Source organism: Phyllopteryx taeniolatus, chromosome 11 (assembly GCF_024500385.1).
Source record: "Phyllopteryx taeniolatus isolate TA_2022b chromosome 11, UOR_Ptae_1.2, whole genome shotgun sequence".
NCBI lineage: Eukaryota > Metazoa > Chordata > Actinopteri > Syngnathiformes > Syngnathidae > Phyllopteryx > Phyllopteryx taeniolatus.
The window spans coordinates 22623369-22864210 of record NC_084512.1 but is presented as its reverse complement, the minus strand read 5'-3'; the positions used below and the strand labels follow the sequence as shown (position 1 = coordinate 22864210).

The 240842-nt window shown below is 41.3% G+C and overlaps 10 protein-coding genes, 1 long non-coding RNA gene and 2 other non-coding genes across 26 annotated transcripts; 6 read left to right on the top strand and 7 right to left on the bottom strand.

The window, feature by feature from the left end:
• The first annotated feature begins 5750 nt into the window (after positions 1 to 5750).
• Positions 5751 to 10213, top strand: fas (Fas cell surface death receptor). Of its 2 annotated transcripts, none has more exons than XM_061789015.1 (9): positions 5751 to 5901; positions 6167 to 6276; positions 6963 to 7100; positions 7947 to 8067; positions 8157 to 8227; positions 8308 to 8397; positions 8496 to 8542; positions 8980 to 8998; positions 9445 to 10213. In XM_061789015.1, exons 1-9 carry the CDS (start codon positions 5825 to 5827, stop codon positions 9717 to 9719), a joined length of 948 nt encoding a protein of 315 aa, XP_061644999.1. In that variant the 5' UTR covers positions 5751 to 5824; the 3' UTR covers positions 9720 to 10213. The 2 variants fall into 2 exon arrangements, with proteins under 2 accessions (XP_061644999.1, XP_061644998.1); XM_061789014.1 differs by having other exon boundaries at positions 9439 to 10213.
• A 395-nt stretch (positions 10214 to 10608) lies between these two features.
• Positions 10609 to 16293, top strand: itprip (inositol 1,4,5-trisphosphate receptor interacting protein). 2 transcript variants are annotated; one of them, XM_061789012.1, is made up of 3 exons: positions 10609 to 10867; positions 12032 to 12148; positions 13856 to 16293. In XM_061789012.1, the coding sequence occupies exon 3, from the start codon at positions 13923 to 13925 to the stop codon at positions 15507 to 15509; it is 1587 nt and encodes a 528-aa protein (XP_061644996.1). In that variant the 5' UTR covers positions 10609 to 10867; positions 12032 to 12148; positions 13856 to 13922; the 3' UTR covers positions 15510 to 16293. The 2 variants fall into 2 exon arrangements, with proteins under 2 accessions (XP_061644996.1, XP_061644995.1); XM_061789011.1 differs by lacking the exon at positions 12032 to 12148 and having other exon boundaries at positions 10619 to 10867.
• A 7-nt stretch (positions 16294 to 16300) lies between these two features.
• On the bottom strand, positions 16301 to 19750 carry LOC133485406 (glutathione S-transferase omega-1-like). The gene is made up of 6 exons (XM_061789016.1): positions 19632 to 19750; positions 18923 to 19031; positions 17907 to 18129; positions 16994 to 17095; positions 16804 to 16910; positions 16301 to 16720 (listed from the first exon to the last, which is right to left on the bottom strand). Exons 1-6 carry the CDS (start codon positions 19657 to 19659, stop codon positions 16570 to 16572), a joined length of 720 nt encoding a protein of 239 aa, XP_061645000.1. The 5' UTR covers positions 19660 to 19750; the 3' UTR covers positions 16301 to 16569.
• Positions 19751 to 21003: 1253 nt separating this feature from the next.
• LOC133485402 (glutathione S-transferase omega-1-like) lies at positions 21004 to 23596 on the bottom strand. 2 transcript variants are annotated; one of them, XM_061789007.1, is made up of 7 exons: positions 23447 to 23543; positions 22633 to 22672; positions 22259 to 22367; positions 21961 to 22183; positions 21533 to 21634; positions 21342 to 21448; positions 21004 to 21272 (listed from the first exon to the last, which is right to left on the bottom strand). In XM_061789007.1, exons 3-7 carry the CDS (start codon positions 22315 to 22317, stop codon positions 21122 to 21124), a joined length of 642 nt encoding a protein of 213 aa, XP_061644991.1. In that variant the 5' UTR covers positions 22318 to 22367; positions 22633 to 22672; positions 23447 to 23543; the 3' UTR covers positions 21004 to 21121. The 2 variants fall into 2 exon arrangements, with proteins under 2 accessions (XP_061644991.1, XP_061644990.1); XM_061789006.1 differs by lacking the exon at positions 22633 to 22672 and having other exon boundaries at positions 23447 to 23596.
• On the top strand, positions 23597 to 36808 carry cfap43 (cilia and flagella associated protein 43). Of its 4 annotated transcripts, none has more exons than XM_061789002.1 (23): positions 23597 to 23712; positions 24981 to 25032; positions 25401 to 25513; positions 25649 to 25726; positions 25818 to 25943; positions 26006 to 26110; positions 26182 to 26286; positions 27391 to 27564; positions 28559 to 28765; positions 28891 to 28977; positions 29291 to 29371; positions 29474 to 29602; positions 29670 to 29789; positions 30793 to 30900; positions 31037 to 31123; positions 31199 to 31287; positions 31378 to 31501; positions 32915 to 33027; positions 33964 to 34123; positions 34200 to 34364; positions 35795 to 35872; positions 36311 to 36464; positions 36527 to 36808. In XM_061789002.1, exons 3-23 carry the CDS (start codon positions 25457 to 25459, stop codon positions 36700 to 36702), a joined length of 2523 nt encoding a protein of 840 aa, XP_061644986.1. In that variant the 5' UTR covers positions 23597 to 23712; positions 24981 to 25032; positions 25401 to 25456; the 3' UTR covers positions 36703 to 36808. The 4 variants fall into 4 exon arrangements, with proteins under 4 accessions (XP_061644986.1, XP_061644989.1, XP_061644985.1 ...); XM_061789005.1 differs by lacking the exon at positions 23597 to 23712 and adding an exon at positions 23721 to 24075 and having other exon boundaries at positions 27394 to 27564; XM_061789001.1 differs by lacking the exon at positions 23597 to 23712 and adding an exon at positions 23721 to 24075.
• On the bottom strand, positions 36706 to 48138 carry sfr1 (SWI5-dependent homologous recombination repair protein 1). Of its 3 annotated transcripts, XM_061789009.1 has the most exons (5): positions 48122 to 48138; positions 47279 to 47352; positions 39134 to 39278; positions 37800 to 38159; positions 36706 to 37702 (listed from the first exon to the last, which is right to left on the bottom strand). In XM_061789009.1, the coding sequence occupies exons 3-5, from the start codon at positions 39212 to 39214 to the stop codon at positions 37514 to 37516; spliced, it is 630 nt and encodes a 209-aa protein (XP_061644993.1). In that variant the 5' UTR covers positions 39215 to 39278; positions 47279 to 47352; positions 48122 to 48138; the 3' UTR covers positions 36706 to 37513. The 3 variants fall into 3 exon arrangements, with proteins under 3 accessions (XP_061644993.1, XP_061644992.1, XP_061644994.1); XM_061789008.1 differs by lacking the exon at positions 48122 to 48138 and having other exon boundaries at positions 47279 to 47360; XM_061789010.1 differs by lacking the exons at positions 47279 to 47352; positions 48122 to 48138 and having other exon boundaries at positions 37800 to 37961; positions 38043 to 38159; positions 39134 to 39871.
• On the top strand, positions 43971 to 73682 carry LOC133485397 (collagen alpha-1(XVII) chain-like). Its single transcript, XM_061788993.1, has 51 exons — positions 43971 to 44337; positions 46599 to 46663; positions 50012 to 50062; positions 50217 to 50333; positions 50994 to 51260; positions 51366 to 51422; positions 53093 to 53128; positions 53212 to 53262; positions 55075 to 55230; positions 56219 to 56905; positions 58529 to 58606; positions 58708 to 58773; positions 59069 to 59203; positions 59286 to 59378; positions 59446 to 59490; positions 59559 to 59693; positions 60901 to 61728; positions 61809 to 61859; positions 62114 to 62140; positions 62638 to 62700; positions 62775 to 62870; positions 63527 to 63562; positions 63652 to 63678; positions 64510 to 64554; positions 64633 to 64695; positions 64992 to 65018; positions 65735 to 65806; positions 65947 to 65982; positions 66054 to 66089; positions 66555 to 66617; positions 66729 to 66755; positions 66831 to 66905; positions 67772 to 67852; positions 67926 to 67985; positions 68072 to 68131; positions 68201 to 68227; positions 68361 to 68411; positions 68482 to 68568; positions 68644 to 68682; positions 68921 to 69031; positions 69107 to 69226; positions 69298 to 69411; positions 69510 to 69644; positions 69712 to 69840; positions 69917 to 70096; positions 70398 to 70538; positions 70613 to 70843; positions 71091 to 71255; positions 71327 to 71407; positions 72017 to 72100; positions 73045 to 73682. Exons 2-51 carry the CDS (start codon positions 46609 to 46611, stop codon positions 73095 to 73097), a joined length of 5550 nt encoding a protein of 1849 aa, XP_061644977.1. The 5' UTR covers positions 43971 to 44337; positions 46599 to 46608; the 3' UTR covers positions 73098 to 73682.
• A 32-nt stretch (positions 73683 to 73714) lies between these two features.
• On the bottom strand, positions 73715 to 98381 carry slka (STE20-like kinase a). 3 transcript variants are annotated; one of them, XM_061788994.1, is made up of 20 exons: positions 97715 to 98381; positions 92339 to 92503; positions 88568 to 88616; positions 87964 to 88113; positions 86498 to 86570; positions 85747 to 85941; positions 85264 to 85345; positions 84989 to 85120; positions 83862 to 84905; positions 83363 to 83493; positions 82934 to 83057; positions 81905 to 82084; positions 80837 to 80929; positions 79795 to 79866; positions 77977 to 78106; positions 77676 to 77800; positions 77221 to 77415; positions 76630 to 76755; positions 75290 to 75403; positions 73715 to 74831 (listed from the first exon to the last, which is right to left on the bottom strand). In XM_061788994.1, the coding sequence occupies exons 1-20, from the start codon at positions 97862 to 97864 to the stop codon at positions 74685 to 74687; spliced, it is 3477 nt and encodes a 1158-aa protein (XP_061644978.1). In that variant the 5' UTR covers positions 97865 to 98381; the 3' UTR covers positions 73715 to 74684. The 3 variants fall into 3 exon arrangements, with proteins under 3 accessions (XP_061644978.1, XP_061644979.1, XP_061644980.1); XM_061788995.1 differs by lacking the exon at positions 79795 to 79866 and having other exon boundaries at positions 97715 to 98379; XM_061788996.1 differs by lacking the exons at positions 79795 to 79866; positions 80837 to 80929 and having other exon boundaries at positions 97715 to 98374.
• Positions 98382 to 99588: 1207 nt separating this feature from the next.
• Positions 99589 to 154818, top strand: LOC133485399 (SH3 and PX domain-containing protein 2A-like). 4 transcript variants are annotated; one of them, XM_061788997.1, is made up of 14 exons: positions 99589 to 99874; positions 102887 to 102967; positions 111055 to 111130; positions 112728 to 112804; positions 114632 to 114723; positions 122344 to 122375; positions 130766 to 130894; positions 141681 to 141794; positions 144508 to 144591; positions 148303 to 148420; positions 148505 to 148821; positions 149093 to 149142; positions 151205 to 151324; positions 151401 to 154818. In XM_061788997.1, the coding sequence occupies exons 1-14, from the start codon at positions 99803 to 99805 to the stop codon at positions 153312 to 153314; spliced, it is 3276 nt and encodes a 1091-aa protein (XP_061644981.1). In that variant the 5' UTR covers positions 99589 to 99802; the 3' UTR covers positions 153315 to 154818. The 4 variants fall into 4 exon arrangements, with proteins under 4 accessions (XP_061644981.1, XP_061644982.1, XP_061644983.1 ...); XM_061788999.1 differs by lacking the exon at positions 99589 to 99874 and adding an exon at positions 101251 to 101350; XM_061788998.1 differs by lacking the exon at positions 144508 to 144591.
• On the bottom strand, positions 133704 to 133776 carry trnar-ccu (transfer RNA arginine (anticodon CCU)). Its single transcript has one exon. It is a non-coding gene; the product is annotated as a tRNA-Arg (tRNA).
• trnar-ccu (transfer RNA arginine (anticodon CCU)) lies at positions 138279 to 138351 on the bottom strand. Its single transcript has one exon. It is a non-coding gene; the product is annotated as a tRNA-Arg (tRNA).
• A 3211-nt stretch (positions 154819 to 158029) lies between the features above and the next one.
• Positions 158030 to 188034, bottom strand: LOC133485454 (E3 ubiquitin-protein ligase NEURL1-like). The gene is made up of 9 exons (XM_061789153.1): positions 188017 to 188034; positions 187676 to 187760; positions 187282 to 187579; positions 183609 to 183976; positions 181739 to 182060; positions 167734 to 168405; positions 164985 to 165107; positions 162734 to 162859; positions 158030 to 162348 (listed from the first exon to the last, which is right to left on the bottom strand). Exons 3-9 carry the CDS (start codon positions 187307 to 187309, stop codon positions 162122 to 162124), a joined length of 1866 nt encoding a protein of 621 aa, XP_061645137.1. The 5' UTR covers positions 187310 to 187579; positions 187676 to 187760; positions 188017 to 188034; the 3' UTR covers positions 158030 to 162121.
• A 1077-nt stretch (positions 188035 to 189111) lies between these two features.
• LOC133485456 (uncharacterized) lies at positions 189112 to 197936 on the top strand. The gene is made up of 5 exons (XR_009790696.1): positions 189112 to 189525; positions 190627 to 191548; positions 191932 to 192129; positions 192998 to 193138; positions 196926 to 197936. It is a non-coding gene; the product is annotated as an uncharacterized LOC133485456 (long non-coding RNA).
• The last annotated feature ends 42906 nt before the right edge of the window (positions 197937 to 240842 follow it).

Sequence of the window (240842 nt, the reverse complement as noted above, 5' to 3'; positions counted from 1 at the left end):
CTTCGGTGTAGTACCACATTGTTCCACAACATGCCAAGCAGCACTGAGGTCTACTGGAAGAGATTCAGAGAGAAGAAGAAAAAAAAAAGCAGCGAGTCATAGTTGTTGTTCCCACAGAACACAGAGAATATATACCGGTAATAATAATACCGGTATTGTTGTATGCTCTGTTTGTATGTGTTGCTGCTCTGTGTGTGTTCAAGTGGCGGTTGTTTGAAGCTTTATAATTACCGTAACATTGGTGCTAATCTCCACTAGCCTGCCAGTGGCATTTCACATTATATGTTAGCATTAAGCTAGCAGAGTTATTCTATGGTTTGGTTGAACTTTTCGGTGTTTAAGTATACAATGTTTAATTATCTTTTTGTTTTTTTTAGTTAAAATGTGTTTAACGTGTGAGAGGGGTAAAACCAATGTTTTCGGATATGGTTTCTCTATATTGCAGATTTTCACCGATCATAGGAGAGTCTGAATGTATCCCACTGTAATTAATTCCAAACTGTGGGCATCATAAAACCTTTGTTCCCTGTCCAAGCAAAGTACAAAACGAAATCAATCAGTGGATGTAAGTTGAAAACTTCACACTTTGCTCAGTGACAAGCATATGGCAGCTAGCCGGCTAACCCGGGACGCTAACGTCAGAGTGTACATCCTCACTCGGTGCCCCTCCTTGTCAAGCAGCACTCAAATGCACAAAAAGGAAGTACAAACCTATCAAAATAATATATAAATATCAAAGTGCTACACACTTTTGATTGCATGTGTCAAGCATATGGCAGCTAGGCAGCTAGCCAGCTAGCGTGAGAAGCTAACATCAGAGAACATCTTCACTCAGTAGTCCTTGTGAAGAAGCGCAAATATATGGGACTCAAATGCATAATACCAGTCACTGATCCAAATTACAGTCGTTGACTCACACAAACTATCCAACAGGAATGAGAATAAACCACAAGAGGTAGAAATAAAACCAGTAACAGCGTGAGTTTATGCCAAAATTGACACATAAAACAAGAGGTTTAATGGAAAAACAAATGTTCAACCACACCATTCCGTAGTTTAATGCTAAAATATAACGTGATGGGTGAATGGAAATTAGTATAGATGTTTTGGTACTACACTATAGACACCCAACTCTAAATTTTAACTTTCAAAACTAGGGCAGCAACTAACGATTATTTTAATAATCTCTCAATTATTGTTTTCGATTAATCGATGACTTGGATTGGAAAAACATCTTTTGATTTCCATCCCTTTAGTCAAAAACAGGACATTATTTCAAATTGATAGTGCAGAAAATGCACAAACAAATTGTTTAGGATTCTGTTTAGTCTGCAACGTGTCAGAAAATGGGCAAAAATGTTTTCCAAAGTAAAAGCAGATGTTTGCAAATGTCTTAATTTGATTACACACAAAGATAATCAGTCTGCTCTCATGGAGGACTAAAGAAATCTGAGAAAATGTACTGTTGAGAGGCTGAAATTCCGAGGATTTGGACAATTTTAAGTTAAGTTTTCCAAAAGATAAATCGACTAGCAAAATAGTGTCGATTAATTTGATCATCAATGAGCTGTCAATTAATCCATTAACTGTTGCACCTCTAATAAAAAACCCATAAATCATGATACTATAGTGGGGTTCCACTATAGTCGATTTCATTGATGGCAACAAAATGTCACGGGTTTGATATAGTGGCTGCAGAGTCGTGGGGAAAAAAAATGAAATTATTGTTTTATTTATTTATTTATTTTTAATGCAGGCGGCAAAACGAGGCTGAATAATGAATGCTCGCATGCCTCTCGCAATCATCGCTGACAAGAGCCATCTATTTATAGGCCGCTCAAACATTTCATCCTCCTCCTCACTGTTAACTTTCTCTGTTTTTTTTTTTTTTTTCTCCCCCCCTTTAATCCTCCGACTGATCTGGGCCTCCGATTACACATGCAGTCCAGTCACGGGGGAGCGTTCTCATTTCCTGCCGTTTGGTCCTCTCCAACCGAACGGCCTCCTCCTCCACTCCCCAAATTCTCTGGCCTTCCTCGGAGATGTCCCTTGTGACTCTTGAGGAGCTTTTTTTGTGTGTGAACCAGTAAGAACCAGTAAGGGAAAAACAAAACAATAAAGTGGGGGAAAAGCACATGTGGCGAGCGTGCGGAGCCCTGCAAGCATGATGATGCATGAAGTTAGATGAAAAGGTGACATGAGGTTAATATTTTCCAGGCTGGTGGGTGGGAGGTGATAGCTGTGTGTGTGCGTGTGTGCTGGGGTCAGGGACAAACTGTACATGCGAATAGGGAGCATTTCACATAAAATGTTGCCATGATAAAACACGGATTGATTGGTTTAGCTCATATATTTCAGACAATTTCAAACAATCCAAAAATAAATGCTCAATGATAATAGAATTTGTATGCATGCATGTGAATATTTTTCCATGTTGGGGAAATTGATCCATCCAAGTCAATTAATAGAAGTGTTTGTATTATTTGTAAAAATGTATATTGCACATATATTTTATTAATACGTTATACTTTTTTATTATGTTAAGAAAATAGTAATAAAGCTCCCATTCAGTTCAATGAAATAATTCATCTGTAAATTATTTTCAGCAATTATTTATTTAGCAATTAAAAAAAAAAAAAAATCATAGTGGGGAAATTCACTCAAGTCCATTCATAGATTTTTTTTCAATTTTGTTTTAATTTTAAATGCACATGCATGTTGTTAATGCATTAAATACTATTATTTTAAATATAAACATTAGCATTTTTTTCTGTAAAATAAACAAAACAGTTCACAGTCAATCCAATAAAATCATATTTAAAAATCATCCAAAAAAAAGTAAAACTCTGGTTAAAAAAAGGGGAGGGGGGAATCACATTCTCAAAATATAATTATGAATAATACTTATGTCATGTCTTATATTAGATTATCAATTATCAGTTATCAATGGGTTAAAAAAATGCTTACTCAAATAAAGATTACATTGATGACTAACTTGATCATAAGAGATCATGTGAGCCACTGAAGTATTTTACTATATTCACTACATAAATGTAGTTTACCAATATCGCTAGCCTAATAGCATTGTTGCCTAAGTCATATTTGAACATTTTCTGGAAGCAAGAAAAAATCAAAAGAATTTGCAAGCACATTAGTCTGATTAATTAGGCAACAGTAAGTTGAATGACTTAGCCAACTATCCTATTAAGCTAACAATATGATAAGTTATATGTTTGTGGTTGTAGGTTGCTTCTCTTTAAAGCAAAATATTAGAAACAGCTCTTTGCGTGATGCAGTCATTGCACCTGATGCTTGGTGTGTACCTAATGAAGTGACCCACTCAGAGGAGAGGTAAAGGACGGGACAAGCGGGGTTTAAGCGAGCGTGGCCCAGCCTACAGGCTCGCTTTAGCCTCTTAAGTCCCGCTCGGGATCTCCCCCCCGCCCCCCCCCCCTCCCAATATCAATAGTCCCGACAGAGCCATCTCCACGGGATATTCGAGTCGGCCTTATTCTTGTCGTTCCTCACACCGGTGGGCGCTCCTCTCCATTGTTTTGCCAGTGGATGCCCCCTCCACCCTCCTCATCCTCAAATCCCATTGCCATGTACAAGCCGCAGATACGCTAAACTCGAATTAAGGAAACCGCTGGACGTGTTGCTGGAGGGGGAATCTCTCCGCACAGACACAAGTACAGTATTGAAAGGCGTTTGAGCATTTATTCTGTATCTATGATTTCCAGCTGAAGCTCCATGGTACTAGTACACTCTTTGTCCTTACTAGTAAGACCATTCCGAATCTTTATTTGCCAAGTATGTCAAAAACACACAATTTGTCTCCGGTAGTACGACGACAGACAGTGAATACTTTTGAGACATAAAAACATAAAAACACAGCCACTGAGCAATAATGTGGTAATGCTGATACAATTTATTTATTTATTTTGATAATTGTGCAAATGATGCCAAGTCCTCTAGCAATTTAGAGCGGTTTGAAATGACTAATAGATCAATTGTCTGGTGCAGTGACCATTATGCAAATGGAGCAGAGGCTTCAAGACATCATGCGGTTTCAAGTGACTAGTAGTGCGATAATCTGGAACAATGTCAATTGTGCAAATGGTGCAGATACTTCTCAACCAGTATTGGTCAACAACGGATATGCATATAGTCACACTTTTTCCCAATTGAAATGCATTCATCAATGAGAGTTGGGGGGGGGGGGGGGGGGGGTTGGCTGCTGACATACATTTTTTTCTGATCAAAATACAACCTGCCAAAGTGGCTAGCGGGAGAGGCGGTGATACCCACGTCAGCTGAAATTCACCGGCATTTGGCCGGTTGGCTGGTGTTAATGTCAAGCCTTGCCTACTAGTATGTCACAGTTGTGCTACTAGTGAGGACAAAGCATACTAATACATTGACCTCAAGCTACATATCAAATAAATGCTCAAATGGCTTTCCGTACACACTGTACAAGTGGCAGCTTTACAAGTTTACTGCATGTGTACAAGTATGGGCATGCAGTACAGTGCCTTTGACCACAGTGAACAAAGTAACACATCGGCTCAGTGCAAGTTGCCGAGCTTTCCCCCCGAGACCCGCCTCATGAGGGCTGAGGTTATTTCCTGCAGCTCAAGAGCTGACTTCCCGTTCAAGTTTGCGCGCACGAGCGTCAGCACGCAAAAAAAATCTGAGCTTCGAACGTTGGCTGTAAAGCTAAAAATGGCCAATTTAAGGAAATATTGTTCTTAACCGCACATTGCTCTAGTGGTTAGCACATCTGCCTCACAGTCAAAAGGCTCTGCGTTTGAATTTTCAGGCCTTCCGGTGTCGATTTTGCGCCTTCTCCACGTGCTTGCGTGGATTTTCTGCTCCTTCTAGAACTGTTGCCCAAGTACAGTTCAGTTGTATTTAACTTTTCTTGTGCTATAGATTTGCATTTAAAAACTGTCATTATTGAACTCCATTTTTTTAAACTATATTCAAGCACATTGTTAATGATCTACCCATTTTTTTTTTTAAAAGTGTGTGCACGTTCATGTGAAAGTTACTTTCCCCCCCCCACGTTTCTTAAACCTAGGTAGATTTGTTAGAAAATAATGCTTTCCAACGTTTTTCTGTGCTTTTTTTGTTGTTGTTTATGAAAGGTCTGGAGTCTTTTTTTCACGCAGTTTGTAGTAAATCTAGACACACCGACTGCGTAATATAAATGTGATTCTATTTGATCATTTGCAATTCATGAGCGCCTTCTTTCTTCCTCGTCGTACAAAACATAATGCTGCCCTCTAGTGTTTAATTGTGGAGTGGCATGAAAAAACCAAATTTCACCCATTATTTGAATGAAGTGAATAAACAAAGATTAAAAAAAAAAAAACTAATACAGCTGTAAATGACAATAAAAAATAATACACCCAATAAAATTATTATATTATTTAAGAAATATGCTTATTTCTGTTCTATGTTTTGTTTTTCTGATAAGCTTGTTTAATTTAATTCATTTCATTGCACTTATCATGGAGTTTTTATTTTTTTTTGGTTGGGTTTTGTGGGGTTTCCCATAACATGATTGTGTAATTTGGCAGCCAAAGTTGGTTCCCAACAAGAATATCATTTTTGGGGGGATTTTCGAAACGTCCATAATTTGTCGTCGAACTACAGACTAACACGTATTATCGGGTTTACTGAATATACATTCGAAAAATGTCCACAATCGTTGTTTATCATTCACTAAAGACGTAATCGTAATACAGTACACATCTGAGTTGTGCGCATGCGTGGAAGCTCTTGTCAGCCCCATTACTAGTTTCATTTTAAGTGCATTAACATGAAGGCGTCGTCTTGTTCTTGTACGTTTCTTACGTGTTTTTTCATCCTTGTATTGTTCGACTCCTCTTCCACTCTGTAAGTAAAAGTGTAATAGTCTTCAAAATGCGCTGTTTTAGTGTTTGTACGTGATAGGTGTAACGTGTCGCTGTTGGTTTTTTGGTGAGTTGTCTTAGTCTTAGTTAAGCTAACTCGAGTTGACTTGATAAGTGTACGAATCCAAACGAAGGTTTAACCCGGGGCCACATTAGTTGGTGAAGCTCTTTTTATAGGAAGCACAGCTTCGTTTTATGTTTTATTGAGGCAAATGAAACGTGCTTGCTTTCACTTTGTTATTGGAAAGGGGCGTCCGGGCATCTTTGCTTCTTCGGTCCCAAAAGAAAAGAGAAGCCCAACAATGTCCTGACGGACTGTACCAACATGGCACAATCGCCTGTTGCCTGTGTGCCATAGGTGAGCAAACTACTACACCATTTATTTATTTTTTGTTTTGCAAACGTTACACTTTGAAACGGGGTAAATTATGCAAAAGAGACATTTTAATTGCTTGTACGGTGTTCCCGCGGTGTATTGTGGCTTTTTCCCCCCCCCCTCTACATTCATATCGCGAGATTTTGAGTGTATGCTGTGGTTTTTTGTTTGTTTGTTTGTTTTTGGGTAAAATAAACGCTTCCTACCGTAAAACATTAAAACTGTTTTAAAAAAGAAATCATTAATCACATATTACAAGGGGTAAAATGTACATGGTGAACAGTACTACTCTGTATTATTGCATGTTTAGAGTATAGAAAGTGTTCATAAGAGGATGGTAGTGGTTAATAGGTGGGTGGAAAAGTTGCTAAGGTGGCAACCATCGCTATGGTAACAAACAAACATTTGCACGAGACAGAACCGCCCCCCCAAAACTAAGAGTATGACAAGTGGGTGTTCGGAGTAATGAAATTTGTCATCCTTTGTCTATTTTGACTGAAGAATGTCAGAGACCTTTTATCAAGGTTAAAATCTGAACAAAATAGCATAATATGTCTCCTTTGTGTTAACCACTAACAATTTTTCAAACATCCCTCAATCATTATGATGCCACTTGACGGGGCCATACTGGAGCAAATGGTTTCTCCCGTCTGTGCACTCCCCTACAGGTCAGCGTCTGGAGCAGCATTGCCCTGCTGGTAGTCCAGAAGAAACGGAATGTGATCAGTGTGAGTCGGGCACATACAACAGCCATCCAAACCAGGACAGAAACTGCCAACGCTGCACATCCTGCTCACACCCCAATGGTACTTTTCATTTTAATATACTTTAAAAAAAAATAATAATAATAATATATATATATATATATTTTTAGTCTATCATTGTATTGTAATAGTCCATCAGTTATTAATATTATTATTTTGTTATATTGTATATTTTAAGGCACATGGATGTACTCAGACTCTACAATACACACAGTATTTTCTATGCATTTTATGCGATATATATATATATATATAAATATATCTACAGGGCAAAAAGGGTTCATCAGTTAGTACAGGTTATATCTTTCAACAGTAGAAAGTTGTTACAATATTTTTTAATACCTATATGCATCACAAGATACTGAATAGGATGATATTTAATGCAAAATATATACAGTATAGATCTAATAAAATATATATTTTAATATATCCATCCATCCATCCATTTTCAACACCGCTTATCCTGGTTAGGGTCGCGGGACGCTGGAGCCTATCCCAGCTGACTTCGGGCGAAAGGCGGACTACACCCTGAACTGGTCGCCAGTCAGTCGCAGGGCACATACAGGCCACGGACAACCATTCGCACTCACATTCACACCGTCACTGAGTGGGAACTGAACCCACGCTGCCTGCACCAAAGTCAGGCGAGTGTACCACTACACCATCAGTGACATTATTTTAATATAAATAAACTAATTCAATATAATTTATAATTTGGAATTAAATAAAAATTATTCTCTATTACAAATGGTAATCGGAATCATCTCTGGGGATTCAAAACCTTTGGATTTCAGGCTGATGTAGTGACATGTTCCTATTTAAATGTATTCTGCAACTGAAGCAAGTTGCTCTAGCTGCACATTAAATCAATTTATACTTCCCTTGTAGCCAATCTGGAGGTGGAGACGCCCTGTACTGTAGCCAGCGACACCAAATGCCGGTGCAAAACCCATCACTACTGCATTAGTGCCAATGATCAAGACTGTAAACTTTGCAGTCCTTGTACAGAGTGAGTTGATCATCACATACGGTATATACTGTAAGATAACATTAGTATCCCCTGTCCAAGATTACATCTGTTTTTTTTTTGGGATGCAGATGCGGTATGGAAGGGATCAAAGTAGCCTGTACAGCCACCAATGACACAGTGTGCAATGCCAAATTAGAAGGTAAGGTTTGAAATATTTTCATTGTCATGTAATTGTATCTTAATGTCATAAAATATAATCTCTTAATGGTTTTGTTTTAGGGAGAAATCATGTATGGACTGGAGTCGCCGTAGCTTGTGTATTGGTCGTTATAATTTTGGTTTTAAGCATCCAGAGGAACAGGAAAAACCGTGAGTATTCCTAGTAGCCTACAGGTAGTGTAATAGAAAGTTGTGTTTTCTCGTCTTAATAACGGCATATCTCGGTTTTGGATGATTTGACTGATCAGGACGGAGCAACCGACAGAGCTCCAACAATCCAACAACATTTGAGGTGGTAAGTACTATGCAACGGTCCGTTATGAATGCAAATTTTTGCTGCATGTCAAGACAGTAGGAGTGGCTCTAAAACGGATCCCTGGGGAATTTCGGCATGTTGCATTTTAATGAGCTTGGAGGTAAAGCTATGACTTGAAGATTCTAAATTGCACTTAGGTTTGAATGGGAGTGTGAATCACTGTGGCAAGTTAATTGGTGAAATAACAACCTATGCTAGTTGGATGCGACTTAACAGTCATGTGCTCAATTCATGTACTGTATTGTTCCGATTTGTCTGTGCTATTGCTGCGAGCTCCCGTTTCTGTATGAAGTACAGGTTGGTCGGCCGCCGCGAACACTCGCTGTGCTTGTCAGCATGATTGTAACCGCTTTGATATTTCATTCCGGCAATACGGACCACCTTTATTGACTCACTTTTTTACCTTTCTGTCCCAGGAGATGCAGTCATTTAGCCGTAAGTATCATTATTTGCGTACCAACCTATCTACTGACTTTCTTACCTACCGATCAACCTCAATCACCACGCACCTACCTACGATACGTACAAATTATTTAGTTAATCGATCGGTGTTAGTTACTTTAAACCTCAGGCACCACTCTCATGATTACAAAACATGTTTCCTTTTTTTTTTGTATACAGTCTCATTTGTTTCCTTAAAGGAAATAAATATGAGATTTATTTTGTTACTCGGAGAGCAAAGGCCCTTGTGAGACCTCATTCCTACATATTTAAATAACATCTTCAAGCCTTGAATGGTTTCGTTAGATGGAGAAATACCAAAACTCACATTTCATTATTATTCTCTCTTGCTCTCTCTCTGCTACTTCCTGACATTAAACATCAGAAGATGTGAAGAGAAAATACAATTGTAATTTTCTCCTCTTTGACTTGAGTTCCAGACACTGACCCTATTCGGCACCTGCCCGCTGTCGCAGAAGTGCTTGGGTGGACGACTATGGCCGACGTGGCAATACGGAGCGGGATGAACCCGAACATTATTGACAGCTTAGAACTGGACTATCCGCGCAACAGTCAGGAACAGACGCTGCAGCTCCTGAGGATGTGGGTGGAGGAGCAGGGCATGGACGCCATGAAAAAGTTGATACAAATCCTGAGGAATATAAAGAAGAATTACAAAGCACAGAATGTTTTGGATGTTTTATCTGATGTTTAAATTTGTGTGAATTTAGCCAGTATATTTTTTTCTCAATGTTGTTTTACAATATAGGAAATGTTTGACCTAAGATCTCAGCCGATGGAGAAAGCCACCTTTTATGTGCAATCTATGTGAATTAAGTAGAAGAACAATATGGGTCGAATTGTTTACATGGGATATTTTTGTGTGTGTTCTTAAAATATGTGTGTGTTCTTTCAGCACTTGAACTTTCAAAATGAACCTAAAATAAGTTGTCAGTTGTCCCTCGCCATAACACAGTTCACTTTCCGCGGTCTCGCTGTATCGCAGATTTTTAAATTGGTGGTAATGTTTTTAATTTTATATCTGAGATTTTTGGCTATAACCAAGGATTTTGCAGTGATCATTTTTGCACACGGACTGTAACTGTGGAATGTATGAGCCGGAATGAAAAAAATGTGTAAAAGACAGAGAATGTCCAGCGTTTGGGATCATTTCACACTTTAAAAAAATAAAAAGGACAATGATTGATATTATGCAAAGTTAATTTCTATGCAATAAAATAATCAATTGGATGATGGGTAGAAGAATCGATTAAAAAATATTAGCCTCAGCCATCCTAGGAAGTGTTTATAAGAGTATGGCAGAGGTTAATAAGAGTGTGGGGAGGGTCTTAAAGCTTTAAACTGTTAAAAAAAAAAACTCACTATACTATTCCTCTATGTTGCAGGAAAGATGATTTAAAAAAATGTTATAAACAAATTTCAATAACAACAGATTATTAATAATAGAATTATGAGGAAATAATCATAAATTCAAGAAAATGAGCACAGACGTGGGAACCAATTAGAAAGAGAAAAATGGTACTGTACAGTGCTTTGCTTATTTTCGTTTTTAAAGGATGGATGAATCTTTGTTTATTTTGTTATTTTTGTGTCGTTTTTAATGTCGACGATATGATTGTCGCAAGATTGACGCATGCGCAGTATGGCTTGACGGCAGTTGTGGTTCCTCCTCTTGGGCGTGACTTCCGCGTTTGGGTGGCGCGATCGTGCAGGAAATGTCAAGAGGAAAGCAGCAGCCTGAGCCTCGGAAGCCCCCCGACTCCGAAAAACATCTGAGAGAGCCAAGCCGACGACCACGTTAAAAGTTCCCCATCATGATACCGAGCACATATCGCGTTAAAGGTAAGCCCTGACTGATTTACGATACGTGACTACATAAAACCTCCGGTACATTTTGTTGAAGGCGCGAGGGGATATAACCACTTGGTCTTTACCTGTTTTTTTTTCAAAGATTATAATCTTTAAAATAACGCACAATAACACATCGAGAGTAGTCCGCGCAATATGTTTATTGCTGTTGTAAGCAGCACCGGAGTGCAACGTGACTCATGTGCCCCACGTCGTAGTACCGTGGCCGCGTTTCCGTATTTTGTTGCCCGGACAACAGAGGAGGAGTCGCCGCCTTGGCACACTCACTCTCCTTCAGAGGACGTTTTTTTTTTTTTTTTTTATTTTAATAATGTCGTTTTTTCCCCCACCACAAAACCTGAGCTCATGATTATATTTTAGACATTTAACGAGAGAGAAAAAAAAAAAGGTTAGACTCTCGAAAGTTTACCATGACATAAGCCAGTGATTGTCAAACGTTTTACACCAAGTACCACCTCAAAAAGTACCTAGCTGACGCCATCATGACAAACATTCAAATATTGTCATGTGGCATAAGTGCCCATTAAAAAAAAAACTGGCAGAAGTGTTTTATATGGGTGTATGCGACTGTAACATTATTTATAATTTTAAAAAAAATGATATAATAAAAAATAAAAAAAAACGTTACTTAAATAATGATTCGATTAAAATGTATTGCACATAAAAGTTGAATAAAACTGTACTAAAATGTTTAAAAACAAACAACTCATAAAGATTAGACATTATATACTGTACTTCAAAGTTAAATACAACTGAACTGTATTCTGTCCCATATATATATATATATATATATATATATATATATATGGGACAGAATACAGTTCAGTTGTATTTAACTTTATATATATATATATATATATATATATATATATATATATATATATGTGTGTGTGAGTATAATACTTGAAAAGGAAAAAAAAACATAGGCTAGTTGTACGTCATACTCGTGTCCTGTGTCCAGCCTAATGCTGCAGTAGTTCTTTGAGAAGTGAAATTATCCATATAACAACCAATACAACAAAGTTAGCATTTTATGTTTCCTTTAGATTCAAGATGTTTCTTGTCATATGCACAGTAAAATCACAAAGGTAGCACTGAGCAATCAAAATTCTTAAGGCAGTTGTATTTTTTTTTTAGGAAATGAGCCTCTTCCAAATGGTTGATGTCACTTGATGGTGGGAAGAAAAAAAACAAAATATAATAATGGAAAAAACAGGAAGACAAATTGTTTTTAAAGAACTACACACCTCAAAGGTTTGAATTGACAGTATTTTGTATTTTTTGGTATCATTTCTCATTTCTGTTGTTTTTCAATGCTTTGAATATTTGTCTAAAAATTTCTCTTTCCATCTCATCTGTTTATTTCCATTTTCCAACAATAACGACGCATGCCATAAATGATAAATCATTCCTTCCGAAACATGATTACGATTACAGATTATTTGCTTTCCTTATTGTGCTCTACTGATGCGTCAGGCGGGTAGTTAAATGGTTCAACTAATTGTATTCTGTTAATCTCAGTTGCATAGCCAGTGGAGGTGGCAAAAGTACTAATAATGATATGAATATCTATATATTTAGTGATCATTTGAAGAGGTGATATTTTCATTTAGCTGGTGTTTAACTAAGCCGTCTTGCGTAAGTCACAGGGAGGTTTCTGCACCATTATTGTTGTAATTTCCACAGAGAAAAGGCGGTTTCCTTTACACTGTATCAATAATTCCGTCATCGTAGGCCGTCCCGTGGCGCCTCGCCAGAGTTAAGTGCAGCAAAGCGACGCAAGGCCCTTATGTCACTTCCTCTTGCAATGTTTATCGTTTTCGTCCCTCACAGTTTGTGATGTACGATACGATTAACTGCATTTGGACATTTTCCAGAAAGTCTTTTTTGGAGAAAATGATTGCAGGCTTGCTGCAAACAAGAAAAGGTTATCAACAAAAGGATAATGTTCAGTCTTCCTTCCTCTCCTGTGTTAGTGCGTCACACCGCCTGCCGCTGCTGAATTTAGTCTGCTTCCCTCCGATGGGCGGAGTCCTTTATACAAACAGCTGGACAGTTTTCCTGTTATAACGGCGCCCACCGGCTACTTTATTACGAGCATATTTGGCATTTACAAAGAACATAATGCACCGTTTTGACAGTAAGCATCAGTTGTAGATTGCAGTGATGTAGACAAGTGAACTGTTGAACGAAGGCAGTGCCCTCTATAAACTAATCACCTGACCTACCGCATGTCCACCAAGAATGGAGGCATTTGGAAAAATTCATTCCCCCTGGAAAGTATTGGAACAGCGAGGCCAACTTTATTCTCTCTCTACAATCAAAACATTTGGTTTTGACATCGTACCTGGGGGGAAAAAAAAAAGATAGAAGTACAATTAAAACAGCGTACAGTGCAAGAAATATCATTTAAAAGACTTAAAAGTGAAAAAGTCTTATCATTTGAAGAGTCTAAATTGTCCGTAGGTATGAATGTGAGTGCGCATGGTTTGGTTTATTTATGCCCTGTGATCGGCCGGCAACCAGTTGAGGGTGTACCCCGCCTCCTGCCCGTAGTTAGCTGGGCGAGGGTCTAGCACGCCTGCGACGCTCGTGAGGAGAAGCGGTGTGGAAAATGGATGGATGGGCTCGATGTGGTTTGTTGTTACACTAATAGGCGGGAATTGCCGCCTTCCCAGGTTGCTGCTCTGTAAATGTTGATACACATTGAAACGACGTAGTAAAAATGAAATTCAAGCTAAAAAAAAAAATCAGCATTCGGGGCACTCGTAAGTCAAGCTGCCACTGTATCTGATCGCGGGATGTTGTGTTTTGCTAACATACAGTCATTCCGGGTAAACGCAAGGTTTTCTGTTATGGCTCTAATGCGTACATTTTGCGGGATCTCTATGTGAAAAATACAACACGCGTGTTTTGCTTATTTGCATTATTGTGAAGCTACTTTGTTATTTTATGTTGCAGGAAGTGATATGCAGCTGCAGGGTCTCTTGAGCGGTGCTTAGATGCAGTTAACAGAAACAAGCCGAAGATGCAGGGAGCCATCTCAAGGGTGTGTATGGTCGTCGCCGCCGCCATTTTGAACCACCCCTCGCTCTTCCCGCAAGAGAACGCCACCGTCGCAGAGCAGGATGAGGACCTGATGGCACGCATGCGAGAGCACGCGGAGAGGCTGGAAAGGGAGCGGGCCAAGCTGGAGGCGGAGCTCTCCCAGGCGGAGGCGAAGGTGGATGAGGGCGGCGGCTGGGAGGAAGGTTACAGCTGGTACTTTTGGGGCACCGTGTCCTTTGTGGTGTTCTTCGCCATTGAGATGTGCAGGGCGGACATGGCCGAGTCGAACACGAGGGCGCTTGACGACGACGAGGCGCTTCCTACCAGCGCGATGGTACTAGATAAGGACGTCCTGAGCCACTTCTGCGACAAATGCACCTCCAGCTCGTCTTACGACACCGGGAGGGTGAGGGAGTTCGTGGAGGGTCTTGCCGACGACCTCCTGGAATCCCTCAGGAGCGTCTCCAACCGAGAGGCCGACATGGAGGTCGGGGACTTTGTCGGGATCGGAAGCATGTTCGAGTGTTGGCAGATGCGCAAGCCTCCAACGTGCGACCTCGTGGTGCCTTTATCCCCTCCAGATCCGCTGGAGTTCCAGGTCAGCCTGTGGTGTGAGCCATCCAGCGACACGCCACCTGACAGGCAAGGCTGTGGCACCGTCCAGGTGAGCAGGTTCGGGGACCACGAGGGCGGGTGCCTGTGCGGCTCTGCCAACCTGGGAGAGGACATGTTGTGCCTGCTACACGGTAACACCGACGCAGTGCAGGTCGTAGACCGCAGTCTTGATGAGCTGCTCTGCTCCAAAAGAACGCCGCTCTTGGCCAAGGATCGAGTCATGAAGTGGTTTCAGTTGTCCCTTACCAAAGCGTGGGGGCGCATCTCCCACAAGTATGACTTCGAGGTCACGTTTCGCAGCCTGGACGCGGCGGGCGCCCTGAAGGTCCGATTCCCTTCGGGGAAATCCATTATGGTGAACATCATACCGGCGGTCCAGCTGGTGGACACTGACGCTTATTTGGTCTCTCACTTCCCCTCGGACTGCGGCGGACCTCCGGACCCCTTCTGGCCTCTCTCGCTGGCCGTCTACGAGAAGAATCTACTGAAACACGTCACCAAACTCCTACCTCGACATTCCTGCCATCTGCACTGCCTTCAGGTGGTCATCTTCCTACACAGGAAGCAGACGACCCTCACGGGGGGAAACGCTTTGACCGACTACCACTGGAAGACGGTCCTTTTGCACCTGTTGCTGCTCAACAAACCGTCAGCGTGGACCGCCGACAGGACCGAGTGCCGCCTGCGGGACGTGCTCGGCTTCATGCACGGCAGCCTCCGGGAGAAGAGACTCCATCACGTCCTTGTCGGGAACGACAGAGCGCCACGAGAGATCCAGCTTCCAGAGACGATCCGCAAAGCAGAGCCGGTCAATCTGTTCCGGGGTTTGGTGTTGAGGAGGGACGTTTACGCGGCGACGGTGCGCCACCTCCAGGAGATGTTGAGGAATGCAGCCGTGCTTTTACAAGAGTACACTCCGCTTTCATCATCTGGTGGAGGCTTGGATTACTAGAAAGACTTTAACAAGATGGTAGACTTGAGGCACTTATTATTAGTTTTCTATTTATGGGGCATATTATGATGCGCAGTGCTGTAGCCACACCGTATGGACAAAAGTCTTTGGACCCTCCTCTTAATGACTCATAAGAATGTTGATTCCCAACTTTCTCCCGATTCTTGAACCACCTGCAGTCCAAACTTGCCTCCAAGAAGTCTGGAATCAGATACCCTATTGGCACACACCTTCTAACTAAACTATGGGGTTTGTTTCCCCTGAATCTTCTTTCTTGAACAATTCTGTGCTTCCAACTTGGTGGAAACCATTTGGGGAAGGCCCTCTTCTGGTCCAGTGCGCATGACACGGACCATGAAGGTGTTCTCGGTTGCGTTTGGTGTGGTTGAACACCGCCCAACACCTCTGGGCTGAACTAGAACGGGGATTGTGTGCCAGCAGGCCCTCTTTCAGACCCCACATACTTTCCTTCCAATTTTCATTTCCCATATGGCCGAGTGTCCTCATATTATTGTCCATATAGTGTGCTATTCAGTAAAAGATGTGCATCTTAAACTATCTGAGTAGTAGTGTATTGTGTACTCCACTGTATGGAAGCCCATTGGTATTGCTTCTGACAGTCACGTGGTGTCATTGTGACGCCGCAAGTATTAAGTAACTTTTGCAAAACAACACTTAATTGAAAACAAATGGGGATAGGAATCCAAACTACCTCATTTTGATGGCAGCTATTGCAGTTTGATGTCAAATTCATATTCAACCAATAAAATAGTCTTGTCTGTTAGACTGAATTATTTTTATTTTTTATTTTTTTATAAATCCACATCAAACATACTGCGAGACGTGATAAATTTGCCTTTATTTCTACTCCCCCGCCCCATCCCACCCCCAAATATTTACTGAAAAACCACTGCACAAACTTAAAACACTGGCGGAATGTCCTACAAGTAGAACAATGGATTTCATGCAACAATATTGACAAAGTTTGTAATGACACAGCGGAAAATGGATATTTAAAAGAAACCCCAGCTGGACAGTTAAAGGTTTTGGTTGTTGTTGTCTACAGGCCATAGTCGTAGTTGGGTTTGCCATCCTTGAAGGTCTGAAAGAAGGCCCTGTAGGTGTCCACACTGTGCCCGCTAACTTTGACAACAGGGTCCTCAGACATGCGCTTCATCCACTCCTTCAGCTCAGGCGCATCGTCAAAGTAGCTGGAAGATAAAAGGGGGGGTTCATCTCTTAACATCATTGTGCAGGTGAGGTACACCTGCACAATGTCCAAGGCGTTACTCACTTGCTCAATCCAAAGACCTCCAGCCTCTCGAACCACGGCCACATCATGAAATCACTCATGCCAACAGTATTGCCACTGAAGAACTTGCTCTTCTTCTTTACCAGGTCCTGGAAAATACACACCACAACTTGTCATATTTCAAAACATAGAGTCAATATGCAAAGACAGTGGAGAAAAAAAATCAACTTGCCTCCTTTAGGTTGTTGAACTTGTCTTTAATTTCTGAATGCAGTCCAGAAACATCATCGCCTTTCTGTCTTCCCATTACGATCTTGAAGGTCAATGGCGGTATCTGTCACAAAATTGCGATAACTAAAATGTGCCTTTAAACCCCCTAAAATCTTGACAATTAATATGTTCACTAAATCTCGTGATACTTCATCTTAGTAAAGGTGTAACTCCACAAACATTTTGCTTTGACGTAATTTTTGAATGCCGCCACAGTAACATCAAGAGGAAAAGTAACCATAGAGCCAGAAATACACATTACAGTCCGATAGACACTTCAGCGGGTAATTGACGCCCTCCCAAAAAAGGTTTAGAATTCTCTATAAATGCTACAAGATGGTGGCGAAGCACTATTTTTTTGCTGTGGCTTGCCAAAATAAAGCTCCTCCCCTCACTGCAACATAGTTCAATACTTATTAAATTATCCACGGCTTTGTCCGGACAAAATATTGTGAACAACACAGGTTCACAAAATCAAATCAGCGAGTAGGTGAATCGCAAATAGTCGGGGCGAACACTACTATACGACTTATATATTCCAGCAGTACCTCTAAATCGCCACGAGGTGACAGTATCACTGCAACATCTTTCTTGTTCTCCATTATGTCTAATTTTTAAAAATTATTTTACAATGGTTAACTCTTTTTTATTTTACACTTTTATGACAGTTTTTGAATGCTAAAATGTTGATTAAAACATGGTTTGTAGACAGATGATGGCTAAAGTTTATTATATTATTATTATATATTTGTGCCTATGGTGAAATAGGTTCAAAATGTGCTCGCGTCACAGAATGCGTTTGACTTTTAAAGGCGTCACTGTTGAGTGTGATGCAATAAGATTTATTTAGATTCAAGCCCTGCGCTACAGAATACCTTGGAAAAATTCTCCATCAGCATCTTATGCTGGGCTTTTCCGAACGGAGTGTCAGGAAGCAGCTTCTTCCGGGGATACGCCTCGTCCAGGTACTCACAAGTGATGGTAGACTCGCGTATCACCTCCCCCGCCGACGTCTCCAGGGTGGGTACCTGGCCGACGGGGATTTTCTCCAGGAACCAATCAGGTTTGTCTTTCAGGTTGATGTTGACGATGTTGTGCCTGAGGTATAAAACAAACAGTTTTTTCCCCACATCACACAGGGAAGTTGAAATGTGTCCATGGAAAGCCTTTGGAGCATTTATTCCTCATTCCTGATATGTGTACTAGTGTGCTTTTTGTCCTCATGAGTAAGACAATTCAGCACATTAGTAGAATGGTTGTGTCTTACTAGTAACTTTTTCCACTACTAGTGACACCTTTGGCCTGCGATGGAATTAAACCATACTAGTAAACTACTTTGTTGCACTAGTAACAATAGTGGGAAACTAACACACTAGTAGCCTCTTGGACCCTACTCATCACACCAAAATGCACACTAGTAACATGTAGTTGTTCTACTTATATGCCCAAGTTGTCCTATTAGTGGGTAGAAATGTCATACTGTAGTTGAAGACAGTAGTTGGGGAAAAAAAAATAAAAAATTACTATCAAGACACAGTCGCTATACTAGTGCACTGAATTGTCTTACTAGAGAGGACAAACTGTGTACTAGTACATAAACCATAATGCTGGATTTCAAGGCCATTTTAGCATTTATTCGATCCTTGATATCCAACTTAAGGTCCTTGTACTAGTAACTCTTTGTCCTAGTGTGCAGACGTGTCATATATAGTGGTAGAAGGTAGTTGTGGGGGGGGGGGGGGGAATTTTACTCATAAGACAATTGTTCCACTAGTTTGCCATAGTCTTTCTACTAGTGTGCTGAATCGTCTTAGGGATGAGGACCAAAAGCATCCTAGTGCACGAACCGTGAAATATCAATGTTCAAACGGTTTCCTCTCCATGTCTTTACTTGATCCCTTTGGCGTTGAGCACCAGTCGGGTCCTCTGAGCGAAGGGGCAGAACCTCATGCTGTACAGTCTGATGGAGCCGGCTGGCACAGGCCCGGGCGCAGCACTCCCTGGGAAAACATTTGCATCCTTCTAAACATTCATTCACATATGCAATGGCATATCTTTTTTTTTTTTTTTTTTTTTTTTTTTTCAAAGGCCTAGTAAAATTTAAAAAAAAGCACATTTAGTGTATGTTGTCATGCCTGAAGTACTGGAAAAAGACAAAGGTCTTTTGTGAAATGTGCGTAAATAGTATAACCCTGTGATTAGTCGACATGCCAAACAAAGTAAAAAGTGCAGAGTCACTGTGACTTGGACACAGCTACCCTATGCAAGCTTAATAGGAAAGCAAGACACTCGCCCATCCCTGGTGTCGACTGAAAGTAATTGTGCAGCCACCTGCATATGTCTGAACAGGGTGACTGTCACCCAGAAAGCCGAGAGCCAGGCAGCTGCACTCTTCTATTGAGTAGAAGAAAGAAAGAAAAAAATATATATTTGTTCATTTGTACCACTTAGGTGTGTCGTAGTCAACTGAATTTGTGTTGCGTAATGGATGTTTTGCCAAATTAAAAATAATCCCTGTAAAATACTTATCTATTTAATAAACAGAGTTCATGTCAAAGAGTTCTTGGTGCTTGTTTAAATAAAAGTATTTAAATCTTTACCATTGGAGAGGCACTTCGCAGCAGTCATCTTGACACTGAAGCTGTTCGGCGTAGATGACGATTTGTCGTTTGCAGTCTCGTATTGTCCAACAGCAACAACGAGGGAGCAAAAAAAAAAAAAAAAAAAAAAAAAAGGGTGTTTATATTTTGAGCCTGCTTCCGGGAAAGTGCATCAGCCAGTGAACGTTGAGGGAGGAGGGTAGCTGGGCGGGGCTTATGTTTTTGGTTACCAACGATACGCACCTCCGTTTTCTCTTTTTGTAGCTGAGGTCCCAGATTAACGACAATATACTGTTGATGGAGAACTACAAGGGTGCTGTGAACATCTGTTTTTCCTCTATAACGATGTTGACTGTACTCGTATTAATTTAACTGACGTTTCCCTTGCACGCCATTAAGATGTAGTTTACTTTTTTTTCCATTTACGACACAAACAATAGATTGTCAGTTTAATTTTCTGACATGCCGGTGCTATGCAATTAATCCTTACTGTGAGCACCACGTAAAATGTAGAATATTCGTTCGCTCCATGGGGAAACTCATTGCGAAATGTCGCATGTTGATGACGTTTGTCTCCCCGACCAATCATTGATCTCAAGTGACCATACGTCATCTGCCTTTTGGCTCGCTTGTGTTTTAGTAGAAGATTCGGGCACTTCTATTTCAACGTGTTTAACTAACTTAAAGACAAAAACTAGCCACAACCCGTGTTTAACACAAAAGGCGCGCTTAAAACTGATATTTTTGTCGGAGGTATGTATAACACGTCAATGTTGTTGTGAATGTATTCTCTTTAATTGGTAAAGTCATCTCTGTTTCTGAAATGACTTCACCAGAATAGTATAATAATAATAATAATAATAATAATGTGTGCAACTGTAAAGCGTCTTTGAGTGCTTTGAAAATTATTTGTAGTTATGAGAAATATACCTACTTAAATCACATTTTACTTATGCTGCATGTTAAAACATTCAACTGTCTTTGGACACTCTTCTCAATGAATACATATAGTAAGGGATTGAAATTCCCCTTGAAGCTTGCCTCCATTTTGGATTCGATGCATAAAAAAAAAAAAAAAAAAGCTTAATGTACAGGGGAGAACAACAGGTTTTGCCTAAAAAAACAGTATGTGTGACTCAGCACATAAGATTTAACTGCCCAATAATATATAGAGTAGAACAGGTCTCCTCAAAGAATGTGTGTGAGTCAGCACATAGAAACTGCTCAATATTATCCATTACACGCAACAATATGTGACAAAGCATATGAATAATTGGAAAAATAAATAGAGTAGAACAACAGGTTGTATCCAACAATACATGTGACTCAGCACATAAATAATTGTGGGGAAAAAAAATCGCCCTACAACATACAGAGTAGAACACGGGTTTTATTCAACAATATGTGTGACTCAACACTTGAACAAGAACCATGAAAAAAAATATATGAAAACTGGACAGTTAAAGGCATTGGCGCCTGTTGTCTCCACTCTACAGGCCATAGTCAAAGTTGGGTTTTCCTTCCAGGTAAGTCTTGTAGTAGGCCTTGTAGGTGTCCATGCTGTGCCCGCTGACTTTGACAACGGGGTCCTCCGACATGCACGCCACCCACTTCTTTAGCTCAGGCACACTCTCCAAAGAGCTAGAGGGAGAAATGAAATCATCATTTCAATTTCAATGCTGATGTTTTCCTGGTGGATGGATAACTCACTCGTTCAAATCAAAGGCCTGCAGCCTCTCAAACCACGGCCACATCATGTAATCAGTCATGGTGACAGAATCGCCACCAAAGAACTTGGTCTTCTTCTTCGCCAGGTCCTGAAAAATACAACTTTTGTCACGGCCCAAAAGATAACGGTTAACACAGCACTCTTGAAAATCAAAGAGAAATACTTAACAAACCTCGTTTAATTTGCTGAATCTTTGCTTCAGTTCGGTATGAGGTCCAGAGACATCTTCGCCTTTCAGTCTGCCCAGTGGGATCTTGTAGGTTAATGGTGGTATCTGTCACAAAATTGTGATTTCAGTCTTAATATAGTCATAATAAAATGACAGTATGATGATAATCTTAATGAAGAATACATTGACTAACAAGTTAAATCTGTTCCGTGACCAAGCTCGTAACTCAAATTAGTCAGATATCAAATCAATGTTACCACATGGTTAGTCTGCTTATTAGCATCTGCTCCTTGCGAGTGTGTTTATTTTGTATTTGTGGGTTTGGCTGCTTGTTCCGTTCAAATTGAAAGTCAAGGTACCATTGTAATTCGGAGCTCAAAAAGCGTAACGGAATGTTTTGTATTCAACTTTAGTGTGTGTCTTTGAGGCACCTTGGAAAAATTCTCCATCATCATCTTATGCTGGGCTTTTCCAAAGGGAGATTCAGGAAGCAGCTTCTTCTCAGGATACACCTCATCCAGGTACTCACAGGTGATGGGAGACTCGTAAATCACCTCGCCTACCGACGTCTCCAGGGTGGGCACTTGGCCGAGGGGGTTTTTCTCCAGGAACCAATCGGGTTTGTCTCTCAGGTTGATATTGACGATGTCGTGCCTAATGTACAAGACAGATGAAAATGTCATGTTTTGTCTTAAATGACACAGCGGGGGCGACATTTCTTGTCTTTACTTGATCTCTTTGGCGTTCAGCACCAGTCGGGTCCTCTGAGCGAAGGGGCAGAACCTCATGCTGTACAGTCTGATGGAGCCGGCTGGCACGGGCCCGGGCGCGGCACAACCTGGGAAAATATTGGCGACATCGTGAACACTGCACGTTGATTGGCATTTGTGACTACAGACAGTTTTGGCACGTATCAAAAGCATATTTTGATGAATATTCGAGTAACATTCATTTTCTCAAACCTGAATTACAGGTCACGTAGAAAAGCTACACCTTAGCCCCACCTCAAATCAAACAATAATTGTTTTATTTGTACAGGCAATTTTTTAAGTAACACTTTAACAGACTAAACTACCATACAGGTCAAAAAGTAAAGCTATTACCTTCAGAAGATGCCCAACAGGGAGATTTGTGATATTCATACTGGGCAAAAAAAAACAAAAAAAACATGCAAAACTTTTGTTTTGGCTACCACTTTTCATCATCTGAATTAAGATTCTCTGCGTAAACTAAAGGCTTATTTCACTCAAATATTGTTCACAAATGTGTCTAAATCTGTGTTAGTGTGCACTTCTCCTTTGCCAGCTCACAGGTGTTGCATAAGATGCTAATTACAGCATGATTATTGTACAGGTGAGCCTTTGGCTGCCCACAATAAAAGGCCAATCGTGTGCAGTTTTATTGTATTGGGATAGTCAAAATCTAAATTCTTCAAGTCGTGGATCACATGATTCTGGAGGTTTCAAAATGATGAAGTAATGAAATCGCCAAAATTGTGAGGTTGCGCAACACGCCTTCTTGAAAAAGTGCTGAGTCACACACCCATGATGTGATTTTTCATTATTTTCTTTATTGCTCACCATTCATAATTATGGCTCATTGACCGCATTTGCCACAATGTAAATCATCATCTACTTGCATTACCTTGTTTGTTTATTCCTATGAGACGATTACCGTGATGAAAATAGAGCCAACAGCTGCTGTTTAATAGGAAGATAGGGCACTCCCTGTTGGTTTATAGCCTTGTAAATGTGACACACAGGTCATTAAATCGCTTAGTCGCCTGCATTTGTCAAGAAAGGGTGACTATCACGCACAAAGACATTCAGTAGCACATTTTTCTTAGTCGTGCAATATTCTAGATGAACTACATAAGGAACGATTTTGCTAAATATAAATCCACATTAAATGGCTTACCTTTGGAGACGCACTTTACACTTGTCATTTTTACAGTAAAGTCGTTCGGCGAAGAGGAAAATTTGTTACACAAATGAGTTGAACCTTGCGTTGATTATAAGAAAAAAAACCGCGCAGGCCGAAAAAAAAAGCGTTTATATATTGTGGTCACTTCCGGGAAAATGCATCAGCCAATCAGGGTCGAAGGAGGAAGTGGGCGAGGCGGGGCTCGTGTTTCTGGTTTCCAAGGATACGCACCAGCCGCATGTCATTTCGGTGGTTTGAACGTAAGAATTCCAGTCCCACAACATAGTTAAAAAGTTATCAATAATGTATTAGGTTTATTATAAAAGTAGGTAGTCTTGCTGCCTTAGGGAAAATAAGTTTTTCTTTAATCGAGTCAAGTAAACGTGGGAATTATTGATTTAATCGTCGTTTTTATGCGCGACACTTCTATTTCGGAGTGAGGTTTTCATTGTTTTGGTCTCGCCATCGTCAAGTATAAGAACACCGCAAAGGAAGAGTTTTCGTGAGTGCACCCCCGCTTGAGTTCAAGGCGTTTTACAGGCAGCAACAGTCAAGATTATTTATCTCGTCTTGGACACTTGTTCTTTGTATTCAACACTGTGTTCATTCTCCACACATTCCAGGTTAGTGGGAGTTAAATGTGGCGTTTTTGTAATTCGGAGGCAGGAATTGAGTTCTGACGTTTGCCAAGTAGTCTTAGCTCATGTTCCTTACTTGGGGGGATCTAGTGTGGTCGCAAATAAGTTTTATTATTCAATGTGTTTCCGTTGTCATACTGAGACTGTCACTTACGATGACGCCATATACAACGCGACATATAAACAGTGAACGTTCTCGGTTTAATTTAGCAATATGTTGACGCTTTGAGTTTCTGGTATTTATTTAATATTAATTCTCATCTTCCTTATAGCAGAAACAAAAAGATAAATGCAATACTTTTGTTCGCGGCACACGGCCAGGAAACAAATGTGGAACTGTCGTGTGTTTATGACGTTTTATCAGCTCGACCAATCAAGAATATTAATAAACCAACGTCATGACATTTGGCTCTTTTGAGCGGGAGTATTCGAACACGAATCATTTCCACACGAAGAAGTTTACAAAGTGATATAAAACGTAAAAATGAACAATATTTAACACAATTCAAAATGTTTAAAAGTAACTTGGCTCGCTGTATAAAGAGTGTGTGCTGTAAATGCAAATTTCGGTGTAGGCTATTGGCTATACTGTACTTTCAGTTTTTGATGTGCAAATGAGGCAAGGAACCAGTACAGTATTTAAATGACGGATAGAAAATAGATGAACTTATTCGAAGCTTCATTTTAGTGGCATCTAGTGGCGAAATAGGAGACTGCAAAACAATGTCACAAGTGGAACTGGAACTGGGGGTTTGTGTGAATTTTGTGAATTATTGTTTTGGAAATACTGATGCAGTACAATACAGATTTTTCAGGGAAACTACCCCGCATTATTTAGTGAAAAACTCACCTTTATGATGTTTTTTTGTTTTGTTTTGTGCTCACTGCAGTATTGCTTTAGCCCTATTGGGTGGCATCTTTGTGCCAAGGAACCAATTTGAGGTGAGTAGACGAGCTTCGTTGAGACAAAAGTAGTCTTCTCTGTGTTGTCTTGCCATAGTAGATTGTTCATTGAGACTTTACCAAAGATTATAAACATGCTGACCACTGAAAGGTTGAACGATGCTTCGTATTTCCCCCTGTATATTAAGTCAACTACTTTAAACATTATCTGTGGATGATTTTGTAGATTTGGTCCTGCTGTAGATGGATGACTGGTAAAGATAATGCATATCTTAAAATGTAGTTTAATTAATTATGAATTAAGACTATACACTTGTCTTTGTGTTAATGTATCTTTTGTTTTTGTTTTTTTAAAGTAATATGTCCATGTTTATGATATTAAGTGTGTGCGTTGTGTTTTCCCCCAGGCCTTATACCGAACTACAGCCTTGAATGCTGATGTGGTAAAACAACTCAGTCCGCTATGGATGTCAATACAGAGTCTACTGAAACTGAAACTGAAACGCCAGCAGAAAGTGAGGTAAACCGTGTTCCATTCTGTTACTTCTGTTCACCACGTTACAGTTCTTTGTAGTCATTATTATTATTTTTTTAATGCTCAAGTGTTATACGGCATGTTTTGTGTGTGTGTGTGTGTGTACTATTTATTCAACAGTATCTGAGCGAAGATGATCTGAATTATTTCGAAACAAAGGAAAAACTGCAGGCCAGGATGGAGGAGATCCGCAGCACTGTGAGTGGAATGTGGCATCCGCGTGAGCTCAAGTGTATTATAGTGATGAAACACAAATGTACAGTTAAGCGGAATGGATCCATGTTGTCAGATCCAAGAGATGATTCTGGAAAATGAGAGCGTTCCCGAAATCGAACGACTGGAGCTGAAGGAGTTCAACGTGGACGACGATAGGCAAAAGATGCACGATGCCATGGTGGAGGAGGAAGTTTCCAGGGTAACGTTGGAAATAAATGTTTGTCTTTTCTTAGACGGCATTTTTAATGCGATTCTGGACAGGTGAAAGATAGAATTGAGATTGAGATTTTGGAGAGATGCTACAGGCGTGATCTCATCAAGAGGGACTGCTGGGATTGTCTGAAAGTTAAAGACAGGGCTGTAAAGGTAGAAAACACATTCTCAAGCAAGGTCAAAAGATATAATGGACATAACTCATGTGCATTTGTCAATTACAGGCCTTTCACACGGAGCACGAGGTGACGAACTACCCCCTCAAAGAGCGACCACAAGCTGAGTTGGATGCCCTTAAAAGAGTTGAAAATAGGACGAAGGCGGAACTGGTAACCGAGTAGTTTTTTTCTTTTGTTTTTCCCATTCTCATCATAGTACATTTGGTTGGCTCTGAGTAGAAATCCACACTAAAAATAATATCGATAAAAATTTCACATCACGATTATCATGCCTGTATGTGAGTGCGAATGGTTGTTTGTGTATGTGTGCCCTGCGATTGGCTGGCAACCGGTTTCGGGTGTATACCCGCCTCCTGCCCGATGATAGCTGGGGTAGGCTCCAGCACTCCCGTGACCCTTGTGAGGATAATGCCCAAAATAAGGGGTATTATCATAAGATTACCAAAAATAAAAAGTAAACTCACAGATACGAACACTAAAATGATGGCAAGAGGTTTGATTTTGAATACCAAAATGATGATGATTATTATTGTTTTTTAAAGTAAAATTTTATACTGTGACATTAAAAATTGTAAACAGCAACAACAACAGATGGATGCAAGACCCTACAAAATGTACTTAAAATGACTTAGACTTAATTTTATATAAAATATTGGTGGGATGCTATTAACATATCTAATTATGAAAAAATACAATTATTTTGACAGAATGAACTGTCAAATAATGTTTTTCAATTCAGATAAACATTTTGGTCAATGAATTGACGTGAACATATTCAATCACGAATGTTTATTTTGCATCAGGCAACCATATACACAGTATTCACAATGCTCTAATTCCCAAATCCAAGTTGGCTGTATTCAAACCTTTAAAGGACTTTTTGGTCAACTTATTTATTTATTTATTCGGTTTATTCCCAGGCACCAACAAAGCAGGCTCCCTCTCGTGGTACGCTAAAGAATCCCTGAATTAAATGTCTAGTGCATGTTGCAGTGGCATAAACTTAAAAAAAAAATAAAAAATAAAAAAGTTTCAATACATTTGTTGATTGCAGTCCAGCTGTATTTAACTTTCAAATAGAATACATTCACATTGAATCTTTTCGAAGTATTTGTTTTCAAACGTCTATTCAGTTACAATTTATGCGACTGTATTTTAATTGGTCATTTTGGTGGTACTCGGAAAGCCAAGTATTTTATGAATTGGAACTTGGTGTAAAATGTTTGAGAACCACTGCTCTCCACCTTTCGGCAGAAGCAGAGGGCCCAAGAAAAGGGTGGAGAGGAAGAGGCGGAGGAGGTGTTGTCGGCCCAGAGTGGAGTAACGAGCAGCTACTCCGCCGAGCTGGGACTGTCACACCCTTACCTCTACGACCAGTTCAGCCTGCACACCACCGAGCAGAAGCTGAACCAGATCATTATGCTTCAGGTGGGAATCGCGTCACTATATAAAGTGGTGGTTGGTGGTCCGGGTCTTCTCTACTGACATATATTTACAACCTAAATTCTTCCATAAAAATTATTCCCAAAAGTCCATTCTCTTAGTTTTGTAGCGTTTCTCTAGGCTGCACCGCTTCCAGTACGTGTATGTGGATGTTATTTATTTAATTTGTATTTGTCCAATCAGATTTCAGCCAATACATGTTGCCATGTCAATCTAATCTGCCCAGGGCCTTCGGAATCAAGTGTTACTGGCCAATGTTAACTTAAACTATATTAATAATGGCACTGTGACTTTAACCAATCAGATTTGAAATTCATCCTCATAGGGCCACAGCGCTGGCTCTCGATGTCCAAATTTTTCCGTCCTCTGATTGATCGGAACAAAAAAGCACATCTGTAGTCATTTGCACACATTAGTACATTTAATAATCAGCATCTCGAGTGTGTATGAAGTACTTTGTTTTCGTCCATACCGAACTGTCACCAAATGAAGAAAAAAAAAACATTTGAAAAAAAGCATTTGGTTGGTTGTAACAAGAAGAAAAGGTTCTCTGTTGTTGCTATGGCAACAAAGAATCCTCTGCGTCAGCCTTTCTTGTTCATCTTCTTGGTGATTATATATTGGTTACACAATACATATATATAATTATACATATTTACTTCTGCCTGAATTACTGCGTAGCGCAATTTAGTTTTCTCTGTTGAATGGCCCATATTCATTTTCAGAAGTCATCGTGTACTGAACTGCATTTACAGTGGCTTAAGGTAAGTTACACTTTGTCACAGTAGAGGGAGCCTGTGAGCAACAAAGACAACAGCGCCGGTCCTATCACACTACTGTGTGCTGACATAAAATTCTCCACAAATGGTGGAATAACATATCTAATGCGGGAAAAAGCACAACAATGTGCGTGACTGATGCCAAGTCACATCCCTGACTTGTACCCGTCTTCTAATTTTGCCTCCCTCCCAATATGCAGGATGTGATCTTCAGAATCAAGGTGGCTCTCAACACGCAGTTTGACAAGGTGTACAAGCAAAAGGTGCAGGAGATCAGCCGCGTCAAAGAGCGGAACAAGCAAGTGAGGGAGCTCCTGGAGGAGCTGGAGGTCAACGAGGAGCTGTGGGTGCCCGCCCTGAACGACAGGGAGGTGCCCGAGAGGGTGTTCGTCGTGGACGACTCCGAGGTGACCCCCCCCCCCCCCCACACACACACACACAATCGCACATATAATTTCATCCACATAATATATCACTTTTCTATCAGTAAAAGGGAAATCATAGGTACGAAGCTCTTCTTGTGACTTATTAGATTAAGGCCGAAAAGTACCTCACTCCAGAACAGGAGAAGGAAGAGGAAAGGAAGCGGCTAGAGGAGCAAAAGCACTTGGCTGCCAAGGTACGTTGCCAAAACAAATGTGGCTTTGTCTTTTTAAACTCCTGTTTGTGGTTCCGTCCAAATTCTTCCTGGCTTGGAGACTGGACCAACCTGTGAGCTTGTGTACATTTGCATGCAAACTGCTCGCAGCAGTAAATTACACATCAAAAGAACAAGAACTTGAACGGGATTGTGGCAAAATGGAAAAGAAAGAAGTCAGTTGAGGAGTGTCTGGTTGGTTGATAAATCACAGCTGATATATATACTGTATATATGTATATGTGTATGTTTCGGATTCACAACAGCATTCATGTAAATCAGTTGGCTATTTCAGAGCGACGATGTCCGAGAAAGGGCTCTTGATGACATGATGGACGGCGTTCTGGAAGTGAAAAAAGACAGTGTCTTGAAAACGGTAGGTCTGGTCGCACTCATTACGGCTCCACGAGCTCGGTTGGATGGAACAAATGGGCCCAAAAAGAAAGGACAGGAAGTGACTATTGAATGTACTCCACAGGAAGTAGCCCAGCCCGAGTTCATTGTGGCCAAACCTGACAAAGAGTGGACCGAAGAGGAGAAAAAGCAGTTTAAAGAATACGAAAACAAAGTCAAAGAGTTGAACACGGAGAAGGAGAAGTACAGAAAGGTATTCCGCCACTGTACTTGCTGTGACATTTTGACGAATATTTATTGACGCGTTCTCCCATTTCTAGTCGCTGGAAAATGAAATCAAAGGCCTTCAGAAAATCACCAAAGAGGCCACCGAGCGTTTTGATGAAGGTTTGAAAAAGCTCTTTGAGAGGAAAATTAAGTCCGACATGGCCATATGTCAGGTGAATAGCGCGCGCACACACACGCCCACCAAACTAAAGCCATAATGCTCATTGTGGATTTAAAATTTTTTTTTTGGAATGTTTGAAAGCTGCTATAAGGGGAAAACGTTTCAACCCTGGGCATTGATGCTTGTGCTAATACAACATGGGAGATTATGAAGGCAGGAAATAAATCATTCAAATAGGAATGAATTAAAATGTAAAATATATTCTTTCTTGAATGATTTCTATATTTCATGACTTTTTAAACATTTTTTGAATGGCATTTTTATTGTTGATTGAATCTTAATGATTTCAAAGGATTTTTTGTTTGTTATTGAATTGCATGTACTTATTCAATTGAATTGTTCCGTATCCAATGCCATTTTTGTTCATTTCACGCTCATTTATATATTTATATGAATGTTGAAGTGTTATTGTACATCAAAATTAATTAACAAATTGAGAGCTTCTTACATATTTGCCTCCAACTTGGCGTATCTTGACCGATTCAATGTATTGCAACTTTAAACTGTTCATCTTCCCAAAATTCTCAAATTTTCTACAGAAAATTCCCAAAGTATAGATTTTCACACATTTGACTCCTCCTTCTAAATTTCTTGACCGATTCAAACCATTCCAACTTCAAACTATTCCGCTCATTCAGGACATCTTGGGAACTATTACAATTCTCCAAATGTACCAATTTTCAAAATAAAATGCCTAAATCAAGACATATTTTACATGATTCCTTCTTCTTCTACATTTCTTGACCGATTCAATCCCACATTCTACGTTAATTCCACAGCATTTAAGCTTAAGAAACTGCATCTCATTATTTTGGATCACTTTTTAAAATGTATTTCATATTTTGAGTTTATTTAATGGCATATTTGTATATTTGACAATTATTATTATTTTTTCTCCCTTAAACGACACTTCAGCACATTATAAAAATCCTGTCATTACAGTGCCATGAAAAAAAAAATGTCGTGAAATTGAAAAGAATGTTTGTATTTTCCAGGAAGAACTGAAGATTAAAACTCTTAATTACTCCGTGCTCATGGAAGAGGTGATGAGGAATGAAGAACTAGAGCTGGCGCAAAAACTTAAGGAAATGTCTGCGCAGAGGGTGAGAAAAAAAAAATCAACTAATTTGTTTAATTTCACTAGTACTTGATTCTCTCCTTTTCTTTTCTTGTTTCCATCACTCCCATTTTGACCATTTCCCGTACGCGCTCACCTTCATCGCCCCACTCAATTGACAGAAAAAAGTGGGCGAAGACTTGCAGAAGTTTGAAAAAGAAGTGGAATCATTCCAGGAGAGCTACAACAACATTGTGGCAGACGACAAGGTGAGTCTGCTGGTGGCGTACGGACATCCTCTTGCCAGTCTGTGTCTATTCACACTATGTCTTGTGCCGCTCAAGGCTCAGGATAAAGACTTCCGGAAGGAGTTCATGAGTGTGCACAAAGCCCATGTTGATCAGCTGTATAAACTGTTCAAGCGGAGACCTAGGTTGGTCATTATTACCGTTTCATTTGGGAGTACCTGCAGTTGTGCTGGTTTGTGTGTGTGTGTAAATGTTTTTCTTTTCTTACTGCTAAGAGGTCAAAAGAAGAATGCCATGGAGGAGTTGGACGCTCAGAGGAATATGCCGGAGGGCTTGACCCTGCCCTTGTGGGAGAGGTTTTGTCAAATCCGCAGAACAAAAATAGACACTGAGCATAAGGTAATGCATGGGTGCACGGGCTTTTTGTTAGAATTCAAATTACTTAAATGATACCTGGGAGACCTGGATGAGCTTAAAGACGATTTCCTATTCCTGCAAAAGCAGCAGTTGTTCAAAGAATACCTGTCTGAGCTTCTCTTTTATAAGTCACGCCCAATTGTCTTCCCTGAACCTGGACTATGCTCTCGCTCAGTGGTTCTCAAGCTTTTTTAACCTATAGTACCACCTCAAAAAAAATACTTAACTCTCCAAATACCACCATAAGGACCATTATTAAAATACAGTAGCACACTAGGCCCAAGTGTTCCAAACCCGACAGAGGTTTTATTCCTAAAAGGTATATTTAGTGTTATTGTAAGCCACTGTAACCTTATGCAGTTCGAACATTAGGAAAAGGAAAAACTGTACTTACATACAGATTCAATTAAAATGATTGTATATATATATATATATATAAGGTAAAGCTTGTGTGCGTAACTTCTGTCGCTCACGGCAGTTATTGTTTTCTTTGCACATCGACGCCTGTCTGCGTTTGTGATGAAGATATCGGACTGAAATATCCCAGGCAGTATAATGCAGATGGAGTGATTATTATTGCTGCGTTTGTGCATACATCGTTCGGTTGCGTGTATTTTTCGTCAGGCACCTTGTTGGACAGCTAAGGGATCCTCGGAAAGACGCGTTTTGTTGGTTCGCGGCAATTGTTCTAATTTACACAGTAGTTGTTGTATGATTATTTTCTGCTAGACAAAGTAAAAAAATCGCTAAATAGTGAGCTTTTTCACAAACGGGAGACGAGGGACTACACTCCACACTTTGCTAGGTAAAATGCGACACTTCCGCTTTGGCGTTTTCGGTGCGCCACCCAGTGGACCAGCGCGGGAATGTCGCTGGTCGACACAAAATGTAAAAGTTCAAATATTTAAAAATACAGCAAGACGTTTGATGAGCTTCTAAGCTTAATCAGCATTGTAACATCTCCTCTAAAAGTGGCTTTAGTGAAAACATTTTTTTTTTTTTTTTGCAAATGTTACACACGCTAGTTTGAACTAAAAATGTCCATGAATTAATGTTTGACAACAAACACTTCTACAAGATTAAATGCAGATGTATTGTACTTTAAAGTTAAATACAACTGAACAAATGTACTGTACTGAATTTAGAAAAAAAAAAAAAAAAAAGTTTAAACCAAACCACTGTGACATTATGCACAGTTTGAACAATTAATTCAGTGTTTCTATCACACCACACTTTGGCAACTGCGCTATCCGCTGTATACCAGGAAGATGGTCTTGTCTGACTTTGTCGTCCTCCGATTTAATCAAGGAGGAACTATACCGCCAACCACAAACATAGTCAACAGTCTAAGTAGTCATTAATTGAAAAAATACAACTAATGCACTTTTCTTGCAGATCAAAGCCACGGCCGCCACTCTGGCTGAGATGCAAGCGAGCCTGCTCAAGAAGCGAGAAGAGGACGAGACCGGCGAGCAGGAAATTGAATATCTCGCAGCAGAACTTGAAAAGTGGGTGACGCTTCATTCATTCATTTGATGGAAAACTGACTTTTTTTGAATGGCTGCTATACAAATGGTTGGGTCTCTGGAGTGTAAACAAACTGCAAAGAGTCAATACAGACAAAAGGTTAGTTGGTAGTTCTAATATACAGTAGTTGAAGTGTATAGTATGTCATTCAAGTTGCTGCAAGTCAGTTCACTTCTTCAGTGGTAGAGATACTGAGATGCTCATGTCGCTAAACTATGACTAAAAATGACAAACTAATGTACAGGATGTCTTAAAAGTCTTTATAAACATCCTTTTTTACATTTCGCTTTCAGACATAAGGCCATTAGCACCTGAAAGCTTAGGCTTTCAGTATGTCATTGTCTCACTCATGGCTCGCTAATTGACATTGGGCTGCACGGGAACATAGCAAATAATGTACAGACTTCAGGTTGTCCAAAGGCTTCAAGCGGAAGATTGTGATGCTCAACACCGTGAAACTGGTATGGATAAAGTTTTGATGCCGAGTTCTAGTGCAGCCCACGAGATCAAGACTTTTCCTGGCTTTGCGTGAATGCCTGCTCTAGAAGTTTGGTGATTTCATCCCTGGTGGTAGCTAGGCCTTCCGCTGCGATGTTTCCCAAAAACATATCCTGTTTCCAGAAACTTGCTATTGATAGGATAACTTGTGTGACAAGCGTAAAGCTTTTCAAAGTAGTCAGAGACAGAAAAACCGCTTGCCCCGGCGGTACCTGAAACGAAATGGAAAAACGGAAGTCAATCGTGACATTTATTCACTGCTGTCAATCGGAACCAAAACTACAAACACATCGATTCTCTCTGACTGTGAGCATGAATATCTTTATAAGGCAAAGTTCTGTATATCAGTCTCATTAGCTTGTGCAGTTGTATGTACTGATGTGAACATCCTTCTCTGTTTCTGTGTTGACCCCTTCCAGCCTGCGTGAGGAGAAGAAGAACTTCCTGACGGACATCACGGTCCAGTTCCTTCTCAAACAGGGCCAGGTGGAGGTGACCAACATGGATCTCATCCCTGACTACAGCGAGTCGATTCTTCTCCACCGGGGCAAGGTGGAAGAACTCAACCACACCATTCGGGTCAGTGGAGGACTCGCATTCGCCTCGCAGAAGTCCACCGGTGTGTCACCTTTGCTGTTTTTTTCCCCCCAATCAGACCCTCGGCGAGCAGAAGATAGCCATGATGGTGCAGACCAAAGACTTCCGTAAGGGCATCATCCAGGTGGAATGGGACAACACCATGAGGAGGATGCAGATAGAGGATCTCAAGAACAAAGAACGGGACATCCAGAAGCTGCGTCTCACAGAGGATCACAAAGAGGTGCTTGCATCGTCTCTTTTAGCCTTGACAAAGCGTAATAAGTCTTCTTTTTTTGTTTTTGTTTTTAATGTAGAATTTATTGCCACCTTACCGGACACTCAACAACACCGTACAAACATAATAACAAAGAAAACGCAGTACAATAAAAATGAGAAACAGCAATTAAATCAAATCATCAGTTAAAATGATAGGAGGTGAATTCTTTTGGTCCGTCTTGCGCATCGCTCGGCGGGCTGACTCTCATCATCTCACCAGCGAGTGTAAAACTGCGCATAATGTTAGTGTTTTTTTTTTAAACTAGTACAGTACAATTGTTAAGTAGTGTTCAGTTGTCCATCCATCCATCCATTTTCTGAGCCGCTTCTCCTCACTGGGCTCGCGGGCGTGCTGGAGCACTAGAATACTGTTCATCTTGAAATATTTATTTTGGTTGCAATTTTGAATTAACGTGTGCAATATATTAGAGTTCAATTATTTTTGTGTTTTATCTTCCTATATTTTAGCACGCAGTGTTGATGTTGAAACTGTGAATCACGTTACAGTGGCTAAAAATAATATTAAATACACTTGGGTTAGACCCCTTAGTTGTCTCCTGGTTCTTAGTTCTTCATTTTAGCGCATCTTAGCGGTGCACAAATCAAGGTCCAGCAATGTATGCTTGGATAATTTTATGGAAGAACTTTATCTCAAACCCTTTATTTAATCAATCAAAGCCGTGTTAGACCCCCTCATTGCCCCCTGAATCATGTACTTAACTCATTCACTGCCAGCCTTCCCAGTTAACATGAATATTTGACTTCTAAAGCCGTCAATGGCAGTGAATGTGTTAATGGCCATAAGTATCCCAACACCTTGTTTATACGGTTTCTTTTCTTTTTAATCCAGTTTGCAGAAACGCCAGCTAATTATAAAGCGCTCTTCGGCAGCCATCAAATGATTTACAAGCAGAAAAATTACCTGAGATCTTTTATCATCGCAACCTCTCAAGGTGAAAGCCCCTCTTCCTTATTGCCATTTAAACACACGACCTAAAAGGGAGATACTCCCACACATTCAAACGCCCTTAAGACATGTCCAGGCAACAGGGTGTCAGTAGCTTGGAGAATAAACAGAATCCATAAAGACCTGATGACTCACCCATCTTCGGCTTATTTTTAACATGGCAATGGCTGCGCATGAGAATCTACTCTCCAGGCCCCAGTGCCCGTTTACTTTGGCAAAGCATTCAGATGGTTCTCCCGTGGCGAGCAGCGCTGCTTCCTCTCATTGTTCAAGCCTCTGGAACGTTGACAATTCAAACGTTTGAACACAAACAAATCCATAAAGTGCGGTCGTAATGTTTATTGCGCTATTGTTTTTACACCAACATGGCAACGGCACTTTTAACCAACTCTCTGTACACTTTTGGGTTTTTTTTGTTTTGTTTTCAGTATCTCAAGACAGACAGCGACAGTCGCGTGTGCAAGCAGGCGATATCTATGAAGGAGACTCAGGCCATGCAGCTCAAGGTAACAAAAGGCCATCTCTCATACGTGAAACCTGTTACATGACGTTCCTTCGCCCCATGGTTGCTTTTCCTGAAACATTTACATCAATCACATTGATGTACTACATGTAGATTGCTGTACAAAGAAGACCAAACCTATTCAAAACCAATGATGTCATGAAAGCAATACCGCAGATAACATTTAGAATTTACAATTATTTACACTGATTACATAGTATTCATTTTTTTATTTCTGACTGCAGCTTCCAATTTTCCTTGAAAACAAAACAACAACAACACAGCCCACACCGCGTTGTCATCCATCCATGTAGCTTTTTGTCAGGGACTCCTCCATCTTGTCGCATGATGAGGGGGAAAAAATAAATAAAAATCAAGGCCTTTAAAACATCTTCGAGACCCTCCAGTTCTATTATGCTTATTTTCCTTCTTCGTTTTAAAGACTTATCAAAAGGACATGAAGTATCGCAAACAAAAAATCAGAAACCTCCAAGCTCAGGCGGCCATGAAGGAACAGAAGAACGTTGCTTTGGACAAGCAGGTCCAGGACATGCACGTGACCGTGTCTCAGATGAGACACATCTACGAAGCCTCAGGTAACTGAGTTAGTTTCACGCGTTTCAGACTTTTTCCTTAACCGCATCCTGGCGTTTTATAGCTACGGAGGAAAACGAGGCGGTGAACACCGAGCAGCGCTACCAGGAGGTCCTGCTAGTGCAGCGTCTGAAGGACACCGCCAGGTTCCAGATGGAGAAGCTGGCGTTTCTCAGCGCCGAGGCGCAGCGTTTGAGGATGAGGAACGTTCCTTCGCTGGTGCAGATCAAATACGACTGAGCCTTCCGCAGACAACCAGGTTTTATTTACACTTAAATAAATACAACTACAAATCAAGATGTGTGTGACAATAACATAGCGGCAACTAATAAAGAACTCCAACATATTCTCTGTAGTATTATTTGGAATGGGACTGTGCAGTGCAACCCCTCAGGTCGAACGATTTGGAATTTGAGCAACATTTTGGGGGGGTGAAAGTTAAGCGAACATCAAAAGATATTAACTTGCTTCTTTGGCAAAACTTATTTCAAAAGGACTAGTCCTAACTACGTAGTCACCTCATGCACAGTCACTTGTTAATTTGTGTATAAACAGAGCGCTACTGCCTATTGTGAAAAAGGACCTCCTGTACAGTTACCGTTTGACCCTGAAAGAGATCACTTAGATTTGCATTATTTTCCAATGGGAAAACATTTTTTTTAAATTCCAAATTCTTGTGTTCGGCCTTAGAGGTTCCATTGGATGGCTTACTAAACTATGGTAGAAAAGTTTATTTATTCAAAAAGTGAAACTCATGCCTCATATAGATTAATTGAATAGGTAAGAAAGAAAACCTTTTAGTCCAAATCCTACCTTATTTCTATAATGATAATCATGTTGATTGTTGATGTAGTAGTCTAATTTCTTGAGGGTAAATGAGGTCTTTGTTAACTAACTATATTCATCCAAAATTATTTTTAAAAATTTGGAAACTTTTCACTCTGTGTAGTGAATCTACATATGGGTTTCACTTTTTAAAATTTAACTAGGGGAAATAAGTTTTCTGCGATCTAATTCATTGAGATGCACCTGTATATGTTTGAAAGCACATTCAGGAAGCAAAGTCGTCCTCTGTGCGGTCAAAGTGCAAGATTTTCTCATCGAGACCGAAGAGATCGATGAGTTCAGACAGGCTGGCCTTGCGTCCCTCCACAGGGACGTCCGACTGGAGCTCGTACAACGCGTTCTGAGCGCAGCTCCGCCACTTGTCGATCAAGGTTTGAAGCTGCGTCAGGTCATTCTGGAGAGAAAGACGAGGAGAATTTTTTATTTATTTTTTTTTTTTAGAACTGATCATGCCAAATCCCGCCGTCTTCTCACCACGTCGGGTGACCCACCTTGCACCTGTACATCTTAACCATCCTCAGTCGACGTAACGTCTCCGTCTTGTCCTTCACCTGCCTGCCGAGCCGCTCCCGTCGTTGCGCAAGGTTTTCGGCGTGAGTGTGCGCCGGTCCAGGAATCATCCCGGAAAACATTTCACTCCCAGGTCTGGCTTCCTGAACGTTGACGTCAGCAGACGGGCTGATAAGCGGAGGGTTTTTATTATCATCATACGTTGTCCGGGAATCTAACGGAACTGGTTGGCCGTCCTCCACGTCCACGCAGAGGCGCTTGGCCACGGGGAAGGGCGAGGTGAAGGCACGCCGCGTTCTCTTCAGACGCGCCTTCAGGGAGGCGCTCAGCTTCTGGTGCGGCTGTGGAGATCAGAAGGCAAAGTGTGCGGTCAACAAGACCAAGCTAACGCTCCCATTTCTATGTTGACATTCGTTACACATATAATTAGAGAGCCATTTAATTTTTTTTTTTAATGTTTATCATTGTAGATGTGGTGTATCCTTTTTGATTTAATGCATTATACTTTTCCAAAATGAAAGAAAAATCTTTCAGTATGATGCAATGTAGTTATGATACAGATTTCCAGGGCTCCCCAAATATCTCATACTAATTTATTATTTGATCTTTGAACCAGTTATTGTTTTAGTCTCAATTTCCATGCTTAAAAATACATCAAAATTCCTAAACTACTCTTGATTGTTTCCAGTTAGGCCCCCCCCGTCTTCTCACGCAATGGACTATTCCATCTTTTTACTGTGCACATGCAGACTTGATTCAGGAACAGGGTATCAAGACAAACTTGTTGGCATGTTATATGAAAAATGAATGGGCGCTATCCCAGTGGAGTGGGGAAGAGGAGGTGAAAGGAAAACATCCATCCATCCATTGTGCGTAAACAACAACGGCAGCAAGAGCCAGACGCTTGCCAGTTGCAGTCGCACTGCTGTCAGTGTCGGTCGAGGAGGCTGCATTAGAGATGGAAAGTGACACTTTTCATCAGATCTGAGTATTAAAGCGGTCGAATGGTAAATTATAATAAATGCTGAATTATTTTCTAATCGGTGAAAGCGTTGAGATGATTTACTTGGAAAATAATCCACAAGGATGATTTTAAAGATTTTACCGAACTCAGGAAGTAGGAGAATATTCCCAGATACACGCTTTTAGTTCATGATAAACATTAATATTCCAAAATGTTCACAATACATAGATATAACAGGATTAAAAACGGGCTATCTGTGAGCATTTTGGATGAGTTGATCACTTTATTTTGGAAAAGGGGGGGGGGGGAGAAAAACAGCACACAAGAATGCGTTCACGCCATTGAATTTACCGTCTCATTTCTGGACTCCCACGGACTGGACGGTGAACGGTACGCCGATTTCGAAGTGTCGTTCTTCGGCGTCACTTCCATGAAGCAAACGACAGCTCTTCGCTAGCAGTCTACGCAAAACGATTCGAAAGCAACGTTGATGAGTCTGAGAAGAGAGAGAGAGAGAGAGAAAATAAAAGAACGAAAAGCGAAAAGTCGTGGAAGTACTGCGAAGAGTTTTTGTTGCTGCTGTTCTACATATTGGAGGATAAACGAAGTTTTCTGCATTTCCGTGTTTTGTAGTTCATAAGCCCTCCAAAATCTGTGATTGGTGGAAATGTGATGACGCACACCCGGGGAGGCTCATGGGAATTGTAGGTATTGATTTTTCTCGCTCAAAAACCACTAAATCTTGATTTTAAACATATAGTTGCAGTTAGTTGGCGTTTCCCGTTGTTTTACATCGAGTCTGTGATATATTTCCATCAATCATGTTACGTTTCACACGTCAAAATGTAAAGTAAATATGAAGTTAATCTCAGTTCATATTATAGGCCCAGTGTTGTCAGACCATTTCTGAGTTAGCCTAATAGTTTGGAAGCGGGAGTCATGAAGTGATTCAACACTTCCCATCAGGTGATTCACCTCCATTCCAAGAGTTCCTTCACCAGCCTCCTGCATTTCTTTCTGTACCCTCATCACGCCTGCAGACACTTGTGCACGTTCACGTACTCCACGATTAAGCTTTGTAGCTCATTCGCGCGACTGAGTCAACATTTCGACTTTCACTTTCTGACACTGGTTTGAAGTTTTTCAGCCAAAGGTGTGCCTATCAAGAATCTAGAGTCCATGTGAGATGTGAGTGAGGGTGCCAGCTCTTCATCCAACACAGGTGTGTGTGTGTGTGTTTCACAGGCACTCATAAATATAGTTTTATATCACGTCTTCATGGGCATCCAAGCCACACTTTTTCAAACTTTGCTATGTTATCGGTTAGACCATTTGTCAGTTTTACAATATTTTCAATATTCTCTCATGTGATTGAGCGTGACCTTGAGATTCAGTTACAATCCAGCGAAGGGCACGGCCTTGGCCATGCACAGAGAAGCGCTTGTTTTCGTCTCGCTGGGTGATTTACCGCTTTCATTTCCCTGCAAAGTGTGAAACAAGATGCCCTGGAACAACAACAACAGCAAAATAGTCTCTGACAATATTTGATGTTGTTTCCAGTGACATCGCAGGCGTTTTTCACCAGGCTCTGTTACAAGAGTGCATACGTGCGAAAATAAGCCACAGTTATGAGTGATGGGATCAGTTCTAATTATAAAGCGTGGTGAAGAGTGAGTGATGCTGTCTGCAGTAGCTCCGTGTGTGGGTCACTTGCCGGTTTGGACTAGTTGCTGGAGTGATTCCCGTTCCTTAATGAACACAATGAAGACTAGCATAATTGTCATGCATAAATTGGAGCGGTGAGTGCACGGCCAGCTTTGCTGGCTTGACCTTTCATATAGATTTCGTTGAAAAATATAATTCAAAATTTGAAAATCTTACATTTTTAAAAACAACAGTTTTTAAAAATTCTGTAGTTTCCCCTGATGAGATCAAACCAGTGAAGCCCCAAATTATTATTATTACCATTTTCTAAAACTTTGAGTACTTTTCCAAAATATTTTAAGTTATTTTGTGTATATCTTTTTTTTTTGTAATTTTTAATTTTTAAAAAAATGTATGTAGATTTAAAATCTTGGTTTTTTTTCTCACCACAGCTGTGAGCAACCCACTGCAGCCCCCCCAGACATCCATGTGCAGCCTTCCATCTCTGACAACTTAATCCCCCCCCTTGATGCATCGCCGCAGGAGCTAAGTTAGTGTGCATGTACCCCTGTTCGAATGCCTTTTTTTTGGTTTGTTTTTTTGTTTGTGATTTAAACACCTTTCCCCACATGTGATTGGGAGATTTTATTATGGTCCGACGAAACCAAGGTTGAACATTTTGACCCGAATTCCAAAAGGTATGTTTGGTGCTAACAAAACACTGCTCATCACTAAAGAACACCATGTTGTTTTTCTTCAGATGCAACTTCGTCATTAGATAAGATGGAAGGAATTCTGAACAGTTCTAAATACTCAGTCAGTGTTAGCACAAAACCTTCAGGCTTTTGCTAGAGAGAAAGCCAACTAGAACATTGGAACTTTATTTGGGGTTAGGTTAGGGTTATTTAATTTAGAAGTGTACTCCCATTTAACATGAGTTTGAATGTGCATGGTTCATTCTGAACACAATCACATCCAAGTTATAAGAAGTTGCGCTCACCTGTGCAACCACATTAACTTGGCTGTTTATTTTACATCCCCTCTTGAAAAGTAAAACAAATAATAATTATAAGAATTTGTAAAACTGAAAATCAACATTTGATGTCCAAGCAACCTTGGTGGTGTATAAAAGTAATCTTGCAAAAACTCTCGTCACTGTCCAAATACTTCTGGACCTAACTGTTGCTGGTAAATGCGACCTGTTAATGCATTCAAGGTATTCCCACAGTGCATCGTGTTTACATATTCGATTCCAAGTGCGAAGGGGCTGCAGTAATGAAGTAATCATTGCCTCGCATTGAAACTTTGGACCCAAGTATGTTTATGTAAAGTTAATCTCCTCGTTGTGTTTTATCAGTTTTGCCGAGCACAAACATGTTGGATCCAAACTGTCTGCTGAAAAAAAAAAAAAAACGTTAATTTCAACTTTTTTTTCCACAGTCATGGGATCCTACTTTTCTATTTTTTCCAAAACCATTCGCTTTCCCGTTAGGTTTGCACATAGATGTGAGTGGAGTTTCCCCCCTCCCTTGCTCCTTCTCCGCCTGCCGCTCGCTGTCCTCGGGGCCATTTGTTTTCCATCAGTGGAGCAGAACCGAGTCACGCTCGCCGTGAGTCATGCGGGTGGGCGGAGGTCAGTGCCGCAAGGGCGTGGCGCCTCGGAGATCCCACCGGCTCTAATGGCTCCTCGCTGGAGAGCTAAAGAATGCCTCTTCGCTCAAAGATGCACAAATGTAAATGGTCAGAAGCCTTACAACAAATTAATTTTATTCAGTGAGTGCCATAAAAGAATAAACCCTTTGTTTACTTGAAGGATGATCAACTTGGAAGCATAGTCATTGTATGCTAGGAGCTTTTTAAAATGTGTGCAGGAGAACTGTGGCCCATTTAACTTGCACAGCCTTTTAAGTTCTCCAATAATTGTCTATGGTTGAAATTTTACATTTTTGAGTATTTCGGTGCACTCAAAATGCACGTATAACATTTACATTACATGCTTAACAAATCTATTAGACCAGTGGTTCTTAAACTCCTAAGTACCACCTCAAAAAATATTTAGCTTTCCAACTTCCACCGTAATCATCAACGCTGGAGTACAGCAGCGTAGTAGGCCCAAGTGTTCATTAAAAAAAAGTACATTTAATAATATTGTAACCCATTGTAACATTATGCACAGTTCAAATATAGGCAAATAAAACTACTTTAAATAAGGATTCAATTGGAATATATTGTACATAAAAGTTAAATAAAAACTGCACCTAAATAAATGTTGAAAGACAAACTGTTCTAAAAGATGATTGATTAATCTCAAATAAAGTTAAGCTGTTCTAGTAGGCTTTTCCTGTCGTTTTTCTATTAGCATGAGACATGGTTCGCAGAGAGCTTCCACATCATCAGAGGGATCAAAGGTGTAAGTCAGGAGAAGGCTGCAAAAGAATTTCCAAGGCATTAAACATACTGCGGAACACATTGACGACTGCCATCTTCAAGTGGAGAAAGTGTGGCACCAAGATCTGGAGGCCCTTTCAAAACTGATGAAAAGTTGAGAAGAAAACAGGTCAGGGAAGCTACCAAGAGGCCAACAACAACATTGAAGGAGCTGCAGGAATTTCTGGCAAGTACTGGCTGTTTAGTACAGCAATCTCCCTTCTTCATATAAGACAGAAGCCTAATGTTACAAATAAAATAAAAAAAACACACCCTTGAAATCTCTCAAATACATTCTGCTTTTCTTCAGCCGGAACTGGGGCCATGGACAAGGTGGAGGGAATTATGAACACTTCCAAACAGTGTTAGTGTCAGTGTTGGCCGTGCGAACACAAAACCTTCAAATCCCTTCAAAATAATGTCAGTAAAAGCCTACTAGAGCTTCTGAACTTGACTTTGGGTTTATCAGAGGCACTTTAACTTTATAAGAGGGTGTGCATAGTTGCGCAACCACATTCTCTCAGTTGTTTATTTTTTACATTCCCACTCTAAAAGACCCCGCCCCCCAATAGATGTACATGTCATAGATCTCATAAATGGTGGGGAAAGTTTTGAAACGATTTATCGTTTACCTTGTGTTTTTAACATCACACACACACACACACACACACAAAAGGAAGGAAAAAAGGAATTTAAAGAAGGTAATGTCGACTTTTTACATCTAGTGTATATCTCCTTTTGGTAAATGTGGACTATAAATGTCTTTTTTTTTTTTTTTTTTTTGCATGGGTCATATTGAGCTAAGCACAGGGTATCACTTGTAATTATCTCACAAGCAAAAAAAAAAAAAAAAAAAAAGTTTCACATGGTTAAGTGTCATCTTCAAAATACAGTGTGTGTACTGTTTGTGATAAAGTACAGTACAGTAATGCAGTGTAATAGCAGTGGCTGCAACCGCAAACTGCATTCCAATTATTGTCCAATGTGTGCAGCAGATGTGATCCAGCTGCAACAGGATGAATTTTCTCTTTGCACACAATCGTTCTCCACACTAATAAAAGATAGGGGGGGGGGGGGAAAAAGGTTCCCACCCCCTCCTCAAAAAAACAAAACAAAACAAAAAAACATTTGGGGAGCAGTTGTGGCCATGGAGCCGCAGGAGGAGTTTTCACTCACTGTTTTCAAGTTTGCAGACGGACGCGTTCACGCGTCGTCTCCGGCTGTGGGACTTTGGAACTCCCAACTGCTACACCTGCCTGCCAAGCGGCGCTGAGGGGCGCGGCCGGGACCTCTGCCCGCAAATCTGGGCTGCGACTTTACTTGGGCCACTAAAAAAAAAGTCACAACAAGGAGCGGAGAGGACTTTTTTTTTTTTGTTTTTTTTTCCCGCAGGAACATCCCGGGGCTTCTTCACGCACGCTGCCCCCCACCCCGAAAGGAGTTCCACGCAGACGGGGGCACTTGATTGACTCCGTTGGCTGGAGGTATGAACACAAACACTGGAAATACTTTTTAAAAGCTTTTTTTTTTTTTTACTGCGTTTTTTTTCCTTGCTGAATACAGGCTAATAAGAATCAGATCACTCTGGAAGTTTTCAAGGACTTTCTCTGCTTGTGCTTTGAGCTGGAAATGCACAAAATCCTCTTGTATGTCGTCTTTTTTTTCTACTTTTTTTGCTCACGTTAAAATTAGTCTGTTACCATGAGCTCTCTGGGTAGTTTTACAAGTGCTTTACTGGGCTATTTGCATCTCTCCTAAATATATTCCTCCACTACTTTCTGTGACAGGAACCTTCCATACGTTATTTATATTTCCAGGTTATGAGGTGAAGTTACACAGGCTACTAGGTGACTTACAAGAATTTAGGATGTGGATTCTTAAAAAAAAAACAAAAAACGTCTGGTCAGCATGGGAGGTGGAAAAAAACAAACCCAGAACCAGTGTGTGTTTATAGGAGATTGAGGAAATAGGAAAAGTGTTGGATATATTAAATATCCTTAGGGTGTGGTGAGTGGATTGTGGAGTGTGCATCTGGCCTATTAAGTCTTTGTTAGGCACTTACAATAATGCCGCTTCAGAGCCTTTGGTGCCACCTGTTTTGTGAGTTCTAGCAGCTATTCACAGGGAGTTAAACACGTGTTAATGTTGTGTTCATGGACAAAAATGTAGATGAATAGTGTTTGTATGGAACAAGGGCTTGTACTTTCAAAGATATTGCTTTTATACCCTTGACATTTGGCTTTTACAGCTTGGCATGTGCCTTTTTTTTGGCCCTGAAAGGGTATAAACAGTTACCCTGGAGGCCGAGCTTTAATACATGCTTGCAGACTTTAACTTTCAAGACCAGTGGTTCTCAAATTATTGACACTAAGTATCCCTCTGCTCCCCAGGTACCGCCATCATCACTAATATTAAAATATAGAAGTACCAAAGTAGGCCTAAGTGTTCCTCAAAAAAACGAGAAATAGGTTTTATTCCGAAAAAGTATATTCAGTATTATTATTCACAGTTTGAACATGAACAAATATAAGAACATTTAAAAAAAACTGTACTTAAATAATAATTCAATTAAAATGTTTTCCACGTAAAAGTTACATAAAAACTGCACCTATATAAATGTTTTAAAACAAACAATTTTTAAAGATTAATTGCAAATGTTAAAAGTTAAATACAACTGAACTGTCCTTAGGCAGTGATTCTTTCACGTACCTCTAGAGGGACTAGTGGTACACGTACCAAACTGAGAATCACTGTTCTAGACGATCCTGGTTCGAACTACAAAGTTTGCATGATGTTTGAGATGTGTTTTCCGTGAAATGTACAACTTTTAGAAAAAGTATCATAAAAAGAAGCTAAAGAAAAAGCAAAACCTAGTTAATCCTCTTAATCGTTGTTGAAGTCTTGCAAGATTTGCTGACAATCTCACGTGAGGACGACTCACATTTGGCAAAAAAAACGTCCCCCCCCCCCCAAAAAAAAGCCAAAATGTGCTTGGATGTAATCATTCTCTGCGCACTGAACTGAGGTCTCAGAAGATTTTCTCACATGTTGTTGTCATGGAAGTTGACATGACTTTCAAAGTGTTTTTTTTCACTGAAAATTGGCATCATTGTTTAGATTAGGCGTCATTAAAAAGCCAAAGAAAACGCTAAACATGCACAGAGTTAACTCCTTTGATGCTTGCTAAACTGACTTCTCAAGAGGTATTCTGGAAATCCCGTTGGATGCCTTACAAGGTGGTCCAACCTTTTGGATTAAGTGTCATAAAAAGCCAAGGAAAACACAAAACGTGCTTAGAGTTGATCCTTGTGGTCCGCCCTGGTCCATCTTCTGGAATAACCTTGCCATTTGGCTTTTAGAGCAGGGATAAGTGCCTTTTTTCGACACCAAAAAAGTATAATCATTTACCTTGGAGGCTGATAGTTCACTTTATTGTGCCTAAATGGATAGAAACTGACTCCTCCATATCTTTAAAAAGAGCAAAACTTGCTGTTTACCCATGTGATTGTTTTTCGGCGGCATGAAATTTCCAATTAAAGCATCAATTCCATGCCCGGCCTTGTGACCTTCCTCTCTCGCAGAAACTCAAGTGAATCTTGTGACATTCTTGTGCTCCCCCTTCCTCATGCGATCATCGTTTTTATTGCCTGATTGCCATTTAACTGCATTAGATGGGTAACAACGGTCGGCGTCCTCACACAGTAGCGCGAGTGCGGTCATCGTTGTGCTTTCGTCCTGTCGGCAGATAAGATGGGATGGACGAGCTAACGAAACTGGCGGCCTTCTCAGGAGACTTGGCGAACGAACAGGGTGAGGTTTCTGAAGTCTTCAGAGTGTAATAAGATACAGTGGAACCTCTGAGGACAAGCCCAACTGGTCAAGCGCAGATTTGTTTGCATTCAATAAACACTTTTTCCCCCCATAGGAAATAATGAAAATAGAAATAATCCGTTCCAAAGTGTGGCCAGGCGATATTATAAGTATTCCTAACGGTCATACAAGTAGAAAAAGACACAGTGAACGCCTGTTTATCACGGGGATACATTCCAGAACAAGCAGTAGGTGAAAATACACAATATAGAGAGACCATATACAGTAAAACGAATTAAATATTTGTATCCCTCCCGCATGCTTTAAACCCATTTAAACTTACTAAAACACACTATAATCATATAGAAAGTTTAATACTGTACGTATTGTGTCATGTAACGTCGTCACGTCTGCGTGAGTGTCAGGGCGTGAGCTGTGGCCGACAACAGCAGTGTTCAATAAATGGCTCAATAATGCAGGAGCATTACAGTAAGTGTGTTTACTGTAAAAACCCATGAAAAAAATGATTGCTTTAAAAAAATGGTGATATGGCAAATGATGAAACGCGATATAGCAGGACAAGGCTGTACTGTAAAATACAGCAAAACTACTTACTGTTTGATGAAGCGCAATGCAAGGGTGAGTCACGGCTGGCAAGGGCGTCCAAAAGAACGGATTTTCTTAACATTCTTAAAAAGAAAAACAATGTCAAATGTAAACACGACCATGACAAAACGTATCGCTAAAAAAAGAAAAGAAAAAGCAAACATTTAGGAGTTGCCGAATTGAATTTTTGCAGGACAAAAGCAAAGCCGATGCATTGTTAATCTGTTGAATGCTTTCCGAAATGAAGTCTTGCAAGATTTTTGGACTCTGAATGTTTCTTTTGTTTCAATTGTCCTTAAAAAGTCTTCCGTAACATTGCACTTTAGAGGTTCCACCGTCTCTTCACTTGATTTGACTTGAATGTCCAATTATGAAACGCTCACCAGCAGCCACTTGAACCTTTCAACTGATGTTACGTTGCATTCAAAAGACCCCCAACTAACACGCCAAAGCCGCTCCTGTCAGGTTAAGAGTTAACTTTCCACACCACTGTCGCCATTTCTCAGGGGCTTTTGTCTCACTGCAGACTGTCACTTTCGCATGCCTTCTACTTCTCTAAAGTCTCACCTTTCAAATGTCCCCCACCTTCGCTCCACTCGTCTCACATTTAAACCCTCCTGGCCATCTTTGCACATAGCAGTAGCTTTAATAATCAACATGTTTATGGAGTCAAGTCCCGTCTGGTGATAAACTACAAGTGGACACATAAATTCGGAGCATACTTTTCTTGTTGTGTCACCTCTAAATATAATCACCCCTTGTTGGTTAATCTCAGTAAGACGCAAAGTGCTTAAAAGGTAAAGGGAGGGGGGGGGAAAAAAAACAAATTACAAAGGTGCAAAGAAACCGAACCTGAAGCGGAGTTAACAAATGGACACTGGAGTCGGCGTCTGGAAGGCTTGCTGGCAACCGAGCCAAAGTCTTAAACAGCTCAAGTATGTTCGCCGTTAGTTTGCTGCCCTGACGTCGAAAAGGGGAGAAGTCCATAAAAGTCTGCAAGAGGAGGAAGAAGAGGGAGTCAAGAACAGGGAGGCAGGATGACGTTACACATGAGTCGGGCTTTTCCTTGGTATGATCGTTGTTATTATTAATGATCGCATCCAGGAAGTAAAAACTCTTCACACTCATTGCACACTGAACGCACCAATTCAAAAGAAAATAACGCTGTATTTACATTACACGAGATACAGAGATGGGTCCATACACAGCTAGAATAGTAGATAGATCTGTATGGCTGATAGATGGACAGATAGGTAGCTAACTAGATAGCTCGCGGGATAGCTAACTAGCTCGCTACCTCGCTAGATAGCGAGATAGCTAGCTAGCTAGCTAGATAGATAGATAGATATTTAGTAGCAAAGTGCAGGAAAAGTGCTAGCTTAGATTCCACCCTTGCATATTTTGGGGAAATGTATTCATGATTGGACAGATGCAGTACAGTTAAGTCAAAACAAAACAAAAATTCTGTCCAATTTTTCCCCACTGCATAACCAAAAACATTTGTCGGCTTCGGATTTTTTTAAATCTAATGAGCTCCAGTACAAGAGCTGTATTGTAAATGCTGCTTTACAAAGATAGTTTTATTTTAAAACTCTATATTTATCTTTGCGGTTTCTCTGCGTCATACTGAGTTCTGTTATTTTGGTTAATGTATTTAGTTTTGCAAGAGGGGCAAAATATATTTTTTTAGACCACTACAAACTTCAACCACAATAATAGTTAAGAGTAAATAATAAAGACATATAATGTAAAATAAAGATAAACAGTTTGTGGGTGTGGTTTCATCCCATTTGATGGATTTGATTTGAAGGCTCCAACAGGTTTATCAATCGGAATCAATTAGATTCAACTTTCAAAGATTGAATTGAAGCAAAACTTTTTTCTTCTGAATTATTATTTTTTTTTCCCAGTAGAAAAAACTTTTCCTCAACTTGAAAACTCAAAACAGAGCAAAACAGAAAGGCAACTTCAAAGGCTTGTGCCTGATTCAAAGATATTCTAAAACTGCACTCCAGCATGTCGCGAGTGCACTCCAGCGGATTTGGGAATCATCATCAGCCACCCGCTTGGTCGACAATTGGTTGAGCCGTCAATGGTAATGGAGAAATATTCAGCAAAAGTTGAGCTATATACACTGTGGGTGGGCTGTCATCATGTCCTGTAACTTCAAAATTTGTGACTGAAATAGAAAAAAAAAGCTACTCTTTTTTTTTTCTTTTCATTTCAGAAGAAAAAAAAAAGCTACTCTTTTTTTTTCTTCTGAAACGATTTTTTTTTAAAATGAAACAAAAATTTAAAAGTCAAAACATATAATTTTTTTGAATCTGAGCTATTTTTTGTTTGTCAAATAAAGTTACAAAAAGTAGAAAAACAATTCTGTTGAACAGCAACCACAATGTTAATGTTTATGTCAAATCTTTGTGCACTTAATGCTAAAACTCCATTTATGGGGCCACTGGAGGAGTGTAAAAGCATCTGTAAACTCAAACATTGGGTCAAAGCAAAGCAAAAAGTCACTTTAAATGGGTTGTGACAAATTAAAAGTACTAAAACTGCACTCCAGCATGTCACCGGTACACTCACTCTTAATGGATCTGGGAATAATCATCAGGCACCCGCTCGTTCGACAGTTGCTCGAGCAGGGATTAGCGCCGATGTTAAAGTAAACACACATTGCTTTGTATAGAGACTCCCTGGATTAGTCACAAACTAATCATTTTTCCTGGTGTGCCGCGCTATCAGTTGTGACGGATTCCCTGACGTCCACCGGCAGACTGACATCCCTCCCGCCAAGTGAGTGTCGCCGTCTGACGGGCCGCGCTCGCTTTAATTGTTGACGTTGGAGCCAAGGCATGACGGAGTAATTACAAGCGTGCGGCTCTGGTGGGAAGTGCCCGATGAGTAACGGCCGCTGGCTTGTTTTGCTTGTGTGTCTTCTGGTTGCTAGAGGGAACCGGGGGATCGAGTCACAGGATCATGGCCAGCAGCAGCGGCGCTGGAGGAGGAGGAGCCTTGGAGAAGAACATCTTAACCCAGAAGAGCAGCACAACTTACTTCACTTCTTGTGAGTCTCCGATCGCACCCGTCTGAGGAAAATGGGGAAAAGTTCACTTCCCGACTGTTGCGTCGAACCGATGCGACGTTAAACTTCTGCAGCTGTGAAACATTCGCTTGAGGACGACAATATCATAGCATATGGGTCACATAATTTGATATCACACAAACATGTTCTCCAAAAAAGGCAATTTTTTTTCCCAACACAAAAAACTCCAGAACCCATCATCCAATTTTCTAAAATCTTGTTAAGTTGCTCCTTACAGTAACCAGTATGAGAGTGATTATGAGTGATAACACCAACTTTTACACACCTGTTCCCCACATGACACCAGGAAGGAAAAATGGCTCCAGGGGCCCAATTTGGACATTTTCACTTAGGGGTGTACTCGCTTTTGTTGCCAGCGGTCTAGACATTAATGTCTATGTGTTGAGTTATTTCGAGCGGACGGTAAATTTACACTGTTACGCAACTTTACATTTTCGAAATTGTCATTTCCCCCCCCCCCCGTGAGGTCCCATGAAAAGATATAATAGAATATTTACCAAAATGTAACTCAGCATTCACAAAATGAAAACACAATCATTATTTCTGTAATGCCTGCAAAATCGCCATACAAATGTGAACGCTCGTCAGTCCCACCAAAACATCTTCTCCGTGTCCTCGCAGCTTCAGTGGGCGTGAGCAGCAGTAACTACAGCTCCTCCTCGGGGGTTTACCTTGGAGGAGACGCCAACGGCGTGGGCGACGGCGCCGGGAGCTACCCTGATGGCGAGGGCTACGGCAGCGGCGGCGGCGGCGGAGTAGGAGGAGGAAGCAGCTACGTCGTCAGCTCGGTGACCAAGGTCAGCTCGTCGGGCAGCGGCGGAAAGAGAACGCAGGCCGCCTCCGCGGACAGGAAGCACGCAGCGTCCAGCCGCTCTGGAGGTTACGAGGGTGAGTGGGTCGTAAACCAAGTTGGCGTGGTGGAGGTGAAGGAAGCCACGGGGGCCACATAAGGACACTGTTTATACTTGTGATGCCCTATTGTGTCTCTTCCAGGGAGTTCCAGTGCTAATTCCTCCCCGGAATTTTCCCGCAAAGACTACGGAATCTATTGTAAGTGATTCTGACAGCTTCTAATCTTTTAATCACGATAGTCAACCTCAGAAACAAATTTCTTCCAATAGGAAATTATGGACGTACACGACCGAGCCCTGTTGGAAATAGTGAAAATCTGCCAGTAATTGACTCAGACCAAAAAGCATTAGAATTGCCTATACATGGCACCAAAACACTACTTTTCTCTAAGATTGGGCCTTGGGCTATCTAAAAGAAGCTCCTCCTCTCACTTCAACATAGTTTCTTGGCAACAAAATGGCACCAAAGCACTACTTTTCAATAAGACAGGGCTTTGGTCTGTTTAATAGAAACTCCTGCTCTCACTTCAATATAGTTCCTTGGTACCAAGACGGCACCAAGGCACTACTTTTATATAAGACAGTGCTTTGGCACCATTTTATGGTATCTTAGCGTGTTTCAGAAAGAGGACAAACACAGCTCATAGGCAAGTTTCCTAGCGACTAACAGAGGATAGGTTCAGCAAATAGATGATTTTGCGCCTAGCGAATAGGTTGCGCTGTAATCCGTTCCAGGGTCTAACTGTGGCCAATATAACATGTTAAACTGCACAGCCAGCGTTTTAAGTAACATTTGAACATTATAAATAAATGGCGGTCAAACGTTTGGGCTCAAGGGCCACATTGGATTTTGAAAATTGGACACATGGTCATTCAGAGATGAGGTTTAAAAAAGAAAAAAGTCAAGATACTTTGGTTTATTTTGAGAATAAAATACTATTTTTTAATTGGTTAATTGTAGTATTTATAACTCAGTTAATTATAATGAATTAGTTATTAAACTAAATAAAAAATGTCAAACCTGTGTCAAAAATATTGTTGTAATATTTTAATATATGTGTTATTATTTACAATAAATCCGCTATTTAATGAGATTAATGAAATTGAAAGAAATTAATAAAAATGAATTAATACATTTGAATTAACCAATCAATTTTAAGGGGAAAATGACTAAATGAATGCAACTAATATTACTGGACTGTTAATCAGACCATGCTCTTTTTTTCTTTAATAAAATCCAGATTATTTTAGAAGCTAATATAACTGTTGATGAACAAAACCTTTATCCACCATAAATCGCATGGACTACTATTTAAGAAAATGAACAAAAATAGCTTCTGTCGATGAAAAGAACGACAACGAGAATTCATGAGAAGGAATGAAAACACCGCACATTTCAAGAAAATGATGGTACCGTTTTAAAATCAGTGTGTGACTCAGGAACATCGTTCCTTAAGTAAAGGTTTCCGCCAGACAAATGCAATAATACACAGGCTAATTTTCAAACTGACCATTTCCTCCCATGGTATAAAAAGAATATGCGGTCAAATTATTCTTATGCAAGACAACGCACTGTCGCACCCTACAACAGCAACAACAAAAAAAAACACATTAAAGCGTCATCTGCTTCGGGTATAAAGGGAGGTAAAAATCGTGATGTGGCCACCATGAATTTAAAGTGTTGTGTTTGATCATTTTGCTGTCTCAGTGGTGGTTTTGGTCAATTAAATCCAGATTATTATAGAAGCTAATATAATTAGTGAGGGTCAAAAGCATATGTATTCACAATAAATACTGCTGAATATTAAGGAAAAAAGACCAAAAGCAACATACGCCTAATCATTTGGATTTTGTGTTTGGACTTTCCAGGCTCCGGCAACACCAGAGGGAGAAGCGAGAGCCGAGGTACGCACTCCTTTTCCGTAGCGCCTCCACATCAAAATGTTCCCGTTTGATTGAAATCTGGATTTTCTTTGTTCACCGCACAGAGAGCGAGATCCGCGCCCGGCTGCAAAGCGCCTCTCCCACGGCCGGCAGATGTGAGTCGGCTTCGCTTTTGTTCGTTACGCGACGTATCATAAAGCAACAAAGCACCTTTATTCCCGCTGAAGGGACCTCGTGGATCGTTTACAAGCTACTTTGGAGTCACGTTTTTTTATTTTTATTTGGAGTTACGGCCCCGTCGGGGCTCGCTATTTCTCTTCCCGCGTCAGACATTCCTGAATTTCTCACGTGTGTGTTTATGTCAAAATCGCTAACACGTGGCCCTTGAGCACAATGTAAAACCTGGCTTTCAGACGGGCTTGATTGAGGGTTTTGTTTGCACTGTGCTGCTTCTGGTGCAGATTTGGCATCAGCGGTGGTGCAAGTGACTCACTGTTGACCACATGCTCCTGCTCGCTGATCACGCCCCCTTGCTGTATTGAAGTAAATAATGGTAGCCATTTCATCCATTAAAGGACACAAAGTGAACCCCGTTTATCGCATGGATACATTCCAGACCCTCCTGTCATAGGTGGAAATCCACAATATAGTGGTCACACCAGATATTGACTGGTTTTATTCACACCCACAATACAATAAAACTTTTGAGGAAATGAAAAGACTTTCTCGTTGCATTCACCGAGTTGATGGAAACAAAGCCTAAAAGAATAAAAAAATGTGAAGACACGTATTATGATTATTATGTCATTTAGTGCAAAATGGCTTGGTGACAAACGAATGTTCAGAAATAGGCAAATACCTAAAGATTTACTTGGTGGTTTAATTTCACACTGCACTCTGGAGACTATTTAAAAAAGACATTTTCCATTATGCACATGGCATTCAGCTCAGAATGTGAGGGATTTCTTCGCATTGAAGAGAAAAACGTGCACTGGGAACCCCACGGTGAAACGCCGCAATCGAAATGCACCGTAACAGCGCGAACGCCGCCTATTCTCGGCCCAGGCAGACGCCCAGGAGGCAGTCGATGCGGTTTTAGCAGACCTAACCCCACATGGGCCGGGTGTCCAATTACCCACGCAGCTGCTTCTTATTTGTTAGGAAGGAGCATTCTGTTCTTTAACTTGAGGGGGATAACGCTTCACACGCTCTCAAACAGAACTCGGCCGGAATGGAACACATTTCCAGTTCAGACGACACAACTGCAAAGCGGATGCTTGCCTTTTCACATCATATCCACTTCATCTAAAAAGATAATTGCCGCTGCTACATTTATTTTAGTGCTTGCATGGAATATACGCTCAAAGCCCACGATATTATTGCCACAAGACTTCCTATGCCTTTCAAGGCATGTATTCATGGTGTACTATATATTTAAAAGCAATGGTCGATGGTAATGGCTTCAGACAATTCACCGCTAAGTGGCGACAGCGAACTTCACAACATCCGGCCACCATCAGTTCACGTTTGTTACCTCGCGGTGAAACGAAAGATCTCTTTTTTCTGTTTTGTGCTCGCATTTTCCATTTTTAAGCAGGTATTTTGCCAAATTTCATTTTTTTCTAAACACGAGTCCTAAGAAAGAGCGCTGAGACGATGACGTCGATTGAATTAGAGCTTAAAATCGTGTAAAAATGTTAACTATTTGGAAAAAATAACATTTTACAGCAGCTTCATGAGTTAATTTTGAAACACTTCTTTGTGTGTGTGTCTACGCCTGTAATATACTGCCCCCATGTGGCCAAGGCACAAACACCAGAAGGAGCAGCACAATGTTCTCATGTGGCAAAAAATGATTCATATTCAATTATGTCATTACTGCATCATAGTAATATAAGTGCAATTAGAGTGCCATTTTTCACATTAGAAAACATATTTGTTGTTAAGTGTTTACTCGACATGTGCAGGGGCGGAGCTCGACGACGTGAAGAAGCTGCTGAAGGTTCGCTCCAGCAGCTCCAGCCCCGCCCGCGCCTCCAGCACCTCGGCCATCATGAGCGGCCCCAAGAAGGCCAGCGTGGAGACCCAGACCATCTCTGTGACCTCTCGGGCCTCGCAATCGGGTATTTGACCCCGCCGCAAGTTTCCCTCCTACCCACTCCCACGCACATGCACAGACACTTTGTCTCCCTCCCATTAGTCACACACACGACATCTGCTTTCCTGAGAAAGTGAATTCACGGGGAACACTGACATTTCAGGCTAAGATTTAGTTGAATGAAAATGTACACTTTGTGTATAGCTAACCAAGTGCAATGACAACAATGATGACGATGTGCCGTACAAAAACATGAGCATGACGTGTTGTCCAACCACACAGGACTCTTCATTAGGTACACATGCACAACAAGCAACATGCATCACAAACTTGCATAAATTACGCATTTACAAATATCTAACACAAAAGTGAGTACACTCCTCGCAATTCTGTAAAACACAAATTATTGACACTTTTGGCCCGATTTGGACATTTTCACTAAGGGGTGTACTCACTTTTGTTGCCAATGGTTTTGACAATAATGCCTGTGTGTTGAGCTATTTTGAGGGGACAGTAAATTTACAGTTTTACAAGCTGCACACTGACTATTTTACATTGTAGCCAAGTGTGGTCTCTTGAAAAGATGTCACAAAATATTTACAAAAAATGTTTTGGAGTCTAAAATACATACATTAAATTCTTACCAGGATGCACACACTTGCAAATGTTGATGAGTTTGGGAGGGCATGATGAGGTTTTTCAATCGTGGAAGGAATAATAGTAAACAGACATTGTGTGAATGTGGCGCAGTGCCACATACCGGTAATAAAGATCTTTTTTTTTTAGAGAGGTAACAATACAGTATGTTTTTTTTTTATTAATCCGGTATCTCACTAAAGTGAGTACACCACTTTCATTTTTGTAAAACACAAAATACTGACATTTTGAGTCCAATTTGGACAGTTTCACTTAGGGGTGTACTCACTTTTGTTGCAAGTTGTTGAGCTGTTAATGGCTATGTATTGAATCATTTTGAGGAGACATTAAACCTCTCTTAAATCTCTCTTTCACAGTGTTGACATTTGGTTCCGGTGGCAGATCGGATGGCTTCCGCACCGTAGACTCGTCCGGCTTGCTCGAAACGGGTCTGACAGCCGGCCAGTTCTATACGGGCGGCAAAACCAGCCATTATGAAGGCAGTCTCAAATCGGGCCACTACAGTGACGCGGGGAGGTCAGACATTGGCGTGAGGTCAGTCACGTATGAAACAGGCGTGAGATCTGGCCAGTACGGTACCGGTGCGAGATCATTATCGTATGATACAGGGGTGTGGACAGGACAGTATAACGGTAGCGCCAAAGCAGGACAGTACGATACTGGCGTCAGATCCCTGACGCAGAATACTGGAGCCGTATCCGCCCAGTATAATGGTAGTTTGAGGTCAGGCCAGTACGATACTGGTGCCATATCATCCCAGTATGGCGGTAGTTTGAGGTCCGGTCAGTACGATACTGGAGTGAGGTCATCCCAGTACAGTATCAGTCAGAAATCCGCCATCCACGACTCCGGCGTGAGGTCGACCCAGTACGACTCGGACGTCGCGCTTCCGGCCTTCCCGTGGTCCGTCGCCACTTTGCCCTCCGGCTCCGGGACCACCGTGGTGGCGGCGGGCACCGGCAGCAGTTACGCGTACCAGGCCGGCGCCAACAATATGTCGGGGGGAGCGACGCCCGTTGGCCTGGGCGCACCATCCCTGTCAGGTGAGCTTCATACAGTACATTCTATTCTATGTGATACTGTCTATATATATTTTATATACATATATTTAACATTAATGCTAATTATACAATACAAACTGTTATGTATTTGAATAGATTTACTGATATAAAAAAATAAGTAAACCCAACAACCCCAAATCAACAAAGAAATCTTTGATTTATTTTGATTTATTTGAATAGGAAAATGTTTCAAAAAATTGTCTTTTTAAGTAAACCATCAAAAATTGACAATAAAAGTAGCTTTCCATGTTCAAAAAGGAGTGGAAAAAATGTCTTGATGACGAGTAATTTTATTATTAGTCAGTATAAAATATGTATTTAAAAAGCAAATATATAACATACGCAAATATATACATTGCTTTTTGCATATAAATCAACCACTAAATAATGAATAATCATGCATATTATTTTTGAATAGTTTTTAATGTGGGCGGCACGGTGGCCGACTGGTTAGAGCGTCAGCCTCACAGTTCTGAGGACCCGGGTTCAATCCCTGGCCCCGCCTGTGTGGAGTTTGCATGTTCTCCCCGTGCCTGCGTGGGTTTTCTCCGGGCACTCCGGTTTCCTCCCACATCCCAAAAACATGCATGAATTGGAGACTCTAAATTGCCCGTAGGCATGACTGTGAGTGCGAATGGTTGTTTGTTCCTATGTGCCCTGCGATTGGCTGGCAACCAGTTCAGGGTGTACCCCGCCTCCTGCCCGATGAAAGCTGGGATAGGCTCCAGCACGCACGCGACCCTAGTGAGGAGAAGCGGCTCGGAAAATGGATGGATGGATGGATAGTTTTTAATGTAATTAATAACTGATTGAACTACTAATAAAAATGAAATATGTTAATAAAATATAGATTTTTTTTGTTTTTTTAAACTTTTATACTTTTTCCTGCATTTTAATTATCATGAATAATTATGATTGTTGTTGTGGTTGTTTTAGTTGTCATGGGCCAAGTATATGCCCTTAAATTTGATACCTTGATAGTATGCTAATTTATAGTATCATGTAAAGAAATAAATAAAATATTGGATATTGGGTAATCATATGGATAACATAAAATGAGGTAAATTTGCACATACAAATGTATAATTTGAAATAAGTCAAACAACAAAAGTCATCCATCCATCCATCCATCCATTTTCTGAGCCGCTTCTCCTCACTAGGGTCGCGGGGGTGCTGGAGCCTATCCCAGCTGTCATCGGGCAGGAGGCGGGGTACACCCTGAACTGGTTGCCAGCCAATCGCAGGGCACATAGGAACAAACAACCATTCGCACTCACAGTCATGCCTACGGGCAATTTAGAGTCTCCAATTCATGCATGTTTTTGGGATGTGGGAGGAAACCGGAGTGCCCGGAGAAAACCCACGCAGGCACGGGGAGAACATGCATCCTCAGAACTGTGAGGCTGACGCTCTAACCAGTCGGCCACCGTGCCGCTACAACAAAAGTCATATAAGAAAACCTTTCTACATACAAGACATGTTAAGTGTGCCTGTATTTAAATTTACTCATTATGAACTTGTTTTCTATATTGTAGCAATAACCAATTCTTACCTTTCTCAAAACAAAAACAAAAAATGATGAGATCAATTTTTTCCCCCCCGCAGTTTATGGCTTTCAGAATAATTTGGCGCCCACTTCTGGCAGTGCAATCACTACAAGCGGCACAAATGCCAACATGACAAGTACGAAATTTTCTAAATGTCATGAACATAAAATATGATATATGAAATATTACCTGCTGTGAAAGTTCACCTTTCCTGTTTGTGTTTTTTTTTCTTTACAGCTTATGGAATTCAGAAAAACGTGTCTGGTGTTGGCGGTGGTGTCGTTGGCACCGGAGTCTCTTCAAGTAAGCTGCTCTAGTGCCCCCTGGTGGATAGAAAAATCTACTGTCAAAGCATTCAGCTTATAGTAAAGCTGCTTAATGCTGAATTATATTATTATTGTGTAGTTACATTGTATTAAAGTAGTTATTACGTGCTAATTATGAATAATTTTTTTTAAATACGCAAAGTCGAAGTACTACACAATTTAGTTTAAGGATCAAATTATTATCCTTTCAAGGCAAAAATTCTGATACGAAGCTCCCCATTGGAGAGAATACACAGTGACATTACTGACCTTCTCATTTATGTGGTCTTCAGCCACGAGATCCCAAAACGAGGACGCGTACAAGGACTACATGTTCGTGAATTCAGACAAGGACAACGCCAGGGACACGGAAACGCTCATTTTGGCCAAAGACAGCGGCAAGCAGTTCACCAGGACTGTAGGAGGAGGTGAGGCCTGCCTTCGCATGGTCAGAAATTAAAGTGGAAAAACTGTGAACGCCGACTACAGACGTGTATTTGGATGTTTCAGGTTCCCTCTCGAGCGACTCCATCCAGAAGGAGAAGCTCATCACAAGCTACGGCGAAGGAGGTCAGCTCAAGGCAGGAACAGGAAACGCCTACTGTGAGTCTAAAACCGCAACAATACCTCGGCTTTCATTCTTGAAACTAAAGCTGTGTGCATTCACCAGATGGATCCTCAGGAGTTCTAATGAAAGACAAAGGCACACATGCACGTATGTATTTTCTGCATGTACAGTCTCGTCACACTTTGATTTGAATTAAACGTCGCCTCCGTCCGCAGAGCTTCGCAAGAAGGGTGGCGTCTGCGGCTGGTGTTGCTGTTTCGACGCCTGTTGCTCGTGGTGGAAGTGGCTGCTGGCATTCCTGCTCCTCTTCTTGCTCCTGCTCGGTCTCCTCTTCGGCCTCATTGCACTGGGTAAGGTCCTTCCTTTGCAAAATATCACCGATTGTTACTGTCCAATAACATTGTAATAAACTAGTTATTATGATTTGAATAACTAGTACCTAATCATTCTTTTTATACATTTATATTTCAAAATGCAGTGCAAATTAATTTGTTGCATGTCAGAATTTGCAAACCATCACAAATTATTATTGTTCAATAACAGTGTAATAAACTAGTTATTAGAATTCAAATGACTAGAACCTAACTATAATCTAGATTCATCTCCGTAAACATGTTTATAGAGACATATTGCCATTTATTTCCATGTTAAATGTCAGAATGGAATTATTCTTGTCCTATAACGTTGTACTAAACTAGTTATCACAACATTGAATTTGATGTAGGTTCATCTTTCTTAATGACAGAAAGTAATGATTATTGTTCAATACCATTGTAATAAACTAGTGACAATATTAAAATGCAAATAATTGGAACCTAATTTTAACGTAGATTAATTTAGTTGACAACATCTATAGAAACGCACTGCAAATTGTTTTCTTGTTAAATGGTAGAATGGTATGGTTATTGTCCAATAACATTGTAATAAACTACATATTACAATGTAAATAACAATCAACTGAATTTAATGGCAATTTAACTTTTTAAGAATGTCTATACAAATTGTAAATGCTTTTCTTGTTAAATTACTGAATTGAATTATTATTGTCCAAAACCATTGTAATAAACTAGTTACAATAATTAGCAATTTATTATTACGTTGCTTCATTCTGTTAAGAATGTTTGCAGTGACACATTTCATGTGATTTTTTTAAAAAATAAATTGATAAATTAATCACATTTATCCAATAACGTAATAAAGAAGTAGTTATGATTATATTAAGCTAGAAAATTATTGTGATTAAGATACATCTTAAAATAGCTTCGGAGAAAATTAATTTCTTGTTAAGTGGCTCAATTCTATTATTATTGTCCAATAACAACATAAAAAAATGTAAACCCAATGATGTCATATCATCGTCGGATGATCACAGCGCTTACAAAGCGTCCAATCAGATTGCACTGATGTCATTCGCTGGTTCGTTCGTTGGTAGCCACTTGGGGGCATATTTTAATGTTCATCTGGGAATGCCTAACTCTACCTTCTATAGAAACATTTTCTATTGACTCTAAATGTTATTCAACGAAATTAAACGTAGGATCCCGTTGTCATTTCTAGCCGAGGATGTGAGAAAGCTGAACAATCGCGTGGCCACTCTGGAGAGCGAGTCGGCCATCATCTCTGCTCGCACCAGTCGCCTCGTAGGTCTTGGCGGCAACACCTTCGTGGACGGTGGGGACCAGTCCAAAACGGACATATTCGTATTTGGAGGAGGAGGCTCGGACTCCAGTTCTGGAACGCAAATCGGAGTTGCTGCTGGTGCTGGGGGCGGTAGTTCTGCTGGGGGCGTGGGTGTCAGTGCTGGAGCTGGAGCTGGAGGTGCTGGTGACACCAGTGGTACCAGCATGGGTGGAGGCACTGGAGCCAGTGGTACCAGTATGGGTGGCGCTGGAACCAGTGGAACCAGCATAGGTGGCGGTGGAACCAGTGGAACCAGCATAGGTGGCGGTGGAACCAGTGGAACCAGCATAGGTGGCGGTGGAGCTAGTGGAACCAGCGTAGCTGGCGGTGCTGGAGCCAGCGGAACCGGTGCAAGTGGTGGCGCAGGCACCAGCTTCGGTGGCGGCTCCAGTTCCGGTCGTACTACCATCCTTACTGGTAGTACCCACACCAGTGGCGCCAGTGGCGGTGCTGCCGCTGGTGCCAGCGGAACCGGCTCCAGCGGCGGCGCAGGCACCAGCGGAACCAGCTTGGGCGGCGCCGGCAGCATCGGCGGCGGCTCGTCTTCTAGCCACACCACCAGTTTCACCGGCACCTCCAGCGTGAGCCACAATGGCGGTCAGGGCTTCTGGACCAGCGGGACCGGTGGTTACGTGGACGCCGCCGCTCTTCACATGGCCATCCAGCGCATGGTGAGAGGGGAAATGCAGTCGCAGGCATTCCAAGGTAACTTAAGACATGAATATGGATGCTTACATGGACATAAAGCACATATAATATTAATATATATATTATCTTATTTTCAGCTTTTGTAACAGGCGCAATGCAAGGAGAAAGAGGACTGCCTGGACCTAAAGGTGACTTTTGTTTTATTACTTACCTTCGCCCGAACAGACAGTGGTACCTTGATTACTTTTCTACTAAAAAGGGCTTTGGCGTCATCTTGTGGCATCATAGGGCATTTCAAAACGATCACAAAAACAGCGAATAGGTGTATTTTTTTATTTTTTTGTCCAAACAAAAAAAACACAATTTGTGCTACAACTGACACATTTTCTTATGAGCCAAAGTATTGGAACAAAAAATCAAATGTGTGTTTTTGTCATCACAGGTGACAATGGTCAACCCGGATTTCCAGGTAAGGGATGACAGGAATCAGGACTTGAATGGCATCACAGCATTTGGAGCGTAACACTGTGTTCCAGAAAACTGTGAAATCATACATTCCAGACCTCTGATGAGTAAAAGTGTAGCTATGTCACTCTATCCTCTCTGTATACAGTTGTTCTGTGAAATTTATTTGTTTTTACAAATGATCAAAGCTGTCGAAAAATGGTCAAAATTGGGATTTTTGCAACTTCACAGTTTTAAATGCAGCCTTGAGGGACATATGATGTTTCTTGCACCCCCTAGTGTTTTAAAGTGTATCTTACATTACTATCTTAAATGCAAAACAGTGTTAAATGTGTTTTTTGGTGACAATTTTGAACAGTTTTCCTGAATATATTAGAATCATTTAGTTACAAATAATATTTGTTATGACAGACATTGGTTGCTAAACACATCAGAAAAAAAGGAGATGCTTTTTGACATACAATATTGTCTGTTGGTTAATATAAAACGTTTTGACCTCAGGTGCTCCTGGTCCCATTGGGCATGAGGGTCCTCAGGGTCCAAAGGGCCAGAAAGGAAGCCATGGTATGGATAGTGGTAAAAGTACACTGTTTGGACTGTTTTAAGGTGGGTTAATAAGTGTCAACATGTCTCTGTAGGTGAACATGGAATGGAGGGTCCTCCTGGTTTGAGGGGGCGAGAAGGCCCTCCTGGACCCAGAGGTGAAGCAGGATTTGGCACCAAAGGTGAAAAAGGTACATAAAACGAAATGTTTTGCCCCTGGCCGGTTGGGCTGCTGATTCATGCAGTATGGTGGATCTGTCTGCCTCAAGTTTGAAATACCCCTTCTGTTGTCAATTGTATTGACATGGATATTAAAAAAGAACAAAAACATATACACATAGAAGTTGAATTTTATGTGTGTATGTACTGGAAATGCAGTGCTACAGCCTGTAAGGAAGTGACATGACAATTAGCAAATTGGACAGGACATAATAGGACACGAGTCGTGAGCCAAGAGATACATTGTATCTACAGTATATGTGGACTGTTCTAGAACTTGTGAGGAAGGGACATGATGAGTGGCAAATAGGATTGGACGAAACAGGACAAGGCTAGTGATAAATCCGGACAGGGGTAGTGAGCCAGGAGTTGGGGCGAGACAGGACAGGACAGGGGTAGTGAGCCAGGAGTTGTTTTTTGGTCTACAGTATATGTGGACTGGGAAGGCAGTGCTACACCCTGTGTGGAAGGACAAGACCAGTAGCAAATAGGAGAGGATGGGACATGACGGAGAGGATATGACAGTAGTAGGGAGCCAAGTAGCATTACCGGTGTATGGTAGGAGTGGGAGAAAAATCACAAGGAAGTCCTGTCAATCTTCAGTATGTCATTGTTTTTGTTCTGGAAGGTAATTCTGGGGAACCTGGAGTCCCTGGTCAAAAAGGTGAGACCTCACCTCCACTAGTTTTTAGTAGTAATTAAGTTACACATCTACAGTATATAGCTTAACTCGGCACTGATTATTCACTCTAGGTGCTTCCGGGCTCCTTGGAGCACCAGGTGAGCGTCTTCCTGTTCTCATTCGTTCAAGCAAGATTCTTCTTCTTTCTCTTTGAGCTTAACTATATTCTGTATTTTGCCAAAGCAAATCATTCTCTTCCATCTCGCCCTATCCTCTGCATCTTCTGCGCTAACTCCAGTTATCTGCAAGTCTTTCCTCATCACGTCCATAAATCTCCTCTTTGCCTCCTAACCGGTGGCTACATTTCCAGGCTCCCTAAATCCACTATCCTTCCTCTGCACATGGCCAGACAATCTCGATCTTGGCTCTCTAGCTTTGTTTCCAAACCTTCCAGCCTGTGCTGTCCCGCTGATGATCTCATTCCTGGTCTCGCCCAAAGAGAATCTTTACCTCTGCCACCTCCAGCTCTGTCTCCTGTCTTCTGGTCATTGCTACCCTCTCCAGACCAAATACTGTAAAGCTTTCCTTTCACATTTGCTGGAGCTCTTCGGTCACAGATCACCCCTGACACTTTCCACCACCCATTCTATCCTGCCTGTAGCCTCTCCTTTGCCTCTCTTCCAAGTCCCCATTGAAACTCTGAAAAGTTGATCTCAAATACAGTACTTGAGCTCCTGCACCTTCACTCCTGGTCTCTGCACTGCATACCTCCACCTTTCTAGGTTCTCTTCCACCTACTCTTACACAAATGACAATGTTTCTGTCCATTTCTAATATAGGCAATTACAAATCTTTTTTGGGTGGTCGTCAATTACTCCCTATCCCTGTGAATAGCTGGGGTTGACTGGCTCCAAAAATAATGGACGATAGTATTGGCAAACACATTTTTGGATTGCTTGTTTTTAAACATGATCAATTTGTTCGACCAGGTCCTCAGGGTTTCCGCGGAGAAGCAGGGTCACCCGGTCTTAAAGGTAAAATCCGTAAAGTATTGAAATAATAACAAGTTGTATTAAAGTAAAATCAACTTAAATTCACTTCTGTGTGGTCAGGTGATCGTGGTTTACCTGGTCTTCCCGGGCCGGCTGGAGAGAAAGGATCAAAGGGATCAACAGGTGAGTGTGACCACCAGTTAACCACATACTGTATATAAAAGGGTTTTACTGTTTAATACTGTAGGACATTTGAATGAAATTGTCTGATATGGATAGAAAAATATCAACTGCAAGATATTTTACCACTCATTGATTGTATTTTTCACTGTTTGGATGTAAAGACCACAAATACAATGTGGAATGTTATCAGTGATGCTCCTTTAGTGGGCAGCAGGGAGGAGTTATTATGTTATTATGTTTCAGTTTTTCCCGACTATAGTAGCTTAACGTGAGTGTTTGTGTGTTTGTATCTTCAGGACAAGATGGGGCAAAAGGCTCAAGAGGTAAATGTTAGCATTTCTGGTTAGCCAAGTTGCTCATAATTAGGTTTAAGCCCTCCTGGAATCACTGTGTTTATCATTTTTTAAATCACCTTTCTGGGAGCCCTAACTTGGCTGAAAAGTCATCGGTTTTTGCAACCATGTGTGTCCTGGTGAAATTGTATGGATTTTAGGAGTTCGCAACACAACTCCCACAAAACTCACTCAGTAGCGCCCTCTGGAAAGTTTGAGAAAATTAGCCCCCCGACACCAGTTTCACCAGTTGTCATGAAATTGTGTGGAGATGCATGAAAAAAGTCTCAAGGAGCCATGCCCAAAATTGAACAGGAAGTGAGCCTTTTTTGTTTGAAGTAGCCATTTTGGGCAAATTCCAGGGCTCTTACTTTGACAAACCCATACTATGGAATTCACCCAAATGAGCCCCAATTGGAAGAAAGTATCCTAGACAACACTAATGTGGCCAGAACATGGCATTGAAGTTCATGATGATCAATTTTTTGAAGGATTCCGCATGAAAATGCCGTGGCAAGGGCCCACTTCTCTCCGTTTGCAGCTTTACTTGTTTATTGTATCCTGCCGAATGTGATGTTTCTTTACGTTATGCCATTCGAAAGACCGTCAACGGTTTCCTTTCATTCATCCTCAATGACACATTTCTATATTTAAGTAAAGTTTCAGGACATTTCTTATCGTAAATGATATACTGTACATGCCCGCAGGTGATCTTGGCAGTCCTGGCCACCCTGGACTTCGAGGTCCAGCTGGGCCGCCAGGAGATGCTGGACCTCCAGGTGCTGTCCTGCTCCTCTGAAACATTGGAATTGATTATATGTATCAATTTTAACAACATTCTTGGCCATTACAAAACTGTTGCTTTGAAATATTTAAAAAAAAGACTGTGAAGTGAAACGGTGTTTTCTTCTTCTTGAAGGACTACCAGGCAATCCAGGTCAATCAGGCCAAAAAGGTAAAGAACCAGCACAAAATCTGCAGGCTTTCCGAATAAATAAAATAATGATTGTGTCTGTGTTGTTTCAGGTGATACAGGGGAAGCGGGCAGAATTATCAATGCAGGTAAGTAGCCTAAGAACACATTCTAAACCATACCCATGAGTGTCCCAGCTTACGAGTTTTTTTGAGTTAGAAGTTGTCACTCGGTTGATATTTTGCTTTTGTGTTCCGAGGCAAAATTGTAATTACAGGATGAGTGACATCCGGATACTCCACCACTTGAGTGAAATGGAAAAAAAGCAGAGTTACAATGATTTATTGATGAGACAAACAATCAAACACAAATACAAAATGAAAATACTCACAAGGAGCATGAAAAACATGCTCACACTGAACTGAACTAACCATGTGGTAAATGGCTAACATTACTTAATTCCAATCAATTTAAATGGGAAAATGTATTTCATTTACAAGTAAATAGAGTTACTTTACTAGCTTGGTCACATAACAAATTAAACGCGTAAGTCCATGTACCAGTGTATTCGTAGTTTTCAATGTGAGGGTTCTTATCTGTCTCTCGTTTTCCAGCCGGTGTCGCCACTGTACATATCCCTGGACCACCTGGGCCTCGCGGACCTCAGGGAGTATCAGGTCTCACACCGTATTTCAACCTTGTAATAACACGATAATAACATAATAACAACATGTGAATACACGCTCTGGTAAAATTGAATGTTCTTTTGTGGTGAAATATCTTCTCAGGTCCCGCTGGCCCATCCGGTCCTGCAGGTAAAGACTTACACGTCTTCACAAGTATTTTCAAATATATTTTATCTACATGGTGCATGTTGTTGGTCTTGGCAGGTCCTAAAGGTGACAGAGGAGAATCAGGATCAACAGTGAGGACGTCTGAGAGTTTCAGCTCGAGCGTAGCTGAGAGTGAGTACTATTCTCCTGTTTATCAAAAAAAAAAAAAAACTACTGTTATCCTAGATGTAATATTATCTTCTGCATATGAACTCGAGGAATGCACTATGTGAGCCTTAATTAAGCAGGATGCATGAGAGACAGACCGGAAATGAAGGGTGAGGACAACGGCTGTCTGCAAAATGTGGTGTCAGGGCAGAGGACATATTAGAGATAGAAAATATGTATTCAAATCTGGTTCGACATGGAATCTCCTCAAGTTTGAATTGAATTAAATTGTGAGTAAATGTAGTTTTTTTTGTGTGTGTGCGTGTGTGAAGAGGGTGTTTTTTGTGACATAATGACATAAATATACAGGAAAATGTAAATATGAGTTACCTAATAAAAAATATAGATTGATTACCATCAATATAAAAATACATGTCTTTTAAATTAATTAATAAAGTTATTTATGTATTTATTTATTATGACTGTGGTGTTAAAAAAAATAGGTGCCAAAATGGCATCAATTTTAAGTCAATTGAACAAATTGTTAAAATATTCACTCATTATGAAAATGTAATTATTTTACAGCATGAAATATATATATTTTTTCCTTAAAGATATATAAATATATATATATATATATATTTTTTATTTTTTTTTTATTTTTTTTTGCCAAAGTGAAAAAAGCCATAGGAAATGTCTTCATAGTCTCCAGTTAAGAAATCCTTATACAGAAAATCCATTTTCTGTGTCTTATCAAGCAACGAGTGATATGATTCCCATTCCCCAAGGCTAATGTGTGCTATGTATATGATTTCCACTATTAATTTTACCAAAATGGTTTTCATTAGGACATATTTCTCCTTGAACTTTTTATTTTAATGATGATTTAGGGCAGTTTGCTTCTGGTGGTGTGTCATCCCCAGCCGGCCCACCGGGTCCACCTGGGCCACCTGGACCTCCAGGTCAGCCAGGTATGTATCACCTGATGGGAGAACCATAGTAGTACATTGACTTGACTGTGTAAACAACTCTGCGTCTGGCTAGGTTACGGAAGACCAGGACCTAAAGGTGACAAAGGGGATTCTGGTTTTACATCCAGCTCTGGTATGAAATCACTAAATGGGATTGTACACATTAGCAGCATTTAAGGAATTCATACAAGATAACAATACAATTATTTCAACACTCAGGAACCTTCTATACTGGGCCACCAGGACCACCAGGGCCTGCTGGGCAAAAAGGATCCACAGGTGACCACACCGAGTGATCTTAGCATTTTCAATCCATTATATCTCAGTCATTTTTCCATCTGTGTTTAGGTTCTCCTGGACCAAGAGGCTACCAAGGTGATTCTTAGAGAAGTGATTATATTGAGGAATCACCTTTTATTCACGGGTGATAGTGAATCCACGAGTAATGAATGGGGACTATGCGGGGGGATGTGTATTTATACATTATTAATTCACTGTGGTGCTCCAGGTGAACCAGGACAACCCGGCTTGCCAGGAAGACCAGGAAGCTTGGAGAGAGGTCAGCTCAGGAACATTTCAAACAGAAAATCACTAAAAATTGCATCATTCTATTTTTCCCCCCTTCACAGTGTCCACCTATACTGGAGAACACAGAGTGCAAGGACCCCCAGGACCACCAGGGCATCCTGGACTGCCAGGACCACAGGGAGTCAAAGGTAAAGTTAGTAAGGACTCAGAAGATTAGCTTTAAACAGAACGTCCAATGAAGGTTTGTTGTTTCTGCTTCTAAGGTGACACTGGAGCTCCTGGAATTCCCGGATCTTCTCGAGGTAGATTGAGTCATTCTGAAACCTGCACAAGTGAAGGGAACAAAAATGATACCTTTACATTAAATTGCCCTCAATTCCCAGGGAATTCTCATAATTCCCATGGAAAGTTTCCAATTTTGATTATTACCCAAATTTCCCATCTTTCCCATGGAAATTTACCAAAACCTGTAAGAAATTAACCCCTTTGCAACCCTAGTGACAGCACTCTTTGTCACACCAACATCCTCTTTTTCTTCAGGCTCAGTCACCGCAGGGACTCCCGGTCCTCCAGGGCCTCAAGGACCTCCCGGACCTCCTGGGTCCTTCTCTTCATCCATCGAGATGCGCCAGTACTTGACGGACTACCTAAGTAATTTCCTCACTGAACTTCAAAGACCGCCTATGAAGACCATTTGTATGACTACTAAGTATCATCACGTTGCAGGTAGAAGCAGACAGTCTGGCGTTCCAGGACCTCCAGGTCCACCTGGACCTCCAGGACAACCCGGAACCTTCTCGGGTTCCATAGAGGAGATCTCCGCTCGTATTGTAGCCTACTTGCGGCGTGAGTCTCAAGTTTTTTCTCTTCGTTTTTAACACGGGGAGGAGTGTTTGTCTGACTTGGTTGTCCTGCAGGTTCGGGCTCCAGCTCGGGCATCAGCATTGGTGTTCAGGGTCTTCCGGGACCACCTGGACCCCCTGGACCCGGAGGGGCCCTGACGGTCAGTGGTCTGATTGCCATGCTGCAGAGTAAGTACAACAAACACTGTGCGGTGGAAAGACAGCGTTCGAGTCAATGACATAAATACCTTTCCTGTTACAGTGTTTAACCTCTCTATAATCTCTAGGAGAAGAGGTGAGGAGATACCTGTCAGGCCCACCGGGTCCTCAAGGACCACCCGGACCACCAGGAGGTCCGGGAGGGATTTCTAGCATTTACAGTATCGAGGAGGTAGCAACATATGTCTTCAACATAATGAACGGTGAGTCCAGAATCAAAACCGTGGTGTCGCCATGTCAGTCAAACAACTGTTCATTTTTGGTCAACAGACAGAGGAATCGCGAGAGGACCACCCGGACCACCAGGGCTCCCTGGGCCTCCAGGAGCTGGCGGCTCAGGCGGCACGGGCGGCACGGGCTATTCAACTGTTTCAATCGATTACTCCGCGCTAGTTAGAAGTAAAACAGATTCCACAATCCACTTGATCCTCCCTCTCAGTCAGATGAGTAACTCCACGTTTTCCTTCCCGCACAGATCCAGAGTTCCGTACATGGATAGGTTCTGCTGTGCACCAAGGTTCCCCAGGTCCTCCTGGTACTCCTGGTCAACCAGGATCCCCCGGTCCTCAAGGGCCGCCTGGAGTATCCACAACCACTGTGTTGGGGGCGGGCGGTCGCGGGTACAGCTTGGAGGAGCTTCAGCGTAACCTGCAGGGTAAGTAAAGACGCCAACCCAACATTCCAGTTTTGCAGATCAAAACCGCTTGCTCTGTGGTGTGGGAAAAATCTGAAAAAATTATGAAAAATGTGAGATAATCACTGTAAAACCCTGGGTAAGGAACAGGAAGTGTAAGTTCGTCCCACTCTAGCCACACTCCCTAAACAACCACAGTGCAACTCAGCCTCTGGCTAGCAGACGTCATAGCGAACGATAATGTATGTCTAAATTAAAGTCTCTCATGATGGAACGCTTGACATACTGTACAATTCAAAATCCAACATTGGGTGTTTGACAGGCTCTGGCCTCAGAGGTCTTCCAGGCCCTCCCGGACCTCCAGGCCCTCAAGGACCACCCGGTAGCTCCGGTGGTACCGTTTCTTACAGCGGAACCTTCCCCCGGGACACCATCCGTACTGAAGTTCACGACTACCTGACTAGTAAGCCTCGACTTTACTACGAGCTGCCATTTTCGCAAATAACAACGTTTACAAACATCACCGATTTCCATCAGCCGATAGCGTTCGACGCGCCTTCATTGGACCCCCAGGCCCTCCGGGGCCGAGGGGCCACAAGGGAGATCGTGGCGAGCCGGGTTACAGCCAAAGACACACCAGCCAGAGTCACAGCTCCTCTCAGAGCGACTCTCGCCACGTATCCCAGCAGCACGAGATTGACGTCAGCAAGCTGAGCGAGACCTTGGACTACAGCAGCGTGGCCCTGAAAGTCTCCGACTACATCAAGAGTGAGTGGACGACACGGGACGTAATAGCAGCGTCGTGACTCAGCAGAGTTCAACCCGTTCGAAGGAAAAATTGTGCGCCAAACACCGATACAATATTTTGCACCAAAATCAGATCGAAGGCAAATGATGATGTCCAGTAATTCCCTAGAAATGTCACATCTTGAGAAAAACGTATTGTATACATTTTTCAAAACTACGACTACTAAAAGTCAGAAATAAACAGCAGTGTGTTTCTCCCCTCACTCAGACCAAGGCCTCCTTCAGGAGTACCTGGTGGAGGGTCCTTGGAGGACGAATGTAAGAGCTGTCCAAGGCCCTCCCGGCCCACCGGGACCACCCGGAGCGCCCGGTTACAGCCGGGTAATCGCGGCCTATGGCAACGTCACGGCTGACCTCATGGACTTCTTCAGAAGTGAGAACTCGGATCATGGAAGGGGTCAAACTCACGTGAGCTTCTGACTGAGCCGTCTTCTCTTGCCACAGCTCACGGGACCATCCCTGGTCCTCCAGGAGTCACCGGACCAAGAGGAGACAGAGGCTACCCGGGACCCAAGGGAGATAAGGGTACAGTCAATAGGAAGTAGTTTCACTTAGAAACATGAAATTTGGAAAAAGTCAGAGCCAGTTTACTTAGCAACGTAAAATTTGGTAGGTGTGTCTGTCATTCGTAGACCTACAAAAATGCCCAAAGAAGCCGTGACCGAAAAGACAGGAAGCTATTTTGGTATAAGCGGCCATTTTAGTGTCGTTTTGGCCATTTTCAGTGAAATTCTAACAACACAGCTCCGCAAGGCCAGAGTAAGCTTGACTTAGCAACGTGAAATTTGGTCGGTGTGTCCTTCGTGTGTAGATGTACAAAAAAAAGTCTCAAGAACCCAAGAAGTCTGCCATTTTGGTTTGAAGTGGCCATTTTTGGGGTTATTTCGACCATTTCCAGTGGTCCTTCAGAAATGAACTTTTCTCCAATTTCTACTCAACTTGAACCACGTACCCTAGACAGATGGATGACACTAAATTGAAAAACATTGAACCCTTTGGGTCTCAAAAAACTCACCAAGCAATGGCTCGTAACCTGAAAAACACGTGTTGGGAGACTCTTATGTGAAGTTACCACTGTATTCTGGAAGTTCATCTGAGGATTGTAAGTGATTTTTCAATTTGATTTGTTTACAGGTGATGCCGGACGTCCGGGTTTACCAGGAATTCCAGGGACGTACACGATCCAAATTCCACATCGAGTACAGAGGAGGAACGCGGGTACTAAAAAATGTCCGACTCCGCAAGCCATTTTCTTTAACGGAGACGTATTATGCATTTTTTCAAAATTTCAAACTGTTCCCAGGTGTTTTAATAACATTTCTATCATATGCTTTCAACAACATACCCCAAGGATGAAGCATGATAGTACACTATTTCTTGTCTTGCTGAAATTAACCCAATTTAAGGGTTGGCCCTGTCTCACGCAAGTGAGGCAGCCCTCACCCCGCCCCCATATACTGCTGGGCCAATGACAACCGCTGTGGAGCCTAGTGACGAGAGAAGCTTCGCAGGCTGCCTTCGTCCTCTTGCCGGCAAGTGCATGTGTAACAGGGAGCTTGGATCTTGTCAGAGATCCAGCCTCCTGCTATGCATACACTTGCTGGCGAGTGCATGTAATAGTGGCCTGGCGGGCCGCCTATTGTCATCTCTTCAGCAACTGTATGTATAACAGCGGGCCGGATCTCACTGCCGAGTGCGTGTGACAGCAGGCTGGATCTCGCCAGCAAGTGTTTGCGTGACAGTGGGCTGGATATCGCTGGCTAGTGTGCGCATTCCTGCTGGCATTCGGCCATCTTTTATTCCGTATTACTCAGCATGCTGGGTCTTGTCATCTCACCTGCTAGTGTGTGCGTGTAACAGTGAGCGGGCTCTCGCTAGCAAGCGTGCACGTTCTAGCAGGCATTTGGCCGTCTTCTCTATGGAATGGCTCGGCGGGCTGGCTCGCGTCGTATGTTGAACCCATATGGCTCTGGGTCACATTTTCAGGAATAGGCAGAAAAAAGATTTACTTTTTACGGTTCTCTTTCACGCTTGATGGATGGGCAGGTTCTTCAGAGATCCAAATATTTGTATTCCTGCCATTAAAAAGCCAATTGTTACTATATCCTAAATGTATGACGCAATGTATTATATATGATGAGCATTATGTGTTGTTGTTACAGGAGGTAAAGTAATCAAGCGGGAGCAGCAGGAAGGTCCAGCAGATGGCGGCTGAAGCATGGCTACCACTTTCTTCTTCTCTGTTCTCAACGGAAGGAAAAAAAAAACTTTAGTAATGATTTTATCTTTAGCTTTGCTGCTGGCCGGTGTTTTGTTTTTTGGACAAACATTTTTCCATTGCTCATGTGGATGTTTAATATTTGCTTAATTTTTTTGGATGAAAATATTATTATAGTAGGATTAAGCTTTAGACTGAAGCGTTTCATTTTTTGAGTATTCTACTGTATTGAGGTCAATGCGTTAATTGCTGTTTCATGAAAATTATATTATAAGCCACTTGCCACACAGGCCTCCATGATCTCTCCAAAAAGGATTTAAAATTACATAATAGAACATATTTATGTTAGCATTGTAGAATTAGCATTCACTCAGCCATTGATTGATTGCTGTATTTAGGACCGATTATTACTGTACTTGAAGAAAGATTTGTAGATTAATATTTAAATGAAGCGATATTCCGCTTTAGGGCTGCAGACGAAGCTGAAGGAATAACTGATTAGATTGTATATTTTTGTATGAGAGAACACTGACTTTATACCATCACATTTCTTTTTTGGAAAAGATTAAATTATAAATTGCTGCCGCTTGTTTTTACTGAAAATCAACAACACAAACATGAATACTTTTTATTTACAACAAATATGTCCATTGACGTTTCCAATGCATTTGATCAGACAATAGAACTGCATATATACTTTTTTTTCCATTGAGGTGGTGAGACATTACAAACGCGGGTTAAAATTCTGAAAAAATATATCACTATGTATGTTTGGTGTTAAACCCAAATAAAAATCCAGCATTTGTTACTAGCATGATGAGAATTCGAGCAGTGCTGAAATGACAAGGTATAAATTAATCAAGTTTAGGCCATTTTGAGAACAGCGGATGATGATAGTTATTACAGCCATTTCATTCAACAAAAGTCATCACTGGCAGCTTTTTTTTTTCTTGAGTTCTTATGAAGTCCTACGAGGGCCTTAATATTCATGAAAAACTAAGATGAACAAATTATATATTATGTGCAGTTATTGGTTTCATTTTTTGGGGTGTAGGCTCCCCACCCCTGAATTACAGCATCTGTGTATAGCAGGAATGTATGATTAGACAACAGACAGTGGTCATATAATCATAAAAGCAGATGATAAAATCCAAACAATGATAAAATCCAAACGATTCATACGGCATATTCTTTCAGCTAATGTAACAGAAAAAAAAAAAAAGTGCAACATTGACAGCAACAGTTTACATTCCTTTGATATGCATTTGACAGCGTTCACTCTATATATGGGTTCCAGGAAGTCGTCGGCACTCGCGTGGTGAAATGAATGGAGGAGTCATCACAGGGTGCAACCACTTAATTAAATCATTGTTCAGTGATGGTGAGTGAGACACTCATTGGTGGCAGAGGGTGGGGGCTGTAATAAACAAAAAAATGCAACTGAAAAAGAAAAGGAGGCACTCGAATGTAACCTGTACGACCTTTGAAAATCAGAACATGCTTTCAAAAAACCCCCAAATAAACAAAAGAAAAAACAGCATTCTCCCAACTAAGCACAATACTGTAGCCGTTTTTGAGGGATGGCTACAAGCCGGAGTTGTGCACGTGCGGGATGGGGTAAAACTTGGACACGCGGCTCTGAGCTGTGGGGTTAAGGCATTCCGACTCGCCGCTCATTCTGAAGAAGACCTCCTGTTCCTGGAGCTTCCGCGTGAACTCCTCCTCCAGCGCCTGCAGGGGGCGGCACAGGACAAGAGCGTGAGGTGATTAAAGAAGAAGAGAATAGAGGAAACTCCAAATCCTTCAGTGGAGTACCACATTGTGAAGGAATTACCATATCTATGCTAATTTCCGTTGGCCGCTCTATGGCATTTCACACTATGTTAGCATACTTAAGTTAGATGAAAAAAATTGTGGTTGTTGTTCAGTGTGTGTGTGAAAATAAACAGTTGAATGAAGGGAAATAATTCTTGTAACATCCATCTAATTTTCATGAGTTCATCTATTTAACTTCGTTACCTCAAGGTGATGTAATAAGAGTTTCCCATTTCTTGACAGCGAGTGAGTGAGAACAGTCGTTAAGGAATCATTTGAATTTAAAGTGCATGAGAGGGTTATTTCTATGAAAATGATTCATATGGTCTCTCTCTTTATCACGGGTGGGTGCGAAACGTAGGAGTACGACAAACCTTCTTCCTGGGTCTGAGCTTCTCTCTCCATTCCTTGATCTCCTGACAGTGCTCCTCATCCAACTCCTTCAGCTTTTGGGTCTCGTGCTCGATCAGGAGGTGACATTTCTCATTCTGAAACAAAATGGAGGAGACGTGGCGATCAGTTGAGACTTTAGCAGCACTAATATTCATTTTGTACCGTCCTCAAGCACGTTACGTTATGTTAGAAGCCCTACTTTGAAACCCTAGCCCTGTTTTGAAACCCTACATCGAAACCCTAACCCTGTTCTTAAACCCCATTTTGAAACCCTAACCCTGTTTTGAAATCCTACTTTGAAACCCTTATCCTGTTCTTTAACCCCATTTTGAAACCCTTTCCCTGTTTTGAAACCCTGCTTTGAAACCCTTACCCTGTTCTTAAACCCCATTTTGAAACCCTACTTTGAAACCTTACTTTGAAACCCTAACCCTGTTCTTAAACCCCATTTTGAAACCCTAACCCCTGTTTTGAAACCCTACTTTGAAACCCTTATCCTGTTGTTTAACCCCATTTTGAAACCCTAACTGTTTTGAAACCCTACTTTGAAACCCTTTCCCTGTTCTTCAACCCCATTTTGAAACCCTAACCCTGTTTCGAAACCCTACTTTGAAACCCTTACCCTGTTTGAAACCCTTACCGCATTCTTAAACCCTGTTTTGAAACCCTTAACTTGTTCTTAAACCCTACTTTGACACCCTAACCCTGTTTTGAAACCCTTACCCTGTTCTTAAACCCCATTTTGAAACCCTAACCCTGTTTTGAAATCCTACTTTGAAACCCTTATCCTGTTCTTTAACCCCATTTTGAAACCCTTTCCCTGTTTTGAAACCCTGCTTTGAAACCCTTACCCTGTTCTTAAACCCCATTTTGAAACCTTACTTTGAAACCCTAACCCTGTTCTTAAACCCCATTTTGAAACCCTAACCCTGTTTTGAAACCCTACTTTGAAACCCTTATCCTGTTGTTTAACCCCATTTTGAAACCCTAACTGTTTTGAAACCCTACTTTGAAACCCTTTCCCTGTTTTGAAACCCTACTTTGAAACCATTACCCTGTTCTTAAACACCATTTTGAAACCCTACTTTGAAACCCTTTCCCTGTTTTTAAACCCTACTTTGAAACCTTACTTTGAAAGCCTAACCTTGTTCTGAAACCCTTACCCTGTTTTGAAACCTTACTTTGAAATCCTTACCCTGTTTTTAAACCCTACTTTGAAACCCTTACCCTGTTTTGAAACCCTACTTTGAAACCCTAACCTAACCTTCTGTCTCTGCAATTTTCCCTGAATTGAGCTGGAACGACAAGACATGAGGGTCACCTGTAGCTGCTGCAGCTCTCTGATGTTGGAGTCACACTGCAGCTGAAGATCTCTCATCTGGTTCTCGTGTTTCTGGTGCTGGTGGAGACGCTCGTTCTTCTGCCGCTTCTCTTCCTGAAAAGCAAACTGAAGTGCACACAAGATGGATGACTCCTCTGGCAGCAGCGGCTGTGTTGGGAAAATACTCCCTTAGCCATTATATGGTGTACTATATAGTGAGTTTGATATTTAATAGTGCTGTTCAAATTTGTACTGGGGATAAATTAGCCCCTAAATAGTGCCCTAAAAGTATTCCACATGCATCTTGGAAATAGTGAACAACAACAAAAAGGTCCCTATGCCTATCTCTTTTTTGAAGAACTGTTCGCTATCTCCCCAACCGCACATGCCGGCATGCTCAATGGGGCAGCAGAGACATCATGGTGAGAAAAAAAGACCACACGAGTCAACACAAAACCTCAAAATATCGACCAAGCTCATAGTAGGTTATGGCACTGATAAGTCGAGTACCACTGTATCGTGATTAGGGAGTGAATGATTTCAAACACATCCGGTGTGTTACAATGCTGAGGTAAAGAAGAGGGATCCCACCCGCTTAATGCGGTCCCGCTCCTGCTCAGGGGTGATGACGGCCGAGGCGGCGATCCGGAGACTCTTCTTGAACATGGCCATGCGAGTCTTGCCGTCGCTGCGCTGGATCTTGGGCAGGCGGACCCTCTCTTGGTTCTGCTTGTTCTTCATCTCCTCGACCAGACGCTGGTTGTAGCGCTGCATCTGTTCCATCTCCTGCAGAGGAGGAAAACAAAAAAAAGGGATCCATGAAGATGAGTTTTAACCATTTTAACTACCTGCTCGACCGATCAGTAGAGCATTATTAGGGAAGCAAGCATTATTATGCAATGAAGTGACATTAAGGTAGGGGCTTGCATTTTTCAAACTTTAGCATTTTGTTATAACTGCCCAAAGGAAATATAAAAATGCTAAGTTTTTTGTACTGGTTGCCCATCCTCTCAAAAAAGCTAGTTTGGGGTAGCCCTTGTGCTCACCTTCTCGTGCCTCTTGAGGAGTTGGTGTCTTTGTAGGAAGTACTGGTCCTTCAGCTGCTGCTTCAGCTGCTGGTGCTTTTCCTGCAGGTGGCGCTCCTCCAGCTCCCACATGGCCGCCTCCCGAGCTGCAGACACAGAAGCTGTATTTTAGTGGCCTATTTTGCCATAAGGAGTAGAACGTACAAACATCTATTTCCAAATGTAAAGAGTGACAATAGCTGAAAATCCATTCAAGTACAGCAACAAAAGTATTTCTACTTTCCTAGTTCTTGCCACTGGTAATGATATCAACTGGACCCACCTCTCATCAGCTGTTGCTTATGGTTGAGGCAATCCCTCTCAATGGTGGCAATCTCCACTTTATGCTGCTGGATGATCTTCTTAAGCTCCCCGTCTAGCTCCTGCTGCTGCTTCTGGAGGAACTCCTGCTCCTGAGGGAGCCACAAAATAGAGGAGAGGGTTAACAAAACAAAAACAAAACAACACAACAAAAAAGTAGTAGCCATACGACGTGAGGATCACAGGAGGAGAGACAGGTGAGAGTTTGAAAGAGGGGAAAAAAGACATCTGCCATTAAGTGAATGATGTAATTGGATTATATCCACAGTACAAAGCACTAGATGTGACATCATCGAGTGGGACCAGCAGAGGAGACACTCAAGAGACTACGCATGAGCCACAATGGACGAAAGAGAAAAGTCCAGTTCATGTAAGACAACATCTACAATGACATTTCACAGTCTAACCTCACACATCATTTGCATTCACTCTCATTACTTCACTATTAACTTCTTTACTAAACAATTTATACGGGCAAATGAAACTCTAAACATTAACCCTGGCATGCCCGTCCATGCATGCACTAACTGAAAACTGTTCTTTTATTTCATGTTTGTATGTTACTTTGCTAGGCTGGTAGAAATCCCTCAATTCTACGCTCCCTGTGGTGTCCATTTTCTCTTCAAGTTACCAAAAATGGTTCCTTGTCCTATCAAGGACCAAAAAGGTTAATTTTCAGGCACTTTTAAGATACATTTTCAAGCTTTCAAGCTAGCACATTAAAGCTGTGGAAAAAAAAAAAAGATCTCCAGTATATGTCAATTTGATACTGTATGTGCATCTACATAACAGAAATGTTTTTTTTTTTTCATATTTGCTATTTTCAAAAAGCAAGTGGCAGCCTAAGTGCACGACAGTAGTCAGTAAGATATGAAAAAGATCATTGGAAAATTAGCTACACTTTCAAAAACACTTTAAAGCTGATTATTAAAATGTGAATGTGGGGAAATGTTTGGTGGGTTGAGTCACACATATTAGATGGCGTAGGGAGAAAAAACAAAACAAAAAAACAACAATTTAGTACCTCCCTTCTGTCTAGTATACCTGCTTCTGATTGGGGCTCATTCAGAAAAATTTGCTAGTAGAAGTCTTCCCTGCTCAATTCGGGTCGTGGGGCATATTTTGATAGACATCTCCACCCTAAAGCAGTGAAACTGGTGCTATGGACAATTGTTGTTGTTTTTTTTTTTTAACTTTCCATAGGGCACTTTGAGGTAGGAGTTGTATTTGAGAGGGCGTGTTGCCATTAAGGGGCGTGGCCTAGTGAATGACACCGGCAGCCAGAGTTGGCTGGAGTCCTGTCGAGCATCCTCATTGCGGTATCGCGGCTCGTGAATTGAAAAAAAACTCTCGTAAGTCATGGTACCGCTGCATGTGTGAAAATACATTATTATGACTACCAGGTGAGTCTCAATATCTCGCTTTGGAAAACCTCTGCTTGAAAGCGCTGTACCTACAATGCAACATTTTCATTCAGAATTCAATGTCAGTCATCCTAACGCAGACAAACACGGACTCACACGGAAGTGGCCCACTTCGCCATCTGTCCGACAATCCAAATGTAAATAAAACAAAAACACTGGTGGAGGAGAGGAAAGAACCACTGCACAAAAACACAGCGATGACGTCACTCCAAACACACCAGAGCCCATGCTTACACGTTACTTGGTTTGAATAAACGCTGCGCTGTCACTTTACACACATCTAAGTATGGGCTGGAGAGAGAGAGAGAGAGAGAGAAGGAGAAAGAGGGAGTGAAGGGAGTAGGGGGAGGACTTACATCCTGCATCTGAGCATTGAAGAGTGCGCATGAGGACAACTGAAAAGACTGTATCATAACCTGGGCGACCGCCTGCAGAGGAGAGCACACAGCGCACACTCGCCCTCGTCAGGGACAAGGAGCAGGCTGACTATTTCACACACGCACGCACACGCACACACACACACACACACACACACACACACACGCATCGTGGAACAGGCTATCCCATTCCCACTTTGGGAATATAGTTGAATTTGCGACACGCAGCACAGTTGGGAATAAATGTTAGTCCATATCATTTATTAATGCTCAGCTTTTGCCTGTCATGCTATTAAAGTAGCTCACGTGTCTTGAATCCAGTTTGCAAAAAAAAGAAAAGAAAAAAAAGGGGGAGTTTTGTTAACAAGATCCATGCTTCTGGTCTATAGTGGGTTATTGTCATTTGTGGATATCAGCTTCTAAATGGAAAAAAACTTTAACTTTAAACGACTTGTGTGAAATGAGTCACCGAATTTGACCAATGACCATTAATACTGGATTATGTTCATAATGCGATAAACCAATTAGACGCAAAACTTAGTTTCATGTTCTTGTAATGAATCAATTCATAGGCTAAACTGCTTATAAATGCTGTATTTTTTTAATAGTCGAACCTCTAAATTTTAATGTTTTGTCACCAAACCGTAAAACAAATTTATTGCGTTTAACAAATGGCCTAATCCTGCAATATTGTACTGTATTTTAATTCTGATTATATGAAGAGCTATTTTTTAAGTGGCACTTAGTGTAGCGAACCCCTGGAAAAGAGGTTCACTGTACACCAAGTTAGAGTCAAAAATGTTATGTTACTTATTAAATAACACTATCTTTATTCTTTACCACCACTTGGTATATGACCTTAACTGTCTGGAGTGGCCCATATTGCCTAATCAAGTCACTCAAATGCAAGTAAAAGAATTCCAGCAGTGAGGAGAGTGAGTCGAGACATAATTTTGTTTAAGTCAGGAGGAGAAGCAGGGAAGGTATTGAGAGAAGACACCAGTAGAAGTTAGTGTTTTACCTCAGACGTCTTAAGAAGCGTTAGGTCCGCCTTTAAACGCTTCATGAGCTCTTTTCGCATGTGTTTAGGTGACTGTCCAACTTCCTGTTTTGCCTAGAAAGTGTTGTATTTGGGCAGAAACTGCTCATTGATTTGAAGAAAATGTAAAAAAAATATATATATATATATATATATATATAGAGATATATATATCTGACAAGGTTGTCTCTCAAGAGTAGAAGACATGCAGAGGCTATGACAGCATCCCGCCACCGCATTAGAGCTCACCCATCTAAATTAGTTGTTGCAGATAAATTAGTCATGAGTTTGATACTTTGCAAATGTCGAGTCAGCCATAAGAGAGAGTTTTGCATCTTATATATAGATATAAATAACACATTAAAAGCCAGGCGACTGAGCTGGAATCATCACACAGAAGTGCACAATGCTGACTGAATATTAAAAGAATAGATTAAAGATGAGTCAGTTACTCCTTATTCCCATATGATCCCCAAACCACCAGAGGAAAAAAATTCACAAAATCACCCATCCAATGAACAAAGCCACATCACACATTCCAAAAACATAGTTAGGTCAATATAGTACAGTTCAAGTTTACAAAAACAAAAAATACAGAGTCAACACTGTTTATCAGAGGTAATAGTCAACAGTCGTATTGTTGCTGCAGGCAGAAGCAAAGAACCACAATAAAGAAATTGCATGATCACCATGGCAACACTAAGCACAATGCCAGGCGGCAAAGCATAATAATAAAACAGCTGAAAGCCAGAGAACGCTGATAATGATGATGATGTCTTGCGCACCTCACAAAGCGCTGATGCTGCTGTTACGCAACCTGGTTTGAACTTGCATTTAAACTGCTCTGGAGGCGGATGAATAATGCATACCAAAACATGCAGCGGCTAAGAGTAGGACGGCAATATGCTACCGTCACGGCGCACCACTCCCATAGGCTTGAAATGACTTTGCCAAGAAGCTGCCATGCACAATTTCAAGTCTCATATTTACAACATGCTACCACGAGCACCACCAGCGAATCAGCACACCTCCATGCAGGCCTCCACATACCTCTTTCTTCTTGTTCTTCAGCATGTTCTGGAACTTGGAGAGCTCCTTGTCCTGATCCCCTTTGATGCGTTTAGCTTCATCCCGCAGCCGGCTGGTGTGATCCCCCTCCAAGCGCTCGATGGTCTGCTTCTGCTTCTTCTCCAGGCCCTCCACTTCCTGGTCGTACTGTCGCTTCTTAGCCTCAATACGTCAACATTAGATGTGATGAGACAAACGGTAACAAAGTTTATGTACATGCCAAACCCCCGACCAGACAAAAAAACTTTAATACTTCACAAAAGCAGACTATGGGTACATTACACCATCTTTACAAGTGTCCTCTAAAGCCATGAGTTATGCAATAAATTTAAAGATGAGCTGACAAAGCATTCTAATATGCGGAAGTAGAGCTGTACGCACTTACAATCGTGACTGACTGCTTCCTTTTGCACCGAAGCATTACAGCTATCCAGTTTTAACAGAACAGGCTTACTCAAATGTGTCTCACCTAACAATTTTTACAACGCCCAGACTTTCAATCTTGAGGTGACATAACGCAAGAGTTTTACAACACTTCTCAGATGGTTGAGTGTTTACAAAAGTTAATATCATTGTTCTCAAGCCATTTGCAACACTCTAAGTTGGTTAATAAATAAAAATAATAAGACGTAAGGACAGACCCATAGTGTCAATTTGTGAAAAAAAAAAAACTAAATCATGACCATGCTTGAAAATACAAGATTCAATATTGTTAACTTATATTTTACTCATGACAGTGTAAAGTGTTCATTAAACATTACCTATACAATTAATAATTTTACGATGCACTTTTGACACATTTTTCTTTGAAATATAAACAGGAAGTTGACTAATGTATGTGTTCAAACTTACAAAGATTCGACTGTACACCTTACATAGCAGAGAATGGTGTGCCAACAATTTTCAAACAAGTCGCTCCATTGGATTTAGCGCGACTATGAAACAAAGCAGCTCACTTGGCCGAGCTGAAGAAGTAAAAAGAAAAAAATTGTTGCGGTGGAAGTGACTCACTGTCGTTTCCTGTTCAAAACGCCGCAATATCTGCTCTCTCTGCTGCTGCAGCTTGTTGCTGAGCTCCTGCTGAGCTCTCTGCTCCTCCTTCTGCAGCAGGCGCAGCTCTCGTAGCTCTTGCCGCCTGAGGAAACCACAGCATGCCGCGATGTCATCAGGGGGCTGCAAAGGGAACTCGCTAATGCTCCCCCCCCCCTAGCTATTGACAACGGAAACCTATCTATGGTACAGTAAAGTCCATCATTTACCTGCTGTTATATACTGGTGTCATCATGGTGTGTGTAGTAAAACAAATAAAACATTTTTTAAATTGTTGCAGATAACCCATCTGGATTGAGTGGTGAACTATTTAAAGGCATGCGTGATAAATAGGTCATGTTCCTTTGAGGACCGTCAGTATAGCGGCAGAGATTAGAACCAGGCACACACCTCAAGAACCTCATCTCCTCATTCTTGGCGTCGTCATCAGTCACTATCTTAGACGTCGTCACGCTGACCTCCACGCCGTCCACCATGAACTTGCGCGTCTTTTTCAGTGTCTTCTTCTGCCGTTTTGACTCCTAGGAAGTAAAACATGTTTAGGCTGTCAAGTACCAGCCCGGCGCTGCCTCACAGCAAGGGGGGTTGCGGGTACGAATCTCTGCTCAGGGCTTTCTATGATTTCTGCGATGAGTCGGCATGATCTCCCTATGCTTGCATAGGTTTCTCCTCAGAATAATCTGGCTACTTTGCAGAGTCCAAAAACATGTATCTAGTTTAACTGAAAACTATTTTGCCAATAGGAATAAATGTGAGTTTGTCTTATGATTTGACTAAATCTGGTTACCTCTGATCCTGAACCGGATAAGCGGTTATAGAAAAGGGATGGATGGATGATTAAGTGCTGATATTTGTTAGCATGTTAGAAGAGAAGGTCAAATGAACCCACCTGTACAGACACTGACCCGCCCTCTTTGCTCTTTGATAGGAAGCTGGAGATTGACAGATTGAGGTCCAGGCTGCCGCTGTCGGCAGCCGAGCTGCTTCCAGAGTCAGAGTCCTTCTCCAGATCCTGCTGGCTCACAGCGGGACTTCCCTGCTCCGCCTTCGTCTCAGAGTCAGTTTCACTATGGATTGTACCCTCTTCTGCAAGCGTCGCTTCGTCGTCTTCCTTAGTCAGGAGCGCTGGCCCCGCATCCTCCGAGGTGTTGATAGTGTCATCACACACTCCATTTGAAGGTTTGACCTCATCAATGGTCTGTGAGTGCTGATCAGGTGACTCAAAAGTCTTCTTCTCAGGCTTTTCCGGAAGAGACTCGTCCCTACTCAACTCCGTTTCTGTGTCTCCCACTGTGTGTGCTCCTGCATGACCTCCAACCTCAATAATAACATCTGTGCCGTTGGCCATATCGGTCAGTTCATGCTGAAGCATTTCGTCTGGCTTAGTCACTTGTTCGACCTGTACCTCTGATGCAGACTCTGGTTTGGCACGCGCATCCTCAAGTGGCTCTTCTGATTCTGCAGATCCAATAAATTGCTCATTTGACTCATCTTCTTTGGTCACCTCTTCAGGCTCTTTTTCAAGTTCTAACACTTGTGGAGAGTCGTTTATTTTTTTTCCCCGCGTCTCCGTTTCTTCCGCTGTCTGCACTCCATCTATAATGTCTTCCTCCAAAGCAGTCTGCTCAGCAGGAATTTCATCAGCTTGGCCCTTGGGCTCCGTAGGCTCTGGTGAGGCGGGCTCCATCAGCCCAGAGGCTGCGTCTTCATTACTGGTCTCGGGCACCTCGTTGAGTTTTTCCTCTTCCGTCTTTTCAGGCTCACTTGCTCCGAGACCTTCATCGGAGAGCTTATCACTGGTCCCGTCTTCAGCCGGCTCAGCCTCTGTCTTTTCTGTCACAGACTCCAGCGTGGATGAAGTTGGCGGAACTTTGTCTTCCTCTGAGCTTGCCATACTCACTTCTGACGGGGCTCGCTTGTGTCCAGGAGCGGCCTGAACCAAAACCAAAACACAGAAAACGTTACAAATCACACTATCAGTGAGTCAAGTCACATAAACTGGTAGTTAGTTAGTACCACAGGTGTATCAGGCTCTTCCTCCTCTTCTTCTTCTTTGCTGTCCTCAATCTCCTCTGTGACTTCAGCCTTCGCTTCTGCGATGAGCTCTCGCAGAGGTTTGCTGTTTGTGACGCTGGCGACAAATGGATGCTGCCAGGATAGAGAGATGCAAGAAATTTAATTATAAAGCTGTTTACTGATCTGTGAGCAGATCCGCCCATTACTATCAGCTAAATAGCGAGTAGTCCAGAGATATGCCAGCTGAAGGCAATGACGGGAGGATGGCGGCCCACCTGTAGAAGCTGCAACGGGCCCCACCGGTTGTCCACATTCTTGTCAAGTGCTCTGCGGAGGAAGTCGTTGAATTCTGGTGTCCTGCAATGCATTTTGGGCATGTTAGGCATGTATCAAGACATTTCCCCTCACTGGCTGTTCAGCATTAAATAATTAGTTAACCTCCGCTATATCGCAATTCATTGTCCGTGCCCCCGCTATATCGCAGATTTTGAAGTGACATTTTTACTGCATACAGGTAAGCCCGAATGTAGAGTTGCAAGCCTTCATCGTCATGAATAGCAAGAATAAGTAGAGAACTTACCTCTTCTAAGTCGTTGTTCCCACAGAACAGTAAATATATGCCTGTGAGTATTGCTGTATGGTATTTTTTATAGTCTCTCTGTATTACAATAATCTGTATATTTATGAATTTTATTCTACCCTCTCAGCCCCAACAATAAACAGACAAGCTATCCCTCAACACCGGCACAACATCTCACCAGCGGGAGGGTTGCATGAGCGTGGGCGGCTCGGACTTGGCTATTTTCAGCAGCACTCTCATGGGATTCATCTCATGATTTGGCGGCTCGATCTGCGCCAGCTCAATCAGGGTCACCCCGAGGGACCAGATGTCCGCCTTGTAGTCGTACGGGCGGTCCTTGGACGTCTCGCACATCACCACTTCTGGCGCCATCCTGCACAGCGACAAATGAGTGGATTGGCAATTACAATTTCTTCTGCAAATAATTCTGCTTGGGTGTGTTTATATACTCAGTAAGGGACGCAAGAGGCCTTATTATTAATGTATTGAAATATTAAACCATATTACTGCTATATTAATGTAGTAGTTCAAACAAAATAAAGATTAGGTAGCCTAGTGTGGACACAACAGTGGAGCAATCACGTCAAAGTCTACTGTAACACTAATATCTGACAGGAGAAGGGAAGCATTTATTTGAGGGAGGTTAAGCACCACTTGGACTGGAGGACTTATTTGATTGGTTGCTAATACCTCAACAGCAATTCTTTTGGTAAGGAAAATGACTGGGCATGTGTCTGGGAATTTGAACACCGGCCTGTAATTAAAGCTGAGGTCATCCAACACTCAAGTGCATTCAGGGTTCCCCCTCGTCCTTTATTTTCCGACAACTTTTGTGATAGCACACAGAAAACCGATGCTGTCACGCTGCTTCGACAGCGATCAGATAGAAAGGGTTGAATACCCTTTTGTATTCAGGCCGAGTGACTCACCAGTACGGCGTTCCAATGAAAGAATCTCTTCTCTGTAACGTCTTCGTGTTTTTAGCAGAAACCCCGAAGTCCGCTGAAAATGAGGAAATGAATTCATAAATCCTCTCTCTATTCACTCGACCAAGGCGCAATGTCAAAGCTTTATTTTCAGTGACTTTTTATGCATCCTAAACACAGCTTTAGATAATAATCGAAAAGGAATGCCCAAAGCTATTAGTCACTCGACACTATAGTTTTTCTCGCCTCACATGCACTATGTACGCACTGCAAAGAAGCAAACATATATCATGAATTCCCTTCAGGCTGCTTGATAATTATTGCGTGCCAGACTGCCATCTGAACTTCTGCCTACGGAGCATGAATCATGCAGGATGGGTGCTACAGGAAAACCATGAATAGATTTGGAATATTACACTAACAATCTGACGTATTGTAGTGGTTGTACAGACTAGTCGACCAGTCAACGTAACTACTTCAATGACGTTTAGAGCGTGACGTTGACTAATCGCTTTCTTTTGAATTGCTTTGGGAGGCAGCAGCAAGAGATGAGTGCGCTGAATAAAATGTATCAGTCACCTTATGAGACTTAAATTGTCTTCTATTTTTTGAATGCCAAACATTCTCTTTGAAGGGGAAAAAAAAATAAAAAAAGCACCACATGAGTCAGCCGCTTGTGTCAACTCGGCGCTATGCAGCGTGCACTTGTCAAAATCACACGGCTCAACTGGGCGCCGCGGCGCTGATGGAAGCCCAAAAATTGACTTAACTAATTATCCCCTTAAGCCTTTAAAGTGACTCAGTAGGAGGCTTCTAAGTGGCCACCCAGGACACAAGCCGCAAAAGACAACAACTAATCTGCTTTTGTTCTACGCTGTATTTCTGCTGAGCATCTTAGACTTGAGCTTTGCGTTAAGAGGAGCGATCGCGTCCAGGATGAATAATCCTTCTCATTTGGTGATGAACAATGAACACCCGACGCAAAGAACATTTCTACTGGGGTTGATGTTTGGTTCATCAATTTGTGTTGACACTTTTCTGCCAACCACTGATGGTATACGCACAGTATACAGTTAAGTCCAAGATTATTCATACCTTGAACAAATATTGAGTTGAGACTTCATTTTGTTTGTTTTTGCTGGAAGTTACACAAGTCACAAAAGAGTACAAGACATTTACAGAGATATATTTTTGCAAACATCATGATTTTTGTTATTTTTTACATTTTGATAAAAGGTTCCATGTCACCCCGGACTTCTGTAGGTACTTTTGACTTCCTCTCACATCCTAAAAACGTGTATGAGTTTCTGTGAAGACACTAAATTGTCCATAGGTGGGTATAAGAGTAAACGGTTGTTTGTCTGCATTACAGGAGACCAGTCCAGGGTGAAGCCCGTCTCTTGCGCCAGCTCTTTTGCCACTTTCTTTTGTCAAGTATGAAGTATTGTGTCAAGTATATTTTTGATTACCAAGTTTCACTTCTCCCTCCAGGGAAAGGAGAATGTTGCCAGCTTTCAGGTCTCTGTGGATGATCTTGTTCTCGTGCAGGTAGACCAAGGCCTCCAGGGTCTGCTTACACACCACACGGATCTGAGGTTCAGTCAGAGGCCTCTCCAGTTCTACAAAAGAACGCGGATGACAATTTGTGAGTCACATTTTCTTTCACATTATTCTGCGTTATGTCACAGCGTGCGTTTTGGCCAGTAAGTAAGTAAACATCAGCTGTGATGGTAACCCATAGCAACGGGAGAACAAAACTCACTTGTATGAGAGGAAAAGTTTAGTGTTCAAGGGGAGTCAGAGTGGCTATGCGTTCAACAGCAGAGAGAATTAATGGCTGCTTTTCTATGGAAAAGGACACCCATTCACAGAGAGTAGAGATGTTTTTATTCATGCTTCATAAAAAAAGGGTGAGACTACTACTCCTTGAAACCAGAGCTACAATAATTACATGCTGGCCTGGAATGGCCTCTTTAACCAGAGAAAGGAGAGGAAAAAACCCACAGTGCATTTAAAAAAAAAAAAAAAAAAAAAAAGAGTTGAACAGAACTTCATGGTGAATGAGGGACTTACCCAGCATGATGGCGTCCACTGCACCGCCCGCACAGAACTCAATCAGGATCTGCGCAGAGAAGAACAATAAAACATCTTGTGGGACACGTTTAAAATGATGTGCTTCAAAATGAAGTCTTTATTATGCGTTGGACAGAATGACCTTTAAAAGGAAAAACATCATCGATTAGGCTGCGTTCCAAGAAGCTAATCAATTGGAGCGAATTATCAACAGACTTTTAGTTTAACTGTTGAATCAGCGCTGACACAGAAATCATTTCAATGCAATGGTGGCTGTTCCTCGGAATGTAGCAAGGAAACGTGCTGAAAGTGAAATGCCTCAAATCTGACATTCCATGATACATTTTGCTGAATTCCTCATCTCCCTTCTATTTCTATAGCGCTTGTTCTCATTTTTGTCGAGGGTGAGCCTATCCCACCTGACTTTGGGCAAGAGGCAGGGTACATCCTGGACTGGTCGGCAGCCAATCACAGGGCACAATGGACAAAAAACTGTATTTGTTCTTTCCACAGCCAAGTGGCAATTGAAAATATTTAAAAAATGAAAACGTTCTTTTGGTATTTGTTTTTTTAATTTAACAAAAAAAAAACTTAATACTTAACTGGTGGTGTTTGTTTAGTAGCAAGCATCAGTGAAGATCCATTAGCTTGTTAGCTGCCACAAAAAAGACCATCAAGACCACGATCCATTAGCCATATTATATTCAGGACAAATTGTTTGAAGCGTTATTGTAATTGGTGACATACATTACATCCATACAATGCTTATTACCAAACTTCGGGGTCACCTATGATTTCCTTTGACTCATACCTAAATTTGAAATACTGAAAATTCTGGGATTGCGTTTTTTGTGTTCATTTTTTTAAATCTTTGATTGCCATTTGAAAATGGTAATCAGAATCAGAATCAGAATCATCTTTAATTGCCAAGTATGTCCAAAACACACAAGGAATTTTTCTCCGGTAGTTGGAGCCGCTCTAGTACAACAGACAGTCAATTTACAGAACACTTTGGAGACATAAAGTCATTGACAAAAAACAATTGTGCAAAAAGATGCAGAGTCCTCTAGCACTTAGAGCAGTTCGAATGACTAATATCGCAATAGTCCGGTGCAATGACCATTGTGCAAAGGGCGCTGAGACTTCAAGGGGTCTATGCGGTTTAAAGTGACGAGTAGTGCGATAATCTGGGACAATGGTTGTGCAAATGTTACAGATACTCCTCAATCAGTGTGCAAATGGAGCAGATGCTACTCTGTCATGAGTGGCCAGTATATGCAAATAGTGCAGCATGGCGAGACAACTACAGCGAGTGCACGAGTAATACATAATTGGCCCCACAGAAATGTGACAACGAACTCAAGTCAAAAAATTGCCAGCTTGTTGTAATGGAATTATAGGTTAGCTGTTTAAGAAGTTGATTGCAAGAGGGAAGAAGCTGTTGGAATGTCTACTAGTTCTAGTTTGCATTGATCGGTAGCGCCTACCTGAGGGAAGGAGCTGGAAGAGCTGGTGACCGGGGTGGGGAGGGTCCGAGAGGATTTTGCACGCCCTTGTCTAACCATTTACTCACATTCACACGCCAGCACAAAAGGAACCAGCAAAGGAAGTCCGGACCCCCAAGCTCAGACCTGTGAGGCAGTCTACTACTTCACCGCGCCGCCAACATCGTCATCTTGTTAATCACAACGTCAGATACGACACAGGATTTTACTGCATGCAAGTAAAAGCACAACTTGCTTTTATCTGAACATTATTAGGGAACCTGACCTACTTCTATTGCTAATATTTCATACTGTGTATGATGAAATGCACACAATGTGCTCTTGCCCATCCATTATAGAAGCCCGTGCGTGGTGTCAGGTGAGAGATAAAAATCAATCCAACCTACTACCGAACACTGTCCTCTATTCAAGGATGGACACAAAGAGAGAGAGCCAGGTGTTTGTTCTCATTCAACATGATAACTGCTTTGCTTGTGATCTACTTCCTTTTGAATCGTACTGGTGTTAACATCAGTTAAATGTATAACCTCACGTTAATTTCAACATCCTGCAGGAACACCAAACCACCATTTCCCCCCACAAATTGTGTAATAACAACTTCCACAACAACACATACGAACGCACGTGCAGTTATACATTCATCAGGCTAGTTAAAGACAAGCCCCGTTGGGCCAACCTGCCGTGTAGCTCTGAATTATTTACGGGCACTTTCTCCGGCGTCCGAAACGGCGCCATTATCTCAGCAGTGAATGTGGCCCGTGCCCCAGGGACGGGTCACATGAAACCGACTGCCAAGACGTAATTGCCGAAGGGCCTCTCGGCCTGTCCCGCACAGCGTGAGATTTGCTGAGTGTGTACTAAAACAGCACAGGGACTTTAATACAATTTGTTGTAGTTTAAATAATAATGAAAATCAGTTCGAGGGTGAAGACTCTCATCTTCATAAAACCATTACCAGTCTGTATGGGGAATTATTTTAGTAACATTTTAACATTCTTAATTAGGGCTGGGCGATTGAAGTTTGTCAGGATGTCAGGACTTCTTCTTAGATCGATTTTTAGCTTCCGTAGTTAGCTCGCATGCTGACATGTCCTGCTTACACTAACAACATGACTGGGAACAGACAGGAGCCACTTTACAAAACTGTCGTCTTGCCAACTTAGGGATTTGATCGAAAACATTTGAACAAAAAAAGCAACTAGCTAGTTTAATTCCTGCTAAAAAATTTATTTCTGCTATTATTCTTCATGGTCGTAAAAGTTTTTTTTTTTTTTTTTTTTTTTACATTAACTGTCACACAAGCGTAAGTGTTGGAAAAAAGTTAACTACTAATATATTAAGTTAAAATAACACAACACCACAATTGATAAGAAGTGACGGCATGTTGGCGGCTAGCCACCTAGCTAGCAGCTTGCATTAGCAGTCACTTGCTTTGTGTAAATTCCGGTTTATAGTTTCCCTGTTGTTCTTTTCACGGTTCTACTTGTGGCTTTGGCCTTTTCCTGCGACTTAATAGCCGTATTTTGCCCCAAATTGGCAGTTCTGTATTTATACCAGCACCCAGAACTGAAACCTTCTTTAGGGTGTTTACAAAAAAAATACTTAAAACTGTCTATACACCTGACCCTAATAATAAAAGCGCTATATCCATTTGTATTAGCTTTTACAGTATAGCATGATAACTATAAATTAGATCATTAAGTTAAAGTGCTAAATTGATGACTGAACACCTAATGGTCTACATGCCTGTGAAAGTGTGATGATAAACTCTACTTGGCCTTTGCCATTCAAACAGATGGTCTTTAAGTGCTCATAAAGATCGCTACAAGATATAATAAAGCTCTTCCTTAGGCTGATTCAAACTGTGCTACGCTGATTAGCGTTTCCATTAAAGGTTTAAGAAGCGGCGATTAGCAATAGCACCTCCCCCACCCATTTTCTGGAGCAAGACTTATCTGTGCAGGAAAGCAAAGGCGTGATGTTTTTAATACAGTGGGTGACTTCTGGTCTCACACTTTTTGTGGCTCAAGATTTCCTTTTCTTCCTCTGCTGGTGCTTATTGTTACACTAAACCGTAACACATAATGGTGTCACATGAGCGTTTTTCACTGCCCAAAAGTAGGTGAAAGTGGGAAAAAAAAATGCACTTAAATGAGATATTGAACTGCCCAACTAATGGGTTGTGCTAAACTGACCTCTCTATGCGCGAGTGCTCCATTCCCTAAGTCTCCTCGGCTTTGAATCAACACAGCAACATATTACCTACCCATAGTTTCCCCTCAAAATAGAATGCGTCCAGCAGTTTGACAATGTGATGGTGGTCGCAGGAGGCCAGGATGTCAATTTCGACCATGTAGTCCTCCAGTTCGTCCTCCGTCTTCGTGTCGATAACCTTGGCGGCGGCAAGGGTCCCGTTCTCCTTGTTCTGAGCCTGCAGGTAACAATGCACCATTGTCACATTAGTTATTACTTTGACACAGACGTCACACAAAACGATGCATTTTCAATTATTTCTAGCTAGGCTACCAGTGGTTATTGTGGTGGGACATCCTTAACAATAATCCATATCAAGGTAGTTTGTATCACAGCAATAAATATGAATGCATTTGAGATTAAGAAAGGCAGCAAGCAATTCCCCAGCAGGATTATATCTCCAAATATAAGAGATTTCAAAGACTTCTTAATTATAAGGGCTGGATTTATCCGCTTTGGCTGTGTTGCAGAAATGCAACTGAATAACTGGGCAGTAGCAACATGAAAATAAACAATAATACATAAATAATCATGTTAAATAGCATTAAGTTGGCCTAGGCTGACTCTTCCACCACAATTTAAAATGAGGGTAACCTCCACATTTGCCACCAATATCATATAGCGTTAGCCTAATAGCACAATTGCCCAAGTAATTTGTAATTTTTTTGGAAAATATAAAAAATAAACAAATAAAAACAAATTCTATTCAACCAACAAGAGTCCAGTTGCTTCGATTCAGCCTTTGTGGATTACCCTGACCTGGATGACTGACAATCTACATAGAAAAAACCAAAACAAAACAAAAAATTTTTTTAGCAAGCACATCGGTATGTTTTATTGATATTAGGCCGGCGATATTTACATCACATTAAACGTACTGTGCGTTCGCCGTAGTTTAGATTACAGTGGTAGTTCCTTTTAAGGTTTTGTGTCGTTTGGGCAGACGCTGGAATTAAATCTGTTTATTTTGATTACATCAAACTCACATTGACGGACGGGACTATCCGATCCGTGCGGCACTTGCATTGCCAAATATATGCATCAGATTTTAATCCACATTTGAAAAAGGTCTTCTGTGGAAATTTCCAATTCCATGAGGTTTGTTCTATTCACGCTGCCATGACGCACATCTAAATTGTGCCACTTGAGTGCAAAACATCTCAATTGTGACACTTGAACAACGCAGTGTAGATCCAGCCATGGGTGTGGCCACTGCTGCTACAGAAATGACCCACAGAGCCAATAACATGTCAAACTATTGTCAGCAAAGCTTATCATCTGACCCACTCTCACTGACGTTCGCTCACTTCCTCACGCTGGTTTTTCCTCCCATCCTCCTGTTTTTTTCCCCCGTTACTTTAGTCAGCCGTGACATTTGGCATTTGTGCATTTATGGAAAAATGTCTCATCAATTAGAAAAAAAAAAAAGGCCAACTTTAAATCCTGATGAACTCAGAACCAACGTGAGAGAGTAAAAGGGAAAAAGAGGGAAGGAAGGAGTGTTAGGATTAGAACAACTGATCCTATGTTTACATAGCGCTAACCTGACACACACCCCGTCTCTTTCCCTCTGCATGCCCTGACGTCAGTGTCAATTTTTGGCTCTCATATTTCAAGCAATCTGAATCGCACCAATGCGAACGGTATGAGCGGTCTGTGGCGACTACTGCATGTCAGCGCCCTTCATGCGCGTCTTTAGGAAACAACTTTGGCCTGGGTCTGCACTTGGCTCGGCCATTTGCAATGGGCACTATATTACGTTTTTTAGTTAAGTTACCAATATAAATAAATAAAATAATCAAAGCTTCACAAAAGCACAACCAATAAGATGAAAATGCAGGTTAGATAATGCAGAAAACACAGTCTAACACAATTGCATTGTTGTTTCAATATATAAATTATTATATTGTGATACGACCGTTATTCTTTGTTCCTCTGCGATGTGCAGATAACTTTAGTATCTATAGAGCCGTTGACAGACTCCTGGCTTTCATCGTAGCAACTTACTCAGCTAATGAGGAACTGCAAACTGGCAAATGGACATTTCTGGACAATTAGCAGTATTATTTAATCAGGAGAGTTCCAGGAAGAACTCCTGCACTGACGCCGAAAGGGGCACAAGGGAGAAAGCCCTCCAGATCAGACTACAGTACTGCATTAAATAAAACGAGAATCAAGAAAAATTGCCTTCTCTGATGGTATAGTGGTTTACTCGCTGACATCCATGCAGACAACGTGGGTTATGTTTAGTATTGTAAACACTGTATTAAGTGATCTACCTTCAGGGTTAATTGCTATGGAACTTAAGCAATAACCCCATTAAACTTGTTTGATAGCAAATTTCAAACATAGGCGCGGTTTACGTCAAGGCCACAGTTCTATTGCATTTAAGCTGGGTTCTCAGATCCTTTCGCTATCAATACCTGGAATCTGAGTAATTCGCAATATGACCATGATATTTGGCCAATGTTAACGATAGTAACGCGTAATTCCGAGATAAATAAGGGACTCGTGAATGCTGCCGATACCAGCCATCGGTACTAATGGCAAAAATATCTGACATCGAATTAAGTCCTCCTTGCCATTAGTTGGCGCTACACTGTGGCGGTTTGACACATCGGCAAATCATCATGTGCGTAACAAAGCTCTTCACAATTTGTAAGTCATCGTGTTAATTGAAATTGTATGTATAAAAAATACTAGTTGTATCACCACTAGTACTTCTGAATTAAGAATTCATTTGACCAATCGAACGGAGCCCGGCAGTCACATGACCGCACAGTCTCATTGCTGCGGCCGAATACAGAAGCAAAGTTTTCAAAGGTACTCATTTACATGAAAAAGAGTTGGGATCTACATCTATAGATAGGCTACAGCTCACCTGTGACCCGAGCGAGGTTAAGCGGTCTATAAAATGGATGACGTGCGGTTATCTGTGCCTGCCTAAAAAAATTGTAACATTTCAGCCTACAGTACAAGAACTCTACTTTGAACATGAGAAAACACATTGCGGTTTTGGTATGTAATCTCTGACTGGGGAGCCTAGTGCGCTAATTTAAGTCCATTTGTAATGTCTGAATTTGACTTAATTTATTACTAACTTATTTTATACTTGTATATTTTCATAAATATTTAAAAGGTCCCATGCCATCATTTTTTAAATTTTATTTGTATAATCTCTGATGTCCTTTATCGGATTTCCATGATAATTTGAGTTGAAAAGGCCCAAAATGTCCTTTTTGAAACTATTCTAGTAGGATTTTTTTTCATCTGACATTTGAAACAGATTGATTTATCATTAATATTCCACAGGTAAATAAGATTTGCGCTCACTGGATCACTCATCTTCTGAATCCAAATACGGAAAACAGTTTTGCTATGATTGGCCGTTGGCGATATCTCGGCGGACAAGTGTTCATAGCGACGGATCCTTCGATGCGGGGTCTTACTATCACTGTGAAGCAAAATTCACCAAGTGTTGGATTGTTCGCCCAGCAATAGGGAACGTGATCAACGACTCCCAAACCACAACAGAGGGCAGGTGGGTGAAAATAAAAGATTATTTTGAGAGGTTGGTCCTGCGCTAATATTCAATCACTTCAACCAAATCGGTGCGCGGCATTCATCGTTAGCGTACACTTGGCCGACAATGACCACAAGCCTCGCTATTTAATCCAGTTACGTCACACATTATAAATACAGTTAAGTATTCTTGTAAAATGCTTTGTGTATTTTAATAACTTGGCAGCAGTAGCCGAGTCGCTTGCTCAAAAACACGAAATGCACTTCCAGCAGTGTGTGAAAACTTGTGTACAAAGTCGTCCTCCATTAAATGGGCTTGAGCCCAGCACAATTGTGGTTACAAAATGCTAAGAAATTCCTACAAATTGAAGCCATTTATTCCTCAGCTCCTCTGACTTTGGCAGGTGATGTAAAGTTTAAGCTTTGCAGGAGCCACGTTGTCACTCGGCCTTTTTTCCCCTGAGATGAGCAGATGTGGTGCAACCACGAAGAGGGCAGGGACCGCAATTTCTTGTATATAATGCACACCCATGTATAATATGCACCCCCAAAGTTGACCTCAAAATTCTGGAAAATCCTTCTACCAATGTGTAATGCATTTTTTTACAATGCATGATTTTGCTTCTACCCATATGATCAAAACATGAAGTATTATCTGTATTCTGTTAGTTTTTTCCAAGAATAATTCTGAAGTTTAGCACTTTATTTGAACACGTAATTCTTATTTACTTGCTCTTATTTTGAAATTCACAGCCCTACATTTATTTAGTAAATGAGAAAACACAGTTGTGCTCATATGTTTGATTCCCAGTCAGAATTTGTGAGATGGGCACAATTATTTAAAGAAAACATGAAGGGTCAGGCAAAACACATTTAATCTTATTTTAATGGGATTCAAATTAAACTGTCAAGCATTTCATAAAGGTATTATCATTAAACAAAACATAGCGATAATTAAATTAATGATCGTTGTTGTTCCGTCGTCAGTCGTATTAAAAAAAACAACAAATACTCAAATTCTGCCAGGGAATATAAACCTATGAGCACAATTGTACATATATGCTGTAATACTACCCCTGTAATATTGGAATGAAATTGTAGGCTACACCTTTCTCATAACCTCTAGGTGGCGGTGGCATATTGTAATTAAAGTGTTCAGCTTTTTAATAACCTCTAGATGGCGGGATACATTTATAAAATGTGAAAGCTTTTTCCATTTTCCCCTATACCCATGTATAATGCGCACTATTGATTTTTGACAATTTTTTTTATTTATTCATGCACAGCATACACAAGAAATTACAGTACTTGACATGACTTGGTGAAACTATGTCACAACATGGGCGATTTCAAATCCACCTGTTTTGAAAGCGTTTTGGCGTTTAATTCAATCGACAAACCGCATGGATGACAAACTTAAACCAGGTCACGCACTCATTTTGTTATGCATAAAACAGTGGAACATTTGAAATTTTGATGGCCTTTAATTTATTATTGTTACAGAATATTGTTGGGAAATAGCTGAAGTTGCACATTCATGTTTTACATTTGTCGTTCATGCAGTGATTAAAAAAATTAACCACAATTTACACCACCACCACTTACTCAATACTTGAGTCCCTTTTTCCACTATTTACTTTCTCTCTAGTGATTACTTTTACATGATTCCTATTATTCTAAAGTAACATTACTCTTAGTTGAGTGCAATTGTTTTGGCTCCTCTTCCGAGCACCGCTAGTGAGTGTGTGATCACGGCAGCTGTCATCTTCACGTGTTCTTACTTGGCAAGCGTGTGTCATAACAGAGCCGCTACGGAGCCTCTATGGAGGACGGTTACCTAATAACGTCAAGGCGTCCTGATAACTACCTTGTAGACTTTGCCGAAGGCTCCATCTCCGAGATCCCCGATGATGTCCCAAATCTCCTCGGGGTTGACGTCTCGGTGGACGTGCTCGTACTGCTTCTTCTTCCTGTCGGGCCCTAGCTTGAAAATCTTGCGAAAATTGAAAAAGGACATTTTTTTTTTTTTTTTTTTTTTTAAAGGAGGAGTGGTGTGTTACTACGGTTGTTGGTGATGCCTCGTTGATTTCCGCTAGTGTCGCGGAGCTCGAGAAGCTAAATATCGGGGAAATGTCATTTAAGCTCCGGTGGCGCTGTCAAATTGCAACTTCCATTCCGGGGCACCTCGAGTCGTCTCAAGCCCGAAACGACGGAGGAGGAGTTGACCGTTGCGCGAAGAAAGCTCCCCTCCTCCTTGGTGCTGTTTGTTCGAAACGGCTTGGAAAGAGAGGACCAAGCCGGTGACGAGCATACTCAACCAAAGCGTCGACGCGCCTTCATTGAACGTCACCGCGGAAATGGCAGACGAAGGCGATGCAAGAAGCCCCGCGCCCTCTTCTTCGGCTTCGGCTAGCTGACCACACGCTCAACTTGGCGAGCTGTCGTCAAGTTAGCTCACGTCGGGGTTGTCATTTCCGTCACGAGCATTCACAATAAAGGTGCAAAGTACGACCACGTATTATTACAACTGTGATAGTTTTCTTTTTTTCTTCTTTACTTTCTGCTGTGTTTTCCTTGTGTTGCTTAAGCTAGTTAACAACAGTCACCCGAATCCCCCCCCCCTCCGCCCATAAAAACTTTATTTAAATTTTTACATATTTCCGTTGTACAGTGGCGTAACATTTGCTAACTTGATGGTAGATTAGCCCTGTGAGTTTCCTGTGTAGAACCCCCCCACCTCCAACACGCGTTGAAGTTTAGTTGCTGACGTCACAAGGAGGAATAAAGTTTTATTTATTTTTCTCTGTTGTTGGGAACATAAAAACCTGTGGTTAGAACCTATAGAGTTAAGCGATAATGTAACGGAAGCCACCATTCAGTGTCAAAGTGTTTTAAGGGACCTTAAATTGGGGCTTGGCCTATTCAATCCACAGCTCCACACAAATTCTATTTATTCATATAAGACTTAAATAAAATAAAATGCCGAAACAAAGAAAAAAATAACATAAAACAATTGAACATTGAACAAGTTAAAAAACAAATAAGACACTAAACAACATACATTCTTGTACAGTAGGACTACATCGTTTTTGTTTTGATGCGTGTTTATTTAGATTTTTCTTGCAATAACTGTAAAATCTAAAATGTTGGAATTCTGTATTTTATCAATGTATGACGAAGTTGTTAACCATCTGAAGCACTGTGAGTCCTCTCTAAAATTGACTTACTTACCTACTATCTACTCATGAGCAATACTAACTTTGTTAAACTCCTGAGTAGTTAATGAGAAAACAATTGGAAACTGCTGTCAGTGTGATGCGGTACATTCTCAATAAAGTTTGCTGGATTTGTACCCAAAAATAAAAATACGGTGTTTTCCCTTTAAAAAAAAAAAAAAGTGCTTTATTGTGTTGTAGCGCTCCCATGCGACAAACCACATAACTTACCAATTCTTTGCAAAAGTGCTGTGAGTTGAATTCCTATTGATCTTTGATAACTATTTGCATCTAGGATGCATGTAGCCATGTAAGGATATACATTGTGTAATTTTCATGTATGATGTGTGTGATCTGAACATGCATCGATCGGGCCAGCTGGAGCAAAGGGACGGTGGGACCGCCCTGCACACTCACCCTGCCTTCCTCCTCCTCTTCCGACTCCCTTTTTTTTTTTTTATGCGGTGGTCCAGCCCCCCCTTCCCCCCCCCCGTCCTTTCGGGAGGAGGAGAACTCTTGATTTACTTTTACTTGGCTGTCATGTTTCAGAAGCTCCCAGACCGCTCGAGAGCCACCCTTGTCCTTATGGCTGCATGGGACTTTTCTCTCTACAGTATCTAACTTAGAAAAAACAAACATAAAAAAAAAAAACAGTGGACAGTCTTCGGTAAACTTCCTCTTGGCTTTCATGGGCAGACGTTGTGTTTTGATTTGGTAGTGTAACGTTCACTTGTGTCGAGATGCAGCTCAGGACAGTGCTTGACGTCAATGTTGTGGATGTGCAGAAGAGGAGGAATCCCTCCAAACACTATGTAAGTTGGACGAATACTCCCAATATAACAGCTATACTTAATTTCCCTGAAGCCTGTCAACAAACTTCACAAAGTTAGATGGGATGCGCTTTTTTAATTCATCATTATTAGGTTACATTTAAATTCATCCCCAAAATAAGCTTGCTGAATACTTAATAACCATAACCTGTGCCACAGTTTAGCTGTATATAGTATTTACTCATTTTCAATGTAAGTGTATAAGTTTACATAATATGTGTCACAGAAAAGAATATAGGGCTCAATAGACTCATTACAGGAGCTGAAAACATGCATTGATATAACATCATGTATATTTTAACAAGCAATTATATGTTGTTGTTTTTTTTTTTAAACTTCTTCAGGGGTTTAATGGAGTCATGTTTGAAGGAAGTTTGGATAACCGTTGAAATAGTCCTGTGAAGCCACAGAGTTTATAAGCCAAAAGTAAATGAGCTAAACCACTGCATTAACTATACTAAGTAAATTAACTAAAACCACTGTCTACACACCAGTCATAAGTAGTGCTTACCATAACCAAAGAAAATGAGCACCCTGCTGTATAGAATCACACGTAACCATTTGTTAAATGTTTAGTTACTGAGGTGTGAATGTGCACTAGGGGTTGAATCGATTTGTCGACTCGTCGGCCAGTCGACCTAATTACTTACATTCAATTTATTATTATTATTATTTATTATTTAATGATATTTAATGCTTGACGTTGACTAATCACGTATTTTTGGCACCACGTCTTCTGATCGACCAATTTGCAGAGGACTCACGATTCGTTCGCCCGTCTGCTGCCGTCACCGGACAAACGCGCTATAGAGCAGCGAAACGTCCGTCCGGCAAATCGACACAGTCTTCATAAATCTGCGTTGGGCCCTTGCGGATGAGAATATAGTAATAATAATAACAATAATAATAATAATAATAATAATCCATGTCCCAGAGCCTCGAATATGACTGCGTTGCATTGCATGTTATGGTCTTGGGATCATTTTGCTGATTTAAGTAACAACACATGTCTCAGTGGGACCCCAAAAGTCAATTCGTCCAAAGGATGAAATTGGATTAATTAACCTGAGAGTTAGGATCAATTGCCTCATCCATCTCCTGCTGAGAAGGGATCTCCCCAAGGCCCCTACAAGCAGAAGGCACACACTGACAATCCCCAGGGAAGGAAGCCGGACGTTAGGGAAGTCCCCTTTAGGGAAGTAGAGGAAGAAAAAAACCCATCTCATTATCAATGAGCTAAGCAACTGAAAATGCTTATCCGGTCGAAGGGAGGAAAGAAGCAACCCTTTGTCTTTTGTCCTTCCTCACTCTTCGAGTGTAACTTCCTTCCAGGGACTGACAGGACTGGAGCCCACGGCAGCTCATCCTTGTTTACAAGTGCTTGAGTTCGATCCAAAGGCAACTTCTTAACCAATACTCTCTACAGTGGAACCTCAAAAATCAAACGCAATTGCTTTGGTAAGGAATTCATTTGTTTTGGGTCTAATGGTGACCGTCATAAAAGTTTAGCACAACTAAAGCAAAGTAAAACTACTCACCTTCTGAGGAGATGAAAGGTGTAACATAAAGTTGTCACTTAGCGCTGCGTGCAGTAATCCGCCGTTATTCGCAGGTGATAGGGACCGAGCTCTGCCGTAAACAGAAATAAATGCAGGTGATTGACGCCCCCCCCCCCCCCAAAAAAAAATTGTCATGACTGCCTATATTAATAGTTTAGAATATCAGGGGTGTCACACTCATTTTTATTGCGGGCTACATTGTAGCAGGCAAAACTTTGCTTTGCTTTCTTCCCTGACAAACAAAGCTTGTTTCTCAGTTGCGATGTATCACTTCAACATACTACCTTGTTACTGTGCTATTTTCCTATTTAAACTGGGCTTTGATAGCATCTTGTGGCATCTTAGGGCGTTTCAGAAAGAGCACAAAAAGCACAAAAAGCACAAATAGGTATATCGATAAAAACATTTTTTTTTTTAGCAAATAGCTGTGTATACGTTGCACAGATAAAAAAAAACAAAAATAGGTGAATTAGTGAATAGTGAGCCGCTTACATGCACACATACATACGACGCTTACCACACTTTCGGTATGTAAATTTCATGATAGTGGGCAGGATCTACGCAGTCTATGTACAATCGTAACAGTATCATTGGTAACGAGTACTAGATTTTGTATGGGAAAGATGCAGCAAGTTACTTTGTAATGCGGGGCTTCCTTTTTTTTTTTTTTTGTGAATGACATTTTACGACATTAAAAACACATCGACACATGCTGTGTATATAATTAGTGAACCGCTGGAGAGCCTGCGTAATAAACTGAAGTGCAGGCTGACTTTCAAACTCATCCTTGCAGATTGTCGCCATATGTGTGAACGCTGCGTGTCTAAACCCTCGGCGCGCCCCCACGTGCTTGGATTGAAATGCATTAGGTTCAGCCATCTGTTTCCAAAACCTCAAAACTGCTCAAAAGTGTGTTTTGGCCCTTAATTGTTCATGCAAATAAAGAATGTGTTATGGGAGAAATGTCTGGCAACTGTGTTTTGTCCCGTAAGTGACTGATGTCTGCTACACAAATGGTATTCCCAGTGCAGCTTCTGAATGTGTAAACATTTCACTGCTGTCAGTGCACTGACACAATTGGAGCGTGTAGTCCCCCCCCCCTACCCCCCCGGCTCTCCCCCCTCAGAATCTGAGTCTTTGATCGACAAGAGCCATGCTCATGCATCTTAATCATAACCAGTGATTTACAGGCATGGCACATTACCTGATATCCATTGACCCTGGCATCAACTCACATGGCTTTCCAATGTGTCAGTGAAGCGCACCTACTTTAATGAGTTTACTAGACCTTTGTCGAACTCCTCAAGTTAATACGGGAGGGAATGCGCCTTTTTGTGTGCGTGTGTCACTTGAGTAAACACAGCTCAAGCGGTGCCGCTGTGGCGTCTCTCGCAAAGGGACTTAATGCCTGTCTCGTTTGCGCTTCTCTCACTAGGTGTACCTTATCAATGTGACCTACTCGGACTCCACTTCTCATGTCATCTACAGGAGATACAGCAAATTCTTTGACCTACAGGTATGTCATGGAAGCAACACACAAATAAGTCTTTTTTAGAAGTGATAAGGCTTGAGGATTATTTATGTTGCCGGTTTTGCCATTAAACCCATTGGTTGTCTTCTGTTTGACCTTTAGATCATTACTTTGTGTTCAGATGATGGATGGTCTCAAGACTAATGGAGCCCCCCCTTGCAAATAAGTGTATAGACGAAATCCAGTCAACAGCTGTATCACATTCATTCGCTTAAAGGGAGGGAGGGGAGGTACAAAACATGTCAGATGGAATGTAGGGTGCAAGGTGGGGGCTTACAGGTTGATGGGGGCTAACCAGCCTGAAGAAAACAACACTGAGATCTTTAAAACCTTGTGGTACAATTCGGTTCAGTTCGAACCAGGTAAATCCTAATCAGGCCGGCATTTACCTCGCTGGCTTACAGTGTCTGTAAACAAGAAACAATGCTTTCAATCCCCCTTCTGTTATAATCCACAGTTGTTGTGCTTTCTTCCCATTCAATTCCTTCATTGTAACATGAACAAAAGTGGCCACTGCTCTGCCAATCATTCAGCAGACAGCGGCATGTCCAGATCCACCCTCCACAAGCGTACCGAGGCAAACCACTGACTCCCAAACAAATGGGTATTGAAAAATGCTGTCGGATTTGCAATGGAAACAAAGTAAAAGGCGTACCGTACCGAGCTGAGTTGAAGCGTAATGCTTGGAGGATTAAGGAAGGATTAAGCAGTCCAAACAAACACTAGAGTCATGTTTCCAGTGTAGAATTGAGTTAAGGTCAGTTTGGTTTCCATTGTCAAAACCCATAGAGGGTACCAAAACTAACCAATCTGTTCCACTTTTTGGCACCTTTCCACCAGGTTACAAACTTACATTGGTGCTGTACAGTATGGTAGTTGTAGCGTGGCTCTAGATATGCTGCAGTCACTTGATAGATTCTCACAATGAGAATGGAATGGTAAGAACCTAAAAGCTAAAAAAAGGGTTTGTGTGTGGTTTCTGGATGGTGTCCGCACAAGTTGCAAACCGTACAGTCACAAACTGAACTGATAATAGGAGATACAGTGGCATACAACATCTAGATTGGGGTTTTGCAAACTGATCTGCAGAGGTGAGATTTAGTTGCATATGATGTGCAAGTCTTAAATTTACTATGGGCCTATTTTTGTGACATGCGTCAATCTGGCCCGGCGGGCGGCGCAACTGTGCTCTCGGGGCGTGTTAGACCGGGGTTGGTAATTTCATAGACAAGCGTATCCTAGCAGATCCGAGAGTGGGAGGGATGCACCACTGTGGGTGCGTTTACAGCCAACTGAATTCGCCGCCCATAGAAACAACTCCTCTCATTCCCTTAAAATGTGGCGCAATGACAGTCTCGACGGTGAAGAAGAGGACGATGCGTAATTGTCACTGCTCTTGGCCGGTGTGGCAACAGACAATGTGAGCGGGTACCCTTATTAAATACAGTATCACCTGGTGATAAGTGCTGGCGATTTAAATATGTCAGTGAATCTCAGTATGTGCCCTGATCAAATTCACCAAAATTGCATTAGATCAGCAGTCTACCTTGCGCCAAGATTTCGACGTGGTTTGAGCAGGGGTAAGCTTCGACTGACTTTCTGCCACCCCGCTGGGCGCATCTCCAAGGACACCCGCTCGCTGCGCCGGAACACCTAGCTTGGTGCGGACCGGTCTGCCAAATTGGCAAACATGCACAGCGAGCGTCGCAGTTGCCCGAAAATCCCCCACGTCTGCTGATCTGTACCTCTTGGTGGACCGACCTCTTTGGTAGGCTTAGGGAGTACAGCAGAGGAAACCCTTTGTTCTGCGGTCCCATGCTAATATCCAGGAAATGTGTCTGTGTGTTTGATGGCAACAAGAGTTTCGCTCACGTTTCTGTCAACACTCCTCATTATGTTCATAGATGGCTGCTGCTGAGGTGTTTTTGTTAATGACTATGGTTATATGTGAGGATCAGCACTCCGCAGCTGTGCATGCAAAGTGGGTGGGAAAGTGTATTTTGATAAAGCGTGTGAAGCACACTGGGGGGTGATGACAATATTTTGATTGATTGTTGAGCAGGTGCACCTTAGGAAAGGGGAAAAGTAATTGAGTGAGGATTAGTAAACTAAAACCAAGAGAAAGGGGGTGTAGTTAGGAATAACACTGACAAATTCCTCCTAAAACTGATGCTGGAATCCTGACAGAAAGACGCTGTGTCAGTATTTTGAATCCATCATGTTGCAACCCATCCACAGATGTATCCGAATATTTCGCTTTCCTCAAACCAGAAACTGAGCTTTTGTTTGTGCGTCGGCCAATCAACACCTACTACCCAACCCCGGACGCCTTCTTGGTTTTTGGAGCACAATTGCTTGTTGTATGCTCTCTGGAAGCGGACAGAGCCAAAATAAAAATAAAGAGCCATTTGACACCCTGGTCTGACAAACGTGTTCATGATCTCATCAGATCAGAATCAGAATCATCTTTATTTGCCAAGTATGTCCAAAAAACACACAAGGAATTTGTCTCCGGTATTTGGAGACGCTCTAGTAGGACAACAGACAGTCAATTGACAGAGAACACTTTTGAGACATAAAGACATTGACAAAAACAGTCACTGAGCAATCAAGGGTTGCTAGTTATCTGGTAATGCCGGCCGGTCCAAATTATTATTTTTTTTGGACAATTGTGCAAAAAGATGCAGAGTCCTCTAGCACTTAGAACAGTTCGTATGACAAATCTCACAATAGTCCGGTGCAATGACCATTGTGCAAAGGGCGCCGAAACCCCAAGGAGTGTATGCGGTTTAAAGTGACGAGTAGTGCGATAATCTGGGAGAATGTTGATTGCGCAAATGTTGCACTAACTATAACTATCCATTCAGTAGAAAACAAAAAAAGGTCACAGAGTGGACAATTATCAGCAGGCACTGTTGTAGACATGGTCTTAATACCTGTCCAAAGAAGACATGAAGACTAAGAATCCATTTGTGTTGTAAATGTTTTCAAAGCTCTCCACTAGTGCACTTAGCATAGCTCATAACAGCCCCTCCGGGTAACAATCATCATATATTATCCGCCTCTTCGCCTTTTTTCTTCCTTGCTGCTTAACTCAAATGTGGTTTGCCCTCCCTAATACATGTGCAGACGAAAGCACATTAAGGTATTTTCATGTCAGAATAGTGCTGAGCACAGATCTATTTTTTCACCCCACTGTTTTATTGAAGCGGTCAGTGTGTCAAGCAGAGTTTACCCTCTGAGAGAAGCAGAAGGGAGTTTTCAGCCTCCACACCCTGAAGCCTCAGTGGATTGAGCGCATGGGTTTTTGCTGCATTCCACAGGAGGATTTGGGAGTGTGCGACCTGGTTTGCCTTTGCCTTTTGGACTGAAACCTCCCCAAAAGTCTGTTAGTTGCCATTATTTTTGGATTGCGGAATCAGATTGCGATCGGTCTTACCCTGTCTGCATTCTATGGGATTTAATGCAAAACAGACTGAGTGATGAGAGCCAAAAAACAGATGTGTTTGACGAGGCAATTGTAAATGCAGCTTCTGATACGGCACACATTGTGAAGTTATATCACTCGATATGTGCAAAAGAAGTGTCATCCTGTCCAAGAAAGAAGAGGTCAGTGCACTCTAATCTCTCTGTAGTAAACAAGTGTCTAGTAGATGTCAAAACAAAAGTCAGAGTCAGAGTTGGAGTGCCTGCCCACACCAACATTCCTCCAAACTCCTCCTGCCTTAGATTCCTCTCCAAAAAGTTCCATTGTCTCCAGTTACATGTGGTGTTTCTTATTTGCCTGTTTTGGCCTAACCATCCCTGTGAGTTCAATTAAGTCAAACGCTTGAAGAGATTCTGCAGAGGTCTAAGAGATCGTTGCTGATTTTTCCTTTTGAGATCATAGCAGGCTCATGTCGATATTTATAGGCAGCGTGCTGTCGATGCAGTATTGTTTGTTTGTATATATTTATACATGCATGAACATAAACATTGAAAAAATAGTTTTACCCGTCCCACATTCTTTCAACACATTTCAAATTATTAAAACAAAAGTATTCTGGATCGCCTGTTCTCACTTTCCTACTATCAAGAAATGGGAGACTATCAGGTAGTCAGTTTGTCAATTAGAAGTTTAAGGTTAGACTAACACATAAAACAGAATGAGAATAAAAACAAAGAGAAAAGAGAGAGGAGAATGAAACATTGTATATTTACCATCATTTCTCGTGTATAATGCGCACGCCCAAAGTTGAGCTAAAATTTCTGGAAAACGCTTCAACCTATGTATAATGCATTTTTATAATGCATGAGTTTGCTTCTACCCACATGAAGTATTATCTGTATTTTGTTAGTTTTTTCAAATAATTATTCTGAAGTTAAGCACTTTATTTGAACACATTATACTTTATTTTTATTTACTTGCTCTTATTTTGAAATTCACAGCCCTACTTTTATTTAGTAAATGAGAAAACACAGTTGTGCTCATATGTTTGATTGCCTAGTCAGAATTTGTGAGATGGGCACAGTTATTTAACGAAAACATGAAAGGCCAGGCGAAACACATTCAATCTTATTTTAATGGGATTCAAATTAAATGCTGTCAAGCATTTCATGAAGGTATTATCATTAAACAAAACATCGCCATAATGAAATTAATGAGCATTGTTGTTCAGTCATCAGTTGTATTTAAAAAAACAAAAAAAATCATAAATTCTGCCGGGGAATATAAACTTATGAGCACAATTGTACATATATGCAGTCATATGTACCCCTGTCATATTGGAATGAAAGTGTAGACTACACCTTTTTCATAACCTCTACGTAGCATACTAGAATGAAAGTGTACAACTTTTTTTATAACCTCTAAGGGGTGGTGGCATAGTGGAATGAAAGTGCACAGCTTTTTCATAACCTCTAGATGGCGGCATACATTTATAAAATGTGAAAGTCTTTTTCATTTTCTCCTATACTTATGTATAATGCGCATTATACACGAGAAATTATGGTAAATACCAAAATGTTCAACTAAACCATGTAATTTTGTCTAACGAAAGTCCTGTAGCTCAATGCTAATATGTAATGCTGAACCCCTTAGACGGGGCGAATGAAAATTTGCATAGATGCTACGGTAATCATAAACCTTCAAACAACTGCTAGTTAAAGGTACGGAGCAGCGACACATATAAACAGAGCGTCCAATACTCAGGCAAATGTTCTTTCTGCTCTGTGGGAACAACATCTATCACTGTTGGGGACTGCAGTATTAGTTGGGGACCTTCTCTGCCTCTTGATGTTAGGTACTCAGCATCTCTTCGAGTAGACCTCAATGAGTAGGCCCGGCATGTTCCTGCACATTGTGGTGCTACACTGAAGCTGTGCAAGTCTAGATTATATAGACTTGCTTGTATACTGTAAAAAACAATAAAAACGATTTAATAAAAATCTGCAACATAGCGGTGGTTCACTAGCTTTTATGTGGGTCGTGCTGTTTCCAAAACAAGCACCTTTCACCCCCGTTGTGCGGTGGAGCTGTGAGTGTATCCAGCCATGTCACACGGGACGATGTCATCATCGCCTGTGGATGTGTCTGAAAGGTGTTACGTGAACACTCCCATCGCAGAAGGAGTGGAAGGCACTGTGTTTCCGACAGAAATCACATTTGCTAAAGAAACAGATTTTTGGAAGACCTCCAAATAAGGTTTGTTGGCTTCAAAATAAATGAGTGCTACAATTTATGATCTTAATAACTAAAAGGACGTGTCCATCGTTTCTGTTTCATACAAAAGCACAACTTCATCTGATAACATCTAACAAATATCTAAGCCCCACAATGTGTTAAATGGGATTTTCCTAGTTGAGATTGAGAATGAAACCACATCAAAGTGAGGGACTGAAAATGAGACCAGATGAGCATTTTGAACTCATTATAAGCAATAGGGATTGTCATGTACTGTTAATGTCATAGGGCAGTTGAACTACCTCCACATTGACCTCTGCTTTAACTCTGACGTCAAAACAGGAGCTCAAAACAATCAAAGAATGATTCGCCCATCCCATTAAAACGCATCGGTGCCTTGAGATAGGAGTGACCCGACTTACAAGATTTTCGAGACACGAGCCGTCGTTCGGACGATTTTATGCTTTGACTTGGGAGTAAAAATTTGAGATGCGAGCACTGTATGCTAGCAGTGAACGCAACTCACTTCACAAGCAGCGGTTTGACAGGTAGTGAGCAATTCTTCAAAAAAGTGTTCAATCTGTCTATTGCCTCTCCAAGTTGACATTTACTATCAAACTAAACATAAAACAAAGAATTACACACAGTGTATATAAAACAACCACATAACTTTGCCCTAACGTCTGCTAGCTTAATGCTTGCACAAAATGGTAAACGCCATAGATGGGAAAATAAATAGCATGTGGCAGTGTTATAATGCTTTAGGGTGCATAGGGTGAAACAACACATGTAGACAGACACTAATAATATTCCCAGGAAACTATACTTTATTCTCTGCGACAATGAAGAATATTACTGCAGCTTATTGAGTCACTTACAACAGTTGTGAAACTTAATTTTTTGGCATGATTGTCTTATACTGCTGCAATTAATTCATCATGACGCACAGTTTAATTCTTAACATTCTATTTAATTATGCTATTTTATAAAGTACAATATAATAGACTGCTATTTCCTCCCTTAAAAACACAAATCTTTTTTTTGCGGGGGCTTCAATGGATTAATTGATGAAATGAAATTGCATTTCCATTCATTTCACTGGGGAAAGATGATGTGAGATGCATACATTCATGGGAATATCGCTGGAATAATACTTCCATCCATCCATCCATCCATCCATTTTCCGAGCCGCTTCTCCTAACTAGGGTCGCGGGTGTGCTGGAGCCAATCCCAGCTATCATCGGGCAGGAGGCGGGGTACACCCTGAACTGGTTGCCAGCCAATCGCAGGGCACATAGAAACCAACAACCATTCGCACTCACAGTCACACCTACGGGCAATTTAGAGTCGTCAATCAACCTACCATGCATGTTTTTGGGATGTGGGAGGAAACCAGCGTGCCCGGAGAAAACCCACGCAGGCACAGGGAGAACATGCAAACTCCACGCAGGCGGGGCCGGGGATTGAACCTTGGTCCTCAGAACTGTGAGGCAGACGCTCTAACCAGTCGGCCGCCGAATAATACTTAATCATCATAAAAGAGTATGAAACAAACAAATCACACAAGTGAAAACAGAACCTCCTTGGCACAGGTCCTGATTTCACAGACGTAGTATCCCAAAGTGAAAAATGGTGCGGTATAAAAACCCGATGTTTTGGGTTTACCCGTAAAAGGACCTTTGAATGGATTTTTGCCCATTCAAACAAGGATGTTCGTCTGACACAGCATTTCACTCTGCACTTTTAAACACAATGACAATAGTCACCGTCTACAAAGGAAACCACATCTCCTAACCTCTCCTATTAGAGCAGAGTGTAAAAAGTTGCGGTGATTTTGTAAAGGCAACAGATGAGGGCGCAGAAACCAAAACCACATCATACCGCCGAAATCTTACCAACAACTCTTGAAATCCATACTTACTCTGTTTGTCCACCTGGTACCTTTCGAACACTACTCATCTTGCTATTGAATGTACTTGACGCTCACAAGCCTTTTTTGCTTAACAAAAGCACATCTGGAGCAAGATGTCTGTCTTTGGATATTGTATCACCAGGATTTATTTTAAAGAGGAAACCAATCATTATACAAACTCACACATATGTATGTAAGTGCATTGTCTGGATGGCTAGACTGGTATGCTGGCCTCTCTGGTCTTTATCGGATGCTTAAGAGGGTATTTTTTCCCCCCCAGTTAAAAGTGTGTCTGCTGCCCCAGAGATCAAAGTGGCTCTTATGTGTGATGGATGACACAGTAGCTCTTTACACACTCGCTATCCAATCCGTGTACCATAACTGAGCTCGCCTGAAAAGAATTACTGGGAATGACTGACTCAATTTCTGGCTCGATTGACGTTACTCTTTCTCCCGTTGAAGTGACAGATTTTGAGTGAAATTTGGATTTTTTTGCAGATGCGGATTCTTGACAAATTTCCCATCGAAGGAGGACAAAAGGACCCCAAAAAGAGGATTATTCCTTTTTTGCCAGGTGATGAATGAACACAAATTTTACACTAAATTCAGTGAATTTAGAGACTACAGCAGAGGTCATCAATGTGCGGACTGTGTTCTGGATCTGGCCCAGACGCCATTCAGTGCAGACCCAGAGCTGTTGTTAGATTATTTTGACCAATCAGTGCAACATTTGTAGAATTTACGGTACAGTAACCCCCGACATTTTTGCAGTTCACTATTTACAAATTCACCTGTTTGTGTTTTTTTTCTGTGGACGTTTTCCCCAGCTATAAGATGGGGGGAAAAAAATCATCAATCTAAGCACAGAATCTACCCCAACAGTTTAGTTTGAGCTTTTTCCGTTCTTTAATAATCGGTAGTAGAACATGGGTCGGTTTCACCCAAAACTGCTTTCTGATGAAGAAGCAGAAAACAAAATTGTGAAAAGAAACGTCAAGCAGAACAACGACCTTGATGTTTTGTGACACCTCAAACAGAAGAAATGTGAGTGACGCTGACATGGCCCGAGTTGAACGTCAATGGCTTTTTTGTCGTTCATCATTCACTCCATGAACGCATGACCACGATCGCGACACACACTTGGTAGCACCCACTGCGATATCTACTCGATATATACCATCCATATTAGATACTCTGTTCAAGTGTGAGGTGCCTAAACCTTTCCGACTTTAATCGTGTTAGCATTTCTTTCCCTTATAATTGACGTGACCAACCGATATTTACCGCCTAATCTTTATTTCCTACTCAAATCCAAAGCGATGCAAGGCCACTATATACAAGGAGCACGTGTGAGGCAGTCAAACAGTGAAGAAAGAAGGCCAAGGATCCAAGCGCATTCGTTCAGATTGTTATGTCCTTGTGAAATGAACAAATTGGATATATTTAACTTTTAACTAGTATGGAAGTCCCTTTGTATGAATCAACGAAGGGTGTACAGCCTATGTTTTTGTTTTGTTTTTATGACTCCAGCTTATTGTACACTAGCACGGTCACTCATGTTGCATTGTTTTGCTTTTACGATCATTCCCTCCACCTAGACCTGAGCAATGCGCAGTCGGCCATGTGGGCAGGAGGTTCTCAGGGAGAAATTGGTCTAATCTGATCAACTTATTTTCAGTCAATTCATTGGGGAGCAGTGAAGAGATCCTTTGTAAGACAAGCTGGACTGCTTGAGTCTGGCTGGTGCTATTTTGAGCACTCAGTAAGCGTACCATTGGTTTAACTACTGCTACTCCCAAAAACACACAACAAACAAGATGCATTATTTGACCAAATTAAACCTACAGTATGTAAGGTAAGAGCTTCAAAATCATTTGGATGGGCTTGTAATAAGGAGACCGGCCTTCTTTGTTCTTCATTGACCCTCTACATATTTGAGGTTCGTGATTCGTAAATTAGCCTGTTCGCTGATTTTTTTTGGGGGGGGGACCTATCCTCCGTTATTGATTTAACTGATCCTTTAATTCATCTTAAGTACTAGTTGTTTTTTAAAGGGAAAGGGGGGAAGGAGGATTGTGAAATCCCCCCCAAATATCCATCGCTACTTTTAGGAGATATAATGTATTACTTTTATAAGCTTACAAAACTGACTGTGTGTTGTTTGTGTCTAGGCAAGGTCCTGTTTCGGCGAAGTCACATCCGAGATGTAGCCGTCAAAAGACTGAAGCACTTGGACAACTACTGCAAAGTAAGACCAAGATTGCACGTCTCATCCTCAGAGCTATAATTGGCTTGCAACATGTCCATAAATGTCATTCCTGTAAATGCAATAAAGTTTTATGTTCGAGGTCAGACAATGACTGAGTCTTTAGTGTTTGTGTTGGTCAGGGTGACAAGTTATCTCTTTGAGTGCTTCATTCGCAGCGCATAAGTGCTGCAACTTTTTGAAGGCAGCCTTTCGGCATTTATCTCGCCGTCCCAGGCCTGAACAGGAAAGCGACCGCTCTATCTGCACCGCTCATTTCCCGTGGCCAGGGTAAATAGGCAGCCTTTAACGGAAGCCAAGGAAGTGGGGGCACGCTTGTTTGGAACAGAATACACGAAGAAAGCACGAATGAATCAGCGGAGTCAACACAACATGCAGTTAGGTGACCCTCTCTTCATTGTTAAGTCAGGGAGGAAGCGCTGGGCAGGTGTGGTGCCAAGTGTGTCACTGGTTTTCATTAAGAAATCCTCAGCGGCCGCAACATTACTTACGTCAGGCACGATCTAGTTAGATCCAATAAAATACAGTACTGGCTTCACTAAGATGCCTGCAGTTGCACTCAGTAGAAGGAGCTGACTTAATTGCTTGATCAAATCACGTGTTATGTATCGTCCCACTCCAGGCCTGTAGGTGCCAGTAATGGCACCTTCCAAGGTGGGTCTTAACTGCTTTACAGTGTAGCAGCGAATAGCAAAAATCCACAACCGACACCGCCCAAAATGGTTTATAATTGCCTATCGATGCCACACGATGGCAGCAAAGCACTACTTTTGTCTCAATGAAGCTCCTCATCTCCCTTTAACTTAGTTTCTTGGTACCAAGATGGCACGAGATGGCAGCAAAACACTACTTTTGTCTAAGTGAAGCTCCTCAACTCCATTTAACATAGTTCCTTGGTTCCAAGATGGCAGAAAAGCAATACTTTTGTCTGAATGAAGCTCCTCTACTCACTTCAACATAATTCCCTGGCACCAAGATGCCAAAAGACGGTGCCAAAGCATTGTACATTCTCTTGGCCCCACTGCAGTCTAAATCTAAATGTCAAAAAGTGTAACTGAATGAATCCCTTGACACTTTTATCCGCATCTGCAACCAAATTTAATGATTTCGTCGTTGGCCCAGAAAGTTTGCGAAAATTGGTTACATCATTCTTCCTTAACGGTCTAAGAAAAAGCAGTCAAAATGTAGCTGTGCTGAGCAACTTTTCGTGCTTGACAGAGGCAACTGAATATGGCTTTATTAGTCCCGCAAATGCAAACGTATGTAAAATACATACCAATGCTGGGATTTTTGCATTACATCATACTGTTTCTTATGACTCAATCCCTGCATCGACATGTTTGTGTTTGTGAAAATATAGTATACATTCTACAATGTGGTTATCAGTCTCCAGATTTCCCCTTCATGACCATTTTATTCAATGACTTCCTGGTTTTCACATTCAATTTTCTTTTCTTGACTTTAAACTTTAATGGGAATGCTCTAGCTCTGTAAGTGTCCTCCTCTAATGAAATTTAGTGAGCATCACAGACTTGCCCTTCTCAAGATGCCCTTTTGAATATGGTTTCTATAAGGCTTTGTTTATGACCCCAGAGCAGCTGGCTGAGACAGATGATTGTTATTCTATATCATCCCTGCGGGCTTCACTCTAGGCTAAGAAACCTTCTTCCTTCCCCTCCACACCCTCCACCTGGTCTTCTCATCTGACTGACTGTGCAGTCACAAACTATTACTCACTACTATTCAAACCTATTTCAGAATAGATGCGACCTTTTGTTGTTCAATATGTGTCACCCTCCCCCCCCGCAGGCTCTGATGAAGCTCCCCACCCACATTTCCCAAAGCGAGGAGGTTCTGAAGTTCTTTGAGACCAAGTCAGAGGACCTCAACCCTCCCACTGAGTGAGTAACTATTACTCTGTGCGCTCCATATACTGACTCATGAGCTCTCGTTGCATATGTGTGTTGGATCCAGATGAGTGAAATGGCCCTTAATGAAATATAGCATCTGGCAGGGGACATGTGATCCCAGAACAAATGCAATTAGGATCAGCGGTGTCGTGAAAATGTGGCAAAGTTCACGTCTTGGCATGGTGTCATCATTTGTCATTTTCACTATGAAGTCACAGTGTTGAATCAGTGCAAGATCCTTATTTGCTGAAGTCGTGGGTTTCTGCGGCCCAGCATTTTAGCGCCGCACGGCATTCAATAGCGAAAATCTGTGAATAATTGACACCCCTCCTGAAAGGGGTTTTAAATTGTGTATAGATGCCACGAGATGGTGGCAAAGAACTTAAAACAAAGAGCATCATAAAGCATTAACACATACATCTAGCATTTACACAATCATGAACCCATGTCACATAAAAGACTATTCAGCCGTTAATAGAAACCACCCTCGCCTGAGGCTCATCAATAGTATCAGCTAGCATAGTAGCCTAACCCACACACTAGCACAAACTCACGTGACATCGTAAGTGGTCAAATAAATATGCGCTCAAATGCTGTTAGGTCATTGAATTCACTTTTTGGCATTTACACACAATAATACATTTTACGGAATACGGACGGGTGTGACTACGACTACTACTAATAAAACATTGGTTTTATACTGTAACAACATTTCTCTTCATAGCGTCCCAGTGAATAATGAGAATTCATTTGGAAGAAACAATCATATGCTCCACTTTCTGCTCCGTGTCAAGGTCTGATTTTTAACAAATCACATTTATATTGCTTCGATGGATCGGTTTTAGTGTGTTGACGAATGTCCTAGTGGCCCGTGCATCTCTTGATTTTTCTGTATGCGGCCCTCGGAGGGAAACGTTTAGACACCGCTAGTTTAAGTGTTATTCTTAACCTTTTATTTATGCGTATTTAAGCTATGTTTTAGGTAGTGCACCGGCGTGAATTTAAACTTCTCAGACCATGAATGTTAACGCTACAGTGCCCCGGCCCACTCAAGGGGAAAAAAAACCTCTTGAGTCATCGTTCCACGTCCACCAGGCTCACAGTTTCATTCAAGTTAATCCCACTTCAAAGTAAGCCGGGAGACCGTCCAGCACAGTCTCACTAAGGCGGGTGTGGGGGGTCTCGGAAGTCATGCCATCGAAATGCCGACTGACGTCACCACTGAGGAGAAAAGTCAAAAGAACTATTTTTATGTGGCCGTAACACATCATTTGCTTAAAAACAACTATTGTGATATTCATTCTGATCACATGAGGCAATTGGGTTTCCACGCAACATAATCAAAACCACCTGCTCAGTATCGTAAGATCTAATGAAACAGCAGGAGGAAGCAATCTTTCATTAGCAAATCTAATATTGTTTTGATTGACCATGTACAGTATTATTGTGGCGTATATGTGGTTCTCTGAAAACTCATCGTCTACTTCCATCTAGTGGCAAGCAGACGTCCATATGAAAAAAAAACACAATGCTGTGTTGTCGAGCTGTCAATAGAGGGAGCCAAATAGCCAGCCTGAACCCGGTATGGAGATTCTGCAAATTCTCTTTGCAGAATCATACCAGTACCACGACCACCACTACTACAACAACTACTACTACTACTAATAATATTAGTTTTATAATATTGATGTATGAATAAATATATTTTTACAATGATACTGTGTAAGAAATTTTCTCCAAACTGCAGTGTTATTTATGCAGGCTTAAAACTCGCAGTTGTGTGACTTGGCATTTTTGCTAATAATATTCAATCAATATTATGCTTACTACTGGAAAGCATAAGTCGTTGGCCAACCTGTAGCATCACTGCTTTGTATTGCATGTAATGACTGCTATTAAATTACACTCCATCAGTCCCCATGGAGATAAATCTTCCCCCTCTGCATTTAAGCTTTTGGAATAATTTTAGGAACCGTGTGCACATCCACTGAGACACTCCGGGACTCAGTCCAGCTCTGATGGAAGTATGCATAATTCTGCTAAACACATGCATACTGTATCTCCATTTCAAACGCTGTTTGCCTACTCAGCGGCGCTAATAATCCGCTTGTCACAGTTGGAGTTTTCAGTGAATTTCAGCGTGTTATGTGTGAGGGCTGCCTGGCTGTACTTTACATCTGGACTCGCAATAGGAGCATATGAGACCCCAGCGTGGATGCTATGCACTCAGCATGCAACTGCGAGAAGATGAAGACCACCGCCGACTGAGGAAAGCGTACTTTAAATATTAGCAGTTCATCAACTGCGCTTCCCACGTCAACTTATGTTGGATTTGCTCATTGACTCGTGGAGTGCATTTCCTGTTACCTGCAGACATCCTAATCAGGGCTGAGTGTATTTCCTGTATTTATGAGGGGGGTGACTATGTTAACCATCCATCCATCTATCCCTTAATTCTCTATACTGGGTCATGGGAATTTATCCTATACCAGATGACTTAAAGGTAGAGTTTGCACATTTTCAAACTGCTAGCAATATTTAAATGGAGCCACACTCGCTCCTCACTGGCGGCCCCTCACACCTCTGTCCAAAGAAACGCCCCCAGCTCACTACTTGCAAAATGTTACTGGTTTTATGTTGTATTTTTTTGGTATGTACAATCATTTAAAAATACAAGAGCGGCGATCAACTCACCTGACAACCCGGTGAGAAAGATGACGGCACCGCTCATTCGTACGTCAGGTGGTGTTTTACGTGACGAGCGTTGTCTCTCGAGGCACCACTGTACCTTGTAGTACAAGATTTTGCCGATGGAACACGCCAGTAAATACTGTATGTACCGTGCAGTGGAAAAATTTCAGTTGACGTAACATACATGTTTTTGGACTGAGGAGGAATTCGAGGTTCCATATTATCCTATAGCCGCAGTAGATTTACATCCAGTACATGGTTCGACTGCAGATAGCTCAATGACCTCGATCCCCCTGAGATTTGCAATAGACTTCACCACAGAACACGACACAAACACTACCACTAACCTTTCTCTACATTTCTTATATAGTTTTTGATTGGCGCACACTAAAGTATCCCTTTTTACAGACTCATGTTTCCCTTTACACTTAGGTCTCCCCACATGGGAGTTTATTAGTGGTTGCTGTTTGGTCAAACAGACACCATTCCCCCCCCACCCCACGCAAGTTCGCAGCGCTGGTGTCTTTGTTTGTGCATTTGTCTGGGGGCTTTTAAACAATCAACTTGCCCTATTATAATGACTTCCTGCTCTGTGATGTCGAGAGGTCGAGGCCAGAGCTGCCGGTTCCTCCCGTTGATGTTAATCCTGGGTCGACCTCGGTGTCTGTGTAATGGATACAGGGAGCACAGCAGTATTATTCCACACATTCCATTTCTAATAGGCCCACCAAACATGACGCACGGAGCTAGATTAGTTTTCCCAAATTCAAGTGCCGGATGGATGATTTAATAATGGATGTGGGTACTGAGTAATGCACATACTCAGCCACCAGTACGGTAACCAAAACTTGAAAATCTTGTCTGTGTGTGTGATGTGTTCAAAGCTGCTACCTCAATAATGAACGTAGGTCAGTAAAATACCTCAAAGGTTGTACAATTCAGTTCAACCAAAACCATCATCAAGCGGGAAGTCATCTCAGTGAGCAAACATTAACACATTAAAACATTAACATTTTTTCTGGATTTGTGTGTAATGCCACCCCAAAAGGAAACGTGATAAAGAAGTAAGTATACGTATTGAATGAAAGAATCTGGTCGCTCAGTTCAATATGAGCAATAAAATAAAATAAAAAAAAAGAATTCAATTTCAAGTCTTTACTCATTCAAGCCACTTGTAGTTGTCATTTAATGTGGCTTGATCTACAGAAAATGGATGGACGGATAAGTGGATACGTTCACTAAACAGTGGTTACCTTGTCTTTATCCTATACCAGATGGCTTAAAGGTCGAGTGTGCACGTTTTCAAACTGCTAGCGATATTTAAATGTATCCACACTCACTCCCTACTGGCACCCACAGCAAACAGTAAACAGTACAGTAACAGTAAGGTAAACAGTGGTTACCTTGTCTTTATCTGTTTATCTGTCTTTTTCATGACAAATACTCAAAATATCACTTGAACACGGCAAAGGTTTTATGATGGTGACAGTTTGATATCTATCTCTACTTACCTACCTACCTACCTACCTCTCCATCTGGTGATTAAAGGTGTGGTTAATGTAAAAAAGAAAAAAAAAACAGTCAAACATTTTAATGACTTTCGGCTGTTAACTCACAAGCCAGCAAAAACTGTGATAAACCCCGCGCAATATAATCTTGTTACAATCCTCCCTTCATGAGGATGATGGTTTGACAACAGACTTGTTGTTTTAGATTACAAATTGAAACAACTGTGGATGGACTCATTCCAAACAACCTCAACCTGAGATTAATCAACAGCGCTTTGAGATCAAACTTTTTTTTGTGTGTGTAATCTCCACACGGCTAATGATTTGGCACACTTACGAAATTCAAGGGTTGATTGCAACGCGCGCCAAGCCAGAATTTGCATTCTTTGTCCTCCTCTCGGGAAGAATATCCTCCCAGCTCCGTGCTCGAGATCACATGCTCGCTGCACAGGTCATCTACTTTATGTCCATCATTGCATGTTTACCCCTCTCACGATTCATAGCCACTTCTCATCTTCCCGACGAGCCAATGGAATTTTTTTTTATGTCACAAGCTAATTTGATATTTCGCTGTGGTCCTGTTCTAATATTAAAGAATGTCTTTTTAATGAAGCAGGACTGGGCCGTTATCTAATGCTCGTCTTTTGGAATGCCTCCGCAGGGATTAGTTCATGTGTCCAGAACCAGAGTGGGAGTCGGCCAAGAGTGACTTTATCTTAACTAACACATGAATCCAGTTCGTATTTGGATGTTATTCAAGCAAGAAGTGTTTGCTCGGCTTGAACCCGTAGCATTTTTTTCCCTACTTGTCTTAAATCTGGAATGTTCATTGTTTTTGCATAGAAATCTAACCCTTACATATAGTTCAGGTCAAATTTGAACCATTTTGACATTTGGCAGGAATAAAAGTACCCTAAATGTATTTCGTTTACCTTGAAATCTCATGACTTTTCCTAAAGTGACCCACAATGAAAATACAGTCGCCCCTCTCTATATCGCGGTTCACTTTTTGTGGCTTCACTGCATCGCAGATTTTTTAAAATCATACTTATATTGCAGATTTGTCGCAGGATTTTGCAGTGATTATTTTTCCACACAGAATGTGACTGCAGACCTCTGTGGCAAAAAAACACAAAACAAGAGGAAGAGTTTGTAAAAGACAAAAATAATTTCACACGTAATAAAAGATGTAAAAATTCAACTGGCGTACGTTACTCAACTGCATGTCTACGGTAATGTAAACGTCACGAGCTAGTTTAATATAGCGTACCGCCGCGATTTAGAAGAAATTGTAATTCTTCAATCACAGGTGGTTTGGCTAAAGGTAATACAGACACCTGCTCGTGCACTTTAAATCGCTTTATCAAACAAATGGTAACAATATACAGTAAACACAAGCACATTCTTAGACGACCTGCCGTTGGTCTCAACTGACGCCGTCACTGAACAGCGAGTGGCTAACGTTTAGCCAGTTAACAGCCAGTAAACGTTACATTCTCATTTGCTGACTTTCACCTCACCCAACAGGCGAAACACGCCTTTTAAAGGCACACATGCATTCAATGTCTCGGATACTACAGTGTACAACATGAGGATGGCCAACTCAAGTGGACAAAAATAATACCTGCACCTCACATGCATATATTTTAGTATTATTGTACATGCATGAAGCTTTAAAATATATATAAATACAACTACATATATATATATATATATATATATATATAGGAGGATTAATTAATTTAAAAATGTCATTCTTTTCTACAGGCGCTACAAAGCTAGTACACGCTGAGGCTCTTCTGGGTCAAAATTGACCCCTGTACACTAAAATATATTGTAATATTGAGCAAGGATTAATCATCCATTTATTAATTTCAGACAAGCTATGAATAGATTTTGAAAAGATCTGTAGTTCATAATTTGATATAGACAATTATCATGAGGATATTCTTGGCCCGGGTCAAATCTGACCCAGACCACACTATGTGTGCATAAACTGTATGTAAGGGTTAAGCAAATATTTTCTTTCCGGAAAACCAGCAGAAATGAAACAGAGGTGAATGTTGTTCTAAGCATGCAAACGTCGGAGAAGCTCTCTCCAAACATGCCCTCATGTCCATAACTGGCCACAGCGTCGGTGCCGCTGCCGAACGCCAAGTGTCAGCTCACATTAGTGTCAGTCCGCAGCGTCTCTGCACGCCACCATGCTAACCTGTAGCGCGTCATGCTACAATCCATATTTACATAGAAGTGTACTTTAATGAAGTCACTCAGCAATTCCTTGCTAGCCTTGGGCTTTGAGTAACAAAGGCAGCTGATAGTGATGGTGAAGCCCCGTTTATTGCTGGGGGATACGTTCCAGACCCACCTGTAATGGAAATCCATGATATAGAGCCACTATGTAAAAAGCTATTCAGACTTGCCTGTATCATGTTAAAAGCCATAAAGAAACAAAAACAAAACAAATACTCGCTTAAAATCCGTGCTATAGTGCTGGCGCAAATGATGAATGACGATGTAGTGGGGGTTAACTTTACACCATTTTTGTAAAAATAACGAATTTAGTCGGATTTTGTACGACAAGTAATATGATATACTAAAAAATATAGATACTTTTCTGGGGACAGGGGTTAGTTGGAGAAATTGAGCTAAATGAGAAAAATACAAAACTGGGTAAATATAGAATTTGAATTTGGAAAATATTGCTCAAATATACATATTGGGAGTGCTATTGAATACATGGGAACAGTTCTGCTCGTAATTCTAGAAAATAGTTTGGCCAAATACAGTGATTGTTCAAAATTCAAAATGCCCAGATATTGTACCATTTGGAAAAATAGACCTTAATAATCTCACAAAAACATCACTTCAGCAATTTTTGTCGGCGACTACTAATGTTAGCTGGTAGCGCTAGCCTTTGGCTACCTAGCTAGCAGCCACCTGGCAGGCTCCTGCGTTGCTCCCTCTCTAAGCTCGTGTTTTATTGATTCAACATCTAACATGACCTTAGTGGTAAACTATTCTTTACATTTGACAATTATAAAAAAAAAATGTATTCATCTGTTGCATTACTTTTAAAACATTTTTGTTAAGTTAATTATCTAGTTAATTTGTTTTATTAAGTGAAGAGTGAGCATTTCTACTCGAGTCTAATGACACCTTGTTGTCTGTTGAGACCCTCCACACACTCCTATGTGGTCTCCCCACACCCTTGATATCGTGACAAGTCCTACATGCATTCCCAATCAGGGTTCGGTCCGCTATGTTTGTGCCAACCGCATTCGGACCGTCCCACAAATAGATTGAGCCGTATTCACCTAGTGCATTAATCAGGCTGTATCAATGCTTGGTCTTGCGTTGAGAGCTGAAGCCCTAAAATGACCATGCCTCTCTGGTGTTGCTTCTTTTGCAGAGACTGCGGAGGTTCTGGCAGACGCAAATCGGGTAAGGATCTGTTTTTAGAAATTCAACTATTCTATTCAATTTCCTCTGATTTCACTGCTTACGGGTCTTAGAAATGTTATTTCATTATATATTTACTCTGCTATTTGTGGGGATAGAGACCGAGCCCTTCTGCAAATACTGAACAAACACGAGTAATTGACACCCCCAACCCCCAAAAATTCCAAAATGTTTGTAATTGCCTGTAATAATAATAGTTTAAATTGTAAATATATTCTGCCCGATGACAGCTGGGATAGGCTCCAGCACCCCCGCGACCCTAGTGAGGAGAAGCGGCTCAGAAAATGGATGGATGGATGGATGTAAATATATTACAAACTGTAATCCCAAAACACTTTACAAAGCTCCCTTGGCATATTGCGGTTCAGCGTTTGCACTTTGTATTGTTTTTTTTAATTATTATTTTTATGTATTTTATTTTTTTACTGTGTTGACCTTGCAATGTGGGAAAGCTCACAAACATGCAGGAGCTGCTGTCGGCCACAGCTCACACCCAGAACCGCCGACGTCACACACAACCAGTCTGGACCACGAATAGCAATTGACGGCCATTCTAAAATTGTACGAACCATGCCAAGTTAGCTTGACACACACGGCACATTAGCAGCGAGACACAACAGAAGACTTCTATTCGCCAAACTGCTGTTTATTGCGAAGTGGGTTGTATTGAGCTCACTGCCACCATACGCCACTCGTATCTCAAGGTTGCACTCGCAAAGAAAGCAAAAAATCGGCCGAGCAAACGGCTCGTATCTCAAGGCATTATTTGAACCGACTAACCCGCTATAAGAAAATGATGGGTGGGCGCTGGATGGACCACCTGTTTGTGCCTCTATAGTTTCTCTGCCAAGGCTGGCGGTTAGAGAGATGTGTGTGTGTGTGTGTGTGTGTATTGGAGTGGGTGTGTGTGAGGAGAGCGAAAGGGAGGAAGAACGTGTGAGTGACTCAGCTGACCGTAGGGACACGGGCGTAGGAGGCAGCAATAAAAGTATGCAAAGGGCTTTGGCTAGCAGCTGTGCAAGTGTATTTATGTCTGTTTGTTTGTCATTTGTGAATGTGTATGCAGCAACACAGCAACACCTCCCCCGCTACACACACACACGCTACTAAATGACATTTCTTTTTGCAATCATTCACATTTGCTCCGCTTGACCAGATTTGCCACCAAAAGAAAAAACTCATCTAAGCTAAATTTATCATATGTTCCATGGCATTAAGCTTCATGCAACAAGGAATTTGAGCGACATTGCAAAATGGAAAATTTTTTGCACTGTGTGTGTGTGTGTGTGTGTGTCAAGTAACCTACATTCAGTCTGAGCAAAGAGGCGGACCTGGAAAGTTCATCATATAGTCCTAATTAGCATTTAATGAGCTTTGCCGCTTCTAAGATGTACATGTGTTTATGCGTTTACTGATCTGTAAACCTCTGCTGGACATTAGCGGTTAGCGCGGATGAAACGCTTGACCTCGCTCCTCTACCAGACTGTGGTGAAATTTTGTGCTGGAGCTGCATCTTTTACGGTTTCCATAATTATACGGTGCCAGTATCCCGCTAGACTTTGCTGAGAATGTGAGCGGTGGGGAGGTTGCGGACAAGGGTTTGTGTGTTTACCTGGCAAACGCAAGACTTCTAAACATTTGCGGTTAACACACAATCGATCTCATGTTTGTTTTTTTTCATTCATCAGTCGTCTTTATGGAGAGATTAGAGAGAATAAGTACTTTAAAATGGCACCTTGGTACTTAGCGCTTTTATCTCTATTGTTTCCTCTACAGAATTACAATGGAACTTATTAATTCTTAGGCCTTGTTTCATTTTACTACCCTTTTCATCTTGTTCATGGCCATTAAAAAAATATATGGTTCTTTGGGTTCTTTAACTGCATAAAGATTTTAACTAACGTCAGTTCTAGTCAGTTGTATAAAACATCCATTCATTTTTAAGCTTTCAACCCTTCAAATTCCACTTTAGGTGCACATTGTGCAGCTTGTAGAACAAACTCAAAACAATCAAAAGTACAGTATCACCTTTTTGTTCTTCCACATTGGTATCTTGACAAACGAGTTGAAGTCATTTCGTGACCACGGTCGTATCTCAAATGCTGCAATGAATTGAAATGAATGGAAATGGATTAATCTGTTCCAACCCCAGCACAATTATTTTAAATGTGTTTTTTTGATCAGCAAAATAGCACTCTAAAGTATTGTACTTCATAAAAACATACAGTAATAACATGATTCAATGCAATGAAAGAATGAACCAGTTTGTGCGTCATGATTTCAACCATTAATTTTGGTTCTCCTCCTCATGTGCGCGCCTTGCCCACCAGGGCGCAGCATAATCCACGCACACATGTATAAATGACTGCGATTGGCTGGCAACCAGTTCAGGGTGTACCCCGCCTCCTGCCCGATGATAGCTGGGAAGGTTCTCCAGCACAATTATGTAAACATGGTTAGCTAATTTAATATAGCCTACAAGCTTTAGTTATAATGTATAGTAATGCTTCCACAAGTAGTGAAGGATAGACACAGCCGCCGGTGCATTTTTAATCGCTTTAAGGAACAAAGGGGAACAAAATAAATGTAAAAATACAGCCAACACCCAACTGCATTCTCATTCGCTGACGGACATATAATTCACAGGCCAGGCCCCCACCTGTTAAAGTACATGCAATCAAAGTCACAGACACTACAGTGTAGAACGTGAGTGCGGCGAAACCAAGTGGACAAAAATAATACCTGCACCTCACATGCATATTGTTATTTAATAATGCAAAATCATTTTTTCATCTGAGTACTTAATTAATCAATGGGAAAATCAGTATAATAATCGATTCTAAAAATATACAATGATTCCAATGGGGAAAATTCTATCCACCTTTGAGGTTACACTGCGCACAGGCAATTTTTATTTATTTTTTGTCAAATGAAAACTCATCTGATACCTGAGAATTAAAAAGTCATTTATAATCCATTTATAGGCCACTTTGAATAGATACAAAATGATCCAAAGGTTAGATTTTTACAAACATCCAATGTTATCCTGTCACTCTTGTGAACTATATCCAGGCTCAGCGGCTTCTGATATTTTTGGAGCATTTGACGCACTCTGTGTATTACGAAAGTGAGAAGTCAGAAGACAGCTCGAAATGAGTACGAGAAGAAAAAGAGGCGCAGCGCTCGGGGGTGTAGTGCATGTGAAAAGCAGATGGAGAGGAGGTTTACGTGGCAAGTGGAAAGCATTTCAGTGTTGTGCCTGAATCTAAGGGAGTGTGTTTATGTGTGCAGTCTTGCTGTCTTTATTTGCGCTACAGGCCTCCGGGGGCCTATAGGGGCGTGTATGTTTGTGTGCGTATATGTGTGGTTGTGCCTCTGTCAGTGTTTACATGTGCGCGTGTGTGTTTGCGCTATGTTTCGGGCGTGGGCAAAAGGGTTAAGTCAAGAGGTGTTTTGTGTTTGCAAATGGATAAGACTCGAAATTGGCGCAGGAAATCGTTTAAGGCAAATCTCTTAGGACAACCCGGCACTGTTTCACCAGCCTCTTTCTCAATGAAAAGCCATTGAGTAGTGTGCCTTTAAGCAGATCACCCCCCCCCCCCCCCCCCCCCGTTCACTTGCTCATACACAATGATGAGATTCACAGAACAAGAACGACCCATTGTAGAGGTCAAACCAGGTTCAACTTCAGTGCACACAGCTTGAGTCATAAACGATGCCTCCCATTTAAATTTACTGTTCTCTGTTGCATAAAAATGATAGACAGTCGTCATAGTGTAATGCAAACTACCAGGCTTTAGTTGTTGGAAATAAAACTAAATATTTAATGAAGCTGTAAGTGTATAATATGTCATTTAGCTGAGTGAGCTGGCCTATATACACACTCCAAATCAATGAGGGCGCAGCATATCACGAGGAAGTTGTCCGAAAAATGACCACACTAATGTTCAATTAATTCAATAGTAATAGAACAGTGGCCTCTTGATAACAATGTTTAACTTGCCTATCCAGTGAATAAAGGTTTTATTTTCAAGCTTCAAGCTGTCTAATGCCCCCCAGGTGAAGTTTACATAAACATAAAACAAAGACAATTACACGTTGTGTATTTAGATAACAGTATGCCTGTTTAGATTTATGCTAACAATGCAAAACCACTTCAGAGAGGCTAACGTTTTAACCCTTTAAGCAATGGATATTTGAACACAAACAACCTGAGCAACAGGTTTAGACAGATAATATAATAAAATAAAAGACATTTTTTTTAGCCTTTCTGCGAAGAACGGCTAATATTACTGCGGCTTCCTGAGAAGCTGTATTGCCGTATGTCTCTATTGTACTGACCGCATGTTGCCAATGCAGGCACACCAGAAGGAGCAATACAATGTCCATTGAATTGGCTTCACTCTTTACATTCTGACTAATTGTCATTACTGTATGTTTTAAGAAAGTACAATATTTAAGGATACGGGTATATGGGGGGTGTCCGAAAAATTCCAGGACTGGTGTGACAAAAAATACAATTCCAATCCAAAGTACAAATTTTCCCCTTGGGAGTAATCCATCTGGAGTCTACGGCACTTTTCATGCACTCCTCCTCAGCTCGGTCATCACGGCCATCTTGACGGCATCCGCGTCTTCAAAACGTGTCCCCTTGATGACGCCCTTGAGCTTGCGAAAGGGGAACAAAATTACATGGTCAGGTGAGTAGGGATGTTGTTCCAACAAGGTGATATTCTTCTTCGCCAGGAACTGTCAGATGCTCAGGGCATTGTGAGCAGATATGTTTTCATTGCCACCACTTTGGCCACTTTTCGCGCACTGAATGAAGCAAACGCTGAAGGATCTCTTCGTAGACGTGCTGGTTGATCGTTTGGCACACATTGAAGAGGAAAACTCGTAGCTTGTAGTTTGGGTTTGAAATATATACTGTATTTTGTGACACCAGTCTTGGAAGTTACATACCTCGTAATTTGCTTTTTAGTTTCACTTTTTTTGGACATGTACTAACCCTTTATTCCAAAAAGAAAAAAATGTAAATAGGTGAATTTGTGAAGAGTGAACCACAAATAAGGGGGATACCTCCAAAAGCAAAAAAAAAAAAAGCAGAAAATCACAGGTCAACGTCATCCTCCCCATTCCATGTAGGTGCTGTTTATACAGAACAACAATATTCGGAAAAAAGGCAGGAACAAAATCTGTCTTTTACTAAAGGAGCTATTGACACACTGGTGTTAATGTATTGTTCCATTTCACCCCATTGCCACTAAAAACTATAAGTAGCTCCACAGAGACTACCATTAGAACAGTTTTATTGAGAAACAGCAGATGTTAACAAAACCTTTTTTGTTTAAAAAAAAAAAATGCTTCATTCTCCCTATACTGAGTTTTTTTTTTTCTATCAAAGGCTTCACTGTTGAATTGCAAATTAATTGAATACAACAGAGCTCTTTTTATAACATCGACTAACAAGCTCGTAAAGGTTGTCTTAGCCCAAGATTTGTTCTTGGAAATGTCAGTACTCTGTCTGACCTTTCCCCCGCCGAGGGCCACATAGTGATGCAGTGACATGAGTACATCTGCACTACATTGAACAGCAGTCCGGTGACCTTTGTTCAACTCGCTGCTCATCTGCCGCCGATGAGCCAAACAAACGCGGTGCCAAATTTGACTCCTCGCGAGCCCTCGCAAAAAAAGCAAAGGTTACTCCATTGATTAAGTACTGTGACTAATTATTGCAGTTTTTGAGCAATCACTGTCTTTTTAAGGAGACGATGATGGGTGCGTTTTAGGGGGTTTGGATGGAGTGCAATGGTGGCGAGCAGGAAGCACATGGGATAAATCCGAGTCGGACATAAACACAAGTTAACACGCGGTTAATAGAGCCGTCTGATGCAAGCCAAGAAGTAAATACTTCTCTTTTCGAGGCCCATGAAATGAATACTCGCAGCACATGCATATTTAATGCGCAGCAACAAGGTTGACGTGTTTTAAAATAAGACCAATTTAGGAGCAATGTTGTTTTGCCTCATGTCACTTCCTCACCTTTGAAATATTTACTTTAGTTTTTCAAGACGGACTGACGTTTCTGCGTACTCTTCCAAGGTCTGTTATTTACTCTTTTGCATGTCATTTAACAACAGTTATGAAGAGAATATGTGTATTATTGTTGTCTTGCTCATTGCGTAGCTACCTAAGATATGAATTACTCCATGCATATTCAGGTTCTGATAAACCAGTAATTCTCAAACATGTTGCACAAAGTACAAACTCAAAAAATACTTAGCTCTCCAAATACCACTATCATTACCAACATTCATTTGGAGTAGCGTAGTAGGTCTAAAAAATAGTGCAAGCCTCTGGAACATTATGCATGGTTTTAACATTTAGTTCAATGATTCTTCACGTACCACTAGAGGGACCTTGCGTACCACTAGGGGTACCGTACCACACTTTGACAAGCCCTGCTATAAACATAAAAAGGAAAATGTTACGCAAATCAGCAGTGATACAATCCAACTCGTGCGCTGTTAAAATTTTCAGTGCACATACGCACCTGAGCACCACTTGTTTGCACCTCTGGCGATACCCCATTTTGTGCATAAAACATATGCGCCAGTGCTATATGTGGGAACCTACTGCATTTTAAATGAGTCATTACACAGGAAATTCAACGCACGCATGAGTACATTCACAGTCTTACGAGGCGGAAAAAGCATTGCGGCGCTGGCGTCTTCATTTAGCCGCTGTAATAAATCATCAGTGTATGTAAAACACGTATGTACTTCCAGAAAAATGGATGGTTTTGCCTGCATCGACTGAATTATAACCACCGTCATATTATACTTGGAAGACCAAGAGACAATACCTCAAATAGGAGTGGTGTTTCTGTCTCCGGCAGTCTTACACAATACATGACGTTTGTGATACCACGGTAATCCCACGTCAGTTTCTCCAGTAGGATTTGAAAGACGGATGGTGAGGACTTGACCTTTCTCGTTTGCGCAAGAATACGTTGTCACATGGCACAAGAAGTTATGGTCAGTTCCTGGCGTTGGCCCTACTTAGTGTTTTGTTATATATTTATGTCCCTAGAAGTGTTTTTCTTACAAACATTTACTGTAAATCTGAAATGTGATGACAGAGCCACCTAAAAGTGAAAAGAAATATTGGTAATTTATCGGTATGGTATGGGTATCGGTAATACTAGCCCTGTGTTTACCCAGTAACAAATCTTGCAATATTTCACAACATGCTATTAGTAGGTCATTATTGTTATGTGAACATTTATGTGAACAAACTTTAAAAGCGCATTCAAGGGGATGCATATTGGCGCCTGTGTTGCAAGTCTACCACCACATTAAAGTGTGGACAGCAGAAACATTTGTTTATAGGTGAACTGATTGCAGCAGTTGACTCTTGTTAGCTCCGCGTTATTTCATTCAGCTACACCTATTTGCAAGATTTTTCATGATTAAGCCTTAGTTTCCGAGCTGCAGACCCCGATTGGCAGCAGCAATGGCTCACATTTCCGAGTATCCTGGCAAATAAAATCCATCTGTGTATGCCTCACAAGTGGGCATGCCGATACTCAGAGTGAAGCGAGCGCCGGCTAAGAAATGAATGTGATCAAGTTATGAAAACAAGCACAAACTAAGTCACCGCTGGTGTTGACATGGTTAACCCAGCGAGGTAGAGAAAGGAACATTTCCATTGGCTGTGTTGCACGCCGTAGGCCGAGGTCTAGTGTTTCATGGAGACAGAGGGCCATCCCTCTGAGTGCTGTTCCAGCCCCTTCATCTGTTTCTATTTAAGGCTTCTGGTACCGACTCTTATGATTGGCGTACACAACCCCCCTACTATTCCTCCAAGTTCCAGCCCCAACTGAGGAGAAGGAGGCTTTTTAGCAGATGGTTTATTTTCCAAGAGAAGCCATTTCTTTCTCCTTCTCTCCACTGTCCTGTCCTTAACACTTCTATGACTCGTGCGGCATCTGATTGGGGAGCTCAATCCAGCTATGCTAATGTTTCGACCTGCTTCTCCTGACCCGGTTTCAGCATTGTTGGACACTGTGGATGAAGTGATTTCTGTTACACACAATGGATTTTCTGCCTTTTTTCTGCCTGAGCATTCCCTTTTTGGGATGATGGTCTCTTTGTAGAATTTCAGTATCTCCACTGCCCCTCATGTTGGGCTGGAGGGGGATGCACCTCTATGGCTAGACTCTCAGGAAGATGCACTGAGCCCTGTGAATATTGTGATTGGCTGAGCACAAGTGACAAAGTGGCCTATGGCACAACGGGTGCCCAGCGGTCGTTCCCGGGGACCTATTGCTGGCAGCTGGCTGACAGCCTGTTTCTTCCCGTCAACTCCAGGTCTGGACGCCTCGGACCCCATGCTCCTGGAACAGTATGTGGTGGTGGCCAGTTACGAGAAGCAGGAACCTGCAGAAATCAGCCTCCAAGCGGGTGAGGTGGTCGACGTCATCGAGAAGAGCGAGAGCGGTGAGTGATCAAAACACATGCACGACAAAAGCATGCTCAGCAAGAATCAAACACCTTTACAAAGCAATCTTTCCACTGCTTCCTCAAACATTCCACTCTTCGACAATCCCAAGCCTCTCACCTCCTTTGTCCCACGTCAACCCTGTTTTAGCTCCATCTGGAGGCTCATTCTGGCCTGCAGTCAGCCCTGTTTTTGTCCCACTGTTGGTTCAGGCGAGCAGCCAGCATTCCACCTCTGGCAAGACGAATCTCTCCCAGACTTTTATTAATTACTCTGCCGCACTTTAATAGAAGGCCAGCAAGACATGTCTGATTTGCAAATGCCAGCTGCAAAGAGTCCTTAGTCAGCTGTTTAACACTTGGAAAATGTGAGTGGACAGGGCCAAGAGGTTTTAGATACCATCATAAATGTTGTCCAGGATGGTTGCAGAAACTGACATCTTTTGTACATCAGTGAAAAGATGCAAACATGCATGAAATGGTTTAAAGCAAATTCAATTCAACCAGACAATAAGACTTTAAATACAGGGGAATCAGAAATGTAGATAAGTGGTGGTTATTTGTAATGAACACCAGGAGTACCAAACCATATGTTTTTGGTAAAAACTCTCAATTACAACTAAAGCGGCTTTAAAGCGTAAATGGCAAGATGAGCCAGGGAGGTTTAGGTCCACAAGGGTTTGACGCTGCGCTTTAATCCTGTGCTGAGACAGTTAAACAGTAATGGGACTCATGTGTTCTTCAGAGGCATGCCACGGAAAGAGAGATTGAGGAGGAAAACAGTGACCAGGAAGGGAACGGGACTTGGGTTTCATGATGGGTGTAAGTGCAACGCTGTGCCACACTGGCCTTAGTGAGGAGAACGTGGCATGGGATCGCTTTGAAGCGTCACGTGTTAGCGCCTCAGGTTCACGTATTTGTTTTCACTCGCTGCTCCAGTAGGATCTTAGCCCAATGGGGAGCCACAGCGAGATGTATACACCATCACCTTCAAGTCCTTTCGTCCAGGGACTTGGAGGAAGTCAAATTACATAATGCCTTTCAGCTGACAGCTGTGTGCTGATGATCCATGGAGAATGTGATGGACTACTGACATACACTTGTTATGATTTCCCAAGCTTTTAGATTTATCCATCCATTTTGTAGTTCTTATCCTCTTCAGATTCAGGCGGGAGCTGGATGCTATCACAGCTGACTTTGGTGGAGAGAGGTGGGGAACTATACCGCTCCCACCGGAAGAAGAGTACGCCGGCGTACTGGCTGTCTGGGTGCCGCGTTTGGCTGCCACTTCTCCCTCTAGAAAAGTGTTTCTTTTTAGTTTAAAATGGCTTACCCTAACCAGGATCCATCGCCGTACCATGGCCAAAGGTAGAGCCAGGTTGGTTTACACCTGTGTTGGTGTCGTGGATCCTTGCTGGCTGGGTCAGGTTGCCTCATTTCTAGCTAGCTAGCTGGCTGGCTGGCTAGCTAATGTAGCATTTGTCATCTGCTATGCTGTGTTGGATCCTACTCAACTTTCTCCCATTCACACTGCCGCGGTCGCCGTCTCCTCGAGTGGTGGCTCCTTTCCGGCTTCGGTTTTGGCGTTGCCATAAATATCCATGCAGCTTCTTAGGCTCGGTTGTCAGATGCCTTCTTCCGCGGAGATCATGGTCTTGGTGGAGGGCTATAGACTTCATCGTTGTCCCCACTGCGGCTACCGAGGCTCCCACCGGGGACTATTTGCAGCTCCACGGCAGTGGACGGCGTCCCGTCTCTGTGGTTGACCGCGGGCGGCTCCTGCAATAAACGCATCAAACCACTTTTATTCCTTGGAATGGTTGCAAGTCCATCGCAGGGGCACATAAACAACCATTCACACACACCTTTAAGCAATTTAGAGTCTTCAATTAACCTTACATTTCATGGAATTTATGGGAACCTGATGTACCTGGAGAAAACCCATGCAAGCATGCACACTCCACACAGAAATGTCTGAGCCAAGAACTCCGCGGAACCTTTGACTCTGGGCCAAATGTGCTAACCGAATGCTCTACCACGCATTTCCACAATTGTTTCATTGATCAGACATGTTTGGCCAAGCTCCCAGGTTAATAGTGTTGGTCTACATTTTTTTCCCACCAAGTGAAATCAACCTCCTGCACTGGAAGTAGGCTATCACCACTGCATTGGGCTGGGTGACATCACTTCATATGGGTTTGCCAACACTAGCACAAGCACATGGCTGATAGGTATTTAGAGCTCATTTAATTTAGAATCAGTTCCCCCAAGCAGGATAAGTCACAAAAACTATTAAAAAAATGAAAAAGATGCGTGTGCAAATGTTTTAATGTGTTCTGACATATTGATCTCTTAATTACAGAGGTAGGCCAGGAAGGAATCTGCTGATCTGTGGACGTCTGCAGTGTTTGTGGACACATTCAGGACAATTTTGGTCTTGACGTTTGTGTCAGGGGTTGAGTTCACCCATCTTTTTTTTATTGTGTAGCTGTGATTGTTGCTGACTGGGTGTTCATGTGTCACTCACCTTGGATTAAATAATATTTGTCATTGGATAGGCAGGGAATCTAGGTCAGCGCTGTAAGGGAGCCCAACTTTCCCCCCTTTTCCAGCCAAAAGAGTATTTTCCGCTGAAACGGCTTGACGATACAGTTTTTGCCGTAGCCCTTGTTTCAGTGGTTACAGTGTTGATGATGGAGAAGAATCCCATGTTAGTTCGACAGTCTGTTACGAAAGACACAAATGGAAGGGATGTATAATGTAATTGGTGGGATACCCAAGTGACTACCCCACTCAAAACACAACTCTCCACCCCAGATGGGACTTGAACCCACAATCCCTGGCTTAGGAGGCCAGTGCCTTATCCATTAGGCCACTGGGGCTCTACCGAATCTTGTTATGATAAATAAATTGTCATGTAAAATCCGAACCCTGTAAATCGGCTGCCCCTTAAAAACTGCAGAGAAAGGAAGGCTTTATCGCAGCAGTATAACGGGCTGTGCCAGGAAACTTATAGCTTTAAACTGTCCAAACGTAAGCTTTAAATCCTCACTAAAAATGTGTTTTATAATAATTCTGTCCTCACTCCATTTGCATGATTACACATACTTTATTTTATTTGTTTCCAAGGTGGGAGTTTGGTGGAGGTGGTGGCGGGGGGGGTTGCTTGTTGAGAGTAGCACAGGACAAACTCACGGAGAAATGGAAAAAGTCATTTCCTGCCAAAGTTAATGGTTCAGAGAGGTTGGTTCATTATAATGGCTGGCTTAATGGATCCTCCAGGATGCCTCTCCTTTGTTTACACTATGTGAGAGATGTTCAACAAAACTAAGTTACCAACCTTGTTGGTATGTTCAAAAGCTCTTCAATGAGTGCTTTATTGAAAATTTGAACAGAACAGAAAAAAAGCCTCGAAGTCCTGGAAATGTTGTACTTAACTACAGCCGGTTTCCCGATGCCGCAAGGGCACCCCGAGGCACACTGTGCCCGGTCCGGTGTAGTAAATCTCTCTCTATGGACCAGCCAGTGTTTAACTTGTCTCCATTCCAAGTCTATATCAGCCTTCATAAATTATAAATGAACTCCAGGAATACCCCCAAGACCCCTTGGCACCACCCTTGTAACTGTATGCATGGTACCTGCCCCACCCACTTTAATTAATAATGTGGACTAAGTAAAGACATATGAGGAACCTAAAGGTCGCTAAGGATAGAAGCACTTGTCTTGATGTTCTTCAGCTTTGGCAGATCGGAACTGCTGAAAACCTGCAAGGCAAAAAGGTTTCTTCACCTGCTTTTGATGTTCAACTGGCTGGCTAAATGCCGACTGAACCTGCAGGAAATTCTGGAAGATTAAGCCGCTCTGGCCCTCGGAATGACATGATAGATGTACTGGATGTCTGCTGTACTCTCACATGGTAAACATATATCCGTAGTGTAGTCTCCAGCGTCTGTCTGCGAGCTGAGGGCAAGATGAGCTTTAGTGCTCGGCTCAGAAAACGCATGTTTGGAAAGACTTTTGATTTATCCTCTGCAATCCAACACTTTGTACATAAAGATGGGTGACAAATGAAATGAAAAGGCATAATGTGTGCAGGTGTCAAAACTGGTGGCCTGCGGGCTGGATCCGGCCCACCACATGATTGTATGTGGCCCACGAAATCAAATCAAGATAGCTAATGTTCTATTTTAATAACGAGATATTGCAAGCATTTTTGTTACAAATCACCCTTTGAAAAGAAATGAAGTCATTAAAAACATGTTTTCATAGGCTTCTGATTTTAAAACTAGTGGCGGATGTGGCCTGTGACAAAAATGAGTTTGACACCCCTTTTGTAAGGTGTTGGGCCACTCCGTGCTGTCGCTTTCGCAACTTTAATGTGAACCGTGGCCTGGATTCCCCGGAACTCTACTGGAGAGATGATGTTGATTCTACTCCCTTATTTGGTATTGCGACAATGGTGGTGGAGTTCAGCAGCAGCATCCCTTTGAAAGCCACACAGAATACAATCAGAGAAGTTTAAGCAGTTTACTGGCTCAAGCATGGGCGAAGGTTTTAGGTTACCTGTCCGTTACAACTACAGGAACTGGAAATGGGAGGAAATATAAAAGTACATTCTTCTGGGAGGACTTATTACAATATTTTCGAGTGTCTGTGCATGGGAATTCTGTTCATTCATCCAGAAGAGCATTCCTGAGGATCACCGGATAAAGAGGGCCTGACTTGCAATCCATTCTAAAAAACATAGTTCGGTCCCAAACGTGTCTGAAGGCTCTGAAGGTCTGTCAGGTTTCTCAGGTTCTTCCCCACCAAACTCATCCAGGACTTTGTTTAAATTCCTCCGACAAGGACAGGAGCATTGACCTGTCCGCAATGACTCAGAGGTAACTAATGCAATCCAGCTATACACTGACATCAAAAAGAACAGGTACACCCTGGGCAATTTGCCAGTCAATACCAAGACCTCCCCCCCAACCCTCATTTACTGCAACGATGATGGATCGCCATGGATATTTGAATGGATATCTACAGCCCTCAGAGGATGTCTATACTGTCTACTCGTTTGTTTAGGCAGAACAGAGACACAGTTTGGATGACGATAAGAAACTGCAGGGCTCTTGGAGGCTTTCATATTGTGACGCACGATATAATCATCCCACTTTTCATTTATCTGGCGCAAATTGAAACCTGTCAGGAAGACAGTAGACTCAGGTCAAGCACATGCTTTGCAGATTTTTGTCAGTAATAATCAAGATACTGGCAAGTATCTGTGCATGCTTTCAATCTGGGTTTTTGCAGCTTCAGCATGTTTTTGTATTCAAAAGTGGCTAATGTTTGTCAGCGAATCACCATATTAGACACGACGGAGCGATCAACAGTTTGTTGTCTTTTTTCAAAGCTTAAGTTGTAGCAGCAGATGGAGGAGGCATTAGCCTCCCATCCTGGTGCGTTTCCTGCGCATTCTTTGAGATTTCCATCAGAAGTCTTTGGGGACCACTTGAAGGCATTAACCTCATTCTATGTTTTCAAAAGCTTGTGTAGTATCGCTTTTAAGCTCCATTTTCTCAAGAGGCTGTCAGAGTGCAACACAAAAGGTCTTATCACTGATGAGGAACTAAGACAGTAAGTCTGAAAGCAGCCGCTCAGTTAAAACAACATTACCAGGGTTGGCCCATGTTGAAGGGTTGCTATGTCTCGACATCAGCGGGGCCTCAGCAGTGTACAAGCAGCGCTTCGTTTTCGGACCATGAGGTGATCCATTCACAGTTCTTGGAGAAAACGCAGCTCCTTAGGTCAACAGTTCTTGAAAGTCGCGTTGTGTCGTTTTCCCACAACCCCCCTTTTCAGTACACCGGAGGCGCCCAGGTAATTGAAACCCAGTGTTTTATGAAAACTGGAAGTGTGTGTGTGTGTGTAGAGCTGATACCTCCCCCTCTTGTGTGTTGATACTGGATCTACTGTTAATAAATACAGAAGCTGGAAATGAATGGGGTTCTCTGCTGCTCTCGTTGACAGTGGTATCGGATATCTGCAGGACTGCTGCGCCTATGCATTCCTCGTCATTCCAGGTCCAGAAAAAAAAAAAAAAAAAAAGCCTCGGTTTGCTGCTGAATCAGTGCTTCGTGTGAGAAGTGTCGAGCTTTTTTGTTTTCGTTACTAGCTCGTGAAAGTTTTCATTTGTTTTGGGTGTAATATTGTCAAATTACACTGTTAGCGAACTTGATTAATTGTGTTTAGAAACGCAGTCTCCTTTTACATATCATCCAGTCCTTTATGGTGAAAAAACAATTTGTGTATATTTGGTTTCCTGTTGCTGCAATCTGGTATGGATTACAGTGAAAATGAAGCATGTGTGGAGTTTCCAGATGTCAAGAACAGTATGAAATACAAATAGAGTTTAGCTCATACCACGCTCTTTTTTTGTAGATATCCCTTTTATAACCGCTTTCAAATAGCTTCAATGCATTCAACTTAAATAACTGAAGTAATAAAGTATTTTCTCTTTCAAAATTGTATTAGTTTTCACTTTTACCAGTATAGAATGCAAAAAAATAATAATGCAGCAACATCCATTCTGGTCCTATAAAGATGCAGATGGAGCACACACTACTAAAATGATACGTGTTTTGCTCGAGTGATCGCAGCGTGGGTTTAGTTCCCACTCAGTGACGGTGTGAATGTGAGTGCGAGTAGCTGTCCGTGTCTATATGTGCCGAGTTCACGGTGTAGTCCGAAGTCAGCTTGGATAGGATGCAGCACCTCGCGACCCTGAACAGGATAAGCGACATTGAGAATGACATACTAAACAGAAATGGATGCTGCCAGTCATCAATTGGCTGCATTCTGTTTTTTTCCCCCAACTTGTGGTCTAAACCCCTCACTTGTTGTTAGCAACACAGGGAGGGGCTGGTTTTGATAAAAATATGGAGAGACCATCAGTGATTGACTCTTTGTTTTCTAGTCAGACAATTTTGGCATACTAACAGTAACTACATGTTACTAGTGAGGCAAAACTGTGCACAAGATGTACTTAAAAATGACCTCTACTCTTGATGTTAAGATTTTATGACGGCGACAGTTTGCACCAGCAAACAATTTGTTCACGTTACATTATATGTGATCAGAAAAAAACATGTTTGGAAGTCACCCAGTGTCATGGAATGAGATGTGTTTCACTTTGGCGATTCCAATCTACTTGAAACACATCAAGCAGTTTAACAAAAACAGAGCCAAATATTTAAGCAGGAAATGTACTAAGAAAGAGAGTATGTTTTGTAGAAAACTAGAAACAACTAGTGCGACGATACTTATTATGTCCAACATAAATACTGACTACTGTATTTGAGAATTGTGCTGCCACTGTCTTGCTCAAAACTAACATTTACACCCCAGATGGGACTTGAACCCACAATCCCTGGCTTAGGAGGCCAGTGCCTTATCCATTAGGCCACTGGGGCTACAGAGACAGAGGTTCATTGCGTCTAATATTAGGATGCACATTTTAGTCCTTTTTTTCTCAAGCACTTGCCATATGTGAAGAAACCCCAAACGTCATTAACAGGTGACACAGATGTTTTCAAGTGCGATGCAGCCGAACACAACTGAATTGTCGCACAATGTGCGGAGGTTCTGGAACTAGATTTCACGAGTGGCCGACAGTTTTCAAATAGTTTTGCTGCAATTGAAAAGTTGATTTGCAGGCAAACGGTATCACAATGTTGCACATGTAACAGCCAACCAAAATGCCATGTGGTATCACATGATCTTTCACAACAAAAATGATGTAGCCAGGTGGCCATAGCTGAGTTGTACCAATACAATATATACACTTTATTGGTCATACCAGAATTTGAGGACAATTTCGGCACCAAAATCTTTGAAAAACATATCATCTATTTTATAATTTTGTTGTTGTTTTTTTCCCCAAGAAAAACAAGTGATAAAACATGATAAATTATTATCAGTGGCCCAATGCTGCGTCCGTCTACAACAAATGTCCTTGTGAAACATTGCTTCCGGCGGTGTAAATTAGGTTACGTGAAAAATATTGTTTTCTTTATTATTATTATTATTATTTGGTCCCAGCGGAGCTTCGAGGCAGAAATTCTGCATCAATCTATTTTTGAAGTCGACTTTGCCGAGTTATTCAATTTCTTTTCCCAGCACTAGTTTGGTGCAACCCTGTTACAGATACTCAGGCACCTGGAAAACAGATTTCAAAAATATCGTAAACGTTTTACAATCCAGTATTACATTTTATTTTAATAGTAATTTAATTTTAGTATTACTCTAATTACAGTTAGTCACTGTTGAAAATCAATGCTACTGTTCGAGTTTTTGCTCAAGAGTACATGCTAGCGGTGTTAGCCACTACGCTAACTAACCTAGCTCTACAGTAAAAAAAAGAACAACTTTGATATTAATATGTTGTCTGTTAACATGAGTAACAGGGTTGGGCATATTTACCCATGGATAAAAAGCGAAGCGTGGCGAGTCTTTCTGGCAGCGAAATGTACGGGTAGGGTAAACGAATGGGGCTATGAGCCTCTTGTACATCCACATCCGCTGTTCTTTATTCTCTTTGTATTATTATATTATACTGTAGCTATGGCAAACAGAACAAGCTGCTTCTTCCTTGAAAATTCCCACATATTGTTTGAAGTTCAATATAACGATATGATGCAGTATTTTTGGCACCTCATAACATTGCCGATAAAAACACCAGTTGTCCTGTAGCAGTGAATTGGTAGGCGTGTGAAGGTTAGCTATTCACTACAATTTGTTTGCGATTGTCCAGTACTGTCCAGTTCGTTCGGTGTATGGCGGCCCTCGGGGAGTTGTCGGTCATAGACCTCTACAGACAACATGTTGTTGTTCTGGGATTGGGTTGTTGTTCGGGCTCTTGACTGATTTATGGGCACCGCTTTTTGTTTGAGCTGCGGGGTTTTACGCAAAAGACTCAGCACATTACATGCCTTAACCTGAGTTAAGTCCGAGCCAGCGGGTGGTGCTCCGAGCCTGACACCCAACACAGAGGCCTTCTTCAATGGACCCGCCCGAACTCCACGTGAAGCAGCTCTGCTATATGGAAAGGCGTTTGAGCATTTATTTGATATCCTTGATGCTTAAGGTCCATGTACTTATATACTCTTTGTCCTCACTAGTAAGTCAATTCAGAGCACTAGGGAAGCAACAATATGGAATAAATGCTCAAACGGCTTTCCATACTGCTGTCCAGCTAACGCAGCGCGGTTGTCTGTTGACCACATGGATCACAGAGATGGCACGAATAAGCTACTGGGATCCCAAAACAGTACCGTGGTAACAAGCCATCACAATGGGATTTTTCCAATTCTTCTTCCCACTGTGGGACTGAAAGAGCCCTCTAAACACAACATTTCGCCAGGGACACGTGCGCCGGAGGTTTGGGCCAGCTGTGATTGAACGCTCCCATCATCTTTATGGCTCTCCGAGCACCTGTCAGGGGCATTGTCTCTCTGTTACCACAGCAAACAAGAGAATCGGGTGGAGTACCGCGTACGTATAGGATGGTTTCGCTGCCAGCTGCGAGAGCTAACACAGGGTCACGCATGTGTAGTAAGCCCGGGGGTTTCGCAAATGTTTTTGAGTCCGGGGAAGTTTTTCCCTCATAATTGCATGTGCACCAACAAATATATGCCATGAGAATTCTTTTTTTGTTTTTTAAAAACATTTTACAGGTCCTGTATTTTGGCTCCATAGAGTGACTCTCTAATATGGACTTATTATAAAAGTGTCAATTTAATTTAAAAACACAACTTGGTTTTGTCGTACACGTGTCCAGAAAAGGCTCCTCTGACGGCTACTTCTGTTTGACCCAGATTTGTATCCGCTTTGTCATATTTGGCTAAGACCCCGCCCACTTTCCTCTGATTGGTTGCCTCCGTGTACCCGACCCAATTGTGAGAGCAAACTCAATTGTGAGTTTGTTATGTTGACAGCACTGTATCAGGAGCAGAAAGGGAAGGCGGATGTCTTCGCTAGTGACGTAGATAAGCTCGAGAAATGCGAATGAATTTCAGGCCTCTCGGCAGAAAAACGTCTGGATCTTAGGAATGCGTGGACGATTTTAATTCATATTTCACATGCTTACCGAGGCACCATAGAGACAATATTATAAAAAGTTGGTTTGGCAAATTATGTCCCCTTGAACTTGAATATTCATGACCTGTGTAATAGAAAGCAATGCAACCTAATTCAGTTGTCTAAAATTTTATATACATATTTATCCATTGTCACTGGCTGATGTGCATGGCTTACACTAACAACATTGCTGTAAACAAGAGAGGCGAGGTTCCTTTGAGACTTCCCGATTTCATCCCAAAAAATTGAGAGTTTCAATTGAACTTCATTCTTGTTGTATTAAGTGGATTTTATGATGTTAGAAATGCATATTGGTCAAACTCCAACACTTTTACTTTTTATTTTTATAAATTAACTGCAAGCAGACAATGTACATGCACGTAATGGTAGTGAACCACCAGACTTTCAACGGGGAACATCTGATATACTGGACGAGTAAATTGATTTATGAGCTTGGTCAAGGAAACAAAATGAAACTCATAAGTCAAGGTACCACTGTAAGCACGTCTTTATAAAAACATTATATAAAATATAAATTCATTGCAGCTTAGTTAGCTTATTACGGCTCGCGGACACCGGTTTGAGAACCCAAAGAAGCTCAGTGAAATCATGCGGTAAATGTCAATCCACATCCGTCATCTGCTGTCTTGATTTATTTTCACAGGCTGGTGGTTTGTCAGCACCTCAGAGGAGCAAGGCTGGGTCCCCGCCACCTATCTCAACTCTCACAGTGGCACACGGGACGACTTGGACCTGGGCGCTTCAAAAAGCGGGGAAGGTAAGTCGTCGCCGCTTGACGCACGCCCACCCGCACACGCAAACACACGGCGCTTTATAGCCACAAACCCCCTCCACCTTTGATCGGTGACAAGACGGCGCAAACCTGGCCTCTGACTTGGCCGTGTCTAAACGGGCGATGTCGGCCCGCCGTCAACCGCTTTCCCTGTCCGCCTGCCATCGTAAGCACGCTTGAACAGAGCGCGGATTCAAGTCTGCGTCAGTGGCGAGGAGGGGTTCCGGGAGGGAGCAGACCGCAGCCCGGTGATGAGCTGTACAGTAGTGCATTGTACATACCAGGATGTTACTCACTACATGATCGCTACTGTTTCCATCTATAGTTAGCATTGAATCACTACTTAACTCATCCTAAATATTCTGTAATTTTACATATCATGAGTTTTATCAAATCAAATCAAATCAAACTTTATGTATAGGGCACTTTTCGTACAATGATATGCATCTCAAAGTGCTTTACATAGTTCAAATCAATCCCCCTCCCACTACTCAGCCACACACAGTTAAAAAAGTAAGAAATAGTGATGGTAGAAAAACGATATCCTGATGTCATATACATCACATACAGTGACAAATGGTACGCTCTCCTCAGTGAAGGGTTTCCCAGACCCTTACAGCTATACACCCCAATTAGAAATGTCATTTCCAGGACCCAAAATTACAAAAAAATATGTCATATTATGTACCGTGCTTAGCAAATTTATTAGACCACCTGTTATTAAAAAAAAAAAATATATATATATATATATATATATGAAGAGTCCCATCTGGCATTATGAAATGCTTTAATGCAGACTCTTTCAATTTCAGTTAGCTCTTGATGTTTTACTATTTGGAACAGGAATGAGGAATTTCAAACTGGATTCACTTATTTTATACCTAATATAAATAAAGCATCACATTCAACCACTAAGCCTTACATTTCTGTCAAGGAATGCAAGTAAATAACCATAATTTGACCTCTTAATAAAAACATAACAATGTGCTTTACTATTTTTTTCCCTCATTTCTTTAACAATGTTGTTGTTACAACTTTCAGTGTGTCCCTTCAGTCGTCACCACAGCGAGTCACTCACATAATTTGTTTGTTTGCACAGTTTTTATGCCGGATGCCGTTCCTGGCATAATCCACCCATTTCAAATGTTCTTTTATTTTTTATTTTTTATTATTATTATTTTTTTTTATCTGTGTTTGGAACTGGCAGTGGCTGGGTATTAACACGGACCAGGAATCGAGGGATACAAATAATTATATTTTGCTGTTAACGCTTGCAGATTTAAAACTGTTAGCAAGATTTGAATGTAGCCTCACTTCAACAATCCCTTTAATTATTAGAATATTAAAAATCAAAATAAGGTGATAAACGCAAAAATGTTGCTAATTCCGCGTCGCATCTGTATCCTCTCAGCTGCCCGAGGTCCCATCCCTCTGCTTTTGTTTGCTACTCTTATGCCCATTTATTAGCAAACAAGGGATTGGCATTTTTGTTTTGAAATTGTTTTATTTTTCCAGCGGTGGATATTCCAAAGTAGTCAGCAAAGCTCCTGAAGCCCCAGCTAACAGCTCAGCGCGTGGCTGCATTGGGTGGTGGTCTAATACATTTGTTATGCACTCCTTGTAAACTTATGGTAAAGAACACAACATATACAAATGCTTTAATTTATCACATTTTAATTATGAACATGATTTTTTTTTTAAAAGTCCTTAACCAAGAAATTGTGTGGCTGCCTCATGATCAATAAGGCTGAGACTCATTATGCTCTGGAGGCACATGGACACAAGTATTGATACGTACCTCATAATCGAGGATTTAATAAATCTAGACCCTTTAATTCTGTAGCAAGATATTTTGGACAATTGTATGCGTAGTTAGTGGGAGCTGCTTTGCAGGACATAAACACACTTCAGGTGTCCCAATACCTTTGTCCAAATACAACAGAACTACAAATAGAACACCTTTGGATGGCCTCGCTTAAATCTCCCACTGGCCATGAATCCACATAATAAGTGGAAAATTCTCCCTTCTGGACTCTTTTGAAATGAAAGTGAAGCAATTGCAGCATATTTGCAAAAGGCTTACGCAGCGTTCTGTTGGAGACAACAACAAACGGAGTATGGAAATGATTATTAGACTTCCAAACAAACACGGAGAGTTTGTAAGTGTGGCCAAAACATGTTTTTGCCACACAATTTCCTTACTGTGTAAAAATCTGAGACTGGATTGGACTATGTATACACAGAAGGGGCTCGTATGACAAATGTAAACCGAATGGCCACTTCATTGGGTACACCTGCGCATTTAAGACATAATGAGGCCTAATACAAGCGGAATCTACAGGCTCTTTGAGGCTTATGAGGCATAGTCAGCTGTTCCAGTAATCTGATGCATTTCCTGGGGGCAGCAATGTGTGGCCCAGATGCTCCAATATGACAGGATGGGGAAACCATGCTAACAAGATCCTAATTCAAAACCGCAGAGGAGATGTCTTCATTTAACATGTCCCCTATAACCCTCCCATCCAACCTGCCGTCATTCCACACTTCACCGTCCGCCCACCGTCTTCCATTTCCCGCTAATAGCATTTTGTGTGTTGTGTGTTTTTTTTTTTTTTTTTAACATTTCGCCGCTTCGCACTCCGCTTTCCATGTATGCGTGTGTGTTCACCTTTGTCTGGTCAACGTTTGTGTCCGTCAGTCACTAAGCGACACAAGGCCCACCTGAAGCGGCTGGACCGGAGATGGACGCTGGGGGGTGTCATCAGCCGGCAGCAGAGCCGAGGTGAAGTGAGACAGATGCCGCATTACCAAACCTCAACGCCTTTGTTTGTGTGCGCTCCTGACGTCATCGCTGTTTGTCTCATCCTGCATCCTGTGTTGACGTAAATCCACCATGACTAACTACTAACTGACATTCAAATCACCACTGTATAAGCAAGTACCTTTGAATTTAATTCGTTCCGTGACCGTGATCGTGACTCGTAATATCAAATCATTTTTTCCAGTTGAAATTAGTTGAAATGCAACTAATCCGTTGCAGCCCCGCTGCCCCCAAAAAACCCCAAAAATGTTTTTGTTACAAGAAAAAGAAGAATCATCTTTATTGTCATGACATACATGCATAAAACTGTTGTTATTATTATGCATTACTAGAAAAGAAAAATACTACTGTTTTCTTTAAATAAAACAAAGTTAGAATTTTGCTGTATGTATGCAATTAAAATTTTTATTGTACAGTAAACAACCATTTATCATGAACCATGATTGATGAAAATCTGTGATACAGAGAGTTTAGTTTAGTTTTATCCGTCCCGCATGCTTTAAACACATTTAAACTTATTAAAACACACTTGAACGTATTAAAACACACGTTTCAAAGTATTGCTTAGCACCTCTTTTCACTCTCTCGCTGTAAAGAAATGGGATCATATAACATAATTTTAAAGAAACGAAAAGGAGACTTGATTGCACATTTCTCCAAATAAGATCCAAAGCGTGCTTGCTTTAAGCTATTTATTTGGCACCCCCATTTTAAGTTTACTGTAAAAGTGACTCGTAAAACAAAACAGAATTATTAAACATTGTATATTTAAAGACCAAAATGTTCACCCAGCCAAAGCAATAAAAGTATTACTTTGGCACCATCTTGTGGTATGTTGTTGCCATGGAACTACTGTTAAGTTGCAGTGATTTGAGGAGCTTTAGTTCGTCAAAAGTAGCACTTTAATGCCATCTTGTAGCATCTTGGTGCCGAGGAACTATGTTGAAGTGAGTTGATGAGTTTCACTGGGACAAAAGTAGTGCCGTGGTTGTGGGGGAATATTCCTTTCATGATATTTCATTGTCATACTGTTCACTGCCTTATAGTGGGACTTTTTCCGGCCATTTCGGCTCAGCTTTAAGCTACCAATTATGTCTCCAGGGAAGCAGAGGTGAAATTAGTAGCTTCATGCCGAGCAAACAATGACTGAAATTATGTTACAAAAAAATGTTTTTTTGTTTCAGTATTTTCGTTTTATTTCAACGCTGCCAAATTATCCCAAATAGGCTCTCGCCCACGCACCGAAAAGCTGTTGCGCAATACACGGCGGGACGGGCCTGACGCTGCATTTAAGAACCGTGTTCGAGCCAGATATTTACTCGGCTCCAGCGCAAATTGCGACTAATACTGACGTACCAATAATGACGTTTATGACGTTCACGGACAGTCCAACATGGTTGTCACCATTAGAGGAGCAGGGAGAATAGGCTATTGGGTTCATACCAAACTTTGTGCTTGGCACTGCGCTCTGGAGTAAAGAGACCGAGAGTGTTGTTTCCACCCGAGGACTCAAATCCTGCTTGAGAAAGAAAGAGAGAGAGAGAGAGAGAGAGAGAAAAAAGGAGAAAGATTGTGCTGACTCCACTAGAATTAATTCAAACTGTGATGGAGGCGATGCATGTTGTGGTTAACAAAACATCTGATTCAGAGTTTCCCCTCTCGTTGCTCGGCTAGATATTGTTTGAGAGGGGAAACGTTTCACCAGGCCGCACACACAAAAGAGTCCACAAGGTCAAAAATACAAAAATACATAAATATCCTCTCCCTCTGGATCTTACTGTAGTAATGAAAGTGAAGGGAATTGCTATCCCGCTTCCTGTCTGCTCCTGGACAACCTTGAGAAAGGGTGAGGAAAGGGAACAATGAATTACAGTGAACTCCTGCTTAACAGGAGAGATACAGTACATTCCATTATAGAAATACCATGTTAAAATAAAAAACTAAAAAAGTTTTACCCCTTCTGCGCACAAACATTAAAACGCACTTTTTATAGCATTCCTTGGCACCATCTTGTGGTATATTTATGGCCTACTGTATGCTGAAGTGAATTGAGGCACGTCTTTCAGGCAAAGCTAGTTCTTGGCTGCCAAGGAACTCTGTTGAAGTGAGTTAAGATGTTTCATTTAGACAAAACTGGAATTGGTATTGGTATCAATTATTCGGTCCCTGTCGCCTGCGGACAGCAGTAGTTTTGTCTTGTGCTAGTCCGCTAGCGTAATGCTAATATATATTGTGAAACGCTATAGACAGGCTAACTGAGATTAGCATCAATGTTAAGGTAATTATGAACGTTCAAACAACTGCTACTTTAACACACACAGAGCAGCAACACATACAAGCAGCATACAACAATAGTCGCAAGCAAATATTCTCTCGCTCTGTGGTAACATCTAATTCTAATAAATTGCTCTCTCCCTTCTTCTTCCTCTTTATTAAGTTGCATCTCTTCCAGTAGACCTCAGTGCTGCCTGGCATGTTGTGGCCCAACATGGTACTACACTGAAGTCACGCAACTCGAAATTCGGACTAGCCTCCATACTGTAATAACCAATGCAAAACAATTGCTTCAAAATCAGCGACATAAATATCCTCTTCCTTTGGATTTTGCTGTAGAATTGCTATCCTGCTTCCTGTACAGTCCTAGACGACCTTGGGAAAGGGTGAGGAAAGGGGCAAAAAATGAATTATTTCTAAGCAGGATCCCAAACAGTGCTTCGTCTTCTTGTAACTTTTTTGTCGCCGTGCTCTCTTGGGACTCAGTCGGGCAGGGTTCGGTCAGGAATTGCCATAATGACGGGAAATTGTGTCTCTGCAATGGCTGGCTGGCCTTGCAGGAATGCATAAATCAGCACGGAGCCTCTCGCTCGCCATTATGTGCTGAGTTAAGAGGCGCAAGGCCAAGGACACTTCATAGGACGCCGGCTCGCCTAAGGTGCACTTAATGTAAACAAAACTAAATGAATGACAGCCTGCACACAACGTTTATATCTCCGGGATTACTTTGTGTGCAACACAATGGCAGACTTTCATGATGTGTTGCCCATTATAACTTAATGTGCGGAACATTATGTCGCGCTGCTCTGTTAACGCTAACTTTAAAATGTACTTTGCAGATGTATACAACAATTCCCCGCCTGTACATGGTTCACTATTGACAAATTGACCTACCATTGCCGTAAAAACCCACCGATTTGCAGTGTTTGTGCTCTTTTTGAAACAATGCCACAAGATGCCGCCAAAGTCTACTCAAGTTTGTTTGTATAGCCCTTAATCACGAAACAGTCTCAAAGGACTTCACAGGCCCACAGTTGACAAAGATTGACGACGCGTGGTGACGAGATATATATACGGATTTTAAATTGGGCTGCTTTTTTTGCCCCACATGCTGTACCCAGCAAAAAGATGCCACGCGACATGACATTCGGAAAAATAATTTTTGTGTATAATTTGGTAAATGTTCATTTCAAAAAAAATTTTTTTTTAAATATTTTTTGTTAATATATATTTTACAAATATTGTTTCATCCTACACACAATCTCACACAATTTCAGTAGAATAAAAATAAAAAATAGCATCTGAGTATAGACATAGACACCTTACAGTATAAGAATTCAAATTCATTATAAAGCATGTTTCTAAATGCGTTGCTGTGTTTTGCTGTGTCTTTGGCAGTGGAAAAGTACATCGCAGTGCAGCCGTACACCAGCCAAGGCAAAGATGAAATAGCGTTTGAGAAAGGAGCGGTGGTGGAAGTCATTCAGAAGAACTTGGAGGGCTGGTGGTTCATCAGGTAGGCCTCACTTCACGTGCATTAAATGACAAGTTCATAGGAACTTGTTTTATGGAATTCTGCTTGTGTGTTATTTACTCACAGGTACCAGGATAAGGAGGGCTGGGCTCCAGCTTCTTATCTAAAGAAAATGAAGGAGGACCTCTCCCCAAGAAAAAAGACGGTGACCGGCCCGGTGGAGATCATCGGAAACATCATGGAGATCAGCAACCTGATCAACAAGAAAGCCCCCGGCGAGAAGGACGTAGGCGGCGATGAAGTCTCGGAGAGCCCGCAAGTCGCCCGCAAGGAGATCAGCTCGCCAGTCTTGTGCCCTGTTAGTACACCTCAGGACGGCAAAGGCAGTACGGAGCCGGCTTCGCCGGCCGTGGCCCGCATTGCGCCTCACCGGGTGGAAATTGGTTAGTCACAGTCATTAAGATATGATCAATAAAATTGAACAATAACAAATTATAGGCAAAATAAAGTAAAACTACTCACCTTTTGAGGACGCCTGATGCATAACAAGCTTGCAAACAGGGATTGTGTTTGCAGAGCAATACTGTCATCTAGTGGCGTTACATTGGTACTCCTGGAATTATTATTAGCATTAGCATTATTAGCATAATAGCGCATCTTGAGCTTTGTGGTTGTTTCTTTGTGGTTGTTTAATTTCTCTCCTCTCCTTGACAGGTTCCCCAGTTCTCAGGCAAAAACCTCCTCCTCGAAGAGATGCAACCTTGGTGGGAGTGCTTTTTATGTAACATATTAATACATAAACATGTCAGAGCTTAATTATGAGCTCCAATACAAGAGCCAGATCAAAGATTCTGTATGCTCAGTTGTGCTTGACAGAGTCAGAGAGGTATTACATTAACATTTGGATAAAGACTGAGACATGTTTCTCATATTATCTGCAAATTATATATTAATATTTAATTGAATACACAGCAAAGACAAGATATTTAATGGGCAAACTGATAAACTTGATTGTTTTTAGCAAATAATCATTGACTTAGAATTTTATGGCTGCAACACGTTCCAAAAAAGCTGGGACAGGTGGCAAAAAAGACGGAGAAAGTTGAGGAATGCTCATCAAACACCTGTTTGGAACATCCCACAGGTGAACAGGCTCATTGGGAACAGGTGGGTGCCATGATTGGGTAGAAAAGGAGCTTCCCTGAATCGCTCAGTCATTCACAAGCAAAGATGGGGCGAGGTTCACCTCTTTGTGAACAAGTGCGTGAGAAAATAGTCGAACAGTTGAAGGAGAATGTTCCTCAACTTACAATTGCAAGAAATTGAGGGATTTCATCATCTACGGTCCATAATATCATCAAAAGGTTCAGAGAATCTGGAGAAATCACTGCATGTAAGCGGCGAGGCCAGAAACAAACATTCGAGCCCTCAGGCGGCACTGCATCAAAAACCGACATCAATGTGGAAAGCATATCACCACCAGGACTCAGGAACACTTCAGAAAACCAATGTCAGTAAATACAGTTCGGTGCTACATCCGTAAGTGCAACTTGAAACTCTACTATGCAAAGCAAAAGCCATTTAGCAACAACACCCAGAAACGCCGTCGGCTTCTCTGGGCTCGAGCTCATCTAAAAAGGACTGATGCAAAGTGGAAAAGTGTCCTGTGGTCCGACGAGTCCACATTTCAAATTGTTTTTGGAAATTGTGGACGTCGTGTCCTGCGGCCCAAAGAGGAAAAGAACCATCCGGACTGTTATGGACGCAAAGTTCAAAAGCCAGCATCTGTGATGGTATGGGGCTGTGTTAGTGCCAATGGCATGGGTAACTTACGCCCCTGCTTATTTCAGCAAGACAAAGCCAAACCACATTCTGCACGTGTTGCAACAGCGTGGCTTCGTAGTAAAAGAGTGCGGGTACTAGACTGGCCTGCCTGCAGTCCAGACGACAGGTCTGGAAATTGAAAATGTGTGGCGCATTATGAAGTGTAAAATATGACAACGGAGACCCCGGACTCTTGAATAGCTGAAGCTGTACATCGAGCAAGAAAATGGGAACGAATTCCACCTCCAAAGCTTCAACAATTAGTGTCCTCAGTTCCCAAACGCTTATTGAATGTTGTTCAAAGAAAAGGTGATGTAACACAGTGGTCAACATGACCCTGTCCCAGCTTTTTTGGAACGCGTTGCAGCAATAAAATTCCAAGTTCGTGATTATTTGCTAAAAACAATCAAGTTTATCAGTTCGAACATTCAATATATTGTCTTTGTAGTGTATTCAATTAAATATAGGTTGAACATCATTTGAAAATCATTGTATTCTGTTTTTATTTATGTTTAACACAACGTCCCAACTTGATTGGAATTGGGGTTGTATTATGCATGTGTACATGTGCCTTATTGTTATGCCATAATCCAATTAATGACTATCAAATATATAGGTACTGTATTTAACAAACATTAATAGCATAGCTGTTTATCTACACGTGCCCTGTGATTGGCTAGCGACGGGTTCATGATGTGTGTACCCCGCCTCTTTCACCTAAAGTCAGCCTGGATAAATTCTTGTTCACCCATGACCATAATGAGCACAAGCACTGTATAAGATCAAATAAAAACAGCATATGTGATGTGCTACAGAAAATGGATAGATAGCTACATTAAAAGGGGCAAATTATTAGAAGATTCTCGCAGTGTTTTTGTTTAGTTCATTTTGATACAGCTTTTGCAATGGAGCTGGATATATTAAGCATGTGTACCTGTGCCTTATTGTTATGCTATTATCCAATGAATGACGATCGGTATCTGACAAACCATTTATCCCCAGGGATTTCCTTTGCCCTCGCCACCTGAGCCCCCTACAGTTGAAGCTGAGTATTACACCATTGCAGAGTTCCAGTCTTGTATATCTGATGGGATCAGTTTCAATGGAGGCCAAAAAGCGGAGGTAACAATCACACAATCTATGACTTCCACATTGATTAGCTTCAGTGACTTAATGTTTGTCACATGTGACCTTCTAGGTGATTGAGAAGAATTCTGGAGGCTGGTGGTATGTCCAGATTGGAGAGCGGGAGGGCTGGGCTCCGTGTTCCTACATCGACAAACGCAAAAAGCCCAACCTCAATCGTAGAACGAGCACGCTGTGCCGCCCCAAAGTGCCTCCTCCGGCTCCGCCTGTCAAGAAGCAGGACTCTGTGGAGACGGCGCCGCCCAGCAGCCCCGGGTGCGAGGCTCCGGAGTCTCCCGTGTCTCCCGGGAGGCCCGTCTATGAAGAGCCGGAATACGATGTGCCGGCCATTGGCGACCTTGATCTGGAGTCTGAGTTTGAGTTCCTGAGAGGCGAAGCTTCTTTGGTGGATGTGAAAAATGAGGACACGTCCTCTGAGAAGGGATCCCAGCAGTCCTCCAAACCGTCCCCGGCGTCATCGCTCCACAGCGCCTCCTTTAGAATGTGCGAGACATTCGAAGACGGCCAAGAGGCGGAGGAGGAGTGCATCTACGAGAACGACGGCTTCCGACCCTTCAAAGAGACCCCGGAGAGGCAGTGCAGCCGTGACTCCAGTTCCTCCAAGGCCAGCGTTGTATCCGAAACTGGCAAGACTGCCAACCCAAAATCAGGAGGATGGAGATCTGCGGCCAACAAGCTTAAGATCACCTTGAACGGAAGCCAAATGTCAGCCAAAAGCGAGGACGGGTCCGGCTCTAAATCAGCCTCCAATGAGTCGACCCCGGATATGTCCAGACCCAAGAAAGAGCAGGAGGAAAGCAAAGCATCCCCCAACGCCAAGTCCTCATCCAAACCCAAGCCAGTGGTGAGGCCTAAACCGCAGCTGGCTAAGGCATCCAGCGGTGACAAGATGGACATCAGCACGTTGAGAAGACAGCTGCGGCCCACGGGGCAGCTCAAGAACGGCAGCAAAAGCAAAGGCGAGGACTCCGAAACCGCCTCCGTCGTCTCCTCCGAAGACTCCTTCTCGTCTCAGAGCACATCCTCCGAGTTCTCCTCTATCTACTCCAAAGGCAGTCGCGGGGACTCGGACGCGGAAGGCTGCGTCCTCTATCGCACCACCGACCCTTACGAGAAAGTCCAAGAGTCAGAGCTGAGCTTCCCTGCTGGCGTGGAGGTGCTTGTCCTGGAGAAGCAGGAGAGCGGTTGGTGGTACATCCGCTGGGATGACTCCGAGGGCTGGGCCCCAACGTATTTCCTGGAGCCGGTGCGGCAGCAGGACGACGCGGCTGGCTCAGAATCCGATGGAACGCCCTCCAAACCCGGGAGCCTCAGCAAGTCCAACAGTCTGGAGAAGAACGAACAGAGGGTGCAGGCCATGAACAACCTCAATCAGAACCTGAAGAAGGTCACGCCGCCTATCCCTTCCAAACCACCCGGTGGTCTCTCCAAGCCCACCGGCTTGTTTGGGTCACGCAAACAAAACAGTGGCAAGCAGCAGCAGGTTGTCAGACCCCAGTCAGTGTTCATCTCAGCCCCCATCAGGGATAATCCGAGCCCCATCGGTTCCCTCAGGAGAAACGAGTCCCTCAACTCCGGCAACCACCCTCGCGTCAGCCCCACGGTGCGTCGCAATGCCTCATTCGGCACCGTGTCCCGTAGCCTGGCGCCCAACAACATCGCCCTGCCCAGCCGGAACGCATCCGGCACCGGCAGCCCGGAGTTCCTGGGTGGCGGGCCGCAGAGGAATGCCCTCCCTGTGTCTACCGTGAGGCCCAAGCCCCACATCATCCACAACAACCTCAGAGAGGTCTACGTCTCCATTGCCGACTACCATGGCGACGAGGAGACCATGGGGTTCCCTGAAGGGACCAGTCTGGAGGTTCTTGAGAGGAACCCCAATGGTTGGTGGTACTGCAAGGTGCTGGACAGTGGCAAGCCCAGAAAAGGGTGGGTTCCTTCCAATTACCTCGAGAGGAAGCCTTAGCGCGTTCGGAGCTGGCAGAACTCTGAACGCGTGTTGGAAAGACTACTCACACGGACACTTTGATTTTGTACAAGAACCCCAGGAAGTTCACGACGGAGCAAGAGGAGCAAAGCCAAAGAACAACCTAAAAGCGGAACTTGATACTTCTTTGGTGTCCACCCTATCGGACGTACAGTAGTCCCTCGCTATTCGTGGGGGATAGGGATAGGGATCGCGAACAGCAAAAAAACGCTAGTAGTATACGCAATTGCGTATAATAAGTGTACCCTCGATTATCATGGGGAATACGTTCCAGACCCACCCGCAATAGGTGAAAGTCCATGATATAGAGACCATACATTATGTCGTTAGTTTTACCCCTTCCACACGTTTTATAAAACATTCAAACTTATTAAAACACATTTAAACATTAAAACACTTTTTGAACACATTGAAAATGCATTTCGACACACAAAGTTTGCAAGCATAAAAGTCATAGAAAATACTGTACGTATTGTGTCTGTGCACATGAATGGTTCTTTAAGAGGCGGGGCCTGGTGGGTTGACTTCGAATGTCGACGAGCCTGTGAGTGATTTTCTGGGTGTGAGCTGTGGTCGACAGCAGCTCCTGCGTGAATGCGCTTGTCTTGGTGTTTTACAGCTCTCAGCGGAAACTCTCCGTAACTTCCGCTAACGACCCAGGCTAAACTTAGCTCCTCCCCAACACACAAAGCTCGTCTCTTTGTCGAGATATATCACCTCAACATAGTTCCTTGACGCCAAATGTACTACTTTCCTATCAAACAGGGCTTTGGCGCCATCTTGTCGAATCTCAAAGCATTTGAGAAAGCGCACAAAAAAACGTGAATAGCTGGGGGCGAGGTTCCACAGGGAAAGAAGTGAAGAAAATAAGTGAATGAGTGAACCACAAATATGCGAGGGATTACTGTAATCATTTTTGTAGAAGTTTCTAAGCATTTAAAGCTTACTGCATGTTTGATTTCATTATAGTGACAAAGCCTTGAGCTGTTCAAACGTAACATTTTTTTTTCTTTTTGCTGCTAAGCGTTAGTCACAACTTGGTGCTGTCTTATTTGCATGTTTTTCTAGCCTTATTTTGTTGTACTGTTCGTCACCATTATGTCTGATATTTTACGCATTTACTGTAATTGTCCTTTTGTGAGCATCTCTAACTTTAACGATGGCTTTTAATAATAAATGAATCCCTCGGTGGTTTACCAGGCAAACAGAGGCCCTTCCCTATCTCCCATCCGGAACTGTATTTATTCAATCTTTTCGTCCCATTACGATTGACAGAATTGTTCACAGCCACTTCACACATCTGCTCCCAACTCCATACTGACGTTGAAAAAAAAAAAATAATAATTTCTGCTGGGCAGTAAATTTGACATTTGTACTTCTAGTCTTAACTCGGATGCTCACTTTTGTTTTTCTGTTTTCGGTGTGACAAGCAGCAGTAACTCAAGTGCCTGAAAATGAAAATAAATGCACTTTTTCAACTGTTCTTCGTTTCTTGTTTTGCATGCGTGACATTGACTCATTATATAGTGTTCATATGTGCTGGACAGATGAGTGCTATAGTTGTTTGTCTCTACAACCAGTCCAGGATGTACCCCTCCTTTCGTCCAAAGTCAGCCGGGACAGGCTCCAGCTCACCCGTGACCCGAAGAAGGAAAAGCGCCACAGAAAACGGATCGATGGATGGATTATTTATGCCCATAAAACCCTTTTTCTTTGTCCCAGTAATCAGACATTTCAGAGAAAATACCTGAATGTCAGACGTAAAGTGCGGTACGTGACAATCACTGAATTAAATTAAAAATCAAATTGTGCATAATGTTGCAGTCTTACAATTTTTTTTCAAGTACAATAAATTTGTTCAGTACAGTTTCAGTTGTGTTGAATTTATTAAATTAATTAAACTGTTTCTTCACAAACATTTATTAAGGTACGCATTTTATTCAACTTTAATGTAAACAGATGTCAAGTCCCACTTTGGCCGTTGTAGTACATGCAGAATACTGTGCATACTTTGCCCCTCTCATCTAACTCAATAAGCTAACCAAAAATACAAGTATACATAAACCTATGAAGTTGTTGAAGCGGAAGAGGCAGAAAACAGAGAGAGAAAAGATATAATCATGAAGTCATTACAAAGTTTAATAACAATTCTTGTAAAAATGTTCACAATTGTATTTCATTTATTGGATTGATTAAAAATGTTCATTTTTAATTGAATCCAAAATATATGCGCTTGAAATTTCAATTGTATTATAAACAAAATGATGAGATTAGTATTTTCATTTTTAATAGAATCAAAACCTAACTACAAATGTAATTTACCATTGTAATTAAGATGTTTAAGTAATTTACATTTTCATTCAACAAATTTTTAATTACATTTACGAAAAAAGTAATTAAAATGCCATTTTAATGTATTTTTTTAAAATGCATTTGCATCCTTAAATAATTTCTCGCAAATATTAAAAAGTTTGAAAATTAACAGTGGGATATTCTTTTCCCCACCTACTTCACTTTGTGTCCACTGGAGGGCAGCAGAGTTCAGCATCTGACCAGACGAGCGTCACTAAATGACCCCCCCCCCCCACCCCCCCACAATGATTAAAATGCATTGCAGTGAGAGCAGGTACTTGCCATTTTCTTACTGAAAGTTGAACTTTGAATATAATTACTTGTCAGTGCGTCCAATATTAGTGAGGTGAAAGCTTAAAGCTTCAACAAACAGCAGCTTCTATCTCTTGTCTGACGGCAATGTAGGATTCCAAATCGATACACGATGTGTGTCTTTGTGAAATATCAACGGTAACATAAATTGTGTGTCATAAAGAGATTGTGCCACCTAAGTAAACACTCAAAAGCCATTAGAAAGCCAAGAAAGCCAACAAGTCAAGTTCACAGAAGAGTCCGCATGGAAAGTTAGTATGTAAAGGTGTGTGTGAAAGCGCTGTAGCTGTATTGTCACTTTGAGACACACGCATGCACGCATGTGTTTCTGTCAACCTCTGGGAACACTCGGCCGCCTGTTTCATGTCGCCACATTCGTGCGGCCGCGGGGTCGTAAGTAACAAAGCAAGGCCTGCGCTACATAGCACAAGTCTATAAACAGTCCCTCTGTGACTTACGGCTGTTTACTTAAAGCCCCCCAGTTAGTCACATCGTATAGACGTAAATGGGCGTTACACAAGTACTCATACTGAGCGATTAGGTTTAATGCGGCGCAGATACAGTACAGTATGTTCGTTATTGTGTTCCCTTATTGCTCTCCTTTTTTCAACATACTCGATTGGGTTTGGTACAAGGGAACTTAAAGAGTTGACACCCCAAAACTGTCATTTTCAGGGGAAAGAGAAAAGTCTTTTTTTTTTCTTTTTGAGTGATGACTAAGAGGACATATAGGTGACAATCGTAAAACAGGAAATGGACCTTATTGAAAAAGTAAGAAAGTCACATTTTCACAAGGTTAAAATGTGACAAGAAATAAAATGGTCATGTTACGAGAAAAAAAAAGTCATAAAATTTAAGAAAAATCAGGTTGTAGTTTAAAAAAACAGGTAACCTTTAAAGGACCATAAATACTAGAATAAAGTCAAGACTAGAAAAAAGTTAAAAAATAAATAAAATAAAAAATAAAACAACTAACAAAAAAACAGTAACAAAAAAATAAAAAATTTTAAGAGAATAATGTGTATTTAAAAAGCAACAGTTGTAATTTATCCAGATGACAGTTTTATGAAATTAAAAGGGGAAAAAAATAACAATTGTTAGACAATAAAGTCACCTAATTAAGAGAACAAGCTTGTAATATTTGGAGTTGATAATGGTTTTTGGAATAAAATATGCCTTTAAAGTTAAAAAAAAAAAGAGAATTAAGTAAAAATAAATATCTTAGAAAAGGTGTGTAATATAAGAAAATCATAAAATTTTAGGATAGTAAAGTAAAAGAAATGAATAGAGCAAAACACAGTAAAAGTTAAGAATTAAAGACATAACAACATTTACAAGACTTAAGTTGTAATTTTACCAGATATGTTTATAATATTAAAATGATAAATATCTAAAACAAAACTACAGCATAGAATTTATAATTTTACTACAAAACCGGTTTATAATATTAAAACAAGGCCTAATCGTAAGACAATAAAGTCATAACATTAATGAAAAAGACCTTGTAATATTTTTGTTTCGGGAAAAAACAATTATCAAAAGAAAAATTACCAAAGAAAAAAAATAATTACAAGAATAAAGTTCACATTTTAGGAGAAAGTTTATATTAAGATAAAAACATCACATTTTAAAATGATAAAGAAAACAGCTAAAAAGAGAATAAAGTAAAAAAAAAAAACAAAGAATGTAATTTCACCAGAAAAGTTGAGAATAGTTCAAGACAAATATTGAATTAGGTAATAAAGTAATAAGAAAAAAGCATGAACAAAGTAGCAAAAAACCCAAAACAAAACAAACAAAAAAACTACCAGAATTAAGTTGTAATTTCACCAGAATAGTTTTATACTAAAATAAAATATAATTTTAAGATGAAGTAAAAACAACAATAAAGTTGTAATTTTACTTGGGGAAAAAAAGGTTTGCAACATAAAAAAAAGACCTAATTGTAGGAGACTAAGGTTGTATAATTAAAAGAACAGGGTTGTAATATAAGTTAAACACAATTCAATAACAAACAAAAAAACACCATATGCTTTTGGATGTAAACTTTATTGAACAAATAAAATTAATTGGCATCATTGGCTTATTTGAAAAAGAAAGACTTTCCTCGCATAGAAGACACAGCCCCTGATGTGAATGACCTAATGAAAAAAATCCAAAATACAAACAAATAATAGCAAGCATCATAAAAACACAAATTCACTTTTCATATATTTTACAAGTTGAATTTTAACAGTAAAAATTTGGTCACATAAAAAAACAACAACAACAATGCGAGCTGTTATCATTTCACTGATTTTAAACTAAGCTAACTTAGCGAAGTGGCTAAGCTAAATCACATTTTGTTGTCGTTTTTTTTCCTTCATATTTAATTTATCAGCATTTACATTTTACATGGTAACAATTTCACTAATTTCCCCAAACATTTACCCAAAAAAACCCAGCTATCTTAGCTTAGCTTGGAGCTAACCTAGCATGTATCATTTTCAGTACAATTTCCCAATAGTGTCATAATTTCTTAAGCAACTAAACTACAATACGCTATAAACAATACTTTTAGGGACAGTTTTGTGGCAATACATACAGATAAGAATTCTTCATAGAAGCATTAACAAAAATAAATACACCTCATACTAGGATACATCTTATACTTCATATTTTGTATTATTTTGATGTATTTATTGGATTAGGACAAAATAAATCTGCACAGTATAATTCCAGTTTGGCAGTGCAGTGAGTGGTTGAAACTGAACAAATGCTTGACTTCATTAATGGACTCCTATGTACTGTATGCTTCTGTGCGCACAAAGGAATTCAATAAAAATAGCGATGAGACATTTGAAGGGCTTATTACGGTTTTTAAAAAAGGCACAGTAAGTGACAATAACGATACGAATACAACACCCCCCCCCCCCTAGCTCTCAGCAGCTCAATTTTAACGTATTTGAATTATAGACTTGACTAATGTAGGGAATTGGACCACTGTCGCACTAAACGTTTAGTGCCATTCATCCATCCATTCTCCAAACCGCTTATCCTCACTCGGGTCGCGGACGTGCCATAAAACTTGAAAAAATGTAATTGAGTTAGCCCACTCCAGTTCTCAGTGGCTCAAATATTCTCTTCAGAAACACAAGGTTGTCATTGAACGTACCCCAAGAGATTCAATAGCCGCGATGCCTGTCACTTGTTGTGTCTGCCCGCCTCCTCATCCCGATGATGAAGAAAAAAATCCACTTGCCATTATTGGAAAGCTACTTTACAAAAGCCAGAGCCAGACAGTTTTTTTTGTGTTTTTGTTTTTTTTGTTTGTTTTGTTATCAAATTACATAAAATCGTACATGCTTTAAAGCTTGTTTTTAAACGCAGCAAGGTGACCTTCGTCCACTTCCTGGCTCATTTGCATCCTCCTTGAGCCCACAACAGCTCGTTGGCTCGCTCTCGTAGCATCTCAAGAGCACACAAAGCAGGTAGCCGCGTACTTCACACCGCATTTGACCCTCGACAGCCTTTTCGCTGCTTATTATCGTAGCAGCGGCATATGTCGTCCTAGCATTCAAATGTTTTCTTAAATGAAAAAAAACTATTTTAAAATTAAAAAAGTGGCAAAAAATGTTGCACAAAATTCATAGTTGGGCTTAAACGACACAATGATTTGGTGCAAGGAGTTACGGCCACATTGAAAAGAAAAGTAATCTCAGAAGTATAACAAATTATTAATGAATGTAAACATTTTCCGAGAGGGGGGGGGGGGGAAAGGACATTTTTAGTTTAGTAAGGATAAAGTCCTACTGTTACAAGAAAAACAATAATTTTATGAAAACAAAGTGGCAATGTTGCGAGAAAAAAGTCAGCATTTTATGAGAATAAAGTTGGAATATGACAAGGAAAAATCTTTTGAGAGAAACTAATATGACAAGAAAACAAGTGATGAAACAAAAAAGTCAATATTTTATGCCAATAAAGTTGGAACATTACAAAAAAAAGTTCCTGTAATGACAATAAAGATGTAATATTAAAGGAAAAGGTATTTTATGAAAATAAATATTAGAAAAGAAATTCGAAACTAAAACGGCAAATAATGTTTCAAATATAACTATGGTCATATTATTAGAATTAAAACAATAATAAAATTCTAAGTATTACCTTACCATAAGGTATTAATAAATATTACTGGGAAAAAATTACAACAGAAAAAGTTGAAATATACTGAATACATTTTAAACAATGCGATGAAAAAACTACATGAGAAAAACAGAAAAAAAATATTTTATGTTTAGTTGCAAAAATTACAAGAAATCTTTTTTTTTTTATTTTAAAAGCAACATTACCTTATTTTTCTCATAATATTAGGACTTTATTTTCACACTATTCCAATTTAATTATTTTTACAGTCCAAAGTTCCATCAAACCATTCAGATTTTACCCCCCCCCCCCCGATATTGCTTTTGTTTTTTTTCCTTTTCAATGTGATCCGATTCTCTTTCGCGATGCCACAATGAATGCAAATTTTATTTCCCCAAATGAGTTATCCGCTAACCCAGTTGTACTGCTGCTTATCGCGACAGCACATTGGTATACTGTACGTGTTAATCCTTAGACTAACTTGTCAAGAGGACTTTCTCTGGGATTGGATATAAAATGAAGACAAAAAAAAAATCCTACAGTACTGGACAACTGCCACAGGCAATAGTGTATACACCCCTTAAAAAACAGCTACTTCCACCAGCATTGATTACATATAGACGAACCCCAAAAATGTAGTAATATTAGGCTTTTAGCTGAAATTACAGGATAAACCTAAAATGCACTACAGCCTTTACAGGTGAACTTAATTTGACCTTTGGCAAAATTCACAACCGGTGTTTGATCCATGAAAATTTCCAAGGACGTCCACTTGTAAGCCTTTCTGTGAATCTTCCAGTCTCTCTGTATCTGTTTCTATCCTGAAATTTTACCTGAAAGCGCAATATCCCAAACTTTTTGAAAGTGGTGTAGTTTTGCTTTTACCTAAAACCAAAATCCCTGAAAACCGATACATAAAATTGTTTTTATAGTGCTAAAAAAAGTCTTCGCTACTTCACCCATGACCTCATCTGATCTCGTATCGGATGTTTTTCTGCCAAGTTTGGCTCGGTTGGCTAATGGTACACAATTAACGTGACGTCCATTCCATACCAACGCGACACTGTAAACAACGAACAATGGAGGACATCTGAAGGTTTGTGTTCCTTCATGGCACATGGCTATTAAGCTCCACCCTTTAAGTGCTAGCCAAATGGCAGTGGCGGGCGGTCAGTCCTTCTCCACTGGCCTAAACACTATCAGAAGCACTGACCTACATTTACAATTTCTGTTCCATGAAATTGTATTCATTTATAACCAACAGTCTATTCTCACAATTTTGTAGCCTTCCTCTTGACTGCGCTGCTTCCAGTCGATCTATGTGGATGTCGATTTTTTCGTTTTTGTTTTGTCCAATCAGATTGCAGCCTCCGTGTGTTGCCATGTTGATCTAATCTGCCCAGGGCCTTCAGAATCAGAAGCTTTGGCCGATCTAACTTCTACGACAATAGCAATGGGACTGTTTCAATCAGATTGCAAATGAGTTCTCACAGGGCTGGCCCTCAATCACATCAGCATTTTTCCTTCCTCTGATTGGTTAGTCAGAGCAAAACCACTTACCGCCAACTTCCGCTAGCAAAATACATCTAGAGCTAGCAGCACCCTTCAATAGATTTAATCATCAAAATCTTTGGTGAGTATATTTGATCACATTTTTTTTTTTTTTTTTTTTTTTCATCATGTTATTAGATAAATATTGTTTCTGAACAGCTCCAGAAGATGTACACGGCACAGTTGTGTGCTGTTATATTTGCTTTTTGCATCGTATTGATGGTTTCTATAATTTTGACGTGATGGTGGTTTTTATTAAGAAGTCGACTAAATCCTCAATAAAGAACCAGGTACCAAACTGCCAAACGGAAGGGTTCCAAAAACTGATTGGGCCCCGCACACAAACACAAAAAGTAGTATAGAACTTTACTAATCGAACAAAACCTGAGTTGATCTTGACAATCCAATGGCGAGACGAAATGTTCCACTGAAAAACGATCGTTGCCCTACGAACTGCGGTAAGTTTTGATGACGTCTCGGATGGGCTTCCTGCAGATGGGACAGGTTGCCTGATCCTGCTTGAGCTTGAGGGCGCACCTGTAGCACAGACACAGGTGTCCGCAGTCGTACAGCGCCGTGTCGGCCGCGTCGTCGCAGCAAATGGCGCAGTCGTCGGTGACTTGCGGGTAGCTGGGAGAGTGCGGGCTGGACGGGGGAGCGTTCTGCTCTGCATCTGAATGCCAAGAAGACAACAGGCCGTTCATCTAGCAACAATCGTTAGATGTACAGGAACGCGCTAGCTCGTAGCTACATTCACTGTGACGTCACTTCCGCCTTTTGGGCATCGCGAATTTTGCACACATAATGACATAAAAATGGCAGCCCCCGATGCGGGGTTTTAAACCTTTTTGCTTTTAGAATAAATACTTTGTAAGTAAGTAAGTAAACAACATCAGATCAAGAAGATATGCACATTTACAATATAACTGGAAGTTTCGACATCTAGGGTTTCGTTCCGGTTTAACAGATGTCCATCAGTTTGGACAACAATTTCCCAAACTTTGCATCTAAATATGAAAGACACATCGAGGAGAATCTATTTGAGGTGTTGGACAAACCTGAGAGGGAAGGAGCGCTGAAGCGGAGGTGCATTTTGTAAGACGGAATGGTGTGGGGCTTCGTGGGAGTAGATGTGGGTGAACTCGGGAGCAACCGGCCTAAGTTCTCTGACGGAAGAGCCGAGCCTGACAATATAGAGCAGACATTTGGATCACAACAAAGTCAACAACGATGAGAAATAGCCCATTGCAAAGGTTTGGATGTCATTCCTCCTGTCTTACGTCATTCTTAGTGAACCAGGAAGTAGTCATGAACATAAACACAAATAGCAACATTCTTTTTTCAGCACTCCATTCACCTAAGGCATTTCCATTTTTGTCTTTACTATATGCTTATGTCCATATATGGTCATCAGGCCAAGAAGGTAATTAGGAGGAAACGATGGCGAGTAGATTTCTTATGAACCTGGCAAACATTTTTTCTTATGAACATACGTAGCGGACAATGAGGCCTCATGTTTACTACTTGCTTCATCGTCTATTATTTATTTATTATTTCTATATTCGTCTATTGTGCTCCAGCTCAACATCACACCGATGCTTGCTATTAGCTCGGTAAATATTTGACCTTATGTGCAAACAAGTCCATGTCGTGGATCAGGTTCGTGCAAGACGGTCACATCGAAAACTGGGCTACTATCTCAAAAGGTGACTACAGGTTGTACCCCATATTCAAAGCATGCAGCAACATTTCTAAAAGTTATACAATACGAGAGTTCTCGGTTTAAGATGGTATCGACAGACGAGGTTTCGAACGGCACGCAAGGAACTATTTTGCGCAGCGGTTTAAGAATACGTCGTCATAAGAATGCAGGCTCATACATACATGCAGTTTTTCCATTTGATTGTGTCATATTTGTCACCTAGAAGTGTTTTTCATATATATATTTATGACTGTTTTAACGTAGGAAAGAGATAAGACTACAATGCGTTCCGACTTCAAGTTACTTCGCCACCGTAGGAACGGAACCGAGGACCCCATCCTGGAAACACTCGTGGATTGGAGCCAAGGTGATAGGATGGAAAGTTTGAGATTTTTAATTGTTTAAAGTAGTAAAAAAAAACTTTCAAAAAAACCACAAAAAAAAAACAGAATTCAACAGATTTTGGGGAAAATTTTGGCTGTAAAACAGATGCAACAAATGCAAAACAGCTGTTCACAAAGAAACAGGATTAATAATCCTCATTTGCTTGGGAACATTGTTTTTATAGTTGATAGTAAATGTTTTGTTTTCAGGTTTCCTACAGTTCGACCCTGTAAAAGATTATTTTTATTTGATTTCTTTTATGTCCTAGGGGACAAACTGATACAAAATATGGAATAATGGTCCTGGAACAGATTTGGACAATTTTCCAAAACTGGAATCTAAATGAGGGCAGCATGTTGAGGCTAGTAGTTAATACGAGGGCTGGGGGGGATGGAACACCTCGGCCAAGTCGATTTAAAAAATAGGCCGACACAAAATGACTTCCTCGAAGCTCCGCCGGGACCGTTCTGCCCGTAAATATGTTTGCACTGCCAGAACCCATGTTTCACACGGACATTTGCTGCAGACGCACGCAGCTTTGGGCCAATGATAAACTTTGCCAAATACGATAAAGGAGCATCTGTAAGTGACACTGTTAGATGTGTAATGTACATATAACATGATAAGTATGAGTCATCTGAATGGTAGTTAGCGTTTCTTGACCTAAAATGCTAATCGCTAGCGTGCTAATGCTCATCGTGATTGCTTTAGCATTCAGCAGCTTGCTGTCTCAAATTCTGTACACCAAATTTATACCATACACTCAGTACCAAGATAAAGTTTGAGGATTTAAGTCCCCTCATAAATGAGAATAAAATTAATGTTAGTAGTAATAAATACATAAATAAATACATTTATAATGTCTATGGGGGTTTGTTTTTTAGTAATAGTGGTGGTGGGGGGGTCGGGGGTGTATAGGGTTGTTATTCGATTAGTATTGACAGTCGTAGTCAACACGTCTTACAGTTCTCAGGTTCTGTGCTTGCTTCTGTGACTTCCTTGGGGTTTCCTCCCATATTCCCAAAAAAAAACCAACATGCATTTTAGGTTCAGTGAAGACTCTAAATTGTCCTTAGACATGAATGTTAGTGTCTGTATGTGCCCTGTGAATGGCTGGAGACTGATCCAGGATTTATCCTACCTCCCACCTGAAGTCTGAACTCAGCTGGGACACACTCATGAGGACAAGCGCTAGAGAAGATGGATGAGACAGAAGGACAAACCTGTGAAGGAAGGCTGCCTAGGGTTGAGGAGTCTGTCGGAGGTAATGTTGGGCTCTGTGGGCGTGCTGGATGGGGACAAGGGTGATCCCGGCGGGCCTTGGACATCTGAGTGTGAAGACAAGCCTGACAATACACAACAGTATGTGGATCACAACAGAGCAAGGACATGCACAACAAACATCGCAAACAGCCACCCATCTTTTGTAGTAGTGGTTGTCAAAGTGTTTATACCAGGCACCACCTAAAAATATTCTTTGCTCTCCAAGTGCCACCATCATGACCAACATTAGAATGCAGTAGCGTAGTAGGCAAAAGTGTTGATCAAAAACGAGTCGGAGGTTTTATTCATGAATTTGTATGGAAAGCCACTGTAACAAAATTCAGTTTGAACAATAACCATACCTTCTAATATAGGAAAACTTAAAAAAAACTTACTTTAAACAGTGATTCCATGAAAACATATTGCACATAAGTTCAATAACATTTTTACCTAAATAAATGTTTAAAAACAAACACCACTTAAAGATGAAATGCAAATGTATTGAACATCAAAGTTAAATACAATTGAACTGTAGCTAGGCAGTGATTCTTTTGCGTACTCCTAGAAAAGTGAAAATCTGTGAGCAACTGACATCTCCCCAAAAAGGTTCAGAATTCCCAAAAGATGGAAGTATCCATCCATCCATTTTCTGAGCCGCTTCTCCTCACTAGGGTCGCGGGCGTGCTGGAGCCTATCCCAGCTATCATCGGGCAGGAGGCGGGGCACACCCTGAACTGGTTGCCAGCCAATCCCAGGGCACATTTAAACAAACAACCATTCACACTCACATTCACACCTACGGGCAATTTAGAGTTGTCAATTAAAGATGGAAGTAAAGGACTTTTTTTTCTATTAGACAAGGTTATGGCCCGACTGAATTAAACTCCTCCCTTCACTTTAGCATAGTGACATGGTGCCACATGGTGTTAGCATAGTTTCTTGGTAACATGATGCCACAGAATGGCACCAAAGCAATCATTGTATATTAGACATGGTTTTTGCACTAAAATGTCAAATAGATTAGATTTTCAGCAAATAACAGCGGGTAGGTTAAAAAAAAAATAAAATAAGAAAAAAAAAAAATCAGCAAAAAAGTGAATTCACAAATGGAAAATTAATATCCGGGGTACATTTTAAAGTAAAAGCTATTGATAAACCACAGGTTTCTGCAATTTTTTCCACCCCAAAAAAATCTGCATTACGTAAACCACGATATAGCAGGGGGATCCTGTTCACAGTCAAGAATTGTAGAATATTTTGCATAAAACTAATCCAATCTTGAGAAGACGGCGAGAAGAAGCGCGTGCAAGCATCAGTGTCCCATCTGTTCCGTTCGACGGGCTCCACGACACCCAGCCATGACATAACCGTCACTCGCCTCGGTGGCGACACGTTCCCACGGCAACCGGCCGTTGCCAGGCCCGCAGCGTGTGCGCGAGTGGAGATGCGTCCCACCACCCTAAACGCCCACCCTCCCTCCCTCCTTCCCATAGCTGGAGTGCGAAAACGTCTCACAGGATGTGAGCCTGAAGAGCGGAGGCGGCGAGCGAGGACGGAGGAAGCGGAGATGATGACGTCCCGCCGAGGGGACGCTCAGTGGGTGGACGTCAGGCATCTCCAAGCGCAGTGCAATTACATTTAATAATGCATATGGTGGGCATCGTAAGGAGCTATTATGAGCTACCCCCCCCCTCCTGGTAAATAACACTGGTGGCAGCAGGGGAGCCCAAGCCTGGCAGGAATTACCTCCTAAGCGCTGATGAATGACTAAAACAAGAAAAAAACTCAAAATTATTTTGCCTTGACACTATTGTGATGTGGATGAAGGGTTTTCAGTGAAAAACAATAACTGTAAAGCACTCTGCAATAGTCTATTTACAGCATCAATACTGTCCAGTGGTGCCTTGAGATACTAATCACCTGATTTCCAAATTTGTCGAGATACAAGCCGTCATTTTTTTTGCTCTGATTTGCGAGTGCAAACTTTAGATATGAGCGCTGGATGGTGGCAGGTGACAAAAGTCCACAACAAGTGGCAGTTTGGCAGATACAATTCGAAAATATTATTCCAAGGCTGTTTATTGCCACTCTCAGCTGAAGGCGACTGTCAAACTAAGCATAAAACAAAGAGAATTACACATTGTGTGTTTAAAACCACTACATAGCCTCCGCTAGCTTAATGCTAACATACAGTGGGGAACTCCAAAGGCACATGGGCTAACAAACAACATTTATGTGGTTGTGTTGTTAGCTTTTAAGCAACGGGCAGACAATATAACAATATACACAGGCATATATTTTTTATCCTTTGTGAAGAACGACTAAAAGTACTGCCATACTGAGAAGTCGAGTGAGGAGCTGAGACAATATAACAATATTCACAGGTATATATTCTTTATCCTCTGTGAAGAACAACAACCTCTGTCATTCCTGTATGTGTTTATTAAAATGATAGAGTGGTATTTTTGTGTTTTGACGTCACTTCCGATCTGCAGTTGATAATGATTTAGGCCAACACGATGAATTATTCAGCTTAATTCTTATTCCACAAACGCAATATTAATCAGAGTACTGTTTTGATTTGTGCTGTCACATACAATGTATGCTTGCTTTAAATTTTTGGGGTTTAGTAAACTTCCCAAGTAAATCCCTTTTCAACTCAAGCGTTCCAGAAAATGCATGGATTAAATGAAAATGAATTGAACATACCAAAAATCTTGAGTTGCGTGATGTTTTTTTGAGGAGCGAAGAACATCCACAGAGGTCTGGTGTTGTCCACGCACAGCTGCACCCCGAGGTTGACGCCATTGCTGCTCATGATGACTTCGCCGTCAGCGTTCACCTCGAAGCCCAGGATCTCTTCGTCCGACAGTGGCGCAGACAGCTGCCCCAGGGCCCAGAACTCCATGCGGTGCAGCAGCCACGTGAGGTCGCTCGGCAGGTCTTGGGACTGCAGCGTGGACGGGTCGCAGGCTGTCACACCGTAAGCCATCGAACCCGGCCCGGCGGTCTGCACCATCACGAAGATGCTCTCGGAGTACTCCAAAGGCCGATTGGTGAAGATCAGCGTCTTGTCCGGGCCCTCATGCTTCAGCGTCACCACCGTGTGAGGATCCGTCACGTGCACGTGCTCGCCGTGCCTAAAGTGAACGCACAGCTCGTCGTCCTGGTACTTGGGGAGCACTGAGCACAGCCGCAAGTTTTGAGTGTTTTGGGGAATGTGGCCAGTCCACTGTTGCTCGTCGTGGTTGTCATCATCCTGGTCCTCTTCGTACAGCTCAAACTTGGGCATCAAATGTTGCCGTTTACGTGTCTTTTCTCTCTGGTACATCACTCGGGTAGAGCTGACTTTTGACACATCCGTTGGTAGTGTCTCACTGTCTGTGGAGGGACACAAGTACATTGACGTGCAATACATTACTATTGTGTTTCCATCGGGGGTGAAAAAAATTCAGTTTCAAAGTTATAAACTTTCCATAGGAATGTATGGGAATTATTGGGAATTTCTGGGAATAACCAGGAATTTACAAAATCGACAGCTGGCATTTAATAGGGAACTTAAAGACAGGAAATTCACAATACACTTCCACTTTCAATTTCCTTTCAGGTATCCCCAACTGCAGTTCAACACCAGTGTGCAAAGCTTGATGGCCATCACACTGCTCCAATGCAGAGTACAAATTAATTTACACTATTCATGGCAAATGTCTTGAAACAGTTCCTTACTAAGCGAGCAGCGGAAAAGGCCTGCTACTACCACCACTTGTCAAAACACCAAACTCCTACAGCAGGCATTTGCGCCACCACAGCAAAAGTCAATCAGGAGGGCAAACCTGGAACGCGGTACTAACAAAAGCTCGATTAAGAGTGACAAAGCTTCACCCATATCGACTTCAAGTTGTTCGAAGGCTTCAAGCGGAAGACTATATGATGCTTAACAACCTGAAATCGGTACGTGGAAAGCTTTTTCGCTCTCTGAATTGAGCTTTTGTTCATGCTGAGTCCAGTGCAGACCTCTGGATAGACTTTCCCTGGTGTTGCACAAACGCCTGCTCTAGAAGTTCAGCAATTTCACCAGTGCTGGCTGTAGCAGGCCTTCGCAACATGGTTTGTCAAGAACATGTCCTATTGTACAAACAAGCTTTGGATATGCAAGAGTGATTTTTTTTTTTAATTGTGTTTTATTTTAGCAATTTAAGATACTCTGAGAGCTAGCTATTATGCATTATATATTTTGCTCCTCTCACAGTAAAAAAATAAAAAAAAATAAAAAAAATAAAAATATGAAACATCTCTTTGTTTGATGTCGTGCAGTTTGAACTTAAACTACACGTACAAAGAAGCGGATTCGTTTTAGTGCATACTCTGTAGCTACGGGTCAGCAGCTACGTAACAACACAAAAGAAAAAAAAAAAAAAAAAAAAGAGTCATAAAGGGTTTATGTAACGCGCATGAGAAAAGACGATGTGCACAAAGTCAGTGAAAGAGCCTCCCACTCTGTCTCCAGTGTGGAGTCTTAAGGGTTGTCGATGGATTGGCGCTGCGAGGCCATTTTATGATCTTCCATTTTCACAGCCCATATGCCACAAATGCATTTGTCCCCAGTGTAAATTAGCATTGTAAATGAAATAAAATGAAATACTTAAAAAAAAAAAAAAAAAAAAAAAAAAAAAAAAAAAAAATTAAGTTTAATCCATTCAATTTATATTTTTCTTTTCAATTAAAATAAATACTAAATAAAATATATTTATTAAACATTATAATAGAAATATGTAATTTAATTTTATATTCGACTTTATTATTACGATACATGAATTTGGAGTTTTATATGCAAAACTAAAATAGTATTTAAAATTAAAACAAACATATGCAATTAAAATATATTTTTTTAAATATTAAATGTTAAAATTTGACACGTTCTACATTATAAATAAAAAATAATAATTTTTGTATTATATCATAAATTATAGTAAATCATGCATTATATTATGTAATTTATGGTATAATATCCACTTAATAATTACAGACATTTTGAAAGCAACAAGAGGCCATGAAAATGAGGCCATGTTTAAATGGAGGAGTTTACGCTCAGCCTTCAGATGTCCTTTAACCGCTCTTAAAAGTGTCGCCAGCAGTCTTTATGTTCACATAACAAACATGACTTCACTTCTGGGTTAGCGTGTTCCTCTGTGCGTGCGAGGTTTGTTTAGTTTTTCTTTTTTTTTTCTTTTCCCAAACGACCGCTGGGCATTGGTAGGCTTCCGAACAGGTTCCGTCCTCACAAACAGACATTCCCCTTCTAATTCTGACCAACTGCATGAGAGCGTCGTTCAAAAGCGAGGGCATGTCTTTCCGTGAAGCCGCGTGGTGGCATGCTGCGTGGAAAAGCTTGCATGAATGATCAAGTTCCTCAAACTCCTGCTAAAATTAGCGTGATTGGATATTAAGGCCAAGAGATGAGCGGCGTGTTGGCAGCTCTCAGCCTCAGTCTGATTTTGGGTTTCCCCTTTGAGACAGAGGCACTTGGGTTCCCAGCAGAGGCGACTAGTAACGCTCTACAGAAGCTCCATTACAATGAAATAACTTTCGGGATACAATGTTCTCGTCAGAGTAGTTTTAACACAACCTACTTTTACTTGGGTATTTATGTTAAGAAGAAACACTACTTTGACTTTGTTACATTGAGCTACAGTCCGCGAGCTACTTGTATTTCTAATCGACAGATATTTATTATTGCATTGAGCTACAGTTCGCTACCTACTTGTATCTTTAGATACAGATATGTATTATTGCTTGTGCGACCGAATTTGTCACATGACTCAGTTTCACTAATTCGACGTCACTACTAGTGACGTTTGACTTCACTTCACCAAACGGAGCCAGGCAGGCATAGTAACTTGTTTACGTGGCGGAAATCAATATCTACCTTACAGATGGGCTGTAGGGGATAAAAGGAATATAAAATGTATGGAGAGACGATGAAAAACACCACCGAGTCATGCGCTGTCATCTGCCTAAAAATGTTGACATTTCAGCCTACAATAACTCCACTTGGAATTTGGACCCAATCAGGCCTCACTGTAGGAAAGGGTTGTGAGCTTTCAAAAGGAGCAGGGAGAGATGATAGATGGAAAATAAGAAGATAAAGATGGAAGGTGGAAGAACTCAAATTTTGACTAGTAAAACTGATGTCATCATTACCGATGAATGTGGTTGAATCAAACTAGGAAAGTTCAACATAATTCAATTAGATATGATTATACAGTATAAATATTTATCCCTGCCTGCTGGTTCACGTGAAAAAAATATAAGACCATTTATTGTGGCTGAATTGGCTTTAGTGATTTCAAATGTTTTTAGATTGTTTTAATTTGATAGGTTCAATTGTATATTCCTATTTTACATTTTTGTCGATTCCTATTTTATATTTTTGGTCTATTTGACTTTCAGGCGCTATTTAAGTTACTCAGTACTTGAGCATTTTTCAACGAATACTGCTCTTTGACTTGGACTTGAGTCATATTATTCCAAAGTGACATTATTCTTTCTCAAATACAATTTTTGGCTCCTCTACCAACCTCTGGCGGTCAGTTGATTGGAGTGGGGGCATACCCCTTCCCCTCCTCACTTTTATCAGACAGAGGCAGCACATCTCCGGCCAGCCGCTGATAAAACTGCTTGAACTCAATTACTTCCTCTGCAAAGAGTGTCCACAAGCAAGCGCGGGCATCTTATTATTAGCACTCTTATCATCTTAACAGCAAGCCTGATAACTTCAATACTTGCCATTATGGTTGGCATTTTTACATCTTGTAAAGTCCCGCAAAAGCACAAAAGAGGCAAAGCAAATACAATAAATATAAAGTGCTTGGCATTTACACTTTATTCACCACGTGTTTGCATCTTCAACACCAACGCAGCGGCGTGCGTGGTGCGATCGCGACACGCACACACTTAGCACGGTGCAACATTCTTATTTGACCCATGCAGACTTTCTATTAAGAGTCCAGACGACCAAACAAGCCAAATACACCTGTTCAGTCTGCAGCTGTCAGACAATATCCACCCCCAAAAAAATTCACGGCACATTTCTTGTCACGTTCACATCACGTGAAACATATATAATATATAAAATTAAAACACTAAATTGTCTTTTGTGGTCATTTAAATATTAAAATGCTCGTATGCATATGTTTGAAACAAGTTGTTAGCATTTATGTTTACATATGATAGTTTGTCTAAATGACGTCAGTTAATTCCAATAAAATTAAACCTAGATTCGCTCAACTAATGTTACAATTTACAGGACACTGACCATAAAATACTAATGAGAATTTATACGAAAACATGTATTGGAAATGGAAAAGAAATTGACAAAAATACTTCCAGAAATGTAATGGAAATTGACCAGCAAATGTCTTTTTTTATATCTTCGCCAGAAATGTGCTGGAAATTGATCGAAAATAAACCAGAATATATTTTTTAATCAAAAATGTATTGGATATTTACCAGAAATGTACTGTAAATTGACAATAAATTAATTCGATAAATACTACAAAAGTATTATAAATATACCATAAATTGATCTTAAATGTACTAAAAATTAACCTGAAATGTATCGTACATTTGCCAAAAAGGTAGTGGAATTTGACCAAAAAATAAGTAGAAATGTATCCAAAATATATTGGAAATGTACTGATATAGATTGTACAACTTCTCCTTGGTTTCCCCGGTTACAAAACCCAATTTGAACACATTGAGGTCATTTCGAGCACATTTTCTATATGGCAACATTAGATGGGTTATCGAGTATTTAGGGTGTTTATAAACTTTTACAAACAGTCCCTTCGATATGCAAAGATAAGAGAACATTGACAGTTCTGCTCGACTGCGTTGACATACAAAAAATGTCCACTTCATTAGGTACCCCTGCAAAACAGGTCTGCAATTAGAAATTCTGCTGGGTTATATTTGTAAAAGCAAAATTCTTGTATCATCTTACAAAAACAATCGAGTGAGTGTACATTGATGTACTGAAAGCATGTTGAATGAGAAGGTTAGGAGTGTGAAAGTGGAACAGCTGTGCCTTTAAGAGCGGTTTCCATTCATTTAAAAGCCACCTCAGAATAGCTAAGGCGGGTTAAACGATTGTCGGCCGGCTTCAAATAATCAAGTACTAAACATAATGGTCAATTCTATTCTATGCTGACATGTTAAATAAAAGCCTGAAGCTATTGGTTGGCTAAAGGAGATGTGGGAAGACAAAGAGGTGATTAAGTGCACGGCCGCAAAGAACATGATGAAGTGATCTTTGAGCTTAGGAGACGAGCTCAACGCTCGCTTTCGTTGAGCTTTCCAACTGGTGAAAATATTAAAAAAAAAACAATGGAGACACGCTCCACCCTAGATGAACGTTAAGTACAACCAACCACAAACTGGAAGAACCCGTTTCGCCGACCAGCAGGAAGCCAAACGGCAACTTGCGTCATGGCAAAGTGAAGAGCTGGCGTGGTGGCACTTTTTCTTCTCAACAATAAACACCTACACAACTGAAAGCTGTCCAACACAAGCACTGTATATGGCCAGAGAAAACTAATTCCGCCCAGCCCTCCTCCGAAATAAAGCACAGCTACGATCATCGAGAATGAACAACATACAGGTTTATGAGCATCTGAACATGTTAAATAGAATACATTGGATGGTTTCAAAAATATCAACATCAAATTATAGTAGCTATTTGAAATTGTAAATGATTATTATTATTATTGATTAATATTATATCTTTTTGTGGTGTACGATCCAACAAAACTGAATAAGAATGTTGCTAGAAAAATTGCTATTTATTTTACAATTGAAACAATTCCATAGTAATAATAATAACAACGACAATATTATGAATAGATTTATTATTGGTAGTCAAGTATATGCCCTCAGTTATGAGTGACTTAACAGAATTGAATACAAAAATATCCGCAGAAAAATACCTACATATTCTGAAAAGTTCATTTAAAGTGTAGCTAGTATTTGGATACAAATAAACAAATAGGATCCTTGTTGGAGGTAATAATATATTTTAATTAACATTTCAATACATTTACTATTGTGTAGAACTACACTGCATCACAGTTTCTCTTATTTAGATTTTATCTTGAAAGGTAAATATATTCCAAATGCAGAATTTTCCCAGGAATTAGCTTGTGCAGGTACGCTGTACTTATTGCTGGGGCCTAGCGGAGCCAATTTCAAATTTCTAATATCAATGTATGTTTTGGAACGTTTTAGAAGCACCAAACCTGTCCCGGTTCACTCTGTTCCTTGGCCCGGTGCAGCGGGATTAGGAGCTTTACGGACAGAGTGGGAGGTGGGCCGGTTTAGAGAAGACCTCAACGAGGCCGTCTGCGTTAAACTGCGCCCATGCGGGGATTTGCGCTAAGTATGCATGCCTGAGGAGGGGGTCAATTCAGGACAACACCAAGAGATGTTGAGTGATGTCATCTGTTATGAAAAAGCAGAGCAGGGTGGAGCAGATGGGTGTTTCCTAAAAAGGGAAGGGGGCTTACGAAGGAAGAGAGCGAAGAGGCACTGGGGAAAATGTGTTATGAGCTTTTAGAATGGAAATGATTGCATATTGACAAAATTCCAGGCTCCATCCAGTTGCGTTGTGGGATAGTGCCACATGTTGTTGACCGAATGACGTCAGAAGTCAGTAAACACAAAAGGCCGTGGTCATGTGAAAGTGATTAGCATCTACCTTCCCTGTGCAGCAAAGCCATTAAGATCCAAAAGTGACAAACTTCATTACAATTTCAACGCTGGCTCACAGAGAGTCCGCCAGGACCCGTCAAATCCTAGCAGCTGCCTCGCAAGCGGCGTTTATTTTGCTTGGGACGAATCGAGGCCAAACCCTGACATCACTTCAAACGGAACTCTGGCAAACACTAACAAGGGGGACCCTCGGTTCACGACGGAGTTCCGTTCTCATGGTGGCGACGTAGCCTTCGTCTATCACTTTCCGATGCTAATGCAGTAGCTAAGTCGCTATTACAGCAAATCATTTGCGTGAAAACCCTTCTAGGCTATAAATATAACAAAATCCAATGAAAACAGTGGTAACTCAGCTCATACTTATAAAGTAGTTTACTGCGCGCTGTCCATAACCTCAGGAAGTTGTGCCCAAGCTGTATCACAGATTTTTAAGCAGCCACTTATAACGCGTCAAGTCTGAATTAGAGTTGCCCGCTTTCATTCTAATACCACATCGGCCCTCCGCCGATACATAAATACTTAGCACAGTCATTCCAGAAGACCCGGCCGCCGGCCTGCTTGCTAGCCTGTTAGCTTGTTAGACCGCTACACTGCTATGTTATGTGGATCCACACATGACAAAACCTAGCGAGGCCGGGACTTATCGGATGCTATGGTTCTCGGGCTAGCGAGCCAGCACTCTACCGTGGTAGAGGGTTGTTTTAACAGACTAGACTAGACTGTCATATAACCACAGCCAAATTATTATTCAAATTTATCCATTGCATATGTTGATTACATAACATTTGGTACATTGCACATCGTTAGTGACAGATGGCAGCAGTAGGCAGCAATTCGGGGAGATTTTTGGAAGTGGGTTAGCATATAAAGGTACGTTCTGGGAAGTCAAACATGATTTGAACCAGTCAAATCCAGTGTGTCACCGGGTTTATGATTTTTAAGGGTATCAACGTGGACCATCAGTGTCCTCTCGCTGGACCTGAGGAGAGGTTAAACACTTTAGTGATTTCCTAAAGTGGAAACCTTGGGAAAGGATCTTTTTTTTTTTTTTTTTTATAAATACCGGCAGTTCTAATCAGGTTTAAATGTCCATTCCCTTGAAAGAATGTTTTTTTTCTCTTCTTCAAATGATTAATTGCTGTGATCAGACACTGAATATTTACAGGAAAGAAAGGAACAACGTTTCATTGGTTTTTTTTTTTGTATCATTGGATAAGATCTCAGGAAAACGGCTTAATGATTACACCATATTTGCCTTTCTGCCTCACTGACAGCAATTTGCCTTTGGCTAGAAACACACTCGTGATCGATGACTTTGCATGTAGTTACAATGCAACTGAAATGTACACTTTGTTGTTGTTGGAGGCTTGGGATTGAGCAGAGCAAGTCCGAGCAACTTTTGTGTTTTTATACGAGTACCTAGTAAAAAAAAGAAAAGTTATACCGACCATCAAGAATCATAAAAGCTTAGATTTATTGTATATAGTGCCTTTCAAGGGACCCAAAGACGCTTAACAATAACTAATTATAATGTTGAGTATGTCGGGAGTGCTATGTTAGCTGAAGATTAGCTAGCATTGGCCATCAGATGATAGCCAGGCAGCAGCGTGACGGAAGCTTCCTGTCGCGGTCCGACAGACAGGCGAGGCTTCGCCAGGGACAAAGCAGGCTGGTAAACTTCCAAAGATGATGTAGCGATAGCTCCAGATCGATAAAGAGTCATTTGCATTGTACAATGTTCCCCCGCCATACCTTATAGGATAGGCTATAGCTCACCTGTGACCCTAGCTGTAGAGCGGGAAAAGAAAATGGATGGATGGACGGAGTTGGTTGCTCGCAAAACTGACTATAGCATTCTTCATACTTGCCAACAAGGTGACCGAATGTGTCATCCAGTACGTAACTTGTATCAGAGCGCTCTATATTTAAAACCCTTTTATTCCCCAAACAAACACGTGACAGGCCCAAGTAATCCCTTATTGACACGTGAAACAATAAGCAAGCTGACGCCAGTGAACGCAAATAGAAGCAAAGAACAACACAATGTCGTTGGGTTGACCTCGTATACGTTTGTGTGCCACGCCAAGCTGCCATATAGCACTCTCGTTTATCTCTATGATTGAGTTTAGAGTCCAGATGACAACAATAACATGCGGCCATATTTGTGACGCTAACAAAACGAATGCGCAGTTGAATGACGCAAAGGCACAAAAAATATGGGGTCACTGCACCAAAAAGCAAGCAGGGCTCAGATGAAACCTCGCATTTCATCGCCGAGATTTGATTTGTTGACCCCGTCAAAATGTATGCTGGGACCTGTCAATCGTAATAGGAGACAGGTTGATGGACAAGGTTTATAACCGTATTAACCGTTCCATCCATAAAATGTTTAAAAGTGGTGTAAATTTAACAATGCATTTATTGTTGCGGTTGGAGAGCTGCACTGCATCACAATTAGAAGTTAGTCTACAGTTTGTCCCTCTTGTGCATAGCTCAAATAAGGGAACCAGAGTACTCTCAGACAGCATCAATCAAAGCTGGGCACTTTTATAACTACTATTTAGGAAGACTTTATCTGTAAACAAGAGAGAATGCAATTTTTACTAGAAATGCGTGTAAATGCTGAACTGAAAAGCAGCCCAATTCGTCAAAATGTTACAATATAGAATGTGAACTCAAGAATATGATAAATGGACCATTTTAAAATGCTGTATTATAGTACTAATATAATGAGAATCGCTAAAATGCTGACATGCTAACAGGCTACAGTTATTCCCCCCAAAACATTCCCGAGCAAACCTCCAGCCTGGTCTCCTGGGACATAAACCAAACCATTTGGAGTTACTGTACTAGAAAGAAAAATAAAAGAACACAGCAGGTTATCTCCTCTCCAGTTTCAATGTAATGACAGTTGTCCTCACCTTCGCCTTCATTACCTGAGAGCTAAGAAAGACACGTTGGGTTTCTTCTCCACAGTCCAAGAGAAACGAGTTGATTTCAGCCTTGTGGACCATTGGCACCAAGTCAGTGATCAAGTGACTCATCCAACTCAAGTCAACAAACCCCCAGTTGAGTTTCTTGCATCCATCAAACGATGCGGTTGACTTAACGGCCTTACGTAACTTGGCAGGAATCCATCATGCGTGTACGAACCAGTATGGTCTTTCGAGACTGTTAGACAAACAGTCGCAGCCTGACAAAATTTACTTTACTTTTACATTACTTTTTGTGACAACAGGAATGTATAACATTCCCACATGTGCGCCACTTTAGGGGAAAAAAACTGAAAGTAGCATGTGACCTAATTTACGGAACCTTTGCAAACATTCCAGACCCACACAGTATAGTATAGAGAGCCCATATGTATATATATGTTTTCTTACTATGTTTAAGCACATTTAAACTGACTAAAACACACTTTAAAACACATTGGAAACATCTGAACAAGCAAAAAATGTATAGAAAATACATGCGCATATGCCTTTAAGAGGTGGGGCTTGACATCAGCAAGTCTGCATGTGAGTGTTTGGGCGTCAGCGGTGGCCGACAGCAGCTCCTGCGTGACTGTGCTCAATGTGTTTTAACTCCAAGTGTATTCATATTATACAGTATATAGAATTTTCCATAACTGTTTAGGTTCCCTATCCTGCAATTCTGCAAAATATTCCAGTTGATACACATTGGGCTATAGTCTCTCGTTGTTGCGAAAGCCGGTTTTTTTACGTGCTTGGCTTGCGCGTTTTAAATATATGCCGATTCTGCCATAATGTCTTCTGACACACCACCCGGCCAGTTTGCGCGTAATGGCTCGAGAGGCGAGATTCATTGAAATCTGCAGGTGGGTAGAATTCCCGTAATGTGGAGTTTTCTTCAGACAAGCGATTGCCATTGAAATGTGGTCAGGACACATTACGGCCGTCGAGCAGTCGGCGATGGTACGGCGAGGTGTCCATCAGCGTGCCGAGTCAGCCGCCGGGCCGCCAGCAGTCGTCGGGGAGGATTGTAGCACGGGAGCGAAGCAAAACGTGCAATATGACGTTTCGCCTTCCCGAGGTGCTAGACTGACTATAGTTTTTGGAGCATGTAAGAGGAAACCCGGCAGAATCTGTCTTCGGCAGAATCTGCACAAGGCCAGATATGAGAGGGAGCGCCCACCTTTTACGGTTAGTCCACTCAAAGCGCGCACATGGCCAGAAAGTGTGCAAATGATAGAAAATAATCCACGCAAGCACGGCGGGAACAAGACTTTCGCACTATAAGACTTACCGAATATTGCGCAGGGGCGTTTTGGCCAAAGTGCATCAAACAAATACGACAGAAAGCACACTTGAAGGGACGCTTTTGTGTTTCCGCCAAAATGCTCAACAGAGTGGTTGGTTCCGTACAAAAAGCATACAAGGCACTCTCACCATGATTGATATCTGTGCGAGTAGGTGATGATGCAAGAGATTTCCCCCCCAAGTCTCAAATTTGACTTCTCCGGATGAATTTAGCTTCCTCCATTATACAATGATGTCTCAGCTTTCAGGCCAGCTCATTGATCTCAGGTTGACCCTCGACTCCTTGCATGCGGGGCCTTTACGGACCCGATAGCAACATTGAAAACATCCTTAAAACGCTAGACTTTTGCTGGATAGCATTAACAGAGCATACGTAGGGCTAGAAAAAACGAATAGACGACATATTTGTTTTGCCTTTAGCCCCACTAAGTGCAGTCTTACCAATAATAAAGAGTTGACCTCAAGGTTAATGTTGACCTTAAGAAGCGTCAATAATTAAGCGTCCTGAGAAAAAATACTATCAATTGTCGTCTTGTGGCGGATGATTCATGAAATAATTCTAAATGGTTGAATTAAAAGGTTGGGATTAGATGTTAATTTCATATGTCCACTTCATATAATTGATTATAACGCTACTACAATATTCTTATGAGACATTAAGCTTGCTGAATTAACTTCATATTATCCCATAATTGTTCCTGTATTCATTAAGATTGGCCTTATTTAACCATGAATGTATCTCCAATTCGTTGTATTGGGAAACATCGTAAAAACTCGGCAATGTTGGACACGTTTGCTTTTAATTGGACCACAAAAATGTATTTGACGTTTGTGGCTGCCTTTTGTCTAAACTTCAAATGCCATGACTGCCCACCTATTCAATTAACCTTTTTCAAAAATCATGATGGTCCAGTTTTTTCTTCTTCTTTTTGTCACAAAACCAACAAAAATGACTTTTCTTTGTCTTTTGGATAAAAGAAAAAGAGAGAGATACTTGCTTTTCATTGCACCATGACAATATGCTTGACATAAAAAGACAACTTCAGAAAACTGTCAGGATACTTTTGAAAGCATTTGCCTACTTAATGTAACACTAATCCAATGCTTAAGTAAATATTCTTAGCATCGGCCGTTGTTGTACCTTTAACTAAGCAGACCTCAAATGCTTTCCCGTATTGTTCTTTTTCCTGATGGCTTGGGCTCCATGAAGCCCACCCAAAACTAACTCCCTCCTATCAGCCGCATTCATCTCACATCTCAAATAAAACCAAGGTCATTCGAGCTGGGCCATTCTCTACACTCCGTCGAGCTCACTCACAGCGCCACGCTCCATTTATATCCCGCAGAAACAACTGCTGCGGACGCAGGCTGATTGTCAGATAGCTTCATCCGCAGCAGGTGGAAACTGGGCTTGTTCTCGCAGCTGGTGTGGCGTTCGCGTGTTTAAGCTATGAGGACACCAAATGCATGATTTGAATTTAATCAAGCACTGAGGAGATGTAGTTCATCAACAGGTTCAACAGGCTTTAAGGGCCCTTTAGTTTCTGTTCCTTGAACTACAGTTTGTTTCCCTCCTTGGTGATGTTCAATTGGATAGGTGTAAACACAGCGAACACACTCTAGAGCGCACCAAATGGACCAGTCCGAAACTTCGAGGTGGTCTTGGCACAGTTCCAAACACGTCCTCATGTAAAACATGAAATGTCTTTTTAGTTACCTCATAAACATGTAAACATGAACAAAACCAGGAGGGACGTGGACGTTCTTTACAAACGCATCAACTGAGAGTATACCTGTACAAGGAAAGCTATTAAAAATGGTTAAAAAAAAAACAACCTTGCTAATATTCTGGGTGCATGTGATGCATAACACCTCTTTTTTAGGCGCTCACATGCAGCCACATTCAAATCCCAAGAGTGAGACATTCCACAGGCTTGATTGTCTTGGGGGGGGGGGGGGGGGGGGTAAAAAAACATCCCCAGCAGACCTGACATCATCAGTCATCCCGAGATGACCAACACACTCCACTTGTCCTTGCACAAGAGCTGCAAGCCGGGCATCACCGCAAGGCCAGCGAACCTCAGATAATCGCACTCTGGCGCTGGATAGCAGGAAGCCCACCGCCAGATAGCGCATGCCACTTGCTTTCAACCGCACGGCGAGAAATGAGGTTAAATGGTTTGAACTCCACCGTACAGGAGCCTCTTCTATTTTTATTTGCAGTGCCGACAGCCTCTATTCTGAGATGAGAAGCAGAAACGCTCTCGAAAAGGGTTATAAATAAGTACTCGAAGAGTTAAGACAACGCAACAGTTGCGTTGTTATTTTTGCATTGTTTTCAAAAATTGGACACAGCTGTTCCTTCATGAACCCTTCTCAAAACCAACTTACAAGAAGTGAATCAGTGAGAAGATGCCGATCGCAGATGTCTCAATCGCTCGTTTTCTTTCATCCAGCGACCCTTTAAACTTTGAAAAATCCCTTCAGGGAGAGTTGCTTGTGACTAACAAGCGTGGCGTTTACAATCTACCTAATCTCCCACCATCTTTTTCCACTGAGCTATTTTGGTGGGGGCGTGAGGAAGATGGGAGCAGCTGTTCATACGTACGGAGCATCAGATGTACATGTGTTTCTGTTGAAAAGGAAAGGTAGTAATGATGTACACTCACCGAGAAGCTGGACTCCCTTGGTCTTTCCGTAGACGTCAACGAGAGCCCACAATGGAAGGAAGGAGTTAACCTGCCTGAATAACCGTTTGGAGTTGCGTGCGTTGATCCGGTAGAGCACCCGACCCTTCTTGTTCACCCAGAACGAGATGACAGTCTCGGCACAGAGAAGATCCTCTGGCAAGGGTTTTGCCCAGAAACCGAACTTAGAAGCCAGATCGGGACAAGAATACCTGGGCAGGCTTTTGGGGTTCATCCTTGACGGGTCTTTGGTTGTAAAACCAATGCGTAGAGCACCCTGCCAGACGTAGTTGGTATGCGTGATCTGGGGGCGACATTAAAGAAATATTAAGACAAATTGGAGGGTTATAAAACAACAATTCAAATTAAATCATATCTTTGGGTGATAAGCAACTTGGTAATGCATTTTAAGGCAAGATCTAAATGAATGAGCTAAAATCTTAACTTAGCATGTCCATTCTCAACAAAGCTGAACCAGGAATGATTATTTAGCGAATCACCTGCACTGCAAACGTTTCCCTATCAAATTGCGTTTGCTGTACAAAGACGACAGCATTCCTCAAACGGCAAGCTCTGCAGTGCGCTCCCTTTTCGAGACATAGATGGCCTGATATGTGTAGTGGAAACTTGTGCTGAGCTGCCTCTTTGGCCAATACAAATACAAAAGTGAGAAAACTCGAGAGGAGAGAAAAGAGGTGAGAAGACGAGTAGGTGTGAAGGAGGATTTTATCTCACGGTCTCACAAAATGACTGCTATCTATCCTAATATTGCAGCATAGAAACATGTAAAAGACAATACTGTTCATACATACAACATAGTTAAAATGGGTTGATGGGTGGGTGGCTAGATGGGCACTTAGGTTCAAAGATGGATGGATTAACAATTGGATGGATGGGTGATTGGTGGCTGTATGGATGGTTACAGGATGAGTTGCGAGACAGAGGGTAGTAAATGGAGGTATTGGAAAATATTTGATGGATGAATGGCAGATGGATGGGTAGATTGATTAAGAGGGTGAGGATTTGCATGATGACGACGAGAGATAAGAAATTGATGGAGGGTTGGACAAAGGGATAGATGGATGGTTACATGGATAGATGGGATGTGGCTAGACAGTGGTAGGATACGGTGAGTGAGACGATAGGTGAATAGAAAATGGATGGTTGATGGACGAACAGTCAAATGGATGGATGATAGATGATGAATAATTGATAAATGGGACTGGGGATAGATGAGCTGCTAACTGGATGGAAAAACTATACAGTGGATGGATGGTAAATGGATAGACAATGGGGGAATTGATTAGTTTATGGATGATAGATGGTTTAACAATGGGTAGATGATGGCTGGACAGAAAAAATGGATGGTTGGTCAGACGAACGAACAAATGGATGGATGATGGCTAAATTGGTAGCTGGACTGTAATGATAGATGGAGTTTGAAGGGTCGATGGATGGACGGACGGGATAATGAATCAACAATGGGGGGTTTAATTGGTTGGTTGATGGATAGAAGCGTTTAACAATTGATAGACAAATGGATGGTTGATGGATGAACAGATAAATGGATAGATGATTGCTCAATTGATGGATGGGACGTAATCTATGGTCTTAAAAATGGATGGACTATGGCTGGATGGATTGGTTGAAAGATGCATAAAAACTGATAAGATGATTAGACAAATGGATGGCTGATGGACAAATAGTTAGAAGATGGGTGATAATGGACGGGCAAATAAATGGACGACCAGACGGATGGATAAAACGATGGCAAAAGAATAAGCTCCCAGAGGCAACCAAGTAGACAAAGGAGGTGTGTTGCCATAGAAACATGACACGTAATCTGGCTCACCTTCAGCCGGACCACCTCGTTAACAGCCACGCATCTGTTGCTAAAGACGATGCCGTTGCAGAAGCTGGCCCTCCTGGTGACGCTTCTCTCCGACTCGTCCATGACGATCTGCGAGCCCTTCGCCGTCGGGTGGAAGAGCAGAGGGGGCTCGTTGAGGGGGACCCACGGCTGATAGGCCGGCAGGCATAGCTGCTTGCTGTGGTTTGAGGGCGCTGACACAGTGAAGCTCGGACCCGGGCAGTGTAACTGCAAGTGGCGGTGCGAAGCGCATGGCAGAGCCATGACGGGAACCGAACAGTCAGAGTTGTGGTTGTGATAGAGTGAGCCGGACGGAAGAGACGTGATGGGAACCGGTCCGTGCATGAGATCTGTGACACATAATTATTGTTAAATCAACACCTGTGTAACTCATACAGTGAAAACGTTTATACGCTGATGTTTGGAGGTAAATGCTTTTCATTGCACAGCAAAGCTGAAAAAAATAAAACAGCTGAAAAAAATAAACAAAGCGACTAAGGTTTTTCTTTTGTGACACAAGACGACACCGTTATGCTTTCGCTGGTGGAGTTTATATCAGTGGATGTCGCCAATCTTTGTCAACTGTGGGCCTGCGTTATTAGGAATCCCACTCATGTTGTAGGCATCATCCTGCTGCAATATGATTGGCTGCAGGACATCTGGTACTACAATATGATTGGCTGGCAGCAAGCCCTACTGCTTCCTGACGGGGGGAAAAAAAGTGTGTGACCTCAGTATAATATAGAATGGTCATCTTGTTACATTTGCATAGCCTGCTCTTCCCGCGATACAGGAGCCAATCATATCACAGCGGGACATGTCCTGCCTCGAACACGAGTGGGATTACTAATAACACACGCCTGTGTGGATATTTTGTGATTAAGGGCTATACAAATAAGCTTGATTTGACTTTAAAATTATAATTACGATGATGCTTTCCATCAGGGTCTTCTTTCTTTGTGTGTTGTTGACAAAGTCACGCGGCCACAAGTTCTCATTAATGTGTCAACACTGACATCTCATCAACGATCATAAGGTGTCCAAGACACATTCAGCAGAACCGAGAAGCAGGAAGACAAATGTTTTACGTCAAACTAACGCTTCCTTGTGTTTTGACGCCTGCACTTAAGCACGCTTTTCTCGCTTTGCTATGCTCGACCTTGGAATGTCAAGAGGTTTGCACCCCAGAGACAAATTATCAATCAACCCGAGACAGTTGGGATTGGTAACGGCTGATTGGGTGCCACTTCAGACACATCACCGTTGTTTCTATTCCAGGAGTGTCACGCGGCAGATTAACGTGCAATTTGGACAGTTGACATTTAATCTCCATTAAACTTGTTGGCCAAGAATCACAATCAACAAAGCATTTCTAGTTCTACTCGCATGCTCTCAATTGTCCTGGTCAAAGCCACGATAAATACTTCCACCATACCGCACGTGTGATGTCACGTCATACGTCGTGTCTAGTCGAAAACAAAACATGATTGTGTCGGCCCAGAATTTAACAGAGGATGTTAACACAATGTTGACGTCCATGTTCACACTTACACACGGTTAAGGCGAATTCCGCTGTGGTTTCCCCATTAGTGAGGTTTGTACAATTGCGTTTGGTCAAGTGTGACTACTAATATCGCAAACCTGGTGAGCACTGAGAGCGCTTCCAGTTTCAAACGGACCGGAACAGCTGGGTTCGCGTTCGCTAAAATGTGAACTCTACTCGGACCAAAGAAAAAAGTCGTCCAATCGAATTTCGACGTTTTAAGAATGCCAGTGTCAACGCTAAGTGAACCAAGCATTTGATTCCAAAGGCACCATGGACCAGAGTACCAAATGACAAGCGTGAACGTAGCCTGACTTGACTGCCAGTTCTGTTCACAATCTCTCCGAAATGTTGTTCAACATGTTGGCTTTACGTGAAAGTATTGGTTAAGCGCGTCCTTCAATGGTACTTTCCAATGTTCAGATGAAATACGTATTATGCAGCTGTCCATGTGAACAAATACACTTCATTCGATACACCTACACAATCTTAGGAGATCTAACTGCACTGTTGCAATGAGCCTGTCTTACAAAAGTTAATACGGCTCAGTTTTAATTGACAGTGTCAGTGAAGTAGTCATTTAAAAATATGTTTATTATTGTGGTTGTACTTTGCAGTTGTGTACAACATCAAACAGCAATAGGGTACTCATATCCACTCAGGTAACTAACCAAACACCATGCAACACGTTAATGATTTGCTAAAATAATAAAATAAATAAAATCGGACTGCATCAATCCAAAATGAGCGTTACTTTACGACTTGATTCTTTAAAACAGCTCCAGTATTGGACGCCATTAGAGTGTACAGGTGTACCTAATGAACTGCCCATTGCGTTAAGTTTTGAGGTTCGCCTTCAAGATGCACATCATCACTCTCCTTGTTTACATCACACTGGGGTGGCGGTGGACTTAAAAATGACAAACACGCAGGGTGAGGTTAGACCCCAAGTGATTGATGGGCACTTGAGCGGGACAAGAGGATCAAGAAGACCCTGACAGGGATTATTGATATGTGAAGTTTCGGGTTCCAGGAGGATGAGAGTATGCCGTCGGGCGGCCAAGAATTTCCAAGACAGAACTGATAGCGCGACTCAACACCAACACGCCCTCGAAGTGAAATTTGGCAAGGACTGAGTCCATCTGTCTGTCTGCTTTGCAGCTCTGATCTAACTGCCGTACAGACGCCAACATGTTCTCATTTATTTCAATAAAACAAAGAACAAACTGTTGGGTCAACATCACTATAAAGTGACTTTTGTGTCCTCGTCAGAATTGTGCGGTCATCATGAAAATGTAGCAGATAAATTAAACTGTGAGGTCTTATTAGAAGTGGCCAAACAGTTGCACACTTAGCAGTACAAAGATGTGTTCAAATGTGTTTCCTTCATTTTATTTTATTTATTTATTTATTTTTTAATCGGGTGTACGGCACATAAAACATCATGTATATTCTATTTTCATAATCATATTGAACATTTGGCATGTGGCCCATGTAGAGTTATTTGTTATTATGGGCTAACTCTTTGACATTACGACCAGCATTTTGTCTTTCTTCAATGGCGGCTGAAACACATTTGCAGAATAAATATTTACATTTACGTTGAGCAATTATTGACATGATGTGTGTAATTGGATGTTGTCAAGCTCAGCATGTCCACTCTGTACTAGTGAAGTACCAAGTGATGTGAAAACCTTGAATATCTGTTAAACAATTTGCTGACTGAATCATGTTGCTGGGAAGCCTTACAGCTTGTAGTGACTAGAAGCAGTCCCATGTATCTGTTTGATTACATCCCATTGCATTATATAAAGCAAAAGAAGCAACCGTCAAAAACAACGAAGACAATTTGCAGGCGACTCAACAAGGGCAAGGGATGGGGTGAGGCGAAAAGTAAGAACTTGCATGACATTAATGTTTTATTTGCAAAGTAATCTTCATGTGTTTTTTTCTTTTTTTTTTCTTTCCAAAAGTAGCCTGGAGGACGTTAAAACTACAAGCCAAAGAGCTTATACGGACAATACTTTAAAAAAACAACAATGGTGTTGAATGTGCTTTAAAAATTATAATAATAATAATATTAATAATAATAATACCATGATCTGGACTTACTATAGTGTCTGGTCATCTGGGCCCCCATGGCTGCTGCTGCTGCTGCTGCTGCTGCTGGACGCAAGGTGCGTTCACGGTCTTCTCCACTCCGAACTTAGCGGCGCATCCGCGACGATCGCGTACCACCGCGCGTCCTTGACTGCTTCGAAACGCGTCGCGTGCGAGATGACGGTGCGCGTCGTGTGTTTGGTAGGCACGCACACACTCCACGCATGCACCCTTTTGCATAAAAGGTGAGCGTGGAGGTGGAGCTTGTCGGGAACATCCATTTGAACGCGTGCACCCTTCATGCAACACTCTTAAAAAAAAAAATGATTGAAAGGGGTATTTTCTAAATGTCGACCCACGTCAGTATTCTGTTTGCATGCAGGAAGTGTTCTAAACAGAAACTCACCTCAAAATGGAGATGATGTCCTAACAGGGAAACTTGAATAGTCCCGGGCAGTTGAAAACAACGACAGCAGCAGCATATCTTCAGGCTGCAAAGAAGAGCACGCCAAAGCAACAGGTGGCGCTATAACGCCTGGAGATTATTTTCGGCATGCAGAAGTTTGGAGGAAGTCATTCTAACACAAATGCTGTACTACACGCAAACAGAGGCGACGGAACAACTTGTGGACGGCAACCAGAGAAACGCACTAAAAATCATATTTTGAACACATTTATTTTATAAAAATGATAGCGACTGCCAGTTAATATAGTTTGCAACGCCATCTAATTATCTACTTTACTTACTTGCCTTGTGTGTCGTGCGGTAGTCTTCCTCTTCTTTTTTTGTTTTTGTTTTTGTTGATGCTTGACTTGAAAGCTTTCAGGTCGGACCTCGTGAACTCCAACTGGTACACAGTACGTCGATTTCCAAGCAGTCTTGAATGCATCATGATGCTGTTCCATAAACTGCTGTTGTATATGTTAGTTGCTGGCGTTTGTTTAAATTTGACCATCACCTTATAAGATCCGAATTGGCTACTTCCGATTACCAGTCAGTCCAAGTACATATTTAAGTGGGTGTTTGTATTTTTTTTTAAAAACACATTTGCCGGCTCTCAAGCAAACGGCAAAACAACAGCTAAGCCCTGAAAGTGACACAGTTATGACCAACCAGAAGCTTGAATTAAATTTAAATTTAAAACAAATGCAGTTGGAAGCTATTTAATTCCTAAAAATAGCCTCCAACAATTTTTTTTATTTTTTATTTTTTTTAAATCAATATCAAAATTAATTGGGGTTTTCCTTGATTCATTGCCTGTCAGTGTTAAGGGCGTAAATTGAATAATTCTGTTGACTAACAAAGAAATAGAATGAAAACAAGTCATTTGGGAGATAACAAAGCTGGCATCCAGTTGTTATACACTTAATGAATGATTTTATATTTCCCAAAAATTCTGCTGCTGGAGCAGCCCTCAAAAAAAAAAAAAAGCTGGAAAATATAGCACAACAGTGACAATACCAAGAACTGGGCATCCTTTCAAAATTGATGAAAAGGCGAGAAGAAAACTGGACAGAGGAGGCTGCCAAGAGGGTGACGGCAATGTTGAAGGGTCCGCAGGAATTTTTGGCAAGTACTGGCTGTTTAGTAGTAGTAGTAGTATGTGACAACAAGCTCTCTTCGTCTTCGTGTGTGTAAGCTCATTAGGTAAGGCTGACAAGACAGTGGAAGCTTTATCTTATAAAGAAAAGAAAGAAAAAAAACCTCACTTGAAATCTCCCAAACGTGTGAAAATATATTATGGGTAACTGAGGTTGAACGTTTTGGCAATAATTCCAAATGTTATGTTTGGGGCAAAGACACAACTGGTCAACACTAAAAAACCGCCATACCGACATTGGAGCATGGTGGTGGCAGCATCATGCTTTGGTCTTCAGATGGAACTGGGGAACTTTGTCAAGAGGGAATTATGAACAGTTCCAAGTAGGAGTCAGTGTTCTAGCACACCGTCAGGCTTCTGCTAAAAAGAAAGAAAAACATGTCAGGAAAAGCCTCCTCGAACATCGTAACTTTATTTGGCGTTAAACATTTAAAATGTGCGTTCTCGCATTTAACATAATCGTGAATGCTATTGGTTAACTGTGAACACGTCCGCATGTCCTGTTCGATTGTGAACACACCCTCAACTCACATGACGGGGGCAAAAACGCTGATGCGTTATGACAGACGATGCTCGATGGATCTGCCGTGATGACTCCGCAACGGACATGATTGGCTTGAGGCCGCACGCTGATGGTGGAGCTGAAAATAAAATGGTGAAGCAACACACTCTACATGAAAAGTTTTAATGGCACTGTTCATTGCTCTGTGTGCTTTAAAGTCATAATCCGTCTCTGCGACGGCTGCGGTTAGATATACAAAAAAAACCTGCATGAATAAAACGTTTATATCGAAATACAGTGAACACCCTTGTTCGTGGTCGGCGTGATGGTCGCCGCCCCCAGCAGGCTTCTTGCAGGAATCTGCCTGGTGGCCTCGGCGATTACATAACGTGCGTGGGCAGCCAGGGCCGTGAAATAAGGTGCTGTCTCAGGGGCATGAGCGCTTTTAAATCATAACCGATTGCGGCTGACATTAATCAAACAGATAAAATATGTTTGACGTCCATACTGAACAGCGGACATATTAATCTGCATTTGCTCCGCCATGGTCCGTATTTGGAAAAGAAGCAGTACATACTTGCCCTGACCAAAGCAACGGAAAGTTTAAAAGTGTTTTCTGCTCGTGTTTAAATCCCGACTACAAATAATGAGACATGGATCGATTTTGGATCTTTGACAAAAACTATACCTCAGCCAGCTCATATGATGCCAAACACCACATATGTGAAAATGAAACCACTTGATCTTGTCTTCTGTACTGTACAGTAAATGCATGTGAAATCAATAGGGCTCTTTGACATGAAAAACAAAATCCCTGATAGATCAGTTGTTAACTGCGAGAGCGCCGAATAGAACCCAGGCGTGATGAAAAGCGATTTGTCAGAAACTGACAGGTTAAACTGATGTCACTGAAAGTGACAATGGAGAAAATACAGAAACGATATAAAAAAAAGAAGAAGAGATTTTCGTGTTTTTAAACACTTAAAACACGAATGAGCTACCAGGACAAGATGCGCGTGCAACTACATCCCCACCAAAAATATGGTGGAACGCTTCTCCAGCAAAGTGGACATCTACCGTATTTTCACGACCATAAGGCGCACTTGAAAGTCTTACATTTTCTCCAAAATGGACGGGGCGCCTTATAATCCGGCGCGCCTTATGTGTGCACTAAGTTCCAACATCTATAAATGTTGTTGTGTGATGAGCGCTCCGCTTGACTTTTTAAAAATGTATTTATTTTAATTTCTTTAGCATTTCCTGCTGACACGCTGCTTACACAGAGGAAAAGCGGACGTGGCTGAGGATGGGGAAAGGGTGCGTGAAGTAGGACGCTAAAGCCACGACCCCAGTACGTACATTGCGCCGGGGTGTTTTTTTTTATTTTAAAATTTTTAAAAAAAAATTTAAATCGCTTGACTGACTGGGAGCATTTCCGGGGTGTGCATTGTGCAAAACAACATCGCTTTGGCTAAATGTCATCTACGAAGAGACCCTTACGAAGCACAGTTTAAACGTCAAGCTATCAGTTACGCGGAGGAACATGGGAATCGAGCAGCTGCGAGATCAGATCAAGGTCGACGAATCCATGGTTCGCAAGTGGAGGAAGCAGGAAAACGAGCTTCGCCAAGTCAAGAAGACGAAGCTGAGAAAAGAAAACCAAAACGCGCAAACGAGGCGAGGTGGCCCGAGTTGGAAGACCAACTCGAGCAATGGATTAAATGAGCAAAGAACAGCCGGGAGAAGCGTCTCTACAGTCGCCATTCCACTGAGTGCAATAACTCGGAACTCGCCATCATTCCGGGAGGCTTGACGAACCGCTGGACATCCGTGTAAACAGGGCGTTCAAAGTGAAGTCGCGAGCGGCGTGGGAGCCATGGAAGACAGATGGCGAACACAGCTTTACTAAGACAGGGAGGCAACGCCGGGCGAGTTACGCCACCATACGTGAGTGGATTGTGGATGCTTGGGCTAACGTATCTGCTTTTGAAGCACATACGAGCTTTCGTGAAAGCAGGCATCATTGCTGAACGGCCCACCCGGCAACGAGACTAACTCCGACAATGACGAGGGGGAACCCGGCGTGTTTGTTGGAGAACTTGCCCAGCTGTTCACTTCGGATACAGAAGATGAGGACTTTGATGGATTTGTGGATGAGGATTGATCAAAACATAACGTGAGTACATTGTTAAATACTTTAATAAAGTTCAACCAAACTCAGTTTTACTCCCACTGCCTTTTTAAAAACATTGTTTTAGCGTGCACGCATTCTACCGTATGTTTTACCATGCCTGAGCCCCATAATACGGTGCGCCCTGTGGTCGTGAAAATACGGTACATTATTATTTTTGTTTCAAAATATGCTTGTGAATTAGACTTGGCAGCATAAGCAGTTCTGACAGCGAGTTGGGACATTGCCAACAACAGGCTTGACATGCATGGTGGCATGTTTTTTTTATTCATCCAGGTCCATGTGACCAGGGAATGTTTTACATTTCCCCAAAGGTTCGACAAAAACAGTGATTGTAAAAATGAACACCCACCCTCCCTGTTGTGCAGGAATGACTATTTTAGACATGGCGACCTCGGCGCAAGGCTCACATTTCACGCCAATTTCAATGTTGAAAAGCCTCCAACGTCTCAGTCAAAGGTCTGAACACGCCGTGGGCAAAGAGCCACGCCTCCTGCAACTGTCGATTATTATCGCGTGTGGGGGTGTCACGTGTGTCACCATCCTGTCAGCTGGTCATAACGTAGGTACGCACTCTGACTCTCAGTGAACAAAAAACACCATTTGAACTGTGTGAATACTCACAAAGCAACACAAGAGCATCAGGTGATCCTCACCTGGGGTCATCAGCGAGACCCAGACCCCGTACGGGCACAAGAGGGGCACACAATTTGTTTTATAAAATAAAATAACACAGAGGAAGTTTAATCGATCATGTGTTTGTCCCCAGGAAGCTGAAAGGAACAATCATTGGATTTATTATATGGCAAAAGAACTCCATTTTCCCACCGACTCGCAGGATGCATTCAGTTGTTAACAAGCTAACAAGTTTACAAACAACTAGCTAAGTTTTGTTAGGTCGTGTTTAGGACCTTCTAAATAGATACTGTACACTTCCACCAGGATACAGACACAAACTGCTTTGTAGTTTTCCGCCATGATGAAGTTCCCAAAAAGTGAGCGGTATTATCTTTGTAAAGGCAGATTATTTCTATTTAGCTCCATGTTGAACACTTGCACCAAATGCTGTAAACCTTTACGTTTATTAACCTGTCGTACGGATCCAGTTTCACGTTTGATTCACATTTGTTCAGAGGGATTAGACGTTTGAGCAGAGGGTTACTCGGGGTCAGAGATTTAATTAGACAGAAATACGAGGGCTGCGTTTTCGCTGTTCCAAAGACTGTGGAACCCAAAACTCGCCATACAGCTGAGGATGTTATATTTATCTATACTGTATATTCATACGTTTTCTGTGCGCGCGTCAAAAGTCGAATGCCATCCATGACTTGACACCTTTCTGTTTACTCTTTCATTTTCGAGTTACTGTGATGATGTGTGTTTTGTTTTTTTTTTGTTTGTTTTTTTTTCCAATCAACATTTTATACCTACCAGGAAACAAGTTGTGCGTCATTGCTCGAACCGCATGCCTTTCGAAGCAGGTCACTCATCTGCATAACACCCAAAAGGTGGACTCTCTGCCAATTATAAGGACAATGAAGACAGTGTGCAAAAGTACTGAGTGAAAAGCTACAGGTAATTGAAAATAACAACTTTTGTTTTCCCATGCAACGGTTGAATTGTTTGATCAAATCGAAGGAAAATTTACATTGGTCATCATGTCGTACCCATGTCCATTAGACTGACGCAAGATTTTAGATGTGCATACCGCTAGCATTACGACGATGTGCATACCACTAGCATGACAACACTTTTGCACGGTGTATCACAGTGTCGTGCACTGCAGCTGTTTGCAGTATTGTTAGTGCTCTATTATAAATTGTTTAGACCAATATAGAGCCTGTAAAGCATGCGGCCGAGAGCGCGTCGGAATGTGAACCGGCGCAAGGTGTAAACAAAGCGTGAATAAAGCGTGTTTATAATAAAATGCGACATTTATCATGAGTAACTATTTAAGCGTACCCATCAAACCTGGCTGTAATGTATAATTCAATCTGTACTTTCCCTGACAACGCAGACGCTTCCCGTCTTGGTGTGTTTAATAGGTCTGGGGTCATGATCATGGTATACTGCTGGAGGCATTGCTTTTTTGCTTATTATAATTCCTGGTATAATTCCTGGCTCTCAATTATCATATCTCAATGCCGACTCCCAAGAATTGCATTGATTTTGAAACACAGGAACCCTACTGATTTTAAATTTATATAATGAAATTATATAAATTCCCCCATTTCCCCTGTAAACGCTCATCTAGACCAGATTTTCCATCTATTATAATTTCAGATTATTATTTTTTTCTACACCATAGGAAGAACCCAACTGATATGTAATGTCATATTGTTACATGATTCCTTTTTTCCTTTTCATATGACACTTTTTTGTTTTTTTTGTGGTAAATTAAGTCTCTGTGCTCGGATGCTACAAATTCCTTCATTGCCGTCTTTCCACTTCCACACAAATCATTACAACCTCAACACGGGGATGGAGAGTTAAGACCAAAAAGTCCTCACAATGACAAGTTTACAAGATATTTAAGTATACAAACGGTAAACTTTGGTACATTGTGTAACTACTGGCAAATGCTACTGGAAAGCATATTTCTACGATGAGGAGATGTATCGTTTTAGGGCCACAATATTAGGTCTACAATCTAATGACATCCAGTAGAAGAGATCCTGTATTATTATTATTGAGTACACCCCTCACATTTTTATAAATATTGAATTATCTTTTCACGGGACAGCACTGAAGATATGATACTTTGCTACAATGTAAAGTAGTCAATGTACAGCTTGTATAACAATGTGCATTTGGTGTCCCCTCAAAAGAACACATCACACAGCCACTAATGTCTAAAATTCTGGCAACAAAAGCGAGTACACCCTTAAATGAAAATGTCCAAATTGGGCCCAGTGAGCCATTTCCCTTCACACCGCGGTGTCAGTTGTGAATGAACAGCAGGTGTGTTAATTCTGATGTTATCACTCTCTCATAATGATCACTGGAAGTTCCACATGGCACCTCAGGGCAAACTGTTCTGAGGGGGCTGGAAGAAAAAAAAAAAAAAAAAAAAATGTTATTCGACATAGAGCTGGCCTTGGTGAAAAGAAGATTGCCAACACCCTGAAATTGAGCTTCAGCACGGCGGCCAAGACCGTACAGCGATTCAATAGGACTGGTTCCACTCAGAACAGGCATCGGCATGGTCATCCAAAGAAATTGAATGCATGCACTTAGCGTCATATTCAGAGGTTGTTTTTGGAAAACGTGTATGAGTGCTGCCGACATTGCTGCAGAGGTTGAAGGGGTCGGGGGTTAGCCTGTCAAGTGCTTAGACCACACTTTACACACTGCATCAAATTGGTCATCCCAGGCCTCTTTCATAGGTGCATATAAATCGGATTTGTATCTGACGCGAGGGCAGCATGGACGCTGACGGGGCGCGCATCCGACATATACGTCATCAAAAGGCGACAAACGTCACAATTTTTCAGCAAAGCAGACACGCCACACAACGCCAATGGCTGACGAAGCAGCAGAAAACAGTCAATCCTTGGATTCGTCACAATTGCGTCATGATGAGACCACTGCGAGGGGCCGCATTTACTTCCATAAACACGCCGCCTCGCACTTGTACGCACGTACACGGTTTTGTGCGCATGTGGACGTGTTCCGTCCACAACAGAAGTGAAATCGCATTTATCCTTGTAATGTGAACGACTGCAGAAAAAGATCGGATTAAAATCATTTTTTTTTTTTTTTTTTAAATCCGAAATGGGCATCATGCCCTCCAGTGTGAACATAGCCCAAGATAACCTCATTTGTTTCAGATGGCGTCAAGCAAGTTTCACAGTTGTCCGTGCACATATCTGCTGTATCGTAACAGGATGCGAAAAGTTCCAAGGACCCATGCGCAAAATTGAACAGGAAGTTGGCCATATGGGTTTGAATAGCCATTCCAGGGTTTCCACTGCGACAAACTCAAAACTACGGAATGCATCCAAGTGAGGTCCAAACACAAAAAAATTACACCAGACAGATGTGTAAGGAGCATGGCATCAAAGTATCATCTTCAATTTGAGGATTCACCAAGCAAGAGGTGTTGCATGAGCCAATTCAATTTGTTGTTGTTTTTACGTTCTTCCATAACCCAAAGGAAATTTGTTACAGTTTGTTTTTTTTATTATTTTTTTGTAATATCTGTATCGATGAAGACAACCATTCTCATTTCAGAGAGTAAAAGAGAGTAGAGGATAAGTGGGCCAAACAATCACACGTCAAGGTCAGGATGTTCCTCCTCATTGAGTAACAGCTGTGACAGAGCCTTGGTGCAATTGTTGTGCTCCTCAGAGACACGCCCTCTCTAGTGACCACTACTGCAGCAGAGGACACTGATGACACGACACCGTCTGTCACACGAACACGCAGCTCACTTTGGCCTCGCAACTGTGAAATGAACCAAAAACTGTGATTTTACAGTGTACAATAATATAAATGTCCTATGTCCTGATATTCTTACAGCAAGTGCGCCCAAACTTGTGACTGTTACTGGTATGACATTCTTGATGTTTTCAGAAAAAAAAAAAAAAAGTTAAAAATAACTTCTTGTAAGTTCAGGGTTTCGAATTTCAACTCGGCCTTCCCATGTTGAGTTTGCATGTTCTCCCAGTCAGTCCATCGTACTACAGCGTAGAACTTGAGGATGACGACCCCCCCCAAAAAATACCTGCGCGTAACATGCATATTGTGTATTGGTATTATGCATACAGCTTTAAAATGTACATAAATAATAAAATAATTATATAGTTGCTACTTTGTGGATTTTGGTCGATCATAGTAGGTTCTGAAACCTAAGCCCAACCAATGAACGAGGGACCACTTTACCACCAAAATAGATGATCATCCTAGTAAAGGCCTCAGTTTTGTCACTGGATTGTGCAAGTGTACCTAATGTTGTGTCCAGTGGGTGTGATACTGTCCTCGTGACATTCAGCAGAAATGGCGCTCGGCTGCAGGGTATCGATCGGTTTCGTGCAAGCAGATGTGGCGTCGGCGCATGTGAGCGGCAGTCATACGAAGCTGTCACCAAGGTGAAACAGCTGGCTGACAGCTCGCCTCCTCCCGATACAAATGAGCTTCTTCGGCGTCCTCCTGCTGCCTCGCTTCCTTCTACTACCACGACTATACTGCTGCTCGCACGTCACTGTTAGTTAAACATGCTAGTGTCGAATTAATGTTGATAGTTTCTCTCGCCGCATTTTCCATGGCCGTGTCCATTATTGGTTACAATTTGGGATGAGGCTGTGCAGGGTCTACTTCACAATTCTTTTCTTCTTTCTTTTCCATTTGTTGTGTCAAACAGATGCTCCATCACACGCTTGCCTAACTCAGCCGCCCAAATATATGAGCTGTCACTGTCACCATGAGCCCCTCTTGAGTCTGCGGGACGTGTGTTTGTGCGTGTTTCTGCTCGTGTATCAACGCCCACCACTTGGAAAAGTTGGAACTTTGCGGTAAATTTTGTAATTTGGGCCACAACATGGTGACCGCTTGTATAGTCTAATGTGATGCAATGCTAGAGCTGTTGCATTGCGTTTACAAAGGTGAAAAATGTGTTATTTGCGTGTATGTACAGTATACACACTACATATTAACAACTGTCTTGTGTGTGTGTGGATGTAAATATCCTGCCAGTAAAAGTCGCCAATAAAGGAGGTAGGTTTTGCTTAACTACGTGTGGTTGCTGGGCTAATTTTGACTGGTTTCCTTGACAACCAAATGTGACACCACAGCCATTTCCTTATCTGCATTGTTGGTGATTAAGCCACAGTCTTGTTAGTGTGATTTATGAGGAACGAGAGGAAAAAAGGGGCCTCATTTAGCTCCGTTTGACTGTAGTCAGGGAAAGTACAGATTTAAATGTTTTTTTGACCTTCACTTTATCTGCTCTCGGGTTCATTCTGCAACCAGTCACTTGTTTCAACCACATGCCTGTTGTTGATTTGAATGTATTTAATCTGAGTGTGTGTTTACGTGTGGAGATGAAGTCATTTTGACAGCGTGAGTAAAGCCAGATGTGCTGAAGAAGGACAATGTGCTGAATATAGACACACTGGACTGAACGAACCCCCTTTCGGGTTGTGCCCCAACTATATATTACTATAAAATGGATGAACTATACTTTCTATGAGCAATTTCAAAGATAAGATCCGACACAAAGGGTGTGGGGAATCATAATTCAAATTGGAGATTTACATTAAAACAGATTAGACGTTTTGCTGAGCTAAAGGAAAACACACAACTAAATTAGAACAATGTGTGTGGACCTTTCATGTGATATGATTGAAAATCAACAGGGTTGCTTTACTACACTCAGCAAAATAACTCCATTCGGGTTGGAAAATTAAGTACAAAAAAATGTGTATTGACCTCAGCTACCTAAGATATGTTTTGAAATCAATAGGATTCTTGCTTTGTGATTTATGGACACCTGAAAAACTTTGAAAGATGCTTAAAAATGGGCCTAGCAAGGGCCTCTTAGGATAGACATTTTTTTTTTTTTTTTTTTTTTAATCAGTTGCATACTTGCATACATACATATACTGTATGTGACAACAATAAGTGCCCGATGTTTCAAGGACATTCTCAAACATCTTTTGTCGGACATCGTTCAAAATTAATCAGGTTCTTCCTCAAAATGAATAAAAATGTATCGTAAACATCAACATGTTTACGATACATGAGTGAGTCTCAGAGACCCCAGAAGTCTCCAATAACACAACAAAAGGTCTCTCGATTTACAACACAATATCTATAAAATTTGAATTTACATGTGTACTGCACATGGTAGCCATGTTGAGCAATTATTAATTAAAGACCCTGTAAAGTGAATTCAGAGCTTTGTTTCTTATTACATTGAAGATAATTGCTGAAAATGTGCAGAGACTGAGAACTATGTAGTACTCAACTGTGGAGCTATAGCATCAAAATGTTTTTCAGCATTTCAGTTCTTTATTTTGGGGGGGGCGTGGCTAAAACGGGGCCCAGTGATGCACTTTGGAGTCACCCCTCACCGCATCAGCGGTTGTCCAGCGCAATTTCAGTTGGCTAGCTAGCTATGCCTACATCCCGAAAATGCATCTTCCCTTGGATAGTCCGCTGGTGTGACCGCTTTAGAGCGCCCCGTTGTCGGCAATGAGTCAGAAGAGTGAGGTTTATTTTTTAATTTTTTATTTTTTTTTAAGTCAGACTTGGCAGTCAGCATGTGGGGCCAGGCTGCTTTGGGCTGGTGTGGCCTTTTTAGAGCGCCTCGTTGTAGGAAGTCAGCGCGTGCACATTAAGGGGAGAAGGCGGAAGAGCAAGGCAAAAACATTTCTTAAAAGTAGGTCGAAAACATTCATCTGATCTTCTTCTTTTAATCGTTTTTTTTTTAGATTTCTTTTGTTTCGGTGAAGACGAAATGTCTTACCTTGCTGACAGTTTCAGCTGTCACTCCAGCCTTTATCAGACCCGATCAGCTGTTTTGAGAAACGTCACACCAGGAAGCAGGAACAGCTCTGATGAAGGCTGGAGTGACAGCTGAAACTGTCAGCAAGTTAAGCGATTTCATTTTCACCGGAATAAAATGTGGTTCTGGAAAAAAAAAAAAAAAAAAAAAACATTCTTAAAAAGTCTGACGTGACAGCCACGTGGACAGGGGCTTTACACTGGTGTGGCTACTTTAGAGCGACTTATTGTTGCGGTGTGGAAAAGTCCCGTGACAACTGAGTTGGAAAATTTGTTATTATATATATATATATACATATATATATATATATATATATATATATATATATACACTACTTATTCTGTCAGAAAAAGATTTGCCAAAACACAACCCGGAAAGTAGCCTCCATTTTTCCAGGTTGTAGAAGTGGAATTTGATTACCAGTTGAGCGGGGTTTGATTTCACGCATTCAGCGGCCATGGCCACAGCATTTGAGAGCAGGGAGAGCGGCTTGATTTGATTGATTAGCGTTTAGCGGCGTTTTCATTCAAATTTGCCAGGGTTGTTAACAACACTCTTCTCAAATTTAGAAGACATTTATTTTCACTTTACAGGGATGTTAAAGCTATGTGGATCTACTGTGTACCATAATCTCTCGTATATATTATGCATGTGAGTATCATACTAATATTAATATTTATAACTAATATTATTAATACTGAGGTTTACTTGTTCTTAAATGTATTTAATATTGTGGCGCACCCTAGTGTTTAGTTTTACCACTGCGGCTTTAAAACTAATTTATGGCTGTTCTAAAACACATACATACACATATACCTCATTTTACTGTGAAAAGATTTTTTAACTTTTACCATACCTATGTATAATACGGGCGGCACGGTGCCCGACTGGTTAGAGCGTCTGCCTCACAGTTCTGAGGACCCGGGTTCAATCCCCGGCCCCGCATTTGTGGAGTTTGCATGTTCTCCCCGTGCCTGTGTGGGTTTTCTCCGGGCACTCCGGTTTCTTCCCACATCCCAAAAACATGCATAGTAGGTTAATCGAAGACTACATTGCCTGTAGGTGCCTGTAGGTGTGAATGTGAGTGCGAATGGTAGTTTGTTTGTATGTGCCCTGCGATTGGCTGGCAACCAGTTCAGGGTGTACTCCGCCTCCTGCCCGATGATAGCTGGGATAGGCTCCAGCACGCCCGCGACCCTAGTGAGGAGAATTGGCTCAGAAAATGGATGGATGGATGGATGGATAATATGCGCTATTGGCGTTTGAAGATTTTGGGGGGGGAATAAAATGCGAATTATACACGAGTATCTAAGGTAATTAAAAATGATATGTAGCAGCATGAATAAATTAGACAAATATTCTTCAGAAAATATTGTCAATGTCACATAAACTCTCGAAGATATTGCTGTGAGAAATTTAATGAGCTGTGTGCAGTTATTATGTGTGTGAGCGAGAGAGACAATTGTGCTTCTTCCCCAAGCTGCCATTGAAACTTCACAACCCGAATGTTGTTTTTCATCCCTTCTGGCAAAATATAAAATGAAAATGTGAAAATGGTCACTCAGGTGTTGATTTTCAGGTGTTTTATTATGAAATCCAAATCTGCTCTTCTGGCAAATGTTACCCCCCCCCCCCCCCACTCCCCTTGGAAGGCAATTAAACAATAGACCCTGTGCTCCTGTTCCTGCCAATATTCAGCAGGCACTTGCCTTCTTCCCACATGCACACACACACACACACTTACAGAGCCACCAATTTTTCTCTCTTTCTTTTTGCATAGTGTCTTTTGAAACACATGCAAATGAAGCTTGTGACAAATTAGCTGCCTCCCCCTCTTATGCCACGCAGGCCCCAAAGGTGTGGACCCGCAGCCAGCACTGCATCTTTTTATTGGACTAATTCCTTCATGCACCACTCAGTCACTTCTTTTTCTGGCGGATTACGTTCCGAAAGGCTTGAAGGTTTCATTCTGTTTGTCATGTTGTTTTTAATGAATAATGTTATTTCCTCCATCAGTGAATGGAATCAGCAACATCCAATGATTTAGCCCCCTCTAGTGTCTACAGACATGATGACGTCACAATGCACTTTCATGTGACAGCTTGAAGTGGTTTATTGAAATATTGCAGACACCAGGTAAGAAGAAAAAAAAGACAATAACCCGCCGAAAGGATTCAAATATATATTTTGGAAGTAATATTGGATTGTGGCACACATTTCATCTGAGTCCATCGGTGCCCTAAGGAGCCATTAGCCTCCCGTGGTTCTTGCTCTGCTGCTTTTTGTCATATTTTCCCCTCGCACACATCACGAAAAAAGCACAAGGGGGCGCTGCGCAGCAATGCAGCCATTGGCCAATTAGCAGGGGACTCATAAAAGATTGCATTTGAGCCTCAATAAAATTTAAAAACAAACAGATCTATTTGGTGCACATAGACATATCTCCTCCTCTTCCTCTTCCAATTTGTCCTTGTACCACTTTCCCCACATCCCTTTCCCTTGTCTTTCCCACTCTTGTGTTGTGCGGAATATGCTAATAAACCATGCACCGGCAACTCCCTGGGTGAGGATCACTTATTAAAAGAATAGTTGGGAGGGTTTATGCAAATGGGCCCAAATCAAAGCCAGCGCTACCCCCGCTTCTCTATTGCATACATTGTAATAGTTTATTCCTCATATTGCTTTTTGTTGTTGTTCTCTTTTTTTTTTTACCCCCCCATCTCACAGGTTTTATCGCTCGTCGTGATGCAAACAGTTTGCTCGTCTGCAAAAAGGAAAACTTTCATTTCCTGTCGGGTGGATTGACAGATTTGTTAGGAGGAAAAGATGGATAATATCCGCCGCGGCCGAATGCTGCCATGAAGTAGTCTGACACAGACACTGATTAAGCCTCTCGAGATCTGAGGGGATTGCAGGTCTTAGTTGTGAGAGGAGGTGGTGGGGGGAAAAAAAAAGACACACCAAATAATAATAATACAAAAAAAAAAAGAGACGGCTGAAGAGCAAAAGTGCAAATTGGATTGTACGGGATGAAAAAAAATCCTGCGGGTGGTCGCCGTTAGCGTGCGGTGCAAACATCATTTGTGTTTATTTGAATCCAGACCATTAGGTAGATGGTCTGGTTTTATTTTCTGGATATTTCTGAGGGGAAGTGTCACTCCTTCTCCAAGTCCGCTCTGCTCATTTTGCATAGAGCCAAGTATTGTAATGAAGGAATTAATTAGACCTCTTGACACCCATACAGGTTTATATTTATACCACCGCAATGTACCTCACCCCACCCGGCCTGTAGCTCACTTCGCGTCGCGCTAATTTGGATTGCAGAGGCGAGTCGGCCATATTCCATATTTACATTTCCACTGTCAAGGAGCAGAGGTCACGTCTCCCTCAGGCAAAGAAAGGCGCACGCTCGACAGTCTTTCTTCGGGTGCTGAATATCACCCGATGGGGTCCCCCTCTCCCCATTCACTGGCCCACACTGGAGTCCTAGTGATGACTCATTGGCTCACTTCAAACTGAGCATACAAATTGATTAACCAGACTGAATTATTGTTCACACTTAAAGGGCACCACAACTCAGTCATGCCTTACACATAACTGCGGATGGCAATTATGAGTCATGAATATTAGCAGTACAGTACTCTCGTGTTAGTAGAACTGGATACCACCAATAACGATGGGGCACCAGTCACAGTACGAGCAAACTGCATATTACGGTAATTTATCCTCCAACAGCAATATTATGAATTGCAAAGTCAAAAGAAATCAAGTTCACTATCAAACGTCACATCTGAAATCAATTGTTTTGCTTGCTAGTAAGTAGTAGTAGTAATGTGTCTGTAAGCAAGCCATTTTGTATGTCCGCCCGAACGTTACACGACAGTGGGGCTCATTTATTGTACCTAATAAATACACCCAACATCCGCACGCACGCATGCACACACACACCGAGTTTCACTTGTCCAAGTACAGTTGGAGGATTACACAGAAGTACTATTATGTCTAAGGCAAAAGGTAAGCAGAACTGTAGTGTGAGCACTAGCGAAAAGTGTTACTAATGCTAGCTTCTGGTAATACAGAATATTCAAGGGGTAAACTGTTAGTGGGATGAGGGCTGTTTGTGTCATGCGCCGCAACACTACTTGGCAAAGTGAAATTCGGTAGCATGGCGATGAAGTGCTGCTTCCACAAGTGAAAATTCTATCAAATTGGTCAAATTAGCCATTGGTGAGTTCTCTAACTATAGTGACTATTGAGTAGCTGCTCGCTTTGTCACATTCTGTAGCTCCATGCCCGGTCGTCATGGTAACAAAAGCCATTTGCATTTCCATTTGTATGAGACAGAACCGACCACCCAAAACCGAGCGTTTTCAACCAGAGTTTGACAAGTGGATAGTAAGTGTGCTGTCATTATTCTAATAACCTTTTTTTTTTAAACTTATTTTGATAAAATAATTCCAGACATATTAAGACAGTTGGGAACTGTTTTTAAATAGTTAAATACAGTACAGTATATGCATAATATTATAAGGAGAAGGTTTGACTTGTACGCATGCTAACAACTTGTATTTGTTATTTAAATCATTGCTCTTTGATGTCAAGAATGTAATCTTTGACAAAGACCACCCTTATAAAGCACACGTGACTCGGTAACGTGTCCAACGTAAAATAAAAGAAAATCCCTCGGGAGTTTTTCTTGTTCATTACGTCTGAACGTTCACTCGAAGTTATAATGACGTAGCCTGAACTGCATCATGACGTACTATAAAAGAGGTAAAGCCTCCCTTGGGGTGTTGCTGCCGTACAGACATTAAAAATGGATGACAGATCGTTGACACAGGCAGGGAAAATATTGAAATAAGCTTCCGCGTGGCAACCGTGAAATGTTTCTGTATTCTCAGGAGGATTTAGTGGGAAAAATCGAATGTAGAGTTTGTACATTTATAACGGGGCTTTTTCCGTCGTACAATTGGAAATTAGACACAAATCTGTGGAAGAGTTGCATTCAAATTTTGGAATTTAAACTGCTATCTTATTGCATAAAACTGTGAGAGGATGAACTGCAGGTTTGCTTTTTCTTTGGCTTTTTTTTTTTGGGCCGCGATTTCGGGAAAAAAGGGACAGCCTCAGAAATTTGAACTCAAGCAGATCACAGTCCGCACCACCAGTTTTTTTTTCCCCCCTCCCCAAGTGCTTTGTTTTGTGCCACAAGCATGCCGCTATGTGCCGCCAACTCTGATTACTGCAAGTTGGATGGTGAGATGCTGCTCTCGATCGAATAATTAATAATAATAATAATTCTACATTAAATAACGAGTGATTTATGCTACACTAAATATGATTGAACTATTCAAATTCGTCTGGACTATCAGTATGCGTTTGCATATCCGCGTAAATTGATTTAGGTACGACTAAATCACAGCAGATCCTGCCAAGGCGTATGAATGTAAAACGCAGGGGAATCGTTGGAGAAAATGTCAATGTTGAACTAAAGCAAACGCCCCACCAGCTGCGGGGGATTCCGTAATCCTCACCGACACGGAAAGGGCTTCGTGACAGGAAGACGGCTTCCGCCGTCGTCATTGCGCCTGTACATCAGCGGGGGGGAATTCCCTGACGTGAATCCAGAAGGGTTTGCTTAATGGAAAGTGTACGTGTAATCGTAATTTCAAAATCAATTACAGCAAATAAAAATTATTGTTTGCACCCCCGCCTCAGCGCAACTCCCTGCTCAGTCTTCCCATCATTCCTCCATAGGGTCAAGTGAGGTTCCGCTTTATTTTAAATATGAAATGATCGTACTTCATGAGAGTACAGAGTAATCTGCACTAATGAATTAGTTTGATCATGCACACAAGTGTAGCATATTGACCGTTTGCTGCACTCACGCTGATATAGTTACACACAATCAGGCCTACATTAGTGACAAACGCAGTTCAATAATGTCTCCGTCTGGATGAAAGCAGCCCCCCCATAAAACCATCAGAGGGCAATCGATGTGCTTTCATCCCCAGGACGGAAATTGCACTCATACGACTGCAACTCTGTGACGGTCCCCCATCCAAAGCCAAATCATTAACATCAAGCTCGCGGGAAAGAAATCAAAATGTCAGCCTGCTCTGCAATCTCGGGGCAGATGACGATCGCCGCCGTTCCTCAAACGCTTTCATTCTCATCGTATCGGGCGTAGCGCGGTCTCCTGCTGCCAACTCTTAACTGTATTCAACATAGAGAATATGTTGAGCGCCACGCATGTTCAAGAACTTTTTAAAGAATTATTGAACATACGGAAAAGTCGCTCAGACATTCAGCCGCCGTACTTCGAGACAGGCGTCATGAATAATGGCTGCCTGTTCCCCAAAGGCCTCATTACTTTGGCTACATGGTTACTTCACATTAAAGCAAAAAGATGCTAATGTGGCTTTCACCGCAGAAGCAGCAAACTTTGTTGACATAAGTGGTAATCACAGGTGTTTGAATTTGGATGGGCTTCCAAAATGATCTCAAAACTATCATTCTGGAAACACTCGCTAAGGGTTACAAGAGCATTGGGTCACTTAGACAAAACATTCGCTTTGGGTATTGTCGCTATTGTTCCCTTTTAGGAGTTGGGAAATCACCAAGATATTCTATGTTAAGTCGTAAAAATTCACCGAGATATATTTTACATGCTTAACGTGTGGTGCTGACCTACTTTTGGGCTCTTTAATGATTTACGGATGCAGAGTTCTTGATGAATCTTGACAAACTTCGGCTGGCTGGTAGCAGTCAGTTGAATAAATTGCTACTTATGTAGAAGTGAATAAAAGAGAAAACTTATATCGAGGCAATTTTCATATCGAGCAGGCTTAAGAGTAGGACCATGCTACTTGCACATTAAAACGGACCCCCAACAGATCCAAAGGAGCAACCACAATAGCCTGGCTTTTTAACATCTTAACCAATGTTTAGAATGGAAGAGATTCCCCACATGGCAGGGAAAAAGTGCTTGCTTGCTCCTGCTGGGAAACATCTTACAGTGTAAGTCCAAACAATATGAGCTTCAGGTGGCAGAGTGGATGGAATGGTTATCGTTCCGTTCCACGCACGTAAGGATCATAAATCATCATAAATATTGAAGATCTTTAACATTTGCGATTGCGTTTTTGGAGCAGATCGGGGAAACTTTAGTGGTACTCAATGTGTAGTATGTGGTGAAGTTTTTATCAATGAATGAATGAATGAAATCATCACATCTCAAACACCATCTTACAAAATCGCACACACAGCACTTTAGGGCAAATCAGCGGCTATTGTGCCCCTGGATTTAACTTTTAAGTACAATACATTTGCTTTTAATCGTGACGAACCCTTTGTTTTTTGAAACATTCACTTGGGTATAATTGTTATTTAATTTTTATGTGCAATAAATGCTATTGAATTTCAACATTGGCTATGATGGTGTTACTTGGAGAAACACATTTCTTTTTTTCTTTTTTTTAGCTGGTACAGTTTGTTTCAGTTGATAATTGAGTCTTTGCTTACTTTCATCAGAAGATGGTGAATCGAGCTCAAATTAGGCCCGATTATCGGTACGCGTGTACCGCCACTTAAGGCGACAGAGGCAAAAGCAAAAGGCGCCTTCTTTTTTGGTTCAAGCAGCGAAAATGACAGTTTAAACGACTTTCTTTTAAATCTTATTGAAAAGAAAGTCGTTTAAACTGTGTTTATCTCAAACACCATTGTTTCAGTACTTTCTTTTTAAACTAAGAAAAGAGGATTCCTTTCTTTTGTCACTAATGGGGCTGGTAGTCTGCTGCTCTACTAGGCCATGTCCAAAAGAACACGGCTGACAAAAGAAAGTTTTTCCATTTAAAAAAAAAAAAAAAAAAAGTAAACCTCAGACCAAGGAGAACATTTTCCAAACCTCTTTCTAGAGACCGACCTTCTCCCTATAGTTTTTAATGAACTGACAGAATTGTGGGAAATTATGTATGAGTATGAGTGCCACGCGCATATTCAATTTAAGAGCATTACATTGAAGTGTAATGTGAGAAACGTTTGATAGCAGAACAAGACTAAATGTGCCATTGATTCTAATCAGGTGTAATATTTGTCTAAAAGCCTTATGGTTGGAACAAACGCAACAAGTGTGTAATTCTTTCTCAGGCAGGGACACACCCAACAATAAAACGTTTACATGTAACAAAACATTGACTAGTGCATTGTCACGTCAAGGCCCGTTGAATGTCACAGTGAGTTTGTGTCCAAATATTTAAAAAAAAAATCCATGGCGAGCTGACATGTGAAAATCTATTGAAAACCTGCCTTGGGTCTGGTTGTTGTTTACCACATCATTTGACACTCCAACATGCCCACACGACATTTTACTTCTTTTAAATGTCAGAAAATAATCAAAAGCCCAATAGGTCCCCTCCTCCTGATAATCCGGACGCATGCTTAAAAGCAATTCCAGCTGGTTGTATTTTGCAGAAAAGGCGTCGCCGTGTGCGGGAGTGGCGACAGCAAAGCACAAATCAAATCAAACCCCCGATGTCTGTGGACTCTACATACTGCATGTTCCGGTTTTAACGTCTAAGGACTCCCGGCGCACGTTGCGTAAATAAGATGATCATGTATTGCCGTTGCTGCAAATGTTCCAGCGTTCACACTTTTGATCATCTGACATTCAGGGAAAATCCTATGTAAGCCAAAGCCTACAAATATAACTTTGCATGTATAGACAGCACAGCACAGCACAGCACAGTACAGTACAGTATATAGACAAATACAAACACACGTCTTGGCATCCCTTCCCATTTATCTCATGTTACTCATTGTTCCTCTCGCTTTTTTGCAAGATTTGCTCTCATCCAAACACCGCTCACTACGCGCACATATATCATCTCCAAGAAACGATTTGAACGGTGTACTGTTGCACGAGCAATTAGAAATCTAAAAACACCGTCTCCTCTCCTCAACTCACACAAAGCAGATGAAGTGCAATTGCTGTATTTTTTTTTCTCAAGCAACAACTCGGAATTATTATAGTAAATCTTCTCACCATTATCAGCTTGAGAGCCATCATGCAAGGCCTCCAATCTGAGCCGTCGATCTGAAATTGTCTACACAGACATATACAACATAGTTTTGAATCACTCATTTCTACTGCGCAGGCATATTGGATATTAAAACATAGCTTTGTGATCTTGACATATTACGTGTCCACCAGGATCCAGACTGCCACATTAGGAAAGCCAGGAATAAAACTCTACAGCGTTTTGAAGAAGAAGAAACTTTCCAAAGTTTCACTAGAGGGAAGGTTGTAATAAAAGACTGATAAAATATTCATCATAGTTAAATCAGTGGAAAGGAAAATGAAAATTAAGATGCTATTTCTCTTAGACACTGGAGCTCTGTGTGGCATTTATATGAAATGTTGACTGTTTTCTTCTCCATCTGGTATTTGTTTGCACCATATAAGAAACACTGGAGTATGTATGCCAGGCCAGTAGCTGGCAGTGTAGCTTTGGAAAGTAAACACAAAGAGATCTTTTTTCCCTGACTGGAGAAATTTGAACCCGACGACTTAAGTAAACTGATATTCAACTGCTTGTACTGACAAGTGTGTGGTTTTACTTTTTTTCTTCAAACGCAGAAACTAGAGCTTCTCCTTCAAGCTGATGCTGAAGAACTTTACTTTGTATTCTTCATCCGGGTTTTCCAGGGTGAGCACATTTTTATTGTGAGTTTTGTTAACTTTTATTTATTTTTTTTCCAAAGTAGGCTACTATAATTGTGTAACTCACCTTCACTATTAGTCGACGTAAAACGTATAACTAACTCCTCTGCGCCCCTGTTGTTATTAATACTTTTCCCTGAAGCAACTTTCTTCGGCTTCCTGATCAGCGAAACTGGCTTGAGCATAAAAGCGCCACTTGATGCTTTCACATCCTATGAATATATTTTCATACTCACCAAGCTTTTGGTTGACCTCCAAGAAGGGAAAATTATAAATGTGGAAAAATAGTAGTCGCTGGTGTTAGTTTGTTTCTGAACTTCTGCAGCAAAAGTACCAAAGTGAATTATAAGAAAGCATTGAATTAAGTGAGTTTTGTTCACACGCAAACGCTGATTTGGATCCTTAGACGCCCAAGCGCCCAAGTGTTGAATTCTTCACCCACAAATACATATATTGAATAACTAATTTCCTTCCCCATGCTGTTTTGACTGCGGAACTCTACCAAAATCTTTTGCTGTTGTCAATCTGAAATAACCCCACCACCATCTCTCCTATTTGATCGCCGAGTTATCAAAATTGAACCTTTTTCCAATTCGGGCGTAGCGCACTGTGAGCAGGTGGCCGCCTCGCGCGCTACCAGCCTCAGCGGGAGATCATACACAGTGAATGGGTTAGTTGACGGCGCACTGTGCTGTGCTAAGTGCAGTTTTAAAGAGCCTTCAGAAGAAGAAGTGTTACGGCAACATCTTAGGGTGTTACAAAAACAGCACAAAAATACACTGATAGGTGTACAGGGTTAACCCCGCCTCTCGCTCAAAGCCAGCTGGGATAGGCTCCAACAAGCGGTATAGAAGATGAATGGATGAATTGGCAAGGGTTTACCGTACTGTGTGCATGTAGACTTGGTTTTCGCTACAAACAGAAGGAAATTCAAGCAGGTCAAATCTTATTTTGCTCAAACACACAAGCTCGGCTTTTTAAATCAGTGCTGACATGTTTTTGCTTCCAGAGCTGAAGTCTGTTCCCCCCCCCCCTCAAAAATGAGATGAGCCGTATGAAAACAGCCTGGGCCTCAGCGGGCGACCCAACAGCCGGATGAAGTGACCAGCGGTGCTCAGCGACCCGAGGAGCAAAACGGGAAAGCGGCTGAGCAGGCTGCAGTGCCAGCACGGCCCAATCAAACAGCTTTGAGGCTAAAAGGCCAAGACGCAAGCCACAAATTGACTCTGGGTGCGAGGGGGACCAGCGCCCTCCCCAGTCGGCTAACCTTCACACTTTATAGACTGGCAGGGAGGCGTTTTTGGAGGCGTGCCACAGTCATTAGCAATCCAGTCACTGTTTATGTTCCTTGTTAGCGCGTGTGAAATCTGTAGCTGATAAGCCGAGGGCCGCGCTCACCTTTGTGGAGGTCGCAAGAGTGCTCACGCTCAATTGAAGTTCAGATTCTTGCGTAAAAGTAATGATTCAACGACTGTACTTTAGTAAAAGTAAAAAAAAAATAAAAAAAAATACAGATTCTGAAATGGACGTTACTGTCAATTACAGTGGATATAAAAAGTCTACCCCGGTTCAAATGCCAGGTTTTCGTGACAATTAAAAAAAATGAGACCAAAATAAATGTTTTTCCAACCATTAATGTGGCCTATACAACTCAATTGAAGAAAAGAGGCGAAGTAAAAATAAGATAGTGATTGCACAAGTGTGCACACCCTCTTACAACTGGGGATGTGGTTGTGTTCAGAATTAACCAAATACGATCAAACTAATGATAAATGGGTGTCAGCACACACTCGCCACCGTGTAAAGTCCAAGTGCCTCCTTTTAAACCCCCCCAAGAATTTGTCTGTCCTAGTAGGGTGTTCCTGAAGCCTGAAGCTTTTGTCATAACACTGCCTGCTATTTGGAACGGTACTTCCCAACACTACTCCTTTGCCACCATGCGCCTCTATCACACTACCAATCGAGCAAATTCCACAATTATTACACTCCTAGACCCCCAACACTACTTTTTTTTTTTTTTTTTTTTTTTTAACTACACGGCCACAGGCACTTTTTGTAGATTATTTATTGCCAATCAGAAGGCTGTGCTTTACATAACTTTAAACTGAAACAATATGAAAACTGCCTGATGGAGAATCCTCCGTCTCCTTTTTCCCAGCTCCACTCTTTTAAGAACGTTGGAGAATTCCATGCGCAATTAATCTCATAAATCTAACAAGCTTACGATCCTTTTATTTTAACGACGCATGATGTGGAATTAATGGTCCGGTGCACTTAAAGAAAAATGTTTACACGTGCGTGCGCTAATTAGCGACGGAGCAATTTGCAATGTAAATAGCGCACACTCGTGGCGATGAGTTTAAAACGTCAGCCGGGCGGAAGGCCGCCACAATGCTGGAGAAAATAAAGCGCTAATGTCATCTAAATAAGACCTGCCGAGAAAATAATCTTCCCGTGCCATGTTGCCTCCTATATTGCGATGCCTCGGCTTGTTTGTTTTGTGTTCGCCCGGCTGCTTTCAAAAGGGAAATAATGGCGATATTTTCTCGTCAAGCGTAATGACCTCCCATTTGGAAGTCTTAAAAGTCTGCAAGAGGCCCGCGCGGTGCATTCAGATAAGCTCCAGGCTTGAGCAGGCTTTAGTCTTCAAGACAAAACACTTTTCACGGAACACAAGTGAAAAACAAATAGAGTATTGATGAAACATCCACCACCATACAATGAGTAAAGACATATTGCGCATTTAAAGCAGTTCCCAAGTGCATTAATAAGTCTGCGCCACACGTTTGTCTCACTACTACAAGGAAGAAGTATTATTGTACTGCATTTCTTGTCTTCCTGAAACTAGCCAGTTTTAAAAAGGGGCTGACCTGGCCCTGTCTCATGAAAGCGATCGACTGTATATCCCGCCCCATATACTGCTGGACCAATGGCGAGTCCGGCTTTTTGTTTTCATGAAGACCGGGGACACAGAGCCTTGACTACAGCGTTTAGACAGTACGGCCGCTTGAAAGTGGCTCTGGATCTTTTCTGAAATACTGTACGCAGGAGAAAAACAATACAAAACTGCTTGTTTCGTTTCACACTAGCTGGGTAGGCAGTCCCTCCAGAGACCCAATTTATTGTATACAAACAATTAAAAAGTCGATTTTCCTTTAAGTCCAAAACATAACTGCAAACATGCCTTGGTAAAATACTGTGCAGCCATGCCCTAACAAAGTCCTTATCCAGGCCAATCAGCTCCCAGCATGCCCCCTTTGCTCTCCCAAGTGGCTTTTGTGTGATTAATCCATTTTGGATGTTTTTCTGAAGTCATAAGATTAAATGGCTTCTCAACCTCCTGAGCCACCAAGATGGGTTTACCTCCACAGATGAAACCACTACAACTCCCATTTGAAGATTGCGAGGCCTAATTGCTGCCAGAAAATGGACCGAACCCAACTGAGGGTTGCTTTCTGATCATTTGGCTCTCTTTGATGACAGCAGTGGTCATTTTCTTTCTCTGCGGCGTCTGTAGAAAAAGACAATGACACTTTGAAGGCAGCACAACTGTTGGAGTATTAAGCACTAAAAAAATAACAATGATGAGAAAGGTGATCATATTTTTTTTTACATTTTACGACAAGTCATAATGTTAAAATACTAATTTGACAAAACTATTGAAATATTACAAGAAAAACACAGTGTTTAGATTACAGGAATACAGTTGTAATATAACAAGACAAAAGCAGCAATGCTACAAGAATTAACGTGTAATATTACAAAAAAAGTGGTAATATGAGGGAAATGACTAATGCGGCCCTATGACTCATAATGTTAAGGTAATAAAGTGGTATTTTCTTCAAGAAAAAAAGAAAAAAGGTAAATATAGCACAAATAATATTTTGAGAGGAAATGTAATTTTATGAGAAAAAAAATATAAAATATAATATTACTAGGATTAGGCATCGAGAATCGAGAGGAACCGGGACTAACGTTCGATTCCCAGTTTCGATGCCTAGTCCTCCAGCCGTGAAAAAGTAGTGGCGAAAAACAACGAAGAAGCAGCGTAAACCAATGAAGAAGAACGAGCGCGATGACATGCGTGTGCCCAACGTCAGCGGCGGCGAACAAAAGTGTGTTTTAACTTTGTTCAAATGAATGACCAGTCGCCTCAGTGCAACACTTGGAATAAGATGATCTTATGCAAAGCAGTTTTCCCCGATGTGTAGCATCTGACGCGCTCCGAGCCTCAGCCTGCACCGCGTGGAGCTTCAGTGAAGTCAACTCTCAGTCATTTGGGTGAGTGAAAGAAAAAATTGTCTTTGTCAACAGTGAGACAGCTAGCAAGGTAAACGATTGCTTGCACTTTTGCACTGATGGTTTGTAGCGTTTATTTTAGTCTTCAAACCAATGTAAGTGCCGATGACCAAAAAAAAAAAACCCCGACAACAACAACAAAAAAAGCTTAATATTGGGCTAAAACTTCACCGTAGCAACTTTACAATGAATTGGGACAAAATTCAGAAAACAGGGGCAGCTATATAGCATTGTTAAAATAACTATTTTTTTTACCCAGCCCACTAAAAGATTCGGAATCGAAAATCGTTTGGAACCGGAATCGAACCAGCTCAAATTCAAACGATGCCCAACCCTAAATATTACAGGAAAAATCTAAGAGAAGAATCATGTGATAATGAGGAGGAAAAGAAAATGTAGACCTTAAAATTGACATTATGTGTTACAAGTTGTAATGAGTGTCCCAATCACATATATATACATTTTTAAATTGTAATTACAGCTTTATTCTCTTAATTCTATTCTCATATGGGTTTTTTTCTTCAGCGTGGCCCTAATATTTCGAAAAGAGTCACGCTTATTGAAAGACACTGGTGAACGTCACGACACGTCAATGGGATGACCAAGTTTGTCGGAGCTGCTTTCGGAGGAAGAGAGGAGCGAATCCATTAATTGAACCGGGTGAAGCAATTATGAAATATGCATGTGGAACTTATTGCGTCAGTGGGAGAAAAGTCTATTATTGTCCCAGCTGCTGGTTTTAGCATTGACGTTTTAATTGGTGATTCTCAGCGCTCCTTTTGCGTGGGGTGGGGAGGGCGGCGGAATTAGACTGGGAAACTTTCTAGGACATCTCTGGAAGAACGTTCCGTTCTAAGCTGGTCACGTTCACAACTGTGCGCACACACACACACACACACACACACACACACACACACACGCGCGCGCGCGCACGATAGATATGTTTTTAGCACTTCAGTGGATGTACAGCATGTTGATTTAAATTCTCCTCTGGCTCCAAGAGTAAACACACACACACACGTACACACACACACACTTTGCTTTACAACAAACCCTCTCTGCAAAATGATGATTTACGTCACACGAAGTTGACGTTTTGTCCTCAAAAAGGAGGTGAGTCACCGCAATGTGCCTGTGTAAACACTTTAATGTCCCCACTGTATAAGGAATAGCTGCTGCGAGCACACACAAGCAGAGTTATTCAAATGGAGTCGACTGATGGAGCTCAGTGACGCCGTCGATAAAACATTAAGGAAGAGATATAATGCCATTTCACCATTGTGTGTTTGTGCTATCATTTCATCTCTGACCTTGAACTGAAAAATGTGTGGCTGTCTGACAGGATGGAAGGAATAATGATGATCAATTATGTATAGGTCGCAACTTGAATTTGTCTTCATTCCAACTTTCGGGAAAGTTGAGCCGGAAGTGTGTTGTCATGCGACTGACACGAAACGTTACCACTTGTTCGATGGACTAATGTGAGCCTTAGTTCTAAAATGTACAATGCACAGGACACTGGTGCTGCTAAAGCAAGGTACACACATACCGATAATTGTACTGAATTTGAGCATTCCCACCGACTTCAGAACAAAGCTGATTATCGGCTGTCTGTAAAAGATTATCCCACATGGTACAGTTAGGGTATATAGTAATTAATACTCAGAGGAATCAGGTAGAGTGGCTAAAAATTGTACTCAAGTAAGAGTACTGTTACTTTACAACAGGGGTCACCAACCTTTTTTGAGACTGAGAGCTACTTTTTGGCTACTGATTATTGCGAAGGGCTACCAGTTCTTCTATTTCTTCTTCTACAACAACTACTGGATGCCATGTAGCATCATGCTGCTGCCTTTTACAGGTTAGTCTTGGTACTACGACAGACATCTTGTTTGAGGGAAGAGACTGGCGATTTTTGGAAGAGCTATCGTTATGAGTGTGGTGTGCTGTGTTGGTCATCTCGAGTACGCCGCAGTTAAGAACACACGCTGATTTCTTCGTCTTGTGTTGAATCTCTCACATTGAAAAAAAAATCAATTAAGATGTTAATACTTGACATGCGTTTACCTCGGTTAACTTTTTTTGTTGGTCTGCTTGTGTTTTAAAAGAGAGAGAACCTGGCACATTCAAGTGTTCTATTTTACAACAGCGATCCCGTGGCGGCAATCAGACTCTTTGCCGTGCAGCCGCGTACTTATAGATGCTTTTTATGGATGCATTTTCATTTCTGCCAGACAGTAAAAAGACCGCGGTGCAAGATGAAGATGCCGCAGAAGGAGCAGCGGCAGCATACATCCACCAAGAGGACACCGGAGCGGTGTCCTATTGATTGCTATTATCTTAAATTCATCTGGGTCGCCATACTAGTTACCATATATGCTAATATGAGGTCAAGCGTGTCTTTTTCTATCCATATGAATGATGTCTCAACTGCAAGCCAGATGCAATCGGAATAATGCAGAAAGGAAATTTGAACCCTGGAACTTAAAACTGAAGAAATATTCTATTCTACTCCATTTAAGTTATGTACAAGTGTTACTTGTAATTTAAGTAATGTTTTAGGCCAGTCATTCTCAAAAGTGGAACGCCAAAGTATCAGTGGCTAAGTCTAGTTCAATTGTATTGAAGGTTTTAGTACAACACATTTGTATTTAATCTTCAAAGACGCTGTAAAGTGAATTCGGAGACTTTAAACACGCTTGACGATAACTGCCGAAAACATTTGTGTCATGTTCATGCATAAAAGTCCCACGATGTTATGTCTTTTTTGCGTGTATTTCTTCAAAAGGTTTCTCCGCAACACCTGCTACGTCCGCCAAGTTTTTTTTCCTTCCCATTTTTTGTTTGTTAGCAGGATTGTGCAAAAACTATATCCAACTTCCATAAAACTTTGTGGAGCAGTAATCCATTACATTTTGGTGCAAACCACATAAAATGCATATGCGGAACAACATGGAGACTTATGATGATGATGATTATAATTATTACCATATTTCCTCATACTCATTTTACAGTAGGAAAACAAAGTGTAAATTGCAATACTATTAGATTAGCTATTATTATTACTGGGTAAGCAGAAGAAAATGGATGGGATGGATGGATGGAATGTGATGAATATCCTAGATAACTTATCAGGAGTCCCTTGATAATATAAACTATCAAAGGTGCTTACTATGGAGGCATGTTGAGCATTTTTACACAAAACGGATATTTTACACACTAATTGTGTTCTGTTGTATGCACACAGGCAGTGTGTGTCTCCCTGTGTATGGATGCGTGGGCGACAAGTGAAGACCCCCACACACACTATATGGAGCTTTATTAGCATAACAGCAACGGTTTGACCTTCCGAACGCCAAATGAGCATTAGTGTCAAGATTAAACTGTCTGCGAGTGGATATATAGTTGCGTGTTTACCCTGTTTTACAAATTCAATTCTGGAGGCCAAGTCCGTGCTGCTGTATAAAAATAAAATTTACTTCACCAATGATGTGTGCTTGCAAGGAATTAACATACGTTTAATTTTGCATTTCATATCTTGTATTAAACTGCACACAGGGCTGATTTATTTTTTTAAAGCAGTATACATTAAATATGCATAACACTACAAACTTTTGCCATGATGCATCAAAGACACAAAGCAATTCAATTTTCTGTGTGGGTAAGTCACATCCAGTTTGATTGACACTGCCTCGCCGACATAAAGCACAGCACCAAGAAGCAAAAATCCCAATCTTAATTGTTCCTCAGAAATTTGACATCCTATCCTCCACCCTGCTAAAATACATCAAATATGACTACAGTAAACCTTCCAAGCCACATGCCAAAATGGAATTCAAACAGGATTATTTCTCAATCCGCAAAAATTCACTCACTGTCAGGTGATACTTCTGCAAATGTTGTGAAATTTCAGCCCATTGATTATTAAAGAATGAAATATATTCAGCTTTTTCTTAGGCTTTGTTTGTAATGGCAAAGAAAATAACTATGACCATCGAACAAGTAATAGACATGGGAAAGTGCTCTTTTAAAACAGATCTGGGAACTGTGACATGTTTTTGTCAAAATACCCCAAGCATAAAAAAATAAATACTGCGCACGTTACACTACATTGACTTTCCTGATCAAAAGCTAAAACGACACTTGCCGTGGTGGGGGCGGTGACGATTGAGTGGGAAGCTAATCGTCTGCGGTGGTGGGTCGAGGGCCCGGTACCAAATGGCCTGCGGATCGGTAGTTGGGGACCACGAGCTGAAACGATGAGTCATGATAAGACAGGACAACACTTTTACACTATTATTCCAACACATTATGTCAGTTAAATGATTATTTCAATGATAACGGAATCCTATGGGGTAAATGATTTCGAAATTGTCCAAACAATAACAACTTCCACCTGTGACTTTCACATCAGTGCATCCATGATGAGCCCCAAGCGAGGGCTACATTTTCAAAAGCAACACCTCGTCCTCACCATGGAGATGTCTTCATGTAACTCCTAACGCCGTCGTTCATGCAACCATATTTTAATTCGCTTGTACATAGGAAGTGCCTGTGGCTTGATGAAGTTTGCCCTCAACCTCAATTAAAAGCATAATCATGCCAATAGAACATACGCAATTCCTCGATAAAATCAAGGCGGCAGGATTTAATAGACTTCTCAGCATGGGTGGGAGCGGTGGAACAATGTCATTTGTTACAAGACGGCACATGAAGGGAGAAAAAAACAAAAAAAAAAGAAAAATGGCTCAGGCTCAGATTATTTTTGTGCTCCCACCGAGTGCCTCCCCTGTCCCCTGAGGTGTTGTTTGCCCGCTGTAATCACCCCCAGTATGTGATCTTACAAGTGTGTCATATAAATGGTGGGGAGTGTTTGTTTTTTTGTTTTTTCCCCCCTATCCATAATATATCAGGGATCTACAGTAAATCCTGCAGGCGTGTGCAGGAGAGCGATTGAGGGGGGAAGGGGGGGATTTAGAGAGGGGTGACTTGCTAATGGCGTGAGGAATAAAGGCTCAGAACAACGTGGAAGGAATGCGCGCGCGCACACACACACACACACACACACACGCACATACACGAACACATGACCACAAGCCGAGAAGAGTAAAGGAGGCCGTGCACTGTGGCCCGCTTGCTTGAGAAGTGGTCCTATGAGAATTTGGAGCTCACGGGTGGGCCTTAAATTAGAGTTTGATAGGCCCCTACTCCATGCTGTTTACAATCATCCGCCGTGCTCAGCTGACTCCAAGGTCATCCAAAAATACATTCGGCTCTTCTTTCTCTGCAAAGCGTGAATGTACATTTATCATCGTTGTTCATCCAGCGCTACTACCTGAGAGCGCTTCTCCCCTGAGGAGATGAGCAGCAACATGTCCTCACTTCCTGGTGCGGATGGAACAGCAGGATGTTGCTCTCTAGAATGCAAATAAATACAAAAGGCAGTCAGAGAATTCAGCATTCATTTGGTCGAACTATATACACACACACACACACAGTATATATGCTCTGGTGGGCCACATATAGTGACACATTTATCTGTATGTCCTGGATATACAGTATATTGTACCGCATCATTGAATATTTGCATTCCATTGTGCTGACGTACCTAATGTTGTGCCCGGTTCAAAAAGATGTCAAAAGATGTTTTTGCGTCTAGTGTGAATGTACCTTTCATCTCTGTTCATCCAGCGGCACCAGGGAGTGCTCCTGTCCTGCAGAATTGAGAACCAGCATGTCTCCGCTTCCACGTGCAGATACCAGCAGGAAGTTGTGCTGTACAAGAGCAGTTAGGTCACCTGTAAAAAGAACATTAAAAGAAAGGGAGGTTTACATGACACCCCTCTGTGTTATTGTTTTGAAAAGTACAGTGAACAAAGTCGAAATCCTCTCCGTTCATGCAGGCTGCTGCTGTTTATACACATACCGGGCCAATAGATGGTGATGAATCCTTTCTCTTAAAGCTCCTTTTCATCATCGTAGGTTTCAATTTTGACATTTGCAACCACTAGATGCAGTAGCCATGTAGCAAATTTATGTTTTTGCGGAAGAAGCGCTAAAAATGCAAAGGCTGTTGTATCCGTTGTGTGTCGCCATTGGTTGTAATGCTGACATCGTTTTAAAAATGCAATTTGCTGCTTCCATGTAAACGAAATGCTCAAACAAAATAGTTTATATCAATTTTCAGTTAAATCGGTCTTGTGTACAGGGGAGCTTGATTTAGAGCAGAGTTTGGTTTCCAGCAATGACGAAACCCAACTTTGCAAGTGAGAATGCTATACGTTAGTAAATAGTCCTATGACAAATACTTCATCAATATAAAATAGTTCATCAATATAAAATAATCAAATGAAAAACAGCAAGTATGGAAGTAACTGAACATACCTTCTTGTGCCAAATGAAAACGTATTCGCACAATAAATTCAAAGCTCGTTGGATGAGAGGAGTTAGATAACATTGTTGACGCGTAGTTGCTAGTGAATTTTCCCATTCCGGTGAAATTGTCTGAAGTATTTCTGCCAATCATAAACCAATTACAGTTGTTATCTTTATTTAAAAAAATGTAGTCAAGAAGTTGCACACAAAGTAAATCACACAAAACGAATTATTTGAACAAAACGATTCTCCTATTGATGGCATATTCAAATAATAATCCCCCCCACATACACACACTATTATTTTAAAAAAGTACTCCTAGCATGCATTTTATACTCATTTATGAGGGATGCACTATCCTTAAATTGCATATGTTGGTACTGAGTGTATGGTATCAATTTGGTGTACAGAATTTGAGACAGCTAAATGCTAAACGTATCTGTAGCCGTATCAATAGCGATTAGCATTTTAGGTCAAACAACGCTAACTACCATTCAGCTCACTCATACTTATCATGTTATAGGAACATTACACATCTAACAGTGTCTTAAAAAGCACTTACAGACGCTCATTTGTCATTTTTCACAAAGTTTATCATCGGCCCAATAATGCATCCGTCTGCAATAAATGTCCGTGTGAAACAAGGGTTCCGGCGGCGCAAAAATGTTTCCGGGCAGAACTCTTTTTTTAATTTTTTCATTTTTTGGGGACCCGGCGCAGCTTCGAGGCCGAAATTTTGTGTCGACCTGTTTTTGAAGTCGACATTTTTCCTCAAGATTTCACGTGAATCATAAACCAATGATAGTTATCTTTTTTAAAAAAAATGTCGTTGAGAAGTTGCATACAAAGAACATCAAACAAAACTAAGAATTTAAACCAAAAGAACACAACAGATAACATCAGATAACATTATTGATGTCAATTGATGGTGGAGTTCCACATTATTGGAAACTTTTCTGAAGAATATGTACCAGTCATAAACCATTTACAGAATTGTTTTTATTGTAAAAAAAAATAAAAACAATTTTGTCAAGAAGTTTCACACAAAGCAAACCAAACAAACTATTTAAATAAAAAGAATGAATGAGATTCACATTAAATAACATCAGATTTCAGTTAGATAACTTTATTGAAGGCAATTGATGGTGGATTTTCCGCATTCTTGCAAAATCTGTGGAGAAATTATGCCAATCACAAACCAATAATAGAATTTTTTTTTTTTTTTTTTTTTAATGTAGTCAAGAAGTTGCACACAAAGGAAGCCAAACAAAAACAGTTTGAACAAAAATGACAGATTTGAGTTAGATAATATTGATTGTCACTTCATTGTGGATTTTCACATTCTGGGAAAATCATGAAAAATGTGAGCCAATCATAATCCAATTACAGTATAGTTATCTTTTTTTTAAAATTATTATTATTATTTTTTAATGGAGTCATGAAGTTGCACAAAAAGCAAACTAAACAAACAACTGGAACAAAAAAAAAAAAAGAAAACAAAAAAAAAATCAATAAACAAAACCTGATTGGTGGGGGTTTGGATAACACTCTTTAGCAATCTTCCATGTGTAATATTGTGTACACCAGTATCTGCATGGCTGAATATATGATAGTTTGCTTTTTACAAGCCGGTTGACTAAAAGGGAGATGATTGATTGTTGCTGTGTCTTTAGAACCACTGCACCACAACATCAATGAAACATGAATGTCGTATTTTCCAGAGAAGTTAATAAATGTAATTAAAAAATATATAGAATGCAGGGTGGCTCGCATCTTTTAGCTTTTCTTTCCCGGGAGGGACGGTTTTTAATTTGTGCGTGTTTATGCAGCTACGTTTTATGCATAAGCTGCTACTGAGGAAAAAAATGAAAAATATGGGTCCTTGTGTCGAACTGGTGTTGCACAGCAAAGGCGGGACACAAACAGGTGCCCCTTTCGAGATTATGCTCTGCAGAAATGAACCATTTTGCAAATGCTTACTGTGCCATGCTCCTCTGACTTTGTGCAGAGTTTATAGAAAGTACAGTAGTGCAGTGTAACCTCTAAATGTGAACGCCTTTAAAGTCGAACGCTTGCAAATTCAACCAAAATGTATAAGAAAATGTCATACAAAATGATAGAGGCTGAACAACATGATGCCATGAGAAAGTAAAGTAAAAAACTGTTTAGCCATAACTTTAGAGGCAGAATTAGAATGTGGGAAAGTGTACAGTTTTGGGTGCACGGTACATAAAAGTTAAATCCAATTGAACTGCACTTAACAAATGTACTATCCTAGATTTAAACCTTCCGCAAAATCTGAACATTTAAGTCGGTGATTCTTTCATGTACCACTAGAGGGAGCTAAGATTAGCCAATGCGATTATCCTGTGTTAAAAGTGATTTGTCCTCCCTGATCTACAATCGTAAACATTATCCATGGACTCGCGTTGTTGACAAACACAAATAACTGGTCGTGTTGTTGTTTGTGTAACATGTCTCTCAAGTCACTCACCACCGTCAAAATGACAAGGAGAGGAGCTTGCAACCGCAATGTCGTTACAAGCCAACAGTTAAGGCCTCTTTATACTACCGCGGTCGCGGGGCCGACAACGCCCGCATTGCATCACGTGACCGACAAATTGGCACGCGCGGCCCCTCTGCGTAGCTTGACGCGCACGAGGTAAAAATTGTTGCTGCGCGTAGAATGCCGCAGAGATCATCTCTCATGATTGGTCCGTTTTAGTCACATGCTGTGATAATGTAATCAGCTTTCCTCCCGGTTCCACATAGCACCTACGTCGCTGCCTTCTCGATCGATTTTGCAGCATAATTAAACATATCATCTGGTCATCAAGGTCCATTTGTTCGAGCAGACTCTGTTCCACGGTCACCATTGTTGTTGCTTTGTACCTTGTTACGGAAAGGAAAGTAAAAACGGCTACCGGAAATGGCCACAAAATGCAGCAGAAACTCCACCCTGTGCCGTAGCGGACACCCCTGACTTGGAGGAGAACTGCAGCACACTTTCAAAACGGTGTGCGTGGGTTGCACTTGAGTATAAAGGCAAACTGCGTGCGGGATAGCCACAGTGACGTCCGCGGAAGTAAGAAGAAGCCTTTAGCCTAGCTTCTTCTTCGTCTGTTTTCTTCTTCTTTGCATTTCCCAGAAGTCTGGATGCCCAGTGGCAAACATGCTGCCTCTCGCAGATCAGTCTTGGTACTACGACGTATAGTGTACCTGATTTTGGGCAGGAGACTTGAGATTGTCGGTGGAGATATTGTCATGGGTGTGCTGTGCCGATTTGGTTATTGCGACTACACCGCACACTATAAGTGCAACATTTCGCAACAGTTAAACATTTGTGAAAAAAATTGTATGAGAGTACAATGTTTTTTCCGGGATAGGGACTGAGCCCTGAAAAGCGAAAATCCACATTTGACCCCCCCACCCCCAAAAGGTTTATAATTGCCTATAGATAGATACCACAAGATGGCAGCAAAAACACTTTTATATTAGACTAAATGAAGCTCCACTCCGAACTTTAACATAGTTTCTTGACATCAAAATGCCACAAGATGGGGTCAAAGCAATAGTAGACATGGCAATGGAACGACAACAAAAACAGAATAGGTACGTTTTTTTTGTTGTCGTTTTTTTTCCAGGAAACTTTGGACCTGTACCTGTTTTAGAATCTGTAGCATTTTATTGGGCAGGTGCGGGTGTACGTTGTGTGGCATGGGAGTGTATATATGCAGTTCAGGTCCAAAATATATCCTTGCTAAGAAGTGAAAGATGTGTTTCCTAATGCAAAAGCAAAAGTGAGGTTTCCTGATTGACAGCATTGCGGAATGTGTGCAGAAGGGGAGAATGAGAGCGAGTGAACTGGAATAGAAGTGTGATGGGAGGGAAGATGGATCCTGTGCTCTGAGTCGAAAGCTGTCACAAGTGTCCTCAGCAGCTGTAAATATGTCTCACACACACACACACACACACACAGGCCCAGGCAGGAGTTCCCACCCAAGTGTGTCACACTTTTCCATCTCGCCGTGTGAGCGAGCTCAGAGGAGGCTGGCCCGCGCAGGGGAAGCTCCTTTCAAATTAGTCCGAACGGGAACGCTTTTAGCCAAGCCAATCTCAGCAGGAATGGAAAGCCTCACAACTTTCACTTCCTGCCACATACACACTGAGGAGGAGTGAGCAGGATCACATTTCCTCTTTGCCAACGTTTGTTCTTTAGATACAGTGCAGCTTCATTTGCTACTTTCCCACTGGACTCATTGCATGGAAAGCCACGAGTCATCCAGAACCCCCCCCCCCTCAACTTTTGACATCCAAATCCACACGTACGATCGCAACTGTTTACTTACAGTTTGTTTAGCTGCAAATGTCTGCAAGTTATCGAAGCCAAAATGATTAATTGTGCGACGTCAACATCTCACTTTGCAAGCAAATTAAATGTGATCCTTCATTAACTCGTGACGTTTCAATTCCAAACAAGCATGTTAGAAGCATTCAGCCATTCTCCAATAAAGCTTCATGAAGCTGAATGCAAGGAGCGTGCAAATGTATGAGAATTTAGCTCCAATTTTCAGTTTTTTTAAGGATTGCAGGGAAGTTTTTCGGGGTACAGGAAAAAAGACAACATTTTGAAATGTCATTATTAGTCATTGTCATTATAATATGCAGTAGCATGGCGAAGGAGTGGTTAGCACATCTGCCTCACAGTTCTGAGGTTGGGGTTTCAAACTATTGTTGGAGTTTGCATGTTTTACTTGCGTGGCCTGGCGCGCACACACACAAGGATTTTTCAAATCTTAAAAGATTCATTTGTGACAGACCCCCACACATGACGATTAAAAAAATCTGGTATTTAACAGCTTTGGTCGTATTGTGTGTGGTGTTCTTCGATAATCTCAACACAGAACACCACGCACACACACACAGATATTCTGTAACATGTATGTAAATGTAACATTTGTGATGAGTATTGCTTTGACTACAATTACACCAATTCCACTTGTACAGAGCAGTGTTTTTGTGCACTTTTATACATGCGGAACCACTTTCCCAGGTAGTCAAGTTTTGAGAGGTCTTCCAAAGTGCTCATTGGAAGTCCTTCAGTCTGCATTAATGGATTTCTGTCGCTACACAGACACTGCAGAAAACATTGCCAACATACTGTATTGTATCCTAGGGAACTTCTCAACATGCAATGCAAACAGTTACCAAGATAGCAAGGGAGAAATATGATCCTTTAAGTGTAGTAAGTCTGATTTTTACTTCAGCATTTTTCAAACTGTTAGAGTAAGAATTCTTATGACCTTTGGGAGCTCCGTTAAGGCATCAGATGCAGGTGCCAATTCTGTTTGTAGATCCTTGCCATGCCTCTTATTTGAGCAGCTGAAAATAGAGCTTTATCTTCTGGATGAAGGCTATGTCTCTCCATTAGGAGGACCTGCATCATGAGCGAGCGCCTCGTGTGTCCTTGGAGGCAGCTGAATGCCAGACGGAACCCGCAGCTCCTCTCCAAATGAGACGTGCCGACTTCACAGGACTAATGGCGCATTTTGTAAAGTCGCTGTAAAAGTCACAAGTACATTAGTGGGAAGTCGTCCTTGTGGGGTCAACGCTTAAGTCCTAGAAGTGCATTAGTCAATTTCCTTTAAGATGTCAGGTACAGCACTAACTGGACAGCAGATACATGTTGGTAAATTGTAAAAGTCTATTCATAGATACTGCCTGGAGATTGACACGTAGGAAAGAGAATGAGAGAGACACAGAGAGAGAAAGAGAGCGAGAGATGTGGATTGCATAACGTTGTTTCCCCATTGGCATTTTTTTGGGTCATTACTTACAGAATGCCATTGAAAAACAAATTACAATGACCAGAATTCCTCATGAGGACCACCTGAACATGATAGGATAGGTTGTATACAATTACAAGCGACGACCGCCCCAAGCTGAGAACAAAAGTAGACTAGCCGACGACTTGAACACTTTCACACCTCACACCCACCCAGCCGCACCACCGAACACAATCACACCTCTGACTTCTGCGTTGACCATCCACAAACAGGATGTGAGACGCATCTTCAAACAACAAAAGATGAACAAAGCGGCAGGCCCAGACCACGTGTCCCCATCCTGCCTCAAAGTCTGCGCGGACCAGATCGCTCCAGTCTTCACATTGATCTTCAATAGATCTCTGGAACTGTGCGCAGTACCATCCTGTTTCAAACTCTCCACCATCATCCCAGTCCCCAAGAAACCTGGAGTCTCGGGTCTGAATGACTACAGGCCTGTCGCCTTGACATATGTGGTCATGAAGTCCTTTGAACGCCTCATGCTGGACCACCTCATGAGCGTCACAGGTCCCCTGCAGTTTACCTACCGAGCAAACAGATCTGTGGATGATGCAGTCAACATTGGACTGCACTTCATCCTAGAACACCTCGACGGCACGGGGACCTACGCGAGGATCCTGTTCGTGGACTTCAGCTCAGCGTTCAACACCATCATGCCTGAACTCCTTCCCTCCAAGCTTCTCCAGCTCAGCATCTCGCCTCCCATCTGCCAGTGGATTTACAGCTTCCTGACGGGCAGGACACAGCAGGTGAGGCTGGGGAGGGGGGCACCTCATCCACACGCAGCATCACCGCTGGGGCACCCCAAGGTTGTTTCCTCTCTCCACTGCTCTTCTCTCTCTCTACACGAACGACTGCACCTCAACGCATCCGGCTGTCAAACTCCTGAAGTTTGCAGATGACACCACAGTCATCGGCCACATCAAAGATGGTGATGAGTCTGTATAGCAACAGGAAGCGGAGCGGCTGGAGCTGTGGTGCAGCCGACACAACCTGGAGCTGAATTGAACTGAAACTTCGACCAATGGTGTTCTTATCGTGGAACGGTCACTCCTTTAGCCACATTGTCTGCCTTTACGTATTGCCTTCGTTAATCTGAACAATAGCACAGATACAAGCTAATTTTGCCAAACCAAACTGCGCAGCAAGATCACAAGCACAAACACCTTTCTCATGTTTAGCTATTATTTTTGTAATACGACAGTAATTCCATTAGGCTTCCACATAACACTACTATCCCTGAATTGTTTGTATGAAATGATCTACTGTATATAAAACAATCAAATGAAAAGCAGTAAGTGCCAGTAGTATCTGAGCGTATCCTGTTGTTCACTGCGCGCCGCTCGTAGCTCCACAATCTTGTACACCGAGACCGTCGAAAATCAAGGACCCCTGTATTGGTGCAGGTGTACCTAATAATAAAGTGTCCTATGAGTGCTTATGCGACCACACCCAACAATATAGCCTGTACAGGTTCATAATGCAAATGCTGACATTTATATTTTTATTAATCCATGCACAAAGAATAGAGAATTAGTCATGCATTTCCATGCCGAGGCTTAACGTGACCTTGGATTAAAAAAATAATAATAGTAAATAAAAAGAGCTGTCTGCTCTCCAAGGATGCATTGCATTTCCACTCTGTGCAGAAACGCTGCAAGAGCTGAGAAACTTTATGATGTCTCCCTCGCACTCCCTTGATCTGTACAGTTTTACTACAAGTTTCATGGCACCGCCTGTAAACACGGCGGCCCGGTTTTCAGAATGAGGCGTTGGGAGAACATTTCGAGTGTAACTCTTAAGCCGCTCTCTGTGCGAACTGCTGCCATTAGTCAACTGCTCTGCATTGATGTGAAAGGTGGGGTGTTGGGGATAGGATAATGGCACACAGATGAAGTGATGACAGTCCAACCAGAAGTAAACATTTTATTTATTTAAAAAAAAAAAATCTAATTTACTTGCTGTATATGTTTTTTTTTTAAAGAATGTTTTAAAGTACGATAAATGATCAAAGCCTCTTTGTATTGCGGCGGACAAAGTTGAAGGATAAAAGCTCTTATCTCTAATTGTGATACATTTTATTAGTTGGACAGAGAGACTGCAAAACCAAAAACAACTTTACATTCCAATTTGACTCAGCTTCTTAGCAGCAATATGCATTAACCGGGAATAACTAAACCAGCTGCCTCACAACAAGAATATATCCGAGTTCACAGACATTCATAGGTATTTTCATGAGGTACATCTGCACAATTGACAATGAGCCAAAACAGTATGCATTTAAATAAAAAATAAAAAAAAAAAAGAGAGATAAAGAAAATCTGCCTTAACAAAGATAATGTTAACTCACAGATGCTTTACAATTGCACACATTATTCATTCATCCACAGTCACACCTGGTGGTGGTAAGCTACTTGTGTAGCCACGGAAGCGTGGCTGCCATTCTGCGCCGACGGCGAAGTTATAAAAGCTACCTCCAATTTGATTGGAGATTGTCAAATATATTCTAGAAGTTATCATTTATTTGCTTAGCTTGCATTAGTATTATGGACGATTTTAGATGTCTCGCCTTCGAAAAGATGACTCAGCATCATCCGATGGAAGGGCGCCTGGACCAAGGACGTGATCGGATGTGGTCGGGGACGTGACAGGTGTTGGTCCAATGTTTTGTGTTGTGTCTTATTGTTTAGAACATTATGTCTGGGAAAAACGCTCCTATTTTCAAATAAATGCAGGAGCGACGGGAGAGATTGTTTAGAGCGTGTTGAGAGGCTGTGATCTGAACAATCTCCCATACGCCCTCCTCATGAGAAAAAGAAACCAGCGTCTTCATTCCTTTTGTGTCTATTTTTTATAATGTTGGGTAAGATAAATCCAACATTAAATTGGTCCTTCGAGCCGGATGTCAACACACCCGAGGATTCCAGTTGTGGAGCCGACTTCCAGTTAAGAGACCGTGGCCACGGCAAGTAAGACCCTTTACGGGACTGGTCTTCGTTCTCCTCAACTGGGATCTGAATGTTGACGACAATCCACAGGATTGAAGACGACTGGTGAGTTAAATTTTAAATTTTTTTTTAGGAAAAAGGACGCCGGAGTCCAGAAATTCCGCGAGGACGGCGGAGTCCTGTACGTACTTAAATTCCGTGTTTAATAAACCCTGTGAATACTAGTCAATGGCGGGTAAAATAAAGAAACTAGGAAGGTTTTGTGGCGTCGTAGTTAAATTCCGTATAGGATGGCGGAGTCCTCTAATGAGCTGTTGACAGACGTAGTTAAATTCCGTCTGGGACGGCGGAGTCCTCTGACGAGCCAGTGTGAATGAAAACTGTTTGAATGAGAGTGTAAATGGGAAATGGGAAACCACTAGGTTTTTCATTCCATACCAAAACAGTGGGAAAGTAAACGGTGGACTTTTGTGGATGCAAAGGCAAGAATTCTCCACTCGAAAGAGTTGAAGTGAGAATTACCACAGAAAGTAAATTTGAATCACCGTCCTACTGAAAAAAAAACAAAAAAAAAAAACAGTGTTCTAGACTACCCTAGGTAGTATTACACTGAACCAAATTCTTTCAAATGGGGAAAGGAAGTAGTAAAATAAAAAACAGGAATACACTGCAGTGTAACGGTTGGAGGTTCATAAAATTAAATTTAAAAGAAAAAAAGAAACAGGATCCTGATAAAATTTAATATTTAGAGACAGGGATAACCGAACACGGCTTTAATGGTTGGTTAAATACACAAAAAATAGCCGCGTTGCAGGAATCAAATTATATAAAAAATAAAAGACAAACCACCGTTAAACACCGGTTGTCTGCAGCCTTGCAGCTTATCACAAAAATAGAAGATAAAAAAGAATGTGATGAGCTGCAGTAATACAGAGAGCAGCATTCACATTTGAGAAAGAAAAAAAATATATATATATATATATACACATTTACTAGATTACCGCAAGGTTACTGTGAAAGTCCAACTATTTATTCACAAGTTAATTCACAACACGCATGTCTTCTGGCATCTACAGATGAAGACACATGCAAAGATTCATTGACCTTACTGCATCATCTAACAGAAGAGGGACATAAAGTTAACAAAAATAAATTGCAATGATGTAAAAGACAAGTTAAATATCTAGGCCATAATTTAAGTATAGGAGGAAAGACTATATTAGAAGACAGGAGAGCTATAGTCTTAAAAAATCCTAAACCACAGACGAAGAAACATAATAATCATTTTTAGGTCTGACAAATTATTGTAGAGCATGGATTCCAAACTATGCAGAAATTGTTGCACCATTGTCAAAATTAATGTATGAAAACCAATGTTTTGTGTTGTGTCTTATTGTTTAGAACATTATGTCTGGGAAAAAACCCTCCTATTTTCAAATAAATGCAGGAGCGACGGGAGAGATTGTTTAGAGCGTGTTGAGAGGCTGTGATCTGAACAATCTCCCATACGCCCTCCTCATGAGAAAAAGAAACCAGCGTCTTCATTCCTTTTGTGTCTATTTTTTATAATGTTGGGTAAGATAAATCCAACAGAGATCCAAACACATTTTTACCATAGACAATAAAAGTAACATTTAAACATTCATAACTGTAACAGAAGCATTTAAAAAAAAAATCAATTTGTAATTATAACAAGTGACAGCAATGTGTATGGTCACGCTGGACACGAATACTGTATTGGGCCACGCTGATAACTTTCTGTCGTCGTCTTCTTCTTCTTCTTTTAACCCTCCTGCTTCATTTGTTTCTCAGGAACAGCAACACAGTATTTTTGTGGGTTTGACTCGGATAAGGTTGAAGTGTCCAAAATCACAATAAACAGTTAATATCCTAACAATTCTATTGCAAATATGTGAAATTACGGTAACTATTTTTATGATACCGGTAAGATGATTAGACATAGCCACGCAGAAGTCGCATACCGAAAAGACAACTTTTAACTCTTCGTGGGTCAATTTGACCCGCAATATAACTGGAGGGTGTGTGTAGTTGGATGTTGTCAAGTTTAACATGTCCACTCTGTCATAGTAAAATGTTAAGACATATTTTTTTAAAAATTCCCAAATTCAAAATTTTTGTTCAACAGTAAATGGCCATCTTGCAAATGCAACCATGTTGCTAATTAAAAGCCCACCATGTGCTCATTAAATGCCAACATAGGCCAAAAATGTCCACCCTGTCAGCAAGCTCACATATTTTTGCTGTTTGCGTGTACATTATCTGCTTGCCATAAATGTATTTTATATAAAAAGTGGGAGCTTGACCAAGATGCATCTCTAACAGGATAACATCTACTTGATACAATGACTACGAAGTTCAATGGGAAATGTCAACTTTTAAGGTGCCTTTTAATGGCACCTTATGGTGATATTGAGTCTCCTGTGACTTTAGAGGCATATTTTTTTCCACAAACTTTGGTGGCATTCCAAACTCTATGACATCAGAGGTTGTAATCACTCGAGAATGACATGTACAATGCCTTCAAAAAAACATTCACACAAAGAACATTCACTAAGATATATGCATACTGCAGGTTTGATATCAAGCAATTACATCTGTGTGCTGAATGAGTGATTCGGAGGAGAGGTAGCTCGATCACGGACGGTGTACAATATTTGCTCTTGTTCTCACTCAACTCGTGCATATCTCAGGTATTGTGAATGGCTTTCCATTTCTTTATCGCTAATTATATCCAGCGAGCGAGTGTAGGAGGACAATACATCTTCATATAACACTGTGATGGTTTGAGACTGTACATCATGCTATTCTGGAGTCTCTTTCTCTTTGAAAAAATAAAATTTAAGCCCCTCTTTTTTTGAGACATCTCCCCCCCAGCTGTCCTGAAAGCCACGATGGATTTGGAGCTGTCTCCAACTTCAAAAGGGTGAGACGGAAGGGGCAGAACCAGTGGAGGTACATCAGCTGGGAGAGTAGCGTGTGGAAATGGACTTGAAAGGAGAGAGACAAAGAGGTGTGTATGTGTGTGTATACTGTATTTGTGTCTGTGTGTGTGCGTGTGTGTGCGTGCGTGTGTGTGCGCAGGAGACGTAAAAAGGACCGTGGGTAGGGGGCAATCGTCTGTCAGCGGCCCCTGAAAAGTGAGGGAGCGGGGATCATGTCACCTTTGGAGCCCTTTCAAAGTGTTCATTTGGACATTTCAGAAAAAGCTGCAGAGGGTTTTTGGAGCAAAGTATAGATTTGTTTCCTCTTTCAGCGTGCCAGGGAAGCCGCGAGGAATCCCGCTGCAAGTCCGAGGAAACTCAAACGCCAATGATGGGACAAAATCAATAATGGGGGGAAGCGTTTCTCTCCCCTCGCAGTTGTCAGCATAAAATATATCAGGACAGTAAACTGACATGACCATTACTTGTTTATGGTGCCGAGGAAACGGAAGGAAGCACTTTTTTTTTTTTTTTTTTTAATCACTTTTCATTCCCGACACGTACGCCGTGCCCTTTTAATTTTCCATGTTATACGATAATAAATCTGCCAAACATCATACTAAGGCTAACAGGGGAAGAAGGGGGATGCGTCCGTGTCATCCTGCTTGTTAATCTAATCTGCGCCTATTGTTACCATACTTACCATGCAGCCCTACTGGAACTCGCGTGCATATATTACTCCCACATTATGGTCTGACATTCTAAACAGCTAGCGATGCCCTCAACGTCTCAATTGTTGCCAGCCTTTATAATAAGTCAACTTGTAGATTCAGTCCGTGTGTAACAGTGAAAGTGCCAGCCACAACAGTAGATACAGCATATTCTAAGCAATTGCAACAAAAGACAGCCAATAATGCTCACAAGTGACAATGACAGAGAGAGGTCTTAATTGAACAAGATGTTTATTACAGTATTGTGGTTGTAAAAAAGCAGTGGTACTGCAAACGACTGTATATACTGCACACCAAACTGTACACCTTTAGCGATACCCACGTCAGACGCAGATTCCAAAAATATTCTATATTTATTATATGAATGTATATGACTGTTTTGTTGTTATGAATGTTCTTTTACATTATTCGCAAATATTAGTAAACAATACAAAACATTATATAAATAGAACATCGAATATGAAAATATGATAAATATTAAAATCATATTTGCAAATTTTACAAATGTAGCATAGAAGTCCTTTTTAATTTAATCATGTAAATTAAGAAAATGCCCCCTCTTGAAAGGTAAAATTGATTATGAATAATACCGATTATCAGTAATATAAATAGTAGCAGTATCAGAAAATATTTTTTAAAAATAAGACTCGTATAGTATATACATATAGTTGAGTATTTTACAATAAGTTTATAATAAAACATTGTACTCCAAAACCCACCTATTTTACAAATTTACCAATACAAAAACCTTACCAGTCCAACGTTTTAGAAAACACCACATTTTCCAGTTTTTTTTTTTTTTTTTTTTTTTTTTAATTGCAAGTCTAGCAGTTCAAGTCTAATGAATACATTAAAATGGTGGTGAACTATCAGAGGTCATCCAAAACTGAAAAAGAATTTCAAAATTTCTGATTTATACAAAAAGGCAGTCTCCTGAATTAAACCGCATCGAGTTGGTTTGGGATTAAAGGGACAAAACAGTGAATACAAAACAACGCATTGATGGAAACCTCTGCAACAGAGTTGGGAAGAACTTTCTAAGGAATATTCCATTTCCATTGTCGAAAGAATGCCACGAGTGCGTTCAGCTGTTTGAGCCAAAAGTTTCTAATACATTTGTTAATAAATTGATTTTCATGATTTCTTTTGTAACTTCAATAGTTTATTTGTTCTGCGCTTTCATTTCAGAGTGACGTGACAGTGACCGGCATGAATTTCAATTAAAAAAGCTGAAAATAATTGGGGCATTCTAAAGCCTTGGACTTCTGCTTTCACGTCAAGACAACATGATCAAAAACGTCTGAAAATGTTGTAATATGCATCCCGGGCCAGTCGTTGGTGATCACTTTGTAACCAGATTCAAAGTTCTCTTAAATACACATTGTTGGCATATATTATATGCATCCATCCATTTTCTACAGCGCTTATCCTCACTAGGGTTGCGATTGAGTTGGAGTTCTATAACCTTCTTAGTGGAGGTACTAACAATTGAACACTGTTGTCTTTGCAAATAAAGTTGTTGACCAAAGTCATCCGTCTCGCTGTGTTGTTTCACCTTAATAATGCCCTCTAAATTTCACTCTCCCATTTACTAATGGAATTACTGTATGCTCAAAATCTCTGGTTGCTTTCATTACACTTAAGCGTTCCTTTAGCGATTCAACACTGGCTTTATCTGCCTGACAATGGCAGACTCCATTCAGTGGATAGAATAGGCGCTAACATGTCTTCTCCCTTGAGAAGGGAAGGAAAGAAAAAAGCTCCCTGCACAGTTAGCGGAATTACGCTAACAAATTGGATACGGTTCAAGTGAGATTAAAGGTTCATTTATACAAGTCAAACTAACCTTTGCATAACAATCGCTTGAGTGTGTCCTCACTTTAACAGTCAGATGCGGGGTATAATTTGCCAAAGTGGGTCAGAAAATGTACAGTGCCTTTGAAAACAGATGCCGTTTGCTCTCCAGTGGCGATACATAAACATCTTCATTAAGATTTAATGGTGCTGCCTTATGATGATTTCATCGTACCTGTTGGTCTCAATAACTGGCCAGGTTGAGGCGGATGAGCACTTCCTCTGATAACGCACATTCTCTTAGAACTCAACTCGACTTTGTCTATAGAGCACTTAAAACAAACAAAAAACACACAGCTAAGACCAAGTGCTGTACAAATTTGTAATTTGAAAATAAAACAAGGGAAAAAAATGAATAATGACTAAAATATACCTCTTTAGAAACAAAACCAGTCGGTGACTCAGAAACTGAATTGAAGAATAATAAACTCATAATAATAATGAATGAACAAACAAAAACAAAAAAACACCTCTTTAAAAACATAAAACCAGTCGGTGACTTGGAAACACTCAGGCAGAATTTTTTATTTTTTATTTTTATTTTTAAACAAGACTGCGGAGGAAAGCATTCAACACCAGTTGCCACCCAATGACAATTTCGGCAAGCTCTAGACCTGCGTTTTTTTCAGAATGCTAACATCACTAGCGCGATCTGGGTCGATAGCTGAGCTGTGAGATTGTTCTTGCCAAAATGAAATTGCTGTCAACACTATTCTGTCCTGACTGTAGGTGCAGTGGGTAATAAGCGGATGATGCCAATAAACACACGAAGACCCCCTCCCCCCCCAAAAAAAAAGAACAGTGACAGCATCATGACCTGTATGCTATAAATACAGTATTTTATGAATGGAACTACAGGCACACATTGTGATCTACAGTAAACAGTATAAATCCAATTGCTGTGGTCCATATTCATACCAAATAATGACTGAATTTCAGGTAAACGTCTCTATAAGTGGATGCTAATGGTGCTAATTTGCTCCATGTGTACAGAATGTTACCTGCTGAGTAATCTCTGTTCTTATACTGCCTTCAATTTGATTGATTGGTAGTTGTGCCATTTTTGTTCTCAGATTTGTGCAGCTGACAAACCATCCGCTAGCTATATAGGAAATGATTTAAAAGGTAAAAACAATATAAGTCTGAACTTTAAAGAAGAAGGAAAAGCACTATTAGTTTGTTATACATTTTACATGTATGTTTTTCTTTTTTTACATTTTGCATACCTTGTAAAACTTCAAAACCATAAAAAAAAAAAAAAGATTTTTTTCAGAGGCATGTACTTGTACATCTTTTGGGACACAAGCCAACATTTGTAAAACTCTCCAAAGAAAAAGCAAGAAATGTACAGAGTTAATCTGATGCTCACTGAACAAAGGTCCTGTGCATTTTGTGCTGTTGAAACCACAAAGTTTGATGTGACTCTCCAAATATTTTGGTCTCATTCCAAATTGTACGCTTCCAGTAGCCTTCTGCTTTAAAAGTTCCCCTATGAGTGTTTGCAAGTCCAGTGTCAGTTTTAATGGCGCCAAACAAAACTCATGTGCTCATGGACTCACGTTCTCCTATAAAGACCCCCCCGCCCCTTCACATTTGACTTTGTTGAAGTGATGTGCTGAGTCCCCCAAATCTCAGCAATTACTTTAACATAAGCGCAGATAGCCGCTGCGGCCAAACTATAAAAATCAGTTCCAAGTTGCAATAAATTACCACAGAATTCTTGAAGCAATATTCCGAGGAGTTAACATTATAAGGAAATAAGCTCATCCGAGTATTTGTGATCAAACGCGACAAGCGGGAGATGACATTGCGGCAAAGCTAGTGATTGTTTTGTTATTGTCTTGTCAGCAAAATGAATACGTTAATATGCGCCAATGCCACAACGAGGAAGGTTGTACTATAGTGGCAAACTATCATAAAGTCCTCCTCCCGCAGAGATTGTAAAAAGACAATTTTTCCAGTTGACATTTTGTCATTTGCAATAACAAAAAGGACATTTCTCCTTTTTAACAGCGTGGGTATAACCATAGCGGGAAGTGCACCTTGCTGCTGAACCCCCGTATGCGAGCGCGAGCTGTCTGGATGATGGCCATTATGGCTCGTCCTAGTGCCTCCGCCGGGATCACTGAAGTGTTGGAACTAACAAGCTTGGGAAGGCAGACAGCAGATGCACAAATGGGATTTTTGTCCAGAAAGCTTTTGAGTTTGCGTCACAAGAGACACAGGCAAGAGAGGACGGCTGCCTGAGTTATGCGCCACCAGAATGAGATGATTGCATCTGATAATCTTGCTAATGATCTACACCGGAGAGAGAAGCACATAAAAAAAAAATGGAGAGCGAACCACACTGCCGCACACACTGCTCAGCCTCACGGTCTTTAATTTTTTTTTACCACACAGGCATGTACTCCACCCTGGAAGATGTGCGATACTTCCTTGTTATCAACATCAATCCACCAGGAGATATCTCCCCATTCCTAAAGACACTTTTAGAACTTTCATACACAAGCACAGTCAGTGCTTTATAGCGCTCTCTCCCCGCCAAAGTTGAATTCGGGTTATTCAGACATGATTCTAAGCAGTACAGTTCAGTTCAGGTCGGCAGAGGAAGGTTCGGAAAAATAAACCCTCATTTGGATTGCTACCACCTCATGGTGAGTAACCGGTATAATATTAACTTGGGGTCGAACGACTAAACATTTTTTGCTGTCAACTAAAATATGTTGAAAGTCGATTAATCATGACATTGTCAGTCAGTGATTTATTTTTTTTCCCCCAGCACAGTGCAGCAGTCCCCAACCTTTTTGCGCCACGAACTGGTTTCAAGTAAAGACATTACGCTGAATGTAGTTGTTGCAATTACTGGGAACCCTGCGCATTTTTTTCTTCTTCAACAAACCTGCTGTCTCATCTAGTACTCCATATTGTGTTCTAAGATGCGATATTATAGCCCAGATAAAAGAAAATGAACCATTTCCCTGTTTCAATTTCATTTGTAATTGTTTTTCGAGTTTCTCTTGTTTAGCTTTTTGGTTTAATCCAACAATTTTCTATAATGCTTAGTTTAGGGTCGCGGGTGAGCTGTTTCCATGTCCAGTGTCTTTCTGAGCACTATAATGCTGCTCAGATTAATTGTGTCACAGCATGGATGTTATACAGTATATCAAATAATATATACAATATATTGTTCTTCAGAATGCAAACTAGTTGCAACGATATCAACAAAACCTCTATTATTTTTTAAGATCATGAACGATCAATTTCACACAATCGACCAACTTGGTATCAGTTATAATGTGCATCCCTACAATCATTCTCAACTTCTGACAGTCGACACAAACTGAACAGACGTGGGTCATATCGCTGGCTAGAGACGGGTTTTAGGGTAAGACACCGATGGAGGAGGTTCCACTTCCCTTTGCCAGCTTGCCACAGTTTTATTTGGGAGCAAGCCACTTCATCTTTGCAGCATAATGAGTAAACAGAGAGTGATCAGTCCAATTATTGGCGAGGCGTTCCGGCGGAGGATGGCCTGCGGAGAGAGTGTGGCCGAGCTGCATCAGTAGCACCTGCTGCCCGCAGCCTTCGCGTTGTATAAATCTAGTTTTGTTTGTACAGAATCGGACTCCGGCAAATAAAAAATGTTGACCAAGATATGATCCCGGTGGGAAGGACGACGGCGGCGGCCAGTACTTTTTCTGTCAACTTGATTTTCTCTGTTGTCTACAAGATTCAAAGGTGAGGACCTGGTGTCAGTGCATTGGTTTGTTTTTGTACTTGCAGATTTCAAGGACGGCGGCACGGTGGCCGACTGGTTAGAGCGTCAGCCTCACAGTTCTGAGGTGCGGGGTTCAATCCCCGTCCCCGCCTGTGTGGAGTTTGCATGTTCTCCCCGTGCCTGCGTGGGTTTTCTCCGGGCACTCCGGTTTCCTCCCACATCCCAAAAACATGCATTAATTGGAGACTCTAAATTGCCCGTATGCATGACTGTGAGTGCGAATGGTTGTTTGTTTCGATGTGCCCTGCGATTGGCTGGCAACCAGTTCAGGGTGTACCCCGCCTCCTGCCCGATGACAGCTGGGATAGGCTCCAGCATGCCCGCGACCCTAGTGAGGAGAAGCGGCTCAGAAAATGGATGGATGGATGGATTTCAAGGACAGCGAATGTTCTTTTTTTTTTTTTTCGACCGACAAAATCTGTTCTTACTGCTCAGAAGATTGTTGCTTTGTGCAACCCAGAGTTCATCCACAGAGCAGTACAATGGATCCTTGAAGCAACTGAATGTAATTAAGACTTTTTTTTTTTTAACAGTACACCAACCGCTACTCAAACAAAGAATAATTACAGGCCTGTCAAATGACCAGTATGCGAAGTGTAAAGTTGGCAAAATAAAAGAAGCACACAAATATTTACCTAGCAAGTGATTAGCACGTCTGTTTCAGACCATAAGCGTTCAATTCTCAGCCAGTACCCCAAGACCAAGCCGCTGCTGGTCCCAAAACTGGATAAATAGTGGCTGGGTTGTGTCAGGAAGGCGATCTAATTCAGAACTTACATCTTGTCGTCATCCCCAGAGGTTGAAAAATTTAACAAGCGTATCTTGACAAAGACAAAAAAAAAGAAAAAAAAAAAGGAATTACATATGTTTTTGGGGGGTAAAAGTACAGGGTAATAGTAAAATGTCGTCAGAAAAATAGATGTTCAAGTGAATTACCAATACCTGAAAAAATATACTTAAGTACAGTAGAAAAGTATTTATACTTCGTTATTTCCCAGCACTCATAAGGACAAGCACTATAGGAAATGGGCAGCTGGATAACTGGTAGCATTGTCTCAGTTTGCCACCATTATGATGTCAAGGAAGCTAAACTTCAGCAAATGTTCCAAAACACACACAAGGCCAATACCACACCAAGCTAGCAAAAAAAAAAAAAAAAAAAAAAAAGGTTAGCTTGGCACCTGTACCAAAACTAGCATCTTCTTGTGGCCAATGACAGGGGCTAATGCAAAGATTCCCAACATTAGCGCTTAAGCTACAACGGATATGATGCAGAGTGACACTTTGTATGTACAACTCTACCTCGTGTAGCTAAAATGTATAGGTATAGTAAAGGAACTTTACCCATTTCTGTTAATTTACCAGAGTGGATGAAGCTGCGATTTTAAAATGGAGGAATCACTTGCTAGGTATGTCTATTTTGAAAGAAGGGAAACTGTTTGTTTGTTTGATTGTTTTTTGTATACGTGTGTCAAAGTCCCACTTGGTCAACCCCAATTATTACCAAACTAGTTACCAACTCACGATAGCATATCATTGTGAAATATTACCAAAATATACCAAGCTAAAATACAAGTATAGTTTAACAAACTCCTGCAACGACTTCCCTACACTTGGTTTGACCCACAGGCACAATCGGATTGGTGGAGAAACAGGAAGTGGCTCATCTAAACCTGTTTGATTGTGGACCATTGCGACGTAAGGTACAATACAACTAATATTGTTGGTCTTATTCAGTGAATATACATTTAGTTAAAACATAATCAACTGACTAAGATTACAGAACTACATGATAATTAACTTGAGCCAAGTGTGTTGTAAACTAACCCAAGATGTTATTTTCAGTTGATCTAATCTCGTTTACATAGTTCACCTATTTTACCTGTCTTATCTCAGATCTGGATCTCAAACATGGCAGAACAAGCAAATACTGATCATCTGATCAGATTTCAGCGTGATGTCCAGTTCTAGGCTACTACTATTTTTAAATTCACTTTTACTAGTGTCGAAACTGAGTAGGCTTATTATTCCCCCTGCCAAGAGCAAAGGGTTACAATGTTTTAGTGTTCTGGGTTTTTCTGTTACCTTCTGGATTGGAGGGGAAATACAACTAGGAGAACCAATTAACAGGAGCTTGTTGTTTGTCTTCTGTGTACTGGACTGTTTGCGTGCATGGGAGCAATCTACTAATATCTTGACCGAGCTCTTGTGCAGGATCTCATTAGATTGTGCTATACTTAATGAAGTGCCCGGTGAGAGGAGAATGCGTTGTGGTCATTCGATGAACGCGACCTCAGTCGCATTAACAGGCTTTGTCGCTACTTGTCACAGCAGGATACTCGGCTATAGCCTTTGGCCAACGACGACACGTTGACCGAAAGTAATCACGATTGTGGATGTAACTTGCTTGTTGCATTACAAGGTCATAAGAGTTACATTTCTCATCCTGTTGTGATACAAGAATGCACTTGTTATCCTCGAACCACACGCAATGCGTCTCTCGTGGTCGGCTGATGCAAATTTGTTTTCATTTCCATAAAATACTACTCTTGTTTTTATAATAAGTCTCATTTCTTTCAGGATTCTTTTGGTTCCAGTAAAGGGAACAAAATTATGGAAAGATAACTTTAATTGCTTGTACACAAATATTTGTCTCGAAAGTGCCTGCCCACCCATCAAAACCTGCTATTTTCTGTTATTTTCTTGCAAGTGACAGCTGGACTACACTAAAACACCATCATATCAAAGGTAAAAGCTAAGCAGAGCTACTGTGTTGTTGGATCCGGAACGTTATCAGCATATGGCAGCGTGTCCACTGCATGCGCCACGTGCACATATCCGCACACTAATTGACAAGTGTAATCCGCCAAATAAATGGTACACACGTACTGAATTTTACTATCTTCACTGATATATATTTTTTTTTTATTCGCCATGTGTTCTTCTACTGTAGTTTGCGGCGCACTCAAGATGACCAACACTACACCACACGCATAACAATGTCTCTTGTAGTACTAAGACTGACCTGTGAGTGGCAGCATGGTGCCATAATGCAACCAGACTGATGGAAAGAGGAGAGAGAGCGTAGTAATAGTAGTAGAAGAAGAATAAATACACAAAGCTAGGCTAACTGTTGCGCCATAACTTCTTGCCCTGCTATTTGTGTCCGACAACAGGGCGAGCTTGAGAGAACCTCCGAATCGTTTCGGCACTGTAAAGTGAGAGGTAAAAAAGTGTGCTGTTATACTTGATGACAACTAAAGAAAATTGTAAAATGT

Coding starts and splice junctions, on each gene's coding strand:
- LOC133485406 (XM_061789016.1), bottom strand. CDS start 19,659: ATGACTGCTGCGAAGTGCCTCTCCAATG. Junction 18,130..18,922: donor CTCAACGCCAAAGGGATCAA/GTAAAGACATGG, acceptor TTTATACCTCAG/GCACAACATCGTCAACATCA. Junction 16,721..16,803: donor GAGGTCTTTGGATTGAGCAA/GTGAGTAACGCC, acceptor TTTATCTTCCAG/CTACTTTGACGATGCGCCTG.
- LOC133485402 (XM_061789006.1), bottom strand. CDS start 23,474: ATGACAAGTGTAAAGTGCGTCTCCAAAG. Junction 22,368..23,446: donor TGTAAAGTGCGTCTCCAAAG/GTAAGCCATTTA, acceptor ATATTTTCCCAG/GTTGTGCCGCGCCCGGGCCC. Junction 21,635..21,960: donor TGATGGAGAATTTTTCCAAG/GTGCCTCAAAGA, acceptor ATTTTGTGACAG/ATACCACCATTAACCTACAA.
- LOC133485399 (XM_061788997.1), top strand. CDS start 99,803: ATGCAGCTCAGGACAGTGCTTGACGTCAATGTTGTGGATGTGCAGAAG. Junction 111,131..112,727: donor GATTATTCCTTTTTTGCCAG/GTGATGAATGAA, acceptor GTTTGTGTCTAG/GCAAGGTCCTGTTTCGGCGA. Junction 148,421..148,504: donor GAGGGCTGGTGGTTCATCAG/GTAGGCCTCACT, acceptor ATTTACTCACAG/GTACCAGGATAAGGAGGGCT.
- fas (XM_061789014.1), top strand. CDS start 5,825: ATGAAGGCGTCGTCTTGTTCTTGTACGTTTCTTACGTGTTTTTTCATC. Junction 5,902..6,166: donor TTCGACTCCTCTTCCACTCT/GTAAGTAAAAGT, acceptor GTTATTGGAAAG/GGGCGTCCGGGCATCTTTGC. Junction 6,277..6,962: donor CTGTTGCCTGTGTGCCATAG/GTGAGCAAACTA, acceptor ACTCCCCTACAG/GTCAGCGTCTGGAGCAGCAT.
- cfap43 (XM_061789002.1), top strand. CDS start 25,457: ATGGATGTCAATACAGAGTCTACTGAAACTGAAACTGAAACGCCAGCA. Junction 29,372..29,473: donor AAGACAGTGTCTTGAAAACG/GTAGGTCTGGTC, acceptor TGTACTCCACAG/GAAGTAGCCCAGCCCGAGTT. Junction 30,901..31,036: donor AGGAAATGTCTGCGCAGAGG/GTGAGAAAAAAA, acceptor CTCAATTGACAG/AAAAAAGTGGGCGAAGACTT.
- LOC133485454 (XM_061789153.1), bottom strand. CDS start 187,309: ATGGGGGCCCAGATGACCAGACACTATA. Junction 183,977..187,281: donor CCAGATGACCAGACACTATA/GTAAGTCCAGAT, acceptor TATGTGTCACAG/ATCTCATGCACGGACCGGTT. Junction 165,108..167,733: donor CACGCAACTCAAGATTTTTG/GTATGTTCAATT, acceptor GTGTATTGTCAG/GCTTGTCTTCACACTCAGAT.
- slka (XM_061788994.1), bottom strand. CDS start 97,864: ATGTCCTTTTTCAATTTTCGCAAGATTTTCAAGCTAGGGCCCGACAGG. Junction 85,346..85,746: donor CTCATGCAACCCTCCCGCTG/GTGAGATGTTGT, acceptor AATGCATTGCAG/GACACCAGAATTCAACGACT. Junction 83,494..83,861: donor GCGGGTCAGTGTCTGTACAG/GTGGGTTCATTT, acceptor TTTACTTCCTAG/GAGTCAAAACGGCAGAAGAA.
- itprip (XM_061789012.1), top strand. CDS start 13,923: ATGCAGGGAGCCATCTCAAGGGTGTGTATGGTCGTCGCCGCCGCCATT.
- sfr1 (XM_061789009.1), bottom strand. CDS start 39,214: ATGGAAGTGACGCCGAAGAACGACACTTCGAAATCGGCGTACCGTTCA. Junction 38,160..39,133: donor GGGAGTCCAGAAATGAGACG/GTAAATTCAATG, acceptor TGATCTCCACAG/CCGCACCAGAAGCTGAGCGC. Junction 37,703..37,799: donor TTAAGATGTACAGGTGCAAG/GTGGGTCACCCG, acceptor CTTTCTCTCCAG/AATGACCTGACGCAGCTTCA.
- LOC133485397 (XM_061788993.1), top strand. CDS start 46,609: ATGGACGAGCTAACGAAACTGGCGGCCTTCTCAGGAGACTTGGCGAAC. Junction 61,729..61,808: donor GCAGTCGCAGGCATTCCAAG/GTAACTTAAGAC, acceptor TCTTATTTTCAG/CTTTTGTAACAGGCGCAATG. Junction 62,141..62,637: donor TGGTCAACCCGGATTTCCAG/GTAAGGGATGAC, acceptor TTTTGACCTCAG/GTGCTCCTGGTCCCATTGGG.